Consider the following 284,916-nt stretch of genomic DNA (forward strand, 5'->3'; position numbering starts at 1 on the left):
GCCCCCAAACTGTGGAACAACATCCCCCTCCCAATCAGATCTGCCCGCCCATTGACTCTTTAATGTCCGGGCTCAAAATCAACTTTTGTTCATTAGCATTTGAGTCCCCCGATGTGGCTTTCTCTGATGCGTGCCTGTGTGTGTGTTGTGTCTCTAAATGTGTGAGCTATGTCCTTGACAGTTATGTCACTTGTCATGTATATGTTTTTAGCATTTTATTCCCTTTGTACCTTTTCATGACCCCCCCCCTTGGCCTTGGGCTGGGGTTATCCATACCCTTTAACCCCCCCTGACGACAGGCCTGCTCCATACCAGAATCAGAAACAGGTTTCTTGCCAAGTAGGTATTTCTTACATTTACTGTAGATGAATTGGCCTGGGTGTTGTGGTGCATGAGGGTAGAAATATACAAAGCTGGAGCAAATACAAGTACAGAGAAGTTAAAATTGCTGTCAATTTATTTTTGCATATTTCTGGACATCTTAAGAATCAACATAAAAGAACAAAAACATCCCATTCATTGTTCTCCTGTTTCCGATACAACCTTTGATATTCAAAAGCACAACATGTCACGCAAGTTCACACAGAACATGCAGTGCAAACAGCCTCACGCCACAGTTTCTTTCACACTGTGTAAAGTCAATAGAAACTGTAGCTGTTATCAAGGTTTAGTTCAAGAACATCCTCTCCTTGCTCAGCACCGCATGTATGCGAAGTGGAGATATCCTGAGAGAGAAAGAGAGAGATGATGACAAAGGAAAGCTCCGTCAGAGGAAGAAAAAAAAAACTTCCATGAATTATTCAACTCTCCTTTTGTCTGCTCTCCATTTATCTCTCAATCCTCTCTTTTTCTCGAGCTGCTACAGACTCTGACAGCTTTATTGTAGCTGCTGGGAGCTTCTCACTGTGTGTGTGTCTGTTGTGTGTCTGTGTGTGTTTCTATTCTTGTGTTCGTGTGAAGCTCAGGGCGTTTTGTGATGTGTGTATACTGTGTAAGTGCTGTATAATAGTGCAGTAGTGCCTTGTGTCCACCCCCCACCACACACACACACACACACACACCACTTTAAATAGCCTGGTAATTAGACAGGCAAATTACAGTCCTTTCTGCCTGCCTGCAGCTGAGGACTGTGGGAAACGTAGGCAGCTTAAGTGTTTCCTTTTATTGCAGGGATGGCAGAGGACCAGGAGTGTTTTTTGGGATTTCTAAAGGCAGAGGGAAGAAAGGGAGGCAGGGTTAGTGTGATTATCAGTTCAGTGGATTCAGGGTTCATCACGATCTTGGTTAGAAGGAGCAGAGATCTATGTAGGACATACTCGCTGATTAATTGCTTTTTTTTAATGGTGTTGATGTACGCACAGAAACAGGAGGCATCGTGGGCGCAGAGGGGAACATTTCTCAGAGATTAGAGAACTGAAACTGGCGAAGTACAAAGAGATGCACAGAAAACCAAATGTCTGATTACTGGTAAACTAGAGAGCATAAAGTGAGCGCATGTATCTTTACTGGGGCTGCATAACCCTCTAAAGAAAATAGGTTAATAACAGAAGGTGCATTTTTTCCTTTGTTTTCATAGTCTGCATTCGGATCTTGATCTACATTAAAATACGCATTTTCTAAAATACTGCAATGCATGTTGCAGTGTTTTTAGGTATTTTCATGCCTCGGCGTAGGCAATAGCTGTGACTGGATGCATTGTGTTTTCAAGTTGTCTGTCCACCTGTATATACGTCAGTCCCATCCTTATGAATGCATCATTTTTTTTCAAATTTGGCACAAACGTCCACTTGGACTTGAACTGATTAGATTTTGGTGTTCAAAGGTCAAGATCACTGTGACCTTGTTCGTCTCGTCCAATCAACACGATAACTCAAGAACACCTTGAGGGGATTTCTTCAAATTTGGCACAAATGTCAGCTCAAACCATTAAAAAGTCAGCAGGGTGACTGTTGTCAACCAACTCATGATGCTAATGTTAACTTCATAAGCCAGGTGGCAAAACCAATGTTTGACGGCTCAAAATGAGAAGCTGCTTTCATGTCTTTGCGTCTAAAATCAAGAACCCATTGTTTCTAAAAAAAAAAAAAAAATAGTAAGAATTTCAACTGTAAATCTGTCACTGTTATCACTGTAAACTCAGTAAGACGTAGCTAATTCAGTAAGGGAGGCGGGGCTTCGTCAGTGGACTATTCAACATTCAGATGGTGTTCATTTGTGAAGATCATCTTGCTGAACAAAATGTGTAAGTTCCATAAACTTGTTTCGGCTTTTTGACAAGGGAACCAGTGTAATGGTAACTTCTGCATCAGCCCACAAAAAAACGTCATCCCTAGAGAACTCTATGCAGCCTATCTCTTCAAATTTGGCACAAACGTCCACTAGGACTCAACAATGAACTGATTAGATTTTGGTGGTCAAAGGTCAAGATCACTGTGACCTCGTTTGTCTAATTTGGTGAATACAATAACTCAAGAACAACTTGAGGGAATTTCTTCAAATTTGGCATAAATGTCCACCTGAACTCAAGAATGAACTGGTTAAAATTTGGTGATAGAAGGTCAAAGGTCAAGGTCAGTGCAACCAAAACATGTTTTTGGCCATAACTCAAGAATTAATACGTTGATTATAACCAAATTTCATGCAGATGTCTCACAGGATATAATGATGAAGTGAGGACATTTTATATCCAAAAGGTCAAAGGTCAACTTCAGTGTGACATCATAATGTTCTGAAAGAACACTTGTTTTGGCAATGAAATTCATTCATTCATTTATTCAAACCTTAATTTAAGACTCGGGAAATCAATTTAGGGAGACCCTCATTTTCAGTGATGCTGAGCATAAGCAAAGACATTGAAACAATCAATAGGCAAACAAAGAACCATCATGCATATCAATTAAAACAGATATGAAATCATACAAAACAACAAACAACAATAGCAATAAATGATTGCTAAATACAGCATGATAAACATGCTAAGGTGCAGATGTATAGTTAAAAGCATTTACACACAAATAAAATAAGATCAGAAATAAGGCACTTAAACAGCCATAAGGGAGGCAGAGTGTTTAAGTTAAGGTCTTTTGCAGATTATTCCATGTATTAGGAGCACTGTAAGAGAATGGCATTTTTCATAGTTCAGTTCTGATTAAGGGAGTGTGAAGCAACAACCTATTCTGTGAACCAGTACCAATTGTGGTAAATTGTGGTAGCAAGTGAAAATTGCAAAAATAGTTACTCTTTTTGTGTGTAATTAATTAAAAATCAAAAGCAACTTGTTCCAGTGAGAATAGAAACCGCACTGTTCTGAGTTTGTGATTTATACTACCCTAACATTACCACTGTGCATATTTAATCTAACTCACCTTAATTATTTCAGTGTGTGTGTGTGTGTGTGTGTGTGTGTGTGTGTGTATAAGACTTTGGAAAATAGATTTGATATACCCATAACCTTTCCACAACCTCAACTTTGGAAACAATCTCACCACACGGTCCACTAATAGCTGCTCAGCTGTTCTGGAGCTTTCAATTGAATCACAAACTCTGCCTGCTGTTTAGAGAGAGAAGACTGTGCAGGAGAACTCAGCTACCGCAGTAAGAAATGATAAGGTCTATGGAGTCATTACATGTTAGCTGGAGGAGATGGGCATCCACTGTACGTTTGTGCAGTGCCAAGAGAAATAAACAACTCCAACAACAGTCCAAGAAAGTTGTTGATCACACTAACACCAGCAGGGCGGACAGAGAAACGTTCCATTATGATGCAAATGTCAGCATCCTAATTACAATATTGAGGAGAGTAATTTCTGCGTCTTTGTTTCCAAGTTGTACCAACAAGATGTAACTTGACATTTAAGCTGTGTCAGCAAACAGAGCAGATTTACGCCAGTGTTACTTTTATTGTGTTTTTAATTCAGCATGTGTTAATTACCTCGACAAACGGGATGCCAGATAGCTCTTAATCCCATTGTTCCCGGGAATGAGCCGGCCAGCTGATGCTGCACAAACTGGTCTCTGCTGCTTACTCTCTCTCTGTCTCTCTCTCTCTCGCTCTCTTTCTCTCTCTCTCTCTCTCTCTCTCTCTCTCTCACACACACACACACACACTCACACACACACACACACACACACACACACACACGCACAGTCATGCAGGTAAGCAGATTCCATGCAGACAGGTGTAGCAACATTCGCACCCTGTGACTTGTTTGTAGTTTGAATATCTGATCTGAAACCAGTCAAACTAGCCGTGCAGCTCTCTGTCTCATCTCACCACTAATACACAAACACAGTGTTTGACTCAGTCAGCTGGATCAACAGTTATATAAAGTTTAGATGCAACTTTTGCCTTTAGCTCTCGGAAAATCAGCTCAGTTGCATGAAATTACAGTCTAAACAGTATGACACGAACGCTGCATAAGGCAGATGCTCATTATCTAAAGAGTCTGGAGGGTGATGTCATTGTTTTAGCTCTTGGAGACCCAAAAAACACAAGAACAAAAGTGTCAAACATTATTATTTAATATAATCTAAGCTGCAAATTTTAGCAAGTCAGGCTAGTCCTAGCATTTCTTTACTTAACTATATTCTGTTGGGTTACAGGTTAGGTTACAAAAAAAAAGACAGAGTCATGATGGCATGTTACTATGTGGAAGCCTCATGGAAGATGCTACTATATCAGAATTTAGGCTAGCATTAGCGACTTTTCAGGGGAGCTTTACACCCCAGCAATCCCAGAGAAACTCACTATGTGAGATAAGGCTACTTATTAGAAATGAAAATGTACTGTTTGAAAATACAAACAAGTTAGCTTTTATTTGCCTTGGACGTGCAATCAGTTTTAGCCATAGTTTTTTAGCAAATTGTATTAATATTTATCACGTTTCTAAGATATCCTGCTGTCTAATGCGCTAGCATGTATGTAGCATGATACTTGTACATTATTAAGGAAATCAGCTGAAACCATCAAAAAGTCAGCAGGAGACTGTGTTTTCAATTAATTCAATAAGCTAATGGCAACTTCATTAGCTAGATGGCAAATCAATGGTCGACGGCCAGAAATGAGAAGCTGCTTTTATGTCTTCCTGACTGAAATCAAGGACCCATTGTTTCTAAAGATTAGTAAGAATTTCATCAGTATATCTGCCAACTTTTATCACTGTAAACTCAGAAAGACGTAGCAACAGTAACTAATGGGAGCAGGGTTTAATAACAAGTGGTCAATTCAGCATAAACAATAGAGTCCGACAGGAATGATTCCTAAAACCCCAAAATGAGTCAGCATTTTTCCACTCCTGGTTCCCTTGTCTCAAAGTCAATGGGTTAGATGCCTGTAATAAAATCTGTTGTTAACACAAGCTTAAGAGACTTTCATGTTTTGTTCTTTGACATAAAATACATCAGTAAATACCCCACTGTGAACTTTGAAGGGGTCCATGTCATTGGTTCGACATCCCATTAGTCCGACTGTCCGTGGTGCTGAATGGCTCGCGGCGGGCGTATGGTGCGCCGCGACTGGCTTGAGGCGGAGCAAGCTCACGGCTTATGAGTTTGTCACTTTCTTTTTCATTTTAACCCACACCATGATCTTTTCCTAACCCTAACCAAGTGGTTTTTGTGCCTAAACCTAACCAGACCTTAACCACAGGGCATCATGATGATTTCGGAACGGACTTCGGAACAATGAGTTTAATATGGTCGGAACAATGGGATGTCGAACCAATGAGCTGTTGAGCCAATGGGCAGTTCCCCTTTGAAGTTTCCATGTATTTTTAAAAAGGCAAGTGACTAAATGAGACTGCAGAACGTCATCATGCAAACCCGTGCCAAACACAGCTTCACAGTCTTGTTATGGTGGTGACATTAGGTCATGTAACGTCCCGTCATGTCAACATAAAGTTGTTTTAAGTCACGTCACGTCACGTCACGTCATGTCACGTCACGTCAACATAAAGTTATTTTAAGACCTGTCACGTCCCCTCACGTCCCATGATGTCACGTCCCATGACGTCACGTCACATGACGTCATTGTCATGTCACGTCACGTCACGTCACGTCACGTCATGTCATGTCACATCATGTCACGTCATGTCAACATAGTTATTTTAAGTCCTGTCACGTCCCGTCATGTCACGTCACGTAACATAATGTCATTTCATGTCACGTCATGTCATGTCACGTCATGTCAACATTAAGCTGTTTTACGTCACGTCATGTCAACATTAAGTTATTTTAAGTCACGTCACGTCATGTCAACATTAAGTTGTGTTAAGTCACATAACGTCCTGTCACGTCAACATAAAGGTGTTTTAAGTCCTGCCCATCACGTCGCGTGATGTCATGTCATGTCACGTCATGTCACGTCATGTCAACATTACATTGTTTAAGTCACGTCATGTCATGTCACGTCATTTCATCGGTAGAGGAGCTTATGCGTTAGGTATCATCCAAACTGCTGAGTAAGGATTCATTAGTACACAGAGTCAGTGATATCAGTTACCTCACAAGTGTGAATGTCTTAGTACAATCACGGCCTCCCTTTGTGTGTGTGTGTGTGTGTGTGTGTGTGAGTGTTAACTCCATGACTAATAGCACTGGTTCTATAGGGTCCTTTGTGTGTCACGCTCGTGACAAAAGCTGACTTAATGGAGTGGTGCTGAGTGGTAGCAGCTGACACACACACACACACACACACACACACACACACACACACACACACAATCTAGATACTAATAAAGTTACTGTATTTGCGTCAGAATTTGTAATTATTTGAGTGACACAGTATTTAACCCATAAGAAACCCTGGTCTTGGGGATTATTCCAAAATGACCCATAGGAATATTTTCTGATCTGCCTTCCTCATAGTTAAAGGGCCCATTCACCAAATCTCAAAATTACACATTGCGCTGCAGGTGGTTTGGATTGTGTGTGTGCCAGGGATTTGAGATATCATCTCTGAGGCTTTGCCAGTTCTCCAGAAATACTGAGAGGAAAGAATTTTGTTTGTGCTCAAAGCACTCAGAAAAGTTGCTACTTGAAGTGAAGCAAAACCTTTTTAAATTGTAGTGAAACTGTCTCAGAAAATACCATTTAGTTTATTTTAGCTCAGTTTATATGGCCATCACAGTAGCATTAGAATTGTGTATTGAATCACAAGGACCAGATGTGCTGTGTTCAGTGTTGGTAGTGAAACACTAATTTGCGACACCTGTCCATAGCAGGCTTTTTAAAAGTTAAAATAGTGAAAAGAAAGAACTGCTCTATACCAACAGAGCTACAAGAGAACATAGTCAGTGTAGGTGTATACAGTTCATTAAGATAATAATTCAGCATTTGTAAGTATCAGCATCAGTGCATGTATGAACACGTGTGGAAGTAGCGGCACTTTAATGATTGTGGGAACGGTTGCCGCTGTCACTGTTGCCATGGTTCATTCAATAAAATGACCTTTACAACCAAATGAGGCCTCTGAGTGATGTGACCTCTGTTATCCCTGTTTCCCTCTTAAATGTTAATGAGCTTGATGCTCTGGGTGGTCTGCTCATTTCTCAGCACAGAAATGTTAATGCCGGAATTGATTTTCAAACTTTATTATGAATACATACATATTTATGGCTTTAGTCAGAATCCACCGGCCGTCCTGCCTTTAACAAGGTGAGGGAGAACACCACTGAGATTTATTTAGAAACACGATGTTGACCTCGGTCTGGCTGGACACCATCACTCCAGCTATACAACATGCAGGCTCGTTGCCAGACACCAGAGGAGGGGCTGCAGTTTGCTGCTGGCTGCTGAATGATGGCTGCACCTGGTTCAAATGAGGACTTTCCACTCTGCTGCTGGTCAGGGAGTGATGCTGTTCCAGGGAAAAGCACAAGAACTGGCTGAGAAGCCTGGCTGTCCTTCCATCTGTCTGGCAGAGGGACTGTAGTGTTTGCATGTAGAATATTTGTCAGGGCAAAAAGATAAGACAGATCCTTCGAAGTGTGCATGATTCTTTATTATCTCAGCTAGACTGTCTGCCTCCTTCTGTAACTCTGACTGACAACATGCTGTAAAATAACTAAGTACATTCACTCAAGCACTGTGCAAATGAGTACATATCAGAGGTAGCCTACTTGTGCGTTACTTGAGTTCTTTTTTTCATGCCACTTTCTACTCCACTGTATTTCAGAGGGAAATATTGTTCTTTTTACGTCACTACATTTGGCAATGGCAATTTTAATTACATAGCACATTTCATTACATAATCTATGACATCACAAGTTTGAGACTTTCATTACACGGTGGTGCAGTGGTTCGCATTTTCACCTCACAGCAAGAGGGTTTCTGGTTCGAACCCAAGGTGCAGGGTTGGAACCCAGGGTGGGGGAGCCCTTCTGTGCAGAGTTCTGTCTGGTTTTCTCCAGGTACTCCAGCTTCCTCCCACAGTCCAAAGACATGCAGGTTAATTGGTGACTCTAAATTGGCTGTAGGTGTGAATGGTTGTCTGTCTCTATGTGTTAGCCAATGTGTACCCCGCCTCTCGCCCAATGTCAGCTGGGATAGGCTCCAACACCCCTGTGACACCTAACAGGATAAGCGGAAAAATGAATGAATGAAAAGAAAAGTCATTACATGTAACACAAGACCAAGACAAAATATAAAAGAAAACATGAGAACTTAGGTATCATAAAGAACATATACAAACACGAGCATGGGCAAACTCCATCTACATGGCAGCTTTATTTACTAGTTAAGTTTTTTTGCATTCAAAACATACAAAGAGCTTATAAAATATGATGTTTTATTATAAATTAAACTACCCAACAATTTCTACAAGTGCAGCTGGAACAAGTCGAGTAATCCATTAGTCGTTAGACAAAAAATTAATTGGCAACTATTTTGATAATCATTTAAGTCCTTTTTTAAGGCAAGAACATTTCATGGTTCCAGCTTCACAAATGTGACGTGGTTATTTTTAATTATTTATATTTATTGTTAATATGTTGAGGTTCGGGCTGTCGGTTGGACAAGAAAAACACTGTAAAGGTGTCACTTTGGACCCTTGATAATTGTAACACCATTTCTCACTATATGTTTTTATTTTTGCAAATAATCAGCAGATTTGTCCATAATGAAAATAATCATCAGTTGATAGTTCTAAATGAGCTCCACCACCACCAACTACAAAATCCTGCTTTGACATTAATCCATGAGTCATAATTATCTTACAATATACAATAGTATAACAGTCATAGGGGACATGTTTCTACTTGTAATACTTTTTCAAGTTACATTTTCCTGATTATACATCCAAAAATGTGCTAAAATTCTAATTGTGTAAAGTCTGGAGCTGCTCCATAGACAATGAATGGTGAGAGATGTTCTAGATGACACTGAGAGCACCCAGGGGAATGTTCTGAGTCCATTTTCTTATAGAACAGATTTAGATTGCACTACCTATCTATCCATCTATATATGTAGTGATGTATCAGGGCGAGTCTGTGTATTACTCTCTTGAAAAGACGCTGGCTGACTCTGTCGTCTGTGGACATTCCCATAGGAAATTTATGTGATTGGATCCAAATCTGTGTACTTCCGTACTTCCTCAACCAACGGCTGATTAGCTTTGCCTTACACCCGCCTACACCGGAATTGCTGTTCCCCGAATTGTTGTCCGTTGTACAACAGAAAAGGAAGTGTTCAGTGCATCGCAAGAAGAGATTAAAATGGATATGATTTCATTTGATTTAGCTATATTGCAGAGCTGCAACGTCCACAAGATAGGAGAAATTAAGGATTTACAGCGTGCCATACCTATGGCAACACCGTCACGTGGTCTGTCCCCACCCATTTCTATTACAGAACAAAAGACGAATGTCCCCAGACTCCCATTCCGAAGTAAGGGAGGCTGGTAACGTAAGAATATGTGTGTACGTATACTTGCTGCAGCACTACGCAGCCAAAACACACAATACTGGCGGTCTCCCCTTGGGGCAGACAACAGAAATATAACCCGGAAATTGGGTAGTGCATGCCGGGTGTTGTAAACAAACATGGATGCCCTTGATATGCTTGATGAAGAGGAAGATCTATGTCACTATGTAACGGCGTGAAAACATCATAGAGATGCGGGTAGTTCTGCACCAGGTCTGCCAGCCCCTCTTCAAAAGTTTCCACCATTGCTCCGACAGCGACCCCATCTGGTCTGATCTCACGGTCACCGTGTTCATTCGCGTGAGCACCTCTAGCGGTCATGTCAATATTGCATCTTGCGCACGCGTCACAGTACCTCGCGATGAGATGTGCGGCCGACGCATCAAATGAACGCAGATCACGCATGGCAGCCGTGATGCGGTCGCATTGCCGTTGTTTGCAGCAAGTATATTACTGGCCTAAAACGTTAATGGCTACACAGACTACTGCTGTCTACAACATAGCCTCCGTTTACAGGCACAGTATTACAACTTCCTCCACTGTAGCCTCATTTGTTGTCGTGTGAAACTTTTGACTCTGCCCTCTTGTGCCATTTATAGGCTTACATATATTTTGTTCCATATAGGGAGTATAAATAGGCTTTTACTTCTCTGGTGTCTAGCTTTGAGAGAGATCTTATGTTCACATATATTGATTGAACTTTCCTCGGCCAATAGAAAATAACACACACACAGTGCACAGTGGAATTCTTGATTTAGGTGGTGTTTCCCATTAAGCTACATTTTCAATGCAGAACATTTACTTAGAGTATTTTTACAGTGTGGTATTTGTTCTTCTACTTAAGTGAAGGACTACTTGCATAATGTCCTCTACACTTGAATACTGTATTTTTTACTGTCCACAATTCTGTTAACAGATTTCCAAAGTTTCCCTTCTGTCATCGACTGATGTCATTTAATGTCGATGAAGTAGACTGCCATAAAGAGCATGCTGTCAGGTTCTGTGGGAGCCATCAGCATATGTTTGACTAATGTATGAAAATATGCGGCAAAACTGCCAAAGTCCTCCTTTGTTGTACAAGTCCTGCAAACCAGATTACACCACCAAAATGTGAAAGTATAGTTTAATTATACTGATATAGCCTAAGCTTTAACAGCGAGCAAAAATACAAACTAAAATTCTGTAAACAGTGCAAGCAAATTCACTGGAAATTCTTGCTTTTCAATTTTACAGCTGTACCTCTTCCTGCTTTTCCCTCTTGATTCCCTTCATCCTTTTTTCTTTCCTTCATTACAGACCTTTTTCTTTATGCATCCCTCTGTTTGTCCTTGTAACCTTGAGCTAAAATAATTTGCCAAATGTTCTGTGTTTTTTTTACACTTTATGTACTTAATGTCCGACTGCCCACAGTGAGACTGTGAAAATGTTACTTTTACAAGTCTCTTGTATTGTATGCAGTGTCAGACAGGATGTGGGAGCCAGTGTGAGGGTGCAGTGTAACAAACAGATCCATTAACTTCCACGCTGTCGAACAAGCTATTAAACCTCAACAGAGTGAAAGTGGAACATCTTTGTTTTGTCTCACTGCGCTGACCATCTGCAATCCACTGAGACTTATTAAGTTTGTGTTGTGCTCCCTGCATCGATGCAAAGCAGCAGGAGAATGCTAGAAACCAAAAGATGCGAGAGCGGAGACACAAACAGCAGAGAAAAAAGGAAGGGAGGAGGTGACGACAAACCCACAGAGGGGAGCTGACTTTCACAGATGTTTGTGGAGCTCTTGTTTGGGCAGAGCGGCTATTGACAGGCGTCTGGAAAAGGCATCAGCGGCTGCGGTGGAGAATTCTTTTCTAAACGTGGTTTCTTAAAACAGCTGCAGGGCTGTTTCGGGTTGACGCATGTTAACATTATAACTGGGCTGGAATAATCTGGTGAGCACGTACTGGGAATCTGGATTATGAAAAGCAAACGTGGTGAAGATGGCAGGTTACTTTAGCATAAGAACATGTTAATCTTCACAGTGCAGATGCCTGATTTAATGTGGGAGATGAAGTTACCATTTTTGGCTGTGAGGCTCTAATGATTTACTTTCCTTTCAACGTATGACTTCATTCCAAAACCTTTTATATGAATTCAAATATAAAAATGCATTATCTCTTGATTATATACAGGCCTTTTAAGTGTCAGAAATGAAGCCAAATTTTAGCTCATATTCAACCATTAATGAGATTGTTGCTGGTGATTAAAATGCATGAAAAGGAAAAAAAGACTGAGTGCAACTCTAAATAATTTACTAAAATCAGTCATCACCAGAATAAACACTTAAACATAAATCCTAAACACTACAGGAGTCACATGACTCAAACTTGAGTCAGACTTGAGTCACAAATCAATTTGGCAAAATCAAAAAAGACTTAACACTAATCACTTGGACTTGAGCCTGTTGATTTGAAAATACTTGACTCCTTCCCCCAAGCCCAAATATTTAAAAGTATGTTATGGAAAAAATAGCCACACATCAGTTAATTACCCTTCATTCACTGAACCAACTAATGTTAAACACAATTAATTCCCAGCAAGTCAACACTTTCCTGATCCACGTAGTTTGAACTAATCCAACAGCATCCAGCCAAGTTGCAGGAGAGAACCATGAAAATCTAGTGTTACGTTACTGAGCGCCAGTTGAAATAATTTAGAATATTATAAGTTAAATTTATTTATGTACTTGCAGTACACAAGACGTGCAAGTTGAAAATTACAGATGGTGACGACTTGACAGCTTCCAACAAATCAATACATTCTCACTCGGACCTTGTAACATATTGTCGTTTGGTCATTGACCCTCACATCCAGATACAATGTGCAAGGTACCCTGGGTGCATTGGTTGTTGACGTTCTGGGATGTCATGTTCTGCCTGTTACATGCATTGTCTTCTTTGAATATACACTTGTGTTTTCACAGGACATTTACACACAGTCTCTTTCAACAAAACATGTGGTTAGGTTTAAGCAACAAAGTGGGTTTTCTTCTCCAATAACTAAAGTACATGGTTAGGTTTAGGCAATAAAAACACATGGTTAGGTTTAGGCAACAAAAGTATGCGGTTAGGTTTAGGCAACAAAAGTACATGGTTAGGTTTAGGCAACAAAAGTATGCGGTTAGGTTTAGGTAACAAAAGTACATGGTTAGGTTTCGGCAACAAAAACACGTGGTTGGGTTTAGGCAACAAAAGTAAGCGGTTAGGTTTCGGCAACAAAAACATGTGGTTAGGTTTAAGCAACTAAAGTACATGGTTAGGTTTAGGCAGCAAAAGTATGTGGTCAGGTTTAGGCAACAAAAGTACATGGTTAGGTTTTGGCAACAAAAACACGTGGTTAGTTTTAGGCAACAAAAACACATGGCTAGGTTTCGGCAACAAAAGTACGTGGTTAGGTTTAGGCAATAAAAACACATGCTTAGGTTTCGGCAACAAAAACACGTGGTTAGGTTTAGGCAACAAAAACACATGGCTAGGTTTCAGCAACAAAGTACGCGGTTAGGTTTAGCCAACAATAGTATGAGGTTAGGTTTAGGCAACAAAAGTATGCAGTTAGGTTTAGCCAACAAAAGTACATGGTTACGTTTAGGCAACAAAAACACCTGGTTAGGTATCGGCAACAAAAGTACGTGGTTAGATTTAGGCAATAAAAGTATGTGGTTAGGTTTAGGAAACAAAAACACATGGTTAGGTTTCGGAAAAAAGAACAGGGTTTGGCTTTTGAATCTTACAGGATGCAAACACTGCTCTCCTGGGTGAAAGTCAGTGTTAGTAAGTTTAGAGTAAGACTGGGTTGAACAAACTTTTGTTGACATGGTATTACATTTGGCAAAGAGCGCATAATGAAATGTTCAGGACTTGAAACTCAAAGTTTAGGACTTGGGATTGGTCAGTCTTGACTTGGGACTTGATTGGGGATTTGAGTGCAAAAAATTGAGACTTACTTGTGACTTGCAAAACAATGACTAGGTCCCACCTCTGCTTAACACACTATGATAAATAGGAAATGCTTTAAGATAAGTAAAATCTAAAACAGTGGTTCCATTTCTCTTTTGCTCGTGATTCCAGCTTCATTTGTTCAAGTTCAAGTCTTTATTTGTCATATGCACATTTAAAGTGAAGGAGTCATTGGAGATGAATCCCTTAGTTCTCAGACAACGAGACAACAAAAACAGGCCAGTAAAAATGAGAATCCAAGATATAAAACATAAAATAGTACAGAAGGGAAACTGTAGGAATAGAATATCATGTACATAAAATAAAATATGTGATACTGTTATATGTTCTACCAAAGAGGGTTTTAGTTTTTATATTTAATTTCTGGGCTTTTGCAGTAGCAAGAGAAACATGAATATAAATACAGGTAAAATTTGTAGACAAGAGCAGCTGTCATAAAACACTCAGCTCCAACACAAAGTACAAATATGTGGATGAAAATAATTACAGGCTGTATGAATTCACAGTAAAATTACAGCATTGTGAGGAAAAACACCACCAACAAGGGAAATCCATGTCAGCTGTGTGTGTGGGTGGAGTGACTTCCACTGTGTTTCATGACTAATAGATGCTCAGTCAACAGGACAGATCAACAGATGCTGCAAAGCCCCTGTAGCACATCGTCATACATACAGTACAGCAACCGTGCTATCCATGCATAACACGTATGAATGGCTGAAAAGGTACAATATGGGTTTGTTCTATATGCAGTGTGCAATTACATAACCAAATCTACACATAAAGTCTGCAACATCCTCTTTTCCTTATGTAATTTAATTTCCTCTGCACCTTTTAGGAGTTTTCAACAGTGACCCCTCCCTGTCTTTTTCTTTGTATTTTCCGTTCCTGCTGTTTCTGTCATTTAGTGTGACTCCTAACTATTTACAAGAAACCAAAAGCGTGATACACACCAGTCCTTTTAAGCAAGGTGTTGGGGAGCCCTTCTGTGTGGAGTTTGCATGTTTTCCCTGTGTCAGTGTGGGTTTTCTCAGTGTACTCCGGCTTCCTCCCACAGTCTAAAGACATGCAGGTTAACTGGTGACTCTAAATTGTCCATAGGTGTGAATGTGAGTGTGAATGGTTGTTTGTCTCTATGTGTCAGCCCTGTGACAGTCTAGCGACCTGTCCAGGGTGTACCCTGCCTCTCACCCAATGTTAGCTGGGATAGGCTCCAGCCCCCGAGACCCCCAACAAGATAAGCGGTTATGGAAAATGAATAAATGAATGTTAGCATGTTGTATTCATGGATGGATTTATGAATGGGCCTACCAGGCACAGGCTCAGGGGCCTAAAATGTCAGGGGCACACCCTGGCCTTTATCTGCAAAATGTCACCCAAATATTAACCACAAATACCACATTTCCACCAAATTACCTCTGGTTCTTGTAATGGTTTGGCTCTTGGATTCTTGGAACCTTGTTGCACTTTAGTGAACCAGTCCATGTTTCCAGTAGTTTTGCGCAGAACCATTAAGGATATATGTCAACAATAGAGGGCGTTGTACAGTGCACACTTGAAGTCAACTGTAGTAGTAAAATCGCAGATTACAATGATTACCTTTTGAACTTTTGTTCTGTTCCAAAAAACAAGCCTGATCCAACTATTAAAAAGGCTACTGCACACTTTTTTCCCAACAATTTCTCACTTGACTTCTCCATTGCTGCCATCTTCTCTTTTCAATCTGTAAAACTAGTCCATACCCATTGGTAGCTTTGTCACCTTCTACCTATGCCCATCCTCAATGCCTATGTGCAGTTTCACATAGATTGACTACGTCAGTGAGTAGAAAAATGTGGGACAGACAGAATGGCTTAAGCGAGTTTCAGGTTTTGTTCTACGACATAAAACACATCAGTAAATACCCTACTTGTGAATTTTGAAGCTTTTACGTGTCATAAAAAAGGCAGTTGCTAACAAGTTGCTCAATACGACTACAAACCCTGCCAGGGACATTAAACGTCATCACCCCCGAACAGGCGAGAGTGCTGGCAGTCCGCCATTACAGCTTCTTATTTAGCTTAAACAGTCTGATTTCCCCATTATACAATGTTTTTAAAATAAAGCGGCCAAAATCAGTTGAAAGCGTGGAGTAGTCATGTAGTCCGTTAAAGCCTAACGTTAGCTTTTTACTTCTGGCGATCGCATTTAAGCTTCAAATGCGGTATGAAAAGTGTTCATATGTGAAGATTATCTCGCTGAACAAAACCTGTAAGTATCATAAACTTGTGTTAGCCACAGAGCTTATTTTCTGACATAATCCAAAAGGCAATACAAAAATCACATTCACTTTCTCTTCCGGGAACCAGCGTGATGCTAAACTTCCAGGTTTTGACGTCAGCCCTGGCACACTCTATAGCGTCCCCCTTTGGCCAATTGATGTAATATTGCTTCATTCACATCCTCCCATGACCCTCGACCACCGTGCCAAATTTCACATGGATTGACCAAGTCAGTGAGGAGAAAAACGTGGAACAGACACACCCACACACAGAGTTTTTGTCATTATATAGTAAAATATGACACACCTACTGATGTCATCATGGTTCAAACTTCAGTTAAAAATAAACTCCACTTATTCTTCGTCTCTCCTTCCTTTGGCAGTCCAAACAGGGCTAATTCGCAGTTGCACTGAAAAAAGCAGCATCTCCTTGACAGCTCCTCAACAGTTCAAACTCCCTGCAGCCTCTGTTCTAGCTCTGCACTAACTAGGTTTGTTTGGGGGTGGGCATTGTGTACATAGATATTGTGTTACATAGTCATGAAAAGGCAGGGAAATGAGGCATTTCAGGTAGACATAACGTCTAATTTGCAGACTGAAGAACTGAAGAAGCCTCTTGGATGCAAGGCGAAACGTCTTCAAGAAACTCAAGCAAGTCCAGTTTCCTATGATATAGCACTTATAGCTTTTCAGGTTCTGAACCAATTTATTTCTAGTTGAAATGCTCTGAACAGTTCAAAATTAAGTGCGGAAACCGGAATGGAACTGGTTCCATGTTGATGGAAAAGGGGTAAAAGAGATACAAAGGATCTGCAAGAAGACACAAAATATCTATAAACAGGCAAGAACACCCACAAAGAGACTTAAAATGACCAGAAGAGACATAAGAAGATGCATAACAACTGAAACAGGAGAAAAACAACAATAAAAAAGAGGATAACAGGGTTTGTATTGACTTTATTTGAATATTAACCAGAATTTATATTCAGTACCAAGTCTAGTCTAGCTTTAAAGGCTGAGCTTTTTTAATCCTTTTTCGTGTTGTTTCTTGATTTGTGAAAGTTTAGTAGCATAACGGTAACACGTGCACAACACTGATGTTTGTGAAGTCAATATTTGTCTGTGAGGAGTTCAGTTATTCAAGGGGACTTCCTTATACAGCTGCAGAGCCAGTTAAAGTGATTGAAGCAGCTAATGAAGACAATCCCAGACATGCATCCCATCTCATGTTGAGTTGTGAGTTTCTTTAGTTAGGTGTGAAGTGAGAATGACAAAAAAAGAGGAACAGAAGAGCATGATTAACATGTGTAAGAAGCTTTAGAGAAATCAATCAGTGAATGAATAAAGACGTCCAATTCCACCTAGAATAATCCATTCAAACTAACTACACAGTGCCATGTGAGGTTAATATGAGTTGAACTGGAAGCACTCTCTATATGTAGCGATTCATTTAGGCTTTACAACATGTGATTAAGGTTCTCAGTCAGACCAACAATGGCTGGCTTGTCTGATTAACAATAGAAACTAATGTGTCACAGTAACCAGTGCAGGATATTGGTCACTTGGCAATGAGCTGATGGAGGACAAAACAGTGAGTCACATTGCTGTGCATGGATGTGTGTCTGTAAATGCATCAGATTTTTGCTTCCACTCGACCATACTGAGTGTATTTATGTTGTAGCCTGCAGAATATATGTGATGTTAGACTGTATGCAGAGGCCAGCCGGCATGTTTGCATGTATATGTCGGCATTGCATATTGGTGTGGTTCATTTATTGATTTGTTTTCATGTAGAAGGAGCACACCATCTATTTGAAGGAGCGCTGAGTCATAAGAAAGACTGATGACAACACACTTTACTTTAGATCAACAATTTTACCTTGATATTCTTTGTTTTGCTAGTATTTGATTACATTTTGCTGTATAGTTTTGGAGTTTATATAGGGGTTGTAAACACTGGTTCATCGATGGAAGATTCAGATCCCTTACTTCAGTAAAAGCACTAATACGACACTGAAAATACTCAGCTACAAGTAAAAGCCCTTCGATATTTAGATATTAGCCTGGTCTTATTCCCAATGCATCAAATACAGCAGCTTGGTCAGTGACTGTCGATGTCTGATTCCAACGCACAAGGCTGTATGAGATGGACCAGGCTTTCAGCTAACTCCAGTGTAAACCCATCTGTGGCAATGATGAAGTATAAAGAGCGAGAAAGTCTGGGTCAGGTGGGAAGGGGAGTGGATGGGTCAAACAAGCACAGGACTCTTACCCAGGAGGCCACTGTTCATGTCCTGTTTGAAACATGGATTTTTTAAAAACTATGTTATGCAATTAATGTCATGTATGACACATATGTGAGACAGTGATGGGCAAGTTAACGAACAAATCCTTTGGAGTGACTCTTTTTAGTGTCCGGTACATAGCCTCATGGGTCAGCCTGTCAAATGTCTGAGTCCATCCAATTGAATTGAATGTGACTTGAGACCTCCACCAGCCAAGGCTAATGATGCATTCACATGCTCCATGAGTGGTTGTTCTTACTTTATTTTTTTCATGAGCTTAAAGTTGTAATGTGGAAACAACATGGAGCTGCTATACAGCACGTACTGGACATTATGTCATCTGTCTACCACTCACTAGGTCTTGTCATCAACGCATAAAAAACAGAAGTCCTCTTTCAGGAGAGGTCTCCATCCCCTACCCCTCCAATGTTCACCATCAGTGGTGTACCCCTCAAGCTCGTTAACTGATTTTGCTACCTCAGCAGCATACTGACATCCACGTGCCAGATTGATGATGATATCCATGGCCGCATCAACCTGCCGTCTTCTGCCTTCGGTAGACTGCGCTCTCATGTGTTTGACAACAACCACCTTAGGACATCGACCAAAGTTGCAGTTTACAGGGCAGTGTTTGTGTCGACACTGCTTTACGGAGCAGAAGCCTGGATAAATACAACCTACCGCTGTCACATCAGATGCCTTGATGCATTTAACATCAGATTCCTCCAACACATCCTTGGCATCACCTGGCGGGACCGTGTTCCTCATACCAACATCTTACATCGCACCAAGTCCATAAGCATCGAGGCGATTTTGGCACAGAGGCAACTTCGGTGGGTCGGCCATATCATTCGGATACCTGGATGCCTTTTGCCCCGTCAGGTGCTTTATGTACAACTCCTGTCAGCCAGCAGAAAGCCTGGAGGACAAAAGCAGTGGTTTAAAGACCAGCTGAAGGGGACATTAAAGAGGTGCAACATCAAGTGGAGGAGAGTTGCACCCAACAACAGAGGATCCGGCGCCAGCGAAGACAACCTCACGCTGATCCAGTACCATCCCAGGCTCCTGATCCAAGCCTCACGTGTCCTCACTGTGGCAGGATATGTGGCTCCAGGATCAGGCTTCATAGTCACGTGCAGTGGCATCGCCTCCAGCAACAATAGCCACTGTCAAGTTCAACACAGCTGTATGGAAGCTACGTCATCTTCGACTACAATGGACCGCAAGAAGGTTAGGTTTAGGCAACAGTAGTTAGCCTGGTTAGGGTTAGATTGAGAATGTCAAGGTAAGCCAGTCAGAGGCAGAGTAAAGCAGAGTAGGGCGGGTCATGCCTTTGCCTTCCTAAAAAAGAGTCCAAATGTACTTATTTCAACCCAAACCATGATCTTTGTTCCAACCAAGTAGTTTTGTTGCTTGAACCTGAAGTAGTTTTGGTGAACATGGGAGTTTATTTCGAAAAGACACTATGCATATAACAAGCGAAATTGACACAGCGTTCCTGAGCATCCAAAACTGACGCTAGAAGGGCACCTTGACTGTCATAGTTTGAAGCGTAGGGCCACTGACCAAGCTGCCGCATTAGATGAGTTGGGGTGTGAAAATGTGTTGGCCAGCAATGGTTGAAGCGAGACTCATACAGCTCCCAGGAATACTGTCGGGCTTTGAAACCAATCAGATATATTGGCCAAACCATCACATTACAACATTTGTGTCCATCACATGAAGCCATGGGGCCCAAAAATGCTTTTTCCCATAGATTTAACTTTGCGAGAGACAAATCATTTTTTAAGGTATGTCAACCTCCCAGTACGAACCCTCATATAGCCCTTATTCAATGCTCAAAGTTGTAAAATTCACTTACAGCCAAATCAAAGTTATTTTCCTACTGTCATTCATGTGAGTGAGCTGGAGACAAAATTACCAAAATTACTGTTCACCTTCATCACTTTAATCCAGTTAGGGTTGGAACATCTTACTGTGGTTAACTCCTGCTGACTGAAACATGTGATCAGTCTGATATTGTGTTTGTAAAGTCAGGATCCTGCCAGAAGCTTTGCATTGATCCCAGAGATAAATATGGATGACCCGGATCAGCAAAGACTCCACACACAGGATGTCAATTAGAAAGGCCGACAGAGAAAGACGTCCCATTGGTGTGTACAGTGGCAGCAGACCTGGCATGAGTCCAGACTGTTTGTGTCACGTGAGCCCATCACCTTTAATAGAAATGAGCAGTTTACATAGGAGGAGGCAGACTGTACATGATGTTATTTCTGTTATAAGAGCGTTCAGGCATTTGTTCACACCTTTGAATTCATACAATACTCTCTCCACCTCTGCATGTATCCTGTACAGCCACATTTCACACCACAGCAGATGTTTCCTGTTGCACTGTGTCGGAGGAATACATGTTTTTCTTGGAATATGAGCAACAGATGGTGAGAAGCAGAACAGGAAAAAGAAAGGTGTGCTGATAGATAACACACTGAATCATGCCGCCATGCAGAGAGAAGGGTGCATTTTTTAGCGGCCTGTCTGATCACGTCTTTGTTACTGTAAAATATAAAGGGATCACACACACTTTTCTGAGGAGTTAAACAGTGTCTCACTGACTTACTGAAAGGCTAATACTTTATCTTTTACCTTGTTGAACCCTGAGTAATTATCATGTATTAAACACACAGTTTAAGGTACATTTAAAATGTTTATTTGTACTCAAATATGATAATAGCCATGAAAACTTCAATTTCAACTTCAACTTCAAACTTGATTTACTTTTGAATTAAGTCTTTAAATATCAGATTGTTTGAAGAAACTAAGTTTTTAACAAGTATATTTATTTTCTAAGGCTCAAGTAAGTTCTATCAAGCTAGGTCAACCAGTGAAAATGAATAAAATAAAATAATAAATCTTGTCTGAGTCAGTGTTGCTGCATGTTATATTTGGTTCTTTTTACTAATTTAAAGTGAAAAGTACTTTATATATCATTACTATTAACAAGTAACTTTTTATGTTTTGTAGCTGTACAGAAGCAGCTTCATATCTCTACAACAAATTTTACTTTAGATTTACCATTCACCATGGTGTGCAATTTTTCTTTATGGCACTTGTTCTTTCTCATACTATCAATCCCCTCTTTTGTTTACTCAAGAGAAAATAGAACCAATGTTTGCAAAAATAAATTTCTAACATATAGCTAATAAAAATGTAAATCTATTTAATTCTTTGTAAGTTGTTCAGGACTTTTTTCTCAGGAAAAAGAAACAAAACGCTGTATATAGCAAATACAGCAAATAATCAGCTGAACGTGTCACCACAATCAGGAAGTGAGTAAAAACCATTAGTGTTCTGTTACAATGAGGGAGAAGTGGTTTGTGTTGTTATAACTGAGTAATTTCATGATTACTTTTTTAATTTTTCTATATATTTTGGAGACTTTTTAGCTTTCTTGTCAAGAGTGAGATGAGAAGATTGATATCATGCTCGTGTGTCTGTTAAAGATGATGCTGAAACCAAGAGATGGTTAGCTTAGTTTAGCTGTTTCCCCCAGCTTGTAGTCTTTACGCTACAATAAGCTAAGCTAGTCGGCTGTTGGCTGTAGCTTCATATTCAGACTACAGTACAGCTATAACAGCAATATCAGTTTTATCTTCTAATTCATAAGAACACAAATATGCTTATTTCTAAAAATTTCAAACTTATCCATCAGGTGTTGTAAACAAACAAATTAGGCTATACTATACAATATTATACTACATTTTAATTTGGTTTTGCTTGATGTATTGTACCAAGGAGACGATTTACTTGAAAACTGTTGAGCATGAATTAACTATTGTTTCTCTCGTAGAGTGCTGCAGCAATGTTGTAAGCCTGAAAATTAGCATCGCCCTTGTTTTCTCGACAAGAACACCAATGGTATTTTTCCATTGGATTTTGAATTATTGCAGAAAATAAGTTCAGTCAGGACCGCTTTAGTCAAAGAAAACTTAATGTCCATTTGCAATATTACATTTGGTGGTATGGCTCTGTTCTGGGGGCTCTCTTCCTAGGCCTGTGCAGAAAGCCCCTTTCACATGCCTTTGTGGAAAGCCTTAAGGCAGAGAGACCACACCTCCCTGCCCTTCCATGCGCCTACATGGAAAGCCTTAAGGCAGAGTGCGCAACCGTCTCTGGACGAAGCAGCAACAGTAGGCAGACCAGAGCAGTTTAAATAGGACTCCCTGAATGAGATTCGCCAATTGGTTGCATAGATAGGAATCATGTGATCTATCAGCTGACTCCCTTCCATCAATCAGCTCTTCCATCACTTGATTGGGCTGTTTGAGATCAGCTGATGTAGCTGAGATGTGAGCTGAGCTTGACATCATGTCCTGCCTTTTAAGATTTTTGGAGCATAAATGCAATCACCAGGCTATGAACAAACTGCATGGTTGCATAACTTCAACATCACTACCACCACGACATTGTAAAGCTCTGTTTGGCATGATGACATTCTGTAGTCTGATTTAGCCCCTTGTTAGCAACCGCCTTTTTTTAAAGAAACTTAAAAGCTTCAGAATTCACAAGGGGGGTATTTACTGTTGTATTTTATGTCACAGAACAAAAGTCTCTTAAACTTGTGTTAACCACAGACCTTATTTCAGGCCTCTAACCAAAAACATATTCAAAAAAACCATTGACCTTAAGACAAGAGAACTGAGAGTGATAAATTGCTAACTCATTTCCAGGTTTTAGGACTGATTCCTGCAGCACTATGTGACATTTTGCATGTGTAGTTGTTGAAAATAACATTGTCAGCACGTTGAGCACAACAAATTGAACTCCTTTTACCTCTGTTGTAATGGAGTGAAGGGAGATAACAAATAAAATCAAAACTATCTGTATGTCTGCAACAAAGAGTGAAAATATGGTTTTAATGTACTAATGCTGCACATCATGTACAGTCTCCCTTCTGCTGCCCCTAGTGTAGTTTATTTTATCCCCCTGTTAAGTTTAGTATTTCACATGTGTCTTAAAGAGGAAAAGCTGATTTTTCATTCAATCCAGAATCTTCTTTCTCTCCATGCAATAACTATCTAAGCACTTATGACGTCAAAGTTTTGACGTTTGCCTCTCTTATCTTTCTACTCGTGATAACCTGGGTTACTTAAATCTTCACTGCTTGAAGACATTCTCACTTCCCCCAGAAATCAGTGGGATAAAGATTATGCCAGCGTTGCTGGTTGTTAAACGAAAGGTCTGATAGGGTCAAATTAAGTCTGAAATTTGGAGTATAATCTGTGCCTTTGTGTTTGAGAATAGAGACCTGGAGCTGCAGGTCAAACATACAGTCGATCATCATCAAAGAACATTTCACAAGACGTCACATGAGGTCACATTCAGTCTGATACTCCTCGCACCACATATCCTCCTCATTCCTCATCTCCTCTAAGACTTCTATCTTTTCATCACCTTTTCTGACAGGCTTTTTATATCTCTTCTTTCCTTCTTCTCCACCTTGATTCATCAATTTTTATTATTGGGCTCTCTTGACCAAACACTGCCTCCACAGCAGAGTATAGATTTCATGATTAAAAAGGTGGCCATCCACCATGACAACAATAAATTCAATGCCTTTAAAGTGACACATCATGCGCTCACACATATGATGATAAATTATGGTGAGTGGCCTGAGACTGAGCATTCCAGCTCATGAACACATGATAAAGTACAAAAGTGAGGAGGTCAGGTCTCATTCCACTCAGCTCGTTGACATAAAAAAATTACGATGGTAAGTCTGGATGCATGTGACAACTGAAATTTGACACAAATGCTAAACAGGTAAAGGTCCACAGCTATGCAAGCAGCTCTGTGAGGCTGTACCATAGACTTGATATTAAGATGGACAATGCATTTCAACCTTCTCCCACTGTATTAAAATGAAGCCAAAATATCCCAGATACGGCCGCTGCCATCTTGCACTTGTGACATCATTTGGAGCCAGAGTCTGCTCAGTAGTGATCAAGGGGTGGAGCCGCTGTATCAACGTCCTGTCAATCATGATATCATGCGCCCTTTATATAGCATCAGATAACTAGTTAAAACCAAACTTTTCAGAGAAACAAACCCTTGAGCATACAGCGGCATGATAAGAACTGCCTAAAATGACAGAAAGCATCTTTGGGGAAAATATATATGACAGATACTTTGATGTTTCTTACTTTGGCTCATATCCCATTCACTAACATAGAGGGCGCATAGATTAGGACCTATGGTGCATTTGTTTTGTATTTAGAAGTCGGAAATTCCAAGTTCCCAGTCGGAAGTTTAAAATCGAATGCACCCTGAGATCGGATTTCCAACTCGGAAACTCGGAGCAACCGCATCAACCCTGACTTACGAATTCAAGATGGCTGCCAGTCACATACATAGTGAGTAAACACTCTGCTAAAGTACTGTTTATAGCAATTTTATCTTATTTGTTTTACATTAGGTCAGCCTCTTCTGCAGCATTCATCAGTTGGAGTGCATGATGGTTTTGAAGCTGTCTAAACTTCGAAAGTGCAAGGGCAACAAAGGCTTTCTTGGGGGCGTCCATGTTTTTTTCCGAATTGTCCACCATTGTCTACTAGAATGCAAAAACTGTTGTCAACTCGGAGGTGACGTCATTCCCACTTCTGGCTTCTGACCTCCGAGTACAAAACGAACACACCACTATACTACAGCCAGCCAACAGGGAGCAATAAGATTGCTTTGGCTTCACTTTGTCGTCCATCTTTATATATAATCCATAGACTGTACTTCTTGGATGTATAAAGAGACCTGAGCACAGCATTGGAGGCAGGATGCCGTTCATTCATATGAAAGTTGCTCAGTTGCAAGCCAAAAATGTTCCCCCAAAAATAGACCCAAAAAAGGGTCTATAAACTATGTTTTTTTTGCCATTTAACGGAAAATTACCTTTTAAATTGCACTGAGACCCACCTGTTTTTATATCTTAACCCAGAGGATATCATGTGTACTTCACTTTGGTTGTGTTTTGGGTTATTGAGTTCTTTTAAACAAATCATTTCCCTTAACATATTTTCAGCCTAACAAGCTGCTTTTGGCTCACCTTGCCATTTCCTCGTTTTGATGAGTTCACTCCGCAGCCAGCTTCCTCTTTTCAAATCGTATTGTTTTGTTCCATGTAGTTTTGCTTGTACTTACACTGAGGCTGATGACCATATTGTTCTCTACCCTTGTGATTAAGTGCTGAGCCGCTTCTTTAGAAGTCCATTATCAAATGTTTGCTTGTGTTGATAGCTTTTGCTATTTTGTCTGTAGACTATGTTTGCGTTAACTTTAATCTAAGTTCTGTGCTTTTTACAACCAGAAAGTTTTGCTTGTTACTGTAAGATAAGGAGAACACACTGCATGCCTTACTGTTACCATCATTTATTTAAAGAACTAGCAGATAAGAGAGGCTTGTTACGGTCAGAGTAGGAGACAAAATAATTGATAAGTGTTTAACCAACATGTGATTCTCATCTCTTAGTGTGTGAAATTCAAAGAACCAGATGATGTCAGTGGCTGTTTATCAGAACAGATTTGTAACAATCAGTGCGATTCCTCTCTGTGACCATGGAGTGTGTGTGTGTGTGTGTGTGTGTGTGTGTGTGTGTGTGTGGTGACTGAAGCAGTGACAACATCACAGATACAGGAAGTGGCAAGGCTATCTGGTGAAGTTGGTTTCCTGTTGCGGTTTCTCACTTCTGCTCTTGATGTCAGATGAGTTCAGCTACTCACACATCCTCTCACCAGCAGCTTTCTTTAGAGAGTGCAAATACAACAATCTAAACTTAACACTCCATTTTACAGCAAGCCCTGCATGCAAGACTAAGTATTTGCAGCAGAATCAATTGATTAAAAGTGCTTGTTCTGATATATTATCATATATTAGGTTGTATACTTACTGGCCACCTTATTAGGCACACTTTGCTACTGCCAGGCTGGACCCTTTTTGGCCTTCAGAACTGCCTTAATTCTCTCATGATGTGAATCTCCTGTTCCACCACATCCCAAAGGTGCTCTATTGGATTGAGATTTGGTGACTGTGGAGGCCATTGGAGTACAGTGAACTCATCGTCATGCTCAAGAAACCAGTTTGAGATGATTTGAGCTTTGTGACATGGTGCGTTATCCTGCTGGAAGTAGCCATCAGAAGATGGGTGCACTGTGGTCATAAAGGGATGGACACGGTCAGCAACAATACTCAGGTAGGCTGTGGTGTTAAACCATGCTCAGTTGGTACTAAGGGGCCCAAAGTGTGCCAAGAAAATATCCCCCACACCATTACACCACCAGCAGCAGCAGCCTGAACCGTTGATACAAGGCAGGATGGATCCATGCTTTCATGTTGTTTACACCAAACTCTGACCCTACCATCTGAATGTGGCAGCAGAAATCCAGACTCATCAGACCAGGCAATGTTTTTCCAATCTTCTATTGTCCAGTTTTGGTGAGTCTGTGTGAAGTGTAGCCTCAGTGTCCTGTTGTTAGCTGACAGGAGTGGCACCTGGTGTGGTCTTCTGCTGCTGTAGCCCATCTGCTTCAAGGTTTGATTGACGTGTTGTTCATTCAGAAATGGTCTTCTGCATACCTTGGTTGTAACGAGTGGTTATTTGAGTTACTGTTGCCTTTCTATCATCTTGAACCAGTCTGGCCGTTCTCCTCTGACCTCTGGCATCAACAAGGCATTGTCACCCAGAGAACTGCTGCTCACTGGATGTTTTCTCTTTGTCGGACCATCCTCTGTAAACCCTAGAGATGGTTGTGAGTGAAAATCCCAGTAGATCAGCAGTTTCTGAAACACTCAGACCAGCCCGTCTGGCACCAACAACCATGCCACGTTCAAAGCGTGTCGTCTTGAGCATGTCTACATGCCTGAATGCAATGAGTTGCTGCGTTAAGGAGCAGTTGAACAGGTGTACCTAATAAAGGGGCCAGTGAGTGTATACATAGCACTCTTTTTTTTACTTTATTCGGCAGTTCCCAATCTAGGGGTCAGTGCCACTTTAAAGAGTCACAAGATAAGTCTGAGGGATCATGTGACAATTAATGAGGCAAGACGTAAACAAAAAACAAAGTTCTGTTTAACAAGTTTATATGAAATTTTCTGGACGTTTCTCAAATCTTTGTGTCTTTGATGACATATCAGAGAGTCTTATCTCTCAGGGCTTTGATCAGTCATTTAAATGAAACCATCGGAGAGGTTCGGAGGGGAAATTTACTCTTTGGTGAATCAGCTAACAAGTTGTAAACATCTGAAACTAGATGCTGCTTTCATGTAAGGAACCACAAGTCAAAAAGGTTGGAAATCACTGGTTTTAATCATGTATTTTATAAGAGTGCCATGTGTTTTATCTTCATCTTAAAATCTTTATCTGTCAAGTGTAATAACTACAGTTGCCAGATCAATGAAGGGGAGTCAAAAGAAAGATATGTCCCTCTGAAATGTAGCTTAAGAGATGTGTAAAGCAACAAGTACTTGAATAAATTTGAAGTCTTTTTTCTTAGACACCAATCTAATTCCTCGGATTTATTTTGAAGAAATTAAATATAGCAACAATTATGTGTGATGTGATCTTTAATCTACTGTTTACAGTTAGATCAGCTGCTCTGATAAAAGCCCATTTTTCATTCATTATTCACACATGATGTCATCACAGCACTCATCCATTATACACCAACACCCACAAATTCAGTCACAGTGACTAATGTGCTTATAAGAAGCCGGGGCTACTGTTCCTCGCCCTGTCTGGCAGAGGAGGTGGGAGGCCTACATGACTAACCACGCCGCTGCATCACGGCTATTTCTGTAGATGTGATCACCGCTGTATTCCTGACATTTCACACATATCTGCCCGATATTTTGGTGACCTTTCAGAGTCACTGACAGTTGTGTGTTAATAAAAAGCTGGTGTTAACATAGATGGAGGATTCTGTCGCTCATTTACACACACACACACACACACACACACACACTGGACCATTACATCCAACAACAGATAGTTAACACACACAAACAGGAAACCAAGCTGATTATGTTTTAGTGTTTCAACAGGAAGGAAAAAGTCTTGCAGTTATCAGTTAGGACGGACTGCTGACAATGGCTCATCCATCCCATCCAGTTAGATAGGGTGTGTGTGTGTGTGTGTGTGTGTGTGTGTGTGTGTGTGTGCTGAGGTAAGGGGAAAATACTGCCAAAAAAAGTCATCAAAAACAATTGTGATTTAGTTTCAAAATTCCCCTTATTTCCTGAAACAAGGAAAAAAATGTCTCTGGGGTGAGAAATTTCCTTTTGCTCATAGCACAGCATCGTATGTTTGTTTTAAAAATTTTCCAGAAATTAACATTCTGAAGTTGACAAATTAAGACAATAGAATCAATACTACTATATTTGTATCGTGGAAAAAATTATGCTAAAGGAACAAGTTAACGTTCCACCTTAAAAGTCGCCAGCAGATGGCCCAGTGAATTATTTTTCTCCAACTACAACTGCTGCAAGAGGCAGCATAACATCCTTTCATTTTATAGTTACAGTCTGTTAACATATGTAAAACTCTCCATGGTATGAACAGTGGTTACATGAGCCTCAAAACCAGCTACAGCTCAGCCCAGAGCAGAGTGACTGTCCGCTATTGACCAATCAACAGACTGCAGTGTTCACAGCTCCACCTTTTAGTACCAGATGTGTGTGCTAGGCACCCCAACAGAGAGGGGACCAAAAATGAGGACGTACGGAACGGTTCCATTGGTACCATCCACAACTTTTCACAGTGGAAAGTGAAAACAAGTGTACCGAACTGAACTGCATTGTACTGCTGTGTGGAAATGGAGCTTGAATGTGAATGAATGTCTGAACCAAATTTCATGACAATCTGTCAGGGTGTTTCGCTCAGAATCACAAATGACAATCTCATGGTGGCGCTAGAGGATAAGTCAGAGGCTAATGAAAACCATTTGGATTCATCCTCTGGGGACCATGAAGTGACTAATGAGTTGTTGCATTTAATTTTTCAAAATGTCTCGAATTTCCCATTTGCAGACTAATTTTGCTGCTTTTTAAGTACAAATTTGAGATTTTATGATCAACTGAAATGCTTATGATTGTAAGTGTAGTATAGATAGACAGACATACTTGTGTTGAGATGCCTGTGTTTGCTTCATAAACTTGTCAGTTTACAATGAAGTGTGTGTGTGTGTGTGTGTGTGTGTGTGTGTGTGTGTGTTGGACAGAGGGACTTGGCAGTAGTGTGTGGCATTCAGCACCTGCTGGCTGAATTGAGGACTGAATTATAGAGACAATATGACAACAGAGAACACAAAGTATGCTGCTCTCCCACTTTTTGACAGGGAAACATCTCTGATTGGGTAACTGAGAGAAATTCAGTATCATCCTGAAAATTACATGTTTACTGTAATGAGCTTTGACTGGTAGGCTATGATTGTACAACAAAATGGTCCCAGATGGCCTACGCATTTATTCTGTCACTATTCTGTTCTATTGTATGATTAGGCATGATTAAAACAATATATTACCCCTGAATGATAACGCTGGAGCAAACAACCACCATGGAAATGTTCTACCAGTGTATTACTTGTTATAGTGTGAAGCTATCAACCCCCAGAAAAGGAGAATAAACTCTACATTGCACTTTTTTTTAGACCATACAGGCCAGGCCAAATTAGTATTCGCTGCCTTTTCTTTTTCCCTGAATACTTGGGCAAGTGTGTTTTATTTAGGACCTTTTATTATTTATTGCCTTTTATTACCTTATTAAAGACCTATTGTTTTGTCTGGCTTTTAATGTGGAGTAACATTACAGTCTTGATTTTTAAGTTTTAACCATTGGTTTCCACCTTTTTTTTTTTTTTTTAAATCACTCCTGTTTATTTTTATTCTATTTATTTATTCATTCTCTTTTTATTCTATGGAGTGTTAATAATCTTTTTTGATAGTTTGTTCTGTTTTGGTTGGTTTGCTTTTTTGATATTTTATTGTTTTGTGTCTTCATCATTCCAGTTTTGCCATGTGAAGCACTTTAGGATGCATGTTTGTATGAAAGGTGCTATATATATAGTTGAGTTGAATTAGGCAAAGGAAGTCTGACAACCTATTAACATACAAAAATATATTTGTATTATTAGGTAGAATAAAAAAACAAACATACACTGACCAATGAGAAATTGGGTATGGGAAATAAGTGTTACATATCTGTATATGTTGACTATATATTTCTTTTTTTCTTTTTTCTTTGTTTTCTTTATTTTGTTGCAGTCTTCCTATGCCATATTATTATTTAATGTACTTCTGTCTAGTTTTCAGGATAACTCTTTAAGTGTTTATCTTACTACCCTGCACACACAAGCTTTTGTTTGCTTAAAATTAAAATTAAAGTTAAGTTAAAGTTAAGTAAAAGTGTGTTTGAATTTTTGTGAATGTATTTATGTAGGCTACACACACATCCTTTCATAATTCATCGTATTTTTTAACGAAATTAAATAATAAAAAATAATAAATAAACAAAGGAAAGAATATGGCGTGGGATTTATCTCAGAATTTTCTTAGAATAAAATAATTGGTTGATTGAACATTAATTTAATCACATTAGTAAAACTAATCTGTTAGAAGCTTAAAAATGAGGGGCTTAATTAACACTGACGTCATCCTGCTTACTACACTAATACTTATGATTAACCCTATACACCAGAGAGCATTAAAAAAAGCAGCGTCATGAATCACATTCATTGGGCCTCAAACAGTTAACCGCTTTGCGCGTGCACGGACACGCACTCAGAGTGTGTCGTGAGCGCGCAGAGTCGCACCGGGAGCGCGAAGCAGAAACAGATCAGACAGCAGGTCGGTCGGTGAGCAGAGAGACACGGACCGCGCAAAGTACCGGCGATAAAAACGGCAGACCTGAGCTTTTGGCTTGTGTGGCGGCGGTTTCTTTCTCCTGTGGACTAACGTTACGGGAAGTTTTACTCTACAGTTCAGACGCTCGGAGAGGGTCAGAAAGGCTGTCCACCATGTCGGGGAGCAGGGAGGAGGAGAGGAGGAAACTGGCCGACATCATCAACCACTGGAACGCCAACCGGCTCGACCTGTTCGAGATCAGCCGGCCCACAGAGGTAGGAGACCACCCCGGAGTAGAAGGAGAGGCCGCGGACCCGCAGGCCCTCTCCTGGGTGCATGGGAGACCTTAAAGCTACCACTGGCTGACACTTGGCTGGGAAATGTTGAAAGCCAAGCTGTTGTGGGCAGCGTGGTTTACTTGGTTTACTCGGTGGTAAGTCCCCGTACGTGCATGGAGGAAACGAATGCCAAACTCCATTGAAAAATCTGGCGATTTTACTATGTCGTCATAAACACACATTATACAACATGAGGCTTTTGACATTTAATACACATTTGAGCCTTTATATCGACCAAACAGGCAAATTAAATATTTGTCTACAAATTAGCGCCATGTTAAGATAAAACCCTTTATTTTAGAAACATTCCACCGTAGCGTAACGTTAGCTAGCTCCTAGCTACCGCCCACAACTGTATGTTTGTAGCTAGTAGCTACACAGTAGGAGTAATTCTCAAAGTTGACAGTATACAGAACCAGCTTGTGCTTTGTGCATTATAAATATGCCGAATTTTGAGGTTGATACCAGTGATTAATTAAACATATTCTGGTATATTCTCAGAAACGTTTACGTGCGCGATAAGAGAGGCGACACTGAATTGCCAGATTTTGAATGGAGTTTGGCGTGTTGTTATCTCCAATACAAGAGGGAACGGCACGTATCGGGGCTAGCTAGCTAGTTAGCAAGCACATTACCTGTAGAGCAAACCTGTACCCTGCCTCTGCGTTAAATGGAAGAAACCGGCAAGCCTAACTAGTGGTATTTTTATATACCACACAGCATTGGTATTTAATGAAGAAACCAAAGTTGTAATATATCCAGCTATGCCATTGTTAGCTGTGTGTATTGCTCTTGTAGCGAGCTTGCAGCAGTGTCTGCAATGGCTGACAAACCCAGTAACACGGTGAGGTTGTTTGATACGCAGGGCAAATAGATAAAAGCTTAAAGTATTAGCAACAAGCTGGGCGTAAATGCTTACATCAGGTAGGGCACTCAAGGCACTGATGCTGCCAGCCTTACAAAAACCATAACACAATCTCCCTGCCAGTGCAACACACAGACCATGTCATGTCGCCCTGCATTGTCCTTACACTAGCTAGCTTGATGCAAGCTGCTTGTTTGACCAGCAATAATTTGACCCTGCAACATATTGAGGAGCAGTGGAGTAATTAAATCGCCCGTCTGGACCCAGGTTGTGGTTGTTTACTAATAACATGACAGGGTAAGAAACTCCTCCCTGCAGGCTTTAGCTAGCTAGCTACCAGAGAGCAGCAAGGGCTTGGTGATGTTTCAAGTCCTTAGGGAGTTAGTCAATAACCATCTATCTTTACCCTTTAACTAGTGCATCTCATGCCTGAGTAGGTTTGATTTATAGCTATGACCATGGTTGCGTCAGCTGCAGTGTTTTTTAGGCGGGCAGCCCACCCCCACCCCTCCTTGGATAAGGGTGTAGGGGGGCCATAGGGTCCCCTCTCCTCGTCTTGAGCCGATTAATTTATCAGGATTGAAGCTGGCCAGCCGCTGACCAGGGTTGTGCGTACTGCACACACAACCTCTTCATTCTGTGAGGAATGATTAACCCAGTCCAGAAGTTCTCTCGGCTGTAATTCTCTCACTGTACAAGAAGTATTGCCTCGGCGTTGCCAGTTTAGTCCAGTAGAACATGATTAAATGTAGGCAGATGCATGGCCTTTCCTTGCCACGCCACACCCCACCCATATGTCAGCTGGTAGAGCCCCCAAGCTGCACAAGTGTCCTTCACACTGTCTAGACTGTTCGTGAGTGTAGCTGTGCACAAAATGAGCTGCGTTTGTCACTATATTTTACAGTGTGGTCTCTGATTAACACTGAATTTAGAGTTGATTCACCACATAGAGTCAGCATATCTGATAATTGACGATGTCTAATTTCTTAATTTCAGACCAAACTGCCATGGAGAGCGGTGAGATCATTCGTGTGATTAGATTAGCCATGGATGGCTGATTAGTCTGGAGCAAAGGTCCTCAAACTTTTTAATCTTGCAACCCAAACTGAATAAGTCCCGCTGTGGGACTTGTGGTGGGGCTCATTATAACGTAAGAGGTACTCGTGTCACGTGGGGACTCACCATAGGCAGAATTCAGTGAACACCAGGCTTAAAAGATGCAGCACAATAGATGTAGTGGAATTCGGATGCAATCACACTAACAGTTTGTTCTGTTTGGATAAAAAGATTGTGGGAAAGTTTACATTGCTTCACTTTTGTATTCAGGCTGTCTAGGTTCACATTGTCCAGACAGAGTTTTGTTAATTTATATAATCCTCGTACGTTTTGGTGGTGCGGACGTACTGTGTTTATGTTAAAACACATTCTTATAAGTTGTCTTCATGTTTTACACACCTGTGAGCACAGCTTCTGGTTTAGTTGTTGCCATTCACAATATAGTGGCTGAATAACAGCAACGTGTCACACAGAAATGATGGTCTCAGTCGTGTTTGAAGAGTGCTGTGTTGCTCTTTTTATAGGACTGTGAGCTCAGTCTGTAGCATCTGCACGAATCCTCCCCAAAACACAAGGTTTCATGTGCATGAAAGTTTGAATGTTGACAACTGATACCAGCAGTTCCTTGTGCTTGGAAAGCTGTGCATAAGGGAAAAGATGTTGTCAAGATTGTCCTAAATATAACTTATATAACTTGATATGGAGCGCAGTAGATCCAAAGCCGCATTTCAGAAGCTGATGGGAAGAAAAGAAAAGCAAGTTTCTGAAGGAGGTGTTGGTTTTCATACATTCAGAGACAGTTCTCGATATTTAACCCTGCGTGTGAGTTTGTTTATTCTACTTTACGAGCTTTGCTTCACTGGCCGCTTGAGGCTAAACAAGCCGTAAACAAAAATGTTGGCGGCACATATCTAAAACACAAACAGTGAATACTAACACACATTGCACAGGACAAGCAGACCTTGTATACAGTGCAAGATAAGTGATGGAGTGTGGATGATTCATATCACCTTACACGAGTACTTTCAGCATTCACTCACTGGTCAGGCAGTGTGTATTCAGCAGTACAATTAGGCACAAGGACGTGGCTGTGACTGTTGTAATTAGCCGGCAATACCATTTAAGCCAGTAATTACATGTAACATTGTCGTTTATCAGGCAGGTCGGATGTATAGCCTATTGTGTTGACATTTTCCCCGACAGGGGCCGTCTGAAGTTGTGGTTAAATGATGAGGGTGCTTCCTGTATGTAAGTGTGATTTTCCTCAGATAGGAACGTGTCTGTGTTTCTTATCAGCAAAGGATTTGAGTTTAGGCAAGAGTCAGATCCGTTGAACTGTGCCTTTATTTATGTGATGCAGGTAAGACAGCTTCGTACTCCTGCTCCAGCCCTGAGTGCTGACCTAAGGTTTTTGTGACTTTTTCTGAGCAACACAGGAGAGGCTTATAGTATAAAATGAGAACAGCAGCTTTTTTGTCCGTCCGGTTCTTGATTGATCCTGCCTGGAAACAAGGCCTTCTTCATCACCACATGAGCTCCACTGCTAAATCTTCATAGGCTGCCAAATATTATTATATATTGAGTTATTAACTTTGCGTACATTCTCGCTGTGGTGTGAAAAACAGACAGAAAAAGTGTCAGTTCTAAAATTACGACTTTTAAAAGAATAATTGCCTTAAATAGACTTAATAGGGCTTTTAAGTTCTAGCAGAGCTGGAAATTAAAGCAAATGTTCTGTCCTGTTACATAGATTTACTTCCAGTTGGCCACAGTTAAACGTCCACGCTTGGGAGACAGAACAGGGTTAACGAAGTATGACAGATATTTTCTTTTTATCAATTCTGCTCAGCTGAACAGACCCAAACATCTTGTCTTCAAATATTACAACTTCCTGATATACTTTGTTGTGCTGCTTATTTAGAGAGTCACAACTTTTGATATTCAGACATTTCTCTTTGTGTCACTTTGGTCTGCTTGTTGAAATTGTCTCATGCTAGTATCTTTAACCTAGTCTCAAAATGTCTAATGCCTCCCTGAAACCTGCAGGTGACACAGCAATAACTCTGAAAGCCGGCTTTGCCTGTTACTGTGTGATGTGACAAAATGACACGTGTCACATGCGGGAGTGAAGTGTAACAGCTCATGTAACCTCATGTGCTTATGACTGTGCTGTACAACACGCTTAATAGGCGTGGAGGAAGATCGAGCATACCTTTATGCTTAGTTTAATAAACTATTCATGCACTGGGGAAGGCTGAATTTAAGGAACATTTAGGAATGCCTCTTTTAAAGGCAAGGGTTTTAGTAGCTGAACAAAGTAAGGTGGAAAACTGTGTGGTTAAAAATACAACCAACATGTCTAAATATGGTTCTCAAAATGTTGCTCAGCTTCACTATGTATTGCATGGCTGTATAGGATGACAGTTTGTTGATTTACTGTGATATATCCAGTTTAGCATCCTTGCTGTGGCTCAGGGAGGTGCAAAGACTGAGAATCTTGGGTGATCTGTAACATTTGGAATAGACTTAAGGGTACAGATTTACAGCAGGAGTGAGCACATCTGGTCAATAGTTTCCTCACAGCTTATTTGAAAAACATGGCCAGAAAAGCAGTGGTATTGTTGCTTTTGCTCCCTACCGGGAAAAACAGTAGGCTGGCAGACAATGAAAGCAACTATTTGTCATCATAAAGGCAGTGTGTCATGCTGGGAGTTGTCATGATAGGCTGAACCACAAACCAAAAAAACAGCAGTTAACCTTCGACACGAAATGAAAATTTGGGTAAACAGTATTTTCTGGTAGCACCATCTGGCTGAATTTGAGGTGAAAGGTATTTTATGAGCAGGAAGCTCGCATCCACTTTCTTTCCTTTGGAATGTGAATGCAGCATATAGGCAGACTCGCTGTGACATCAGCGACCACTCCCTCCTTTTCCTCTGTTGTACAGGAAGCAGGAACTGGACAGGAAGTGTGTGTTGTGTGGAGATAGTGGGTTTCCTGTAGTGTGGGTAGAATGACTGGGTTGTTTTCAGAGTGATGCGTGATCAGATTTAGTTTTATGTTGCCAGCTATTTCCAGATTCTGGTAGTCCAGAATAACCGTTTTCACCAGTGGCACCAACATTATTGTTGATACACAAAGACAGGCATGTTTTGGTGCAGCAACCCTTGTTATGCTTTTTAGATATTTATTGGCATTATTGGTTATATTTTGTTGCTGTTGCCGATTGATTGAGTATCATCTTTAAACATTTAGACTAGTCGATATATCCTTGAAGCTTTACCTAGGTGGGCCCTGAATATCCTCTCCGTCTCTTCCTAGGTATCCGTTTTCTGTTACAAACATTTAAAAGATTAATATAATGTTCCCTGTGATTGGTTGTCAGCCTTTCAAAGTATGAATATTGCTTTTTGCCATGTACCTGCTTCGTGGAGGTGATGGTATCAAATCATAGCTGTTCCACAACTAAGTGTTGACAGGGTGCAGGAGCTAATTTTAAGTTTTATTTGGGGCCAGGAGATGGATGAAATCCTGTGTCATGATATAAATTATTATAAAACTTTTTATCTATTGAGAAACTGTGTGGATAAAATAACCAGCTGGCAATGTCAGTTTTGGTCTAATCCAGAAATTAATTTCCAGGTCAATCAAGGTACTCCTCCATCACATTGATGCAGAAGTAATAAAAAAACCTGCTGATATAAAGTTAACATGCATTTTCATTGCCCACAAGCACAAGGGGATAGATGCCTCAATATAAACGCTATGGGCAAATCTCTGACTGTAGATACATTTATATTAGGGCAGCAATTTACATGTATTTAACAAGCATTGTCTTGTCTGTTACACGTAAGATAAATAGTGAAAAATGCCAATCACAGTTTTGTAGAGCTCAAGATTACATATTCAAATGTCTTGTCTTGTCTGACCAACAGTACAAAACTCAAACATATTCAATTTACTTTGTATGACAAGAAAAAACAGTAAATCTTCAGATTTGAAAAGCTGGAACCATCAAATGTTTGGATTTTTTGCTTGAAAATAACTCTGTTTACTCGACTCATTGGTTAATTGACTTCTTGTTTCAGCTCAGTATATTGTCACATGGGGGGTATTGTCATATCGATTACCCCTGTTTTTACATGAGCACGCCTGTCTGTATACAAAGATGACTTTGATTGAATAAGCTAAGAAATAAAGTAAAGAATATTGCACTTACTATGGAAATTGTGCAGTGTTTGGACCATCATGGATGATCAAAATGCTCAATGAAAAGAAAGTGTGCACAGCTAAGAAGCAACACCGTCACCAGTGAGGGAGAAAGATTGTTGACTCGCTTGGTGTTTGACTTTGACTAAAAGGTCAGTGTCGGCCTGGTGATTGTACCTGATCTCAGCAGCAGCTGGTGATAGTAGCAGCATGTTTGGCAGCAGCACATCGGAGGCCTGGTTAACAGATTTGCTAGCCTCAGCCACAACTACAATACCATGAGGTCACACACACACACACACACAGTAGCTGACCGCTCTGTGCATTTATCTCTGTTTGCATTGTCCCTCTGTGTGTTCATCGGCCATGCCCTCCCTCCCTCTTTCTGTCTCTTTTTTCATCATGTCATGTGGCTGCTGGCTGGCTGCGTCACCATGGTAACGCTGTAGCTGTGATGATCACAGACTACAGCAGCTCAGCAAAAGAGGCCTCTCTGCCTGACACACACATACCCGGTAGTTGACAGGCTTGTAAAAGAAGTGTTTTGGTCTGCAGTAATGATGATATGTATGAAGGTATTCTTAATGCAGGTCAAAGAGACTATCACCAGCCAGGATGGTGGTTGGATTTATTGTGATGCAGTTTGCTGCACTTGGAGTACCAGGTGGGTGGGTGTCAGCTAAAAGCTCAAGTGTGCATCTTTATCAAAAGTCTTGCCGTTCTTAGACGTGGTATGTGGAAGATCCCACATGAGTGTAGGCTCCATTTACACTTGTCATTTCAGATCACAAATCTGATTGCAGTACCTCAAAAGTACAGAAAAGTTTTTTCATCTTTACGGGCTCTTAGGGTGCTTTCAGACCAAGAGTTGTCTTGCTTTGGTCCGAATCAGGGACTTATTTTGTTACAAAGTTGCATAATTGCCAGGAGTTGGTTCGTGTTCTCACAGCAGCATTTACAAGCGGACCATATCAAATGCCTTGCGCAAGAAAGCTGCTCTTGATTGGTCAGAATTTCCATGTGGGAAAAATCCAGGAAGTAAACAAAACGTTGAAGAAGAGTACACTTGCAAGATAAAAGTGACACTTTGTAATGTCACAATGGAGGGACAACTACGCAGGTTGATTTTAGCGCTGGTCATTGTGTACTATATTGCTGTCATTGTTCATTTTAGTCAAACCATACAGTCTGAAAACGAGGCGCGGCTCCAACTAGAAAACAATGTTTTGATGCATTGGATGTGCTGAATGTGCATATTAAGGCAGCACAGGAGGAGGCGCACATTAATAATCCTCCAGGACTGTAACATGCTCATATTTAATCCAAACAATGTGTCATGTGACTGCAGTTGGTTCAGATCGAGGTCGGAACACGTCCTCACCACAAACAAACCGCACCAGAGTTTGTTTGTAACCGGACCGAGACCACCTCTTCAAGAAGGTCTCGGTCTGGTTGTTTTGGCACCCAGTCGCTATTGCTGTGTTCACACCTGCCCAAACGGACCGCCCTTACTCAAGTCACTCCCTCACCTATACAGATCATTCAGTTTGAACCGATCAGGGATTAGATAAACCCTACATGCTCAATGTAACAAAGATGGCTAATTTCAGTGTAATTTCAGCCCCTGTGCGTGGCTATCACCACGTATTGCTTTCTGATGTAGTAAATATTACTTGTGCATGTTGGAGAGACAGATGCATTTACACCTTTTATACATGTGTGCTTTCGCTAGAACGCATGCCAGACCACTTCCTGAGGTGCTATAAGTGCAAATGGAGTTTAACATGAACCTCCTAAAAATGTGGCTGAGTAGGATGTTAATGGAAAGGAGCAAGGAACATTATGAGCTCTCTGGATAAATGTAAACACACAGTGGCAGGTGAAGTAAAGCAGGTAAAGCTCATATCTCTATCAGTGATGTCACTTTTTTCCAGTTTCGTTTCACATTTTTCTCTTTTGTACTTTAATTATTTTTAACTCTTGTTCAGAGAGTCAGTGCTTTTGACTGTTGTATTGCACTGCTTCGCTTTTCTAATGAGAATAAGCTCCGTGCTATTGAGAAACCAGGACAGGTGTATATTTTATCTGTTTTAGTTTTGTAGACTCTCTGATGCTCTGGTCCTTGTTTTTCTCACCAGCTACAGTATCATGGCTGCAGCTCCAGCCTCATCTTGCCCCCCCTAACACTGTGCAGGCTTGAGATAATTTGAGCTCTGCATGTGTCTGAGAGTCCACGTCCACAAGTGTTGGCCTGTCAGCACAACCAGTTGCAGCTTTAAATGTGTTGCATGTCACATTTCATGGCCAAACGGTACGTGTTGTGTATGCAAGAGAGTAATGGCTCCACAGGGGTTCATTACGAAGCAGGGCAAAAGATCACGACCACAAGCCTCACAGCCTGTCCGGCAGAGTTATGGCCTATCACACACACGTACGAGCACACACATAAATACACAGACAGGCGGACTGATATGATTGGACGAGTAACCTTGTAGCTCATTTTCAGCCAACCACTTCTCAGTCATTTTGAATTCAGTTCTGCAGTGTTCCTCACAGGTCTGGTGTTTTACAGGTTTAAAATTAACCTCACTGCAGTTTCATCGCTTGCAAGTTGTCATATTCACTCAGTCTTAAGTAGTGCTGTGGTGGACTTTATTCTGACAGTTTCCCCAAGTTTGACAGCGTGCATGATGCAGAGCTCTTCTTTATTCATAAATTCACATTTTTTAAAATCCAAATCCACTTGATATTTCTGCTGGTGTTGAGTGTGAGTTCTCCAGTCCAGCATGTAATCTTTGTCCAGCCACATCGCTCACTGTAGCAGCTGTAATTAATGCAGCTAGCCTCGGTCTATTGGCTGCTGCCCGTTAAAAAAGAAGGATGGGGGTCACGCCGGACAGCCAGGATATTTATCACTACTGTTTATTTTCAGGATGTTAGGAAGTCCGCTTTAGCCTCCTACTGTAGAGTGATTTAAATTGTGTGTGGGTTATGAGTGAAACAAGATGGGGCCATAAAAATTTAATGTACTAACAGAAGTCAAAAATCAAGAAGTGGAAGGGAAGGTTAGGAAATTAAAAACATAAGTACATTTACTAAACATGTTCAGAATTTAGAGAAATTATTTAAAATGTACCATAATTTGATGTCCTAAGTTGATTAGTCTGACTCACCAGATGTAGATTGTTGATGGTAGCCTGTTGTTGTCTGGCTGAGTGAAAAAAAAGTCTAAAAAGTTAATAACTTACAAATTATGGTGAAAAGGTAGTTTCTTGCAACCCTAGAATTAAGATAACAGTATTCACAAACGAAAAAAACACTTGTGGTTGCTGATAAGTAATGTTTAACTTTTGATTTAACACTAAAAATTAAAACCCTCGGTGCGCACTGCAGCGCCACCAGACAGATGCGCGACTCAGAGCAGCATGTGTCACTGACACCAGACTCAGAGCGCGGCGGACCGGTGGAAAAATGTCACCATCAGCATATTATTTTACATCAATAAAATCTAGATTATCATTATTTTGAGTCACATTGTTGAAAGAATATAGTTGTCTGTGTTCAAGCAGGATAACAGGTCTCCTTTCATTGCACGTCAGCCTTTCTATTTCCTTGCCGGAGATGGTGTTGCATTCAAGGTCCCCCCAAAAAAACGGGAGAAAAAAAGGCAGAATATTACAATTTTTTTTCACAATCAAATACCGTGCCGTCGAAGGAAGCTTCGAAGCTTCGAATTTTTTTGGTCAGCCCTATCTGTATCTGTGTCTGTATATGTTCAGCTAACTAAATTATCTGTTTTGGTACTCTGAATGAGTGAAGTTTATGCAAGAAGTGGGTGGAGTTTAAAATCAAAAGTGGGTTGGGCCTAATTTGGGCCTTATTGTAAGCCTGAAATTTAAATGGATTGATCAGAAGTTGCAATTTATTACCTAAAGAGAAAAGTATTTACAGAACAGCCTCAGAATTGAGCTTCAGATCATTTTTTATCACAAGAGTAATAGCCTAAACACAGCTACCAAAACGACAAGAACTCTTGCACAGTACAGATAAAGACACCCATTTTACTTGTATGATACTCGTACTCGTAAAAAGTACATTATCTGTAGCGGATACTCGTTTGGTCTGAGTATATGGCTCAACCCTACTGTTAATGTAGCTGCTTGCCTCCTGGCAAGTTTGCCCAGGTAGTACGAGCTAATGCAGCAGCAGCACTAACACTCAACACTGAGCTGTTTAACGGTTCCAACTAACTTACACCCATTCTGAAACAGATCGCCTCTGTCGTTAAACCCGTTGATAACAGTTTGGCAATGTTATCCGTGTTATGCTAACACTTAGCCCTGTCACTATGTGTGTTCCGCCCCAACATTATTCAGCAAAGGCACCATCGCTGCATCCTGTGCTTAGCACCGGCCCACTTTATTGTGATTGGTTTAGAAAAACAAAAACAAGTGTTTTTTTCCCCTAAAGCAGAATGACAGTATAGTGCTTCCAGACCTGTAGAGGTAGGCCTGGCTACAGGAGACTGTAATTTGCTAAACTTGTTTAAAAATTGAAATGAAAATGATTCATACTTACAGCCTTTGCTAATATATGTTTACCGAAGCACTTAAGTCTCTGCTTCCAGGCATAGTTTTGGTTTCGAAGCTGTAGCAGCAAGAACTGACTAACACAAGGGAAATATAACTAATTACAGATAGTTTTCATTTTTCAGCATGTGCTATCAAGCCCAGCGTTTTAGCTACCTTAGTTACTTTGCATTTAGAGAGAGAGATCAGAGAAAACAACACAAGATTTAGCTGTTCGCTAATGCAAAACAGTAACTGAAGTATATCCCAAACACAAATTTATAGCCCCTTGAAAAACCCTTAAAACTGTCTTCCAGTGAATTTATCAGAGCTCGAGGCTTTAAAGAACGATACAGTCTTAAAAATGTTGTGCAGAGTACCCAATGAGAAGTCATCCCAGCTCCACAGGCCTCCTTTCCACATTTTTTATTTACACATTTGTTTAGGTTGCAAGATTTATCAGGTAATCAATTCTCACTTTAATGTACAGGTTGTTTAAGCCTTAAATTAAACTTGGTCAGTCCTGCAGAAACCTCGCTCTACTTCGGAGGCAGTTAATTTTCCCAGATGGTCCGCTAAAGTCTGATCAATATATGTAAAGTGCTCCTTAAAGACGCCTCCCTAAGCAGTCCAGAATAACACATCAGCACAGTGTCTGTGTGAGTGTGCGGGTGTGTGTGTGTTTGAGGATCCAAATGGGTGATATGTCATAGTTTTCAGGGATCCTGCTGCTCATGGAATTCCTGGAATGCAGATGGAGTTCTGAGCAGTGACTTGCAGACGGGGAAGGTCAGGTAACTTGATGGATCCTCTGTGGAAATTGGGGAATGTGACGGGGATTTTACAGGCTTGAATAAATGTATTTTTGAGTGTGCTTTACAGCTAGTTTCCAAACATTTATTGCAGTAGACAGCTTTCACTGAGACTTGGGTGGAGTCCAGACGTTTTACTCTTTAATAAAGCAGAAAAGGAAGATAATTGGGAAAGTCATGGAAGAGTCATGGAATTTACATTAGGACCACAGCGGGAGTCTCTCTCTTCGTGGAAGCACCTGTGGTTAATAATCTGGCTCTCCTTTTGCTCTCTCTGCCTCTGTCAAACACACATTCCTTCTCTGTGATTTGGCCTCTCTCTTATCTATCTTTTCTCTCTTTCCTCTTGTTCTAAAACAAGCAGTGTATTGTGTGTGCTCAGCAGAGCAGCCCGCCCTAAAAGCTCTGTGTGTGTGTGTGTGTGTGTGTGTGTGTGTGTGTGTTCGTGTGTTAGTATGTGTGTTTGTCCCAGCCAGCCTGTCAGACCGTGTTAATCCCCTCAGAGGCCCGGCTCACCTCCTCCCCGCCTTGCCCCCCTTTTTTTTCCCCTCTCCTCCGGGCCTCCATTGGTTTGTGTTGCCCTCTCAGCCAGCTGATATGCTCTCCTACCTGTCAGTCAGAGCCCGCTCGTCTCCCCACGGGCCAATCAAACAGGAGGTAACCCCCCGTTGACCTCACAGGATCAGAGCGCAATCAGGGACCAATGACTGTGAGTGTGTTTAGTGCCGCTTGCTCGTTACCAGCGCTCCCATGGTGCATTGCAGCAGATCAATGTCTAAGTCGTGGCCCACAAGGAGGGAAAACAAGGAGGGACGGTCTGTGCCATGACTGGGAGTAATGGGGAGTATAAACTATTGTTCACTACATGTTGGCAATTTTTGTGTGGTCAGAGTCCACATTAAAAACATAAGCCGTTAAAAACAATTTTAACGTACCCTAGCATTTCTGGATTCATTTATTTAGTCACTGAAGTTAATTAAAAGTGTTTCACCCATCTAAAATGTCACGAGTAGATTGAGCAGGTTTTGGTCCATCATAATCCATCAACGCAAAATGTTTACTTTCACTTCAGGGACCCGGGATCGGATCCAAGTGCACTTGATGCCAAAGTCCACTGGATAGGTGATCTCAAGTATAATGGATGTGTACTGCACCATGGTACGCATCAGCAACTGTACCAAAACATGAAAGTGATTACAAGGAGTTTTTAACCGGTTATGAAACAGTCTTAATGTAATACTGATGCATATCAGACTGGAGCCCACCCCAGACAGACACAGATTTGACCTCCAGTTGAAGCTCTAGCAAGGGGCTGAGAGCTCCACACTCGACAGTAGTGTCTCCTCCTTCGGTCAGGAGCAGAGCTTCGCCTCACTGCTGACTGTCCACGGGGCAATTCAGTCATACCTAATATGAAAAAACCCTAAAAGTAAAAAGTAAAGGCTTCTTTTCTTGTGTAGGAAAAGTAGGACCAAGTGAAAGTAGACCAAACATGTTGAAAAATAAATTCTAACACATCTGAAATTGATCTTATTTAACAGTGTAATGTTAGAGCAGAAAATGTTAAGTCAATTAATCAAGTGAAAGATTCACAGAAAATAAACTGACGAGTTATTGCAACTATTTTGACAATTAATCAATTGTTTCAGTAGATTTTAAATAAAAAAAAGTCCAACAATTCCTGGTTTACTAACCAATTGTGATGATGTATTTGTAACATCTAATGGTTTACTCAGTCTCTGTAGGTTTTGGACAGTTGGTCATACTAAACAAGAGAGCTTTGAAGACGTCATGTTTGGGAGTTTTTATAGACCAAATGATTTATTGAACAATTGAGAGAATAATTGGCAGAGTCATTGATAATGAAGAAAATAAGTTGTAGCCCCAGAAAGATGATCCAAGGGGGAACTGTGATGCTCTGTATGTTCAGACACCAGTGATCAGATTCTAACAAACTTTATGTGAGTAATCTATCATCTGACCACAGTGTTTGTAGTTAAAGCATTTTACAAATTGGCCAAAAGGGTGGAACTGCAGTCACATGTTGTAATCCCCCCAAAAAAATTATGATGGTGCACTGTTTCAATGATTTGTATTGTGATAAGAGGGGAGAGAAACCGCCTTAGGGTGTGATATATTTTTTGATTGGTTAAACTTAACTGCTAGCAATGCACACACATGCACACACTCACACACACACAGCACAGCTATGGTAAACAAGAACACTGCACACACAAGTGACATTCCACAACTTTTAAGATGGGGACCACAAAATGTTTGGCACTGTGTCTGTGTGTTGAAATGTTTGCTGGTTTGGCGTTGCCGGTATGTGAAAGTATCAGCATAGCAAACTTGTGACAGCAGATGTGCAGATGGACTCAACTGGACTTCACTGGAATTTTTTTTACGACCTTAAGGAAAAGGGGAATTTGTTAAATCTGAATTCTTCACATTGACATTTGATCGTGGTTTTGGCAGTTCCCCTCAGCTCTGTTGGGTGTTGCGTGTCTTTCACCTCACTTGTTTTGGATTTGAATAGCCTGCAACTTCACTGTTTTGGTTCAGTCTCATTGCTCTCATCAGTGTAGCTTTCAGCTGCCTGTGCAGCACCAAACTTCAGATGGATTAACCCTTTTTTGCCAGAATTAGTACGTACATGCAGATTTTTAAACATGGGAAGTCCAGCTAAAAATAGGCATTAAACTTTTTTCTCACTGCCAGTAGATGGGTATGCATCTCATTCTTTTCTGGTGTGTCATGTTTGATGTCACGAGAGCGACAGAAAACAGGTTGGTAAACAGTAGCAAGCAGCATGAAGGCCAGTGAAAATGTTACAGTGGTTACTTCTTTTTTATATCAGTTGGTTATTTACTCGCTTTTAAACTTGGTGTTGACTAATTTGTAACGATGTTTGAGTGCTGCTTGGATGGAGATGGCCAGAATTTTGACTAAGATGACACAGAGTTTCAAGATTTGCCGACAGTTGGGATAAAAAGGGGGCCAATATTAGCGTGTCCACCTGAGTATTATGTTTCCATAACTGCCAATCTGATCTTGAGCCGATTATATTCCCATGACTGCTGCTGAGTAATTTGTCCTGGGAATAAATGCTGATTGTAACTTTTCCCACAAAAGACAAAAGCCAAATGTGTTTTTTGTGCAGTAGGAAAGGGGCTTTAGTGACATAGTGGAGCATTTAGCAGCTTAAGAGCCAGGAAGTGGAGGAGACCAAAATAAAGCTAAAAGCCAGAGTGAATATTGAACTTTTGGTGGCCTGAAGCACAAATCCAAATGAATTCTAATGTTGCTCTATGTCTGCTGGATGTGTAATTATATTGCTAACGCAGTTGTCACAACTTTGTAAGATGATATGTCAGATGTTTTCAGCTTTCTGTCCCTAAGCGACCACAGATATCATCCAGTGCTACCTTGACATACAAGATTCTCTGTGTTAACCATCATGGCACGTTTCCAAGCGAGCACTTAAGGTTTAGTTTCTTATCAGATAACCGCTTATTCTAAAATGCATTTCATATATCGCTTAACCAATCTGAATGTCAATATTTCTGGTTAAGTGAAAGCACAGCTCATATTATTCCCAAGTTAGCAAAAGCAGTCCACATACATGATGACTTCCTGTACAGCTGAATGTCAGACTCAGTCAGAGCCAACATAAACACGCACTGGTAGATAATTTAAATGTTTATTTAACGTTTGGCATCAGTACAGGCTAAAACATATTTTTGAGACACTGTCACTGCTCAGTTAGGGATGAGCAGCCAGCAAACACAACAAGGTGCTGCAGCCCTAAAGTTGCGCACCAACTCAATCAAAGAGGCCGTTGTTTGTCCGAACTCCACACCTCTCATCTGCTGGTTGTTAGGAGGCCCCCCAACGGTGCTGCACCCCGTCCTCGCCCTGTCTCAGCTCGGACCCACCCGCCTGGTGGAGAATTTGAACAGAAAATACAATAAAACTGTGTGGGTGACCTCAGTGAGCCGGGGACTTCCCTTCACACTGCTCCACCCGCTCATATTTGTTGATCTTAGCTGTCCACCCAGTTTCATAAGAATGGCTTCCACACACACACACACACACACACACACACAGCAGAGCAGTAGGACAGTGGTGATGTGTGACCGAGACTGACATCGCTGACGCAAGCCCAGACTGTGTGTGTGTGTGTGTGTGTGTGTGTGTGTGTGTGTGTTCTTGTATCTGTGTGTACCTGGGAATTCAGAGTTTGGGTGTAGATCTCTCTCAGGGAAGAGATAGAGAACAAAATAATTTGTCTTTAACTTGTTTCTCAGTCTGTGTTATGCATTAAGTGCTTTGAGGCCCGAGTGCATGTGTGTGTGTGTGTGTGTGTGTGTGTGTGTGTGTGTGTGTGTGTCGAAGGGGAGAGGCTGCAGTTCAGGCCTCTATTCCTGGCCAGTTGTTTGTCTAAGGAGGCGGTGCCTGATGCAAATGTGCCACATTATCCATCAGTGCTGTAAGTGGCAGAGTTCACCACATAACACTGTTGATACCAGGCAATTTATTTAACCAACCCGTGGAAAGTATTTGAAAGTTTTCTGCGACGGACTGCTGGAATGTCCTGGTGCAATAAATCCTGCACATGTGGGAAATTAAGCTCAGACCAGGGCTTCTTCTGCTTTGAACAGGGCTTTTTGTTTTTTTTGGTGAAGGCCAGATGATGTCATCTGCTAATTTGAATACTTGCGGCATCAGTTGCATCAGTTTCAGCATATCTGCAACTTTCATCAAGACATTTCAATGCTCTGCGAGGGCCAAATAGAAATCTGCCCCAGACGTTATGATGACAGGGTTGAAGGCCAATAAATTGTCCGTTTGAAGTGTCGTAGAGGTTCAGCCATCATTGCAAGTTCTTGAATTAAATCAGATTCGTATTCAGACCCTGTAAACACGCCGTATTTATTAGGAAATGCTTTGGGACACATCAAGAGTTTTAAAGAGATCCAAAATGTTACTAACTTTCTTGTTTTACTGTGCAAAAGTTTGAAAAGTTTCTCAAATAAAGAAGCTAGTGCTGAAATGTTAAGTCAATTAATCAGCAGGGATGTTTCCATCAAGTTTCTTTACTCCTGATCTGAGCTATTTAATATTGAAAATCTGCCAATACTGAGTCATGATCTGATACTTTCTGTTTTCCTAGCTACACAGCTGCACAGTACACACTTCCAAGTACATTTAAGTTATTAAATCAATCCCATGTATATGTATGACAGTTAAATAGCTCTGCAAAACATGGAGAAAAAATTCCCTGCATCCAAGCTGGTCATGAATGTTTTTTTTAATTTATTTTAGAAAATAACAAAGTAGGCTATAAAATAACAAACCCTTTCTGTGATCTTTTGGGTCTTGTTGCTGTCTCAGGGAAATGTTTCTGTCCCTTTTAAGATTTCTCCAGTGTTTGGTGATTCAGTGCAGCCTTTGTACGAGTTACCTGAATGAATTGTATTTCATTGAGTGTTCATTTTTGTCATCTTTTGCACTGACTAGGCTACGGTAATGAATTACTCTGAATGGCTTTTTGCTTGAGGGGCTTTTGTTGTGCTTGCAGTGGTGCGGTTAGTGTGGTTGCCGTAAGCTCTGCATCGCTGTCTCTCCTCCGAGCAGTGTGGTGAAACACCATGTGCCACTAATGACAGGAAAATGCAAGAGACACTGAGCTGAAATGAAGTGAGTGATAATAATTTCAGTAAATTACAAAATTCAGCGTTTTACTGCCGTTCATGGCTTGTGGTGTTTTGCCGCAGGTGTGACTCAGTCCCTGTTTTTTTACACAAACTGGTGCTCGGTGGAGTTTAGGAGAGACGGACAGCGGAGTGTTGCTGTGCATTAAAGCTTTGCGAATAAAAACACCACTTGACATAAAAGAAAGGATCACATTGGGTTTTATATAGCTCAATATATCCGATCCAGTACTGATCTTTGAGATTGTATAAAGACATCCCTATTAATCAGCCGACAGAAAATCAGCTTCCAAATATTGTGTTTATTAGTCAGTTGTAGGGTTGGGTATCAGTACTCGATACCTTTTAGGGTATCATCCATAATAACCAAGAACCAAGTATTATTGAAACATCTCCAGTAAAACGATACTTGCCTTTGATCCTTTTTGCACCTGGGTACTGATCCCAGACCATCATGACTCCCTCCTGGATCAACAAACTTTCTGTTGCTGCCATGTCTGGAGACGCTCTCCACCTGCCGAACAGTCAGGTCAATCTCTGCCTGGTTAGCACAAGCTAACACAGCAGCAGTGGTTTAAATCCAACACTGAGATGTACTCTATTCGTGTTGGTATCACATTAAGGGTACTGGTATCACCATTCATTTAATGATACCCAACCCTAGTCAGTAGTTTTGATAATTTATCAAGCAAAATTGACAAACAGTTGCTGGTTCCAGCTTCTTAAATGTGATTATTCGCAGATTTTCTTAAGTTTATATCATTTTAAGTTCAGTGTCTTTGGGTTTTGCACTTTTGGTTGAACAAAACAAGCAATGGTCAGACGATAAACTTGTGATGGCCATTTTTCACAATTAAAAAAAAAAATATTTCAGACAAAATAATTGATTTAATCAACATATTTCTTCTGCTGAAGAAATATAACTTGTATAACTTGTCATTAGAACTGTTTAAATTTCACTATTGCTCAAAGTTGGGTAGTTAAAATCTCAGGTTTTCTGTGTTGCGCAGTTGCTTGTTTAAGTTGGTGCCATAACAGCGTTAATGTCTGTCATATGTTATATTTTCTCCATCGCAAAAGCCATGTGATAATGACCTCCAAATGTTCAACCCCAGCGAGGCACACAGGGACACCTCTGCATTGCTGATTGTGTCAACACATGGAAGAAACGGTTTGAAAGAAATAGCGAGAGTGTGATAACAGAGCCAGTCACTGTCGAGGCTTCGAGATCCTCGTTCAGATCCAATTCTTACCATCAGGGCTGTGAGATTCAGGTCAGCTAGGAGACGGAGGAAGGACAGTCAGGAGGATGTGGAGAAGGAGTGACTTTGCAGTCTGCCAGGCTTTCTTTGCGTCTGTCCCAGAGATGCTGTTTGAAACATGTTCTGTTAGTATTAGTGAACTGCCATCTTTCTGATATTATAAGCAGGCTTTATTCAAGCAACTAGTTTTATATGCAACACTTGGACCAGTTTTGCTGCAGTAGCATATTTTCTTTCCTCCTCCTTCCTTTCTTTGTTCACCTGACACCTGAGAAGTGGGCACGGCCTGTCTACCAGTACCATGGCAACATGACACCCAGCCGTGAAGCGGTTGCCATAGCAGCCTTCAGTAGCTTGTCGGTGTTGGGTTCCATTGGTGGTTACTATTTATGGGAGTGTCAGCTGTTTGTGGACAGGCACCCCATAGTGTCACAGGATTTTAACTTAAGTCCTAGTTGCACTTTTAGCAAGTACATCACGATGAATTGATTGATAAATGGTCAGAAGATTAATCTCCAACTTTAGATAAGCGATTTGAGCAAATAATGCCAAAAATTCCAGCTGTTGAAATCTGCGCATGTGCTGCTTTTCAGTGTCATGTGTGATAGCAAATTGAAGACGTTTTGTGTTGGACTGTGTGTGAGACAAAACAGCCATTTTGAAATGCCACCTTGGGTTTCTAGGATGTGATGATATCTTTTAATATTTTATTCAACCAAAAAGTTAATCAAGAAAATAATTTGCAGATTATTTGCTAATAATAATAATAATAGTAATAATAATTGTTAGTTAGTTGCAGCACTTACGTTTTCAGCTTTCCAGTTACTGCTCTGTCTTGAAAACAGCAGTTATCATTACGATCTTAACTCATGGTCCATTTAGTCGCCTCTTCCAGGGCTTTGAACTGTGTCTCACAGTCGTCAGTAGATGGAGTTTGCCTGGTTGTTATGGAGCTGTTTAGTTTGTTACATTTATTTGTCAAGAGACCATATACAACAATTTCTCATTCTCCCACTGACTGATAGCCATCTGTCCCTGAGTAGGTCGACACAAACACTAATACAACTTGTGCAAATGTTACAAATACAGGTTCAAAATACAATTAATCAGAGATCTGAATATATATATATATATAACTTATAACATGCAACACTATGCAATGTTTCTAAACTGAACTAAAAGTTGTTTTAAGTTTGAACAACAAAAGTCTCCTAGAATAATGACAAAAATGTAAACATGTATAGTTCATTCACATCTGAGCAAACTGCTGATAAAGATCGTGAGATATGGGGAAAGTGAAAGCACTTGGGTTGTGATTTCGTCACCAACAAAATCTATGTTTCATTCAGGTCTTGTGACTCACTGCACCATCTTCAAGTTGGTCTTCAGGCTGAGCAGCTGAGTGATTCTTCAGAATTTGTACCCAAAATGCTTTCAAAGTTTTCATTAACAATTTTTACTGAAGCCTTATTAACTTACAGAGTGAGGGAAAACACACAGGAAAGCCCTTTTAAAGGATCCGTTTTATTGAAATGCCCAATGACAAGGGACTAATACTATCAGATGACCTCTGAATTTGAGCTAATTTGTGATGGAATTTTTGCTTTGCAGATTAGCGACATAGCAGATTCACACAGGATTAAGGATGCAGGCGACCTCTGTGGTTATTAAAAATCTAAAGAGGACCCCAGATAATACTAGTCCTGTGTGAATAGGGCTTTAAAGGCTACTTTAAAGTGCAGTTAATTACTGTTGAGGCCTTGGATATTCAGTAGGTGATCAAAAGAACTTCGACGTGCAGACATCCTGATGTCAGCCTCAGATGGGGTTACTGTCTGACTGTTTTGGTCTGTTGGTCAGTCTCACAGTTTGTCACTACTTCTTCCCCCTGTTTGCACCAAAGTCACTCCAAGGCTGAGAGAGAGGGAGAGAGATGTGGGCGGACCTGCATAATTCAACGCCTCATCCCGAGTGTGTTTGTGTGTCTGTGTTTGTGCATGTGTGCCCACTGCTTCACTAAGAGAGCTTCTCTATTCTCTGCACGTTGGGACCTTGAAAAACGCCTGCTAAGGTCACAGTTGTGCTCACGTCGGTGTGTGCACGCATGTGTTGTGTGTAACTCCATAGCCCTGATCACAAGGTGCCGTGTTTAACCAGCCCCCCTGTAAACCACTGCAGACTGTTATTGATCTTTCTTGTGCACACATGCACACACAGATACACACAAACACGCCCAGAAGCATGTGTGACCTTTCTGGCTTTTTTCTGAAGTCTCTATTTTCTCTCCCTCTCTCTCTGTCCCTCTCTCTTCTTTTATAGTTACTGAGAATGAGAGCGAAAATATCAGTAAATGGAGCAGAAGTGAATGCTTCCTCTCATTATCCAGTTAGTTTCTGACTCTTGCTTTGAACGTTTCCACCACAGTTAAGCTGATATGACTTTGTCACGGCTGATGCTAATACTATGCTGATATTTTCGGATTGCATTTACTAATGAGCAGCAATCATTATACTAGGATTTGACCAATTTAGTGCCAAAAAACAAAGAGCTTAAAATAGTCATCGCCATATAAACATGCCTTTAGTCCTGATTTTTCCCTGTTTTTATTGGTTTATGTCATCCTATCTTAGGGTGGGTCGGGGGGAGATAATTGATTCTTAGCTGCATCATGATGCAGACGTGGACAAAATATCAGTGATCAGCTTTCTAAATGTTTATTAATAAAATGTTGACAAAACGAAAAAGGCTAAGCTCAACTGTGAGAGGAGGGCAGCATCCAGACAGTCTACAACGCGGACATGCTAGAGTTAACTTGTAATTCATCTTCACAAAAGTCAACATGTAATAGTAACAGTAAGCATGTTTTAACTTTATGTCTAAATAATGACATTTGCGAGGCGAATGCAAAGTATATTGTGAATATTTTCTACACTGTCACCCAGAGACTAATGTTAACGGAGCGGAGCAGCGATTAGCAGTAATGTCATCAAACAAGACCAGCTGACCAACACATGCTGTAGCATTAAACAACTTAAACCGACTCTGTGGTGAAGAAAATTAACTAAATGCTCAGTTTGTTTCACTTCAAAAACCCTGCACCCAGTCCGCTCAGTGTCTTGAGCCCCTTTTACACTGCCAGATTTTTGGCGAATGTCGGGCCGTTTTGCCGACAAGCTGCAAACGTTTAGACAGACAGAGCCGGATTGGTTGCCGGACAAGGAATTGCGCGCCCTCCTTGTCCTCGCAAAGGAAGAGGCCATTAACCCTTTGAAACCTGGAGTGACATCGCTGTTGTTGTGCTGCTTTCAGATGCCTTTCCCAAGTATTTAAACCTTTGAACCCTGAGCAAATTGGTGACATTTGTTTCAGAAACATGGGGGAAAAAGGTGAAGAGCAACTTGGTAAGAAATGTCCCACACAATGCAAAGAAATATATAGATTTAGAGAACTTTTATTTTAAAAAAATCAAGGGGAAAAAAGCTAGGGGAAAAACTATATTCATAATTATTGTTATTACATTTTAAAATCATGCTACAGAATTTTTATAATTTTTAGGCACACTTTTCTTTCTTCAACGTTATTTATTTCTTTTGTTTTTAATTATTGTGTTTTTAATTTTCTCTTTTTATTAATTTCTTTATTTTTTTGTGTCATTTCTTAGTTTTTTGCTCATTGCCGTCTTCCTATGTTTTGAAAAGAAATCAAGCCAATTTGCTAAGGTTTCAAAGGGTTAACAGTCAGATGATGGGAACAGCGAAGGATGGGTCAATTTATGAGAGAATCGCCGAAGGACTGACCAGCCGCAGCTTTCCTCGGAACAGGGCTGTTTACGTCACACACTGAGCTACACATTGTGTTACTTGCTTATGCCCCCCATTGCCCAAAAAAGGCACATTCTGTATAAACAAAAGTAGGGAGGCTGCATTTTGCTGCACTCCCTGATTTTCATTCTGCCAATGCTGGAAGAAGACTGATTGGGCTTTCCTGCAAATTTGCACAATTCCTGTTTAAAAAGGGCTGGAACTAATATACAACAAAGGCTGCTCACCACTGCTGGAGATATTGAAACAACACAGCTGAGCATGCGGCATCCCCCTCATTTGGTTATGCTCACACAGGCAGGAGACAGAGTTGGTGCTTTCAAAATAATTCATTAGTGCAGTAAACTTTTTAAGGCTGCAGACCATCACCACAATTTCAGGTGACATATTAGAGTATGCAGTATCCCACAAAAGATTAGCGTAAGCAACCACAGATGGATACAATCCAGCTGGCAACCTCTGACGTTAAAGCTCAAGTATGGAAACATTTTGGTTATAAGTTTGAAGGGAAAATGGACCTGAACAAGAGCCATTCTGTAGCCAGGTAAATTCATGTTTATGTAATTATGGATCACCACAAATACAGTATACTATGTTTTAAAAGTAGCAAGTTGTCACACAGCGAGAAAAATAAATAATGTATAGAAATCAAAATTTTTGATGCACCAAGATGCATCGATAATCCTTCTATAGTCGAATTTAACCCTCTGAATCATAATCAAATCGTGAGGTGCCTGGAGATTCACACCCATAATCTTAGTGAGACATTTCCCAGTTTTCTTGCCTGGTCCCATGTCTGTATTCTGTTAATGCTGTTTACTTAACTTTCTCCATGTCTTCCTGTCTCCTCTTAATGAGGTCATGATGATGTGCATTCTACTTGCATTAGTTTCACCTGTAAGTCAACATAAGTATGCCATATGTATGGCAATGTAGTATATTGCTCTGAGTCTGTATTTTTAACATAAGTACTGTTATTATTTAGGTCAAGTAGTTTGTACATTGGCTTGTACTTTATTTTATTTTATTTTTTTTTTTAGCTGTGTTAATCGGCTCAGTAAACCTCCACACGTTTTGTCTAGTTGTCTGCGATAATTAATCCTAGTTAACTAATTATAAATCAGACTCAGACATATGAGATCATATCTGAGACATTTTTTTCTTCTTAATAAATAAAAGAAATAAAAAAATAATGTCAGCATCAGGTCCACATCTTCTTGCCAGCCATTAATTGCATAATTGAAAGTCTAAATTCTTCTAACTACACCTAAAGACTATTCAGATTTTGGGAACAAAGACCTTTTGAAGGCACCAGCACACTGTGCATTTCTGCACATCCAGCTTGGAATAGCAGAACCATGCTGTGTTGTTTTTGTGTCTTAACTTTGAGCTGAACCAGTGATGTTCATTGGGGAACAATAGCCGCTCTGTGATGGTCAGCAGCCTGGGCCTCTACTTATTAACAGAGTTTGTGTGCGAGTGTGTGTGTGTGTGTGTGTGTGTGTGTGTGTGTGTGTGTGTGTTTTTGCATCCCGTCAAAGCTAAAAAAAAAAAAAAAAAGAATAGATCATCCCAAGTCCCAATCACTAGTCTGCACAATACTCCCAATTGCTAGTATTTAGGACAGGCATAGTCCTCATGGCTTGTGTTGCTGTTGCTTTGATGGCTAATTTAGTACCATAACAGTTAATGTTCAGAGACTACTCCAGTGTATTTTGTCAATAAATTCCCTCGCAGATGAACTATAAAGTTGTTGAATATGAGTGGAGCACATGTGGAGACGTCTGTACACTGCCCTGACACCTCTACCCCCCCGTCAGTAGTTTGAATTATGCTCTAACTTAGAGCTGAAACCATTAGTCAGCATTAATTAACAAAAATGTCGATCTTTAGTTAAACGTTTAAGTCAGTTATCAAGCAAGTAAGGGTTGTCTGACTTTGTGTTATTTCATTGTAAGTTGAATGTCTGTGGTTGGACAAGAAATTTGAAGGCATCACTTTGGACTCCAGGTTTCAGTCTTACTTGATTGACATATGTGTCCAATAGTAGTCATATTTGTGCGTTTACAATTTATTTGAATATGCATACATGAATTAGTTTCAGTGGAGAGTTTATGTCTTATGATACAAAAGTTGTTTTAGGGAATTTCCAGCCAAAATGGGCAAAAACAAAGTGATTGATTGATTGATTGATTGATTGATTGATTGATTGCTTTATTTTGAACATATAAACAGTTAAAAATAGAAAATAGAAAAAAGAACCCAACAACAAAACGAAAACAGAGTGCTTTATTTCAAAGTTTCGGAGATTGTTTGGCTTCAGAACGATGACATTTACAGTTGATGAATAACAAGGAGACAAGGTGTGTCTAAGGAGACATGTTTAGGTAATGAAACATCTTAAACAACATTGTAAGTGATGTTGACAGGCAAGTCGGCTATGCATCATGTCTCATGGCACCTGTGGGCTTTACTCTGTGTCTGTGTACGTGTGTGTACGAATGAATGAGACAGGAAGACAGGACACAAACTCATCAGCTCTTTACGGCCTTGCAACGGGCACTTACCACACACACACACACACACACACACACACACGCACTCATTGCACACCCACTTACACACAGTGATTTCCTTCCGTGCAGTTACCTGCCAGCCTTGATCCTTGTGGGTTGCTTATGGAGGCGTTGAGGCAGCGAGCAGGTCTGATTTGTGGCCAGGCGTCACCGCCTGGTCCAGACGATTTATACCATACCTTCCCACAATGCCTCGCTCTGTCAGGATGACAGGGCGAGCTGGATGGAAGGGGGTGGGGGGGGGTTGGAGGCTGGACTGGCCGATACCGAAGCAGAAACTCACCTGAAACAAAGAGGCTTTTCTTTGCAGCCACAGAGGAAATGTGTGCATTTAGTCTTTTCATTCATAAAACAACAGCCCTCCGCTGCCTCCCTTTGTTTTTCCTGGTGGTTCAGGTTGTTTTGGTTCTGCAGGAAATTCAGTGAAACAAGTCATTCCAGATTGGTACTGTCACCATCTCAGTACTGACTAAGATGTGATTACAGGACAGAACTGCTTTGTTTTAATACTTCAGTATTTGGCTGGTCAAGAGATCTGTGTAGGGAGTGTCTATAGTATGTTTGTAGGTTTCATTCTAACTGGATGTGTCTCTCCATGGACAGCTAGGTCAGCAGTAAATCAGCAACAACTCAAGGTCTCCTCCATCTGTTCCCCTGATAGAATCTGATCAGATCATGGTGGTATGTGCTCTGATACGGGTCTGTTTAGTGATTCATGACATGAAAACGTTTGAACGGAAGAATGTGTCTCACATCTTGAAGTCTGCAAACCAGTTTAGCAGTTAAAGATCACTGTTTATCTTACAACCACCTTCTGGTTAAATGTTTGAGGGTTGACTGTTTCCAAATGCCCAGTCATAGTTTCTTCTGTCATTGGATAAGCCTAACTGTTAAAAAGGATTTTGAATAATTAGGAATGCATTGATTTGACACTTTGTCTTCACCAGTGTTTGTCCCAATAACTCATTCGCTCATAGCTAATACCCATTTGATTCTAGGGTTGGGTACAGAAACCCCATGCCAATATGACACTGGTTCTAGAGATGCACCGATCCAGCTTTTTCAGTTGCGATACCGATCACGATGCTGTGGCTTTGAGTATCAGCCGATACCTGATACCGATCCGATACCGTGGTTGACCTAAAAAAGCTGTATACCTTTACATGTAGAACAGAAAAGACTAGAGGCATCAGGCATTGATGACTACACAGTTCTTCCTAAGATAAAATGAAACAAGATGAAACAGATTAATGCAATGATGAACTATTTATTTTTAACAAAAAATAAACAATTGTGCAACAGCAGTTGAAATAGTGTGAAATACCTCCACACAGCAGATTTTCTCCTTCGCTCCATGTATGACGTAGCTGGCGTCACAATAGATTTAAAGGGAAAGGATCGCCTCAGGTATAGGTTGCATTTTCCGATACCTGATCCATCTATTTCGATGATATTGGGGCAGATATTCGATCCAGATATCAGATCAGTGCATCCCTAACTGGTTCCTATGTGACATGACCCACTGGTCCCAATCCCAATGAAGACTTTCAAATTTGCCTTATAAAACGCTGTTCTTTAATGTCGTTGGCTTTTGTTTTAAGCTTCTTTTCTCCAAGTATCAATTCAGGCACCATTTAAGCACTGGTATTCTTTTAAAAGCATTGGAAAATACCCAAACAATGCCCAACTCCATTTGATAACAATGCTTTTTTCCACAGATTGAAATCTGTATACCTCACTGTGTTGAACTGAATGGGATCATTTTTATGTAAGGTAACAAGAGGCCAGTAATTGTTGTGGCTTTGAAAACAAAGTTGGAGATCTGATGAGACCAAGTGAATAAGTATAAGGACCTTGACAAAGAAGCCTAATCTATTGTGCATCTGTCACATCTGTCCGATACCAGTTTCACCTAATAAATTCAGTTTCGGCACAAATACCAACCTGGCAAATTGGATCATTGCGTCCCTGTAGACAATCTATGGTTTGTGTAGTCAAATCTGTCATTTTTTATGTGCTTAGATTGTTGGACATTGGACAGGCTGTCTTGCTGTTAAAAACAAAGTTGTTCATGTTAAATGTAACCTTAGGATATCTGCAGACCCTTAGACAATTTGAAAACAGGCTTATTAAAATTCAAGGTCTTCGCAAGGTCAGCATTTGCATAAAATGCCTTGGGGCCTCATAACTTCATCAAGCAGTAATGATTTTTTTTGCACAGCATGTTTCTTCTTGGAAGAAAGCAGACTAGAGATACACTACTAACAGCATCTGATTTTATGAAACAGTCAATGTCATAAACATCAGTGTCCTGTTGTAAATGTTCTTATGTTCTCTCTATTTTGAATACCATTTATAGACCCTTATTGACCCTAAATTCAGTTGATGCAGACTGAAATGGGTCTTGGAAACGTATGTTTTTTCAAACCTGTAGATAGACAGTTTTGTCTCTGAACCTTTTGTTTTGCTTGAGGCTGTGTGATCAACCCTTTTAAAATCTAAAACACAAAGTAAGACATGAGTTGGACTCCAATTTCTGTTGATACATCTGCAACTGCAAGTACCACTGAGATATTTGATACTGTGGATAATGTGCTGTAAGCCTGGCATCCTTTAGCTATTTAAAGCAAGAGGTAAAGTAATTCTCCCGCTTCATGTGATGGGATTCTTTGTCTTCACCCCTCTCCTCCTCTCCTTTCTTTTTCCTCTGTCTCCTGTCGGTATGTCTGATGTCTTTGAAATGCCTCTACTGGGATCTGATATGGGATGAGTTTCCCCTCCCCACATCTGAGTTAAAACCTCGGTCCAGCTGACCTTAGACACAGGCTTAGGGAGGAATCCCCCCATGTTACTGCAGGTGGGGCTGCAACAATATTGACTCAGGAACTCAGTTCATTTTATTAGGCTCATGTTCGTGTGTGTGTGTGGAGGAGACTAAGATGACGCACAGCAGCTGGAATCTATTCTCATTTTCAAACAGCCATCATCCAGAAAGCCCCTCTCCTCCCTTCTCTTTAAATTCATCTTTTCAATGCCAAAAAAAAAAAATCCAAATTCAAATATTCAGTGTCTCCATGGAAACTAAGGTTTAACCTTTTTTGGTTTGCCAGTATTTGTCTTTAATTTAACACAGGGTTGCAGTATCAGCATAAGAGAAATATGGTGTTTGTTTAAGGAAAACTTTATACTTATGGGTGAGAAACTGAGCTGTGGTTTTGATATCACACAAAAACCACACTGCGCCACATACTGCCTAGAACAGTGTGGTGTTTTTGGGCTGCAGTGCCTCATAAACACAGCGAAAAGTTTTATTTCCCATTTCCCTCCCAAATAGAGAGAAGATGCCCAAAACTAGATTTAAAAAACGTCAAAAGAGAGTGAGACCCTGCCTCAAGATTGGCCATTCATTCAAGAGCCAGAGGGCCATGTCTTTGTTAAAGGAAATGTTTTACTGCCTTCAGTTGTTTTCATATTGCATTACCATCACATCCCATTGAGCATTATCCCTGCGAAATTAATTGATTGTTTTTATAGAGCGCTTGAAGCCTGCAGGAACTTGCAATTGCTTAATGTTGCAGGTGTGCAATGAAATGAAAAACCATGAGTGTTTTTAAGTCCAGCTCTTATTATCTGAAATCTAAAAGTTGCTCAGGTGGAAACTAATGGTGTAAATACTTGCTGACTGGCCTTCAGGTTCGAGCTAGGTTTCATTTGAGTTTAGGGGTGCTTTCAGACCTAGAGTTGTCTTGCTTTGGTCTGTATCAGGGACTTATTTTATTACAAAGTTGCATAATTGCCTAGAGGAGTTGGTTCGTGTTCTCACGGCAGCATTTACAAGCGGACCAGATAAAATGCCTTGTGTGAGAAAGCTGCTCTGGTTTGGTCAGAATTTCCATGCAAGAAAAATCCAGGATTCAAGCAGAGTACTCTTGCAAGATGAATGTGACACTTTCAAATGTCACAATGGAGGGACAACTACGCAGGTTGATTTTAGCGCTGGTCATCGTGGACTATATTGCTGTCATTGTTCATTTTAGTCAAACCATACAGTTTGAAAACAAGGCGCGGCTCCAACTAGAAAACAATGGTTTGATGCATTGGGTGTGCTGATATTAAGGCAGTACAGGAGGAGGTGCACATTAATAATCCTCCAGGACTGTAACATGCTCATGTTTAACCCAGACAATGTGTCATGTGACTGCAGTTGGTTCAGATCGAGGTCAGAACACGTTCTCACCACAAACGAACCGCACCAGAGTTCGGTTTTAACTGGACTGAGTCCACCTCTTCAAGAAGGTCTCGGTCCGCACCCGAGTGTGATTGCTGTGTTCACACCTGCCCAAACGATTTGCACTTGGGGGCCAAATGAGCTTGAGTTTGATTGAACCGAACCAAACAGGGCAGGTGTGAAAGCACGCTGAAGTAAATGTTTGTTTGGGCACCCAGGAGACCTAGAGGTTAACATCTACAGTTTGATTCTAGCTGGGATTCTTTGTTGCACATCTCTGTTGTATCAGGTTAAAAATCTGTTGAATGTCTCTGTACTGAAACATTGTTTCGAATTAGTCTTTTGTAATTGCAAGTGTAGAAGACAGTGTGTGGGAGCTCTTTGTTCTGCTATAGCCGCCACATGTTCTTCTCTGATGCACCTGCAGGTGTGCAAAAGTTTTGCTTTTAGATTTCTCTGTAGCCTCCTCATTTCCTCTCAAGGTCAACATCCAAATGAAAAGCCAAAAACCTGATTGGTATTTACTTGATGTGTTTGTCAGAGCCGTGCTGCATAATGCTGGTATTTCGGGAACATTTTAATTACTGTATTTTTCTTCTCTGCAGGAGCTGAAATACGGTATTATTAAATCTGTAACCCACAGAAAGTAATCCAGTTAATTTTTATTATGTGCACAGCAGGCACTGGCTATTCAGGCTTTGCAAATTTAGCACATGTATTTAGAGACACATCAGAATTATACAGTAAGATATTTATTATACCTTTTCTGAATTAACAGATTAACATTTAAGCATTTAAACAAATTAGCTGTTTTAAATTTTATGTTTTAGCAACAGAACTTGATTGGCAAAGTTCATCATTGTTAAACATGAATTTGTTTCATGTCTCATTTAGGTTTTCCCCCATGAAACTTGTGCCTCCATTAGAGTTGTTTATGTTAAGACTGATTTATCACAGTATTGAAAGACAGTAAACAGAGCTTTTGAGTCATTGTCCAGCCCATTTGTGACTGGTAGCACAGTAAATGGTAGTAATAGTATCTTACCTTTGTACCAGAATTCACTCAGACATGCAGCTATGCTCAGTGTCTGCACAGAAGCGTCATACTGGAGGCCAAAAGTGGTTTACGTTCTGGGAAATGGAGCTCTGGTTAGTTTCCTGAACACCTGATAACCCCCCACCCAGCACTCCCCCACTTTCACACACACACACACACACACACACACACACACACACACACACACACACACACACACAAATATACCCAAGCTGTGTGTATGTAGCCAGGGTTTAGAAACGGCTTTGGAGGCTTGCTGCTTTTACCTGGAAGGAGGAGAGTGAAAAGGAGATGTGGGAGACTGATAAAAGCGTAAATGAGACATGATAGAGAGTGTGGAGATGGTGGCCGATAACTGTGAAGTCGTAATTGATCGTGATGAAGTGCTTTGGTCAGTCAAGTGGGCGACAAGAAGGGTTCCTCATGAAGGTGATTGTATCAAGGTTAAATAGGGTTTGTAAATCAGCAGAATTTAGTTGTTAGTTCAGAAAGAGATTTCAGTCAAACATTGAAAGTGTCAGTCAGTAAATGTGGTGCTGTTAGGACACAACATTGGCCTGGTTTACATCTAGTATTAACATACGTGTATGGTGATTGGATCACAAGTGGATCGCTCTAAGTACAGGCATGAATGCATCCAGTGCTTCCTGAAAGCATCTTGAAATGCAGAGGTGGCCTGGGCCACATATGGCCACAGTCTTTCAGCAGTGTGTGTATGCTAATTTGTCTTGGGCTACAGTGAAAGACTAACTCTGCTGATGTCCTTGCTTGTCAGACTTCAAAAAACTTTTTGTTGCTGCCATTACACAGGCTAGACTCAGTGATGAAGAACCGTCTCCGGAGCCGCTCTCCTCCTGGTGAGCTCTCAGCTCAATGTCTGCTCAGTTAGTATGAACTAACACAGCAGCAGCTGTTGAACGGCTCCAACTAACCCACACCATCACCGAAAAGGCTTGAATTAGTTATCAAACCCATTAATAACAGTTTAGTAACATTAGCTGTGACTAAACTTTACTAACGTTACTAAACTGTTATTAATGGGTTCAGTAACGGCAGCCGTGAGGGGGCTCCCTAGAAGAATGGTTAGAGCACTCGTCTTCCATGCGGGGTTCGAATGCAGGGTTCGAATCCCGCTGGGGTCGACGTCAAAGGTATGCGGTCGCAAGAGGTTCCCACCGCCGAATCAAATTGGATCAAATTCCTTAAGGAATTTCAGGATAAGAGAGTCCGGACTCTGAGCCAAGTCCTCAGCGCGGGAGCATCTCAAGCCCGTTGTAGACGGGAGGTTCCAGACGTAAAAGCGGATTCATTCAGTAACGTTAGCTGTGAGATGCTAACAGTTAGTCTTGTCACAGAGCTCACACTCTTGCAGACTATCTCAGCGGGAGAGGGTGAGGGACTGTGGGATGCTCTGGCTTGTCTCGTGATAAACAAAAAACAGTGCATTCGGTCTTAACAAACAGAAATGATGCACATTTTTATTTGCATATCAAACAGGGAAGTGATCCGGTCACAAGTGATCACTCGAGACATGTGGAGAGACATTTGGCTTCTTGTTTTACAGGATAGGATAGTCTAAGTGTAAAAGGGGGAAGAGAAGGGGGATGACATGCAGCAAAGGGCTACATGTTGGGATCGAAACCGCAGCTGCTGCGGTAGGCCATTGCCCAGTAAATGGGACGCCCACTCTACCTACTAAGCCATGGGGCACCCCATGGAAACACATTCTAATGCCAGGTGTAAACAGACAGATGTAAAGCTTTCCACTTGTGATTGGATAACCCAAGATGCATGTTAATACCAAGTGTAAGCTGGCTCATTGTCTCTCTGCTTGGAAAATACTCAGTAGCATAGTATCCCTCTGCATTTTGTCATCGCCTTTGGAACAGTCACATATACCAGCTTGAACAAACAACACAGTTGGAAACTCCTCACTTGCAGAAAGTGCAAACACTTCTCAAAGCTTCTGAGGATGAATCAACAAAAGTGCACGCGGAGCAAAAGACGAACATTAGAAAGGCTGTAACACAACATGCTGAGAGGTAGACGGCATGTTCTGAGCTCAGTGCTCCTCCTTGGGCAGCATTTTATTTGTCTCGTGTGTGTGTGTGTTTGCACATCTGAGGCTTTAATAAATATTTTCCCTTTTTGCAAGCAAGCAGCTTCCAGTGGTCTTAATGTTGTCACTCCCACCTTTATTCCTCACTGTATTTGACATAGATACCTGGACTCAACATTCATGAATAGTGGCTGCTCTTACTGAATTACATCTGCTGTGTTAAAGTCAATCAATCAATCAATCAATCAATCAATCAATCAATCAATTTTATTTATAAAGCCCAATATCACAAATCACAATTTGCCTCACAGGGCTTTACAGCATACGACATCCCTCTGTCCTTTGGACCCTCACAGCGGATAAGGAAAAACTCCCCCAAAAGAAACCCCTTCAACGGGGAAAAAAAACGGTAGAAACCTCAGGAAGAGCAACTGAGGAGGGATCCCTCTTCCAGGACCAACAGACATGCAATAGATGTCGTACAGAACAGATCAGCATAATAAATTAACAGTAATCCGTATGACACAATGAGACAGAAAAAGAGAGACAGAGAGAGAGAGAGATGCAGGACAGACGGTAATGACAGTAGCTTACAACAACATTCATGAAAGTAATAATATTATAGTTATAGTTCTGGCTACTGTGATGCAGTATGTTGAAAGTATATATTAATATCTGACAGTATATATATGTGCCAATAATCATGTGTATAATAACAGTAGAAGTATGACTAATGATGACAGCAGCAGCAGGAGGCATCAGGCAGGACCACAGCAGCAGCACAACCACACATGTCACACTATCCAGGCACCGCTGCAATACGAGTTAACCTGAGAGACAGTGGAGCACAAAGGCTCTGGAGAAGAAGCCGAGTTAGTGACATCCAGAATGGCTGAGTTAGCAAGATGCAGTAATAGGATATGAGAGAGAGAGAGAGAGAGAGAGAGAGAGAGAGAAGGTGCCCGGTGTATTATAGAGGGTAGACTAGGCCTAAGTCATCCTAACTAGGGGCTGGTACAGGGCAAGCCTGAGCCAGCCCTAACTATAAGCTTTATCAAAGAGGGAAGTCTTTGGTCTAGTCTTAAATGTGGAGACGGTGTCTGCCTCCCGGACTGTAACAGGAAGATGATTCCACAGGAGAGGAGCCTGATAGCTAAAGGCTCTGGCCCCTGATCTACTTTTGGAGACTTTAGGGACCATGAGTAACCCTGCGTTCTCAGAGCGCAGAGTTCTGGTGGGATTATATGGCACTATGAGCTCTCTAAGATATGACGGAGCTTGACCATTTAGAGCTTTATAAGTTAACAGTAGGATTTTAAATTCAATTCTGGATTTTACAGGGAGCCAGTGCAGAGAAGCTAAAACAGGAGAAATATGATCTAGTTTCTTAGTTCCTGTTAGTTCACGTGCTGCTGCATTCTGAATTAGCTGGAGAGTTTTTAAGGACTTACTAGAGCTACCTGATAATAGAGAGTTACAGTAATCCAGCCTTGAGGTAACAACAGCATGGACCAATTTTCTGCATTTTTTCGGATCAGGATTAGGGATGTCATGATTACTTGATTTCACTATTAACCGCAATTTTAAACACCGTGGTTAATTATTCGGAAAGATTCCTCAACACCGTCACTCTCCAAAGATTATGCCGGGACGCGGAACCATATACAGTAGGTCAGCGCAACTTGCACGGAACGAAAACAAAGTTACACAAGCGGCGTTAAGTATGGATGAAGAAGACCCCCCCCCCCTCAGCCGTGTGGTATCATTTTGGCTATCGCAAAATGACCAAGGGGTCATTGTTGACGACGGCTTTCCACTTTGTAAAACATGCCGCAAAAAAGTCATGGCCAAAGGATCAAACACGAGCAACATGATACAACACCTGCGGGACAACCACCCAGCTTTACATGCGCAAGTAAAGGTAAATGCACAATAACTGGGTTAAAATATGTCAATCTGAATTTATCTAATGTAACATTGAATTAAAAATTATATGTTAGCGTGTCATTTGCAATTAATGGCATAGTGGTATGATACGAGTTGGGCTCACAATGCAACGTGACAAGCTAAGGCACGTCTCAAAAACTTTTTTGATGGATAGTTTTGCAGTTTGTGTGCACACAGCGTGAGGTTGTAATGGTTTTGGGTCCGTGTAGCTCTTTGGAGTGAGACAACAGGCAGAAACTCAAGTCCACACGAGGGTGGGATTTCACAAATGCTCGTTGTTTATTTTTACATCAACTTAAAAACACTCCAAGCTTACCAAGCCCAGTTATACGGCTACTACATTTTCATGCATTAACAAAATAGTTGCCACACATACTTAAAACCATCACTGTTGTGTTGAGAGATAAAAGAAAAAGCAGGAGCACATAAGTATACGTCCAACCAGCGTTGGGTACGCTCAACAAACTGAAATCATAACAGGCGTTGCTTGATGACGTTGCTGCTAGGCGACACAGTATACACCATGTTAAAGGTACATTTCATATATTCGACTGTCACAAGTTCAAATCCTTTTTTTAGTCGTCAGACTGTTTCAGTGTCAGTGTGCAATGTGGAAGATATACGTAATGTCTTCTCAAGGTCCTCAGTCAGTGAACATTTAGCATTAGTATTACCTCCTTTTGCTTCCTCCCATCTGTGTTGAGTAAATGTTGGACTTGTCCTTCCAGCACGATGTCTGTTTCATTTATTGTTAACACTGCATGAGATATGCTCTCAATTTATTTGTATAATTGTAATTTAAAGAGAACAAAAAGACACACATCCTAGAAAAAACTTCTGCTAGACTGCTGGACCACAAAGAGGCATGTAGTGAAAATAGAGTCCGCACACTACTTTTTGGTTACTTTTCTTTGTTGCTATATTATTTTTGTTATGTTGGCATGGAAATAAATGAAACTTATAGATCTATAAGGAATGTTCATGTGATTTTACACATTTATAGTGTGAAATTAATAATCGTGATAATCGTAAAACCGTGATTATTTCTCTGACAATAATCGTACCAAGAAAATCTATAATCGTGACATCCCTAGTCAGGATAGGCCTAATTTTCGCATTATTACGCAGATGAAAAAATGCAGTCCGTGAGGTTTGTTTTAAATGAGAATTAAAAGACAAATCTTGATCAAATGTTACTCCGAGGTTTCTTATGGTAGTGCTAGAGGCCAGAGCAATGCCATCTAGAGAAACTATGTCATCAGATAAAGAGTCTCTGAGTTGTTTGGGGCCAAGAACAATAACTTCAGTTTTGTCTGAATTTAACATCAGGAAATTGGTGCTCATTCAGGTTTTTATGTCTTTAAGGCAATTATGAAGTTTAGTTAATTGATTACTTTCTTCTGGCTTCATAGATAAATACAACTGTGTATCATCTGCATAACAATGGAAATTTACAGAGTGATTTCTAATGACGTTACCTAAAGGAAGCATATATAGAGTGAATAGGATTGGTCCAAGCACAGAACCTTGCGGAACTCCAAAACAAACTTTAGTACGTAAGGATGATTGATTATGAAAGTGAACAAACTGTTCACAGTTTAGGGTGGGCCACAGTGTATGTAATGTTATATCATGCTGATATATATGTTGTGATAGATTACATTTTCCCAAAACTTAATTGTGCAACTATTCCTGGATGATATAACCAGATGGAGTGTCTGTTTTCTTCTGGCTTATTCGAGTTACCAGAGCTATCTCTGGTTAGGAAAAGCATATCACCTCACAATGTATATAGTCACATTTCCCATCTTAATGTAAATTATATATAACATTAAAGCGTACATATTACTCTAGTGTGATGATGTTATTATGCTCTTGTTTAATTTAAAGTTTTATAAAGGCAAATGGGAACAATACGAAGGAAGCCCACTGAAGTAATTCCAGCAGTGTAATGCAGTGAGCACATTATAACCAATGTGATTTATGTGACAGTTTCTCAGCGGTAGCCGAACACTATTTCCAGTTCCTTCCCGTGTCTATTTCCATGCTAACATTCCACTGTCAGGAGCTGTGAAGTTACTCAGTAAAACCCCAGGAAGTGTGGTAATGAAAGGGTAAATATATAAACAAATTAGCTCTCTCAGATTTGAATATTATTCACAGCAATTTACAGTTTTATGTTTTGTGTAGTGCAATAAAACACACCTCAAATTCACTGCAAGCAGGAAACTAACATCTGCTTAAAGTTTAATCTGCCACTTTCACTTTCCTGAAACACACACGTGTGAGAGACAGGCACCAGGTGGGATCTGGTTTTTACAGCCAGAGAGTGAAGTCGACTCACTTTCTCATAGGAACACAGACATGACCTTCGACCTCTCCTCTGGGAGACCTTTGACTCTCGGGTGTTACTCAGAGAGCACGATGGCTGGATTTTGAAGTCAGGTTGATCTCTCATGCAGCATGCTTTCTCTAGTCTCACACACACATTGTCTCACACTTGAGGCACACACACATGCACTTTTACGGATGAGCTGGTTGTGTGTGAGTGGATTTGTGTAATAGAGAAAATGGCATGTGCTAGATGGAAGGGATTTTTGAGACCTTAAAAGGGAACATGGGAGAAGTATCTACTGAGGATGGACCGATATGGGATTACAGATACCTGTCATTTAGAATTTAAATTCCAGAAACTGTATACTGTCTTTAAAGATTGATTAATTTTGTTACAAATGCTTAATAGGAGGACTTAAAGTAGTGCCACAAAATAAAACAAAAACCCTGTTTTAGCCACTGTGAGCTTCTGAGCATAATGCCAATATAGATATAGAGTTTAAAACCTTTTTTTTTTAATCATAAGGAGTTCTTAAATTTAAACATATTTGCAGAGTGGGTCGCTTAACTGTTGAAAAATAAACCTTCCTGTGTGCTCAGATTGACAAACTGTGTACTGTAATGGAGACACTGTTTCTTCATTGACTGTGTTTACAAGGTCTTAGTATCCCGGTTTTGATTGGGTTTTTTAAGTATCCCGTTTTTGTGTTTGTGCATGTAAACACTATATCCCGAATTCAGAAACCGGGTTATGCCCTTTTCCCGGTTTCAAGAAACCCGGTTTTGCCACCTGGAGTACTCCGATAGAAGCCGGGATACTGGAGCATGTATACGCCTTGTCCCGGTTTCATGAATAGTTCAACTACGTCACACAGCCGGCTGAAGGATGCCCTACTCATTCTGAAGTTTTCTCTCTACTCTGAATCTGTAAACTTCATGAGAACGATCCTATCCCACCAGTCACAGCTACGTATTTTCATCCACTGTTGCCTTGTACTGCGTGGTGGCAGTGATAGCCGAATACTAGAGCTTGAGATTCTCTGCGCGCCCGGCCTAATAATGTCAAAATATTATTTACAGACTGATTTAACAGATGATCACTGCTGCCACGATCACTGGAAAGTCTGGGCGAGAGGCTTCCACAGAGGAGCGCCCAGTTTGCACCAGCTTTAAACACGTTATTTACTTCACTCAAACTGCGTGTGGCTATTAGCGCTGGTGTTAGTGAATTAGACCTTGTTTATCAGTGAGAATCATTTGCATAGAAATGTCCAATTTTTTTTTACAATATTTATTCACAGCCCTTCACCACCTGGATCCTAAAATAAACACCTGTTTTATTACATAATCATGCTTCCGTGTTGCGCCATTCATTAAGATCCTATGTTTCTGTCATTCAAATAACAAGACTTGTGGTTTAATACTCTTAATTATAACAGCCAACTTATTGAAAAATGTCGGGTTTAAATCGGGCTCGGGTCCATAATTACAGTTAATTGACGGGCCAGGCCGGTCCCGGACATAACGTGCACAACGTGCATAACGGGCTGGATTTTTTGGGCCCGATCTAAGCTCTACCAAATACCTATCAAAGTTGGTGACGTATTCAATATTTGTTGTCGCTCTCTCCTCCCATTGCTGAAGATGAAGTGGATGAGCCATAGCTGTAATGCGACGTGAGTATTTACTAACGCTAAGCCCGCTAGAAGCCACAGAGGTGTCATTTTTGTCTTACTTCTAAATATAATAAATATATCACATTTCCTGCTCAATCTGTTGTAAACAAAAGACGTAAAAGATGTAACACACGCCTGCGCAGATAGGATGCAGTGATCAGAAAACGGGTTACTGGTATTTATCATGTATACAGGGATATGAATAACCGGGTTTCTTTGTGTTCCACGTAAACATCATATCCCGGATATGCTCAAAACCGGGATACTAAAGACCTTGTAAACACAGTCAGTGATTTATCGGCCCGGCTGATTCACTGCCTGTCCTGGATTTAAATGCATTTCTGTTCAGGGTTATGAGAGTAAATCACTAAAACTTTTATCAGTAGACGTCCCTATTGACAAATAGATATCAGTAAGCGGCTAATATAAACAGTATGTCACCAACATCGGCTTGAACGCACACACTTAAAGAAGCACACACTTTCTCCCTCCCTGGTCTCCGTCAGGTTTTATCTAACATGATAACAGCTATCTACAACTTTGCCCTACTTTGTGTGTGTATGTGTGTCATAAATAATCCTGTCACACAAGTTTAGTCACAGGTATCTTTGAGCGCCCTCTCTCCTTCGCTGATGCCCCTGCCTGGCACTGCGAGGAGGGAGGATTAGGGCGCACACACACACACACACACACACACACACACACACACACACACACACACACACTACGGTACCGTATACAGGTCTAACATACACATAGTAATTATACTTTAGATAATTAGGCTTACAGAGACAGAGGTGTGTGCACATACTACATGTTGACCTAGTAATAGAACCACATTCTCACAGTGACAGTAGTAGTCCAACATCAAAGACTTCCCTAAACCTCAGTTGATAGCTCTGTGCCTTGACTTGACTGGAAATAAGTGAGTGTGTGTTTGACAGACAGAGTGTCGCAGGTCTTATCTGGGCCGCTGTTGTGTTTGGTGACATGCTGCTGCATTAGCATTTCATGTCAGCCCATGTGCTGTTTGCGAAATAAAAAAGCTGTTAAGGATTATTGAAATGAAAGCTGCAGAAAGGATAAACTAAACAGTTTGCCCTTGTTCTTGCCCCTCACATTTCTACATTTTGCAACTTTGAGCATTTACCTGACATGCTTCAATAAGCTGCAAACAAACAAGCTAAACATGTTGTCACAAGTCAGGCTTGTGCTCTTTAAAATGAATTTTACTGTACTGTTGTACTATTCAGTTAATTGTTATAGCTTAGAAGACATGCCCCACCCTTCACAGTCACATTTGTTATCATGTTTTTCTGTGTGGCATTCATTCAAATATGATGCAAAGTCCTCATGGCGATGTTTGCTGTAGTTAATTGTTAATCTCTATATATTATCATGGTAGCATAGAAGAAGAAGAAGCTTAAAAGAGGTTTGTCTTACTCAGGTTGGTCAGAATGTAGTTGAAAATTGAAAGTTTTTATGTTGTGGTCAATTTGATGTCGTCTTGAACTGCAAAAAACATCAAACATATTTATTACCTAATAATATTTGTGTGTAAATGTGTATATATTCTTGCCCCTATCAGTGTGAACTTGTCCAAAAGTTGCATTTTACAGCAGTTACATCATGCATATAATTATGGTTACACTATCTATGGTAGGTCCAGTGTTTTACTTCATGCAGCAAAGCTGTATGGACTTACTGGTGTGTAGACCTGAATTATATAAGTTTATTTTGTTTTTTAACCATTTCATCCTACAGCTTCAGTAACTTTGTATGTTTATTAGAACTGGACAATGGCCCTGATGTATGGGTTTGTAGGTCTTAAGATACGGCCTGCATGTATGGAGATGTGTCATTGGACTATGGTGTGGAAATATAGACTTGTTGGACTGGACCATGGCCTTAAAGCAAGGAAACACAGGACTGGGCAGTGGTTCGGAGATAGGTGCGTCCTCGGAGTGCGTTATGTCTCGGAAGTATGGGGGAATATAGTTGTCATATGGGACTTGAGATCTCGTAAATTTGTTATTATTTTTGTTAGAACTGGACAGTTGTGTTGATGTCTAAATGCATGGGTATATGATGGCTTGAACCACAGACTGTATATAAAAATGGAGGACGCATCTCCTCTTACTCCCACTGTACAAAAACAAGTCAAAATATCCCAGATACAGCTGCTGCCATCTTTTGATGGTAACGTCCTTTGGCGCCACAGTTCAGCAGCAGTGATCTCAGCAGTATCAAGTTCCCGTCTGTACACCCGTCAGACAAATCATGACCAGAACCATTGATCGTGAGCACACCGATTGGCACACACAGCTGGAGAGCTGTCATGTCGTCCATCTTTATAATACAGTCTATGGTTTGGGCTTTGGCTAGCAATGCAGAGAAGTTGGACTGGACTATTTTCTGGAGGGATAGGAGCGTAGAGCTCGACAAAGGCATTGAGGTTTTAGGAGTTTGCCATGGTCCGAAAAAATGTGGGCTTAAGACTGGACTTGTGCCATGAACATGAGGGTGTGGGTATGGACTAGAACCTGGCGGTGTGGGTCTGTCAGACTCCTGAAGGAATGGGAGAGTAGTCCTGGTGTACTGCACTTGAACTACATGTGGTTGTACTTGTCCATTCCCAGTGGCCCAAAAGGCTGTGGTTGTACTGGGCAGTGTGTTAATTATCCACTGCTGGCTCTTAGCTGGGCTTTGTTTGAACCCAAGTGGACTAGTGTCTCCACAGTAACAGTTACCAACGGTTACGCAAGCTTGACAACGGCAACCCTCAATGACCCACATTCCAACAGTAAATCACAACACACACACACACACTCACACACACACATTCCCGGCTCCACCCTTGCCTATCGAAACTATGCTCAGTGTTTCCACTCTGCCTGACTGTGTCTCTATCAAACATGAGAAGGGGGGAGAAAGGGGGAGGTAAATAGAAGAAAGTTTTGTCTTTCATGTAAAAAAAAAAAAAGCAGTCTCTTCCTCTTTTTTCATACTCTCGTTCCTTACTCACATTTATGAATCAGTCGGCCTTCGCATCCTCCTACCATCTCCTCTTAACTGTGTGAATGTATGTGAGAAGGAGGCCACTGGCTTTAACAGTGTAGAATTAATCTAGTTAAATCTAGTTTAAACCTTTGCCTCAAATCACCCTGCTCTGTCTCTCTGTCTCACACACACAAACACACACGCACTCATTTGATCTGTCACCTTAAGTCGTTTGGCCAGTTGTCTACTGTGCTGAAATGCTGGCAAGGTCTCTCTTTAAAATTGAAATTCAAAATTGCTTTGTTGGCATCCTGACAGGAGAGATACCTACGTCGTATAAGATCCTCAGTCAGGGTTTTCCCGCTGCTGCATTTCAAGGCACAACATCCTCCTCTGACATTATGAATAAGAACTAAGTCTTATGAAATGCAATCTCAGAGAACTTGAAGGGAAAAGGACACAGTTTTCTTTGTCATCAGCTACAGGCCCAGTTTTAATTCAAAAGCCCTTCAGGGGATGGACACAGGAACATGAACACAGTAACAGCTACCTACGCCTCTTATTTTAGAGATATGTATGCAAGTGTATGAGCTATAGATTGTGGTGTTTGATTGCCTCAGATTGGGACTGTGTTTCCTTTATTTTGTACATGGCTGTTGCTGCATGACCGATTGATAGTTAAAGCATCCAGTTTGACTTCACTGATGTTGCACAGCATTCCTTTCTTTCCTGCTCGGGATTTGTTTTTTCCTGCGAGTGAGATGATGTCCTCTATTAATTTTTTTAGCACATACTAGCTTTTTAACTTCTACAAGCTCCCTCTGAGATCTAAGGCTTTCTAAGACTTTTTTTAATGGCAGTTACAATAAAATACGAGGCCGGTTTTACGGCTGAAGCTTAACGATTGCGCACACACACCTGCTGTGTCAGCACTGTGTTACATATGATTATAGCAGGACTGGGTGTGTGATGTTGAAGACATTTCTGTTCTATAGTAGACTATGTGCAGAGGGAAATGTCAACATGTAGGCAGTAAATTTGCACATACATACACTTACTGTGTAGATAGCCCCAGGTGTCTATTTCAGCCTGCTGCTTTCACATCCAGCACTGGTACTGGCAGTGCTTGAGCCTGTGTGTGTGTGTGTGTGTGTGTGTGTGTGTGTGTGTGTGTGTGTGTGATACAACAGATAAGACAGCTGAAACACAATAAATAGTAAGGTTTTATTTTACAGGCCAGAAAGTAAGGAGGTTTTCTGGAAAGAACTGTGTCATTTGGTCGTAACTCTAGGGAAAACCCTAATTTCCTAGAAACAAAAGCTGCATTTAAAACAGAGTAAATGGAAGTAATCAGTTGGAAGTGATTGCAATGCATATTTTCACCATAATGTATACCAGTTACAGGGTTCTTTCCATAAAACTTCATGAGAATTTTTCAAAAATAATTCTGAAATTTTGGTAATTACAGTGCGCTGCCTGTTTTTAAGAAAGTCTTATTGAAGGCATTTTTAGCGCACAAAAGTTGTTGTATGTGGTTTGACACCCAGGTCAGCAAATGACGCAACAGTCTTCTTTTTCTGTCGTCACACAACCTGCTGATATACTCCACTTCCTGGCTCTCAGCCAGTAGTACTTCTCCCCTCTGTTGACAGTCAAGGCTGCTGAGCAGTTGTTTCACTGCACAGTCCTGCGTTAATAATGACTGTGCTCCATTTATTAATAATGTAAAAATAATGAATAAGGAGCATTTGAATCATTTGGCTTGTTAAATGAATATACTGTCTGAACTAATATTCATATTAAATGGGTTATAGTCTGCATGCAAACATTAACAAGCAGTCTCTCTGTCTTTTCAACAGGACTTAGAGTTCCATGGCGTGATGCGGTTCTACTTCCAGGACCGGGTTGCCGGTAACTTTGCCACCAAGTGCATCAGAGTGTCCAGCACAGCGACAACACAGGATGTCATAGAAACGTTAGCTGAGAAGTTCAGACCAGACATGAGGATGCTGTCCTCGCCAAAGTACTCCCTGTATGAAGTCCATGTCAGTGGCGGTGAGTCCCATAGAGTGGCGATAAGGGGTCGACCCACACAACCAAGCCAACATCTTAACATGAGAAATTATATTAGTTTGACGTAACTGACTGTCAGATAAACTGGTGTGTCTTTCTGTGTGTTAGAAGAGCGTCAGCTAGACCTGGACGAGAAGCCTCTGGTTGTTCAGCTGAACTGGAACAAAGACGACAGAGAAGGACGCTTTGTCCTGAAGAACGAGAACGACATCCTTCCCAAGGTCGGCTGCTCTGTCCGATGTTGTCTGTGAACATGTTTGACTCATCCAGTCATTCATCCATCAGAGTAAAACAATATGCCTTATATGACATATCTGGACATATCTTGGTATTTGGAGACATTTTTATGTTGTTGATGTAGATAATTTTAGGTTACCAGGGTAACCCCGGTTCTCTAATAACCGAGTGAGGTATCTATCACTATTGGAAATGCCTCCAGGCCTGAAGGGGATTCGATTAATGTAGGAGGTGTGGTTTTATTCCAGTTTTAACAACCTTGACTAGCAATATTTTTATGATACAGATTATTTTGATCATCATAATAAGGTTTAAGACTACATTAAAGCTTCTGAGACCACATCATTAACTCTTCATCCCCTCTCTACCAGAAGAGTCAGAGTAATGGTCCAGAGAAGGAGAAGGATGGAGTGATCCAGAACTTCAAGAGGACTTTGTCCAAGAAGGAGAAGAAGAAGGAAAAGAAGAGGGAGAAGGAGTTCGCGCGGATCCCCGACGGAGACGAGCAGGCACTCAGTCGGGAGGACGGGTAAGAGACACACACACACACACACTCGCAGTCATCCATCTTTCTGTCCTGCCCTTACATCCTCTCAGTCCTTGGAGATGTTCTTGTTTTTTTTATAATGCCAAGAAAAGCACAGAAGGCTCCAAAAGAGGAAAGAATTAGAGATTTAAACTTCGACCTTTCTGTTCCTCCATTTGTCTTCTTCTTTTTTTCACTTATTCCATCTTCTCCCTCATCATTCTTCTTCCTCGTTCTGTGCTTTAGAGAAAACAGTCGTCTGGCAGCAGAGGTTTATAAGGACATGCCGGAGACCAGCTTTACTAGGACAATCTCCAACCCAGAGGTGGTGATGAAGAGGAGACGTCAGCAGAAGCTGGAGAAACGCATGCAGGAGTTCATGAGCAGTGATGGGAGGCCCGACTCAGGTACTGAAACTGTTTGTTGCCCCCCTAATTCAACACGTCTTGTTTACTCGTGTATCCAGACCCTTTTCTGCCAAACCCAGCTTGAGCTGCTCTCCAGTCCATCCAGTCATGCATAGATCACAGTCTCATTGCTCTCATAATTCACAGTAGCTGTCAGAGAAAAAACAAGCCAATGACGTCACCATTGTTGAGGCGTAGATCCAGATAAGAGTATGAGGAACACTCCCTGAAGCTTAATGAGATTCATTATTATGATTTAGAGGAAGTTTTAAACCACCAAGACTTCTCCTACAGCTGGCTCTGGGCCCAGATGCTGCACCTGGGCACGATGGGTCTTAGTCTAGGAAGTAATGAAGAGCTTGATGACTTATTTTTAAAAGCTCCGGAGCATCTCTGCAGACATTTTAAAACGTGTTATAAAGACAGCCATCTCTGCAACACTCGGCTAATCAGATCTGTATGGCAGTGAAGTTAGATGTCTGAGTAACGTCTGAGTAAAACATATATAATGGTCTGCCACGTGTCTGATTAGTTCAGCAATTCAGATAGAACTGGTGTTCTGCTCAGTTGGACAGTCCAGAGGTTGAAGAAGCAGTTGACCAATCAGACCTTAGAAAGCGTGATTAAGGATGGGAATGCTACCATAATGAAAAGTAGAGGCAGAAAAATTGTGAGATTTGTTAATGAGATTGATGCAGCTGTACACATCACTGAAAGTAGACTTATGTAAGGGATAATGTACAACAAGTGGGTCATTAGTAAGAAATCAACCCTAACCCTTTACTGAAGGTCTTGAATCACCATTAAGAGTGGCAATAATGACCCACTCACTGTATATTATCCTGCTTATTACATGGCTACTTACAAGTCAATGACTTGGCACAAAATCTTGATTTTTGATAAATGATGTTATTGATTTCAAAATGATTTTGTTGCTTCCCAGTAAGCGTCTATGATCAGAACTGTGTCTAAAACAACAGCCTGTTATTCATGGCAGCTGTCTGTTATTTAGAAATAACAGACCGTAGAACCGTATTTCAACAATATATATCAAGTATTTAAGAAAGCCACTGACTTCACTCCGTGTGGGTGTGGGTGTGCATGTTTGTGTCTGTGTATGTGGAGGTCAGCCCCAGCACAGAGCGACGGTGAGAGGCTGCAGCATGATAATAAATTAAACCAAAATGTTAGAAAGATTTGATAAAAGAACTGTTAACGTCGGTACTTCTCAGTATTACAGTCTTTGATAATTTAGTCCCAGGGCTCATTTAGTATCAGGTTTCAGTACCTATCCCTACCAATAAGAGTACTGAACCTGGCAAAAATAAGTGGCACATATCACCTGGCTTACACCATCCCTATTAAGTAGCACAGCGTTGGTGGAATATATAGTAACTCCTTACAGCAAGTAGGAGCTGACAAACTGGTCAGGATTGAGGGAACAAAAAGTGAAGCCAAATATAGAAACTTTCTCTCAGAGTGAGTATGACATCATGCAAAGATTCAGAGTTGGTTTGGCTTCAGAGCAAGTGTGAATGTCCTTGTGTGGCTTCAGCAAAACCTGACGTGAACTCTAGAGAAAATCTGCAGGGAGACCCTGAACATCACAGTTCAGTGCTACTTCTTATCCAGTGTGACAGAGCTCGACTAATCTGTGAGCTTGGCTCAAAGATACAGCTGATAGAGGTGTTCTGCAGCTGTAATCACCACCCGAAGCTCTTGTATGAAGAAATGAATAGAAACTAGACAGTCACGTAGGGCTGGGCGATATGGCTGAAAAATGTATCACGATATAAGTGTTTCGTATCAGTCGATATCGATAATTATTGAATTTTTTAAAACTTATTTGAAATAAGGACCAGAAGAAAAAAATGTTAAATTTAAACACTTTTATTTTAAATGTAACCTTTCCTCAGTAATGAACAAACGAACACAGGGGAAAAAGAGGTCAACATAACCATGAAAAACAGTCAAATAAATAAATATATTGGTTAATTTTAAAATCCGAAGTACTGCCAAACTGGCGAACTGACCTTTCCTAGACAGAGTCTATTGTATATTAACACTTAAAATAACATGTGTACAGATGTACAGATGTGAAGCCCTGGCTGTATCTGACTGAGCCTTAATGAAAGCTGTTGTCTTATATTTTTTTTCCTCTGAAAATATGAACCTTATAGTCAAACACTGTTTATTTAGCCTGTGTAGCTGAGGGGACAGGTCAAACTGATGTGATGCTGATTTACAGGAGAATTCATGTCAAATGGAGGATAAGCCATGAACATAAACTACAGATCATCTGTAAAGCATTTTAATAAATTAATCTATCATACTTAAAACAACTGGAGACTGAAAACAAACTGACATATGGGTCTGATCACGTTTTTAATGAACTGACATCATTCTAGACAGGATGTAAGTGTGTCTGTGACTTCCTGTACGGACTGAAGGCTGCTGGAAACTGTTGAGAAACTGTCCGACTTCACCGCGGCTTTTTGTCACCGCCCCCTGTTGCGGCTGTCTGCTCTCGTCTACTTTCCAGGCGAGGTGCAGTTCATCTCGAATGAGCCTTTTTTCTCCTTTCACTGTTTTGTTATGAGTTGCAGACACGAGGCACGAAGGCGCAACCAAACATGAAACTGCTGGTGTGCGTCTCACTCAACAGGTTATTGGAACGTTACGTACGTTACAAGCAGTGAGTGATTGACTTTGTTCATGCCACCAAACTTACTTAGCTGGGCCGGGAGTGCCGGGAGAGGCTGAAGCCCTCGCTGGAATTGCATCCCCCAGAATGCCTTGCGGTTCAGGACGGTGATTTTCTTCCTGTTTTATTAGATGTTTTATCGAACGTATTTTCTATTGATATCGATCACGTGTCTATCGCGATAGATATTGCTATCGTTTTATCGCCCAGCCCTACAGTCACGTTTTTTACTATTGATAAAATATTAGTATATATTTTACCTGATCTTTCAGTTTTCATCAGCTGGTCCACAGAAGACCATATGTTGTGGGCACGTCTCACGCTGACATGTTTACACACAGAAAGACATACTGCACGTACATGTTGAATGAATGCAACAAACATGCTGGCTGGTTCGATGAGTGACTCAAGCATTACCTAATCACTCTGCCAGACACACAGATGGACCAGTGAACCGACTCTAAAAACAGCTTTCACCACTGTCCACATACGGTAGACACACACACACTCACACACGGTGGGATAGGATGGCTTGTGGTCAGACAATGACGTTCTCCCAGCAGAAAGTGCTATTTTAAACAAGCTCATTTTATGTAATGCTTCTTGAAACCCTGTTTGCTTTGCTGAAGACTCCCTTGCGGGTTTTACGAAGGTGATCATTTCCAGTTGACACATCACGGTCACATGGCTCGGCGTGGTACATTATATGTATTTTATGAGCACCACAGGCAGTCCCTTCCACCTAGTGCTTCTACTTTTTACAAGGAAAAATGTAATTCAGCACTTTAAATTTCCTGTTACGTGTAGTATGTTCAAGTCAGTGTCCCTGTACAGAACATTGTTGGGATCCATGTCCAGGCCACTGTCCTGTCATTGGCAGTGGATTACTGAGGAAGACATACTATGTTCAGATCATGGTGGATTGGCAAAATTAGGTAACACCGTGTGAATGTAATTTTAACTTTAGGGAAACTTTTTAGTTTTTGTACTAAAAGGGAACCAAGAGACACCTCTCTTTGCCTTATGCTAACTTAATTTCCTTGGGTTTGGATGACAGTTTGTGTCCTGTGGTTTGAATGTTGTTAAAGAGACTTTTCCACTTGTAAAACACAAAAAGTGTTGGGGAAATGGCTTGAGCCAGTTTTATACTTACTATGTTAAACTGTCTCTGCGTAGTTGCTTACTGTACGCTGTAGCTTATGCCAGTGGTTCCAACTGGTTGGTCATGGTCCAGAAGTGGGTCGCTGGCACATTCTGAATGGACCACAAGTGACTTACGAATGTGTCAAATTTGTAAAAAAAAAAATAAAATTAAATTAAAAAAAATCAAGCTTTATTTTTAAGTACAGTGAATTTCCACCACAGAGCTTTTATTTTGAAGTGCCGTTTGCTGCTGTAGAGTAAGTGACTAAGGGACAGCTACTTGACAGAGATAGCAAACTAGCCTAACGACATGGCCAAACGCAAGTATGATGCTATGATGTTTGTTTTTGTAGTCTGAAAACCATTTCTCTCAGTGGAAGTGAAGATGTTTTACACTTACTTCAGAGACAAGAAACAATAAAATGTAAAAACAATAAAACCCCCACGAAATTGCAACTGAAATCTTGTGCGTGATTTATCCTGGCTTTATATGAATAGAGGAAAAGTCCGCTAGCTGCTAGGCTAATTTATGCAATGTAAAATGTCTTATTAGCATGTCGTGTATGTGGGGAAAACTATCTATCAAGAGACAATTGTTTTGTCTGTGAACCTTGTGAGTTATTATGGAAACAAATTTTGTACTTCTGTTTAATGTTGTGACTACTGAGGCATATTTTATGTGTGTTTTAGGTGTGTTAGCTGAATCAATACAACTTAACTACACAGAAAATCTACACAGTAGCATAGAAACCCTTCCGCTAACTAGTATTTTGCTCGGGTACAAAGACTCACAGCCACCTGTGTAGCACCTGTGTAGTTGGCTTTGTTTAAATTAGCCTTTAACCTTTTAAATGTTTTTTAGTAAAACGTTGAATTTTAAGAAAAAAAACCTACAACAGAATATTTGTGTTTTAAGATTATTTATTTCACCCTTCAAAAATTCCAAATATTTTTTCTTAGTGTGAGTAAATAATAATCTGGCCTTTTATTTGTTACCAGGGTGCAATAACTAACAAAATTTGTTGGTCGCACTTTCCTGCAGGAGGCACTTTGCGGATATACGCTGACAGTCTGAAGCCCAACATCCCATATAAAACCATCCTGCTCTCCACAAGAGACACGGCAGACTTTGCTGTGGTGGAGGCGCTGGAGAAGTACGGGCTGGAGAAGGAGAACCCCAGAGAGTACTGTATTGCCCGGGTAACTATGCTTATCTTACTACAACTCCACCATGAAACACATCCATCCTCTCAGATAGACGGTGCATACCAAAAATACCAGATTTGATATGCCCCCGTTAAAGTCAAGCCAAGTTAAACTGTTTTAAATTGAACCTAGTTTTAAGGAAAACTACAAGTTTTGGCCTGCGCTGTGAGTTGTAAGCCCTTCCAGCTGCAGTGGATACTATTTAACAGGTATCAAGTCACATCGAGTGCACCCATATGTGATCGCAGCACCTTATTCGTCATGTTTTGACTTGCACCAAATTTAAAGTGAATTTATTTGTGAGTGTGCTGCCAGCCACTGCCCACTTCTTAACACCTACATCCTCCCCTGTTCTCTACTGAACACAACCTTCTATCTTCCCATCTCATCAATAAACACCTCCATGATTCTTCTGAGAGGCTGTGTGCAGAGGGCAGCCAAGGTCACGGTCACATGCGCAAGAACACACACACACACACACACACACACACACACACACACACACACACACACGCAAACACACACAGATGCATGCACTCTTCACCGGACTGGCAGATTGAAACAGAATGCTACTTGGCACTAAAACCTTTGGGAGGAATGCAATTCAGTTGCTTTCAGACTGAGTGCTACAGCAGCAGCAGATGCTTTATGCCTGCATGTATATGTGTGTGTGTCTCTTGCTCCGTGTGTGTGTGTGCGTGTGTTTGTGTGGTCGTGACAGTGAACTTGGCTGCCCTCCTCACAGCCTCTCCCATTATCTATCCTCTCAGATGGACTCTGGCTACGGCCAATCATATGAAATAACTGCTGCTCCCACAGCCAATACAGTGGAAGACCCTCCAGAGACCACACACACACACACACACACACACACACACACACACACACACACACACATTGTCCCACACAGACACATTGTCCCAGATACACAAACATACACACACTGTTGATAGTCAGTAGCAATTTGCTGATGAGACTGAAGCACAGGCAAAGTCCATTAGGTTAGTGAGCATGAGATATAAGCACTAGTACTCAAGCTAGTAGCATGTCAGCTTGTGTTTTTATGTTTGGGGGTGGGTGGGTGGGGTTGGTGTTAACCGAGATGAGACGGAACTGCATGAAGAGATGTAGGATGGCTGTAGACTACAGGCAGCTTTGTAAAGAAATACAGCAACTTTGCAGTATTTATGAAGCCTGAGAATAGCCAAACAAGTATTTTTAGTGTATATCAATATCAATCCGTTAGTAATTTTCTTGATTAAAAGCTACATTTTTTGGTCTATTAAGACCCACACACACCAAACTGACTTCAGAGAGCTAGCAGCAACCAAAGCCCCCTGATGTGTCTCCTGACATTACCATGTCTCGGCCAGAAAAGTTGCCTACAGCTGACACATACGTTCTGCACCTGTGAGAGGAAATAATTCTCCACACCAGCAGAAATAAGTAGTCTGTAAACGTTTATTCAAAAAAGGGAAATTGGAAGACTATCTTGATGCTGGTTAGAAAGTTAGCACATTTTCAACACAATCCAGTGTTGAAAGAACAGAGCATATTGATCGTGCACCAGTGAACAATAACACAAACCATCACAAAATGTTTCTGCTTCAAGAAAAGCAAACGTACCTTACATAACAAGTTTGTCTGGGTCTCACTCCCTCTTGACTTAAGCTTTTTGTTTACTTACCTCACTTACGTTTTTCTTCTCGTGTGCTGAGCTAAACTGCCAATCAGAGTGATTTCATTCACAAAGGTTGACGCTGAGCCAACATGTTGAATAGCCAAAAAAAAAGTAGACAGGAGCCGACGAGGGGCAATGGTGTAAGACACACCGCACCGACGAGGGCGGCAGACAATCACCAACAGCCCAGCTTTGACAACCGGCTGATAATGTCCTCAAATGTCTTATTTTTTCCACAACTCAAAGACAGAGAGTTTACTGTCATAGAGGGGTCAATAAATGAATGAATTAATTAATTAGTCATTGCAGCTCTAATACTGTATAATTCAAGCAATCTAATAATTGTCAACTTTGGAACTTTGGAAATCATGGCACATGAAATTCGTCACAATCTAAGAATCGTTATCTTTAAACCCTATAATTCCTCATTCCCACTATAAATCAGGGTTTTTTTTTTGCACTATGATTTTAAAATACTCATATGACAGACATTGCGCAAACTGTTAGTACTTTGTTTGTTTATGTGTTTAATGTTTTTATTGTGTTAATTCTATTCTAATTTGAATATGTGAATAGACTCTATGTTTTATGTGTGTGTATTTTGAAGGGGCAACAAGCCTGAGTTGTGAGATGACAACAAACAATGAATAATCTCTTAGACACATTATTTGACATGGGCACATTACACACACCTCCACCCACAGAAGAAACATTTAATAGTTACATTTAGGAACAACTGTGATCTTTTGCTGTCTGAAATAGTAATTAAAAGTCTTCTTCTCATCTCAAAGTCTGTCTGTGAATTACAAGAATTGAAGCACATTCTGTAATACAGCGTCTCTGTGAACTCTGAGCTGGTCACTGCTGGAGTTTATTTTGCTTTAGTTTCCTCAGCTGACCCAGTTTGTTTTTCTGGTTTATTTTCTTTGCAGCAAGATGATAAGTCAGGCAAGGAAGTGATTCTGGACGATACTGAGTGTCCACTGCAGATCTTCAGGGACTGGCCTGCTGACAGAGGTAACACACACACACACACACACACACACACACACACACACACACACACACACACACACGGTTCCACACAATAAATTTACAGCATGCTTCTCTCAGACTCTTCCTCTTTTCTTGGTTGCTACCGCCCCCTCCTGTTGCCCTACAGTCATTACAACTCTGCTTGTAGCTCCTCACCTTGTTCTTATTGTGTCGTTTGTTGCACAGGATCAGGGAAGTGTTGTTGCAAGCATGGGCTACCATATATCATATACTAAACAATCTTTTGGTGACAAACATTCCAGTGTAACATGCTAAAATTTGTATTATTTCATGTGTTAGGAGCACTAGTGTTCCAGCTGAAGAAGAGACCCCCGGACTACCAGGGGAGGAAGGCAAGAAAAGATGATAAAGGCCTGCGAGGGAAGGAAGGCAGCAGCAGCTCCCTGCCGCCCGAAAAATTGCCTTACCTGGTGGAGTTGAGCCCAGGTAGGACCGCAACACACAGCACCATGATGTCTGCTCCTGTATTTGTGATGTCTTAGCTCCATCAGACATACTTGTACAACAGCAGCAGTAAAAGAAGCAGCAGCAGCTATTCTGATGAACACCACTGTGATGAGTGGTGTTGGCCAGCAGGCAGCAGTGCAGCTACAGTAAATAACAATCAGTGTTCCTCAAAGGCAAGCCTGTCTCACTTTCCCTGCTAATGTGAGTGAATCACATGTGGCTGCATTATGGATTCCAGCTGTTTTTGTGGTTTGTGTTCCGACTAGTGCAGGATTTCCTCAGTATATAAAAGTCACCACAGGAGGTCAGGAATCGCTGAAGTCTCTATTGGAGACGGCTCTTAGAAGTAGCTGCATTTACCTGAGGATGATAGTGTATGCTGCCTCCGCATTACTTCCATTCAACACCCCAGCACACTACGGCTTCATCCTGAAGCCTTGAAGCTGCCAGGACAGATGTTACTGCAGTTTTATACACCACAAAAGAAACACTTAGTCAATACATTATTTACCTTGAGTTTTTTTAAACGATAACTATTTATGGCAGCATCTTTTAACTCTAGCATTATTATTAGTCCAGGCTGCAACTTGAATGTTTTTTGACTGGGTAAGCTGTTTAGAAGTCTGCTTGCCCACAATTTTTACTTGCTCCTAAACAAAATGTTTGATTTATTAGCGGAACTGTCACAAAAGAGGACCTCGTTTTATCCACCTTGCTCTCAAACTGGCAGCAAAGTGTGCAATATTTAGTATCTTGCTTCCAGGGTAATTGAAATGCTTACGTGTACTTCATCTCATGAACTTTGTCTTAACCTGCTGCCATTTTCTTGTGAGTGCCCGTAAATCTTGCACAAGAACATGTGTCACATGTGTTTTCAATGGAAAAAGCCACCATACAATGCTCTAACCAACTTAAAAATGCCTTATGATGTTGATCTACCTTTCATTTCAAAGTTTGCTTTACTTCTTGATATGATGCTGATGTGAAGAGCAGGAAATGTCTTTGTGATCTAAACATAAACATCAGATTTACAGTCAATTGGTACACCCAGATGTTCTTTGATTGGGGGAAAAAAGGTTTACTTAAGAGTTGTTCAAAATGCATTGTGGGAAATGGAGGAAAATCCCTGAATTAGAGGTAGATTCGACAGGTTAAGAGACCCGGAGTACAACAAAAGGTAAGTTGCTACAGCAAAGGTCCTGGAATGCAGTAAAACAACCCCAGTGTGGAGACATCACTGTGATACCACTGAAGCATTTTGGAAAACAACCCCTACCTGAGTCTTGCTAAATGTGACCAGCCCTAACAGCTTGTTTCTCTCTACTGATCCCTCTCTCTTTAGCTTCCTCTTTGTCTGTCATGAGCCTCATGCCATTAACTTATCTGTCCCGATGGTGACCCCAAACACTTGGCATCACCAAGCTGCAGTGCTGGCACAGTTTTGGGGAAACCAGTGGGTCTTGTCCAGGAATGAACTAACACATCGACTTCATCCTCTGTCAGGTTGACGGGTCACTGTCTGTGGAAAGGACTGGAAAATTGATTTGGTTGCTCTCCTAAACACTGGGTGCTGGGACTGTGTGTGTGGGTGAGAGAGAGAGTGTGTTCCTGTATGCTTGATAACTAATATAGCTCTTTGCAGTGGCTAAGATTAGTGTGTGTAAGGCAGAGATTGCAGCTTCGGTTACCTGTAACTGGTGATGTTTTCCTTTAACGTTAATTTAAGATAAGGACTAATATCTGGTAAGAACAGTATTGCATTCTATCATAAACGTAGACAGTGAAAAGCCCTCAAATACTCCATATGTGTGAGTGTGTGTGTGTGTGTGTGTTTGTATTCCTCCATGCATTAATGGGTTAACAAGGTAATGCTGCATTTTTCCTCCTTGCTGCATTTTCACCCTCTGCTATGTGTCTGTTTTCTTCCCCACCTTCTTATGGCATGGTGTGTGTTTGTGTGTACGTGTGTGTGTGTGTGCGGGGCCTTGTGCATGTGTCCTTCTACCTCCGCACCTGCCTGCCTGTTTGCCTAGGGCGAGGGAATCACTATGCCTACTACGCCTATCGGCACCATGAAGGTAAAAAAATCCACCACACCTCCTCTGTGTCTGTTGCAGTGGCTGATGGGATTGTTGGGAGGGTGTGCAGTGACCCCCGACTCCCCATTTGGCTGATAATAATCAAACACATGCCCCCCTCTGCTAAATGTAGTGTCTGTGTTGCACTCATAGTCTTTTAGTAGCGTTACTGCACTGGTACAGCTTATAGCTATTTAGATTTTATAGGTAAAATTCCTTTTTATGTCCCTTTAAAGGAATTGTTTGACATTTAGATGGAAAGATTGATGATATTCTCATGTCTGTATGCTAAATATGAAGCTACATACTACAGCCAGTTTGCTTAGCTTAGCACAAAGACTTAATACAAGGGGAAACAGCTAGCCTGGCTCAGTCTACAGGTGCTGGCTTCAGCATGATGTTCGCTGGAGGAAAAGTGGTATATGCATTTCCCAAAATATCAGACTAACCTTTTGAATAAAATTTAGGAGATTATTACACTTTAAAGAAAATATTAGGTGCAGATTCAGAAGACATGTTATTGCCAACAAAAAAAGGCTTTTTATGTCTCAAAGACACTCTAAAGTCGTTTTTGGAAACAATTTTTTTTTATATTGCATTCCCAGTTACAGTAAAATTGACTGACAGTGGCTACAAATAAAACGTCAAACTGATAGTAACATTAAATGCTTAAAGATTTAGGACCGTGCACTCGAGGAAACACTCCAGCGAGTGTATCTGGTATCTTTGTCTTCATAGTGATTACCCTGTAAAGTGCATTTCTAAATAGAGTCACAAGGTGTGATATAGGAAACTTCAAATCAAGCAATACTTTAAAGGGGACCTATTATGCTTTTCCTTATTCTCTGTCATGTATATAGTTTTACAGTGTCGGATATTCATATTAAATATGGCTTAAGATTCAAATAATGAGGTAAATGTATGTAAAAAAATAATCCCTGGGAGCAAAAGCCACAGGCTTCAGACTGTTCTGAATACTCTGTTAACAACGGTTTATTCCACTTTCAAGACAAGATAAAGTCAGCTCATGACAGATTTCTTGATATGTGATCTGCTCCAGGTGTATTACTGCAAGTGTTTACATTATGTAGCCTTCACTGCTACATGTAGCTACATGCTAATGTCAGGGAAATATGTAAACATGGTTGCTAATATTGTTAATTTCACACCAATTTGGGATCATATTCCTGCTGGAACATGTCCAGTTGTGTTTAGAAGATTTTATTGGTGATTTGTAAGAGGAGAAAGTGAGGCTATACGCAGTTATTTCCTGTCTGCAAGTACACTGCTACATGTAGCTACATGCTAACATCCGACAGCTCAGGGTGTCTCTTTAATAGTCTATCAGGGTGCAGATAAGATGGCTGCAGTGCAGAGACAAGGACAAGCACACCTGACATGTTTTGGGATACTGTATAATATGTTATTGATCATGTTATCTGAAACAAAAATGTATAATTCAGCAGAATCTTCAAAAGATTCAAAACATATTCCCTTCTCGATTTTGTGTCTAGTTGTGAAGATTTTGGATTAGATACTTTCATTAGTATTTTTGCACTGTAAAAAGTGCCGCTATACTCCATTATAGTCATTCCCTTTGCTGAATTGATGGTACAGATATGCCAAGATACAGAAGACCTGGAAAGGCTGACCAATCAGAGCAGACTAGGCTTGTTTAGGAGGGTGGCTGAAAGAGACAGGCGCTAAAACGTGTGTCTCAGACAGGGTGAATACAGGTGTTTCAACATAGACAGTATGAGGTAAATAAAATGTTTTTCAACCATTGAGGCATGTGAACATGTTCTGGTATGAACTTAAAATACAAATATGAGCATAATAGAGCTCCTTCAAAGAATACTAGTATACTAAAGCTTTAGCATGGAGCATGTTACTATTAAACTTGATTCAACAATGATCTCTAATAGATACATGATGTCCCTGATCTCATACAAAGTTGCCAGTTTCTTGTTAAAGCTCATTACTTGACTGTAAAAGGCCAAGCCATCCTGGTAGTCTTGTCATATTAGCTGTTTTCTGGATTATTTTTAGAAGGTGGTTCTGAGGTTTTTCTGATACCCATTCATTTTTACCCAGAATTTTTTTCCACCCAGAGCAGCCAACATTTCCCTTTTTTCTTTGGTGAACTAATATGCCGCTTTGCTTTTACTAAACTCCTGTTTACTAATAATCAATAATTGCTCTGCAGCCCCACCAGCCACCATACTTTTTTGCCACGTTAGCAGTGTACATCCCAGTAGACTCTTATTGACCCTGTCATGTTGAAATGATGGATGGATTCTATGCTGTCATGTGTGGACAGATAGTGTGAGTGTGTGAGGATGAGTGTGAATGCAGTGCTTCTTGTGATGTGAGGACCATTGTGCCCAGTGCTAAATTTATGTGTGTGTTTGTGTGTGTGTGTTTGTAGACGGGTCTGACTCACGGGACAAACCAAAGCTGTACCGGCTTCAGCACAGCATCACCGAGGTCGGCTCAGACTGCACAGAGGATGGAGCCATACAGGTAACTACATCACCAGAACATTTACAGTTGTTTAAAGCCACACTAAAACACAGTTCTACTATTGCATGGTATTTAGTTGGAGAATACTGGTGTGGAAGCCACTGTACCTGGAGAAAAATAAACACAACTTACATTTTATCTCTTTCGTAATCACAATTTCAATCAAGTAAGTAAATGTCAGAACAAAAACAGAGGATATATTAACTGATTTCTTAGCAGCATTGAACTTGAATTTCAGTTTGAACTAGGTGCTCCTGATGTAGCTTCTGTAATGTGTGTTGTGCTGACGTACCTGCCATTGTTCGTCCCCAGCTGCTCGGTCCAGGGATCCTGCCCCACCACTGCAACCTCATGCACAGTGAAGGCATGGTCACCGTGACGCCACACGGTCCAGACGCCGACACCTTTGTTGACGGGCAACGAGTCACCGAGACGACGGTGCTGCGTTCAGGCTCCACCCTCCAGTTTGGCTCTGCACACGTCTTTAAATTTGTGGACCCGATGTTCGACCAGGGAGGGAAGAGGGAGCCGGCTGCAATGATGAGGAGCCGACACAAGTCAGGGTGAGGGGAAGGAGGTCTTTACCTCTAACTTTATCTTTCTTTTTATTTCCTTCTTTACCTCTTTATCTTTCCATGATCCCTCCTTTTAATCTTCCCTACTCAAGTTTGTGAGCAGAAAAAAGAAGAGGGTGTTATTGTAGATGAAGGGAGGAGAGGATGAGGTTTGGAGTTGGCAGGCAGAGCGAGAGATGAAGGGAAGGAAAAGGGGGAGGAGGGAAGTTTTGGGGTTGGACGGACGGAGAGAATGAGGAAATGAGAGGAGAGGAAGAGCGGAGGTCTAGGGTTATGGCAGGCGTGCTGCCCTCTAATCTGATCAACATGGTGTTGGGTGTGGCCTCCTGCTCGCCGTCGTTTCACACACTTCACAGGAGACAGAAAGTGGGAACACACCAGATAAGAGGAGAAGGAAGTGTGGGTGAGCTGGTTAGGGATGAGTGAAGGACAAAAGAGAGCTTTTGTATTTGAATTGAATGGCCCTTTAATGACTCTATGGAAGACTGACGCTGCGAGAAAGAGGTGCGTAAGTAACTGACACGGTAGCTCTTTGCTCTGTTTGTGTTTCTGCATGAATTAGTTCTTTCAGATGATGCAAGACTAGAGTTACAAACCCTGGTTTCTCTTGTGAAGCTTGACCTGTGAAGTTTTCATTATTTTGAGGTCCATCACACATCTTTTCAAAGTGTTTCTAAAGTTTGGTATTGAACAAATTTAAAGTTGTTTAAATTTGGTGGCAGAATGTAAAATGTGTTTAGGTGCTTTACTGCACCAGTAAGGAGTAAACATTTTGAAAGGTAACCTTATTTTTGTAATATATAAGAGGTTACAATGTTAGGTGTTTGTATTAAACCTGGCTAAAGTTTTAAATAATAAGATAAATGTATATAGAAGTAATCCCTGTGCACTGAACACTCTGTTTCCAACGTTTTTCCTATTTTGGCTGCAAGATGATGTCATATCCTGACAGATTTCTTTATAATACAAAGCGATCCACAGGATTATGAGTTAAAATCGGGTAGAAATTAGCAGCATCAGCAACCAAGATTTCATGTTTCCCTGATGTTAGCGTGTAGCTGCATGTAGCAGTTCAGGCTTTGTAATGTAAATACTTGTAGTAGCGTGCCTGGAGCAGATGACCACATGGTGCCTGGCATGCTACTGCAAGTGTTACATTATGTAGCCTATAGTGCTACATGTAGCTACATGCTAACATCAGGGAAACATGAAATCTTGGTTGCAGATTAATTTCTCCCCGATTTCCGATCATGTTCCTGCTAGAACATGTCCGGTTGTCTTAAGAAGCTTTTATTGGTGATTTTTAATCGGAGAAAATGTCGCTATGCACAGTGATATCCCCAGCTACCATGCTGATGCAGAGACGCCAAGACACGGGAGACCCAGAAACACCAACTGTTCAGAGCAGACTTTGCTTTTTCACGAGGGGAGCTTAAAGAGACAGGTTTTAAAATGGAGTGTTTCAGACAGAGGGTGAATACAGGTGTTCCAGCACAGACAATATGAGGGAAATTAAGTGTTTTTTGAACATCAAAGCATGTAAACATGTTATAGTAGAAACCCAAAATACAAGCAAGAACCCAAAATTAGCATAAAAGGACCTCTTTTAGTATTTTGAAGACAAAATGAGTACAGAACTGGTGAATTACAGGAAGATTTTCTTGCTTAATAATAACTCGGCGACTGCATAATAGTTTGGTTGTGTGCACGTTGAGTAGCGGGTTTGTTACACTGACACAAAATGACACATCAACCAAGTGTTTTAATTGAGTGTTTACGACAAATTGGACAATGATATGAAGGTAATCATGTATTGTAGATGTGGTCGGTAACAGGGCTCTCACACCCTGTTTCTCAGAGGGTTTTACAGTCATCAGTACAGGTTTGCATTCCAGCCAAAGACTCCCATCAGATGACTTTGATTAGCACCTCTAACCATAGAGAAAGAAGTGATAAGCTACAACTGGAGTGTGCTGGAATTTAGACCAGCAGGGTCCTGTGAACTTACTCTCTGTGTTTGCTTTTGTTACTCTTTACTTATATCTTCTATTTGTTTCATCAAATCAGATATACATTGGCATACCATCACCATTTATTTTCCTGTTGTAGCACTCCCAATGATGGTGCTGATTGGCCTGTAAGGCTTTACTCAAAATGAGATCAGATGGTTTACTGCTTTAATGTGATTGTCTTACTGTTTGTTGTAATTTGTTTATTGTCTTACTTTTCTGTGGGGGCAGAGAGCTTTAATCCATAGTTAATACAACCGTCCAGACTCTGATTATACAACAGAGAGGGATAAAAGAAGAATCGGTGATGGAGTAGAGGGAGGTATTTGTCTATTGAAGGGATAAAATGACTGTGTATGCAATGTGTAGAATTCTCACTCTCTGTGCTTCTCCTCCGCTCTGCGTAGCATTGTAGCATCTTTCAGCTTATTTTAGTTAATTTTAGTTTATAGCCTGTATCTTCTTCTGTCTTGCTTCAGTCTTATCACTCTCATTGAACTACTATCTACTGGATTGTAAGATGTATGGCATTTATTCCGCCAAAGCCAAATGCCCCATCTTGCAACGAAAGGAAAAAATAATTTGTGTATCCACCAAATGATTCACATCAGCTCCAACATGTAATGGGCTTTTCCCTGGCACATGCTTCCATCAAGTTTCATCAGAATTGGGCCAGTAGTTTTACAGTTATCCTGCCAGCAAACAGACAAACAAACCAAACTGAAAATCCAACCTCCTTGGCAGAGGTAATAATATCAAATTGTATTTTAATTGGACCGTCAATCTGTCTCTAAAGATCAAATGGTGTATTCGGCAGCTTCAGAGAGCAGCTGCTCAGATCTTACTGCCATAGAGATCTATGAATTGTGGCACTGATGTTTTTCCTAGGTTTCAGGAATTGAACAGTTCCCTATAAAAGTCTCTGTAACGCCTGGCAAGTCACGTTATGACCAGCTGTCATTTTGTGCAGCTCAGTTGCTTCAGTCTGGGATACAAGCCTGATGTTGTGGATGTGGATCCCTGCGGTTGCCTGGGCTGCTTTCCAATGTTCTGCTGTGCAAACTTACAAGGATACCTAGTTCATTTGAGCCGGAGACGCATCATGATGCTCAGAACGATTAGAGCCATGCTTTGGTACCGCGGCTCATTTTTAAGATCAGGGCTATTTGGCACCAGGTGCTGGCAGTTGAACAGATGATCTTGTAGCGTACGAGTGTTCGGAATTTTAATCTGCTGCTGCTCAGCAAGTATTTTGCATTAGTCTGAGAGATGAGCATAAGAGAAGGGCCAACACGTTGGAAGTCTGAGAAGAAACATGATCCATCACCGTGTTTGTTTTGGTTTTGTATTGATAGCATCCCCGTATCCTGGATGATTTTGAAGCTAATATTTTAGTTGACATCATACACAGTGTACTTAATAGGGATCGGCATGAGTACTCGATTTTGACATTAGTATTCGTTCAGTGTATAGAATAATTTCCTTTTTTGTTTTTGCTTTGTAGAAGAAAAAGTATGTAATATATGAAGGTAAATTTACCCTCTTTTATTCCAGAAGTTTGCATTTTTTTGGACGCAACCCAATAACGTAAGTGCTGTCTATTAATATCGGCACAGATCCATATGGCAAAATTGATAGATCTGTGCAGCAGCAGAAGACAGCAAGTGTTTTCAGTCAGACATCCATCGATTTAACGTTACATGCAGAGTGGAGATCAGGCATAAGAGTGCTTGGACGTTTTTAGACAAAATAAACGAAATGAATATGCAGTGCAGGCTATGTAATGTTAAACTTGTGTATCATAGCTCATCTGTACAATCTGTGCAGTGCAGAAAGGAAGCAAGAAAAGAAGGAAGGAAGGTTAGATTTTTTTCTTGCAAGTGCTCGATAATAATTTTATGCAAATACTTGAACATGTTAAGTACTTAAAATGCCCATCTGTAGTAATTAATTCTTTATTTGTGTGTTAAATGTTATGGATTTGCAGATGTAAGTGTCATTGCTTTGGTTTGCCTTGGTTGTGATTGACAGAAGCGAACAGACATGAAACAGACATTACAGTGAAAAGTTACATATCAAGAGTTGTTTTTCTGTGATGTGGTTGAAACATATCCTCAGTTATGTCACACAAATATAAAAAAAATCCCTGCTATAATTAAGTTAAAGTTGATTTGTGTCATCTGAGAGACACTTTGTACAAACACAATAACTCTTTTCTTTTCTTTTTCCGCTTCTATTTGGCATGTGCAGCATTTTCCGCTGTCATTGAATAGCTACTGCTGTTTCTTAATTTATTTGTTTTTGGAAAGATCAGAGTGTGCTAAGAAGTCTACTTGTTAAGATGTCTGATTTACGTGGCTCAAGCTTCGATTACGTATCAGTCATATATGAGCTTTTAATAAATTGTTTCCCTACCCTACTGCGAAAAAATTACCTTTGAGAGGATTTTGGAAAAAGATGGCTGAAGATATCTGATATCTGCGTTAAAGGGAAAGGTTGTCTGTGGCTCTTTGAAGTGGTCCCATTCAACATTTAATAGATGGAAAATGTTAAAAACCAGCACATAAATCCATCCTGGAAATGTGGTTTAAGATAGGAAATCTGTCTAATTTCTCCATCCACCCATAAGCGTAGTCATGCTGTTAATGGTTTAACCTACTTTGGCTGCTGGTGGTTATTGTGTAACGACACAGAGCGGCGCAAATGCTTTGTGTGTTTGTGTTGGTGTTGTACTGTTTATTTGACATTGATGCCCTCCTGTCATGTGGGGTGTGAAAAGCAGAAGCCTATCTTTTAAACCCGAGTGCTGTCACACTCAATTACTGTCACTCAGACACACACACACACACACACACACACTCACTTATCTAGCTCTTCGTCGGGGAAGAGAGAGCAGGATCAGAGATGCGGGAAATGAATGACTCACTAATACATGCAGACGGATAAGTTCGCTTTATACATATGCGCACACCCTTACATAACAGTCTAATTAGATATAGAGAAGCCATGCCAGGAGTTCTGAATGATCACTGTTTGCGGCAAAGCTGGTACACTGTGTGTTTGAGTGTGTGTGCGTGTGCGTGTGTGTGTGTGTGTGTGTCTGGATTAAGTCTGAGCTCTTGTCGTTGTCAGTAATGAAAAGTCAGCTGTGGAGAGCACAGTCCCTAAACTAAACCGCTGCATGTCTGTGTCTCTGCTGCAGCAGTGTGCCAGAAACCACCTTCGACCTTCACGGAGACGTCCACAGTGGAGCTGCGCTGCCCACCAGCAAGGTAACACTCACACACACACACACACTCAGCATTTGAATTTATTTCTGTGTATGTTTAGGATCGGAACAATCTGCTCATAGCTGTAAACAAACATTTTATTACTTACCAAAAGCTGTTTCAACAGACACATGATCAGCATGCACCGCTTCAATCTACTACATCTATACTGGTGCCAATACTGACCTTATTTACCAACCTTATTATTGACCGGTTGCTGGCTAGAAGTTTTGGATTATTAAAGACTCAGAGTTGAGGTATCGTAATTTGGAGATGAAACCTTGGACTGGTGCATCCATAGCTGTAAAAATGTTGTGTTGTTTCTAAGTAAAATTAATTTAGAGCTTACATACCCCTGTACCCTCTGAAACAGCTGTACCACTGTTAAACACAACAACAAGCTTTGCAAACGTAAAGCTTTACCTCAAGAAATGTCTGGATGTTTTAAAGCATCACGACTTGAACGCTAGGGGTATAAATCACCAGTTTCGTCATGATACAATGCTATATCGATTCTTTGGACAACATTATGATATTTGTCGATATTACAAAGTCTGCCACGATACTATTTTGATTCTGTGCGATTCAGGGGTCTGTGATCGATATGATCGATACAGTATTTTATGTACGTTTAACATCTGTTACAGAAGAAGCCGCCACCCCTTTCTTTTTTGCTTTTGGCTATAAAAGATAAAAACAACACATAATAATAAGTACAGTTAAGTTTACCTTAAACTGACACCACCAACACAAATAAAACAGTGCATGGGATAAGTTAACCTTCAGGGCTTTCTGTCAGAGAGCTCTTTCTGGAAGAAATGTTTTTCATTTTAACCTTTAACTTCAGGTTTGTCTGGCTTAAAGCCCTGACAGCAAATTCTGAAAACTCAGACAAAACAATTGTTTTTAGCTAGTCACCCATTATTAGCTTAAGCATGTGTACATTGCATAAATTAGCCTAGCGGCTAGCAGACTTTCCCCCCCTTCTACCCACAGCTTAACAGATTACATGTAACGTTTTTATTTTTCTTACTTACTGTTGGTTTAAGTCACTGCGTCTCCGACAGAACAGCATGAAAAATATCATCCTGCATGCACATTTTTTCAGCATTGTCTACATACGGTATGTGTTATGTATGTGGGCACGTAGTTTCTCCATAATCCAAAAATATTTCCATACTGCTATTTTTTTAACCTGAGTAAATAATGTTATCCTCAACGTGTCTCTCTCAGTTGTTTGCTGTCTGTTTGCCGCTGTTTGATGGTGACACAGAATTACAAAATAAAAGCGTATCCTAAAGATGACGATATGGATCAGTGTTTTCACTTTGCATCAGTGATACTGGATTGTTGATCATTGAATCGATATATCGATACAGATCGATCTATGATTACACCCCTATTGAACACACATGAGCATAAATCTGAGCCCAAAGACAGATGGAGTACGAAAGCAATATTTCTAATGTATCTCACCTTGTACATGGTCACAAAGTTAAGTAATTAATGTTACACAACAGTGTTTGCACTGCAAAGTGTTTCGAGGATAAAACATGAGACGCTAAGTTTGCTAAAAAGAAAGTTGCAAACTAGCATCCTAGTGTTATGTTTAGGCAGTTTCATGAAGATGAGCAGTGAATGGTTGCGAGTATTGGCACCAACTTTTTAGCAAACTCCTTTATGAAGGAGAAGTTGGATTATTGATGGAACAGCTGTTTCAGAACCATTAGACCGTTGATGTGACCGACTGAGAGAGTATTTAATAATCACCACACCCACCGATCTAGGCTGTATTAACCTTTACTAAGCCATTTGCATGTTTCGATGCTGCAGGAGGTGCACATGAAGACTCAAAGTATGTCTCCGGATAACACAAAAGTTTTGTCAGAGTATTTATCTTTTTTTTCCCACCCTTCTACTTTTTTTCCTCCCCCTGTGTTTCGCATGTGTTGCCTCAAAATGTAAAGAACGGTGACACATAGGGCTGAAAAAACAAGTATTTACAGTTTTACTTTTGTTTAATTTGCTGATTACTGTCTTGATTTATAAACTGTTTGGCCCACAAAATGTCCATCAGGTGTTTTTCAAAATGCTTGTTCTATCCAATTAACATTAAAAAACCCAAAGAGATTGAATTATAGTTACTTAAAACAGATAAAAGCAGCATATCCTCACAATTTTGTTGTTGGCACTAGACTAGGTTTGGCATTTTTCTCTTTAGAAATGACTAAAACAATAAATCTATTATTGAAATTACTGCAAATTAATCTTAATGATTTATTGACTAAGTTTAGCAGCTCAAGACATATGTCAAACCTCATCTTTTAATGACACATACAGTGAATATTCATCAGTAGCACTGTTCGTTTTATAGAACAAATACTGATATTTGTTCTCTTCATGAACCAGGAAACTTGTTTGTTAGCTGTCAGTTCTGACAGTGACTGAGGCCTCATAACATACAAGTCATTATCAACAACATGTCTGTATATTATTGAATTACATTACAGCGACATTAAAAGTGGTTGAAGCTGCTTGACGCTGTGTGTTGTGTGTTTGCAGAGCTCAGGGAAGCTGGACATGGAGAGAGGCATGGTGAAACCCATGATCAGAGGAGAGCAGCAGGACAGCAGGTGAGTCACACACTCCTCTCCTTCTTCCTGTCGGCGTCTTCTTCGTCCTCCATCTTTGTCCTCTCTCAAGTCCATTTGGCTCGTCCTGCTCCTCAGTTTTCTCTCTGTATTTAGTGTTATCTCCCCTTCTCATGGTGTTATTTTTGTCTTATCAGGTCTCAGGACATTTCAGCAGACAGAACAGAGTTGACTCTGCCAGCCGGAATCGAGTTCAGAGACAACTGTAAGTATTAGCGTGTCTCTTTCTGTTCTACATCTCTCAACTCCCCTCACTGTGTCAGTGAAACAGTCAATAACTGGAAACTATTGAACCTCCTTCACTGGACTGATTCTGCTGACCTAACTGCTCCAGCAGCAGCAGTGGTGTACAATAAATATCTCATCATAAATATGCAGTAAATGTAAGAATATGGTAAATGTGGGTCACATTTCCTCTCACCCTGCAGAGTTACTGGATTATGCCGTCTTACAATCCTGTACAGGAATGTTTGGTGGCTTCAGAAAGTCAATAACACACTCATTTTGAGACATTAATATGATTTTCATAAACAGACGGAGAGAAAATGAGCAGCTTGTCTCAGCCTCTAGATTACATTTTACATTGTGCGCCTCTTGAATTTGGCAGGAAATCAGCTGGATCAGTTTAAAGCATGAGAGCTTTGTTTCCTGTAATTGCATCAAGATAACTCAGTCAATATGTTTTTTGTTTTAATGATAAATTTAGCACTCAGCTCCTACTTTTTTATAAGGGGTTGTTAAATATTTAAATAGTCATATTTGTATGCCTGCAAATCTAAAGCCCTATTCACACAGAGCTAAGAATACCAAGGGAACTCATGAGATTTGGAAATTCCCCACTACGCCTGTGTTTGGTGAGGCACATTCGCACTGGATAAGCAAAGTCTGTATTTTTCTCAGATTTACTGACATGATCCCTCTGACCTGATGCGCACAGTCATTTGTAACTTTTCTCTACACAACTCAAAAACACCACACAGTTTGGACATGAAAAGTGTTAACTTCCTTGAGGTATTATGTTTTGAACACAATATCTCAAGAACGCCGTAAGGCAGTTTCTTCAAATTTAGCATAAACGTCCACTTTGAGCCACTATGAACTGAGTAGAATTTGGTGGTCATAGGTCAAAGGTCAAGGTCACTGTGACCTCGTCTGTGGCATTCTCTTGAAAGTGATAGCTCAAGAACACCTTGAGAGAATTTCTTCAGATTTGGCAGAAACATCTACTTGAACTCAACGATGAATTGATAAGACTTTGGTGGTCAAAGGTCAAGGTCAGTGTGACCTTACAAAATATGTTTTTGGCCATAATCAATATTTCTCATGCTAATTATGACAAAACTTCACACAAATTTCTAATAGGATATAACAATGAAGTGCTGATATTTTATATCCAAAAGGTCAAAGGTCAACTTTACTGTGACATCATAATGTTCTGCATCAAACACTTTTCTGTCTATGACTCGTATATCAGGAGCAGAAGGGCAGATATTTGGTCAGATACTGAATTAGTGACACTAATCTTGGGTGCCCACCTTGAAACTGTGCTGATTGGATAGATCTTCTGTGCCGCAGGGCAGGAAGATGTTTGTGAAGCATCCAAGTTTTCACGGACATGGATGTAAACTGTAAGAGAAATGTGACTGGTGCGTGGTGGCATACAGCCGCAAGGCGGTTATTCTAGCTTTTTTTTAATGTAGGAACCAATTCTGCCACACATTGTCACATGTCAGCCATCTCATCATCTTTTGAGATTCCACTCCTTTAATGAATTTGAGCTTGCTCTTTTTGATAATGGGTTTCCATGAGATGAGCCTCCTTCACCCAAAATGCTGTCAAAACTTTCACAAGTAATTACCAACACGCCTCCATAATTATATTCTGGGAAATTGGCAGAAAATAGGCAAAAAGTAAAAAGGACCCCAAATTACTAAGATGCTGATTGGCAGGGGACCAATTTTATCACACAACCTCTGTATTGGGCGGAATATGGAAGGCAGTTTGTGGTGAAATTTTTATTTGACAAATTACGGACATGGCAAATTTGCACAGGATTAAGATCATGGACGACCTCCAGAACTATTACAAATCACCAGAGGTTCCCCAGGTTATACTAGTGCTGTGCAAATAGGACTTCAATATTCTTAAATGTCCTGTGCACTTCATTAACATAAATTGATTATTTTTTACTAGTTTTATTTAGACGTTTTAATACAAACATTTTGACTTGTCAAAGCAGGAAAAGCACAAGAGTAACTAACACCAATAAAGATGACTGTATTTGACCCAGTTCTAGAGCTCACTGTCATGGCTTACTGGGACATTTAACGGTGTGGAGCCATTGATAATGTTATTATTTACACCTGTGGTTTTCCTGCATTGTCAAGTCAAAATGTCTGCTCTAAAAAGGGTCTGTTTAATAAGAGGTAATGCAAAGTAACTATATAGTAGAGCCTGACAGAAGAGGGGTTATAAAGAAGTACATAGGCAGGAGTACTTTCTTTTACATTCTTTTGTTAACAATTTAATGGCCATTAAAAAGACAGAAAATGTCATCTCCTCCATCTGTCTGACTAGATGGAGGAAAGAGTAGCCGCCAGTAGGTTGATCTGATCGGTTTGAACTCCTAATTGTAATGATGTAACTTTCTAATGTCTTTTCCTTTTTATTGTTTGTTTTATTGGATGAATTCAATCAGAAGAGAGTTGGTTTCGGTATTTAAAATGGTCTTGAATTACTTCCAGATAGCATTAAATTGTCTTAAATAGTCCTATAAGTCTGGTTTATTCCAAACCTGATGTTTCCCACACTCTGACTGCAGCTCTAAGCTCTTCTGTCTGTTTGCTTTGTCTTTCCAACACTCCTGTTTATTGACTTTTCATTGTGCTCTGGGCCATAGTGTGGCTGTGTGTGCTGAGTATATATTTGGTATAGTGTGAGATCATCTGTTTTAGGAGGGTTTTGATCGGTCATAGAGCAGCGGAGAGTCCCGTACCCACAATGCACTGGGAGAAACCATATGCTCTTGGGGACAATGACGCACATGAACAACTCTCATCGTCAGGTTTTCATGAGGAGAGTTGTCGTAGTGCAGCTGCAGCCAGTTTGACTTTAAATACTTTACCAACAGCGTTAAACTGAAAGAAACAGACACCGCAGTCAAAATGGTTTTATTGGTGTGTCCCACATGACACATGTGGAGCCAAGTTCTGTGACCAGCCAACCACGAAAATAAGTTAAACAAACTGCTTGTTGTAGCTCACAAGGGGATCTATTCCAGTCAGCATAATCCATCTGCACTGTGATAAAGTGTAATGCAGTCTGATTTCAAGTATATACAGTATGTACAAACATTATGGAATCCCTTAATTCTTTACTGGGTGTCTGTGACAAGACCTCAACATTAATGAATTTGGATTATGCAGAACTATGCATTAATGTTTTAATATTATTAGCCCTAAATTGTTAGTTAATAGATTCACAGTAGTGATTCATGAACTGCAGTAATATATTGGTTGTAATATGGGCAGTTCAATCCCTTGCTCCCCCAGTCCACATGCCGCTGTGCCATCGGAGTGTGAATGGTTACTGAGTAGCAGGTGGCACCTTGTACTGTATGGTTGTCCGGCCAACAGTGTGTCAATGTGTGTGTGAACGGGTGAATGTGACATGTAGTGTAAAAGCGCTTTGAGTGATTGGAAGACTGGAAAAGTGCTGTACAAGTCCAGTCGATTTGCCATTTACCATTTTCCAACAGTAGTTGTGGCAGCAGAAGTGTTACCTTACTGCAGACACAAGGGGCTACCTTGGTTGAGGCGTGTTGTTTCAGGCACCATTGAGACAATAAAATAGAATCCAGGAGGCCAGTTTAAGTAATAGCTGAGTGTGAAAACTTATTAGACACAAAACCACTGCGCAGCAGTTAATAAAAAAATGACACAATATTTCATCTTTCATGGTAGAATTACACTGTACCTGTTAAAAAATTATCTTCCAGATTGAGGCATACAGTGTTGTCTTTCTGAGCAAAGCCTTAGCATTAGAAGTAGCAGTAATAGTAACACTGTGCATGTAGCAGGATATAGTTTAGGAGAAGTGGTTACTCCTCTTTTTTGGTCAACTTATAAACTAGATGATGATCTAAATAATAGCTTATTAGATATATATGATATGTGCTGTATGAAGTTGTTCTCCTCTTAAGGTTGATGTCTCACTAGATAATAATGTACGTTCCCCCTCCTTTTTGTGGTAGCAGAAGTAATTTTAATTTCAGGCCAGACAGCCTGCCTCCCTTCTATAGTTTCAGTGTCCTAATCAAAGGGCAAGCCAAAATCTTTAGGTTACAAAGGTAACCCCGGTTCTCTGATAACATGAGAGAACTCAAGGCACACCTGTATTTATATCTGTGCACAATAGCTTCTACAACTTTTGTTAGCACTCTTATCACAACATAAGACAATAAGAATAAGAAAAAAATAAGACCGATAGCTTTTGTGATACTGTCTACTGACAGTTTTTTTTTGTTTGTTTGTTTTTTTTTTGTCCCTTTTCTTTTGGTGGTAGGTGCTTTGCAGCTTTTGCTGTTCTTCTTTTAAATGTTATCATCCCTCACACTGGCTGCCAATAGGGCTTTTGATGTATCACACATTTTTAATTCCCACGCGTGAACCACAACAAATAGGTTTCCCATGAAGGTTTTTTAAATGAATTACATTTTTTAGCTAGAGTTTGCCTCGTTATTGGGAAATGAGTACACACAACATACTGATACAGGCAATTAAAGATTCATTCATAACTTTTTGTATAGGCCCTATTGAATATTGCAGTAATAATATGAGGTTATCCCAAGATCTCACGGCACACCTGGATTGGCATCACAGCAAAGGAATGTGCTGCAACGCACCACATGAGAAACACTGATTTAAACATTGTCTCATAACCTTTTGTATTTGCTCAAGAATAAATCTGTTAGAGAAACACTGATATCCTCTGAATTCCTTTTGTCAGAGTAAAACATACTTCAGAGTACTTTCAGAGCTGTAGTCAACCAAAGCAGATCTTGGAATCTACTGAAATTCTACCTACTTTTTAGCCAGTCGATTGGTCAATTGGGGAAAGAAAGTCCACGTTCTGTTTAGATCTACTAAATCTGTCACAGTGCTCTGAGTGCACTCTGGCTGCTGGTGGTGGTGTGTGTGTGTCCCAGAGGGTTTTCTTTCCTTTTTCCTGAGGCCAGCTTTGCAATGGGACCCAGGAGTGTCACATTTTTACAGTACGCTCAAATGCCAGCAGTGGGACAAGGCACTGAGTGTCTATTCCGCATTAAGTGTTGCATATTTGCTGTCTTTTTTTTCTGGTCGCCAAAAGTTGAAACATGTTCAGCTTTTGATAAAACGCTGCAGCTGGTCGTCACTCTCACTTTGTACCCAGCTGCAACCAAAGTGTCTCAGCTGAAATACCGCTGCGCCTTCAAAGTGCACCAGTGGCTCACAGCTGGCTGTGTTCAGCACAGTGGCTGGTGTTGCCAGCTGGGAAAGACACATGGCTCTTTAAAAGTAATACCAGCAGTTGTCTGACCACTGAGAATTTGGTCAGACAAGAGCATATCAACCACTCCAGCCGAATGTGTCAGCTCTATTTCATTTAATCAAACCTCGACATTTCTCCTGACATGGTAGGTGGTCTAATTACCTGTTTTTGTGTGTGTCCATCCAGCTGAAGACACCTTCCTGTCAGCCATCATCAACTACACCAACAGCTCCACGGTCCACTTCAAACTCTCACCCACTTACGTCCTGTACATGGCCTGCCGCTACGTCCTGTCGCCCTCTTACCGGCCTGACATGTCGCCGTCTGAGAGGACACATAAGGTCATCGCCATCGTCAACAAGATGGTGAGCATGATGGAGGGAGTCATCCAGGTCAGTAACACTTCTTTTTAAATCTTTTTCTTTAATGTGTGGTCATGTTTGAACACGATGTATTAATCTGTGCATTTTTCCAGCGTGTCCTATGACTTCATAATGCTGCTATTTATGTGTTTTTGACTTGCACTCTGGCTTTTGTTGAAATTTTTGAATTGTTTGATGCCTAATCCCCCCCATTTACTGTGTTCTTACAAACTACTACTTGTAGTTGTTGTAAGGTGTGTTTAAGTGTTTGTATGTCTCTTGCAGCTTTCTCTCCACAGTTACCTCTGTTGTACCAGTCTGTGCTTGTGTCCCATGTTTGTCTACCTGTCAGTGTTAAACGCTCGTGGTGTGAAGCCTGCTATGACGCAACGTAGTGTATGCTAAACCTCAGCTAGCATGGCGCTATCAGTGATCATTAGAGCTGGAAATCATTAAGAAAATTCTGACAAATGAGTGTTTTTGTCAGCAAATATATAAACTTTTAGAACAAAATAAAACTATTAGGTTGCATTAACACAAATAACTGAGCAATAACTTTTACTAAATGCACTATATTCAACAAAAGTTTGGTTTAAATCTGAACATCCTGCTAGAGGATATAATCCAAGCTGTGGTGAGAGTATTCAGTACTTGTACATGTACTTACGCACAGTACTTACTTACACAGTACTTTAAACACAAATAAAAATGTTGTCAAGCATCTATTACCAGCATTCGGTACATGGCAGTTTTTAATACGCCGTGCTATGGACACATTTTTGTCTGATATTCATAAGAGTTGAAGCTTGATACCAGACCGCTCTTAACGTAGTGTTAGCTGGAGGTCTAATATGACTTCACATCATGTATGTTTAAAATAAATGAAGCACAGAGCTTGGGAGGATTATGGGGAGAAAAAAATACACACAGTTCTTAGTTTTTTTCTGAAGGCCTTACTTACTAAGACTCAATAAAACGCAAGTGCCATTTCTCCTTTTATTAGTGCCATTCACTTTTATTTGTTTAGCTGGCAGCCAGCTATTCATTGCTGTCGGTATGCAGTGAAGTTATGAAAGAAAACACATGCAGAACGGACTAAGACTGAAACTATTCCAGTCTGTGTGTAGTAGGATTTCAGTTTTATAGAGTTTCTGGGAAATATTTTTAGCGTATGGGAATGTTCAACCTTCCTGCTTCAGATGGGCTCATAATAGGCTTAAAAACAGGGTATTTTTGGAGCATCTTTGGCATGTTGACTGCTTGGAGAACTCGATCTTGAATAGTGGAATGATTGTGTGAGATGCTGGAGATCGAGTCATGCTTTCCCAGTGCTTTGCATCCTTAAATGTCTTAACTGCATCACTTAAACCCTTAATGGATTACATGCAGCAGTTTTAAACATCAGTGTGTGATCATCAAATGAAGTGTTATAACTTTGTGTCATCAACAAACAACGGGGTCGACATGGTCTGGTAGTGTTGGTCCCAGGCCCCTTTCATACTGAGACCACATTTCACATAAACTCCATAGCTTGTTCCCACAAAGAGGGTGTTACTCTCGCCACTTACTCAAAAACTGGAAAGTTAAGGCAAAAAATTCCCCCTGTAACATTCCTGCAAAGCAATACAACAGATTTCCCAGTGTATATGGGAGTGCAGAACTTGAATTTATTCTTATTGGTCACATTTTGTGGTAATTATACAGCTGTCTCAAAATGTGTACTGTTATGACATAAGTTAACTGAAGGGTTAATTTTCCTTTTATACTTTTTTCACAACGGGTCAGTTCCTGTTTAGACTTAGCTCAGTTACCTTTTATTCCAGCTGCTATATGTTGTAGGGGTGTTAGAAAATATTGATACACTTACAATATTTTGTTTATGATATTGTATCAATTCTCAAAAACACTCTTGATTTTTTTATTAGTAATTTCCTCGCAAAGACTTGTGGCAGCGGTTAATTTTGTGTTGTGTAAATCCCTGATTGCTAGATCCCTCAATGTTGTAATCTATCTTCAGCCATTTCACTCCTACCCTCTAACGTAATAACATATCACTAGCATAAAGATCATAGGCCTATGAAACAGAGTCATAAAGAGCACACTGCTAGCTCCTAAAATCACGATATAGGGGTGCCAAGTAGCTCAGCGGTCAGGGCAGTCGTCCCATGTACAAAGGCTATGTCGTTGCAGCAGCCCCAATTTTATTCCAGCCCATGGCCCTTTGCTACATCCCTATCTTGCTTGAAATGTCCTATGAAATTTAGGCAAAAAAGCCCAAGAAAAAAAAGATCTTCAAAAAAATAAAAAAATTTAAAAAAAAAAACATCGCGATATATCACCTCGCTTATCACAATAGTATCACAATAAATCGCAGTACATTGAACCCCTGTATCGTGATGTGTATCATATCGCCAGATTCTTGCCATTATACTACCATAATACAGAACTGAAAACTCTTTAAGTCTCAAGACTAGGCTCTAAACTAAACCTGTAAAATGTACCAATAAAACAACTTTAATTCAGTTTTATTACAAGGCTTCATGTGGTCCTAAATACAGTTACATTTTAGCTAATCAGTTTATTTTTAAAAGTTTAACAGTGCTGTTGTTCCTTTCCTGTTTTAATGATAAACTTCCTCGGAGCTGACATTGAAGACATCTCTAAAAGCCTCAATCCGAACTAGCTAGATTTCTCAGACACTTGTAATGTTTTTTTGACCAGATGTGGTTTCCAGATGACCTCCTTCAATTATGTTCTCTAACTGGTTCAAGATGTCTTCACATTGTAAACCATGACCATGTGTGTGTCAAAGTGTTTGTGTGTGTGTGTGTGTGTGTGTGTGTGTGTTACATGGCTGTGTCCATACTGTAGCTGTTGACGTGTTTTCTCTCTGTCCTGTGAACGTGTCCTCCTCTTCCTCCTCCTCCTCCTCCTCCTCCTCCTCTTCCTCCTCCTTCCATCCAGGAGATTCCTGAAGGGGATCAGGTAGGATAGCACAATAGCACACCATGATACGGCTGCTACAGACCCGTCTACCTCCTTTACTCACTCTTTATTTCTCTCTTTCTCTCTCTGTCTTCGTGTGGGCGATATGGATAAAATGTGTTAGGATTAACAATGTATCTCAACAGGGCCGGGTAGTATATCTTCATTATATCGATATCATGATATGAGACTAGATAACGCCTTAGATTTTGGATATCTTAAGTGTTGCCTTTTCCTGGTTTGAAAGGCTGCATTACAGTAAAGCGATGGGATTTTCTGACCTTACTAGACTGTTGTAGCTGTTCTTTTATTTGTGTTTACCCACTTAGTCTCTATATCCATTACTGATGATTGCCATAAATCTCATTGTGTAAATGTTTTACAAAAGCACCAATAGTTAACCCAACAGTATCATAGCAATATTGATATTGAGGTATTTGGTAAAAAAAATATTGTGATATTTGATTTTCTCCATATAGCTAATACAGCTAAAATCTGTTACCCACCCACCTGGTAATTAATGGGACTAAACTTTTTGCCTTAATATTTCAAGCCCACTTAAAAGGAAATGCATATTCACTACAGCTCACAAGGTAAAATAGGAGGAAATACAAGAATACTTTCTCAGTAGATTTATGAAATAATAGTTTGAGCTTTCTTTTTCTTTGTGCCAGTGAAACGGGTCAAAAGGATCCACCTTAAGAAATAAAGAAAGGTTGAATAAATATGAATGTGTGACATTTATATTTTAAAATACATGGAAAACAACTTAGCATAAGTATTTAAACAATAAATTGATTACTTGATTGACAAAAAAAGTATTGAATTACTTAAAAATGAAGAAGAAGAAAAAAAAAGGCAAATATTTCTTGGTTCCAGCTTCTCAAATGTGAGTATTTGCTGATTTTCTCCATTTTATATTATTGTAAACTAAAAAATCTTGAGGTTGAAACTGTCAGTCAAACAAAACAAGCAATTTAAAGACGTCACCATGGGCATTTCAAAATAATGATACATTTTTCAAACTTTTTTCCCTGCCATTTACTTAATAAATGGTTGATTGATAAACCAAAAGAAAAAATCCAATAGATTTATTGATTATGAAATTTAATATTATAGCCTTTCATATAGAATACTTTACAAAATGCTGGAATGGATGGAAATTGAAATGTGCTTACGCTAAAAGACAATAGTATATTTATGGAGACTTAACAATTTCCAGCAACAGGAAATAATAAAACAAAAAAAGACAAATTACATCTATAAAAATGACAAGTACACATTGTGTAAACCATACGTTTTTAAAAGATTCCTGTGTGACTAACAAATCAAGAAGCATCCAAACCTTTTGATCCAATTCAACCATTTGTTGCATTGTGTGTGTTTGCCTTTAGATAAGCTTTGTGGTCACAAGGTCATAGTTGTTGTGTAGTTGCAGTCTGTCACAGTGTCTGACATTCCTATGTAGGCAAACCATATTAACAGTATATTAACAGTTTAAGATAAAAAAAAAAATCATGTCGCCCAACCTCACCATCCTCTTGGCTTCCTTCTATGAGCCTGTGCATATCTACTCATCTGTACTCTTCTCTCTCTACTGCTCTCTGTCTGCTTTCTTGACCAGCCCTTCATTGTTGCTGCTGCTTCTTTTTCTCCATTCTAACAGAAATGTAAAATACAGCCATGATAATGCGTCCTCCCACAGCTGGAAAACTAAGCAGCAACATCAACCCAACTAATTCCATTCAGCTTCCTGGAACCTGCCTGGTACTAAAAAAAAAACAAACAAACAAACAAAAACTGAGCAAAACCAAAGCAACCACTCTTTTCCACCATTGTTCCATCTTTAATTCTGGCATCCATGTTGTGTGACATCACGTCTTGCTTCTCCTACTCAACAGTGTGGACGAGAGACAAGTCGCGTCCCTCCGACCTCCTCCACCTCCTCTGCTTCATGCGTCTGTTTGGAAGTTCATTTAACATGTTCAACCATCCGTCTGTGTTTTAAACGTGTCCTTAATGTTTTATTGTCACGTTTCGTTTTGGATGCACTTGGCTCCATCTCTCATTCTCTGGCTGTTCTGAATGAAGGGGTTTATTTTATTTTTTTCTTTGTTTTGTTTGATTTGTGTTACTTTTTCAAGGCAGGGATAGATGAGTGCAGGAGAGCAAGCTTCACACATTCCTCCCTCTCTGAGTGGTGGGGTTATTAACCAATCAGCTCCTCACACACTGAACTCTGTCCTCCGTGTTGATCTCAGATCCAGAAAATGTCCTTTAGTCCTTTAGACTATAGACTGGCATATGGAGTGTTATTAAAAGTCTGATATCTACTCAGTGTTGGCCATTTGAGATAATTACGTAGTTAATTATTCTGTGATATTATCTTGGTTTAGTGGGCTGCTGCTTGTTCCCTTTACTCCACAAGAGGCTGATTACATTAATGTGGGCATGTGCAGCTACAGTTACAAAAGGCACAACATGTGTCTTCAGTTGCTTTTATATTGCCTTTCAAAATGTTATATTATTGTAGAAATACTTATTAAACCATTGTGGGGAAATACGCTTACTCACTTTCTTGTCAAGAGTAAGATGGCGTGATAGATACTGTTATCACGTTTCTAAGGTAAATGCATCCTATAGTCAGCAGTTAATCCAGCTAAACTAAGCTGGTCAATTTATCTTAGCACAAAAATGGGAAACAGGGGAAACATGCCATTCTTTTGTTTGTACCAGTGAAAAGTAGAAAGCAAATGTGAAATTTTTTCTTTCTCTTTGGAGAGAGCAAAGCCAGCTGTTCCCCCTGTTTCCAGTTTTTTTGCTGAACTAAGCAAACCAGCCTTCATCTTAAGACTTATATTTAACAGGCAGACATAATGTGATATCAATCTTCTCGTCTAACTCTTAGCAAGAAATTGAAGTGTCAGAATAAATTAAATCAGAAGCAGAAAAGCACTTAGATTTGTCCATAATTGTCCCTGTGTGTCCCTCTGATCTATTGGAGATTAACTGACTTGTAGTCATTTGTAGTATTTGTTGCTCCCAGTGTGAATGCATGTGTTCCATAGTCTAAGTCTAAACATTGTTTTGTCAAAAATAAATTGGCACAACCGACTAGTTAGTGGAGGAGGCCAGTGTCTGGTGACCTGCTACATGGAGATGTGTCTGGGAGGCGAAAGGACTGGTCACTCATGTCTCTAATGAAGGAAAACCTCCTAGAGCTCACATTTAAATGCTGCAGAAATCTTGAAATTAAGACAGTTTGGTTGAGCGACTTTTCATAGAGACATTAATGACCACTCTTCCTCTCAGCACAGGGTTGGCTTAGAGGGAGGGGTGGGCAGGGCATGACTCTATCCCTGAAGTAACAACCGCTCCTTCTGGCTGCAACTCAAACAGAAACCCCTCTCTCACCTTCTTTTTAACTCCAATCTCTTCTTTGTCCTGCTGCTCTAACAACTTCCTCTGTATGTTTTTTTTCTTTGTGTGTACGTGGCTGTGGTTGGTACGTTACAGAAGCAGAAGAACATCGCAGGAGCATTGGCTTTCTGGATGGCCAACGCTTCGGAGCTGCTCAACTTCATCAAGCAGGACAGAGACCTGAGTCGCATCACGCTGGACGCCCAGGACATCCTCGCCCATCTGGTCCAGATGGCTTTCAAGTCAGTTTCTTTTTAGGTTCCCTGAAAGAGTATTGGAGGAGAGCTTCTCTGTTGCTCTGATGGTGAGGTCTGTCATCTTTAACGAGCTGTAACATGTTGTCGCAGGTACCTGGTCCACTGTCTCCAGGCAGATCTGAACAACTACATGCCTGCTTTTCTGGACGACCCAGAGGAACATAATCCACAGAGACCCAAGATTGGTAATACACAAACACATCTAGTGATTTATGTCCCCTTTAAATGTAGCAGTGTCAACTTGTGACCCCTTGTCAGGTTGTACAAGGAAGTTCAGCTAGAGTGATTTTTCTTTGTCAGATTTATGTGTTTGAATGATTTTTAGGGGTCCAAAGAGTAAAAACGATCAAATATTTCTTAAGAAAAATAAGTAAAGATCCTAGAAAAGTCTGATAAGAATATGTTTTTTGTTCTTATGTTTATTGTGATAATAATTTCATGATCCCAGGAATCGATCTTCCAATGCGTTGGGGGGTCCAGGCCTCATGGAGGGAAACAGTACCTCCAGTGTCTGCTTTCAGCCACGGCAAAATTTATAATATCTGGCCAAATCTCTATGAAACTAAGAAGAAGACTTAAATCAGTGGTTTTACACAAACACTGCAGTGAATGTAAGAAAGTTTGGATTCCTGGCTTTTGAAATGGCAATAACTCAGGTGTCAAGATGCTCAAAGAGAGCGAGGAAGAGTTGCTTTTAGCCTCATATGTCTCTTTGTTTCAAATGTTTTGATTGTGAAGCCTTTCTCAGTTTTCCCTTGTGTGATGGAAAAAAATATCCTATTAAGTCATTATAACGAGAGACTTTCTCAAAATAATGACTTGATGCTTCAAAATAATGAGAAACTTTCTTGAACTGACGTAGTACCTCAAAATAATGAGAAGCTTTCTTGAACTAATGACTTAGTACCTCAAAATAATGAGAGACTCTCTTGAACTAATGACTTAGTACCTCAAAATAATGAGAAACTTTCTTGAACTAATGACTTAGTACCTCAAAATAGTGAGAAGCTTTCTTGAACTAATGACTTAGTACCTCAAAATAGTGAGAAGCTTTCTTGAACTAATGACGTAGTACCTCAAAATAGTGAGAAGCTTTCTTGAACTAATGACTTAGTACCTCAAAATAGTGAGAAGCTTTCTTGAACTAATGATGTAGTACCTCAAAATAATGAGACTCTCTTGAACTAATGACTTAGTACCTCAAAATAATGAGAAACTTTCTTGAACTAATGACTTAGTACCTCAAAATAGTGAGAAGCTTTCTTGAACTAATGACGTAGTACCTCAAAATAATGAGAAACTTTCTTGAACTAATGACTTAGTACCTCAAAATAATGAGAAACGTTCTTGAACTAATGACTTCATACCATAAATTAATGAGAAGCTTACTTGAACTAATGACTTAGTACCTTTGTACCAAAATATATCTGATCCTCTGAACTATATGTACCTCTAATGAGACTCTCCTTGAACCAGACGGATGTCCTGCACACCTCTAACAGGTGAAAGCTTTCTGAACTAATGACGCGTAGTGTCAAAATAGTGAAGCTTTCTTGAACTAATGATGTAGCTACTTCTCAAAATAATGAGCTCTTCCACTTCATCAACATGTGGCTCTTCAACAAACTGGTGACGGACACAGAGTCAGGGCTGTGCTGTCAAAATAATGAGACTCTCCTGAACTAATGACTTAGTACCTCAAAATAAGCCTGGGCAGAGAAACAGGGTCTGAAGCTGACTGCCACCTCAGTACCTGCAGGTGAGAAAGTTGAACTAATGAAGTGTGTGCTGGGATATGAGGAGACGCTGAGACTGAGATGGTGGTGGATTATATTTTATTCATCAGTGTTTTCATTTTTATAGCTTTGTTATTCATGCTGTTCAGTGAATTACTACCACAATATTGAGAAACTTTCTTGAACTAATGACTTTTTACACCTTTTATTATCTTTAGTTCTTTGTTGGTTTTTCTTCTCTCAGCATAGCAGCCGAGGTCATGCTGGGATTACCACTATGAACTTTGTGTCTTTAGAAGTTTAAAACAAACAAGCATATGTTAACATAATTTACTCAAGGAGCAAGGATTGACTTAAGTGAAGAGCATAATATGCACATAGTTTGCAGGTCACGACTTGTTAATGTTATGTTCTGCATTTCTCCAGACTTTTAATGTTTTTGACTACATAATCAACCAATTGAAATAATAAAAAAAATTCTTTTAAGCTTATAATGTATGAGAGCTCAGAATCACAGCTCATTAGCCTCTTTGGGACCTTGTGAGTGTTGTTTGATCAGATTTTACTGACATGGGTCGCTCTGGTAACATAAGCAAACAACCCAACATCTGTCATCAGATTCTAATTATTATATTGTTAAATATTAAGTGGTGCATGAAAACAACTGGGAACAACCCAGCTGTGATCATGTTGGACTCCACTGCTTACGATAAGAGAAAGTATTTCTGAAATTTTAATGAAACTATAACTTGCATGTTAAAGAACATTAAGAAGCCAGTTTTTAAACAGATATATAAGGATTCAAAGGTGTATTTATTACGTATACAAGCAGTATGTATAGTCACAATTTTTAAGCTGGAGTGTGGAACTGTAACATATAAATGAACGTCTGTTGAATTCAGGTCCTTACCAAACAAGTTCACAAAATGCTGATTTAGCCTTTTGCTGCCAGGATAAGCTCTCTGTATTTCTCAGTGTACTGGAGTTGTCATGCCAGGTTTTCTGATGCAAGTATGTATAGTAACAATTTTTAAGCTGGAGTGTGGAACTGTAACATATAAATGAACGTCTGTTGAATTCAGGTCCTTACCAAACAAGTTCACAAAATGCTGATTTAGCCTTTTGCTGCCAGGATAAGCTCTCTGTATTTCTCAGTGTACTGGAGTTGTCATGCCAGGTTCCTGTTGCAACTTTCTGATGCTGGCGCAACAGAAGTGATGTATTATATGTCAACCAGCCAGAGCAAAAGAAGGGGACAATAATTTTTTTTTATTTTATATTAGATTTGTGTCACTTTTTTATAGCTTTTTCTGTTTGGCACACTCTTATTTTGTTTTTGTTTTCAGTGCATCAGCTGTATGGGTGTGATTCTGATGTTTCAGTTAAATACTATGTATGTTGGCAGTTTAAATTAAAGATTTTTAAAAAGGAAGCGTGGAGGGGCCATAGTGATGGAGCAGCAGCCACAAGTATAGTGGAAAATTCCAAGAAGCATCTAAGAAAAAACGTTATGAAGTGGGGGCTCCAGATAAGAAATAAAGTCAGTATTTAGAGAAAGGATGACACCATGAGGAGAGCGCTCCTGGGGGTGGGGTAGATGTGGCAAGCTTACCTGCAGGCATATGTTATAAGCACATGTCGTCAGTGTTTATGTAGTTACTTTTGCTGCTCGAGGGGGGAAGCAAGAGTTCAACACTCAAGCTTTACAGGAAAGTATACAATATGATTTTATACTCTCGATATAAAGGATTCTCAAAAGACAATGTGGTAGACAAGGCTGAAAATATACAGACAAGATGTGTATGACATACAAGATATTTTGCTCAATGTGATGTTTTTGTGTGTGTATGCGTGTCCTCCAGGCCACCACCCTGCTCACCATGGACAAGTACTCCATGCAAGATGTGCAGAACATCCACAACACCTGCTTTAAGCTCAACTCCCTGCAGCTCCACGCTCTCATGACCAACTACCATTGTGCTCCGGACGAGCCTTACATCCCACCTGTAAGACCGACGCACAGAGACACATTCAAAATACAGAATACTCAACTTATGTGGCATGATTTTTATTTACACACATTCAATTTACACTTTGTAATAGATAGACATTAGATAGACAACAGATACGTTAATAGACATTAATGTATCTGTTGTGTGATATGAATATCAGTGTCTGATATGTGGGCTGCTGTTCGTGTGTGTTTCTGTTCAGGAGCTAATAGACCACGTGGTGGCAGTGGCCGAGAACACAGCAGATGAGCTGGCGAGGAGTGATGGGAGAGAGGTGCAGCTGGAGGAGGATCCGGACCTCCAGCTGCCCTTCCTCCTTCCTGAGGATGGTTATTCCTGCGATGTGGTGCGAAGCCTCCCCAACGGCCTGCAGGACTTCCTTGAGCCGCTGCTGCAGAGAGGTAAAGTCACTGAGACCAATATTTAGAAATGAAAAGACCTTTTGGTGAATTGAATTGAAACTGTTTTTGTATGTATAAATGCAATTTAGTTGTCAGAGTTAATATACTTATGTACTATTCTTACAGTTGATTCACTGTATTTTATTATTTCTGTGGTCAACTTCATGGACTCTGTTATAATCGTCCAATAATTTGATGTTTGGTGTTTGAAGTCCTTCTGTTAAAAGTATGTTTTGCTGATTGTTACAGAATCTGGATATTTGACCTTCACTGCTCAGAATGATGTTTGTGCAGTTTGACATGAGCAAGAGGGGAAGAGTGGATTCATTTTAAAGTATTTTCAACTGTGGTTTAACTGAAAAACCACACTAGACCCAAATTATTGTTCATAGCAAAGTATTTTCATGTGTTTTAAAACATTTTTTGAGGGGATATTTGACAGCACAGTTTTAAATATATCAGGATTTTATGAATAAAGCTTTTGTGTGACTTCCATTTACTTTTCTTTTTTTGTCAAATTTGCCTCTTATATTGACAAAACAAAAGCGAACTTTAGGAGTTGTTCTGACACAACAAGTTTGTGCTTTTACACACAGAATTTAGATTTTGGATTCAGTGAAAACACGCTGTAATATGTGTGTGTATGTTTTCTTCTTCCAGGTTTTTGTAGGTTGGTACCACATCCCCGTTCACCTGGCACCTGGACGGTCCACTTTGAAGGAGCTGACTGCGACAGCCACTTCTCTGCTGCTGACAGTTCGGAGATGGTAGGACATCACCATTCTGTCTCTCTGTCTCTCTCTCAACCTCTTTGTGTGTGCGTGTGTGTCAGGGCAGTGGGGCATCCCAGGTAAAGTTGGGGCCACAGGGGACTCTGAGCAGGCTCAGTAATGCTGACTCATGGAGGCTGCAGAGACTAAAGTGTACAGTAGATGTGACAGCTAAGGCAGCCACAGAAAGTGTCTGCAGAGTGACTTCAGGACGCCGCTTTGCTTTTCAACACTCTTATCTTCGTGCCGCACTGAGATGACTTTACTCTGATTAGAGTTTTGTCAATCAGTGAGTTTCTGACACAGCTATTTTGCCACAAAATTGTGTTCAAACACCTGCAAAATATGTATATACAGTACAGGCCAAAAGTTTGGACACACCTTCTCATTCAATGCGTTTTCTTTGTTTTCATGACTATTTACATTGTAGATTCTCACTGAAGGCATCAAAACTATGAATGAACACATGTGGAGTTATGTACTTAACAAAAAAAGGTGAAATAACTGAAAACATGTTTTATAATCTAGTTTCTTCAAAATAGCCACCCTTTGCTCTGATTACTGCTTTGCACACTCTTGGCATTCTCTCCATGAGCTTCAAGAGGTAGTCACCTGAAATGGTTTCCACTTCACAGGTGTGCCTTATCAGGGTTAATTAGTGGAATTTCTTGCTTTATCAATGGGGTTGGGACCATCAGTTGTGTTGTGCAGAAGTCAGGTTAATACACAGCCGACAGCCCTATTGGACAACTGTTAAAATTCATATTATGGCAAGAACCAATCAGCTAACTAAAGAAAAACGAGTGGCCATCATTACTTTAAGAAATGAAGGTCAGTCAGTCCGGAAAATTGCAAAAACTTTAAATGTGTCCCCAAGTGGAGTCGCAAAACCATCAAGCGCTACAACGAAACTGGCACACATGAGGACCGACCCAGGAAAGGAAGACCAAGAGTCACCTCTGCTTCTGAGGATAAGTTCATCCGAGTCACCAGCCTCAGAAATGGCAAGTTAACAGCAGCTCAGATCAGAGACCAGATGAATGCCACACAGAGTTCTAGCAGCAGACCCATCTCTAGAACAACTGTTAAGAGGAGACTGCGTGAATCAGGCCTTCATGGTCAAATAGCTGCTAGGAAACCACTGCTAAGGAGAGGCAACAAGCAGAAGAGATTTGTTTGGGCCAAGAAACACAAGGAATGGACATTAGACCAGTGGAAATCTGTGCTTTGGTCTGATGAGTCCAAATTTGAGATCTTTGGTTCCAACCGCCGTGTCTTTGTGAGATGCAGAAAAGGTGAACGGATGGATTCCACATGCCTGGTTCCCACTGTGAAGCATGGAGGAGGAGGTGTGATGGTGTGGGGGTGTTTTGCTGGTGACACTGTTGGGGATTTATTCAAAATTGAAGGCACACTGAACCAGCATGGCTACCACAGCATCCTGCAGCGACATGCCATCCCATCCGGATTGCGTTTAGTTGGACGATCATTTATTTTTCAACAGGACAATGACCCCAAACACACCTCCAGGCTGTGTAAGGGCTATTTGACCAAGAAGGAGAGTGATGGAGTGCTGCGGCAGATGACCTGGCCTCCGCAGTCACCGGACCTGAACCCAATGGAGATGGTTTGGGGTGAGCTGGACTGCAGAGTGAAGGCAAAGGGGCCAACAAGTGCTAAACACCTCTGGGAACTCCTTCAAGACTGTTGGAAAACCATTTCAGGTGACTACCTCTTGAAGCTCATGGAGAGAATGCCAAGAGTGTGCAAAGCAGTAATCAGAGCAAAGGGTGGCTATTTTGAAGAAACTAGAATATAAAACATGTTTTCAGTTATTTCACCTTTTTTTGTTAAGTACATAACTCCACATGTGTTCATTCATAGTTTTGATGCCTTCAGTGAGAATCTACAATGTAAATAGTCATGAAAATAAAGAAAACGCATTGAATGAGAAGGTGTGTCCAAACTTTTGGCCTGTACTGTATATTTAGTGTATAGTTAATTCTGCTGTTTTGGGATGGATTCATTGAATTACTGAATAAACAATCTGATTCACAAGATTTTTATCCTAGTGTTTAACATATTAGCCACACACTGTGTTTTTTTGAAAACTTAAAAAATTTGTTGAGGAAACAATCTCAAGATCCATTTAGTAGTTGCTCTGGAGCTTTCAATTATATTAAGATCTTCCTCAAAAGATGGAGAGTACTTACTTTAAATTACATTTTCTCTTCAGTACTTTATGGACTTCTCCTCTATATTGATGAAAACGCTGATGAAGTTCAAAGTTCATTCTTGACCATGGAAAGAGTAATTAGGAAACATTCTCACCCCAAGGTCCATTTAGTAGTTGTTCTGGAGCTTTCTATCAAATCACGTGACTGTGGCGAGGTCATCTTGTCAGCTGCAGCCTCATTTCTACATACTGTTTTAGGGTTCAAACTGTCCAATCTAAATTTTACATTTCTAAAAATCTTTTAAAATATAAATACTTTGGCAATGCTTTCATCATTGCATCTAATTTTAATCAGCAGCATATCTTTCATCCCCAACCTTCAAAATGAAAGCAGAAACAAGATAACCAGGAGCCTCTGCGACACATCACAAGTACATTTGAGCACAGAACCCTGATTCCTAAACAGCTGGGACAGTGTGTAAAACTTGAATTGAAACAGAATGAAATTATTTGCAAATCCTTTTCAACCTATATTCAGTTGAATACAGGAAGACAAGATACTTAATGTTCATACTATTAAACTTTAATTATTTTTTGAATGAATGAATGACTTTATTTCAAACCAGAAATGAAAAAAGAAACATACTAAAAAACAACCAAGACAAAAATAACAAGTGTCCGAAAAGGGCTACATAGAAGTAAAACTTATGTGTCTACTCCTTTCTTACATTTCTTCTTTTAACTCATATATTATTTCAACAATTTCCCAAATGTATTTACAACTAATACACAACTATCCCCAGACAATTTGCCACGTAATCAAATAAATAAGTAATAAACCCAGTTTATTTACAGTCCACCCAGTGTTACAAAAGAAATATGCACTCCCTGAACACAACCTTTCCTCGTCTATATATCTGCCAAAAATAGCTCTTTTTTTTTTTAAATAGTTTTTTAAATTATATCAGTATTTTGGAAATATACACTCATTCTGAATTTGATGCTGCAACACACTCCAAAGAAGTTTACCACTGTGTTACATCACCTCTTCTTTTAACGACTCACAGTAAGCCTTTGGGAACTGGAGATATGAACTGTTAAAGTTTTGAAGCTGAAAATTGTTTCTTGGAAATCAGTGCACTCTGTTTTTACACCGAGTCCCAAATTTTTGGGAATCTGGGTTGTACAAGGTAACAAATATTGTTGAAAAATGTAACTATAAGAGCCCTCATGAAGGATACCAGGCATATAACTGGTGTTAAAAGTAAATTATGCTGCTAAGAATTTGACAAGGTTGATTTATAGTAAAATGAAGCCTAATTTTCAAACAAATTACCCAGTATTAGCTAATGTGGATGACATCAGCTAATGGTATGCGTCAACATTACGTAACCTTCCCTTGGTCTCTCTCGTTGACCTTTTCTGGCTAAGCTCATTTTTCCAGTATTAGATAATTCAGGTGTAAATTATACTGGATTTACTGGGTTTAAGGGAGATTTAGCTGGAGTTCCAGTAGTCGACATGACAAATGAAAACATGGCTCAGTTTTCAAGTGAATTCAGGACTAAAAAAGGTAAAATTCCTGAAGAGAGGCTGAGCTGGAGACAGTGTGACGGCACAGCTGACATAGTTTGACTATTTTTAGAAAAGTTTAAACCTGGAAGTTGCTTTGATTCGGTTACAGAGGTTTGTGTGTGTGTGTGTGTGTGTGTGTGTGTGTGTGTGTGTGTGTGTGTGTGTGTGTGTGTGTGTGTGTGTGTGTGTGTGTGTGTGTGTGTGTGTGTGTGTGGTCTCCCAGTTGGAAGGCAGTGATTACACTGACTTCAGAAGGGGCAATTTACTTTTCATAACAACCTTCACAGACACACACAGACGCACACCAAGCGCACACACAATTTAATCAACACCAATCACACTGCAGCAGCAGTTAGTAAATGATAGACTTCTACACACACACACACACACACACTCACACTCACAGAGCCACTTCCTCTGTAATTGGTCTGTTTATCCCTGCTCTACTATTTCATGACTAAAGTCTCGACATAATGCAGGCGTCTCTCACAAACACACACACACACACACACACACACACACACACACACACACACACACACACACACACACATACACACACACACTCTTTGATTAATGGTGTGTGGACCAGATTTGAGGGGGCGTGGCTCATGTAGGAAGTCTTGTGTGACCTATCACAAGCACAGTTCTGCTCTGTATCCTCTTCAACATGGTGGATCTAATGTAGTGTCTTACATATTTTACATGTAATCAATAGTGCATGCAAAACATAAAACGTATAAATGGTTTAGGTTATGTACACTTTCCATTTCAACATTTTGTCCAAACCTAAGTAAGAGAGGAGAGTTTTCTTTTTTAGAAATGATCTGCTGCGATTGGTATAAACTCTAGAGCTGTGTGGACAGAGAGCCAGTTTTCAAAGAGCGGATTAAACTGGCGCATAAGTAGAGCACGAAGGTGTTTGTCTGTGTTTATGAAAAGGAGAAGGATCCAGAGCTACACCCTCTCATCTGAGCCAATACTCACACTTAAGCTTTGCAAGTAGTCCAGAGGCTGTTTATAATGTTAAAGCTGTTTTCATTGATTTCTTTTGTGCTCTGATTAATTGTAGCTATAAACACAGCTGTCAGCCATTAGGACTGTGATATCTTCCTCACTGTGTTGACAGGACAGTGAATCCCAGCAGTTATTTAGTGAACTACAGTTAAGTCCTGTAATTATTCTTACTTTTTAAACTACCCTTCAATCTGGGAAAACTAAGCGAGAGAATTGGAGTGTATTTAGTTTCTGGACTACTTGCTCCTCCTCCTCCTCATGCTTCATATGGTTGGGGAACCTGCACTATAAAGGTAAAAAGTTTCACCTAACCAGAGGTCAGAGGTTTGATCTGTTCACATCTACTTTTCCATCTATTCAGCTCATGGTGGCTGTGTTGTCTTCCAACATTCCTCCCCTGCGGTAACAAAACTGACTCTGCTGACAGAAAAGGTTTAAAAATGTCCCAAATTTGTATATAGACCTGCTTTTATTCTGTCGCTGAAGTCGCTGCTGAAGGCCTAAAGCTGTACCTGCTTTATAATAAAGGTCTTACATAAGTCGGCTTGTAGAAAGCTTTACCTGAAGCTTAAAGGAAAGGTCCACATTTTTAAAACAATACTGACTCGACCATATGTACTTTGAAAGAGTTTGCTGTAATGGCTTGTGTTGTCCTTATTGGACTCAAAGACATCTCTTCCTAAAGCGAAACAAAACCCAATGCTCGTTCTCTGCAAAAATGCATTTTAAAGTTCAACTGACATGAGGCCTCTGTAGTCTGACTAGACAAATCAAGTTGTTAGCTCTTTTTAGTATGCATATACTATTAATACCATTCTGCTACATATTTCTAACTGAGGAAACACTGAGGGATAGGGAATCACTAGAGGACCTACGATACGATATTATTGCAACATTAAACGTATTGCAGTATGCTGGTTATTGTGATAAAATATATTTTGATATATTGCAATTTATTACTTTTTTTCACCAACTCCAAATCCTTAGCCCATCAGTTTTACCTGCTAAGATAAAGTCTTCAGTCTGTTCATCTGACCTTAATCATTTTTATTGCAGCAAAATGTGACGCAAAGCAGACAGACTGACCGACACTGCCATAAAACCTGTCAGAAACGCTGCATACACCTGACAAACTGAACTGTTGGCAGATTTAACACCCTCTGTGAGGCCAGACTTAGAATTTATATGTTAGGATTCCCCCTTAAAGTTAAGACTAGGTCCTTGCAAAGATATACGTTATTCACAGGGCATCTCAGACCTTAAAAGAGCTCCTAAGGTGAAAAACAGTTAGGAGTAGGGAGGAGGCCTTTTAAGAGGTTTAAGAGTTTCTTATTCAGAGGAGGAAATGGTTGAAACAGAAGTCATAGACATATTCTCCACACGCTGAAAGACAGTGAGTAAATGAAATTCTACAGATTATATCGTGCAGGGATACTGTGTGTGTGGTTGATGTCATTAGGGATACGCACACATTTCCCACCTAACGCTGTAACGCCAGAAATAAAATGCACCAGTGATGACTTAGATCTGCTTCAACCTTCCATCAGCAGAGTGATCACACTAACAATGACAACACTTTCACAGTCAGCAGTTCATTTCATTTCTACTGGGTGTCCACACCTTACAGGCTCAAAAAGGGGCATATCTGCGACAACCAATCACATCTGTTAATGCATCACACCTAGCAACAGGGTCAACCACACCTCCTCACTTAGATAAAAGTTTGTGTCTCTTCCTTGCTCAGAGTTGCTCTGAGAACTTTCCTAAATCACTCCTAAGCTAGGACTCCTTACTAAAAGCTAAGCTTTAAGCTAAGTTAGGAGCTCTCTGAGAGTGTTCTCAGAATGATTGTGAATACGGCCTATGATTTATACAAACAAGAAGACCCCGGTCAAGCATTTTGTGCATTGTTACTTTTATGCTATTGACATGGCCTGTATTCTGGTTGTCAGCGTTGTAGCCAAGATGTCAACTGTAATGTAGCTGTCACTGTTCTACCGGTGCGGTCTTGTTTTAATTGTAGTCTGTTTTGTCTTGTAGTGTAGATTTATTGTTGTTGTAGCAGTAATTGTTGTGCGGTTGTTGTTTTGTGTGTTTCTGGGTGTTCCTGCAGATTGCAAAAAAAAAAAAAAAAAAATCAACTCATTGCAATCAATTCTGCATTTACACAACAGTGCTGTCCAGACATAAAAATACAAGCTGCGATGTGGACATACTTTTGTGCAAGTCTGACATGAGCGTATTTATTTTGGAGTATCCTTTGTCAGAATATTTTTTCATGATGTGGGAAACCTCCATCGCTCTCTGTCTCTCTCTCTTTCTTTGTTTCTGTCTTTCTCCCCACCCAGTCACCCAGCCCTGCTCAAATGAGCCCTGCTGTGTATATATGTGAGTGTGTATGTATGTGTGTGTGTGTGTGTGTGTGTGTGTGTGTGTGTGTGTGTGTGTGTGTGGGTAGCCATTATGTGGTTTTCATTCTTGACTTGCTTCCAGCGACCACAGGTTCCTCTGTGGTCTTCCCCTTTCCCCTTTTTATCCCTCCTTCATTCCTTCCCTCCCTTTTCTCATCCCTCCCTCCTTTTACTCCACAGTCTGGTCTCAGACGGAGGGAACACAACACCAGAGGACACTCGTTGAATTCCCCCCGAGGCTGTTTAAAGACACGTCTAAGAGGTTTCATCCTCACTCACAGTTTGTCCTTCCTGTCCATCTCTCGTTTCAGCCAATGAGGAAAGACCCGGAGGTTGTCACGGTAACCCTGAAGAAGCACAACGGCATGGGCCTCAGCATCGTGGCTGCCAAGGTAGGAAATACCACCTGGAAGTGTTTGTGTGTGTGTGTGTGTGTGTGTGTGTGTGTGTGTGTGTGTGTGTGTGTGTGTGTGTGTGAAGAGTTAAATCCAAACTACAGCAGATCTGAGATTTGTCTGAGCTATTCAGGAAACTTTTTTTTAATAAGAAAACTTCTCTTTCAAGGGAGAAGTCTTATGTTTTTCAAACATTTTCAAAAGTAAAAGTGTAAAGGATTGGCATGAATTTGACAGGAAATCCAAAAATAACTTGAATGTTTTTATCTTGGCTGTCGAGACAGTGTGTTGGATTTGTGTCTGTGTGTGTGTGTGTGTGTGTGTGTGCGTGCCTGCGTGTGTGTAAAGCTGAGCGACACAGTGCTGACAGAAAAGGCTGCTACTTTAAATAGGCTGCTTTCATTGTTGAGTCTGACAGCAGCGCAGAGACTAAACAGTGACATTGCAAAGAAACCTCTGGATGACTGGTGGATGAAAACATGGTCCATTTAGTTTGCTGTTGGAGGGGCAGTGGGTGTGTGGAGAGCGGGGCTATTCATCACTGTCTGTCCATGTTGTTTATTTGCTCACACACCTCTGATGGATGGCAAAACCCAGGGAAGTTCTTCATCTCACTGCTGTGTTTCAGTATTAAAGGAAAGTGCAAAGATGCACCAGGAGGGCATCTGCAGTGTCAGGAAAAATGTATCCATGTGTTTTCTCCATGTTAGCTGCAAACTTGGCGAACATACCTTACTGTTTTTGCTTTGAAAACTTTTTTATGCCATATTGGATTTGATTAAGTGAGTGGCCTAGAGGAATAAAGATGGACAGGAGATAAATGTGATTACATGAAGATGAGTGCATCTTCAAGAGGTTTCACTCTGCCAAGCTTTGAGTGTCTGACACTCAAGAATGTGCAGTTTAAAAGAAGAGGAACAGCATGTCGATGAGAAATCTCAAACCTCAGACCTCAAGCAAACAAAATCATTATTATTGTCCAAAAAAATGACAGATGTGCTCAGTGGTGGCATCTGCTGGGTGAAATCAATATTGCTGGACACAGATTGCCTTCTGTAGGCAGCAAACTGGTAAACTTGATTATGTCAGCTTCATTTTTCACAGTCTAACTTTTTTTATTATTATTAAACAATAGTTTAAATAGTGACTTGATATGAAAAAGACAAAGTGGTGACATGCTGTTCATGTCCTAAGCCTTTAAAAATGTAATGAACAGACTATTAAGAAATCTAGACCCTTAAGTTTCTACAAAAAATACCGTTGTCCAGATGTTAAAAACCAAATCAGTATAACTTACGATACAGAATTAGCTAACAAGCTAAAAGTTTAAAACGTCACTGCAAAGTTAGGGCTAACATAAAGCTCATATGTAAAGCAGTTTTAGGTTTTTATCAAGTTATATCAAGGTATAGCAGAGAATAGACACAGACTTAAACATTAGAAATGTTAGGAATATAATGAAAACATGTAAAACAAATGCCCACCACTCAAACTTCTATGAAACAGTGTCCACCAAATGAGAGAGCACAACCAGGATAAATCCAGCTGTCATCATCCAACCTAATCATCAGTGATTAAACAAACATCTCCATCATCTACCACCAATTTTACATAACATCCTGTATCATCAGCTGCCTCTTTCTGAGCATTTAACAGTTTGACAGCATCATGACAGGACAGGACAGCATTCATAGAAGCTCCACTTTCAGTTGCAGACTGTTGGGTATTTGGTTTGTTTCATTTGAGTTTTACTTTCTTTTTCCCTGTGTGGATTCACAAAGGTACACGGCAGGAAACAAACCCAGAACAAATAAAAGTTATACACCTTTGAGGCACCACCATGTCCCTTATTGCTTGGATTAAAATTTAAAACAGCGAAGAAAAATCCAGCACAGTTGGATTTCCACTTTGACTAAAACATTTCCTGTAGGGGAAACCCTGCATTTACAGGACAGACAGGTTATGTAATTTTGTTTTAAAGGGACAGTTCACTCTAAATTCAAAAACACATATTTTTCCTCTTACCTGTAGTGTTTTTAGTCAGTGAAGATTGTTTTATGTGTGTATTGCAGAGAGTTGGAGATATCGGATGTAGAGATGTTGGCCCCTCTCCAATATAAGATAGATGGCACTCGACTTATATCTGAAAAACTCAACAACAATGTCTCTTTCCAGAAATCATGACCCAGTTACTCAAGATAAACCACAGACCTTGTTGTGAACAGTTTCAGTTAGGAACTAGCTGCCAAATTTATCACTGTGCTGAAGGAAACGTGCATCTACTGCATCTCTAACGTTACAGCTCAGCTAAGTAGGACGCCATTAACATCTTGTGCTGTCATGAGCACGAGCCTCTCATTCATGAGTAGATGCCCGTTTCTCTCTGCACGGTGATACATTTGGTGGGTGTAGTTTGGTAGAAAGAAAATAGTTCCAACATGAAACTGCCCACAACAAGGTCTGTGGATTATCTTGAGTAACCAGGTCATGATTTATGGAACGAGACATTGCTGTTGAGTTTTTCAGATGTATTTTTTTGGCGCTTTGAGCACTACAAGCCGAGTGCCATCTAGCTCCATTATATTCAAGAGAAGACAGACGATAGTCGATATCTCCAACACTCAGCAACTCACACTAAAACAGTCTATTGATAATCATCCCTACAGGTAAGAGGAAGAGTATGGATTTTTGATTTTGGGGTGAACTGATGGTGGGTGTCCCTCCCTAACATGTTAGAGGTCTGTGATGTTAATGTCTTTTCTGCTTCCTTCTTCTCTTTCATCAAACAATAGAAAGACTTGGGTGTAAGGTTTTGTCACTATGTTTTGTTATCAGCCATCGTAGGCGAGATCTTGTTGTGTTGCATCCTGTTTTTGTGCTTTGCTGATACTTTTTTAATGATAAAGGTCTGTGAGGCAAACCGATAGTATTTGTTCTCTGTGCGATACATATGGACTCTTTCTCTCTTTCTTCAGAGTAGAGTGAGTTTCCTGCTGAAGGCGAGAGCTTTCCTGTGCGGCTGTGTGCATGTGTGTGTGAGTGGGAAGGAAGGATGTACTGAGGAAACCTCCTTGCTCTGTTTGTTTTCAAAGCTGTGTGGACGTATGAGGAGGAGAGCAAGCAAAGAAGTGTGTGTGCATGTGTGTGTGGGATGGGAAAGGCAGGTAGAGAGAATTTTGTCAAACAGCTGCTTGAATTCTCGGTAAACTGGGCTGAGCTCTGTCCTGTTATATAACTGGGAGAGTGTGTGTGTGTGTTTGCCTGGTGGAGCTGCAGCAGCGCTCCACCTCACTCTGACCAGCGGGCGTTCTAGCTGACACTTCACCTCTGGATTGCTGCCTGGATTCTCTGTTTCTTAACAAACACGCGTCAATTAGGAACTCGTGGAGGAATTTTTCTGCACTTGGGAACATTTCAGGAATTTACTGCAACTTTTTTAACCACATGTACTGGGATCTATACAGCTTTTCAAATACACACTACTTATTATTATAGGCCTTTTTTTCACTAAACTTTTTAAAATGACCTACAGTAAACTTCCACTACTTTATGCCACACACATAGGAATCTACATAACTTTTTTATCCCGCATTTCCAGCAGTAAATACTGATTTTAAACATAGACGTTCAGCTGAATGGATTAGTCCCAGCCAGTGTAATTGGGAGGTTCTGGACTTGTTGGTGCACGTTAGCAGGATCAAACGCTCTCCGGCATAAAAGGGGGTGTGTGTGTGCATTTGTGTGCGTGTCCCAGTCTGGACGTCCCGGCATAAACTGGTCTGGACAACACTGACGAGTGGCTGCAACATGTGGTTTTCTGTGGTGGGCAGGAGAGACCAGGTAACAGTGCTTTAATGGTTGTGTATGTGTGTGTGCAACAACACCTGTGAAGTTGAAAGAAAGTCTTATTAACTTACATTTCTAGTCACTTCTCAAAGTTTCTCCATCACGTGCGGTCTTTGGTGTTATTTTTGAATGAGTTAAAGACTATTTGAAATGTGCGTGTGGATGCTTTTGCACATACAAGCCAGATAAAGAGTGTGTTTGTTCTGTTTGCTCATTATTTTAAAGCCCAAGTTCTTTTGTGTCCTCTTCATATTGTGATTCTCTTTGTTGCTGTCACTCCTAACACACTGACGTTATTTAAACGCAGAGGTCGAGGGTGCATAGTTTATCGTGTGTGTACCGTTCAGTGTGATGGCCCTCCGGTTTGTCACTTATCACTGTTTGCTCTCAGGAGCATTCTGCTAATGGTTAAACTAAGGTACACAAAGGAGACACAGATGTTTAAAAAATGCACATGCATTTTGGGCTTTGTGCTCAGTGAGGTTAAGCTGTTTAATTATGTGTTATTGCTGTAGTCTTTATAAAAAATCCAACTTCATCTTGTTGTTGGTTGTCAGTTGTTTGTTTTAAGCCCTTGATTACTGCAGAAATATGCATAAATAGTATTTTATTGTTAGTAATCTCCTTATTTTGTGCTTAGAATAAATGTACTTGATGAGAGGCTTTTTCGTTTTGATTGCAATCAACATTTTTGGCAACATCTGACGACTGTTCTCATAATTAATGAACAAAAACTCAATGAAATGACTGTACTACAGTTTAAAAATAGCAGCGTTTATCCACAGTAGTAAAACCAGTTTGTCCAGCAGTTGTTGCAGTGATTGACTTTTAACTTCATATTAAACATGACAGACACTTGAAGTGTTATGTTCATGTTGTTTAAGCCCTTTGTCTCTCTCTGTGGAGCAAAGTGGAGGAGTTTGCTGTGAATTAAAACAGATTCGTATCCTTAAAAATAGTAACATCAGTCAAACCCGTGTGTGTCTGTGTGAGTGTGTGTTTCATGGTATTGTATTCGTCAGCTCCCAGCTGTCCGGAGGAAAGTTGGGAGTTGACGAAACTCCTGCCCTCCCTCTCCCGCTCTTGGGTCGGTGTGTTTACTCATGTATCTATTGCAGCAAAGAACAGAACATTCCTTCTGTACAGATAAAACAGCCAGAGGTTTCTCAGAGGCACGACAATGTTTCATACAAGAGAGAATGTCATACCACACTCATTTATAAATCTTGTCATGTACTTCTGCTTTGGTTAATGGCCAATTATCTCATCTGATAGAGCAGCACTTGGATGTGTAAGATGTATACAGTATATGACAATAGGCAATGGACCAGAGCACCCTGTAATGTGTAAAGGTCTGGAGTAGTTGTACTGTTTGTAATTAGAGACACACTGTGTGATTGTGACCAAAATGGGACTCTGGATCTGAAGTACCGTGACACGAATGACTTAGGAAAACTGCTCTTTCTGTTTGCATAATGTGTTTGAAGTATTAGTTGTGTGTATTTGTTTGTTAGCTTATTGAATGGCACTAGCAGTGGAACAATAATATGAGAGGGTTACCCCCTGTGAGGACTGAAACAATGGGAGGATGTACCGCACACACACATGCACTCTCTTTCCTGTAAAGCTGCAGCCAGGAGGTGTTTACAAGGTGTGTGAAAGAGAATGTTTGTATGTCTTGGCGCTCATTTTAAACGCCACCTTTTATCTAGTGGAAGAATCACAATTTGGCGGGATTGTATGGAAAAATTGGGACATACTTGCAGGGAAGAAGTCCTGCACGTCGCTCACTAGCTGAGGTATTTCCTATCTTTACACAGCAACTTCCATGTTGTTGTTTGCCTCTATTTTCGAGCCGATCTTTGGTGGTCAATCTGAATGGCTTCCGAGGTTATCAGAGGACATGATGAAACAGCGTTTTAATCATGAAGTTCCCTCAACTGTTCCCAGTGTTTCCCCCACACAAAGGTGATACTAATATCAATGATTGGGAGGTAAAAGATAAATTAACCAAAGTGATCTTGATAAGGATCCCTTAGTTTTGCTTCCACTTCTTCCAAAGAATTGACCTTTTCTTGTTGCTGGCCGACATATACACCAATACTAATACATCTGTAGTATCGGCCTTTCTGATTTATTACTCGAGTTGTACTACCACTGGACAATTCTACTGCTTATGTCTTGGCTCCAGTTGCCAACAGCTGTCAGCTCTGAGCGCATCCACTGTCACTCCCTCTCAACCACACACTCGTTACATGCTGAGCTAAAACCCAAAGGAGCTACGCTACTTTTACAACATGAGCCATCGTTTTCAATTCATTCATGTGTTTTTTTATCCAAGACGCAATGAATGTTCTCCTGCATTTTATGTTGTATGTCATTTATATTGACTGCCGAAATCAGCCCCTTTCCCACTGCACAAAAACCCCACCATCACATGCTAACATCTGGCTTTTTAATGTAATGGCCAAGGTTACAATCAGCATTCACATCGGAGTCGAATAACTCTGCAGTGCTCACAAGTATTAATGGGCTCCAGCTCTGATTGGCATTGATGGAAACACAACACTCAAGTAAATACGCTAATTTTAGCTGGCTCTGTTCTGGCAATCTATCACCTATTTTTAGCGGGTTTTCCCTTGTTTAAAAAACCTGTGGATGCCGCTAATTTGGGTGGAAAAGGGGTAAGTGTATTTTTTACGAACTGCACTCTAATTTAGCGTAAACAGACACGGGCAGAGCAAAGCGAAGTCTTTGAGAGTAGAGCAGAAGTTAAAACATTACTTGCTCATTCACTTTCTCAAGCACTGGCACGATGAGGCAACTGACTGTGTTTCCTGTCCCCGGGCCATCAACCATTCCTCATTGTTGGACCTGACATAACTGACTGATTGGTGAGAGAGTAAGCAGCATGGCACATTTTAGATAGAACAGTACCTACAGAATGCAATTTAATAAAATGTTACTATGTTCAAATTGCAATTTTGCAGTTTGTATTATGCAAGTTGACATTGCAATAAGGGAAAAAAGAATATACTGTGCAGCCCATCTGCCCAACTATGTTTTGACCCATTGTAACAATAGCTTAGGTTTATGACAGTTTGATGACAGTTTTTTGAATACCCAGATATGTTCCAGCAAACAGCACATGTACAGTATAATACATCAACTTCTGCTTATTGTAAATGTGAACAAGATGGCAGTGCAGGTGTTTTCTAAAGGAAACTCCACTGTGTGAACGTCATCCCAAACAGCTGCTAGTGGTGAAACTGAAGAGGCATTGGCATAACATTGGATTTATCTTTATTTTAACCTATTATCTCCTGTGTCTAAACTGCTATGGTTCTCTACAAGTTTGATTCAAAGATTTGTAGGATTATTGTGATGGAAGTGTCTTGACAGGAGGAGGAAGCCTCCTCAGATTTATTTTTGACCTGTGGGAAGTCTGTTTTTCCCTAGATTATGGGTACCTCTTTCTATTTCCATGCATACTCAGTGGCATGGAGTGTGGACTGCAGCATGCACACATTTGCAAGCAGGACTGTCTACATAAAGCAACCAAAAAGTGCACTTTACAAAGCAGCAATGTCATGTGACTGTGGCAGACAAAATGGCTTAAATTACACTAAATTAACAAATTAATAAGTCGAACTGGTCAATATATAACTACAGTTTCACTTTTACCGATTATATTTAATATCTCCCATATATCCCACGCCTTTCATTGTCAACTTTTTTTTCAAGTGAGCCATGTATCTTCATCTCAGCTTTAGTTTTGGCGCTGTCAAAAAAAGATGGCATCAAAGCCTCTGCCCACCCCCACAGGTGTTGCCAGTTATTTTGGCAGATCAGACATCTTCTCAGGTTAAAGTTGGGTGCGGTTATAAACTGCAAATTTGCTCAAGTCATGAAATTGCATTTACTAAAGAATCTCAAAGGATCTGTCTGTACAGATGCAACAATTAAAATAGAAGAATCAAGGAGATGTCAGTCAACCACAGACTGAACATGCCCAAAGAGTCCTGAGAAGATATTAAATCCCCTAAAATGACAGAAAATACCTGTGTAGGTAAGCAGGGCCTTTGAACACCTCTGGTTTAAATGGCGCCTTTTTGGATAAGTGTTTAATAACCTCAGAAAGGCTCCAGAGAGCAGGTTGACATGTATTAACGTTGTAATCTTGGTGTGTGTGGGCAGCCTGCTACAGCAGTAGTTTCTCAACCTTGTGGATCGGCTGTAGAGGTCAGTTTCTCAGCGTGTGTCAGCCACAGAAGGGCTCAGGAGAAAACTGTCATGTCACTCTGACTCCGCTGTCCAGACAAACACTCAAAGAGCAGATGTATAATTTACATTTTTAGAATTCAGGTTCATGTATTTACATGGGCTGCGTCTTGGAGACTTTGGAGAGAGACTGCGGTGTTTCTCACTTGATCAGAGCTCATTCAGATAGTTGGTGATAGTTTATGATAGCTGGAACAGGTAGTTAGCCAACAGGGAACTCATTGGCAGTAATTTTATGCTATTGGTTAATCATTTGCTTTATTAATAGAGCAAAAATTGGCTTGATCCTGCTGGGGTTTTCAATTTTTCTGTTTTATATAATTGCAACCTGAATATCTTTGGGTTTCGGACTGTTGATTGGACAAAACAAGACTTTTGATGTCCATTGGGCTCAAGGAAACGTGATTCACCATTACACTGATCGATTAGTCAAGAGAATAAGGGACAGATTAATCATTAGTTGCAGCCCTACACATCACAGAAAGCAACGTCACATATGTGCAGGTGGCCGCACAAATACATTTGTCTGACATTTACTTTCTCTTAAATGAGACATTAGCATACATCTGAAATCATATTCTATTTTAAGGACCCTTATTTTCTTACTTTAACTGGCATTAAAAGGTCATATCAGGGACACTGGATTGATTTTCAATTAGTTGGATTGTTCCTGAGCTGAAAAACATCCACAAAAAAGGAATAATATCATTGATAACTAACCTGGAAATCCAGATGCCCCGCCCCCAGCAAATTCAAATTTGCACTGCACACGAATCTGGCCCCGACGAGGAGAGCCCGTTGAATCGCAAATCGGACCAATCAGATCAGTCTATCTGACAGAGGCGGGCTCTGGGCGGGCGTAACATGATGAAGACAGCGCTGCACCGTAGGAGTTGAAAAGTAAACAGCCAAGATGGCAGCTGCTGAAGGACCGCGTCCATTAAATTTAGCTTTGGAAGAATAGCGAAGCCAGCTACACTTATCTTTTTCCTTGAGAGAGGAAAAGAAGACTGCCTGAGAAGCCTTCCAGGAAGGATGTTTTTTGCCGTTTTGCTGACGGGATACGGCAAAAGCATAATGTATCAGTTAGCCCCACTGTTGGGAAAACAAATGGGGCTTACTGCAATGAATACGTCACTTTGTTTTTTGCTCTGATTGGCTATTGTGCTATCCAATTGCGTGCTCAGTTAGTGCCGTCCCTTGGGTAGTAAGGGTGTATCGGTGAGGGCCACACTCAAAATCTTTCTAGATTTGAGTCTGGATTTCCAGGCTAACTGATAACAGCAATGATAATAACTTTATGTAGCACTTTTCAAAACATCCATAATAAGTGGTTCACACACAGGCCAGATGCTTGTTTTTCACAATACATTTTTTTCTACCGTGGCAAAAGAGAGCTTTCTTTTTGTATCACTTGGCTTTTTCTGTAGCTGTGGTTGTGAGCTTTGTTGAAAACACTTCATGCAGCCACTAGTTTCTTCACTGTCTTGTTCTCAGAGGGGGATTTCGAGTGTCCAGCCAGCCAGGCTTACCTCAGGAAATTGATAGAATTGTCTCCACATTGCTGTCCACTTCAAACTTATATCCAAGTATAATTTAAGTGCAACCACTTCAGGATGTGAGCAAGATTTGATCAGACAGTATGTCATATCCTGACATGGGAGAGGTTGTTCTGAATTTATTATTAAAAGTTTTGGAGTTTCCATTTCAAATTTGGTGTGGAGCTTGTTTAAAAAAGCAGACTCCTTCAGTTCAATCCTTCCCCTAATACAGACTTGGCAGCTTTGATTTGTTGTCAGGGCACTTTAAAGGAACCAGCACTGTCCATTAAAACACAGTAAAGCTCTCCCTCAGGTATTCCAGCTATTCTTATAAAGTACATCCATAAACAGAGCCACGCACACTCACAGGAAACATTTTGTCTCTTTCAGTAGATGCTTTGTAATGTGATGTCTGAGTGAGATTGATTTGCAAAGAAAGGTGTGTTTTTATATCAATCAGTTGATGATCAGTTGACTAGCAACACATCTGGTTTCACTCTGACTGGCACCCCAACATCCAGCTAGCTTCATTAATGCAGCAAACCTGCTGTGTGTCTACATGTGCACATGTTTCAACATGTCTTTGCAGTTTGCCTTTACATTTCTTCTCTGACTAGACAGGGTCTGTATATTTAACAACACATGTAGAGATGTACATTTTGCTGTCACAGTTATGATACATTTTGTGTATTTGAGCCCTTTAGCTACTAATCAGGGTGACAGAGAAAAAGAAATGTAGAAAACAAACTACACTTATATCAGATTTTTTCCCCCACTTTTGTGACATTCACAAAATAAACCGGCCATTTGAGCTTTAACATAACAATATCAATGCCCCTGACCACAACAATGATTGGCTATTAGTGTTGCTGATAGCATCCCCTCTCTTGACATACCATGTCTACAGATAATGTCTGGAACTAGATCAGAATAAAATTAATTGCCAAGTAGGTTTTCATATATAAGGAATTTATTTTACCCATGAAATAAAAATACAAGCAAGTACTGCAAAAGTCAAAAACCATAAACATAAATAGTAAAATTATAATAAAAATGTGGAGAAAAAACCCCCACTATAAATGTGTACTATATATCCCTTTTAAAATTAGATTTATGCAGAAATGTACAAAAATATTGACTAGAGGATGTGTACGAGTTCATAGTTCAGATAATGTGTTCGGTGTCCAAAAGATGAGCATTGTGGCATCACACCTGGAGGCAGTAAAGAGCTGTGTAGCTTCATTATGCCAAAAGTTGCTGAAGCAGTGAGGAGGACATGTACCTCATTCATGCTTCAACAGTATCTCTAATTGTAAAAACCAACACAAAACCAGATAATTTTTTTTTTTTATTATTTTTTACAAATACCTAGAGGTACCTGCCTCATACGGACATAGAATCCTTTCATATAGTCAAGACAACAGTTTTAAATTGGTCTGTTTGAAAATTTTATCTCAGGTTATATTAAAAAAACCTTTTATAAAGTTGTGGTCTACTGTAACTTTGCTACTTTCTCTGTTTGTTTAACTTCCACTGTGTTACATGAGCTTTACAAACTCAGGTAAAATCAAACTGATGCAGCAGACGTGCTCCAAAGTGCATTTGTAGTACCAATTTTTTAACTTCTGTGTCAAGCCCATGCACAGGATAATTACTGCTAGAAGCAGTGGCCCTTCTGAACCCTCTCTGGGACCCCTTTAACTTGCTAAAACGCCCCTCTGAACCTCCTCAGGGGCTTTAGGGAATTCCCACAAGTGTCTCTGGAGCCTGATTTGGCGCCCCAATCCCCCATTCTGGATAAATGCATGAAGCTGCGGCTCCATCTGAAACAAGAGGCTCTTTAATGTCTTCTGTAATGTACAACAGACATAAAACAGTCAGAATGATTCACTGTTCGTCTCTCATCTTAATGTCACACGCAGGAAATTCGTGCCGGCATGAATCCAGCCTCATTATTACATGTACACGCACACAAAAACACAGAAAGCTGAAGCATTTTGGGTCAAATAGTTTGAAGCCTGTCTCTGCTGCTGTTATACTGGTGAAACTGGGACGCAGTTCTGTCGATGATGGGGAACGTAACAAATGCAGAATGTATCTCTGTTCACTCAGTTCACATCGTTAATAAATGGAAAATGGATTTGGAGAATAACATGATGGAAAACTATTTTGATCAGCTGAATAACATTGAAGCAATACCAATAAAAATGCAAGTAATTTAAAAAATTACCCCTTCTAAACTCCAGCTTTCACCACAGTCAAAACACATTTGGAAGAAATATGTGCCGCAATGTGAAAGCTCAGGAATGTATTTGTTTTATTTAGATGAAGGCAAAACAAAGCTCATTGTTATTTTAGAACAAACTGATCATTTTGAGCCCAGATTTTTATGTCCCCGCAAATTCAGAAGTTGTTTCCTGCTGCAGGAAAGCAAACAGAGTTCTCATGCAAAGAGCCAAAACTCTGCTGTGTACATAATAACTGAAAAGTATTTCGAAAACCCAAATTAGCCAAATCATAGACGGAGTAATAAAAGTATCTCTAAACAAGAAATGGTTGAACTGGTATTTTTAACAGCCAATTTTCTCTTAAATCAGATTTTTATCTTGAGTAACTCTCACCCAAAGGTCTATTTAGCAGCTGTGTGGGAGCCTTTGATCATATCACGAGTGTTCATGTTGAAATTTTTATTCTTTATTTATCATCTGCTTTGATGTAACAGTTTAGAACAGCAACTCAATGGACATGAGGTTATTTTATCAACTGCTATTTCAATTTCAAGACAAAAACTTATTTTAAACCCTTTTTTTTACCATTCAAAATATCTATATTTTTAAAGGTCTATTGTGTGTAGAATTTAGTGACATCTAATGGTGAGGTTGCAGATTGCAACTGCCTGAAACTTCTTCCGTGTGCCAAGTGTGTAGTCGGCCTTTTTGATCGTCACTTTTGGCTGTGCCGCACCAACTTACCTTTCTGTTAGTAGTGTAGACGCATCGTGCCACGCCAAGCTGCATCAGTGATGGAAATTCTCCAGGTGGTCCAAAAGCCGGGCCGCCATGAATTATAATTAATTAATAAGTAGTATTATCATTATTGATGCCAGCCACAGTTGCTGGGAAGCTCATCAGATTACAACAGGCAGGTGTTGAGCAAAAACATTAACTTATATTAATGAATTATTAGTTAATCCTGTGTAGATCTCATTACTTACTAGTTATATCACTAAAAATTATTGTTATATACAGCTGGAAGTACAGACAAAAATGTGATATAGTTGGTAATAAATTCATGTACTTAATAAATAAGTGTAGGCCTTATTGTCCCTACTTGTTTTCTGTCATTGCTTTACAAGTATTACAGTGGGGAAAAATGTAAAAAATTTCATTCTTTATTTCAAAAGGTCTTTAAAGTCTTTAATTCAATTTAGTGAGTACTACATTAACCCTATAGTTTGTACCAGCGTCTAATCTTCTGCACTACAGCTGATGAAACAGTTATTACAAGTGACCTGCAAACAGTAAGAGCTATTAACCTGAGTGTAACCTCTGCCTCTGCTTTACAAGATGTGGCTTCACACACACACACACACACACACACACACACACACACACACACACACACACAGTGCCACGTTGCCAGGTCTGACGAATGGCAACAATTAGGAGTCTTTTTAATCCACTCCACAGTTTTATGAGTACGTTTATAGGCATGCTGTGATTGTTAATGTCTAGGTAGATTGTGTGGGTGAGTGTGTGTGGGTGTGTGCCATCTAAACCTGATTCTGTGGTGTTTTCTGATTAGACTTTATACCACCTAAAAGTACTGCTTCAAAAGTAGAAGTAAGTCTCAAAGTAATGAAGAGATGTCTTGCTGTTGTTACTTTTTCTTTGCTCTTTGTTGCCATCTGCACATCAAAGAAAGAGAATTTATAAATGAATCTTAACTTAAGATAAACCAAATCATGTTTAAACTCTTGAAGTGTTGGAAGTAAAAACATTTCAGTTTCATGTTTAGCACAGCGGAGCCTCTTTATGAAGACAGACTTCTGAAATATTTTTCTGGTTTCTGTTTCTGTCATTGCACAAACTCTGAGGATAAACATGTCAAGATGGCAAAGAAAGCGTGTGATACGTCTGATAACGTGCCAGAAGTTTTCTGCACTGTAAACCACCTCCCCACTTCACAAGAAAACCACACACACTTACAGACGCTCGGGCTTATGTGTGCTGCTGTTGCTCCCCTTTTTATCTGTGTCTCTGTTCTTTGTTGCTCTGTTGCTTCTTGCTAAAGAGAAGCTTTTGTTGAAAGAAAATATTATGACATAAAATAAACAGACTCCTGAGGGGAGATTTGATTGTTCCAACAGCAAATATTAGTATAACACAGCAAAGAAAACTGGAATATAAGAGGGGAAAAAGAAGATGAAAGCAGTTGTGACTGTTGGGCTGCTGCTGGAGCTCTATAAAAGTGTTGAAATGTTTCAATTTGACATGTTGCTGAACTTGTTACCTCAGATAAAAGAGACTCAGTGCTCAGGAAGCAATAGTTTTTCCAATCAGACCCTGGTCTGTTCAGTGTCAACAGTCTTGAATAGCTGTGTATAAAATGTGTGTGTGTGTGTGTGTGTGTGTGTGTGTGTCTTTAAATTCCTGGTGGTGTTCTGGTCCACATTATTCAGTCGGTGCGGCAGAGTGTTACTGGTGTTTCTGTATCAACCATTTATGTCCTAAGATAGTCATTTTGTGTCAGAAATGGTGTTTTAAATTTGTGCCTTGCTGGAGAGACAGACTGTGGGATCAGATGTTTCTGAGCTCTGTATCCGTGTGGTCCAGACATTATGGAGCATGTTGTAAACATTTTCAAATTAGAAAGAGTTGGATAAAAAGCCTTGGGATGTCCCTATAAATGAAATGACTGTCTTCCACGTTGGCACACTACATGATGCAAATTTTTTGTTCCTACTGCACCGCATCTTATGGTTTGGGCGTGGATTAATATATTGTAGTTTGATCCAAACAAGTTTTTTTAATGTCCAGTACTACTGTAGCTTTTCCTGTTTTAGCAGAGTATGTCAGTGCTTTGCTCAACAGCTTGATGAAGAAGGTGTGGAAGCCCATTTCTGCCACTCAAGTTTTTGTATTCTTTTTCTAAAACAGGAACTACACCCATTTTCAAAAATCATGTTATTCAGTTATTCCAGTCCAAAAATAGTAGTAATCATGAACAACTCTCTTCCAAATCCAAAAGCTAGAGTGCTAAAACTCAAATTTGTGATGTTATAGGGTATGAAGTCTGGAGCTGCTCCACAGACAATGAATGGCGAAAGATGTTCTAGATCAATTGTTCCCAATTGGACCAGCTGTGGGGTCCAGATTTCTCTTAAGTCATTGGTTTAAGGTCCACACAGTTTAATATACTCAGTGTCAAGCTTGTGTTTGACCATGTCGTTGAGCTTGTTTACTGTCTCTGTCAAGTAGCTGTCCATTAGTCACTCACTGTACAGCAGGAAACGGCACTTCAAATTAAAAGCTCTGTGCCAGAAATTCACTCAATATAAAGTGTGTTTCTTGCAAAGTTGACACATTCGCGAGTAGGGATGCACCGATCTGATATCTGGATCTAATATCGGCCCCGATATCATCAAAATTGATGGATCAAGTGTCAGAAAATGCAACCTATACCTGAGGCGATCATTTCCCTTTAAATCTATTGTGACGCGAGCTACGTCATACATGGAGCGAAGGAAAGAATCTGCTGTGTGGAGGTACTTCACACTATTTCAACTGCTGTTGCACAATTGTTTATTTTTGTTAAAAATAAATAGTTCATCATTGAATTAATCTGTTTCATCTTGTTTCATTTTATCTTAGGAAGAACTGTGTAGTCATCAATGCCTGATGCCTCTAGTCTTTTCTGTTCTACATGTAAAGGTATACAGCTTTTTAGGTCAACCATGGTATCGGATCGGTATCAGGTATCGGCTGATACTCAGAGCCCAAGCATTGGTATCGGTATCGAAACTGAAAAAGCTGGATCGGTGCATCTCTATTCGCAAGTCGTTTTCAAACAGTTCAGAAGAGACCCGCGACCAACTTTTGGACCACGACCCACCAGTTAAGAACCACTGTTCTAGATGACACTGAGAGCACCTGATTATATGGACACATTTTCTGAGAACACAACAGTAGAATAAAGCTTGTCTTGGTATAAATGAAGAAAACATAAGGTGGGTTCACAAAATCAGTCTCCCATTAATTGTCTATGGAGCAGCTCCAGACTTAATACCCAGTGACATCACAAGTTTGAGACTCACTTCTCCGGATTCTGGCTTTGAGAGAGAGTAGCTCATGTTCACAAATATTGACTTAACTTCCCTGGGCCATGGAAATAACATACTGGAATTCTTAGTTTAGGTGGTGCTCCCCTTAAAGGGTTTTATTCCTAGTGTCTCATGACTATAAGAGTATTTTTCCACACTTAGTATCTCATAACTGTCTGTTGTTTATTGGTATGACTGTATGAACTCTTTTCTCCAACCTGATTTTAGCAATAATCAAGAGATTTGACTGATCTGCTTCTCTGGCCTTATGGAGAAACTTCCTTCCTTGGTTTGAGTCCCGATTTGAAGGCTTGAAAGTCTGCTTACAAATTTAAAGATGGAGTCAGAGATTCTGGAGAAAGATTGTTGATATTTGAACTCAATACCCAAACAAATACACCCCTGATGTCATTGCTCCTCCAGAAGCTCTGATGTTATTTACGGTTCAGTGCTGTCATGGAGTAGCCAGCATAGTGTTGTGTAGCTGACTGCACCTTTAACATACATTTCACTGTTGTTCTACTCTGTGCGTACGCACACATCATGCTTTCCATATCAAAGTGCAGGTGTTTCCCATGATGCAAGGAAACAATGTTTGTGTCCATCACAGTATATACATTATAATATATATACATTTCTGTACGGGCAGATGAAGTCATATAAGCATGAGCAAAACCAGTGTGTAGGTCACAAAAATGTGGTCTTGTGGTCTTTTTTATGATTTACTCACTTTAATTTCTCTCAAATTTGCACATGTGGCCTCAAACAGATCTCAGACTAACTTGTTCAGGTGGACTTGGGTGAAACCCAAAGATCAGATTTTAAATAATGTTCATGTCACCACATTTTTAGACAGCAAACTAACATGCACTCACACTGGGCTCGGACCTGTTCAGTCGCCTTTTTGTGGAATAAGCTAGAGTTTTTATATGTTTCTTTTATGTTTTATTAATATGTATAGTGTGATATGTGTGTTTTCTCGTTGGTTCCTTGTTTAATGAATCTTTTTCCTTCTGTCTCTTTCTGTCTCTAGGGTGCTGGTCAGGAGAAGCTGGGCATCTACATCAAGTCTGTTGTCAAAGGAGGAGCAGCTGACGTGGTGAGTGCACACACAGAGACTGGAGCCATAACAGAAAAGAATGTGGAAAAACACACACAGTGACTCATTCTGTGGTATCTGTGTGTTTGTGTTTATACAGGACGGCCGTCTGGCTGCAGGTGACCAGTTGTTGAGCGTGGACGGGCGTAGTCTGGTGGGCCTATCACAAGAGAGGTAAAGACCGACATCTGACTAGTGCTGATAGTTTGAAGGTTTTGTTTGTCAGCTTCAGTGCTCAGAAATCATCTCATGAAATGCCACCTACATGGCTTCTGATGCTGATTTCCATTTGCGCAGTTAGAAATGGGTAAATCCCAGTTGACATGTGTAAATTATAATTAAACCTTCATGGCATCCTTATGAAACACCAGGGAGGAGAAGTGGGTGCACATGGTATTTTCCTCTTTAAACGCTCAACGACCCACTGCACAGTATTGACGTATTTATGGTCACGCTGATGACGAAACTTGAGTTCTATTTTGAGAATTGAAAACATTTGTAAAGTAAATTATATTGACGTGACATCAGATACCACATCTTGAGGGAGACCTCAGGGTTGACACATCTTGAGGTTCTTGCATTTAGACAGTTGCAACCCATTTGTCCCAAAAAAATACTAAATGTTCCGAACATGTCTGGGACACATGCAGAAAAAAAAGGGTGTGTGTGTTTTGGAAACAGCCGTGAAGAGCTCAGCGGCTAACGCCCCGCTCAGATTAATCCAGTTATTCCTCTCTCCATCAGGGTGTACAGGCTTGATGTTCAATGTGTGTCAGCTTCATGTCAAACTGGATTTACAAATCATTTGTTTGATTGTTTTAGCGTGCAGCAAGCAGGAGGGAGGGATTTGTTTTATCAGAACATTTCCAGGACAGAGAGAGTTAATCAGATTACTTTACTGTACATTTCTGACCTCTGTTGTCATAGTATCACCCTGTGGTCGTCTCCTCCTCTACAGGTTACTCCCAGCAGGTTAAGATAAAGTTTGATTTGCAGCCTTTAGATCTGGTATATGTTAAATCCTGTGATATTTCCAAATGTGGCTTTAGAGCCTGTTCTCTCCTCAGCATCAGGCAGTCGATGTTGCATTCCCCGAGTGCCATCCAATCAAACACACATGGCTCATTACCTTGTGTGATCTGCCCTTCAACTATTTATAGGATTTGGTTAAAGCCTTGTGCACATGTGGCTGTTACAGAAAAGAACACGGGTTCTGTGTGTGTGTGTGTGTGTGTGTGTGTGTGTGTGTGTGTGTGTGTGTGTGTGTGTGTGTGTGTGTGTGTGTGTGTGAGACACAGCAGGGTTGTACCTAAATTAGAGTGAAGTGATTCTCTGGCAATGACAAATATAATCCCTGCCTCCTCTGGCTCATAATAATGGTCCTCCAGTTTATTTTTCCACATGTTGGGATGCCAGCAGACAAAGGGTGTAACAGTATACAGGAGTCATGGTTCAGTGCGTGTTTTGATACAGCAGAGAAAAATCAAATGCATAAGTATATATTTAGTTTTATCTATTTTGAATCGACAGTAGTGCCAAAGTAGTAGTGTCAAAGATAGAGTTAGTGCATCTGCTGAGAACTGAGGGAACACTTTGCCCATTGGCAGCCTTGGTGACCTGTCCAGGGTGTACCCCACCTCTCACCTAATGTCAGCTGGGATAGGCTCCAGTCTCCCTGCGCCCCCAAAAGGATAATTGGTTGCGGACAATGAATGAACATCGAATAACAAAAAATAAAACTAGCACATAAGAAAGAGGTCTTTTTCCAATAACATTAGTTCCACCTTGGCTGTGTTTAAACTTTCAAAGCACCTAAACATTAATTGGAGATCGGCACATCTGGTTGATGCCATCAATCGCGCGTTAACACGTTCAGTGCATTTCCATTCACATCCCCTACAACAGTAAAGCAACACTGACATGCTGTCCCCATCTTATAACTAATTCTCTCTGCTGCTGCCATAGCTGACGGACTGCCAGGCATCTCTTCCACCTCTGCTGTTTCATTTGTGTTTGCCATAGTGTAACTGGCTCGCATGCCAACCATTACAGCCCTACGGAGCACTGGAATTTACTAGGGTTCTTGCCACAAAGATTTAATATTGTAAGTTCATTATTGGTGCACCTCTACCACATATATATCATAGAGCTGAAGTAGTACGTTTATCAAGAGAAAATTATCGACATTAATAATTGATTTATCATTTTAGTCACTTTTAAAGCAACAATGGAAAACACTTTTTGTTCCAGCTTATTATGTGATCAGGTACTGCTTTTTGACTGTTTTTAGTCATCTTACATAGAAAGCAGTTATTCAGTTAGAGTGAAAAATATCCGTTAGTTGCAGCCCTACTCTGTCACATCAGGTGTGTTTGGAAAATGAGCTTGTTTTGAGTGGTAGATACAATGTGTTTCACTACAATTCCCAAGCTACCCAGCAGGTTAAGTAGTTAAATGAGCTCCATCTTTACAAGCTGCAACATGAAAGTGATGAACACGTTCATGCATCAATAATTATTATCCAGTCATGAAATATGTTTTTTCTGAGCTAGACCAGTCTTCATAATGAGTTCTTTTATTTTTGGAACTTAATGCAAAGATGTGAATCTTGTAACAGAGTATTTGTTCACTGTGGTGTTGCTACTTTCCTTAAGATCTGAGTACTTCTTCCACCACCGGATGTGATACAGCTCCAGTGCAGTATTGTCAAAGGATACAGAGCAGAGTGTACTGAGGACATTATCTTCTGATTACTTAAAAAACAGAGTTCAAAAAAGCTCCTTGCAGCTTAACAGGAGATTTAAATATTAATGTGTATTTTATCAATTTAATGCCTACACTTACAAAGTTTGTCACATTCCTTGAAGTTGTGTTGCAGATTTAATATTCATGTTCTCCCTTTCCTGTTTCTCTCTCTTTTGTCTCTCTCTCTCTCTCTGTGTTCAGGGCAGCAGAGCTAATGACGAGGACGGGCTCAGTTGTGACTCTGGAGGTCGCCAAGCAGGGAGCCATTTACCATGGACTGGCTACTCTCCTCAACCAGCCCAGCCCAATGATGCCAAGAGGTGAGCACATAGAAACACACACACACGCAAAGTGTTTAGAGGGGACTGTGAAAGGGCTGAGTTTGCTTTAGTATCTGCACATTTTAGAGTTTCACAGTTTATTTTACACTTCACATTCACTTCTGACAAAATGTTTTTTATTTTAAGTGTTTTTTTTGAGTCTTAAAATACATTAGATGAACTTATTTTAAAAACCAACAAAATCATTGCATCAAATCTGCTTTTTTGTTGATTATTTTTGTGTTATTAATTTGACTGTTTTCCACGTGATTTTGAAGAACTTTGTGTCTTTTATGTGAATTGTGCTTAACTAACATTTTTGGAAAGCTTAAACACTTTAATCAATCAAATATTCCATCAGCAGAATATTCTTCTGTAACAATATTGATAATCAAGAAATGGAATCAAGCAATTATTTTACTCATTTTTCCAAGTAAGTTTTCTCTCTTTTAAGTGTTTATGAATGGAATATTTTTAGTTTGCACCGTAAGTTTATTAAGTTAAATATGTCAACTTGTGCTCAAAATACTTGTGAAGTTCATTTCTTCTGTTTTGGGATGTTTAATAGACCAAACAATTAACCAATTAATCAAAAAATTATTGGCAGACTAATCAATAATGAAAGTGCATGACCACTTTAAAGAAAGAACATTGCAAACTGTAATTTTTCACCTCCTTCAACAATCACGAACATTATAAAAGTCTTAAATTAGAGCTATTTAAAAAGAGCACACAGTCGTAAGTGTGGCTTCCTGAAAGCTGCAGATTATTTACTGTTTAATAGTTGTAATGAATGGACTATTGTCACGTCCACCATCAGTTAATGGCAGTAATGTGGTGTTGTGGATGAAGGAAGAGAAGCAGACTTGTTCAGACAGTGTGTCCTTGTTGTCTTCTCTGTAGCGCTGTAAAAAACAGCTTGCAGACTCAACGATATAATGAGTGTTTGTGGCAGCAGCCAGATGAGACACACACACATACAGACACACACACACATACAAGGCATGGAGTTTACTGGGTTATCTGGCTGTGTGTTGGTCTTTGTCTGCTGGAATGTGACCCGAGATTCATTAAGGAAGTCTTCTGGCCGGGCCGGCCTGTGGTCCACGATGACGCTAAACGGGTGTTTCTCCTCCCGAATTCACTCGACCACAGTGTGTTTTCCAGTGCAGCCAGTGAAATTTAACCACCACGCTGTGAAGGACACTGGTCAGCCTGTAGTAAACTGAATGTTGGGAAACTGGAGAAGTCAAAGTGTAGATTCTCACAGACTCAGGAAGCAAACCGAGATACACAGAAGGGGAAAAAAATCAGTAAACTTAAGACACTAGCCAGTATTTTAGATAAACCTGCATGTGCAGTCAACTTAAATTACCGTTAATTACCATTTTAAAAAGTTACCCACCTTTATACAAAGATGGGTTGTTTGTCACATATAAGGGAAATCTGAAAGTCAACCATTTGATGCTTAACTTTTCAAAACATGAGACAATTCAAGCCCCATTCAGACCTTATTATGTAAAGATGACATCACTTTTATGCTAAATTTGCAGCAGCGGTTTTACAAAGTTACTAACTCTGCATAAATCTGTATTTAAGCTGTCGTTAAAAATGTATTTTTGTTGTATGTAATGTATGTTTTCCATACATCATGTGAGCAAATAAGAATTAAAGTGGAGTCCCAATTTAATATCACATAATCACCCTAACTGCAAATTTATTTAACGTCAACAAGGTGTCATTTAGAAAGTCAAGACAACATAGCCAAACAAACTGCAGTGACAAATGTCAGCAGAAAAAAATTCAATGGGTCACCTTTTTACTAAAACATTCATTCTCTCTCTCTCTCTCTCTCTCTCTCTCTATCTATCTCTATCTCTCTCTATCTCTTCTATCATGTCTCTAGCATCAGATCGAGGCCGTGATAAAAACGGGAAACTGCGACCAAAGAGCGAAGGCTTCGAGTTGTACAACAGCTCGGTGCAGAACGGCTCTCCAGAGAGTCCGCAGGCCGGCTGGGATTCTTACCCCGAACCAAAGAAGATGAGCAGTGAAGATCGACTCTTGAAGAATCGAGCTGATCACCGCTCCAGCCCTAACGTAGCCAGTAAGCCCCCCTACTGACTGGGATTTTATTTCATTTTTAACTACATGAAGTTGTCAAGTCTATCTCCTGCTCTTATTTTAGACTGATGTTTTTTCACCACACACAGTACAGCATGAAATGGCTTTAAATCAAGCTTCAATTGTTATTATCAGTAAATTTTACCAGTTAAATTCAGTATTTTCCCTGATTACCTTTATTCTTCACTTTTACATATAAAATGAGTATTTGAAAAACAAATCCCTATTTCTGATTTGACTAAACTCCACCTGTTTAATGCATTTGAACGCTTGCATAATAAACCAACTCATGTATGGCGTTGTGACATGAGTTAAATAAGACATTACATTTTATCACACTGCCATAATTCTTCCTCATTTCCACCTAATTTAGGCAGTAAATTAAACAGAAAATCTTGGCAAAAGTGACTCCAATAGACTTTGATTAAATAAAAGAACTGAAATTATCCGTAGTAAACAAGTCAGTGGGTTTAGACTTGGCACAGGCAGTGAAGGAAAGAGAAAAAAAAGTGCTGGTGTTATTCTTTAAGTACTCCACCCTGATGTGGAAACACAGTGCCGTAACACTGTGTCTGCAAATGTCTTACAGAACAACCTCATAAACCGCTTTCAGTTAACATTTTGGGTGATGTGGGATTTCTTGGTGACTCCTTTTCACACCTAATTCATTGCTTCATTCTAAAATGACTGTCTGTCCTGTCCCTGTCATCAGATCAGGGCCAGAGTCCTGCAGGCAAAGCGGTGTACCCCGGAGGACCTGGCACTAAAATCACCTCCGTCTCCACCGGCAACCTGTGTGCAGACGTAAGTAACTGTGGGACCGACACTGATGGCGTCTTTATGTGGAATGTGCCACCAGACTAGATGAAACTCGAGGACACACGCTATATAGAACAGAGATGAGAAATGATTTTCCCTGACAATGTGTTGCCTGTTTAGTGTTGGGAAGGTGTCCCAAATATTTTCTCTTCACACTTTTTGTTTCGCTTCATCAGGACGAGCCCTCCCCTCCCCGTCCAGAAGCCTATCCCATCCCCACCCAGACCTACCCCAGGGAGTACTTCACCATCCCGGCCTCGAAGAGTCAGGATCGGGTTGTTGGTCCTGGGCAGGTTCCCACACAGCATTGGCAGGGCATGGAGGACAGAGAACGCCTCCCAGTGGTTGACAACATCCACAACAACAGCACGCAGGTAGAGCAACATCTGACAACAACTTAATTATCAGAGAACACCTAAGATAGTGTCATGAATGTTTTAATCATTCATTCAGTAACTTCACTCTTGGAAATGCAGGGACCATCATGGCATTTTACACATTTACTGTAGTTTTCAACTTTTCTTTGTAAGTCAGTTGATTTTGTTTGTTTTAACTCTTCATATTTGTAGAAATCAAATGTACTTAACAGAAAAACCGAACAGATGTTTTTGCATCATCTTCTGCCTCTCTTTCATTAATGTCTTTTTCCCCTTGTGCTCCCTCCTCATCCTTGTCCTCACCACTTTTTTCGTTTGTCTTAATTTTTCTGGCTCTACTTTCGCCATTTCCTTTTCCCTTTTAATTCTCCTCATTGTCTGTCCACCTTCTCTGGTCTCTTACTCAATGTTTTCATCTCTTCCCCAGCGGATTAACCACTCACAGGAGGAGTTGTATCCTCCACCAGGAGTTCTGAGGCCAGATGAGCGTATGCAGCAGCACTACCAGCAGGAATACCAGCACCGAGACCTGGACTACCAACACAGAGATATGGACTACCAGAGAGGTCCACCAGGAGGTGAGAGGAAAGGAACTGTAGCACTTGATAGTGTATCAGCTCTGGGTTTTAAGTGTCCAAATGTTCCTCTAAATGTAATCATATTTGATTTTGTTGTTTATGACTGTGTAAAATACAGTAATTACAATATTTCCATAAGAAAAACAAATCAACAAATTGTGACATTTACCCCTTAAACTGTAAAATGAGAATTCTTGCAGACTGTCAGTCACTTGCGCTCAGTTCATTTTGTCCCAGAGTTGTGGTCAATTGAACTTCATTATTTCAGATTGACGGCTCATTAAAAGTTTTAACCTCTCTGTCAGTATCTAGTGGTTTAGGTTACTTAAAATAAAATGCTACATTGAAACCCTGAGCTCAGACTGGTGAAGCCGGCTGAGAAAAAAATCACCAACCCTCCAGCTCTAATGGGAAAATATTTTGTGGTCTTTGTTCGTCATGGACCCTAACCCCACTTGTGACCACAGCACTCCGTATGTTACTCCATGATTTGGTCACATACTGTAGCATTTTTTGGCTGTTTTTTGTTTAATTCTTTGCTTGAATATACAGTACAGGCCAAAAGTTTGGACACACCTTCTCATTCAATGCGTTTTCTTTATTTTCATGACTATTTACATTGTAGATTCTCACTGAAGGCATCAAAACTATGAATGAACACATGTGGAGTTATGTACTTCTGTTTCTTCAAAATAGCCACCCTTTGCTCTGATTACTGCTTTGCACACTCTTGGCATTCTCTCCATGAGCTTCAAGAGGTAGTCACCTGAAATGGTTTTCCAACAGTCTTGAAGGAGTTCCCAGAGGTGTTTAGCACTTGTTGGCCCCTTTGCCTTCACTCTGCGGTCCAGCTCAACCCAAACCATCTCGATTGGGTTCAGGTCCGGTGACTGTGGAGGCCAGGTCATCTGCCGCAGCACTCCATCACTCTCCTTCTTGGTCAAATAGCCCTTACACAGCCTGGAGGTGTGTTTGGGGTCATTGTCCTGTTGAAAAATAAATGATCGTCCAACTAAAGGCAAACCGGATGGGATGGCATGTCGCTGCAGGATGCTGTGGTAGCCATGCTGGTTCAGTGTGCCTTCAATTTTGAATAAATCCCCAACAGCGTCACCAGCAAAACACCCCCACACCATCACACCTCCTCCTCCATGCTTCACAGTGGGAACCAGGCATGTGGAATCCATCCGTTCACCTTTTCTGCGTCTCACAAAGACACGGCGGTTGGAACCAGAGATCTCAAATTTGGACTCATCAGACCAAAGCACAGATTTCCACTGGTCTAATGTCCATTCCTTGTGTTTCTTGGCCCAAACAAATCTCTTCTGCTTGTTGCCTCTCCTTAGCAGTGGTTTCCTAGCAGCTATTTGACCATGAAGGCCTGATTTGCGCAGTCTCCTCTTAACAGTTGTTCTAGAGATGGGTCTGCTGCTAGAACTCTGTGTGGCATTCATCTGGTCTCTGATCTGAGCTGCTGTTAACTTGCCATTTCTGAGGCTGGTGACTCGGATGAACTTATCCTCAGAAGCAGAGGTGACTCTTGGTCTTCCTTTCCTGGGTCGGTCCTCATGTGTGCCAGTTTCGTTGTAGCGCTTGATGGTTTTTGCGACTCCACTTGGGGACACATTTAAAGTTTTTGCAATTTTCCGGACTGACTGACCCTCATTTCTTAAAGTAATGATGGCCACCCGTTTTTCTTTAGTTAGCTGATTGGTTCTTGTCATAATATGAATTTTAACAGTTGTCCAATAGGGCTGTCGGCTGTGTATTAACCTGACTTCTGCACAACACAACTGATGGTCCCAACCCCATTGATAAAGCAAGAAATTCCACTAATTAACCCTGATAAGGCACACCTGTGAAGTGGAAACCATTTCAGGTGACTACCTCTTGAAGCTCATGGAGAGAATGCCAAGAGTGTGCAAAGCAGTAATCAGAGCAAAGGGTGGCTATTTTGAAGAAACTAGAATATAAAACATGTTTTCAGTTATTTCACCTTTTTTTGTTAAGTACATAACTCCACGTGTGTTCATTCATAGTTTTGATGCCTTCAGTGAGAATCTACAATGTAAATAGTCATGAAAATAAAGAAAACGCATTGAATGAGAAGGTGTGTCCAAACTTTTGGCCTGTACTGTATGTTTAATCCACAGGGCAGACTGAAGAAATATTGGATTTAAATGTTGCTCCCAGAATTATGTGCTATTGAAAAAAAAATATCTTTAATTACATTTAATGAAGTTATGACTGTTCTCCTCAAGTTTACATAAGAAAAGAGCTGTGACCAAATCACAGATTTATGTACGGAGTGCCGAGGTCACAAATGACACACAACAAACAGAGTTGTTGACCATGACTGTGTTTCTGTGTGTAGGTGTAGTTGGTCCAGACCACTGGGCCCCACAGCCGCAGGTGTCCTCCTCGTTGGAGTCATCCACATCCAGCCAGGAGCACCTCAACTTCTCCGCCTCCTCCTCCTCCTCCAACAAGACCCAGAACCAGAAGACAGGGCCGGGCCGATGGAAGACACCCAACGCCCCTCACGCTGCGCCGCCACATTCAGCCCAGACACCATCCCGCTCTGACCTGCCCCCTCCTCCACCCCCACCCCCGGCCCCTTACCCTGACGCCTACGACCCCTACGACCCACAACCTGAGCTACCGCTCCCGCCACCTCCCGCTGCTGTTGCTCCAGTAACAGCCCAGCAGGCTGCGGACCGCAAGAAACGCGAGGAGCAGCAGCGCTGGTATGAGAAGGAGAAAGCTCGGCTGGAGGAAGAAAGGTGGGGTTTCTTTTGTCAATTTTTATAGTGATGATTTATTAGATTTATTAAAAATGTTTTATGTTATGTTTTATGTTACACACAAAGAAACATGTAGGATGTTTACAAAAAACATAAAGTGGAAGAAAGACATTAAACAGACACAACAGAGATGTGATTTTAGATCCAGCAAGCACATTACAAACAAACATACATACACACACACACACACACACACACACACACATACATACATACAAAGAATATACAAATAAACAGGACTGTCATAATAATTACTAACAATAATGATGATGTTTTCTTAGGGAGAGGAAGAGGAGAGAGCAGGAGAGGAAGCTGGGTCAGATCCGGGCCAACCCTGTCATGCCCGTCCAACCTCACAACAACGGAGGATCCATGCCTCCTCCTCACCACCAGCCCCCTCTGCCCTCCGTTGCCCCGCCCCAGCCCTACCTCCCGCCACAGCCTCAGCCCCAGCCCCCCCCATCCAGACCAGAGAAGCTGGCCAGCCTGCCGCGGTCAGCTGTTCCTCCGCCTGCCAGTGCCTCCCACCCTGCTGGTAAGACTGTCCCTTTGTTTTGTCTCAGAAATCAGACTTTTAGACTGTTTGTGCATGCAGACTAAAAATATATTTGAAAATAATAAATAAATTGTGGTGTAGGCATGGACACGGTGATCAGGGAGCTGTTACCGCAGCAGCAGCCACGGACCATCGAGAGGCGAGACCTGCAATACATCACCATCAGTAAGGAGGAACTGACGTCCAGCGACAGCCTGTCTCCAGACCCCTGGAAGCGAGACGCCCGCGAGAAGGCTGAGAAACAGCAGCAGCTTCACATCGTCGACCTGCTGGACAAAGAGATCCAGGAGCTCCAGGTAGGCACCACCTAAGCTCCATTCAGAGGGAGGACAGTCTTAATGATTAATTCTCAAATAGCTGGTGCAACCAGATTCAGCGCTGAGCCTATTTTATTTTACAGGCGAAGCCAGAGCGAACAGCGGAGGAAAGTGACCGTCTTAGGAAGCTGATGCTGGAGTGGCAGTTCCAGAAACGACTGCAGGAGTCCAAGCATAGCGACGAGGACGAGGAGGAGGAGGATGATGAGGATGTGGACACTATGCTAATCATGCAGAGGCTGGAGGCCGAGAAGAGAGCCAGGGTGAGACGGGGGCGGTAATGGTGGGATGGGAAATGAACAGAGAGACTGGAAGACAGGGTGGAAGAAGGAGAGAGATAAACGAAAGTGTTGAATGAAGGAGAGGAGAGATGAAGCCTAGAGACCAAACATGCAACAATGTAAAAGACAAGCAAGTCAGAGAGAGATGAGAGTAAATTAAACGTTAACAGGAAGGGCTGAAGTAGATGTGGAAAAAAGGCAACGACAGGAAGTAGTACCATGTACAAAGGCTGTTTTGACAGAAGTAAAATATTCTGATTTCAAGTTTAGAAACAAATCTGTAGTTCAGCACACAAGGAAGGGCGAGCCACAGGAAGTCAGGCTGATGGGGGTGGGAAACAAAGCCGGCTTTCAAATGCTAGAAGGGGATATGGATTCCTCTGTGGCTCCCACTATGAATGTCCTGCAATGTGCATCTGCAACATGCTTCTGTCATCGCTTTGCCATGCTGAGCTGCTTAAACCTGATTGGCTGGAGGGGTGGATTGGGGGGGGGGGGGGATCCGGGCAGGCAGGCAGGTGAGGATGTTGTCAGTGCTGCATTCACATCATATGGATATAACTGTTAGTTTGACAAGTGAAGGCTATGAGTCGTGATATATGGCAGAAAACAGCTGCGTCCTGCTGTGCAAAGATACAATGACTAGTCTATAGTGAACTTTACTTCCTTGTGTCTGGCTTCTTTTTCCATATAATGCAAATGCAGCATATAGAGCCGTGTTGTACAGCAGAAATGAGCCATGACTATAGTGTCATTGGTCCCATTTCAACAAGGTTCTCTGCACCCTAAATGGATATTGATTACCTCTGCATTATTAAATAATAAAGTAAAAGTGGATAATGATTAAAGCCCAGCTTGATTTAAACAGGAACTAATGTGGAAAAGCCGAAGCCATTGAGCTTTAACACCAGCTGATGATACTTTAGTTATCATCAGTATCAATTTTAGCACTAAACTGGCCATTGTGCAGCATTATTTTCTTAACTTGTCTGTGTGTGAGGCTGCAGTGGATGTGGGCGGGTGCTGGTGGATGCGTTAGCTATGTTGGCTGGAAGGTGTTGAATCTGTGAGGATGTGTTCATGTGATTTGTTTGGTATCTTGTTTTGTTTTTTGTTTTTCCCTGTAATGACGTACTTTAAAACTAAGTCTTCTGGATTTCATGTGCTGCTGCTATAAAACTCGTTCTGGCTGTAAGTGGACACTCAGCAATGACAGTTTAGAGGAGAAGGTCAAGTTTGTTTATAGTATTCGGCCCAAAAGCACAACTTTATCCAAGAGGGCTTCAACATCTGGACAGCATACAGTTCTTGGTTTTTAGTTTGTCATACAAATTTGAAGCCTAATTATTTTAGTGTATATTGTGCTCAGCTGTCCCTTTTTCTAAATAAATTTCCTTTAGTTAAATCCGTATAAACTGACAGAAAAGAGGGTAAAAAGGGCCCAAATTTTGCTCCGAAACCCATCAGCAGGTTACTCTGGCCACGACCCTTCGTTATATAATAAAAAAAACAAAAACATTTATTACAAGAGAAATTGATGAGCAGCAGTTGCAATGCAAATAGAGTGCAAAAAACAAAACAAAATGTAAACCGTGAATATGATCAGTAAGATACCAGAATTGGAGCTTTTTTTTGGAAAACAAAATGTAGAAACCTCAGGAAAATTAAATGTTGGAGTAGTGGAGCGAAAAAAGTTACTTGATGTAATTTAAAGAAATAAAAAATTAATTGGCTAAACGAATGAATATATGTGTTGCAAATATTGGATTTGTATTTTTTATTTTTATTTTTTACCATTTTTTTGTATTCAAAATCACTACGTATTTATTCCAAATTTATCTAAGTAAAGTAGTTAAAAACTATTTTATTAATCTCACGAGAGGCAATTAGTTACCAGCGGCGAAAACAGAGAAAACTAAGGAACTTAAGAAGCTAAAATGTGGAATATAATCTATAAATAATGATGTGAGTTCTATTTGAAGAAGTAGTTAGGTAGGTGGTGCAGTGATGTGGTGGTGTAAGGAGCTCTTGAACAGCCACTAATCAGCACAGTGGAGAAAAGAAATGTTTTCACTTTACTGTATGTCCTCCCCCTCCCTTATTTTATTTCTATTTGACCTCCTCAGTTTCCTCCTCCTACCTCCCCCTTCTCCTTTTTCTCTAATGTAGTATAATTGATATCTCCTCCACACCTTCCTTTTCAGTATTTGGGTATTTTCCTCTCCTCCCTCCTTCCCTTCCTCTCTGCTCCCCCTCTCTCTCACACTCTATTGTCTTCTTCTTCTTCAGCAGCAGAATGCTGTCCCAGCTATCTCTGTTCTAGACTTGGTATGTTCTTCCTGTTAATGACGAGTATCCTCTCCCTGCCCCTTACATCACTTCCTGTTTTCTGTCTGGGCTGCCCACCTGCCCGTGTTTCCTATCTGTCTCTCCCCACCCATCTGGACTACTGTCGTCGTGTCATTTTGGGGGTGGGGTGTGGGGTCGGAGGCAGGGCTTGTGCCATGATTAGCTAAAGAGCAGCCGGTCATGGAGAGGCCGTCCTGGGACGCTTGATGTTGTTTGGCTGGGGGACGCTGTCCATCTCTTTGTCCACTCAAAACAACTGCTGGAGGGGACGGCGAGTGAAGCTGCTGCTGACCAGTGATGACACACTGGGGTTTCCAAATCCTAAAACCAAACCTTTACATGCTTGTAGAGTAGCAGAGCTGCGGTTGTTGTGGTTCTTGTCAGCAGTGATGTTTTGAGTGCATATGGAGGTGGCGCCTGCATGGCTAAATGCATCACAGAGGGCGTCCAGGTGGAGATCCATGCATGATAGTCCTCTGAGCCCCCGGCGCTGCCTGCGCAGGGCCACGTCATGATGTTGTGGTGTCCATGAATCCATCCATCCGTCCATCCATCCATCTGTGTGTGACCAGCTGAGCCTCTTTATGTTCTGTCTTTAAAGGGTCTGTTCAACCAAAACAAAAACACGTTTTCTTACTTAGCTCTTGTGTTCTCTATCCATCAGATGAACTTTGTTTTATTTCCATCTCCGAGATTTCTGTCCATAACAGAAAAAAAATTGACTTGAAAAAATTCTATTTAAAGAAAATATCTCAAACAAAACAAGAAGAGGAACAGGCCCTACTATTTCCCTCTGTATTTAATTTGTTGACATCCTGTAGGGTGCTTAATTCACACAGTCAGCGCTTCTTTAAAAAAAAAAAAATGACAGTAATTATCATATATTTTATAATAATAATAATGGCAAAACTGATCATTATAATAAATTGAAAAATACTTAATAATAAAATTAAAGTTAAATGAAAACAAAACAATTTTTTGAAATAGATTAAAATAATTAAATTTAACAAAATAAATTAGTAATAAAAGATTACCAATAAAAATAAAAAAACTAACAAAAAGTTAAAATACATTAAAAAAAAATAGAATAAATAAATATGAAAAATCGTAACAGTTTGAAAGGCAAAAGCAACACCCAGTCCAACACAGTCACATTCCCAAATATTCCTGATTCTATTCAATTGGATGTATTATTTTCTGTTGACCCCATGACTAGAGGAGTGACATCGTTCATTTATAACCAATTATCTGCACAGGCAGAGATCACTCTAGACCATCTAAAAACTGCTTGGGAGGAAGATTTGGGTTTAGAATTGTCAAACGACCAATGGAAGAAGGCACAGAGGAATGTCCATACCTCCTCCATATGTGCTAGACATGGCCTTATACAGTTTAAGGTGCTGCATAGAGCCCATCTCTCCAAAGTAAAAATTAGTAAAATGTACCCCGATACAGATCCACTATGCGACCGATGCAAGGTCCACCCAGCCACATTGGCACACATGTTTTGGTCATGCCCAAAGCTGACACAGTTCTGGACCTCAATATTCAAGATCTTTTCGGACTGCTTTGGGCATGTGCTAGACCCGGACCCGGTGTTGGCTATCTTTGGAGTGGCAGAGGAGAACAGTCCCCTCAGGGGGTCTAATCTAATTGTGGCCAGATTTACAACCTTATTAGCCCGTAGGCTGATTTTGTTAAACTGGAAACAGGCAAACCCACCATCTTACACAATGTGGAGGAGAGATGCTGTGCAACACCTTGCATTGGAAAAGCTCAGATTTACCCTTCGGGGCTCTGAAGAGAGTTTCTACAAGACTTGGCGATCCTTTATAGAGCTAGTTGCTGGGTAGCCTACTAACTCTTATTGCCTTTTTTCAACTACTTCCTACCATGTAAACTGTACGGCTCTACTCTTACAAATGAATGAATGACTCATAGTAAAGGAATGATGTATAGGTAACACTATGGTTACTTTTATAAATTTATTTATTTATTTATTTGGTTTGTTGATTATTTTTTATTTCTTTCTTTCTTCTTTTTTTCTTTTTTGTTTATATTTCTTGTCCGCATGCTGGTTTTTTTTTGTTTGTTTGTTTGTTTTTTTAAACTTTGTTATTTTCTTGTGGGTTGTCATGTGAATGTTCTATGGTGGATGAAAAACAAAAAAAATAAACCAGCCCGGAAGGCTTTTGAAACGGGGGGGGGGGTGATTAGAGACTAAAATATATGCGAAAAATAGTAAAACTAAAACAGAGCATAAAATTTCATACATAAAATCAATATATACTATGGTGTTGTATGTATGATATATCCTAGATAGATACCTCAAGAGGTAAGTGGCAAAATATGTTTTGTAATTTGGTTGAACTGACCCTTTAACCACCATCCAGCCCAGAGAAATGGTCTGTTTGTCTTGTGTGTCAGCGTATTCCACTGGGTTTGTGTTGGGATCAGAATATTTCTGCAGCAGCCCGCTAAGCTTGCAGTTACTTCAGGTCCGCTTGATTTATTCTTCCTCTCCTGCTCAGCGGGACCTTTTAATGTTTTTATATGCTCATAATACAGCAAAATCAAACGCACCTTAAGTCGCTGAAAGAAGGGCTGCCTTTTTTTTTTCTTGCCCTGTTGTTGTTGTTGCATGTTGTTGTTTGTATCTGCATGTTCAGCAGTGTGTGAGTCTGCCTGTGCTGTGTGTTTGCAGTGCACACTGCTCCTCTCCTCTGGAGCAGTCCTGTGAGACAAATCAAACCTACCTCACGTTACACACAACATGTACATTAGTGTCCAAGCAGTCAAACAGAGTCACTGGATGAGTTTATGTATGAATGACACACGATTCATGTTGTACTAACTTGTTTGCATGTGTGCCCTCTGGCATGTTGCTGCGTGTGTGTGTGTGTGTGTGTGTGTGTGTGATATCTGTGTGTGCGTGTGTGATCAGTTGCAGGACGAGGAGCGACGGCGTAAGCAGCAGCTGGAGGAAATTCGTAAGCGGGAGGCGGAGGAGCGAGCAAAGCAGGAGGAGGAGAGGAGGTGGAGGGAGGAGGCCAAACGAGAGGCCGAGGAGAAGGTCAGTTTGTCTGCCTGTGACACTATAGGAGTTTATTTAGGAGTTTAATTAATTCTACAGAAGTTTGTTTGTAATACCGGAGCCATTTATCATAAGAAAAAACAGGAAAGAAATATTTCAGGGCTGGACCACTGAGACTTGAAAAGCCCCTCAAATAGTATTTAGACCATCATGAAACAGTACAATACAACTCTTCATTAAATCTATTAAATTTGACTATTGGCACTGAGTGACTATCAAATTATGTGGCACAAAATAGTTGATGAACTCCAGAAGACTTAAGATAACTATCATAAAATAGCCAGGAAAGTTAGTTAAAATGAAATGTTGTTATATTTTGGGAAATACACACGTTTACTTTAAAGATACAGTCCGGCACATAACCCCTCGGAAAACTACAACTTATAGTTTTTACACCTTGATCTTTGTAAGGATGAGACAAACTAAATCTAATGTGTGAGTGAGCTTTAGAGGAGCTCAGAGGTAGATTTTGTTGCTGTCGGACAGAGACAGGCTAGCTGTTTCCCCCTACCTCTAGTTTTTGTGCTAAGCTAACCTAGCTTCAAATTTACAATAGTGACATGAGCGCCGCATCCATCTTATCATTTGACTCTTGGCAAGAAAGTGAAAAATCCCAAAATGTCGAACTATGTGAAGAAGCCATGTGTAAACATAGCACATTTGTATTAAATTCTAAAGTAGGTCCTAACCTCCTTTTTATCAGTGGTACAGGATGTTTACTTGCTCATATGAATTTAAAAAGGGCAGATATAGCATTAAAATATAGTCCAACCTCAGAAGGTACAGCAACTTAAGAAAATATTCATTGTCCCTCAACTGGTACAAGTTTTATTGTGTGAAAAATACCTTTTTAAAATTGATGAAATTTACTTTTTTGGCCATTATTTCTGCACACAATAACTTGTAAAACGAAACTTAATTTGCTTCCAACAAAGAAGCAAGTTTAAGTTTGTGATTCGTGTGTTGCGTCGTCGTGGGTCATCGAGTGCAGAATTAAAAACATTCATCTTAAACAAAATCTACAACAGCAAAGTTTGCAACAAGCAAAGGGATTGTAAAACTTTACAGTCGCTAGATAGAGTTTATACTATTTGCTGTAATGACTTGATTTCTGTTTGTTCATGTAATCAGCTAGCTTGACGAGCCTATATGTTCCTGTGATATGTGTTAAAAAGTAGAAATATTCTAAATTTGGCATTATTTTGTTTGATTGAGGATTTTAATGACCAGTAGTCTGATCTGATCCCATCTCTGTCGTATGTGTCAATCAAACATATCCAGTGTTTTTATCATTGTGTCACGTCCACTGACCTCACCATGATGTCATTATTCTGGTGCATTTGTCCTGTGAACTGTAGACGACCGATCATGCCACTGGTTACTTTAAAAACCTCAATAACATTTGTAAAAATTCATATGATAATATTGCTTATTTGCTCTAATAGGACTGATTTAATGACCTGCTGAGTTTATAAAAGTAGAAAAGTAGTGGTGAAAAGTATCAAAAAGAGGATTTAACTTTAGTTAAGTGAGGTTACTCGTTTAAGACTGCTGTATCTTTAAGGACATATTATTTTTAAGATGTTATGACTGTTATTCTGACTGTTTGTTTATTGTTAAGATGTCCAATTGCATGTCCTCATCTTGTGCACCCTCCCCCCACCCTATGTGACGTGTTGCTGTGTCATGTTATGTGCTCCCACCCACCTCAAGCATGGGACTCCCATCTTGTTGTCGTCGTTGTCGGTGTGTGTCAGGAAGTTCAGTTGTTTCAGTTTTTTGGGGGAAGCTGTTATGATTTCATTGAGTTTTTAGTTTGATTTTTTTTTTTTGTCACCATTTCCATCCAGCATCGCCTCAGAAACTATGTTTAGGGAATGCCGCCCACCCTCCCACTTTTCCCCGAAGACCACATTCTTCATATTCAGTTCATACACACACACACACACACACACACACACATACACACACAGAAATCTGCACCCACCCATGTGCCTCATTCCCACCCTCAGCCATCCATACTGTACATATTCAGAAACCCAGCCACCCACTCATTCAAACCCACACACCCACTAATCCCTCCCAGTTTCTTCAGATTCCAACTGGGCTGATTCAACCATCAAAAGCAGCTCGGATACATCCACAGCACTAGAGGTTATGTTTTTGAGGAAATATACGATCTCGACTACATGAAATGGACCAAAAAAAAAAATAAAAAAATAAAAAAACGTGAAGATAATCTGACATCAGAGGCATCGACATTGAGCACATGTGACCCGGAGCAGCTGGTTGAGCTCCAAACCCAGAAATCTAAACACATTCCTCCAGCGTAGATTCATGTGTAACATCACAGGCCAGTGGAGACAGGGTGGGCTCGAATCAAAAAACTACCCACAAACCCATATTGTATAAAGTGAGGATACACAGAGGACCTGAGGCACATATGGACACATAGTTTGTGCACACATGCATACACTCCCACAGTGTTGAGGGAAAGGGGAGATGGCGGTAGACAGGGTGGTCCAGGAAGCTGGTGAGCTGTACGTCCAGAAACATTTGCCAAGTGTCAGATAAAGTTTTTAGGTAGTATGGACCAGTTAGGCCAGGGACATGCCAGCTTTGAGGAGTTGTTAAACCAGTCACAGCAGGTTTGGTTTGGCTGACTCTTGTTAAAATACAACATATTAGACTCTATCAGGGGTAGAAGGATCAAGTCCTCGACTTGTTCCTGTTGTCGTCTTTGGTGTTCACACAAGATAGGGCCAGTCTGTAGGAGGACCAGTTTGTATCTGTGGCAAACCAGTTAGGTCAAGTCCAGCTCAGGGGCAACATTTATAATCGTTAATTCTTCGTGATATAAAGTAGTTTTAGGAGGCTGAAATAGCTGTGTTTATGGTATGGTTTTTAGACATTTCAGAGACCAAACGAAGTTGATTTGAATATGTAATCAATAGATTAAACTTTTAGTAAAATAATGCAACCCCTCCGATCTTCCAATATCCTCCTGAGATGCCAACTTTTGTTTGTTATGTATTTTTAATTTCTTCTAGCTACTTGGGATCAGTAGGACTAGATAAGTATAAAATACGAAACATTGTCAACAATGATTAAGTCCCAATTAACAAGACGATAATGAACTCCTAATGTCTTCAAATGAATGAATGAATCACTAATTAACAGCATCTTAGCTTGTACTGTTATCACCTAAGAATGGGCTCTTCCACAGACTCTGCCATGTTGTTTCTACAGTAGCCCAGAACAGACAAACCAAACACTGGCTCTAGATAGGGCCATACAAGTTTTTTGTGACGGCCATCGTAATTCCCCTACACACTTGGCACACAATAGAGGGTTCAGTTGGTTGCAGTCTGCTGTCTCACCACTAGATGCCACTAAATCAAACATAGAGGAGCTTCAAATCACAGCTTCAGATGGAATTTAGTCGTTACACTATTTTATAAATGAGGCCCCTGATCTAGGACTGGTATGTCTGTAGACATGGTGGACTTGGACTTTGTCCTTTACTAGATCTTTATAGATTGTTGGGAAGCTCAGATAGAGCAGGTGAATCGGGCCTGGAAGAATCAGTAGTTGTAGACAGATGTGGTTTTACCTGTGGTGGTGGAGCTTTCTGTCAAGGTGAATATCTCCCCAGCTGTCTGTATTTGTAGCTGGTTAGCTAGTCAGTGTCCATTGCTGAGGTGAGAGCCAATGAGAGTGGAGCTTACTAACAGGTTGTCCCTCCCTTAGAGGAGACAGGAGGAGGAGTACTACAATCGCCTGGAGGCCGAGCGGCGCCGGCAGCACGAGGAGGCCGAGAGAAAGCTGCTGACGCCTGACGAGCCGGCCGGTCTGTATCGGCCCCCGCTGCCCCGGGATTACCAACCCCCTGCCCCCCACAACCCTACTAACACCCCCCCACCCCCCCCACAGAGAAACACCTCCTACCTCAAAACCCAGGTCGCCTCCCCCGACACGCTCTACACCGCCAAGTTTGTCTCCTACGCAGGCGATGAGGAGGACGAGGAGGAAGCCACCAAAGCAGGGAGTGGCGGCGGTGGCAATCAATCAGGTCAGGTGAAGCTGTCGGCGACCAGGAAGTCGTACGGCGACCTCCCGGCCTCCACCTCACCCAATCACAGCAGGCCTCAGCCGCCGCCCACTGCGCGCAAGCCCCGCCCTCTTTCTGACGGCATCTTCCTGTCTGGCTCGTTCCAGCCGCCAGTCAACAACTCCAACAGTACAGGTCCCCCCCTTCCTGCCAAACCCAGCTCCATCCCCCCAGGAGGCTTTAAAGGTAGACCCAGAGAGCGGAGAGAGGAGTCAAGCTCGCCACAGCGCCCTCCACAGCTCCCATACCTCCCTCTCATTCACTCATCTCTTCATTTACTACCCACTCCTTCATAGTTTAGAGCTACTTTGTTTTTATTTTGACCTTCAGTAGAGAGGTGTTCTGCCTTTTCACTTCCACCGTCTACTTTTTCCTTCCTTTATATGTTTGTCCAATTTTTTTGTCGTCAATCAGTCCCTACGTTCATCACTTTATGTTCATTATTTTATATATGTGGAAATTTCCCTCCCTCTCTTCGGGCAAATCAGATTGTATTTTTTTATGTTGGTTTGTTTCAACACCTCCTCCAGTAATTTTTTTCCCCTCCACATCTTCCTCCAATCAAACTCCCCCCTCCCCACTCGATCAGCACTTGTGAACAGAAAAAGCAATCGATAATCACGCCACCACTTTTTGCTGCAGATTGAGACCCATCAGAGCCAATCATAGTACTGTTGGTGTTGTCGTTCGCCGCCTCCTTTGTGTCTGGTTTGTTGCTGCTTGGGACAGAGGGGGCAAGGCCAGCCGTCAGTCTGCCCGCCCACCCCCTTCCTGCCCCGTGGCTCTGCTTAGCGGTGTTGGCTTTAAAGGGAAGGAGACACACCATTGGCTTCACACAACCCATCAATCACCCGATTAAATCATTTCATAAACATGCCAAAACGCACACAGCAGCAGTGTGTTGAGTGAAAGGCCTCTTCTTTGTCTGTGGCTGTTTAAAAAAAAAAAAAAAGTCTAAATCTTCATGTCATCAGTCTGGATCAAACTAAGCTTCTGTATAAGTCTGTCTGCTCGAACCACAGCGCCTCATAGTGGCAGTTTTCCAATACAGCAAGATTATAAAGGTCATGCTCGTGCTGTAGTTCTTTCTAGAAAAAACTTATGTATCAAGCAGCCTTTCTAAACACAGCTCAGATATGAAACAGCTGTTTTTCTTGGTTTATCCAGGTCAAATATTTTGTCAAGATATGAATCGTTGCTTTTCTTCAGAAGAGCTCATTGTTGGAAAGTGATACCAAACTGTAGAGGGGTCACACTGCAGTCAGCTGGCAGCTGTCTGGAATTTTTTTCTCGAAGTATATCCCTCTATGATTTTACCTCAGACGCACTTTCTGTGCATCTTGTTATATTTTTTGTATGTTAGGTATGTGCCAAAAACATGGGGCTCTTCTAACTAATTAGTTAATAACTAAGGGCCACCACAAAGGATCCCAAGATAAATCTTTGGAGATAGACATTGAATGTAATCAGTAAGCAGACAAGACAGTGTTTTAAACAAATAAACCCACTGAATCTGGGAGCCACTCGTCTCACTCATACCCTTTTCCACCAAATAAGAATTAGAACTAGAACCTTGGTGTTATTAATGAGCCAGCCCGCATTTCTACCAGTTTTTAGCAGAGCCATTGTAATCAGTCAGCAAAATGGAGGACTGCATTGATTACCTGTACCTGCCTGCCATCAGGACATATGACCAAATAGTTCCGTAACCTGAAGACCCACTGACACAAGATCAGCAGCCTGAGCAAAAACCTCAAGTCCTATTATCAAAGTAATGTACAAAAAAAAAAAAACACCACTAGAAGACAAAAATGTCAGACAATACAGAGCCTGAGTGACACATGGTCACAAGCAGACATGACCTAGTGCAGCTACATGAACGTCCACAGACAAACAGAGTGTTGAATGCAGCACAGTCTGAATGTCATCACTGCCTGAGGTCCAGGAAACAGCTGCCTGCACCTTCAGAATAAACCTCCACCCTCGCTGCTTATTGAGCACTAACACATCCAGGACCTCATGGACCACTGTTGCAATTTCACTCCAATCAGGAAGACATCCCACTAAAGTCCCACTACCTACCCCACCCCACCCCACCCCACCCCACCACCTCCCTCAGAAATAAAATCTGCATGTCTCACCCCCCGTCACACCACACACATGCATCATCAATACAACACACTGCACTCTGGCTGCCAGCGGCTCACCCCAGTAACCGGCTTGATGTCTATTGCTTTTTACTGCCTGTCCTGTGCGTAGCTTCCACCAGGCTGCTGTCTTTATTTATCCTTTGTTTGCTTCCTTTTCCCCACTTTGCTCGTCTCTGTTGGTCTGTCTTTTAATCTGCCCTCCCAATAATCTGACTCCCTGTTTGTGCTTGTCGTCTGCCTGTTTGGGCTCTGTCAGCTGATCCGGCTTGTCCCTCATTTCGTCAGTCTGTGTCTCTGCTGTCTAATGCTACAGCTTTACTAAACCTGACTACAACTCCCACAGGGCATTGCAGCAGGTTCAGGTGACCACTCGGCACCTGAGTCTCTGGCTTCCCTGACATATGAATCTCCAGAATGTGTTTGAATGAGTGATTTGATCGGCTGGCAGCTCCAGAAGCTCTGACGTGGATAAAAATGCAGCCTCCTGTTGGAACGCAGATATTTTTATAATCAGAATAAAACCACAATAAGAAATAAACAACACTGAGGCCTGTTTGACTCAGAAGGTGCACAAACTGGAGAAGGCTACAAAGAGAATTCAAGCCATCCCTAGAGACGGATGTTCTAACAAAAACTGAGTGTTGGTGCAGAAAAACAAAAAACAATGAGGTTTTTTTTTTAGACTCCGCTGGCCTCTGAGATAACTGAAGCAGAGTCAAAGAAAAACATTCACAACCTTTGAGAATCCGTGAAAAGCCAGCGGATGACTTTTTTTGTGCTTCTGGAGATTTTTCAGTCGCAGTGCCAGAAGTATAATTTTCCATCTCTTTTGGCTCCACAGAGGAATGTTACTGGCCTTGAACAAGGCTTGTTTCTCTGTGGTTACTTTGTTCTCTGCCAGTTTGTGTTTGTGTGGTTAGAGGCTGAAGTGGGATTCAGCTTGATCCCGTCCCAAACTACACTTCAATTAAATTCAGTTCAATTCAATTTTGTTTATAAAGCCCAATATCACAAATCACAATTTGCCTCACAGGGCTTTACAGCATACAACATCCCTCTGTCCTTTGGACCCTCACAGCGGATAAGGAAAAACTCCCCAAAAAAACCCTTTAACGGGGAAAAACACACACACTTCAGATCTCCCTCTCTGATTTTGCACTGTAAAACTCAAAGAAAAAAGGGCTTAGGAGCTGCCAGCTGGATGAATCCATCTGGGTTCACACCCTGTCACTGTGTCTGCATCTGAACTGTACCAACAGCCCCCTCCATTTCATCTCAAACACAAGAGCAACATGCATTTGGACTCCCAAGTTGTGTTTGCTGAAACACAACCAAGTAGAGTTAAGATAATTTTAAACGTCTTAACTCTGGGTTCTTCCTGCAGTCAGCTGGAAGGATTTAACCACTGTCTTCAGCAATTAGCACAACAAGATGAAGAACTCCGCGTTACTGATCGGATCCAGTGATTCCTCTCAACCTGCGGTGTGAGATATTGTGCCATCAAGGGTCTGCAGGGCTTTATTCTCTCAATTTAAGCACAACTGATTTGTTCCTGCTCACTGGTAAGACGTGTCAGCAAGTGGAAGGCTGTCAGGTAATCCCATGAAAAGGCCAAAACCAAGAACTGGGCAGTCCATCCCTCAGTACCATCAGACTTCCAGATATTATCTGTGTCCCATTTGTTCAAAGTCAAGATGTATATCTTTAAAAACGGCTCACAGTTTTCTTCAACAGCTGGGCACCATAGCTGTCAGCAGTTGTTACTCAAACAAGAGTCAGTAGTTATTTTTTGGGGGACTGTTTTCAGCTGTGGATTAACACACATTCAGTGCTCTAGGGGGGATGTGTTGGTAAAGTTCCCACACTCATTATTACAGGATCAGGTCACTCACACTCTCCCAAACATTCAACTTTAACAAACTTTATTTCACATACAATAATAGCAGAAGGAGCAGCTGAATCTATCTCTGATTCTATGGAGCTGCTTTATGCCTACCATACACTAGAACAGAAAAAAAACACATTTTATTCTGAAGTATAATGAATTTAAAGTACATAGCTTTTATTTTGAAGTGCTATTTCCCGCTGTAGAGTGAGTGACTAATGGACAGCTGCTTGACAGAGAGCAAACTAGCTCGATGACATGGCCAAACACATGTATGACGCTCAATGTGTTAAACTGTGTGGACCTTGAACTAATGACTATAGAAACTATGAGAAATCTGGACCCCCATGGCTGGACCAGTTGGGAACCACTGATTTAGAAAATCAATTGTTATTGACGATGTTCATGTCACTGAATCTCACCATTTGCATGAGCCAAGACTAAAAATTGCGGTAATATTAAACCTGTTAGATTTGGTCGTAACATCAAGACAAAAAAGACAGACTTCAAACAGTTCAGACTGAGTTTCCTGACCACGTTCACACCAAACAATCAAGATCATGGGAGTGCTCCCATGATTTTATTCCGACATTGGAAATTTTTCTGCAACAGTTTAATCGCCAACGTTATGACCCAAAAACACAGAAGCCTTAATCTGGTTATTTTTGCAAATGCATTCAGTGAGAAACTTTTAAAGGACTCAATAGAGCCCCGTCTTTGAACACAGAGTCCAGGTCTCTTGTTGCACACTTTAATTATTATTCACCGGATCAGTTCACTGTAGGTTTGGATCTTTTCATGGGATTTGTTGACAAAAGGAGATTAGAACATAGAATATTCTTGAATCAGCAGGAGGGAACTGATGGTTTTTCTTCCCTGCTGTAATATTCGTTTGGAAATAAACCTCTGCAGACTCCTGGGTCACATGGTTGGGAACCATTCAGGCAGACCAGACCTGCGTCTCGCTTGAGGCTGGACGCTGCTGGATTTGTTTGGAAAAGACACAGGGACACATGAGCCAACTGATTAACATCTCCTTTGGAGGTCAAAGGTCGCGGTCACCTTCCTCATGTTAGATGCACCAGCTTTAATGGAGCCCAGGATATCATTTATTCATTTATTTTTGCATCTATACAGGGGCTTTTTTCTTTGGGTCATGGCTTGATTTGGATTTAAAATATCTGGATATTCCATATATTTTATGAATCCTGCTGTAACTGTGATCATTGTTTTATAAGTTCAGCATTGGATCTAAATGACAAAAGGTAAAAGTGTCAGAAATAAAGTAGATGCTTGACGGTGACCTCGGCCTCAGATCCCAGCGACACTTCCACAGACCATTTTCGCTGCTTTGGAATGGCCCTTTAACAGCTTTTTAACGCTCTTTCTCTTTTCTTGGCTCGTTGCTCTACTTTAATGAGATCTGATTGTTTCTGCCCTAATGCTTCCAGAACCTTCCCTCTCTTCCTTCCTTCTGCTCAGGCTGGTCTGTGGGAAATGAAGTGATGTTGACTGGAGAAGCTGCTGGCTGCTGGCGACCAGGGTCTCTGGTCAATAATAGATACTGTTATGGGAAAACAGTTTGTCATTTTCATAAGGATTCTGTGATTAAAAACCACAGATGTCCGTAATGATGGGAGTGATAGCAGAGGGGAACCAGAGACCTTGACAGCAGCCAGCAGCTTCTGTCTCAGATGTTTTCAGATAACAGGAGTTGAAATATGAACGATGCTGACTCTTGTCTCACTGCTTTGTCTGTCTGCTGTGTGACTCCTGAACCCGGCACAGGATTTAACACGTACACTGGAAACTCAGCAGGAGTTGTAGGATCAGGAGAAGTCTACAACGACCCGCGGGACAAATGGACAAAGAGGTGAGATTCTTTTTCTCTTTCTGTTCCCTTGTGTCTTATGTGAAGGACTAATTTATTATGACACAAGATGATCAACATCTTTAACAGTTGAACAATATCAATAAGAAGAGTCTTAAACTTCTCTTGCGTTGGATGCTCACAGCAGCAAAAACATTTATAGCAGGATTTTGCTAAACAAACCAAAGACTCATCTAATGCATGATGGTGACGGGAATCTGAAGGGACTTCTTTCTTGTATTAAATGTTAAGCTGCTAGTTTATTAATCTTAATCATCTGTGCTACCGTGGCTAAGTCTGTCTGTCCGTTTCCACCTGAAAACGCAATATCACAAGAACCCCTTAAGGAAATTTCTTTTATTTGGCACAAACATCCACTTGAACTCAACAATTAACTGATCAGAATTTGATGGTTGCTGTGATCTTGCATTTATCTCATTCTTATGAATGCAGTATCTCTAGAGGGCCTTGAGAGAGTTGCGTCAAATTTGGCACAAACGTCCACTTGGACTCAACAATGAACTAATTAGAATTTGTTTGAACAAAGGTCAAGATCACTTAAAAAAAAAACAAAAAAAACAACTGTTTTTAGCCATAACTCAAGAATTCATAATCAAGATAAAATTTCACACAAATGTCTAAAAGGATAAAATGATGAAGTGCTGACATTTTATATCCAAAAGGTCAAAGGTCAACTTCATTGTGACATCATAATGTTCTGCAAAAAATACTTTTCTGGTCATTATTCAATGTCTTACCTTAGGAACAGAAGGGGAGACATTTGGTCAGATACTGAATCGATGACACTAACTTTGGGTGTCCACCTTTAAACTGTGCTGATTGTATAGATCTTCTGTGCTGCTGGGGGGAAGATGAGTGTGAAGCTTCACGTTTTCACAAACATGGATGTAAACTGTCAGAGACAGGGGCGTTTCTTGGGACTGAGAACATTGGGGGCTGAGCCCAGAACCTTATAGGGAAGTCTAGGGGATCCTACCTGGGAAAAAAAGCTCTATGCTTTCTTGAGCCTTATTGCGTCTTGTCTACAGCCAAATACTGCCAACATGTACTTCAAAATGTGTCAAAATAAAATTATATTATATTGATAGAAACAGGATGATGCACTTATAGATAACACAGGAATTAAAGCCAAAAAAATAAATATTTTGTAAATATTTTGACTGAAGCCAAGTCATATTCCCCCTCAATTTTTAAAAAATGTTAGAGGTTACATGATTTGCGATTTTTAGTTTGCTTTTTTTTTTTAACACCAGACCATGTGAAAAAGTTGAGTGATGATGCCTACAGACTATATCAGGAGCCATATTTTCCCCAAAAAATGCACATTACATGAGTCAGTTTAAGGCAAAATGAGATAAGAAGTGCTCGGCAGCGCTCGGCAGCCCTTCGGAAGTCCTTGGGAGTTTTATTGTGAAAGCTCAGCTTTCACAATAAAAAGAAAAAGGCCAACACTTCAACCCACACAGCAACGTTAGAAGGACATAACAACAGTTACATAGTTGTGTGCGGTATCTTTGGTAACTTATGTGAGAAAAATATCACTGAATTTATGTGTGGGAAAAGTTGCCAGCCGTACCGAGCCTTCAGGGATTTTCAGCCCGCCTAAGAGCGTCTATCACCGGGGAGGACTGTCCCGCAGCTCCGCTGGCACGCCCCCCTAACACTACATGTTTCACATAATTTTGAAGGAATAAACAGAATTTAAATTATTCATTTACCTGTTTCTGGTAACGGCTCCCCGGAGACGTGAGCCTCAGCCGAGTCAGCCTCCTTGTTTTTGAAAAAACGTCTTATATCCATGATCTTTCGTGTTGTTGCTAAAACGTCTCCCTCCAGCGCGTCAACGCTTTAGATACCAGAAGAGCCTGGTGACGCGAGGCTATCAGCCAATAAAACACGGATGCTTCACGCAACCCCTCTCTCTGATTAACCAGTCTCGACGTCATCCTGTGTTGCATTCACTGAAAATGGAAAACTACAACTTCTTTAGTGGCTCGTTAATGTACAGTTATCATTATTTCTTCTGAAGTTGAATTATCCAGGGCTTAAGAAAAAACGTTCGGGGCTAAAGCCCCAGATGCCCAGGCCAGGCGACGCCACTAGTCAGAGAAACTTGAGTGGTTCTCGGAGGCCTACAAGCACAAAGCGTTTATTTATAGCATCACTGAACACGCTCTTTGTATGTTTGAACAAGAATAAGTAGAAGTAAAAATCGGCATTGACATTTGTACATTTCTTGAGTAAATTTGTAGTGTCATTCCAAACATTGCTTTTTGTGTGTGTTGCAGTCAGGAGCAGGAGAACTCGATCCCCAGCGGCGCTCCGGAGAGTCTGACCTTCAAGGAGCGTCAGCGTCTCTTCTCTCAGGGGAAGGAGGTTTCCAACAAGGTCAAGGCTTCACGCAAACTCATGGAGCTGGAGAACGAGCTCAACACCAAGTAGTAGACCCCGAGCCTTTCACCTCCCAGCTCCACCTTAACAACAACGACATCATGGCGGTAAGGTTAAGGTGCTCCTGGGACAAAAGCGGGTCCAGAGAGCCGGCGCTCGCTTCCCCACCACTGACCGTCTCCTCCTGTATGTGTTGTTTTCCCCCTTTATTTTTTATTTTAATCATTGAATAACTGGACCATTCACTTTTTTTGACGTAGCTATATCGTTGCAATAGGAGAGACATTTATGGCTTAAAAATTTCTTCCCCTCGTTAAGGTCTGTCAAAGATATATAATGATAAAGCACTGTACAAAAGTTTTAATTGTATCTAGTGAGAATTTGAGAATCACACGGCAAAGGGGGATATATTTTTGTTTATAAAATGGTTCCTGGGGCGAGGGGATGGAGAAAGGTTTTTTCTCATTTTAATTTTTTTTTTTTTTTTTTTAATAGTTCACTGAAATATGAACAGTTTTACGGTGTTATTTTAATGCTCTTTTTCTGCATCATGTTGTTTTCACACTTTTAATTGCCAGCAGAAATGCCCACGGTTGAGCTCCAGACCAATCTTTCTTTTTTTTTTTTTTTTTTTTTTAATTAAATTCTCAGTAAGTGGAAACACTGTTATTTCATTCCGTAGCAAGAAAGCTTGGGATTTTTTTTCTTCTCTCTTTCTTTCTTTCGTGATGTTTTAGAAAAACTCTGAAAGATTCTCCAGAGGAGGATCGTACAGTCCAGAGAAGGATCTTTAAGTGCACAACATTACTGTAAATATTTGGGTCCACAACTGTCTCACTCTTTTACTACTGTAGAAACCTGCCAGGCTACTAAAAACTGCAAAACTAATGTGATTTAACAGCATTTTGGTGACAGAAAAATCCAACTCGCTAACGCTAAAACTGGACTGTCTCCCTGCTGCTTCTCACTGTCAGCGGAGTTCAATTTTTAAATGTTTCGCCCCAATCTGACGTAACTCTAATTTTATTTACTTTTAAATCTAATAGTCATTTTTTGCAGAGTTGTGTGAGATTAATTTGATTGATTGTAAAATTCAAGCCAGAAAAATGATTTCTTTGACTCACAAATGTGATTGTTGGTTTTCACAATAATAAAAAAAAAAGGAAAGAAATTACTCTTTAAGTCCTTGTTTGCTTTACAGATATTTATTTCAAACCTTGTGGAAAAAAACATACTTGCACAAAAACTTGTTTTTAATATTAACTATGTATCTGCAAACTGTTTTGAGAAGTGGATTACATTTGGGACCTCTCGTACTGTGGTAATAATCTGTGTTTTTCTGCATTAGAGACAGAAAAGTGTTCTGTTTTTACACCAGCTGTAGTTCGGGGTGATCCAGTTTGTTTATTTTAAGGACTGGAGTCAAGGTGACAGAATTGTGATTGTACAAATATATATACACACAATTACCACGATTACTTTCACCAACACTGCTCTGCTCTGCTAAAAGGAACGCACTTCAAACCCTGGTGTGCCGCCCCCCCTCCCCCCACCCTCCAGTTCTGAAAACAAAAGATTAAAAATAGTGACGTTTCAAATGTGTCTCTCTTCTGCAGTTTGACTCCATCCTGTGTGTGGATTTATTTAATTTTTCTCTCCAGGAGCCTCCACTAGAACAGATTCTACATGATGAGATAAGATGCTGTTATAATAACTGACCTGTAAAAACACTACAGAGTACACTGTCTCCTCTCCCCCCACAACAACTCCTTTTTAGGTTTCAAAATGAACTGAATCATTTAAATGGTTTCATGTTTAGCCTTTTGTAAATCATTAATAAATACAGATTTTTCAACAGTGCAGGCTGGAAGTGTCATCTTTTGTTAGTGTCATAACTGATTGTGTTATTCTGAGAACCGATTTGTCAACACTGTTAGTTGGTACTAGTACTTGAGTATTTCCATTTTATAATACTTTATGCCTCTGTTTACACCACATGAAGTAGTGTACTTTTTACATCACATAATTTCTCTGATGGCTGTAGTGTAGTTAACTTTTCAGATTAAGATTTTACAGCACTTAAAAATAAAACTACCCTACAGACTATGAATTAGGTCTGCTGCAGCTAACTACAATAAAGTAGCACTTCGATGTGAATGCAAAATCAAAGTATAGCATGCTATACTTTCAATTCAATCAATCAATTTTATGTATAAAGCCCAATATCACAAATCACAATTTGCCTGGCTACTGTGATGCAGTATGTTGAAAGTAAATATTAACATCTGATAGTATACATATGTGACAATAACCATTTGTGTATAATAACAGTAGAAGTACGACTAATGATAACAGCAGCAGCAGGAGGTATCAGGCAGGACCATGGCAGCAGCACAACCACACACGTCACACCATCCAGGCACCGCTGTGATAGAAGTTAACCTGAGAGACAGTGGAGCACAAAGGCTCCAGAGAAGAAGCCAAGTTAGTGACATGCAGTATGGCCAAGTTAGCAAGATGCAGTAACAGGACATGAGAGAGAGACAAGGAGAGAAGGTACCCGGTGTATTATCGGAGGTCCCCCGGCAGACTAGGCCTAAGTCAGCCTAACTAGGGGCTGGCACAGGGCAAGCCTGAGCCAGCCCTAACTATAAGCTTTATCAAAGAGGAAAGTCTTTGGTCTAGTCTTAAAATGGAGACAGTGTCTGCCTCCCGGACTGTAACAGGAAGATGATTCCACAGGACAGGAGCCTGATTGCTGAAGGCTCTGGCTCCTGATCTACTTTTGGAGACTTTAGGGACCACGAGTAACCCTGCGTTCTCAGAGAGCAGTAAATTTGCATTTACATCGAAGTGCTACTTTTCTGTAGTTAGCTGCAAAGAAAGTCATAGTATGTTTTAAAAAAAAGTGTTAAAAACCTCATAGTATGTCAAAAAAGTGTTAAAAACGTCATGGTATAATATGAAAAAAGTGTTCAAATATTCATAGTATATTATGTCAAAAAAGTGTTAAAAACATAGTACAGTATGAGGAAAAAATTCATACTTTAACATCTCGAAAAGTGTTCAAAAACAAAACAAAAAAAAGTGAAAAAAAAGTCATACTATAGAATGATGAAAAAACAATTCAATTAAAGTCATAGTATAGTATGTCTAAAAAGTGTTCAAAAACTAAAGTATAGTATATCGAAAAAAGTGTTCAAACAGTCACAGTATAGCATGAGTAAAAATGTCATATTATGGAATGACAAAAAAAAAATGTTCAAAAAGTCATATTACAGTGTGTTGAAAAAGTGTTACAAACGTCATAATATAGTATGTTACAAAACGTCAAGGTGACAGAATTATGATTGTATGTCAAAAAAGTGTTGAAATACTCAAAGTATAGTGTGTCGAAAAAGGTGTAAAAAAACAGTATAGTATGATGAAAAAAGTTATGGTATGTCACAAAAAGTCATAGTATAGTATGTCAAAGTGTTCAAATAGTCATACTATAGCATGTTGGAAAAAAAGTGTAAAAAACAGTAAATTGTGATGAAAAAAGTCATCGTATAGTATGAATAAAAATGTCGTTTTATGGAATGACACAAAAAATTGTTCAAAAAGTCATATTACAGTATGTCAAAAAAGGTGTTAAAATGTCATAATATAGTATGTCGCAAAACGTCATGGTATGGTATGTCAAAAAAGTGTTCAAATAGTCAAAGTATGGTATGTCGAAAAAAAGTGTAAAAAACTGTATAGTATGATGAAAAAAGTATGTCGCAAAAAGTCATAGTATAGTATGTTGAAAAACGTCATAGTGTAGTATGTCAAAAAAAGTGTTCAAATACTCATAGTGTAGTATGTCGGAAAAAATTGTAAAAACCTTCACAATATAGTATGATGAAAAAAGTCACACTAAAGCACGTCGAAAAACTATTTAAAAAGTCATAGTATAGTATGTAGAAAAAGTGTTAAAAACGTTACAGTATAGTATGTCGCAAAACATCATAGTATAGTATGTCAAAAAGTGTTCAAATATTCAGCATAGCATGTCGAAAAAAAGTATTGAAAAAGTCATAGTATATTATGTCGCAAAACATCATAGTATAGTACAGTACAGGCCAAAAGTTTGGACACACCTTCTCATTCAATGCGTTTTCTTTATTTTCATGACTATTTACATTGTAGATTCTCACTGAAGGCATCAAAACTATGAATGAACACATGTGGAGTTATGTACTTAACAAAAAAGGTGAAATAACTGAAAACATGTTTTATATTCTAGTTTCTTCAAAATAGCCACCCTTTGCTCTGATTACTGCTTTGCACACTCTTGGCATTCTCTCCATGAGCTTCAAGAGGTAGTCACCTGAAATGGTTTCCACTTCACAGGTGTGCCTTATCAGGGTTAATTAGTGGAATTTCTTGCTTTATCAATGGGGTTGGGACCATCAGTTGTGTTGTGTGCAGAAGTCAGGTTAATACACAGCCGACAGCCCTATTGGACAACTGTTAAAATTCATATTATGGCAAGAACCAATCAGCTAACTAAAGAAAAACGAGTGGCCATCATTACTTTAAGAAATGAAGGTCAGTCAGTCGGAAAATTGCAAAAACTTTAAATGTGTCCCCAAGTGGAGTCGTAAAAACCATCAAGCGCTACTAAACTGGCACACATGAGGACCGACCAGGAAAGGAAGACCAAGAGTCACCTCTGCTTCTGAGGATAAGTTCATCCGAGTCACCAGCCTCAGAAATGGCAAGTTAACAGCAGCTCAGATCAGAGACCAGATGAATGCCACACAGAGTTCTAGCAGCAGACCCATCTCTAGAACAACTGTTAAGAGGAGACTGCCAATCAGGCCTTCATGGTCAAATAGCTGCTAGGAAACCACTGCTAAGGAGGCAACAAGCAGAAGAGATTTGTTTGGGCCAAGAAACACAAGGAATGGACATTAGACCAGTGGAAATCTGTGCTTTGGTCTGATGAGTCCAAATTTGAGATCTTTGGTTCCAACCGTGTCTTTGTGAGGCGCAGAAAAGGTGAACGGATGGATTCCACATGCCTGGTTCCCACTGTGAAGCATGGAGGAGGAGGTGTGATGGTGTGGGGTGTTTTGCTGGTGACACTGTTGGGGATTTATTCAAAATTGAAGGCACACTGAACCAGCATGGCTACCACAGCATCCTGCAGCGACATGCCATCCCATCCGGTTTGCCTTTAGTTGGACGATCATTTATTTTTCAACAGGACAATGACCCCAAACACACCTCCAGGCTGTGTAAGGGCTATTTGACCAAGAAGGAGAGTGATGGAGTGCTGCGGCAGATGACCTGGCCTCCACAGTCACCGGACCTGAACCCAATCGAGATGGTTTGGGGTGAGCTGGACCGCAGAGTGAAGGCAAAGGGGCCAACAAGTGCTAAACACCTCTGGGAACTCCTTCAAGACTGTTGGAAAACCATTTCAGGTGACTACCTCTTGAAGCTCATGGAGAGAATGCCAAGAGTGTGCAAAGCAGTAATCAGAGCAAAGGGTGGCTATTTTGAAGAAACTAGAATATAAAACATGTTTTCAGTTATTTCACCTTTTTTTGTTAAGTACATAACTTAAGTACGTAACTTTGATGCCTTCAGTGAGAATCTACAATGTAAATAGTCATGAAAATAAAGAAAACGCATTGAATGAGAAGGTGTGTCCAAACTTTTGGCCTGTACTGTATGTCAAAAAGTGTTCAAATATTCAGCATAGCATGTCGAAAAAAGGTGTTGAAAAAGTCATAATATATTATGTCGCAAAACGTCGTAGTATAGTGTGTCAAAAAAGTGTTCAAATAGTCATACAATAGTATGTCGAAAAAAAATTGTAAAAAACATCATTGTATAGTATAATGAAAAAAGTCATAGTATAGCATGTCCAAAAAGTTTTCAAATACTATAGTATGTCGAAAAAGTGATTAAAAAGTCATTGTATAGTATGTCACAAAACGTCATACTATAGTATGTCAAAAAAGTGCTCAAATACTCAAAGTACAGTATGTCGAAATAAAGTGTAAAAAATAGTAGTAATAATAATAGTAATAGTATAGCATAATGAAAAAAGTCATAGTATTGCATGTCGAAAAATTTTTCAAAAAGTCGTAGTACAGTATGTCGAATAAAGTGTTAAAAAAAAGTCATGGTACAGTACGTCTCAAAACGTCACAGTATAGTATGTCAAAAAACTGTTCAAATACTAAAAGTACAGTATGTCGAAATAAAGTGTAAAAAACATCATAGTATAGTATGATGAAAAAAGTCATAGTATAGCATGTTCAAAAAAGTTTTCAAATAGCATAGTGTGTCAAAAAAGTCATTGTATGTTATGTCGCAGAACGTCATAGTATGGTATGTCAAAAAAGTGTTCAAATACTCAAAGTACAGTATGTCGAAATAAAGTGTAAAAAAACATCATAGTACAGTATAATTAAGAAAGTCATAGTATAGCATGTCGAAAAAAACTGTTGAAAAAGTCAGTATAGTATGTCACAAAACATCATGTCATCAACGTATGTCAAAAAAAAGTGTTGAGAAAGTCATAGCATAGCATGTCCAAAAAAGTTTTCAAATACTATAGTATGTCAAAAAAGTGTGAAAAAAGTCATTGTATATTATGTCGCAAAACGTCATACCATAGAATGTCAAAAAAGTGTTTAAATACTCAAAGCATAGTATTTCGAAATAAAGTGTAAATACCATCATAGTATAGTATAGTATAGTATAGTATAGTATAGTATAGTATAGTATAATGAAAAAAGTCATAGTATAGCATGTGGAAAAAAGTTTTCAAAAAGTCATAGTATAGTATGTCGCAAAACGTGAAACCATAGTATGTCAAAAAGTGTTCAAATAGTCATAGTATAGTATGTCGAAAAAAAGTGTAAAAAAAAAATCAAAGCATAATATGATGGAAAAAGTCATAGCATGTTGAAAAAAGTTTTCCAAAAGTCATAGTATAGTATGTAAAAAAAAGTTTTCAAAAAGTCATAGATAGTATGTCAAAAAAGTATAGTATGTCGAAATAAAGTGTAAAAAATGTCATAGTATAGTATAATGAAAAAAGTCATAGTATAGCATGTCGAAAAAAAGTTTTCAAAAAGCCGTAGTACAGTATGTCGAATAAAGTGTTCAAATAGTCATAGCATAGTATGTCGAAAAAAAGTGTAAAAAAAAAATCAAAGCACAGTATTTCGCGAGACTTCATAGGATAGTTTGTCAAAAAAGTTTTAAAAACGTCATTGTATACTAAGTCGCAAAACGTCATAGTACTCAAAGTACAGTATGTCGAAATACAGTGTAAAAAACATGCTATGGTATGATGAAAAAAGTGTTCAAATACTCAAAGTAAAAAAAAAAGTATGTCGAGTGTTAAGTGTTAAAAAGTCATAGCACAGTATGTTGCAAAACGTCATAGAATGTCAAAAAAGTGTTCAAATGCTCATAGTATAGTATGTCAAAAAAGTGTTAAAAAAGTCATAGTATAGTATGTCGAAAAAAGTTTTCAAAAAGTCATAGTATAGTATGTCAAACAAGTGTTCAAATACTCAGTAAAAAAAATGTATGTCGAAAAAGTGTTAAAAAAGTATAGTTTTGCGACATAGTATAGTATGGCGCAAAACGTCATAGTATGTCAAAAAAGTGTTAAAATAGAGTATAGTATGTCGAAAATAATTGTAAAAAACATCATAGTATGGTGTGATAATAAGTCATAGTATAGCATGTCGAAAAAGGTTTCAAAGTCACAGTATGTCGAAAAAAGTTTTCAAAAAGTCAAAGTATAGTATGTCGAACAAGATTGTAAAGAACAATGAAAAAAGTCATACTATAGCGGGTCTAAAAAAAGTTTTCAAAAAGTCATAGTGTAGTATGTCGAAAAAAGTTAAAAACGTCATTGTACAGTATGTCGCAAAACATCATAGTATAGTATGTCCAAAAAAAGTGTTCAAATACTCATCGTATAATATGTTGAAAAAAAGTGTAAAACATCTTAGTCATAGTCATAGTGTAGCATGTCGGAAAAAATGTTAAAAAAAAGTCATAGTATATTATGTCGCAAAACGTTGTAGTATAGTGTGTCAAAAAAGTGTTCAAATACTCATACAATAGTATGTTGAAAAAATTGTAAAAAAACATCATAGTATAGTATGATAACAAAAGTCATAGTATAGGATGTCCAAAAAAGTTTTCAAGTAGTATAGTATGTTGAAAAAAAAGTCATTGTATATCATGTCACAAAACGTCATACTATAGTATGTCAAAAAAGTGTTCAAATACTCAAAGTGTAGTATGTCGAAATAAAGTGTAAAAAACAAAATGGTATAGTATAATGAACAAAGTCATAGTATAGCATGTCGAAAAAGTTTTCAAAAAGTCATAGTACAGTAATCATAGTAAAGTTTACATCATAGTATAGTTTGATGAAAAAAGTCATAGTATAGCACATCGAAAAAAGTGTTAAACGTCAGTATAGTATGTCACCAAACGTCAAAAAAGTGTTCAAATATTCATAGTGTTGTATGTCAAAAAAAGTGTTAAAAAAAATCAGGATAGTAAGATGAAAAAAGTCATAGTACAGGAAGTTGAAAAAAAGTTTTCAAATAGTATAGTATGTTGACAAAGTGTTAAAAAAAAGTCATAGTATAGTATGTCGCAAAACTTCATGGTATAGAATGTCAAAAATGTGTTCAAATACTCATAGTATAGTATGTCGAAAAAGATTGTAAAAAACATCATAGTATATTATACAACAGTTAGTTCCGGCCCTGCAATCTGATTGGTCGAGAGACAGTAAAGCCGTGATGATATTGGAGTGCAACATCATGGTTATTTCACTGTGTATGTATCACTCCGCCTCACAGCTGACTGCAATCAACAATCAAATCAAAACTGACGGTTAGTGTCAGTTAGGTCAGCAGTTGCGTTGTAGGCTAATTAATTCATCCACTGTCAAACAGCCAAAAATATGGATTTATTTCCTAAAATAAGTTTTGAATTGAACTATGAATGGTCATCAGAGGAAGATGAGGGAGAGGAGAAGCTGAATCCATCTGAGCACACATCCAGGTTTGTCAGTGTTTCATCAGCGGAGCTCAATGACTTGGAGAAAAGCAACATACTGTCAGATCAGAAGGCAGAGTCGGCTGTGCCTGTGAAGCCACAGTCCACCATGCAGTCACCAGAGACTTATTTCACCGGCTGCACAATTAATGGAAACGTGCAGATAAATGTGTATAAAGAATAAGTGCCTGGCGCACCATGTTTGCGTTACATAGCAACGGTGACAGCGGAGTACTGAGGGAAGTATTTTTGTTGGCGGAAGACAAATAAAATGCTTAAATATTCTATTTTGTCCTCATTTTTCAACATTTCTTAATCAGCCTTGCTTATTTAACTGTTGAACTGTTGAAAAAAACAACAGTAAAGCACGACCGAATCACAGCCGTGACGATATCACAGTACAACATCACTCCCTCTCGTGTGATATTGCTTAAGTATATTGAAAAAAGTCATAGTATATAGCATGTCGAAAAAGTTTTCAAAAACTCGTAGTACAGTTTATCAAATAAAGTGTTAAAAAAAGTCCTAGTACAGTATGTCGCAAAACATCACAGTGTAGTATGTCAAAAAAGTGTTCAAATAGTCATAGTATAGTATGTCGAAAAAACGTCATAGTATAATATGTATAGTATGTCGGGGGAAAAAAAGTCTAACAAACTATACTTTGATGTTTTTTACACTTTATTTCAACATACTGTACTTTGAGTATTTGAACAGTTTTTTGACATATTATACTATGACGTTTTTTCGACATACTATACTATGACTATTTGAACACTTTTTTGACATACTACACTGTGATGTTTTGCGACATACTGTACTAGGACTTTTTTTAACACTCTATTTGATATACTGTACTACGAATTTTTGAAAACTTTTTCGACATGCTATATACTATGACTTTTTTCAATATACTTAAGCATACAGTATGTCAAAATAAAGTGTAAAAAACATCATAGTAGAGCATAATAAAAAAAGTCATAGTATAGCATGTCGAAAAAGTTTTCAAAAAGTCATAGTACAGTATGTCGAATAAAGTGTTAAAAAAGTCATAGTATATTATGTCGCAAAACGTCGTAGTATAGTATGTCAAAAAAGTGTTCAAATAGTCATACCATAGTGTGTCGAAAAAATTGTAAAACAAAAACATGATACGATAGTATAATGACAAAAGTCATAGTATAGAATATCGAAAAAAGTGTTCAAATATTCATTGTATAGTATGTCGCAAAACGTCATAGTACAGAATGTCAAAAAAGTGTTCAAATACTCAAAGTATAATATGTCGAAATAGAGTGTAAAAAACATCACAGTATAGTATAATGAAAAAAGTCATAGTATAGCATGTCGAATAAAGTGTTAACAAAGTCAATACAGTATGTCGCAAAGAGTCATAGTATAGTATGTCAAAAAAGTGTTCAAATACTCAAATATAGTATGTCGAAATAAAGTGTTAAAGAAGTCATAGTACAGCATGTCGCAAAACGTCATACCATAGTATATGAAAAAAGTGTTCAAATAATCATTGTATAGTATGTCGAAAAAAAAGTGTAAAAATCATAGTATAGTGTAATGAAAAAAGTCATAGTATAGCATGTCCAAAAAAGGGTTAAAAAAAAGTCACAGTATATCATGTCGCAAAACGTCGTAGTATAGTCTGTCAAAAAAGTGTTCAAATAGTTATACAATAGTATGTCGAAAAAAATGTAAAAAAAAATCATTGTATAGTATGATGACAAAAGTCATAGTATAGCATGTCCAGAAAGGTTTTCAAATTGTATAGTATGTCAAAAAAGTGTTCAAATAGTCATCGTATAGTATGTCAAAATAAAGTGTAAAAAACATCATAGTATAGTAAAATGAAAAAAGTCATAGTATAGCAGGTCGAATTAAGTGTTCAAAAAGTCTTAGTACAGTATGTCGAATGAAGTGTTAAAAAAAAGTCATAGTACAGGATGTCGCAAAACATCATAGTATAGCATAATGAAAAAAAGTCATAGTATAGCATGTCAAAAAAAGTTATAAAAAAAAATAGTATATGATGTCGCCAAACATCGTAGTATAGTCTGTCAAAAAAGTGTTCAAATAGTTATACAATAGTATGTCGAAAAAAATTGTAAAAAAACATCATTGTATGACATGATGAAAAAAGTCATAGTATAGCATGTCCAAAAAGGTTTTCAAATAGTATAGTATGTCGAAAAAGCGTCAAAAACGTCATACTATAGTATGTCAAAAAAGTGTTAAGATACTCAAAGTATAGTATGTCGAAATAAAGTGTAAAAAACAAAATAGTATAGTATAATGAAAAAAGTCATAGTATAGCATGTCAGAAAAGTTTTCAAAAAGTGGTAGTACAGTATGTTGAATAAAGTGTTAAAAAAAGTCATGGTACAGTATATCACAAAACGTCACAGTATAGTATGTCAAAAAAGTGTTCAAATACTAATAAGTATGTCGGAATAAAGTATAAAAAACATCATAGTATCGTATAATGAAAAAGTCATAGTATAGCATGTCCAATAAAGTGTTAAAAAAGTCATAGTATAGCAGTATAGCACAGTATGCCGCAAAACGTCATAGTATAGTATGTCAAAAAAGTTCAAATAGTCAAAGTATAGTATGTGAGAATAAAGTGTAAAAAAACATCATAGTATAGTATAATAGAAAAGTCATAGTATAGCATGTCCCAAAAAGTTTTCAAAAAGTCATAGTATAGTATGTCGAAAAAAGTTTTCAAAAACCCGTAGTGCAGTATGTCGAATAAAATGTTTAAATAAATCATGGTATAGTATGTTGCAAAACGTCATAGTATAGTATGTCAAAAAAGTGTTCAAATAGTCATACAATAGTATGTCGAAAAAATTGTAAAAACCATCATAGTATAGTATAATGACAAAAGTCATAGTATAGCATGTCGAAAAAAGTTTAAAAAAAATAGTATATTGTGTCGCAAAACATCGTAGTATACTGTGTCAAAAAAGTGTTCAAATAGTCATACAATAGTATGTCGAAAAAAATTGTAAAAAACATCATTGTATAGTATGATGAAAAAAGTCATAGTATAGCATGTCCAAAAAGGTTTTCAAATACTATAGTATGTTGAGAAAGTGTTAAAAACGTCATACTATAGTATGTCAAAAAAGTGTTCAAATACTCAAAGTATAGTACGTCGAAATAAAGTGTAAAAAACAAAATAGTATGGTATAATGAAAAAAGTGATAGAACAGCATGTCGAATAAAGTGTTCAAAAAGTCTTAGTACAGTATGTTGAATAAAGTGTTAAAAAGAAGTCAGAGTACAGTATGTCACAAAACATCATAGTATAGTATAATGAAAAAAGTCATAGTATAGTATGTCAAAAAAAGTGTTAAAAGAAGTCATAGTATATTATGTCGTAAAACGTCGTAGTATAGTGTGTCAAAAAAGTGTTCAAATAGTCATACAATAGTATGTCAGAAAAAATTGTAAAAAACATCATTGTATAGTATGATGAAAAAAGTCATAGTATAGCATGTCCAAAAAAGTTTTCAAAAAGTGGTAGTACAGCATGTCGAATAAAGTGTTAAAAAAAAGTCATGGTACAGTATGTCGCAAAACGTCACAGTATAGTATATCAAAAAAGTGTTCAAATACTCATAAGTATGTCAGAATAAAGTATAAAAAACATCATAGTATAGTATAATGAAAAAGTCATAGTATAGCATGTCGAATAAAGTGTTAAAAAAGTCATACTACAGTATGCCGCAAAACGTCATGGTATAGTATGTCAAAAAAGTTCAAATAGTCAAAGTATAGTATGTGAGAATAAAGTGTAAAAAACATCATAATATAATATATGAAAAAAGTCATAGTATAGCATGTCCCAAAAAGTTTTCAAAAAGTCGTAGTATAGCATGTCGAAAAAAGTTTTCAAAAAGCCGTAGTGCAGTATGTCGAATAGTGTTTAAAAAAGTCATGGCATAGTATGATGGCAAAATGTCATAGTATAGTATGTCAAAAAAGTGTTCAAATAGTCATACTATAGTACGCCAAAAAAATTGTCAAAAAAAGAAAAAAAAAATCATAGTATAGTATGATGACAAAAGTCATAGTATAGCATGTCGAAAAAAGTGTTAAAGAAGTCATAGTATAGTATGTTGCAAAACGTCATAGTATAGTATGTCAAAAAAGTGTTCACATACTCATAGTATAGTATGTTGGGGGAAAAAGTGTAAGAAACATCATAGTATAGCATGTTGAAAAAAGTTTTCAAATAGCATACTATGTCGAAAAAGTGTTAAAAACGTCATTGTATAGTATGTCGCAAAACATCATAGTATATAATGTCAAAAAAGTCGTAGCACAGTATGTTGCAAAACGTAATAGTACAGTATGTCAGAAAAGTGTTTAAATAGTAATAGTATAGCATGTCGGAGAAAGTTTTCAAATAGTATAGTATGTCGAAAAAGTTAAAAAAGTCATTGTATAGTATGTTGCAAAACGTCATAGTATAGTATGTCAAAAAAGTGTTCACATACTCATAGTATAGTATTTTGGGGGAAAAAAGTGTAAGAAATATCATAGTATAGCATGTTGAAAAAAGTTTTCAAATAGTATACTATGTCGAAAAAGTGTTAAAAACGTCATTGTATAGTATGTCGCAAAACATCATAGTATATAATGTCAAAAAAGTGTTAAAAAGTCATAGCACAGTATGTCGCAAAACGTACTAGTACAGTATGTCAGAAAAGTGTTTAAATAGTAATAGTATAGCATGTCGGAAAAAGTTTTCAAATAGTATAGTATGTCGAAAAAGTGTTAAAAAAGTCATTGCAAAACGTCATTACATAGTATGTCAAAAAAGTGTTCCAATACTCAAAGGATGGTATGTCAAAATAAAGTGTAAAAAAACATCATAGTATAGTATCATGAAAAAAGTCATAGTATAGCATGTCGAAAAAAGTTATCAAAAAGTCATAGTACAGTATGTCGCAAAACGTCATAGTATGGCATGTCAAAACAATGTTCAAATACTCAAAGTATAGTATGTTGAAAAAAAGTGTAAAACATCATAGTATAGTCTAATGAAAAAAGTCATAGTATAGCATGTCGAATAAAGTGTTAAAAAAAAGTCATAGTATATTATATCGCAAAACGTTGTAGTATAGTATGTCAAAAAAGTGTTCAAATAGTCATACTATAGTATGTTGAAAAAATTGTAAAAAAAAAAACAAACATAGTATAGTATGATGACAAAAGTCATAGTACAGGATGTCAAAAAAAGTTTTCAAATAGTCATAGTATAGTATGTCAAAAAAGTGTTCAAATACTCATTGTATAGTATGTCGGGGAAAAAACAGTGTAAAAAACATCATAGTATAGCATGATGAAAAAAGTCATAGTATAGCATGTCCAAAAAAGTTTTCAAATAGTACAGTATGTCGAAAAAAGTGTTTAAAAAGTCATAGTACAGTATGCCGCAAAACGTCACAGTATAGTATGTCAAAAAAGTTCAAATAGTCAAAGTATAGTATGTGAGAATAAAGTGTAAAAAACATCATAGTATAGTATAATAGAAAAGTCATAGTATAGCATGTCCCAAAAAGTTTTCAAAAAGTCGTAGTATAGTATGTCGAAAAAAGTTTTCAAAAACCCGTAGTGCAGTATGTCGAATAAAGTGTTTAAATAAGTCATGGTATAGTATGTCGCAAAAAGTTTTAAAAAAAAATAGTATATTGTGTTGCACAACATCGTAGTATACTGTCAAAAAAGTGTTCAAATAGTCATACAATAGTATGTCGAAAAAAATTGTAAAAAACATCATTGTATAGTATGATGAAAAAAGTCATAATATAGCATGTCCAAAAAGGTTTCAAATACTATAGTATGTTGAGAAAGTGTTAAAAAGGTCATTGTATATCATGTCACAAAACGTCATACTATAGTATGTCAAAAAAGTGTTCAAATACTCAAAGTATAGTACGTCGAAATAAAGTGTAAAAAAACAAAAATAGTATGGTATAATGAAAAAAGTGATAGTACAGCATGTCGAATAAAGTGTTCAAAAAGTCTTAGTACAGTATGTTGAATAAACGGTTAAAAAAAGTCAGAGTACAGTATGTCACAAAACATCATAGTATAGTATAATGAAAAAAGTCATAGTATAGTATGTCAAAAAAAGTGTTAAAAGAAGTCATAGTATATTATGTCGTAAAACATCGTAGTATAGTGTGTCAAAAAAGTGTTCAAATAGTCATACAATAGTATGTCGAAAAAAATTGTAAAAAGACATCATTGTATAGTATGATGAAAAAAGTCATAGTATAGCATGTCCAAAAAAGTTTTCAAATAGTATAGTATGTCAAAAAAGTGTTCAAAAAGTCATTGTATAGTATGCTGCAAAACGTCACAGTATAGTATGTCAAAAAAGTGTTTAAATACTCAAAGTACAGTATGTCAAAATAAAGTGTAAAAAAACATCATAGTATAGCTTAATGAAAAAAGTCATAGTATAGCTTAATGAAAAAAGTTTTCAAAAAGTGGTAGTACAGCATGTTAAATAAAGTGTTAAAAAAAGTCATGGTACAGTATGTCGCGAAACGTCACAGTATAGTATATCAAAAAAGTGTTCAAATACTCAGTATGTCAGAATAAAGTATAAAAAACATCATAGTATAGTATCATGAAAAAGTCATAGTATAGCATGTCGAATAAAGTGTTAAAAAAAAGTCATAGTACAGTATGCTGCAAAACGTTATAGTATAGTATGTCAAAAAAGTTCAAATAGTCAAAGTGTAGTATGTGAGAATAAAGTGTAAAAAACATCATAGTATAGTATCATGAAAAAAGTCATAGTATAGCATGTTGAAAAAAGTTTTCAAAAAGTCATAGTACAGTATGTCGCAAAACGTCATAGTATGGCATGTCAAAAGTGTTCAAATACTCAAAGTATAGTATGTTGAAAAAAAGTGTAAAACATCATAGTATAGTCTAATGAAAAAAGTCATAGCATAGCATGTCGAATAAAGTGTTAAAAAAAGTCATAGTATATTATATCGCAAAACGTCATAGTATAGTATGTCAAAAAAGTGTTCAAATAGTCATACTATAGTATGTTGAAAAAATTGTTAAAAACACATAGTATAGTATGATGACAAAAGTCATAGTACAGGATGTCGAAAAAAGTTTTCAAAAAGTCATAGTATAGCATGTCGAAAAAGTGTGAAAAGAGTCATAGTATAGTATGTCAAAAAAGTGTTCAAATAGTATAGTATGTCGAAAAAGTGTTAAAAAATCATTGTATAGTATGTCGCAAAACATCATAGTATATAATTTCAAAAAAGTGTGAAAAACGTCATTGTATAGTATGTCGCAAAACGGCATATATAGTATGTCAAAAAAGTTCAAATACTCAAAGTATAGTATGTCGGAATAAAGTGTAATAGACATGATAGTATAGTATAATGAAAAAAGTCATAGCATAGCATGTCGAAAAAAGTTTTCAAAACAGTCGCAGTATAGTATGTCGTAAAAAGTGTTAAAAAAAGTCATAGTATAGTATGTCGAAAAAAGTGTTAAAAACGTCATTGTATAGTATGTCGCAACACGTTATAGTCAAAAAAGTGTTCAAATACTCAAAGTATAGTATGTCGAAAAAGTGTTAAAAAAGTCATAGTACAGTATGCCGCAAAACGTCATAGTATAGTATGTCAAAAAAGTTCAAATAGTCAAAGTATAGTATGTGAGAATAAAGTGTAAAAAACATCATAGTATAGTATAATAGAAAAGTCATGGTATAGCATGTCCCAAAAAGTTTTCAAAAAGTCAGCTGATTGCAATCAACAATCAAATCAAAACTGACAGTTAGTGTCAGTTAGGTCAGCAGTTGCGTTGTAGGCTAATTAATTCATCCACTGTCAAACAGCCAAAAATATGGATTTATTTCCTAAAATAAGTTTTGAATTGAACTATGAATGGTCATCAGAGGAAGATGAGGGAGAGGAGAAGCTGAATCCATCTGAGTGCACATCCAGGTTTGTCAGTGTTTCATCAGTGGAGCTCAATGACTTGGAGAAAAGCAACATACTGTCAGATCAGAAGGCAGAGTCGGCTGTGCCTGTGAAGCGACAGTCCACCATGCAGTCACCAGAGACTTATTTCACCGGCTGCACAATTAATGGAAACGTGCAGATAAATGTGTATAAAGAGTAAGTGCCTGGCGCACCATGTTTGCGTTACATAGCAACGGTGACAGCGGAGTCCTGAGGGAACTATTTTTGTTGGCGGAAGACAAATAAAATGCTTAAATTATCAATTTTGTCCTCATTTTTCAACATTTCTTAATCAGCCTTGCTTATTTAACTGTTGAATAACTGTTGAACTGCCTCGTGCCTACGACCGAATCACAGCCGTGACGATATCACAGTACAACATCACTCCCTCTCGTGTGATATTGCTTAATTGTATAGTATGTCGCAAAACGTCATAGTATAGAATGTCAAAAAAGTGTTCAAATACTCAAAATATAGTATGTCGAAATAAAGTGTAAAACGTCATAGTATAGTATGATGAAAAAAGTCATAGTATAGCATGTCAAATAAAGTGTTAAAAAAGTCATAGTATATTATATCGCAAAACATCGTAGTATAGTATGTCAAAAAAGAGTTCAAATAGTCATACTATAGTATGTCGAAAAAATTGTAAAAAAAAAAAAAAAAAAACCATCATAGTATAGTATGATGACAAAAGTCATAGTATAGCATGTCGAAAAAGTGTTAAAAAAGTCATTGTATAGTATGTCGCAAAACGTCAAAGTACAGTATGTCAAAAAAGTGTTCAAATACTCAAAGGATAATATGTCGAAATAAAGTGTAAAAAACATCTTAGTATAGTATAATGAAAAAAGTCATAGTATAGCATGTCGAAAAAAGTTTTCAAATAGTATAGTGTGTTGAAAACAGTGTTAAAAAAGTCATAGTATATTATGTCGCAAAATGTTGTAGTATAGTGTGTCAAAAAAATGTTCAAATAGTCATACAATAGTATGTCGAAAAAAATTGTAAAAAACATCATTGTATAGTATGTTGAAAAAAAGTGTAAAACATCATAGTATAGTATAATGAAAAATGTCATAGTATAGCATGTCGAAAAAGTGTTCAAATAGGAATCGTATAGTATGTCAAAAAAAAGTGTAAAAAACATCATAGTATAGTATGATGAAAAAAGTCATAGTATAGCATGTCGAATACAGTTTTCAAATAGTATAGTATGTTGAAAAAGGTGTAAAAAACATCATAGTATAGTATGTCGAAAAAAGGTTTCAAATAGTATAGTATAGTATGTCAAAAAAAGTTTTCAAATACTCAAAGTATGGTATGTCGAAATAAAGGGTAAAAAACATCATAATAATTACATCCACAAATCCAACTAATGTCGCAGAAGGCTACGAGGATGGAACACTGATCGCTAGAAGAGCTGGAACATGAAAAAAGTCATAGTATAGCATGTCGAATACAGTTTTCAAAAAGCCGTAGTACAGATTGTCGAATAAAGTGTTTAAAAAAGGCATAGTATAGTATGTCGCAAAACGTCATAGTATAGTATGTCAAAAAAGTATTCAAATAGTCATCGTATAGTATGTTGAAAAAAAGTGGAAAAAAAAGATGTTTTTTTTACACTATAGTATAGTATAGTACGATGAAAGAAGTCATAGTATAGCATGTCGAAAAAGTTTTCAAATAGTATAGTTTGTCGAAAAAGTGTTCAAATACTCAAAGTATAGTATGTCGAAATAAATTGTAAAAAACATCATGGTATAGTATTAATGAAAAAAGTCATAGTATAGCGTGTCAAAAAAGTTTTCAAAAAGTCGTAGTACAGTATGTCGAATAAAGTGTCAAAAAAGTCAAAGTACAGTATGTCGCAAAACGTCATAGTATAGTATGTCAAAAAAGTGTTCAAACAATCATAGTATAGCAGGTCGAAAAAAGTTTTCAAATAGTATAGTATGTTGAAAAAGTGTTAAAAGATCATTGTATGGTATGTCGCAAAACGTCATAGTATATAATGTCAACAAAGTGTTATAAACATCATTGTATAGTATGTCGCAAAACGTCATAGTATAGTATGTCAAAAAAGTGTTCAAATATTCATAGTATAGTATGATGAAAAAAGTTATAGTATAGTATGTTGCAAAAAGTGTTAAAAACGTCATTGTATAGTATGTCGAAAAAAGTGTTAAAAAAGTCATAATATAGTATGTCGCAAAACTTCATAGTATAGTATATCGAAAAAGTCTTCAGATAGTCATACTATAGTATGTAGCAAAAAGTCATAGTATAGTATACTGGAAAAAGTGTTGAAAACATCATAGTATAGTATGTCCAAAAAAGTGTTAAAAAAAGTCATAGTACAGTTTGACAAAAGCCATACTATGACATGTCGAAAAAGTGTTCAAAAGCTCATAGTGTAACGTGTCGGAAAAAAAATGTTCAGTCATAGTATAGTATGCTGAAAAAAGTCATTGTATGGAATGTCAAAGAAAATGTTCAAAAAGTCGTGGTATAGTATAAAGAAAAAACTGTAAAAAAGTCATAGTATAGTATGTCAAAAGAACTGTTACAAACGTCCTCGTACGATTACAAAAGTCATAGTATAGTATGTCGTAAAAACTATTACAAACATCATAGTGTAATCTGATTAAAAAAGTGTTAAAAAATTTATGCAGTAAAAGTATGCAGCAAAAAGTCATAGTATAGTATTTCTAAAAGTTTCCAAAAAAGTCATAGTATGGTATGTCAAAAAATTGTACAAATAGTCACAGTATAGGATGTCGAAAAAAGTGTAAAAAACATAGCCTAATCGTATAGTATGATGAAAAAAGTCATAGTATAGCATGTCGAAAAATCTGTTGAAAAAGTCATAGTATAGTATGATGAAAAAGTCATACTATAGCATGTCAAAAAAGTGTTCAAGAAGTCACAGCATAGTATGATGAAAAAAGTGTTCAAAGAGTCATAGTATAGTATGTCAAAAAAAGTGTTAAAAATGTCATAGTATAGTATGATGAAAAAGTCATACTATGTCAAAAAAGTGTTCGTAAAGTCACAGTATAGTATGATGAAAAAAGTGCTCAAAGAGTCATAGTACAGTACGTCGAAAAAGTGTAAAAACCCAGAGTGTAGTATGATGAAAAAAAGTCATAGTATAGTATGTCGAAAAAAGGGTTAAAAATGCATAGTTTAGTATGATAAAAAAAAAAGTCATAATATAGTGTGTTGAAAAAAGTGTTCATAAAGTCATAGTATATTATGTAGCAAAAAGTCATAGTATAGTATGTCGAATAAAGTGTTGAAAACGTCATAGTATAGTGTGATGAAAAAAGTCATAGTATAGCATGTAAAAAAAAGTGTTAAAAACATTATAGTATTGTATGTCAAAAAAAGTGAAACTTTTGACCTAATAAATTATTTCCAGTTTTCAAAGACACCATGATCACATTCTGGGTTATTAGATAATAAACTCACAATCACAATCACAATATCAATAAATACAGAGGCAAATAATGAATGAACCATATAAGACACATTGTGTGACTGAGCAGTTTTCAGTATTATAAATACCAAACGCATGCTTTTGTTTATGTGCAGGTGATTGTTAGACAGAGAGAAAAAACACTGCTGCTCTGTTACTGATAACTGTATCTCTGTATGTTTATATATGCATACATTATGTGATAACTGTATCTGTATCATTATATATGTATAACATTATGTAATAACTGTATCTTTATCTTAATATATGTATAACATTATGTGATAACTGTGTATCTTTATCTTTATATATATAACATTATGTAATAACTGTATCTGTATCTTTATATAATATTATGTGATAACTTTGTCTTTATCTTTATTTTAATATATGTATATAACATTATGTAATAACTGTATCTGTATCTTTATATATGTATATATAACATTATGTAATAACTGTATTTGTATCTATCTTTATATAACATTATGTAGGCTAATAACTGTATCTGCATCTTTATCATTATATATGTATAACATTATGTGATAACTGTATGTGTATATTTATCATACATGTATATATAACATTATGTGATAACTGTCTGTGTCTGTATCTTTATCTTTATGTATAGATAACTGTGTCTGTGTCTGTATCTTTATCTTTATATGTGTATATATAACATTATGTGATAACTGTGTCTGTATCTTTATCTTTATGTATATAACTATGTGATAACTGTATCTGCATTTTTATCTTTATCTTTGTATATAACATTTTGTGATAACTATCTGTATCTTTATCTTTGTATATAACATTATGTGATAACTGTATCTATATATTTATTATTATATATAACATTTTGTGATAACTATCTGTATCTTTATCTTTGTATATAACATTATGTGATAACTATCTGTATCTTTATCTTTGTATATAACATTGTGTGATAACTGTATCTATATATTTATTATTATATATAACATTTTGTGATAACTATCTGTATCTTTATCTTTGTATATAACATTATGTGATAACTGTATCTATATATTTATTATTATATATAACATTTTGTGATAACTATCTGTATCTTTATCTTTGTATATAACATTATGTGATAACTGTGTCTGTATATTTATCTTTACAATATTATGTAGCGCTGCAAGGGTCCTAAGGACAGAGGGGTGTCATATGCTGTAAAGCCCTGTGAGGCAAATTGTGATTTGTGATATTGGGCTTTATAAATAAAATTGATTGATTGATTGATTGATTGATTGTGGAAAATGAATGAATGAAAACACTAAAACATACCCATACACTAAATACAACTACATTTGTAACAAAGCCACCAACACATAAAACAAACAGTAAAATCTAATACTGTGCAGCTCAGTCACTTAGTTTGAACAGATGAGAGCATGACAATCAATAAATGCTGAGTAACATAGCGTAAGGTGTGACCTTGTGTGAGTGGGTCAGTTACTGTGTAAAGGCAGTTATTTTGCACCAAACAATTGCAACGGCCTCAGTGTCTGTGTGTCTACAGTACGTGGACAAAACTCCTGAAGGCTTGCAATAAACAGCATGTATTTAAGGTTAATATGCATCGCACATTACGCATTACGCAGTGCGTCATGGCTAAATTTTTCCAAAGATACCACAGTGAGTTCTGTGCAGAATGAACCGGTAGTTAATAACTCAGTTTATGAGTTGCACATCACATGTAGCAGATAATATCAGCCTGGAGGCAGGACGCGCACATGCAGTCAGTAACATAAATAAATCGGTCTCTTGTCCCACGAAAACAAAATACCATAGCCTACTTATTATTAAGTAATACTTATTTATTTAATATGATACAATTTGGAATTAAAAGGACCAGATGTTTGCGCATGAACTCCATATATAAGACAGGCTTTAACAATTAAATCAAAACAACTGATTTGATTACACCTGTGTATCATGCGTCCGCTCCTAATAGTTCCATCGTCTCCATGGTGACAACTAAATAACATTTGTGTTATAATTTGAAATTCGGCCCGGTCGCCATCTTTGTTTTCGGTCAATTCAGTCATAAATTGTCACATTTGGAGGACGTGACCCCTCAAACATGTGAAAAACATAAAAGTGTTTTCAAATCACTAAATTAATTGTCAATATATTTCACACATGTTCCTATATTTAACATATTCTGTCCAAAAAAATTACTTACACGAGAAATCGTTAATCAGCGTCCGTTTTCACCAAGGTTTTTCAACAGGCCTAATAACATGGTGTGAACTGTCCATCCTAAAATTCAAAAGTATACAAATCTCTACACTGATGAGGCTTTTAACAATTTAAGAGGTCGCATCAACCAGGAAAATACTAAAATAAATGTCTAAGTTGTCTTACCTGCGCAGCTGATGTCAGTCCACACAGGAGATCTTCCAGGGTCCGGGTTGTGCTGAGGGCCATCGTCGGGCTCTTCGGTTTCCCACAAAATGTAGAAATCCAAAAGTTTTAACAAACTTTTCTCGAACAAGATCTGCTTTCTGCTCCACAACTCAGGAGGTATCTTCACACAGGTGGCTCTGGTCCAAACCCAAGTGCAAAGAGAGAGATCAGACTAATGTGAAGGCGTTATATACCCGACCTCGGCTGGGTCATCGTTCTGTTGCCATGACATTTCATGACGCACGCGCGTGCGTGTGATTGAGACAGACCTTTTTTTTTTTCATATTTGTCCGTATAATGATTTTATTTAAGTGCTACTTTGCTACTTGTCTTTTTTTTCCCCACTGATTTTTTATTAGCATTTCTCTCTTTCATGATAGCTGCTGGGTCTGTGTAATTACTGCCAGGCTACATAAATAACAACAAACAAAAAGCAAAAACAAAAACACCCTCAACATTATACAGCAGCAAGGCCCTAACTTTAACCTGGAAAAAATGCTAAATTTGAAAACCCATTTTCTATTAGCCAATATGCTAGATTATTTTTTTTTACAAGCAAGTACAGCTAGCCTATTTAACAATACAATAAATGAAAACGTCTATGTCTACATAAATTACACATGCAGTGCACCATAGTGACTGACATTTGAATCGACTTGTAATGCAGTGTTTTCACTTCATTAGCTGTTTATGAACAGATAAGCCCCATTTGAAAAGAGGAGACAGTATGCATGTACTGATCAGTAGGAGATGATAAAATATGCAGGTGAACAAAAAACACGATTCAAATTTAATAGTTTAGCGATGAGAAACTGGTGCTAAGCATGCTACGTAAGGAGCAGGGTATAAAGAGTTGGGTAAAATAAAACAGCAAATATTCACATTAAAGCTTCAGCAGGTTCAGGTGGATTGTTATAAAGGTATCAAGAACAGTTAATTTAAAAAAATGACATGAATAGGCACATAAAAAACATACCAAAAAATAAATATATAAATAAATAAATAAATGCTGTCAAACTGTGCCAGAGCTGAATCAGTCCTACTTCAATGATTGACAACAGTACAGCATCTGTCTGTCATACTCATCTGTCAGAGTAAAATAATTCCAGTGTATAAGGGAAATATGGCAACAAATGAACCTAAAATAAAACACTTACCATTTCATTTTGACTAAAACCCTTAAAGAATGAAACAAATAGCATTAGAAAGAAATAAGAAAATCAGTTTGTCCAGTTAAAATCATTTTAAATACACTCTTGCTAATACTTTAATAATATAAAATCTAAAATTTTATAGACTGGAAAATGAGTTGAGTCAGTTCACTGATTTAATGACTCTTTATTTGAGTTACTGTTCTGCTACATTTTAGTACTCAGCAAGTTGCACAGTCTCACTTACACAACTTACTTTCTAAAATCCCTCTAGAAACACCAGTGTTCAATATGTTTGATGGAAACAACAACAAAATAGCTCTTCTTTTTCCTGAGGTTGCCTTGAGGGTGGTGCTAATGTAAAGGTCATGGGGTCATTAAAACCAAAATGATTGCACCCTGGGTAGTATGAGTGTAGTCTTCATATTTCATGACAATATACCTACGAGATTACGAGGTATCTCGCATGACCTAAAGGTGGTGTTACAGGAAAACTCAGTGGCCAACACAGGATGATGGCACGCCATTTTTGTTGCAGTGAATGGTACGACTGTTTGTTTTTGTTATGCTACTGCTTTTTCATTTCAGAGACAAATATTGTACATTACAATAAAACACTCATTTGATAGTTACTTGGCAGATTTAGATTATCAATACAAAACAAAAATCAACTAATAAATTATCAAAAATTATTATTAGCTACAATTACCTGAATACAATGCCCTGCCCTGGACCAATAAACACTTCAGCTGGTGGGTGACATAATGTGAGCTCATCCATTTGACACAGAAAACAACACGGCGACTGGCTGGTAACAAATGATCTTGAATTACAGTTAAACAGTGAGCTAAAACATGTTTCTGAAAACAGTCCGTATCTATACTCTTTGAGTCTGTTGTGGCGGGCATATGGAAATTGGAAATACAGTCCGTAGTTTGAGAACTGCCCTAGAGCCAGAGAAAATCTGCTAGATGTTGCTTTTGGGCATGATGAGGAGGGACATCTGGGTGCTGGTAACAGTGTTATGATACAAAGCTGGTCGAAAATCAGCAACGTATCCCTTTCAGATACCCAGCAGTATATAAAGTAGTTAAAACTAGCTCAACATTTAACTGTGATAAAGTGATGAACACAATAATGCATCAATAATTCTGAATTATAAAATATGTATTATTCTGAAATGGGCCATTCTGCTTCCAGAGTCATTTTACTTTTGGTTCTTTCAGTGTTGATGCCTGTAGTTTTGTATTTATTTATTTAAAGATTTTTTGGGGGCATTTTTGCCTTTAATTGATCTGAAAGCTCAGAGTGAAAGGGGGGAGAGAGAGGGGGAATGACATGCAGCAAAGGGCCACAGGCCGCAGTCGAACCGGGCCGCTGCAGCAACAGCCTTCTACATCTCTACATGGGACGCCTGCTCCATCCACTAATCCATCGACGCCCTGTAGTTTTGTATTTTTACTTAAGATCTGAACGCAGGACTTGAGCGTGTAACTGAGTATCTTTACACTGTAGTGTTGCTACATTTAATTAAGTAAAAGATCTGAATACTATAGTATGATGGACAGCATGTTATAGTATATTATAATGAAAAACATCTTAGTATAGTATGATGAAATAAGTTATAGTATGGTATGATGAAAAAAATAATATAGCATGTCAAAAAAAGTGTTAAAAACAAATCATAGTAAAGCATGATATTATAGTATGTAGAAATAGTCAAAAAAAAAGTCATGTCCAAAAAGAAGTCATAGTAGAGTATGTCTCAAACGTCATGGTAAAGTTGTTTTTTTTTGTTTGTTTTTTTTAAAGCCACAGTAAATGTGTGTCAAAAGAAAATGTCAGTTTATTATACCATCAAAAAATGTCAGAAATGTCACTGTTTAGTATGCCATAAAAATGTCATAGTATTGTATAGAAGTATAGAATTTTTGATTTGGCCAGAACTTGCTCTGAGAGGTCATAGTGACCTTGACCTTTGACCACCAAAATCTTATCAACTTATCCTTGAGACCAAGTGGACATTCGTACCAAATTTGAAGATACTCCCTGAGGTGTTCCTTAGATATCAAATTAACAGCAGTGGTATGGACAGACAGACAGACAAGGGAATGGATGGATGTAGGAACGCAAAGACAACTCAAAAACATAATGCCTCCTGCTACGGCTGTCGCCTGTGTGGAGGCATAAAAATGCCATAAAAAAGTTATGGTACAGTATGTCACAAAAAATGTGTAATAATTGAAATGTCATAAATATTGTGATGGAAACGCCAACATTTTCCAGAAACACCATAATGGCCAAAGTAACAGAGGAACGGAGCTATTAGTGCTAATTCCCAAATTAACTTTTTGATATTTAATTAACCCCCTTAAATATCGATGACATTTTATTTGCACATTCCAGTGATGGCTGTGGCTCAGAGGGTAGAGAGGATCGTCCACTTATGGCAGGTTGATAGTTCAATCCCAGCTTGGGCAACACACTGAACCTGCTGCCAGTGGCGGTTCTAGCCTAAATGGCACCCTGGGCGACACCCCCCTATGGCACATCACTGCAGAAGCTGATTTTGAACCACGTATGCAGACACAGCTCTCACTCTGGTCATACAGGGACCAGATAGCTCGTAGCAGCGAGCCCGGTACCTGTACTCCCGCAGTACCCCCCACAAGACCCCTCGAGGGACACAGTCATAAGCGTTCTCCAAGTCCACAAAGCACATGTAGACTGGATGGGCAAACTCCCACGACTCCTCCATTAATAATAATAACAAAAATCAACTTGCTACCTGGAAAGTAACTGCATCAACTAAGCAGAAAATCATTGTGGCATTTGTATTTATTTTTCTTAACACATCTGCAAGGTCTCAAAGATCATTTTTAGGCACATTCAGAGAAAAAAACAAACAACAACAACAAAAAAAAAAAAAACACAAAAAAGGTCTTGGTATTTAAATTTTTTCCATGACAACTAACCACTGTGGTGATTTGGGTATGTCATTGGCTGGGAAATGTTAATTTCCCACTGACTAAGTGCACAACACCACCTCCACTATCGGAAGACACCACTTCACACTGGTTGGATGGAACAGGACTCACTCTGAACACACAATCCTGACTTAACAGTGCGCTCTAGTGGTGGAGCATGAACTGGACTGTCTGGAGGGGTAGTTTTAGGACTTTTCAGTGATAAACCTCCATTCACTTACTAGTTAAGAAAACAAATCAAATATCAGTCAGGATTTAATGTTGCAGAAAAGGCTTTTTGCATTCAACTCAACATTTATTCAACAGCAGCCAGTAATTGTAAAAATCTAATCTGGAAAAATAATTTCTCATCAAAGGTCACTAAAACTAAAAATTCACAAAGTAGGCCATTTACAAGTTTCTTGTAAAATGTGTAATTTAAAGTTAATCAAACAAAATGTCTGCTTGGCTTCTTTATGTAGCCTCGTCAAAACAAACACACCGCTTCTGATTGTACAATTTTTTTTTTTTTTTTTTTAACATAAAGCACCATTCGAGCATTTTCAAAATAGATTCACAACATTATTAACATAAACAACCCTGTGTGAGGAGAACAACACATACAAATCTTAATAAAAGACAACTGTAAACTTCATCAAACTGTACACATACTAAGATTTCCTGTGCTTTTAAGTAAACACAACATGGTGCAACAACTTAGTAAATATTCAAAAGGTACTCTTACTGAATCAACAATACAAAATCAGTTTCAAGTCAGTTTACATAACAGATAAATTAAAGGTAATACTGGTAACCTAAAATGTAATAAAACACTCTCTTGTATATGTGATTGTGTAGCAGCCCTCTTACTCAAAGTGGAGATGCTCAACATTTATCAAAAACATCCAACAAGCAGCATCTCACTCAGATTAATGTGACGATTGATGGAAGGACGGCTCTGCATCTCTGCTCATTTTTGCAACAAGATAAAACCAGACTGCTTTCACATCAGAAAACCTGTAACAGAAGAGATCAAAGAAATTGTTCATGGCTGTACCGTTTTATGTATGTTTCTGTTAACTGAACAATACATTTACTTTCTACATACAGTTTAGTACTGCTGATTCATCAACAAGGTTTTGCAAAGTAAAAAGGATACAAAATTAGCTCCATTCACCAGCCAAATACTGGTAAAGTATGCAAGTGTAGGGCTGGGCGGTATACCGGTTCGTACCAAAAACCGGTATTTATTTTTGTTACGATATAAATTTTTCATATACCGCAATACTGGTGAATAGCCCAAACAACGTCCGGAATGTGCACGGCAGGAAAGTGTTTCAGTGGGGACCCATTTCACCACTGCACACTAGGCCTGCACGATTAATTGTATTTTCATTGTCATCGCGATGTGAACGTGCGCGATAAACACATCGCAAAAGCTGGTCTGACATGCAATAAGTTTTGTTTACATGCGCCATGCTTTCGCACTCAGCATGCTGACATTTGGCCGATCAGATGGAGCCCTGGACACATGGGCCATGCATGCACACCATTTAGCCAATCAGATGACGCCCAGCTCCGCTCACGTTCCTGCAGGATAATTAGTAGCAAGAGGAGTGCAGAGAGATGGCGGAGGCAGGAGAACAGAGCGGTGAAAATGCAGATGAAACGCTTGTGCCAAAAAGAGAAAGCACCTCCGCGATTTGGCAATACTTTGGATTCAAGCAAGAAGATGATTTACAGACTCAGGTACTGTGTAGGACCTGCAGAGCGGTTGTAGCAATGTCTAGAGGTAACACCACCAACCTCCACCACCACCCGCCGCACCACCATCAAGAGCTGCACAAACAATTCAAGGCCAGTCAATCTAGAGCACAGACGTCGAGCAGCAGTAAAGTAACGCTACCATCACTGCAGCAACAGTCCATTGATCAGAGTTTTGGCCACAGGCTGCATCTTGCTATCGGTAAGTGTATTTGCTGTACGTGAAATTATTATCAGAGACTGAAGTATCACCCAAACTTGCTCAAGAGTGGGATGCCGTCTGAATATTATTGATCTTAATAAAAAATAGCAAATGCAATCCTTTGATGTAAAAGTTACATAGTTCATTTCCCCCACTGCATGGCCAGCCCTGAAACCAGGCTTTCTGGCCACATGCACACTGTACCTGTCAAATAAATTAATAATTTATTGATTTTGAGCTCATCCTTCAAATTAAAATATTAATATACACACTTAAATATATTTTCTTATTTATCCCAAGTCATATCGTCATCGCAATATTGAAGAGTGTCATCGCACATATTCCTCATGTCGTGCAGGCCTACTCAGGGCTTGAAGCAAGAAAAAATCCTGTGCCTGAAAATTGGGCATGAAGGGGGGTGCTTCTGTGCTAGGGGGGTCCGGGGGCATGCTCCCATAACCAATAACAATTTCAAAGTTTTTAATGATGAAATATGAACAGTTCACCAAAAAAGGAAATTTTTGGTCATCAGCTACTACAAAATGGTTGGGGCTGGGCCGAATATTGCAAAAAAAACCCCACACATTCGGTATTCGGTGGAATAAGTGAAAAGCAAGGCCGAATAATAACGCAAATTGGCCGGATTCTCTCGTCTTTTCTGTGTCCGACTTCCTGTTTGGTACGATCTGCTCCCAGCTTGATAGAAGCGCTCGCAGCTCGCGGGAAAAATAGACCAGACACCAAACTGAAGTGCTGCAGTGCGTGAGCCTCCGCGGGCGCTCCACTCTGCTCAGCGGCCAGTGTGGACAGTCAGTCAGATAGGTTAACATGGCCGCCGACTGAAAACTGCTTCAGCTGCTGGGCGCTGCGCTTCGGTTCTAGCCTGGTTCCAGACCATAGACCCCGCCCACTCAACTGAGGAGGCTTGCATCTCTGGTCTGGCATACTTCAATGAATTTGCGATTTATCTCGTCCAAACGATGGATGGACCAATGAACGCCGGGGGTCTAGCGATTAGCCAATCAGCACCATGCTGATGTCAAGCTGTACGCCGGTGGGTAACTGGTGAGGATAGCAACAATGGCGACCGCTACAGATCCTACAGACCACATTAACGATGCTATCGAGGTATTTCGCCACTACTCGCGTTAATGGAGGACCAAATTAAGGAAACTGCTAAACTGGATTTAACGGCAATGCAGCTGGGCGTGCACGACGACAGAGACATTTTAAACGGGCAATGCTCGCTTGTTTTCGGCACCCCCGAGGCATGGATACTAATGACGTCAGATTCTGGGTGAGTCGTTGATCTCTACTGATTGGTTAGGGAAAAATCAAATTCCCTCCCCCTTGTAAATCGCCTTCAATGGAGGCCATGTCAGACTGAAGGTTCTGGGAGCTTCAGTCTGACACTCAGGATACTTCGGTTCCAAATCCGGTGTGTCCGTGGCGTGACTGAATGAGAGACTGTGAAAACTTAAGGCCCGCCCTACTCTGCCTCCGATTGGCTAGAACTCCTTGTTTACCTTGAGTAATGTGATACACAATTGGTAGTTGGAACTATCACTTTGCTTTGCTTTAAAACAACTGGTTAAATGACTGTTGCTAAGGCAAGATGATAAAATATTCACAAGAAAAAATATTCCTGCACCAGAATATTCCTGCGCCGGAAATCCAGCACCATACCGGAGAACTTCAAGCCCTGCCTACTGCACACCACAGGCATGCTAGAGCTGGCGAGAGTGAGAGCATAAACAAAAGTTTAGAGGCGAGAATGGCTGCCCGAGAGAGTCCTAAAAGGAAAGCAACTGTACATGTTGCTGAAGAAGAACACGATGACCCAGAAATCATACCAAAAGGCGCAATGTTTCCCCTGTATGCAAGTAGCAGTGGCGCACCGCTGCTGCTGAAATATGACCGCCGCTGCTGATTTTTTTTTTTTTAGCTCTTTAGAAACTACCGTTATATTATTTGGCGCGACGGACGCTTCATATCCAGCCTACAGAACAGGTCTATCCCTTGTCCATCTATTGCGCAACTCGTAAAATTTAAACATTAGCTAGCCATTATCTTTGTATACTTAACAATTTCATGTTACTGTTTTTGTTTATGTATTCTCAAAATTAAAGACAATAAAGTGACTGCAAATCTTTTCAATAACCACCTCTGACATGTTGGATGTCTTCCCAGCAGCATATGACTGTATGACCTTGGAGAATGTTTTTTTTTTTTTAAACAAAATGCTTTCAACCACAATATGTTTTAGAAATGCTATAATTACAAAAGGTAAAATAAAAGATTAAATATTCACTAAGAAGAAAGCAGATCCTTAATGAAATTAATAGAAGCCGATAAATGTTGGCAGCAAAACTGTGATGAACTTCTTTAAGCTTTCACCTGATGCCATTAAACAACATGTTTTAAAACTTCTTACACTGCCTTGTTCCAGACACAGCGCTGAGTGGCATCTTCTCCTCTGCTTCATCAGCAGACTCAAAGGAGAGATCTGACTTCCCATCAGAGCCTTCATCTTCCTGCGCACACTTCTTCTCACTGTCAGGGCTACGAGGAAGAGCTTTACAGGGGCTCTGCTCCTGAAACCTGAAAGTATCAATAATAAAGAAAAGTTCATATATTAAGCTTAAAAATCTGTGTACATTTTTCTTTTTCCTGTCCGGAAAATACCCTGATTTTAAAATGGGTTTAAACCAATCTCCAAAGTATTAAAATCATTTTTTCCTGTTGCAAAAAGAAAGAACAGATCAGCAATGATTCCAAGAAATTACTCTTAATGAATAAAATGTCTTCAATTTATGCTGCTTCACTTATATCAAAATAGTGTGTTCTATGTAGTAGTGTTGTCAAGATACTAACATTTCTAACTGTGTGAAATTAAATCAAAACCTATATGACTGGACCATGTGGGAATTTAATTTGAAAGGACAGACACAGGAAGAGGCCACGCTCAGCAGTCAGACAGGAGTCATGTTACAAACCAATCACAGCCGACAGGTATCTTTCCCTTCTGTAAATATTCAGTTTGATGAATAGGAAAAGTTTATCATTTCAGTGCAGGGCTACCCAGAGCTTTACATCTGTCCAACGGACGATAGGCCGACACACTTATAAACAGCACCTGGAAGAAGATCAGCTCTGCATTCAGGATTACAGGTAAACAGGCTATATGATACTTGTTAAGGTTGCTTAGCAACCTCACATGCAACCTGCCGCCGCGTTCTTGAAAGCTGGTACAGAAGAGAAGCACCCAGAGCCCGATCTCATGTTTTCTAGGCGGTTGAATTCGAAGCATGTGTACAGCTCTAATTTCCAGGGCTGGTACCTGCGGTTATTACACAGGCTAGTTAATAACATGTAGGGCAGGAAATCCGAAGTGTGTGATCATTTTGAGAAGGTGAAGGATGAACCCAAGGTGATCTGTAAACTCTGCAGGCAAACATTTGCCTATCATTCATTGACTTCAAACACGACGTTCACAGATAAATATAGCAAGACTATATACAGGGGTTAAAGCAAGAAAAAATTTTGTGCCTGAAATGTGGAGCACGGAAAATTTGTGTGCCTGAAATCTGAAATCTTTTCCAGAGCGGGGGGCTGGGTGTTGCGGTCACAAAATGAAGAAGCAGAAATGTATGTGTTGCAAAGGAACGTGTTTATCATCAAAACAAACAAAAAGATTATAGCTTTAGTAGTTACTTTTCAGATTAAACTTATATAGAATAATGAGTTTATAAATAAAGATTAAACTTTCCGTGGTTACCAGACTTTTTGACTTATAGCTCCTACATCTCTTTCTTGCCTTGGTGCTATTTATTTTTAGAAGCTAAATCATTTAGGCTGTTTTCAAAATTGTATCACGCTTGATGTGAATTAAACAGGCAGTTACGTCAAAATTTCGCCTCTGGGCAAGTATGTCATCATTGAAATGGATCATATAATGTTGTGGTGGTGACTTTAAAACTTCAGCATAGAGGATTTTTATTGCAACTTTCGTTTCTGTCTGGTTTCTGTTACCTTAACTTCAAAATTACCGCTGGCTTACCGGAGCCTCTCCTGCTCCGTCTGAGCTCTGTGTCTCAATGTGACATGATGTGAAAGCATGCACAGGCATTAGTGTTGATTGGCCATCACTTGTGCCGTGTAACCAATTGGGGGGGATGTAGGCGGGACATTGTTACAAAGCTCAGTGCAGTGGGGACTGCAGGCAGAGAGGGACACGGCTGTATCAGAGCCAAAGGAGCGAGTTTTAAAATACATTTATTTGATTGGTAATCAATGAAAAAACATCCGATGCCTATTATGGTAAACAGTAGGTTGTGTTTACTCGCACACTGTGCGCCTAAATTATTTCCCCGGGTCACACATATATATATTTTTAGGAGCAAATGCGAGTGAAATGCTCGCAGAGCACTTCTGCCTGTGCCGGACAGAAACTTTGACACGCCGGAAATCCGGCGCTGTGCCGGAGAACTTTAACCCCTGTATATAACATGATGACGTCTTTTTTTTTTTCTTTCTTAGTAGCAGAATAACTGTTGTAAACATTAACAATAAAATAGAGTGGAAAAAGTGCAGCTGGTGCTGGTGTATCGATATCAGCAAATTAATATTTAAACAGTGTCAAATATTCAGAATCAAAATGTTTCCGTAAATCAATATTTTTGACAACACTGCTATGTAGAACACAACGTAATTGTGAAAAATAAGAGTTGAAGTTGACAAGTTGCTTCAATAAAAGTGTATTAATAAATACAAAGTTCTTAGTGCCTACCTCAGTCCTAGCATGATGTCCATATAACTGGCGTGTCCGGCATCCACCAGTTTCTTGGCAACATGTCTGCCCTCTGTCAGGATGTCCACCATCCAGTGTGTGTTTGACACAAACTCTCTGAAGAAGATCTGGAGGTCCTTCAGATACAAACACTGCTGAAAGAAGCCTGCTGCTTCATCAGTCCACTGTCCATCTGCTCTTACTGGCTTCACCCCTCTCAGGACGCAGGGATATGTCACCTTTGGGATGTTCGTCATTTCCTCAGAAATCCTTTTCAACTTGGAGCAGTCTTTGTATGGGATGCATTCGTGGTGACCATAATCCACCAGGTTTAGAACCACTGTGTTGTTGACGTGTATGATTTCAGCCCTGCACCACTTGTTCTTGGTGCCTGATTTTAATAGGCAGCAGGTGCCAGGGATGAGGTGGGCTTCAGGAAGTGAAGGCATCTGTCCAGGGAGGTCTTCCAACATTATGGAAACTTTGTTCATGATGAGAAGCAAGTCCTCCAGAACAACGCTAAACTCAAATGGAGTTGACGCTGAAGCAGCAAAGCCAGAATATGCTTTATCTATACCAACAGGAGCAAAGACAAGTTGCTGAGGAGGGCTTAGGTCCAAGTCGCATTGACCTTCTGCTTTCTTGGTTTGGGTTTCAGCAATTGACGTGATTGTCTCTTCAGTCTGCTGCAGTGAGGCTGTAATTTGGCGAATGAGGAACAGTCCACTGATGACTATTTCAACCATCCAAAGGTTATCAGCTTCTGAATAACACTCAAACACCAGCTTAAGTTCTTCACCTATCATTGGTTCGAGAGTTTCATACCACAATTTGTGAGCAACCTCTCCCTTGCTCAACCCAAGGCTGTTCACCTTGCACAAAACTGCAAGGTGTGGGGTTTTTGTTAGCTCGTTACACTGCTTTCGGATTAAATCACTTGGAATTTCTTCTTTTCTCCCATGATCCACGAGGAGGACCTGGCATTTCCCCGGGCCTACATGTTGAAGAACAGCCCTGTGCCACTTCTTGTCCTTCTGTACTTGAACTAAGCACTTGAGGTCTTGCTTGAGATCTTCTTCAGGCACCATCTCACACTTGTACAGGCTGTCAGTTATGTGACTTTCCAGTGACGCAAGCAGTTCACTGGTTTTCTTCAGTCTGGTGTAAAAACTGCCATTACTTAGGACTGAAAGAAGTGTACCATACTCTGTGTCTTTAGCTTGAATAATTTGAGGTATGACTTCATCTGAACAATCACTCTTTGATTCTGAGGTTTCTCTTTCATTCTCAGAATCATCCATGTTTGTGGTGGGTGCCTTGTGTGCTTCTAATTTAGGTGACAGTGTGGCAGGTGATGTTTTCTGTATTAACTTTTCATCATCAACAGTGGGCGTCATTGTTTCGTATTTAGCGGTTTCATTTTCGCTCACTTCTTTTCTCGGGTAGCCCTCTTCACTGTCGCTCTCTCTCTCTTCTGTTTCAGATGAACTCACAGAAGCCTCCTCTTCATTTCTGGTTTCACTGCTACTTTCACTAGCTGCTTCAAGTACTGCTGGAGGACCAACTGCTCCATCAAGAATCTCAAGCTTGACTTCCCAATGAGATCCACGTTGGCAGACAAAATCAACCATGAGTGGCTTCTCCATTACAGCGTCAGTGAAAGAAGCATCATTTTTGTACTTGCTTGTGTCCAACAGGGAGCATGATATGCTGAATCTTGGCTGAGAAAGATACTCCTTTGGGATGGAGTAGATCTTTTCCTTCCCAATGACTGCTGAGTTTCCATAGTCCACAAACTCAACTTTGAAACCGGAACTTCCTTCAAAGTCCTTAACAACAGAGCGATACAGAGCGCCGTCTTCCTCATACTCAGCCACTACAAGGTCACTGATTCTCAAAGATGTGTTTGTTGTCAAGGAATCTCTTGAGATACTTGAGTTGAGATCCTCACCCATTTTCAAGATGGCAGGTTCATCCTCTGAGAGCTGAAGGAAAAAACTGTTAACCGAGTCAATGTGGGAGACGAAACACTTTGCCCTGAAACCTGCGCTCACTTTCATGTCTGACAACTGAGGGATCACTGTATCCACTGGTTTTTCTGACTTCGTGTTTGTTTCAAGGTACCGTCTTTCTTGTTTTATTTCAGAGGTTTTCTGAGGTTTTCTTTCAGAGGTTTTCTGAGGTTTTATAGGGCCACTGCGCTTTGTACTGTCCTCATTTTGTTGCTTTACCTGGGTCTTTTTGTTCAGAGCTTTCTGAACACAGTTTTTTGTGTTTTCTTTCTCTTTGTTGGGTGCACTCCCAACTTGAGTGCGTCTCTGGGCTTTCCATTTGGGAGAATTTGGAGACTGTCCTTTACAATGACTCCTGGACTTGACGCAAGTCTTTGCGTTGGCTGTGTGAGTTTTGTTTTTCGTCTTTGTGCTGCTCATTTCAAAACTCACAACAGTCTTTGGTTTCGGTAAGAGACCGACAATGAGCTCCTTTACTTTCTCATTGATGTTAACATCTCCATCAAAGAGTTCAACATTAAATGAACCATCTTCGTTCTTTCCAACTATGACGGCTCTCACTTGCTTGTTAAGGGTTGCACCGTCAAGCCATTCCTTGACATCTGCATAGAGCACTTCCTTGGACACTGAAGCAAGGTTACATCTCACAGCCTGCATGGGTGTGTACAACAAATCAGCAGAGTCTCTGGGGATAAACATGACATGGGTTTTCTCAGATATGATTGTGTTTCCATAATCCACAAAAAACACACTGAGATGCAGAGAGGACTGAACAGGATGTGCCAAGCCCCTGTACCATTTGCCATCGAAGTATTTTGCCAGGCACAGCTTCCTCACAACTGCTCTTGTACTGGCTTGCATCATTTTCTTACTCTCCTTTGAGATTTTATTTCCGAGCTCTTCAATGGTTTCAGTGTTTCTGTCAAGGTGGCAGTAGACCTCCCACTGACTGCTAACATGAGTGATGTAGACCTGTTCTTCATTTCCAGGACTTAGGTCAAACGAAGAGTACACAAAAGACTCCGGATACACTGTGGACAGCTGCTTTGTTGAGTTTGTCACTTTGCTTGACGGGTCCTGTTCCAAGAGCAATTTTGTTATACTCTGTTGGGTTTGGGTGTTGTAGAGTTCCACAACATTGCACAGCCCTTTGTTTTTTACACTCAACTGAGAGACAACTGTACATCTTAGACCACTGGTGCAGTTGAGGGCAAAATCTTTCAGTAACTTACATAGCTCCGGACTCCAATCCCCACGGTTCTTGGTGTCAGAAGGTTCGATCAGGTTGTAAAGGCTGCACCTGAAAGCTTGTACTTCCAAATGAAGATATTCTGTCATTATTGTCATGAGATTGTGCTCCCTGATACTGAGGTTAAAGCCATAGTCAACCAGCATCACTTTGGCATGACCATTCTGTTTTTCTGTGATGAAGGCCCTGTACCACTTTCCATCTAGAGGTGACCTGGCAACACAACATGTATCCTCTAATTGGAGGGGGACTGTATGGGTTGAGTAATATCGCTGAATTTCATCCATCAGTTTGTCCAAAGCTGGAACCTTAACTAGAGGCTGGCACCAAAAATTGGATGGAGACTCGATGTAAGAGCAGCAAACAGCAAAATCACACCCCGGCTTGATGGCTAATGCTTTGAAGCTATCAGGAGCTTCTGACTTCTCAGTTAGATTTTTGTATGTCTTCTCACTCTTCTCCCAATCTTCCAGTTGTTCTGTATTCCCATTGATGTCTGATGTCATACCATATCTTGGGTACTTTGTTTCATCTGTCACATCTGTGTTGTTTTGTACCATAGGCTCTGTGGGAATGTTGTTCCAGTATGCAGCTTGTTTGCAGGAGATCAGGAGCTCAGTGATACTTTGATTGTTGTCACTTCCCATCTCATGGAGATCAACAACAAATTTGTTTTTTCTCATCTGGACAACATGGACTAGCAGGGCTTTGTCTGACACAACTTGTCTGAAAAAGTCAGAGGTGGCACTGGTCCAGACTTCATCCTCAGGAAGAACATTAACAAGAGTGCAACAGAAGGCAAACGCTGATTTGCTGGAAAATTTCTCAGGTATCTTCTTGATCAGCATGTGTGGCACTTTCTCTATGTTCCCAAAATCGATAAAGAGAACTTCAGCACCGTGTTCAAGAGTGTCTGTCACTACACCCCTGTAGAAATGCATGTCTTTCTCATAAACTGCACAACACAGTGTCCCAGGCTCAGGATTCAAAAGCACCTCTTCATCCAGCTTCACTTGACTGAAGTTATTTGCCATTTCTGTCATCATTTCTTCAAACTCATCATTGCGTTTTTGTGTTCTGATCCAGAAGTTGTTTGGATTCTGGACATGCTCTACATAGCCCACAAAGATGGAATCTACAGCCACCTCTCCTGCTTCCAGTGTTTGATCCAGTGCTTTGCCCATGATTGTCTCATAGTATAAACAGTCACACTGAGGTGACAATTCTTCTGTCTCAAAAACTGACTTAACCTTCATTCTAGCAAGCTCTTGAATGGGCTCCAGTTCATTCACATGATTATCATCAGCCCCAATTACTGTCATAGAGTACAGGTACTTTTCTTCATCAAAACTTAGGATCTCCACATCTAACACTCTTCCAAGCAAACCTGCCTTGAGAAAACTCAACTGCTGAGTTTTGACCTCCTCAGCCTGATCACTTAAGGAGGAGAGCGAGCATGGGAAAGCCATGATTGGAGTCGAATAGAGGTATGGTGGCAAGCTGTGGACATTCTCAACTTTGACAGATTCAAAGAATCCGTAGTCAATGAACAAAACTCGAAGTTGAGAGTTGACTGGGAGATACTGTACAAAGCCTCTGTACCATTTCCCATCTTTGCCTTTGACTGAGCACAGTAAACCCACATTTTCTGGAGTCTTTGGATTGTGTTCTTTGGCTCTGTACTCGTTAACTGCAGCCAGCTTCTTTGACATTTCCCGAAGTTCTGTTTCCATACTGGTCATCTGACAGTAAAACAGCCCAGCACTGACAGCAGCAGTTACACGCACTTTGGCACGTGTCCCACAACTCAATCTAGGCCCACAGAATGACAGAATGTCTTCGTATCTTTGCAAACCACAAGGTCTGAGGCAAAACTCTTGTCCCCTTGGCTTTACAATTAGCAAGTCAGGCGCTGGCTCTGGCTCTCTGTTTTGTTTGAGCGGCACTTCTGTGAGCATCCCAACCAAGAGGATAAAAGTATCCGTGTCTACATGCCTCCCAAACCCATGTTTAACAAGGTCGTTGTTGATGTCAAGGGCTTCCAATAAGAGCACGTTGTGGGGCAGGAGGGCTTGGATGTAACCTGTGACATTACTTCCGATCAAAGTTGAGAGGTACACTTCCACCACAGAATGAGAACTACCTTGAAGTAGCAGCACATTTGCAAGAAAGCCACAAACAATCTTGGGAGGCAGGATGAACAGGTTGTTTGAACAGGAAGATATGTGGGCAATGTCAACACTCAAGACATTACCATGATCTATGAGGAAAACATCAAACAAGTCCTCTTTTTGATTCTGGACTCTTCCTCTGTACCAGCGGCCTGAAGTCAAATCTTCCACGAGGCAAAACTCTCCGATATCCACTGCAGCTTTAGTCTTTGGTACGTTCTGTATTTCCCCTTGCAAGATGTTATAGTCAAGTTCACATATGGTTTGGTATTGTCCTTGGAAGTGTATCAGGGTTGCTTCAGGGTTCCAGTCCAAGTGAGTTAACTTGAGGTCCACTGCCCAAAGGGCACATGGTGCAGATGGACCAGACCTGCAAATTTAAGTGACTTATTATTAGCCTTAACAATACTAATCCAATGTTACAATCTATTGTAACATTGTACAATCTATTTCAGAGCCTGGCATTTGGAGCAAAATGAAGACCATGCTATGTCTAAAATAACTAATTTATTTACTTCTCCCATTATAATAAACAGACAATAGTTTACTCTATGAAAGGGTTGTCAAGCATACAGCTCATGGGCAAGAATTAGCCAGCCAAAGGGTCCAATCTGGCTCACTGGATTATTTTACACACCTAATATTGATGCAATTGTGGTGCCAGGTTTCAAGAGGAAGTTAACAGTAAGTATCATACTTGATGTAAAATGCTGCTTCAGAGGCTTTTCTTTACCACAATACAGTTCTCTGCAAAAATTGAATATCGTTCAATATTTTTAAGTATGACCACAACTGTGCAAAACATTGTCAATAAGCAGCTACAGCATAAAAGATGCTTTCAGAAATATTTAAAACAATATTGGTGGAACCCTATTGCTAAGGCACTGCTAAAATTTTTGATCTGAAAATGGTTTGTGAGGTAGAGGATAACTTAACATGCTTCCGCCATAGCTTCCACTTTAGTTTGGTGTGATGATGCCAGCATTACTTCACAAGAGAGGAAATATATGGAAAATGTAATGAGTAGTAGATTGACTGGATGTGGAAAAACTGACACAGACTGTTGAAATTGCACTTATTTTATTTTTAAGGCATCTCAGGCAGTTCATCATCTCTTTTGTTTTCATAATTGTGCACACTTGTGCTTTTGTACACTAGAACTAGGACCTAATTGTATTGCGGAGTTTTGCACAGCGGTGACCGGATCTTTGCTCTCAAACCACAAAAAAATGTGATGGCACAACAGTCTCCTTCAGTACATTATTCTATGCTTTCTTTTGATTTTCACATTGGCTAGTCATCCTGTTTAGTTTGTCTTCTGATTAAATCGGAACCGCTGAAACTAGTTGTAGGAAGCCTCTGCAAGTAATTGGCTGCTGGCAGACACTCTGTGCAATAAAATGGTTAATCAGCAGTGCTATGCACTGTAGAGCCAATGCACTGCTGGTTCTGCCGGCCTGAATAGAATATAATGTCTATAGCATTACTGTCTACAGCCTTTATAGACTGAGCTGAGTAGTGATGCGCGGGTCAACCCGTAACCCGCGGGACCCGCAAATGGACCTTCGGGTCGGGCAGCAGTGATCGTCTGTTAAATCAGTCTGTAAATTATATTTTGACATTATTGGCTATTACTGTCATGGCATCTGAAGGTACTGTTGCGTTGAGCAGGTGACAGTCCGCAGTCGTTTTCAAAACACGCTTGTGTAATGCACTCCAAAAGAAACTTGTTGAAACTTTAAACAATAATTTATTGTACAAAACGGGGGAGCCAAACGTTGACAAAAATGGTTCCATAATTCATATTGAATTCAAAAGATAACGAAAAAATGGGGCGTCAATAGCGTAATGGATAGTGCCGGCGCCCCATGTACAGAGGCGATGCCTCACTGCAGCGGTCACAGGTTCGAGTCTGGCTTGCAACCATTTGCTGCATGTCACCCCCCGCTCTCTCTCTCACCCCATTTCACACCAAGGCAAAAAAAAAAAAAGGTCCCCAAAAAAATCTTTAAAAACAGCTACAAGTTAGAGGGAATAGTGATAAAGTGGTAAAACTTGGCTGATCCACAGCCTCAGACGGATGTGCTCAAGCGTGCCGTGCACACAAGCTCAGTTGGTAGGCTATACTATATTTTCACATTTTTAACAATGCAATTTAAAAGTTTTCATTTTTATTGATAACCTACATTTACCAACAACAAAAAGACTACATTTAGCACCAAAAAAATTGTAAAAAAGAATAATAATAAAAAAAAATAAGTAAATAAAAAAAACAAATATCGAATTCCAAATTTTCATAACGAATACCTACCCATATAAACGAATATTCGAATATCCTGAAATGAAATGGTGGACCATAAATAGAGTGCTCCAGAAGTGAGTCCTTAAACTCTGAAATCAGTTAGAATTTTGGTTGCTTCCCTCATCTCAAAGTCAATGGGTTTTTTTGAATGGGTTTGTTAGATGCCTGAAGTAAGGCCTGTGGTTAAGAAATGTTTCTGTTTTGTTCTACAACATAAAAGAGGTCAGTAAATATCAGTAACACCGGCAGTTAAAGGATAACTTCGGTATTTTTCAACATGGGCCCTATTTCCCCATGTGTTCGTGTGCGTATGATTCATAGGTACAACTCGTTTTAAAATTGGTTCAGTATTGAGGGAGGCGGATGCAGCCGGCAGCCGTGAGGTAGATATGGGGACAAATGCGTCCCGTATAAGTTTGCGCATTAAAAGTGCTTTTTTCGCCACTGACCGGTTCAGATCGCCAGTGCTATCTCGGTAGATAGCATACTAAGCGTTTCCCTTAACTCTGGGCTGTGTGACGTCATCTCGCGAGAGCTTTGCTTGTTGCCGGAAGAAAACAGAGGAGCCATGCTAAGCGCCGCTCAGAGTGGCGCTGGTTGTCCCGGAGTACAGTTGAGTTTTACTGCATTGATTGAAAACCCAATGGTTCGTGTTTGTGCTTATCCGAATTGCAAGAACAGGATGTCGCGCAACACCCTGTACAGCTTTCATAGGCTGCCTTTGTCGGACGGCGAGATGCTGAAGTTGTGGCTAGCTGTGCTACAAATGGATGCTAACACTCCTGTCCAGACACTGCGCCTTGCAGACCATCGGGTCTGCAGTGCTCACTTCTCCCAAGATGACTACTGCCAGCCGAAGAAGAGAAGACATCGAATCCCGAAACACCTCTTCCTCAAGAAAACGGCTGTCCCATGAGTAGAGAGAGCTACAGACACAGTGGAGGTAATGTTATATAAACAATGTTCGAAACACTTAGTATGCTATTTACAGAGATAGCACTGGCGATCTGAACCTATCAGTGGCGAAAAAAGCACTTTTAATGCACAAACTTACCGGTATACGGGACGCATTTGCCCCCATATCTACCTCGCGACTGCCGGCTGCATCCGCCTCCCTCAATACTGAACCAATTTTAAAATGAGTTGTACCTATGAATCATACGCACACATACACATGGGGAAATAGAGCCCAGGTTGAAAAATACCGAAGTTATCCTTTAAAAGTAATTTTGGAGCTTTTATGTGTCTTAAAAAAGGCAGTTAGAAAGACAAGGCTAAATGAGACCACAGAGCGTCATCACGCACAGCCTCGTTGGTAGGAATGTTAAATCATGAGACCGTGGTGTATTAAGTTTACAGCTTAACACTAGCTGTTACAGCCATTTATCTACATGTGTTTATTTTTGTTGTAAAACATTTTGTACTGTGTGGTACTGTGGCAACTTCCGGTGGAAGTGCATTTATTCAGCCAGGGTAATGAGGCCAGGTGTGCGTGTAGAGGCAAACAGTTTTTTGACCGTGGCTGAGGCACAGCTGAGGTGTCTGCAGACAGGAGCAGTATTAAATAACAGGCTTCCAAATTGCTACAAATCAAGGTGCTGTACCTTCTCGCGCTTAAATATATGGAAGAAATAAATGGAGCAATGCAACGGGAAACGTGTGGACATTGTTTGGGAGAGCCAAGCCTGGTGCGCGTCAATTCATTACACCGACACGCACCTGCAGTAAGTGACAGTGGAAAGACACTTACACTAGCTTTTTACTTTTTAGGCTTCAAAAATCTTAACAGTGGTGTTCATTTGTGAAGATTATCAGGCTGAACAAAACCTGTAAATAACAAACATCTGTTTGCCAGATAGCTTATTTTCTGCAACTATCGACAATTTTTGAATTTTTGATTTTCTGAATTTTTTAATCTTTGGCTTTTTCACAAGGGAACCAGGGTGATGCTAACTTCTGCATCAACCTACAGTAAAACATAATCGCTGCAGCAGTCTTTAGTAAATATGGTGTGTTTCAAACACAGACCTAAACTGAGCTCCGTGCCTTTTTTGTTTGTCAAGTGTGGTATTTACCTTAAGATGGTTGTAGGTTCATTTCTATTAGCATTTACTGTATATTGAAATCAAATCTGTTGTTGTAGCTACAAGCCATTTCTAAAAAAATGTTTTTAAAAAATTTCATATAACCCTTAACAGTTTAAAAGATTAAAGTAAAACATTAAAGAGAATACCTTTACATTTAATTGAAAGGCCAAGCAATTTTGATGTATGGCCATATTTGTTGCTCCACCGAATTGTATTACACTCAATCTACATATTAATGTCTGAAAGCAAATAACTACAAACTCATAACTACCCAATAGCTTATCTGTCAACTTTTAAAACAGTCACTAAAACACTAGAAAGACAATAAAAAAATAACCTAAATACAATACACTGTGGTACAATAACATTCCAGCATCACTTTATTTTACTACATTGTTTTACTTACTTTTGATGTTCGGAGCCCAGCACTGACTGCATGGCTGCAGGATCAGTAACGGTCACATCTTAAATAGAACCTGAAAGAAAAATGTTGGAGATAACTAAATATACTCACTATTATTAGAAAACACAGAAGAAGAAATGTTAACCTTTACATACTAAGAGTATATAAACTTAATGCATAGCTCAACTTTGACACATGATTTTCATTTTATTTAGTTATTTATCCTGTTAAATGTTATTCTTTGTAAAGTTTGTGTAAAGAAATGGGCAAATAAAACTGAGGCTCTGAAGCTTGTTTCACACCTGTGAAGCGCACGATTTCAGTGCAGTGTGTTGGAGCTTGTGTCAAATGAAGATTACCACGGTTGACGTGCCTGGAGCTTCAAACGTCACCAGTGCCTCAACAAGAATTTCATTCAATTTGACAGTTTCAATTTTTTTTCAGCTAACATACTGCACAAAAGATCTGCATTTAATGCAGGACTCCTGATCAAAAGACTGAGGAACTTAAATTGTATACATGAGATGAAAACTATTGATGTCATGATTCTGTCTGTCTCAAAGGGCTACTATTATTTTTACAAGCCACCAGATGTCACTGTGTTCGCTGCGTTTACAGCCCCAAAGCTTTGTATCTTTTTCCAGCACAAATAGAAGGAAAGCCCCAAAACTTCATATTGCTTCATTCACCCATCCCTGATTATGACAGAAAAACTATAACTGTCTAGTTAATATCGTTGGGCTCACTTTGGTTTAACCTAAGTTATCGTTATTGGCAGCACTGATATAATTAAGTTAAGAGTACCTAATTAAACCATAAAAAAGTACAAAAGTATGCACTCATTATACAGAATGTCCAGATTCAGATTCATATATATTTCATAAGTGACCTGTAATTAATGCTTTAATGTATTCATCACTTATAAGGGGTGGGAATCACCAGTGGACCCACAATATATTTTTACCAAATATAAGTCACAATGCAATATTACTGCGATTTCAAATGTGTCGTCACATGCCAAGTACTGTGATAACATACAGTGCAATTGATTACCTTTTTTCAACTGCAAATTAAGCCCTGTTTCCACCAAGCACTTTCAGTATGGTACCTTTTGAGCCAAAAGTAACCCTTCAGACATGGTACCTAGATCTTTGTGTTTCCACTGCAAACAGTACTCTTAAATGTGGACAGGGTTGTTGTCACTCACTGCTCCGTCCAGCTCACTGTATTTCCTCATTACCAGTGACACAGAGGGAAGTTTGCAATTATTTATCGTCCACAGAACGAGCCTGCACACTGACATTTTCAGAACAAAATAGAACAGGCTGCAGTGAGAGTCTCTCTCCATATATATTCAAAATTAGCGGGCTTGTGCATTTAGTTCGACTAATACGACTTACCAATAATAGTTTACTGATAACAATCTCCACAGTATGAACAGAGGTTACATGAGCCTCAAAACCAGCCACAGCTCAGCCCTGAGCAGAGTGACCGTCCACTATTGACCAGTCAACAGACTGCAGTGTTCACAGCTCCACCTTTTAGTACCAGATCTGTGTGCTAGGTACCCCAACAGAGGGCCAAAAATGGGGATGGTACAGAATGGTTCCATTGGTACCATCCACGGCTGTTCACAGAGAAAACTGAAAAAGCGTACCAAACTGAACTGAACTGCATAGTGGAACTGAGGCTTTATGTTCCCAAAGGAAAACTGTTTTAACATCTGTTTTATTTTATAAGATAAAGTTTTTAGTCTGTTTATCTCACTTAATTCATTTTTATTGCAGCAAAATGTATCTAGCAGACTGAAAGAGAAATCACTTACATCATTCTAATGGGCTAAAAGAGTTTTATATTTCTATTCACAATGTAAGTGATTTATTTAATAAAAATGTCAAATAATATTGCAACATAAAAATATCATGATTCTGTGCTATAACGTTATAATTTTTTCCCCATCCCTACACTTAAATGTTGTAGCTTGTATAGATGGAGCTAATTTTAACTACTGTATATACTGCTGGGTACCTTATCCTATAGTGATAATACTGATAATAATAAATACCAATATCACAGGTAGTTAGTTAATTTATAATTCTTGTCATTAATCTGGAGCTGCAAAATAACTGGTAGCTAAAGCTTTTAAATAAATGTAGTGGAGTAAAGTAACATACTGGGAATAACGTTACTCAAGAAATGCTACCTGTGGGTGAGTCCACCACTGTCTGAATATTTATTATCGATAACGTTACAAAGTGTTAAAAGAAATCCTATTTTATCAGTCTGGGCGGTCTAGCTTTATTTAAACACAATGAAAATGACTCAAGCTAAATGTGCGGCTTGCTAGGTTTGATTTTAGCAATCTGGCTAATGTGAGGTTAGCTAGCTTACACTTTAAGTACAATTTTAAAATGTATAAACTCGGCAAACCGTGGTTTACTTTAATCCACAAGAGTCTGAGGAACAAGAAGGTGAAAACTGACTCAGCAGACTGTTTCATGACGGTGTTGACATTCAGCGGTGTGAGCGGCAAAACCTAGCTAAGAGCTAACGTGTTTATGCTAACGCTGAATGCTAACGAAGCTAACTTAATTTTTCGACCCACAAATCAGCCTCCACCATGGTCGGGTTTTATCTCAGATTGTAATACGTGACTGGAAACACCGACATCTTTATGAGTAGAGTTTCTTCTCTCACATTCATGTCTGTTTCCTACCTTTTGTTCCGTCTCATGTCTTCCAACTGTCAAGTTAACATCAGTCAGGATGCTGCAGCACGTGTCTGACCTCACTTCCGGTCTGTCCGCCATTAAATAAGGTCAGAGGTGCCTTAGTTTCAGAGTCATGATTAAAATCATCAAAAAATATGAACATTGTCAATCTGGAAATTATCTGAAATGCAACTACGATATTTGCTGGCTTGTTTAAAATGTATTCCCATTAAGATTTTTACTGAATTTAAAATTAAATATATGCTTAGAGCTAGAAACCCAAATTAATATCACATTCAGGCGGTTTCCAGTGGTGGATATCAACTGCATTTATAATTGTGAGATACTTGTACTTTACTCAAGTATTTCCATTTTCTGCCGCTATACTTCTATAGCCACAACATTTTAGAAGCAACATATTACCTATTACTTCACCAGTTATCTGATAACTTTAGTTACTAGCAGTGTTGGGAAGGTTACTTAGGTTACAGATTACTAGTTACCCTGTAAAATGTAATAAGTAATGTAACTTTTTGATTACTTCATCAAAATAATGTAACGTATCACATTTGATTAATTTTGATTAGTATTAACAAATATTTTAAACTGCGCAATAAAGCTGAAAAATGTCCAGAAACTGGCTCTGCCAAAAGATGACGTTCCTGCAAAAGATGCAAAGCAACAGATGTTATATTCTGCATATAAACTTTTTACTGAAAAAAATATATTTAGATGTAACCCCTTTGTAATCACCAACATTTTGATTTTTCATTCATTTTTGTACCCACTTATCCTCCTAAGGGTCGTGCGCGAGGGAGCTGGAGCCTATCCCAGGTGACATTGGGCGAGAGGCAGGGTACACCCTGGACAGGTCACCAGACTATCACAGGGCTGACACATAGAGACAGACAACCATTCACACTCACATTCACACCTACGGACAATTTAGAGTCACCAATTAACCTGCATGTCTTTGGACTGTGGGAGGAAGCCGGAGTACCTGGAGAAAACCCACACTGACACGAGGAGAACATGCAAACTCTGCACAGAAGGGCTCCCTCCTGGGATTGAACCAGGAGCCCTCTTGCTGTGAGACGACAGTGCTAATCACTACACCACCATGCCATTTTGATAAGTAACTGTCATTTTATTACACTTTTTTCTTAGCAAATGTCACTGATTACAAATACATTTATTTTGTAATTTGAAGAAGATGAAACTTCATAGATCTCAGGAAGTATTCACAAAGTACCCAGCTGTATAGTTCAGAGTAATACATTTACCTGCCTCAACATTAAAGTGGCGTAATATAAAGTAGTAGTAAAGTAATATAATCCAGAATTATAATCGATATTTTCCTCATCTTAACTGTACATCTGAAAATAAATTCTCTAGGATCGTGACAATAGCAAGTAAAATAGGTGGCATGCCACAAAAGCCCTTGACCCAACTCTACACAGAAAGGACAAGGGAGAAGGTGAGGAGTATTTTGGCAGGTAGCTCCCATCCTCTCTTCAGCCAGTTTGAGCTCTTGAGCTCCAAGAGGCGCTATAGAGTCCCTCTGGCAACTAAAAATGTATGGAAGAAGTCCTCTATCCAAATTGCCATCTGTAACCTTAACAAAGTGTACTGACTTTTTGTCTGCATTGTTTTTACAATGTTGTCTTCTGTGTTTGGTGACCCAAAGACAAATTTCCACCCCTGGTGGACCAGACAGATATGCTCTATTCTAAATAAACAATTCTGCAAAATGAGTACATTTACTTTTGGTTCTTTCAGGATATTTTTATGCTAATACTTTAACCTTTTCTTCAATAGTGTTTTGAAGGTAGGACTTTTACTTGTAACAAAGTCTTTCTACACCGTGGTTATTGCTTTTACTTCCTTATACAAATACCATAATGTCATTTCCAATATACTAGATACTCTTAAAAAAAGTATTTCAACAGAATTTGCCTATTAACATTGTTTACACTATTTCAAAACCTTTCTTTATTTTCATTTAAACAGGTAGAAGTCTGAAAATGAACCCTCGCTTACTCAGCTGCCACACAGTAAATCAGGATGAACATACAGCTATTTGAGTTTTCAACACAATCTAAATAAAGTGAATGCAAACTGTTTTTTCTACATATATAACTTTGTGTAAAGGGCCAGCTGAGTGTGTGAGGCAGGATGGATGGATGGACAGATGGATGAGGGTTTTTCTGTTAATCATTAATAACATGGATTAGCCCCAGTCTTCTGTAAATATGATGAATGCATCCACGGCTTCATTAGCTCTGCCTTCCCACAGCTCAGCTTTATTACTCTAAGGCTGCTCCGTCAGGTTTATCAACAGTGCTGTTGTTTCCACTTTTGGTTGGATGAAAAATGCTGGACGTGGTATTTGTGAGCTTTTTTATTTTTACCTGGATGTGTGTGAAGGTGGGATTGGCAAACAGTGTTTAAAGACTCAGAGCTGATTCACAGTCTTCAGGATAAATGAGCTGCAGTGGACTGTTTTTTTTTTCTCACAGCAGGCTTACTCCACTTTCCTTCTTCCTTTTTGTCTTTGGCTGATTTGTTTATCGACATTTATTTCACGTGACTATGCCGATGAAACGCAGCAGTGAGAATTCAGCCAGAGATGGAGTGTTTCTTATTCACTCTCTAACCAAGACTTTGTGCAGCTCACCAGAAGAAACATGCACAGACTTTAAAGGACAGACACATTTTCGTCAGGAGGATGATTCTGGGATTAAATCAGGTAATGAAACAACCACTTTCAATCAGTTTTTGCTGCTGGGAGTTCAGATCAGTTGAGCTGATATGTTACTGTTTTATATCAATATCCTTCTTATATCTTAACCATTATATTCCCTTTTTCTGGAAATAATCTTCTCTCAGTCTCCACTTTAAATCTGAATGTTTTTCTGTGGTTTCAAATTTGCTAAAAAAAAAAGTAGACAGATTGACCACATGGTGGTGCTACAGCAACAAGATCCCATCCATTTTGTTCACAAACTTTTTTTGGCCCTATACATGACCACAGACAATGATACACATAAACAGGAGGGAAGATGTTTTCTGTGCATGAATAAAGTTAAATAAAAAGAGTAAATGTTATAAAAAATGTAGAATAAACACTTTTTTCCCCCATATATTTTGCAGCCTAACGTAAAGCCTTGTTTCATCAGGTTTTTCACCCTTATTTTTTTTTAATATAAGATTTAGGTCATTGTGCAATATATAAAGTTTCTCCTGGTTTTCAGGACTTTTTTTTTCTTAGATTTGCACAAAGAGAAAAAGACAGACATGGTCCATACATTAGAGCTATTAAATATCACATACACATTGTATAAAGGATTATCACAAAGGGCTGTTTTTCAAAAATCAGGCAGCATTTCTCCAAAATGTTCCAACTTTAAGACATGGAACTGTTTCATCAAGACCTTGTTTCCTCCAAAGGCTTGGACCCTACTCATGTGTTCATTACACTCTAAAAAAATGATTCATGGGGTCAGTGGATAAAGCTTGAAAAAGAAGAGGGTTTTCAGCCTAAAATAATTATGTTTATTTAATTAATGTGTTTGAGTTAGTTGACAACTTATTTCAAGAAACTGGTCAAAATCAAAAATATTTTTGAGTAGGATGGAATTAAAATAAATAAGTAAGAATATCTTAAATAAAACAGTTTGACTGCTCATAATCAGCATAACTTTTGGATAAATGTTAAGTTGGTTCAACTTAATTTTTTTTGTTTTTTGAGGTCAAAGCAAATCATGTTAGTTGTACAAAACTAATTCAGTTTATCAGATTATAAAAGGCTAAGGATTGACTCAATAACGCCAATTGGAACTACTTTAAAAAATGCACGCAAATTGTTACCTTAATCTTTTTTTAACTTGAACCAGAGGATTAATTTTAGCGTGGATAAGCAGTGTAAGGATTGATGTAATTCACTAGTCTTAGTCTTTTTTATATTCAGTAGCATTGTTTTCACCATCCCTTCCGACAATTATACTTTGTTGCTATTGCCCAGTCCACTCGCTAAAATCCTCTGATGCTCTTAAGTTTTGAAATTGTCCCACAAAATTAAGAAAAATATACAAAAATATTGTTGACCTCCATGATTCACATTCAATTTTGCATTCTTTTTTCTTCTTTGTAGTTTTAAATGATAAACTTACAAACTCTGCAGCTGTTGGCTCCAGTGTTTTGGAGGATATACTGGGAGTCTATGAGCTCTTGAACATAACATATTAGTAATAACATGTTGTTCTCTGCTGTTTATAATTAAATATTGAAAATTTATTCCAAATTTAATTTGGCTTGTTAGACAGTTTCTCATTTCTTTATTACATAGCTATTATTCTTTGTAGTTTTTATCATCGTGACATGACATTAACAGTGTTCAGGTTTGTCTCCTCTCTCACTGTGGGGTGTCCTTTGTTTTAGTTTGTATGAAGACACATTCTCCAAAAGACAGAAACTCTTTCAGAGCAAAAAGTGATTAAAACATTCCCTTTGAACAAAATAACATTCAAAATGTAGTTACTGTAGGCCTCTTTGAATAGCTGTTATATTCTTTGGAAAAAAGTGGCACATTATTTAATTGCTCAAACAAATTTTTAGTTCACTGTGTGGGCCAGTGAACAATCTCAGTTGAGTGCTCAATGAAAGCTCAAATCACTTTGTCAAGGTCAGGTAAACACAAATACTTCAAATTAATTTCTTAACATTCTCCTCAAAACTGATGTTTGAATTAAAAAATAAAAACTTAAGCTCTTACAAGGCGATGATGGAGGCATGTGAACTGTCTCTGGAGTCTGAGAAGAAACTCTGAAACTGAAATTAATGTTAATACAAGAAGGGACAGGTCAGTACGATGCAGGAAGCACCTCAGATACCGCACTCAACTAAGGGTTTTCCATAGAAGGTACGGGCTGTGGCTACACAAGAGAGGAAGAAACTGTTTCACCCTCTTTTGGTAAGACAGTGGCAACCATACTGAAAAAAAGTTATGTAAGGAAATTAAGGGTATAGATTAACCTCTAACCTATGGTACTTCAATATTTGCTTCCCCCAAAGTGATATAGGAAAAAGACAGGACTCAGGTTTGTGCTGCCTTTCGATTTTTCCTACATCTTCTTTCATCATCAGTCATCTTTCCTACATCTTCAGGACACTGAAGTAGATTTTTTAAGGCAGAGCACTCTCCTCTTTTATGAATTGTGTACTGTATTCCTGTCTGTATGTTATCACAGAAGCAGAGGACAGTAATGAGACGCCGTCCTCTGAGGAAGACCAGGACCTGGTGGACTTTAACCCTGACCTGACCATCAAACAGAGCATTTCGCCCTCCAGGAAGACCATCAGTCAGATCATTAAGGACAAGAAGAAACAGACACAGCTCACTCTGCAGTGGTAAGAGCACTGCAAACTGGACTACACCAGTTAAGGGACAGTAATATCCATACTCATGTGTCCAGGGTGACATACTGCACATATAAAGGATTCTTCTCTGCTTTATTTATTTATTTTCCTAAATCGTGTTTTTTTTTTTTTTATTGTGCACTGCAGGAAATATCAGTCAAACTGGTCTTGGTTTATTCGTTTTAGATTTTTTTTACAAATGAACTCCTTATAAAGTATCTCCACAGCTGGTTGTCAGCATTGTTTTGCATCACTGAATCTGCCCTTCCTCCATCCTTCAACATGATTGTGGAGGTTTGAAAAAATTGTTAAAGAACTTATAAACTGCTGTGTGTCATTATAAAATCATTTTTGGCTGCATGAAATCTCACAAGCCGAAACTTTGGACTAAACCTGCAGGTCATTTGTTCACACTTAGAGCAGATCTGAAGGCACTTCCCAGCTCCACAAAGACTTCTTCTAGTCAAAACAAAATTATTCTGTGGGGTGCAAATGTAAGAATTTTTACCTAGTTGCTTCTGATTATTAATTCAAACAAAACGACAACCCGGAAGTGATTTCTTCCTCCCTTTTTTCGACTTTTACCAAGGCTGGCAACCAGACTATGAATTTACACACCTCTGTAAAGCTGTATTTTGGTTGTTGTAACAGTTCTTTTTGCTGTGGAGCTAAAATCCAGTGAGCATTTGCATTTACTGTATTCAGTGGACATGTATAGATATTGTTGTGATTTTCTCACTGACGTTTTCTCTACAGGCTGGAGGAGAATTACATCGTGTGTGAAGGAGTGTGTCTGCCTCGATGTATCCTCTATGCTCACTACCTGGACTTCTGCAGGAAGGAGAAACTAGAGCCGGCCTGTGCTGCTACATTTGGAAAGGTCTGTGAGTGTTTGAACAGAGCACATTATGACATCTTTATTGTCCAACATGTCTTCTAGACAATCAGAAACAGAGATCTACAGTATCTGACGATTTTTTTATGTTCTATTAGGCTGTATATTAGTTTTAGGTAACAAGGGGAAACTCATAGATTGAATCAGTTTAGTGTTAATAAAACGTGACAATCTGTGGACATCATGATCCTTAACATTTATTTCAGTTTTCCTTGCACACTGATTTCAGTTTGATTTTGTCTCGTTATAAGTACGAGAATTTATTAAAGATAGTCTTGAAAATGTTCCTAGAAGTCTACACTTAAAAACATAACAGTACATTTACAACAATTACATACTGTTCATCAAACATGAATTACTGTCCACACACTGTAGAATCCTAATACTGATCCAGTGACAATAATCTGATGACTGATTGATCTAATCAGAACTTTTTTACCTCCTGTTCTCCTCAGACGATTCGACAGAAGTTTCCTCTTCTAACAACAAGAAGACTTGGCACCAGAGGGCACTCCAAGTAAATGAAAAATATCACTCCAAAATGTTGTTTAAAATGTTTTTTTTGTAATCTTTGCAATTATGGTTATTATGTGCTATTATTTTCTTGGCATTACACAGATATCATTACTATGGAATTGGCATCAAAGAAAGCAGCGCTTACTATCACTCTGTGTACTCTGGAAAAGGTTTGACCAGGTTTGCAGATGACACCTCCATTTTTACCAGCCACAACAATGTCACAACTGCTGTTACTCTTTTCCCCTAATAAGTCCATGTATGTGTGTGTCATCATGTCATCTATAGTTTGCAAACTCATGTTAAATAATAAGTTCATCTGTTCAGTCCATCTGGAATAAATCTGGAAATGTATCACTCAAATTACACAAAAACATATCAACATTCATTAATGTGAAAAGTATAGACTCAAATGGCAATTTGTCTCTTTGATTGCAGATTTTCAGGGAGCAAGCTCAAGAATGAGGTAAGTGAAAACGGAAACTTTTACTTAAAGATAGACTATGCAGGGCTATGACTGAAACCAATGCATAGATTCATACGGAGGTAATCCCTCTCAGCCATCACCTACAGTATGACCTCCTAGAAGTGTGTGGTGGTGTATTTTCCTGCAAAGACTCCACTTTTCTGCCTGTATTTTCTTTTTTCCCCCTCTTATTTTCTGTGTTTGGGACATTTATGGGCGTGTAGCCCCATAGTGCTCAGGTGATGTTGGGGCTCTATAAGAGGGTAGTGACCAGGTACCAGTGGCACTTTCACTTTTGCTGCCAAGTGTGTTTACAAACAGTAACCTGCAATCCTGTATAGCATACCTTTAAAGAGTATTTAACACCAAGCTGGAAAGTAGAGTTTTATTGCCCTCTCTGGTTGAAAGTTTGTCATGGGATTCCTGTGTTCATGAGAGTTCAACTTTTCCCTAAATTAACAAAATTCATGAAGTGCATTTCTACACAACTGCGCAAAGGTACAAAAGTAAACAACAGGAGGTAAGCAACAACAGGACTTTCAGAGTGTGTTAAGTTGACCTTGACCTTGACCTTTGACCCTTGACCACCAAAATCAGTTCATCCTTATGATACAACATAATACGATAATTCAATACACTTTATTGTCCCCACAGGGAAATCTGTCTTGGATTCAGAAGCTGCCCAAGTATTGTTGCCTTACAATAACAGTCCAGAAGAAATGAAAAGCATACACCATAAAAAAAAAACAACATAAAAATACATATTACACATCAGCCACTCATGTACTGCACATAACACCAGCACACAACACTAGGGGTGTAATGGTACACAAGTCACGGTTCGTTTTTTTTCGGTACAGTAATAATGCTCAGATTCAGTTTTACTAGGAACTTACTTAGCTTTCCCACTTTGTTAAAGTGCAGTAAACAAAACATGCTTATATCTAAAGTGCAGCTTAAACAATTTTACTCAACTCCAATGGCGTTGTTTATTTCTTTAGCGCGATTGTCAGGGAAACGCTCTTTCTTTTTCAACGACGACGATATCGTAGTTTGCACCAGATTGCTTTTTCTAGTCGTGCCGGTTAACATTCAAACTCGGGTGGTGTCGCTTTAGATGTGTTAGCATGTTAGACGTGTTTCCAAGTACATACCCGACCGCTGTTCTGCAGTGTCGACACACTGCTGTTGTCTTGTCCACTTGTTTATTTCCATCTTCGTATTTTACCCTGAAACCAAAGTGTTCCCAAACGGAGGACTGTTTGAGGGTGGGTCTTCAGGTTCGTCAGACTCACTTGCCATGTTGTCAAAATGCGAGAATGTGCTGCACAAAGTGAAAGCGGAGATTTACGGTCGGACTCGGTCCATCACTCAATTATGTCCATCGGGGAACTAGATATTTTAAATGGTTCGGCTCGCAAAAACGGAATTAAAATAAAACAAAATAAAATAAAATAATATCCTGCGCCCAATAATTCGGTACAGGGTCGTGCCAAACCAAAAGTCGCGTACCGAAAGGCTCGACACAAATACATGTACCGTTACGGCCCTACACAACACACAACATGACCTTGCCCTTTGACCACCAAAAACCAATCAGTTCATCATTGAGTTCAAGTTGACATTTCTGCCAAATCTGAAGGAATTTCCTTGAGGCGTTCTTGAGGTATTGCGTTTACAAGGATTTGATGAAAGTATGGACGTACAACCCGAAAACATTATGCCTCCAGCCACGGCCATCACCTGCGCAGAGGCATAATAAAATCAGTGTCAAGATCAACTCAAGGAAAAAGGGCCTGACATTATTATATTTTTCAGGGAGGCTTCACCAGGAAATACTCTCTGAGCTCCAAAACTGGAACGTTGCTCCCAGACTTCCCCAATGCTCAGCATCTTCTGCTGCAGGGAAATATCGCCAGAGAAAAGGTCAGTGGTAAATAAATCCCACTTTAATTTCAATATACAGTATATTCTGTATTTACTATAAACAAACAAGATGCCTGGTGATCTCTCTGACTGGTTTTAATGGAGTGTGTCCATGAATTAATTTAATGTCAGATCTTCATTGTCTCTTTGCAGGTGGACACTCTGATCATGATGTATAAAACTCACTGCCAGTGCATCCTGGACAACGCCATTAATGTCAACTTTGAGGAGGTGATAATTACTTCAACATGGGAGTATTTGATTTGAGAGTAAAACCAGCAAAACTGTTTACCATCTGCTCAAACTACATATAACTCTTCAAATGTTTTGTTTCAGATCCAGAATTTTCTGCTACACTTCTGGCAGGGAATGCCCGACCACCTGCTGCCGCTGCTGGAAAACCCCGTTATAGTTGACATCTTCTGCGTCTGTGACTCCATCCTCTATAAGGTTGTTATGAAATGCTAATATTGTTTTGGGATTTCAGACATTTATATAACAAGTTTTAATGGCAGGTTCAAAATGTTTAAATAAACCCTTTTTGTTTTGTTTTACTGATGTGTCTTATGTTCTCAGGTTTTAACAGATGTTCTGATTCCTGCTACAATGCAGGAGATGCCTGAAAGGTTTGTTAATTCAACTTCACTTCATGTGTTATTGTCAAAGTAGTCGCTGGTGCTACAAAGTTAGAAGCCTATTTGCCATAAAACACTTCCATATCCCAGAATAACATGAACGTGATTGAAGGAACTTTCCTGATTGGCAAAAAGCTTCAGCCAAATTTGGGATGCCTGGATCTTAATGTTGAATTCTGGCCGTCATTCCCTTCAGTTATGATACAAAATTACCTTCTTTCTGTACTGTCGAGACGAGGATGCAGCTTTTAGTCCAGTCTGACCCAGAAGACATTATTGCAGCTACAATGATATAAAAAAAAGATGAAAACAGCAGATCTTTACACTGAATTATTGATTTATTAACTTACTGGGAATTCAGAGGAGATCTGTATAATGTTGTTCAACAGTCTGTTGGCAGATATCCGCAACTTTGCCAAACACTGGGAGCACTGGCTAGCCTCCTCCCTTGAGAACCTCCCAGAATGCCTTGCAGCCAAGAAACTCCCCATAGCACGTCACTTTGTTTCCTCCCTGAAGAGACAGACGTCGTTTTTACACCTGGCACAGGTACGACACTCACTGAAGAGCAGAATAGATTACAGTATACTTTAATGTCTCAAAATAAACATGATAATGATCTCTGAGGTCTTTATTTCAGATAGCCCGTCCGGCGCTGTTCGACCAGGCTGTAGTGACCAGCATGGTGTCAGATATCGACAATGTGGATCTCAGCAGCATCAGCTCACAGCCTCTGCTCAGCGTAAACACTGCTGGAGACCAGGACCCAGACATCTACTCTGAGTGTAAGACAGTGGTGGAAGAAGTACTCACGTCTTTGGTATCTGGCATTTTTCTGGTCCCAGTTTTCCCACATGTTTGTGTCTGAGTGACAAATGAGAACTTTTGAAACTGCTCCAGTATGGAGCGAGGGCAGCAGTCTGCACAAGTGAAGCAGGCTGCAATGTAATCCATCCATCCATCCATCTTCTAACCGCTTCATCCTCTTGAGGGTTGCGGGGGGGCTGGAGCCTATCCCGGCTGACATTGGGTGAGAGGCAGGGTACACCCTGGACAGGTTGCCAGACTATCGCAGGGCTGACACATAGAGACAGACAACCATTCACACTCACATTCACACCTACGGACAATTTAGAGTCACCAATTAACCTGCATGTCTTTGGACTGTGGGAGGAAGCCGGAGTACCTGGAGAGAACCCACGCTGACACGGGGAGAACATGCAGACTCCGCTCAGAAGGGCTCCCACACCCGGGATTGAACCGGGAACCCTCTTGCTATGAAGCGACAGTACTAACCACCACACCACCGTGCCGCCCTGCAATGTAATCACTTGGGGCAATTGCATCCTCAATGTACATCCGTTAAAAGTCAAGTAAAGTACCTCCAAAATGTGCCAGCTAGCTCATATTTTCTAAAATCAACTGGATGAAAATGGAATCTCTACGTATCTACATCATCATAACTGAGATAGATGTTTTTTTTTCTTTTACATTTTTAATTATTATCAGATGATTCTCATCAGCAAATCCATAGACTAATGTAATTCTGAAAGGATGCATTCATACAGCTTTTTTACAACCAGCAGTTGTTTTCTATCGGTCTAATATAGGAATGAGAATCTGTTTTATTAATAATGACGCAGCTTGTCTCCTCTGTCTCTTTCCTTCCAGATGACTCCATCACCGTCTTTCAGGAGCTGAAGGAGCTGCTGAGAAAGAACGCAACAGTGGAGTCCTTCATTGAGTGGCTGGACTCAGTCGTGGAGCATAAAGTCATCAAGGTAACAGCTGTTCCACCTGGCACTGTGTGGACTCGTACAGTATTTGTCCTGCAAAATGTCCTGTTGTGAGACTAAACAGTTTGTCCTTTCTGTCTCTTCTGTCTCTGACCAGCCGGGGAAGCAGAGCGGTCGATCAGTAAAGAAGCGAGCTCAGGATTTCCTCTTAAGGTGGAGTTTCTTTGGTGCCAGAGTGATGCACAACCTCACGCTCAACAATGCCTCCAGCTTTGGTAAGGAGATTTCCCAGTGTTGGAAAGTAACAAAGTACATTTTCTTAAGTACTTTACTTGAGTATAAGACTAAAATACTTGTACTTTACTTGAGCATTTACATTTAATGCTACTTTTGTACTCTACACTACATTTCAGAGAGAAGTATTGTACTTATTTACTCCTACATTTATTTTACAGTTGAAGTTACTAGTGACTTGATTATTAGAACACAATATAATTAAAAAAAATATTATGACATGTTTTCATAGTTTAAGCCACCCAACACTGTTTAAAATGATCCTTACACATTAAAGTATCAATAATTATAATCCAACAATATTATTCTGAAATGGGCCATTCTGCATTACGAATACTTTTACTGTTTGTACTCTATGAATATTTTGATGCAAGTACTTGAGTAGTTTTACTTCCGATTATGAATGCATGACTTTCACATGTAGTGTTTTTACATTGTAGTGTTCCTACTTGTACTTAAGTAAAGAGTAAAGGAGTATTTTTTCCACCACTGTTCCTAAACAAACTATATGCTTTGTTAATTTTCTAAAGTGAAAAATGCAGAAAAAAGTTTGCTGCACAATAAAATGAAATAAAAATAAAATGAATCAAATTAAACTGAATGAAATAAAATAACATTAAATTAAATTAAATTAAATTAAATTAAATTAAATTAAATTAAATTAAATTAAATACAATTGAATTAAATAATACATTTGATATTGCTAAAGGTTTTAATGCAAAAGCTCTTTAGTCTTGCTTAATTTGTCTTGGGGTGACCAGACTTTTACATGCTTCTGCAAACAGTATGTTAAATTGTAACACCAATAAATGTTTACCTCATTTAATATCAGAATTAAATCTAACTTTTGTAAACTAGCATGGCCATCAATGAGTACACTGGTGGTATCAAACATTTCTTTTGTATTTCATCTTGTTTGCCATCAGGTCAGGTTTCTTCACAGCACAAAAACAAAACAAACAAAAAAAAACAAAGTGTTTTTTTGTCTTTCAGAGCAAACAGAACTAAAACTGATAAATCACGATATGAGTATATAATGTATACCTTTCAACTCAAAGATACCAGAAGGGAAATATGGTCTAACTGGTGCAAACAAACCTGTTAATCAGGTAACATCAAAACACAATTTATGAAAGCGACAAACTGAACATAATGACAACTGTTTGTGAAATTAATAACTGTCACTGAGCTGATTAATTTTGTCTTCCTTTCTTCGCCATCATTCAGTCCACACACACACACACACACACACACACACACACACAATACTAATACAAGCCAGCTTGCAGCAGATTGCTACAATAGTGCCATAAATTGTAATGGCCAGACTCTGATTAAACAAAGTCTTATCTGCGGGTCGCGTGCTCTCTGTTCAAACACACGCACACACACACATAGAACATGTACGTGAATAAACACTAACCATTTGGTCTGAAGACTCCCGGTGAAGCTCAAACACACACAGAAGGTTTTAAAGCTGTGACCCCGCAGGTCAAACAAAGAACAGCTTGATCCTAAAGGTCACACGGTAAATAAAGAAGAAGACACAGTGAGGTCGTCTAATCTCTCTGGAAGTTTGATCTGTAGGTAAACACAAAGTCTCACCTCAGTCACGATGACCTCTTTTCTCTTTGCATTTTGGACACTGGCAGGTTCCTTCCATCTGATCAGGATGCTGTTGGACGAATACATCCTGTTGGCTCTGGAGACTCAGTTCAACAACGACAAGGAGCAGGACCTGCAGAACCTGCTGGACAAATACATGAAAAATGCAGGTATCAAGCATCAACACAAACACTGAACAGCTGATCCATTTCAACATATACCATAAGGCATGTTGGACTCCTCAGAGGAAATACATCACCAAAGCCATTCCTAGCCCTAGCCCCATCCCAGCTCTTTTTGCCAGCCTGAACTAATTGAAACTTTTTTACACATGGTCTGAGAATGTAAAAAAGTGTTTGAATTTTAGGTTAAAATGACAACAGTGATATCTGACATGATTGGACATCAAATCCCTATAGACCCAATTGTTCTCTTAGTTATTTAATTACTGAACTTGTTCACAAAACAGAGGAAAATTTGGCTAGCTGGCTCAACCGCATCAAAGAAAATGATTGCCCTACACTGGCTCCCTCCTCACTCACTCACTCAGCATTTATCACTGGTTGGCTTATGTTAGTGATATAGTGATGCTTGAACTATCCACAGCAAGGACCAACAAAGCAAAGTCCTCAACTCTCAGCCTTTGGAAAGACGTAGCATTGCAGATTTTCAACATAATGATCTCAGTGCCTCAAGAATCGGTGCTACAGTAGTAAAGTGTGATTAATTAATTATTTTTTTAGTTCTATCATCTTTACATTACATCCCTGCACACAACAGAACAGGTCCTACAGTGTCACTAAATCATCATCACTGACATCAACATCAACCGCTCAACCGGTACCTGCTTCAGTAAGTTTCACCAGATGTTGTTATTGATGATGTGACGTTAACTTTCAGATGCAAGTAAAGCAGCGTTCATGGCCTCTCCCAGTTCCTGCTTCCTAGCTAATCGCAACAAGACCAACGCTGCAATCGACCAATCAGTGAAGAATGAGTCTCTGGGCGAACACGCCTACATGTCTCTGCCCACCAATCAGCAGCAAAGTCTGGAAACAAGCACCAACATCTATCAGGGGACAGAGTCTGCTGGGTTCACAGTTTCAGGTAAAACAAAATACAATGCAACATTTTTTGTCTTCTGTACAGCCCTAAGACATAACCCTCTACTGCATGACTTTTTAATTTTTTGGGAAAAAAATATTTCACTCTATTTTGGGGGAGCTTTGGGGCCCCTGATAATACATCAATCACAAAATTTGACCCCCCCCCCCCCCCAAACAAATATTGGTTTGTTGCTTCAAGGCAACATTGTACGACGAGGGTAATAAAACACCAAGGTTTTCTATAATAAGTTTTATTAATGGAACAAGCATAAACAAATAAACAAACAACAAATAAACAATGTAAACATTTCATAAATTTCATATGTCAACATTTCATACATTTCATGGCCCTGTCATTCTGGGTAGGCATTGATGCTGGCGTTGTGGACTTTTCTCCATCTTGGGAGGTGAGACACTTCACCTTCCTCTTCATCTTCATCTCCTTGCTCTTCCTCTGTCTCAGACTCACTGTCTTGAGGCTGGTTTTCTCCTGAAAAGAAGAAAAAGGACACACACACACACACACACACACACACACACACACAATTACTTTACCAACTGACCCCTAACTGACCCTTGAGCCCCTAAGTGTCCCTCAAACCTGACTCAGGGATCCATTCTTCCTGATCCACTCCCTCACTGTCACTGTCAGACAGCTCACTGTCCTCACACTCTGAGGGAATGTCCCTAACTGCACATTCCTGCTGCTTTCTGCTGTAAAATGTTCTTATGTCCATGTCCTGTAAGTATCAGTAGATTGTAAAGTAAAAAACATTGACTATGATCATTTAAATGCATACAAACACATCTCTACACACATATGCTAATGCATTATATTGCCTGAAAAAAATTGGGCTAACTGCACAGTGTTGCCTTGAGGCGACGAATGAAAATAAACAGTTTTACTGTATAAATAAAAACAAAATAAGTACTCAAACAATCAAATATACTTATTTACATGTTCATGCACATGCAAGTATTTTTTTATATACAGTTATTTCAATGTAAACATGTAAAATAGTGATATTTATCTTACCTACTAGTGGCGATCTGTCCCATGTGGTGCTGCTTCCTGAAAGGGGGTTTCCTGCCCCCAAATGAATGGCACACCACCTTCAACTCATCATTTCATTGGCCAGAGATGTGTCTGGTAACATTATTTGAAAAAAACATTTTGTTTTCTTTTAAAGGGCCAGTGTGAGGTCTGAAAATGTGGTTTGTTGCCTGAGGGCAATGCTATGCAGAAGATGATATTAAATCTAAACTGTACTACTTTCCACAATATTAATACTTAAATCTATTGATATCTATCAAAATGAGTGTTTGATGAATGACATTATCCTGATCAACTTTTTGGTTATGGTCGTATGTCATATTGATTGTCTGGACTGTAATTTTATCATGGTGGCCTATGCTATTGCACGTCTGTCCATCTTCAGTTGCTCTTTCAGAGGTTTCTTCCATTTTGTTCCCTGTTAAAGGGTTTTTTGTTGTTGCTGTTGTTGGCAGGGAGTTTGTCCATATCTGCCGTAAGGGTCCAAAGACAGAGGGTCTCATATGTAGAAAAGCCCTTTAAGGCAAACTGTGGTTTATTATTTGGTCATGTTAAAAAGAACTGTTGTGCGAGGCGGCTTAAGTCCAGTAAGGTGATGTTTCTTATCTTGTTAGGTAAGAGTGAGTGAAATCACCTTTTGGGACTTTGGGTGCTCCATACCTTTGTGATCACAGTGAAAAGAAAGCAAGGTTGACTGAACCGTTCACAATCTCCTTAAACGTTGTGCAACCTATGCTAGTGAGACCACAGTCATTATACATAAACTGATGCAAGGGCATTAGCTAATGGGGATACTAACAGGATTAAAAAAAAAACTAAACTAAATAGAGCTGCAGAAAGCAATAGTATAAGTGCAGCTTTCAGGAGCTGTGTATGACACTTAGAGCAGATCTGTGTTTTTTTTAGAGTCTGATTTAGGCTGCCTGCACACAGTTCTCAACATGGAGGAGGCTAAGCAGCTAACAGCGCTAACAGTGCAAACAGTGCTAACAATGCCAAAACTACCGACAAATCTAAATCAAATCAAAATCAAATCAACTTTATTTATATGGCACTTTTCATACAACAGTAACACAAAGTGCCTCACAGAGGTTAAAAACAACAAAGATCCAAACAGAAAACAAAAAGAAAAGAGAAAACCCAACCCTCCCACCCAACAAAAAGCTATTTAGCTCATAAAATTGAGTTAGTAGCTAGGTAAGAATGATCTAAAACAGAGACATAAAATGCATCAAAACTAAAACCTATAGGCTAACTAAAATAACAAAAGATAAAGGTTAAATGAGATAAGAACGTAGAAAGAGGAAGGGCAAGAATATAAAAAATAAATAAAAAATAGATAATAGATGGATAAATCGGTTATAAGAGGAATTTAAAATAAAGAGATCAGTTAAAAGCCTGATTAAAAAGATGAGTCTTGAGCCTCTTTTTAAAAACATCAACAGTCTCTGCAGCTCTGAGGTTCTCCAGCAGGCTGTTCCACAAGCGGGGGCCATAATAATTAAATGCCGCCTCCCCGTGTGTTTTAGTCCTAACTTGTGGTATGGTTAAAAGGCTGGTGCCGGAGGATCTCAGGGTCCGCGAGGGTTGATATGGTAAAAGCAGGTCAGATAAATAAGAAGGCCCAAGACCGTTAAGACCTTTGAAAACTAATAAAAGAACCTTAAAATCGATCCTGAAGCGCACAGGGAGCCAACGCAGCAATTTTAAAACTGGTGTAATGTGCTCCCGCCCTCTGGTCCTCGTCAGCACTCGTGCAGCTGAATTCTGTAATAACTGTAGATTTGAGATACTCTTTTTGAGAAGACCATAGAGCAGGGCATTACAATAATATAACCTACAGGAGATAAAAGCATATATCAGCACCTCCGTGCTGGCCTGAGAGAGAAACTGGCGGATTCTGGCTATATTCTTAAGGTGGTAGAAACCTGCCTTTGTTATGTTTTTAATATGTGGAATAAAACAGAGCTCAGAGTCAAAAATCACACCCAGAATTTTTACAGATTGTGTTGGTTTAAAATCCTGTAGTTTTGGTAAAAGTTTCTCTCTGGCCTTCAGGACCAATGACTAAAACCTCTGTTTTGTCCTGGTTGAGCTGCAGGAAATTCGCTGCCATCCATGACTTTATATCTAAAATACAGTTTAAAAGGGCATCAATTGGCCCTGTGTCATCAGGAGACACGGCAGTGTACAGTTGCGAAACATCAGCATAACTATGAAAGCTGATGCCGTGCCTCCTGATGACGTCCCCCAGAGGAAGCATGTAGAGATTAAAAAGAGTTGGACCCTAAATTGACCCCTGGGGGACCCCAAACTTTATCTCAATCTAGGTGTTAACCAAGGGGGAACTGGAGAATGGGTGTTACCTTTCCCCGATAATGCTGTTCAGTCACCATGCATCGCGAAAGTGTTATCAGCTGTAACTTGCTGTATGAGCACAGTAGAGAGTGGCAGCGATTAGCTAGACCGATAAGCTCGGATTACATCACACACAGAGGGAGTGTGACTTGTTGTTCGCTGCTATATTAACGCTCTCAATGTATAATACAGTTCCGTCGTATAAAACGATCCTGTAATGTTAACACTTCCTGTCCATGTGCGTTTCCCCTCTTCACACTCAGGAGGTCAGATGGACTTCTCTCAGGTCAGCGGCCCTCTCATGACGCCCCCTATCTCTCCAGCAGCGTTAGTGCACCGAGGCTCCGTCATCAACCAGGGGCCCATGACAGGGAGACCCCTGACTACTACTACTCCTACTTCTTCCTCCACCTGCTCCTCCTCTTCCTCCTCCTGCTTGTCCACTCTGAGCACCATGACCCAGCCCAGCCCCTGCTCTTCTTACCCTGAGACCCTGTACCACTGCTTACCTCAGACCAGCTCTGGTTACTTCCCTCCCACTGGGGGCTCCACAGCCTCAAACTACCAGCCTGCACTCAGGTCAGCTTCATTTAGGACTGTGCATCTACAACTTTGATGTACTTCAGGGCTGTCACATTTTGTTTAATATATTCTATTGTAAGGTAATGATTAGCTCTTACCCTGATATGATTCTAGTGCCAAATTTTAATTATGAAAACACAGATGTTTCTCTTTTTGTGATTTTTATTGTTGGCTTTTTTTGGTTCATTTTACCATATTGCTATGAAATGGTAAATCATGGAGATTTTAATTTTTAACATAAATTTGGTTAAAAAATATATTGCCATTAAATAAGGTCTCCACTGGAGGTATTATATTGAAATGTAATTTTTTTAATTATTATTTTTAAAAGGATTTAAAGGTCCAGTGTGTAGGATACAGGGATATATTGGCAAAAATGGAATATAATATAATAAGTATGTTTTCTTAGCATATAATGACCAGAGAATAAGAATTGTTGTGTTTTTGTTACCTTACAATGAGCCGTTTATATCTACATAGGGAGCTGGTATTCATCTATGGAGATTGCCATGTTGCACTGCCATGTTTCTATAGTAGCCCAGAAGGAACAAACCAAACACTGGCTCCAGATAGGGCCATTCGTGATTTCACATTTTCGCGTTTCCACGCCGGCCACCGTAGTAAGAAATTACACCGATTAGTAATGTGAAACTGCTTTATTCAGTGTTTCTAGCAGTTAAAATGATCGGGGGGTCTCATTAATAAACATTGCGTATGCACAAAACAAGGCCTGAAAGAGGCGTACAGCACTTCCCATGGAAAAGTTGTGATCTATAAAAGCAGACTTGATGGGAGAAACTTTGACCCATGCTCACAGACATTTTGGAGACAAGAAACTGTCGATGCAGATGGTGAGGTGGAACCCTGATTGTAGAAACTGTTGAATATTTTTTGGCACACACCAGTTTTGTCCTTTGTCTGTATGTACATTTTTTAGTATGGATCCTATGCACTGTTTTAGAATTGAGACCCCTGGTCCGTTGGTTTTGAAGGGAAGGAGACCTTTGTGGATTATTCAGCGTCAGTGAAAACCTCCTGAATGTCTGGATGTTATGTAATTGGAGAAAAAAGGTGACCACATATTAGCATGTGTTGGACTAGTCGCCCACAGCAACATACCAAACTGTGGCACTGGCAACTGTCAAGTTCCCGTCCATGTTTGAATTTTCAAATATCTGACAGTTAAATAAAATATATTTTGATGTCATTGTTAAGATTTGTTTTCTCTGTGTTTCAGGCCTCAAACTCAGAACCAGTGTTTGGCTTCAGTTCAGTCTCAGGCGTCATCGTTGGCCTACCACCTCTCCCGGTACCCCTCCTTCAACGACCAGCACCTGACTAAAGACGTCTTCTACAGCCATCATCACCCGTCGGCCCATCACTCATCTAATAGCACAAACTGCTCCCTGACAACTTACGGCTCTGTGGTCCGTCCCACATCCAACTACAGTTCAGGCTCAGATGCAGCTCAGACTGAACAGGGACTGGACGCTCAGACGGCAGCTCAGATTCTGGACTCAGCAGAGGGGTTCAGCTTTGTGGGGGCTGGACTGAACCCAACGGGCGGTGGGTGTCAGGGACAGACGTACTCTGCTGCAGGACATGGCGGTAAGAACTCAGACTGTGGCATTCATTTGGGAAGTAGTCTGTTGCCATTATCACATCACCTGGTGGGTGATGTGACACAGGGAAATAAACTTTAAGTAATGCACAAGAAGGCCTGAAGATTTTTATTAGATGTAGAGGTGCCACCGTGCTGTGTTAGCTTTAAATAATTCCCTCAATGTAAGTCTCATGTGGCCTCAGGGAAGAGTCAGAATAAGAAGGTACAGAATATTTATTCAATGTGATGTTGTCCTTCAGACTGGAAACATATTTTGTAATTTTTAAGAATGCAATATTAGAAAATTAAGGGAAATCTGTAAAAGTTACGTAGTATTACTAACTCAGTTTGAATTTAGTGACTTTTGACAAACTCACTTATTACAATGTACTGTGTTTTTTAGCTGCAAATATTTGCATATTGTCAGTTTCTGCTGACAGAAAGTCAATACATTAGATTTTAAAGTTTATTTATATGAAGTTATTTTAGCCACAGTCTGAATTTATTTTCAAAAAACATAACACACATCACTTCCTGTGACTATTAAAGTCTTCGGTAGGCTTTAAAGACAGCAAATTGAAAATCTTAAACTATGTTTCATGATGAACAAATCACTATTGTTGTTGTTATGTTGCCAAAAGGAAGCAAAATGCCCATTTATCCATACAAAAAATTTTGCAGAATTATTTTAAATTGTGTTTGTGCAATATGTTAAGATGCCACACTCTCACTGCTGACTTTTATCAGTCTGTACAGTATGACAGTGGTTCCCAGCCTTGGCTTTTGTTTTGTCTCCGTACTCTTCAAGAATAATAAGTTTTAAAAAAGAAATAATTAAGAGAATTTGATTGCATTTAGAGATGCACAGAGGAAAAACAATCCATTCTTTCATTATCAGTGAGTGTTTATCCCATTCAGGGTTGCTGGGGGGCTGGAGCCTATCCCAGCTGACAGTGGGTGACAGGCGGGGTACACTCTGGACAGGTCTATCATGGGGCTGACAGACAGACAATGATTCATGCTCACATTCAAACCTACAGGCATTTTAAAGTCACCAATTAACCTAACTAACCACGTTGACACAGGAGAACCATGCAAACTCCACACAGAAGGGCTCTTGACTGCTGGTTGGTTTGAACCTAGAACCCTCTTGCTGTGATGCCATAGTGCAAACCATTTCACCACTGTGACACTTGAAAGAATCCAGTCTTTCAATATAGAATATAAAACAAAACAGTATAATATTGTCAAAAAGCAAAAAGTGACCTTCCAGATTTTTATTTTTACCCTTTTAGGGTGTCCAATCCCCAGGTTAGGAACCACTATTCTATGTGCACAATCCAAATAGCCCCAAATACTAACATGAACTCAATGCCTAACTTGTGGCAGGTTACTATGGCAACAGTAGTTACCTGGAAAGCCAGCGTATGACATCACTGGTGGACCAGCACGTATCTGTTATCAGCACCGTCGGCAGCCTGCGCCCGTTCCCTTCACCGTACTCTGAAGTCCATGATCCGCTCAACATCCTGGACGAACCTGGAAGGAAAACAACAGGAGCGTATTTCACTGATGCCGAAAGTGGAGCAGGTCAGGTTTAAACTTCTCAACACTTAAATATGAAAGAAATCTATAAGATGGCCAGGGATGTAAATTACATCTTGCATTTCTATTGTTTCCTCCTCAGATCATTCGTCAGGATCTGCTCCCTGCATGTTTGGAGTTCCCTCTCCGTTCACCTCCCAGGATGCATTGCTGTCTCAGCAGCGTGTGCCGTCTTCTTCTGAGGTGCAGGACCTGGTGTCTTCGCTGCCTCCCATCAATACTGTCTTCATGGGAGCAGGGGGAGTACAATGACGCAGCAGAAAACACAAACGTTTTCAGGAGATCTGTCCTGATGTTTGGAGTCCAGTTCCCATCAGATCCAGAATGTACGTAAGTGACGAGTACAGCCAGCCACATTCAAATCCAGAGCATCCAACTGTAAGGTACAGTATGAGCATGGAGCCAGGACACTGCTGCATTGAGAGATAAAGAAAAAAGACTTAGAAAGATTTACATGATATTTTTATCCCCGACTGTATTATATACCTAAAGAGGAGAGCAAAGATATTTATTTGTATGAAAATTAGGATCATTACTTTAAAGACATACAATTTATAACCACAGTCACTTTGACACAGATATTTGTCTCATATCCACAGCTGTATTTTTCAATTGATCATTTTTCCAGTTTGGAAATAATCATAAACTTTTGCTCCTAAATGATGCCTAAGGGCTTCCACTTCATCTGTCTGCAAATTGATGTAAATAAATATTTGTTAGTCACAGTGGTGTTGTATTTATTGACACGACAACAAGCAAAAAGCAGCCTAACAGCACACCTCTTCACACCTGCTCTGCACAGACATATGGTACAGTACACTCTTTAGTAGTTCAGACAGTAATTTAGAGATCTTGAAGAAGGTGCAAAGGCTGAAAGGTCATCATCAGAATAAAAGAAATGCATATGGAGTCAGAGTGTGCGACACAATGGCAATGCTAACATGGTAATGTTTAGCAGGTATAAAGTTTACGTTTGCCATCTTAGTTCAGCGTGTTAGCATGGTTACATCTGCTAATTAGCAATAAACAGCTGATGCTGAAGGGAATGTTTCAATGTCTGCTGGTATTTGGTCATAAACCAAGACATTTCACAATATTTCACAGGTGGTGGTGTTTGATGGAAAGTCAAAGGGATCACCAAAGTTATAACATTTCATCCTAAGGGGAACGTGAATGTCAGCATAAAATCTCAAAGCAATCCATCCAATAGATGGGTAGAGGAAGATAGGAGGAATGGTGGGTAGCGGGAGACTTAAGGGAGATGGCAGCCAAGCAGCCAAAAGCAGCTAACAACAGAAGCAGCTGTGTTTTTAGCAACCAATCTGGATATTTTAAGACAAAACATGACTTTTTTCCTAACCCCAACCAAGTGATTTTTGTGCTTGGACCTAATCTTGTGCTATCTACAGCATTGTCACAACATAAAATTGATGTAATTGTAAAGAAACATAATGTTTCAACATATCTGCTACATATAAAATTTTTACAAATTTGTGGTTTTCAGAACGTACATTGCCAACATTTATGCTCTCAATTGGGCTGTTGAGCTAAATGCTAACATGCTTATGATGGCAATGCTAACATGCTAATGTTTAGCAGGTATAATGTTTAGAATGTTCACCATCTTAGTTTAGCGTGGTTACATCTGCTGATGGGCATCTGATGGAAAGTAAAAAGGATCCCCAAAGCTTGATTTAATCCAGAGAGAAACAGGAAATGTCGGCACAAAATTTCTCCGCAAACCTATTCAAAAGATGTCAGATCATTTCACTAAAAGGCAAAAATGTCTACCTCATTGTGGCGCTAAAGAGGAGGAGTCAGGGGGATCAGCAAAGTCACTTGGATTCATCATGTGGGAACCATGAACGTCTGCTCAAACTTCATGACAATCTCTGTAATACTTGCTAAAATATTTTAATCCAGACTAGCGGCTAGTGTGGCTATACATTAGCTGCTGCAGCTCTACATGACATATTACTATGTCCCTTCGGGTTAGATGTTTGTCCTTTTACTTATTAGCCGTAATAATGGAGAGATACTGAAGAGTACAGAGAACAGTTTGTGCGCTTGCTTTTGTCTGCCTCCGCAGCAGATTGATTTCCAGTCAATAATAGAGACCCCAATAGAGTCCTTATCACCTCCGATTCAAAGACCATGTGTCAGAGCTCCGAACACACGACTCTTTAATGGCTGAACTCCGAGATTACACGACAGCATCACAATTGAAGATTGTAGATCAAAGTTGGGAGGTTTTCATTTGTAATTATTTGCTTTCCCTGCGGCACAATGGAGGGCAGATATGAGTCAGATAAAAGTGTTTACCAAAATGTTACAAGAACCAACAGAGAGGGGGGGAAGGAGGGAGGGCGGGTGTATGAGAGGGAGCTGTTAATATCACACCATGGTGACCTCAGTAAAACATGGAAACATGTCTCCTCTTGAGTTTGTCGGTGCCGGAGCAGATGGGACATCATAAAACCATAAGATCAAAGGAGGCTGGAACACGACAGTCTGTTTTCTCTGACTAAACATACTTCAGTAAAAATCTCAAACCTTTTACCAGACTGATCCCAGAACATCTGTAAATTTCACTGAACTCGACTGTTTTATGACACCGAAATGTTTTTGTCCGCTGCACTGATGGAAAAGCATTTACTGTAGGATGGCCAGAGGATCTCATCCAGCCCTTTGGATAACAAAGAGATGATCGTACCTAGGATGTTCTTGTCCACCAATTTCATCAGCCGCCTATAATCTGTTGTAATATTCTGACAGATTTTTCTTGGATAATCAATGTAATAGTCACTTACAATAAGTACCAATATGACAAACCTCCTGAAGTACGTAGGAAAATACAGCTGGCCTCAAGAAACAGAACAGCCACCTCACTAATGGTTAAAACTAGAACCACCATGTTCTGAACAGATGCATTAGAAACATGGTGACTCTGTATAAATATAATATTTGAGTAAGGGACATTTCACGCTACACCCATCCTGAAAATCAAACATCTTTACTCCATATAGACATACTGCATATAGACGTTATATATACACACATATATATTTGTCTTGTTACCTTGCAATGGTTGATGGTTTCACAGGTCCGGTGTATGTGGTACCTGAACTAAAATGAGTTTGACACCCCCGCTGTAAACTTTATTTTATGGGTCTGCCATTTTCCTGTAAGTTTCCTAGAAAGCAAAATGTAACTAAATATGAATTATAGAGAGAGACAGAGAAAATCTCCATTTAAACCCATTTCATTAATTCATTTCTTGTTCATTTAAGATTGTAAACTTTATTCTCCATATATGTTGAATAGTATGGATGACTCTCTATTTTCCCTTTATTTTTTAATCAAATTACATTGATCTTTTCATTAAATTTAGCTTTACTGCACATGTTATGTTGTCAATTACTGAGCAGGGTCTAACAGCTATGTGACTTGAAGAAATGCACTTCTGTTTGGATATTCCTCTTGATATCATGATGTGAAAAAAAGAGGTTATTTAATCAAATTAACCCCATGAAACCTGAGAAAATTGGCTTGATTTCTTTTTAAATCATGGGAAGAAGGCAATAAGCACTAAAAGAAGAAATGAATAAAAAAATTAGCAAGAAATTGGTAAAAAGATAAAATTAAAAATAAGAACATTATTTTAAAAAAAAGAATCAAAAGTTAAAATCAACAAATAACGAAATGACCTGGTAAAAGTGCTTAAAAATATAATAAAATCTGTAATGTAATTTAAATTTAAATGTTATAATAATTATAATCATAAATACAGTTTTTCCCTAGTTTTTCCTTTTTTCCCTGTTTTTTCAAAATCATTTCTCAACGTATCATTATTATTATTATTTCTATTTATTCTTTATCATTATTCTGTTTTGCAATTTGTGGGACGTATTTCCAAAAAAAATCGCCACTTATGAAAGGCGTGTAAAAGTAGCACAGGAAAAGTGATGTTGCTCCAGGTTTCAAAGTATTTATAAATATTGTTGTTGCCTTTTGTTAGGACATTTTTGGTTGCTTTTATATTGTCCTCCTTATTCTGTTTAGTCCTCTACTTGGAGAGTGGTTTGTCTTGAATGTAAATAATAACTGTAGTCTTTAGTCCCTGTGAGAGAGGCCATTTTCACATCATGACACATAAAGAGGTTAAAACGTCCTTTTAAATACAATTCAATAGTTTTATGTTTATAGAATGTTTTTCATTTAATGAAAATACAAAATAAAAGTATCATCCATAATAGTAGGCTAATTTTGAAGTCTTTTGAGAGACATAAAAGTACATTATTGTAGGTTTTCTTGGCTCTGTTAATGAATTTATATTCAGGGAGGAACCTCATACATCAAACTGACAGACCGGAGTTAAATATTTAATAAAAATCCAATAACTAAAAACACACAATGGCATGAGTCAGAGTGTTTTAGATGAATGGCAGTGACGTGGCCATCCTCCGTCCTTCCCCCTCCCCTCTTGATTGGTTTTTATACGTTATCTACTCAGGAGGAAAAATCCATTTCAGGTGCTCATGCAGCGGGGCAGGGACAGATGGTGGCATATGTAATGATTACAGAATCCCCACGTTAAAATACTTTAATTACTAAGTCAATAATGGCACCAACAATTGGCGGACCTTTAGTGTAAAAACAACAGAAGGCGGAAGGCAAACTTTGGGCCAATGTTTAACCAGATTTTTGCATTAGAGTCGATTGAGACAGCCTCCATATGTGTCTCTAACACAGACTGTGGTGCAGGGGAAACCTTCCTGCGTGTTGTTTCTGCTGTCAGAGATTTCAGTCTTTTATACAGTTCAAATTTATTCCAATTATTTCCAAGTTTATGGCAGTCACAACCCTCCTATAAAAATATAAATGAAAAGAAGAGAAATCTCTGACTTACAGATACTGTATGACACCATTAGTGTTACAATGATCTATTTCTATACTAGACCATCTATCCAATATATATTCCTTTTTTTCCCATTTTATTCATAGAATTTTATTAGCCAGCAAACTGAAAAAGTCAGTTTTGCAAATTAGATACTGGAACTAAATGCTATAACATTTAAACATTTCGCATTTATAACATTTAGAGTTCACATATTACATTACATTTATTGATATTGATATACACTTAAGGACAAAAAGGAAATATAATCTTTAATTGATCTTTAATGAACTTTTCATATATTATTTTTATTTCAGTCTTTAATGTACTGTTAAATGCAAATTTAGGATCAATGCATTTAAATTTTTTTTTTTTTTTTTAATGTACTGAATTAATAATTGACTAGTATTAAAAAACAAAAAGTTACATTATTATTCCAGTGGCACATCCCAGACTCCATACAGATGGTGTATCTCTTACAAATCAATGATCTGCACTGTTTTGTTTTGTTTGCTTGTTTGTCACATTTATAGAGTTTTTAATTCATTGATTAATGATTAATGATTTCTCTTGGTGATGGGTAAAAACAACACAGTACATAATATACAATAAACTATATCTGTATAATAATGTAGGGTAAAAGCTTAAACATTTATGTTATATAAGTTATTTAAATATTTGATGCAGCAGAGGGTGTTACATAATGTCCATACTGTACTTTGTACTTTTATACATGTTAAATATTATCCAGAGACTCTTGGACTTTGTTACTGTCATTACTGTTGTTTTAATGGACCTGAGCTGCAACACTGCGGCTCCTTCATGTGTCTGTAACAGTTTGATCACAGTAGACTTAAGCTATGGGGCCATTATGGTAGCAAAATAGCTGCAAATGCGTATCTCAATCTGTGTGTGCGTAATCAGATATGTACATATGTAAAATAATTTTTAAAAGCGTAATAAAGTTTGTGAATGTGTACAAAAATCTGTAAATGTGTATTTAGAATCTGTGTGTGCGTAATCAGATATGTAAATGTGTAAAAAAAATCTACAAATCTGTATTCAGATTTGCAAGTGTATTGCAATCTGTAAATCTGTACAATAATCTGTAAATCTGTACAACGATCTGTAGATCTGTACACAGATCTGCAAATGCGTACAGAGATCCGTAAATATGTAGACAGATTTGTAAATACCTATGTCTTCAGCTTTTACACAGTCGGGCCTCTCAGTTGGCTCTCTTTGTACACGTGATTTTTGCTACTCTTCTGCTGTGTGAGATCCGGAAATGTGTGAGAAGATTTGTGTCTGTAACTCAAAGTGTGGGTCACCCTGAGCACAGGCTGACAGGCTCAAGCTGCTGAGACCTGCAGATTGTTTTGCCCTGACCAGAGGCTCACAGGCGCTACTTTGCTGGGCTGTTTTGTTGTTGTATGGGCAGGCTGCAGCCTTGGAGACCTATGGATTCTTGTTTGCTCTCTGTAAGTACATGTTCAGGTTTTTTGCAGTAGTTGTCATCATGACAACTTCACTGACTACTTTAATTTATATCAAAGTGTCATTTCTATAGTGTTGTCCCATGAAAAGATATAATAAAATATTTCCAAAAATGGGAGGGGTGTATTCACTTATGTGAGATACTGTATATAGTTGACCTTTGCACAAGACATCATCCACTTTAGAAATTTCTAATATTTTGTCTTAGTAGTGTGTTTGCTAATATTATTGTATATGTAATCTGTAATCTATAAAATGTTTTTTCACTGACTCATATTAGACATATGAAAGAAGCAAAATTTAACATTTGATAATCAAAAACAAAAAAATATTGGAATCTTACCTTGGAAAATCATTCAAATGCTGACATTATTATCAGAATCGTTGCAGATAATATTTGTCTTGATCGACTAATTGAAAAATCAGTTAATTGTTGCAGTTCGGATCACATTAGTAACATTTAGCTTGATCATATGTACAGTATTCTTCCAGCCAAAGATTTGAGTTCAGTCACTTTATATTCATTTCTTTACATCCTTTATACAGTGTAAATTTCATAGATACATTACTACAATCTATATAATTTTATATTATTGTATTTAGTCCACTTAGCACTCTGTTCTGGTGGCGTGTCTCTTGCATTGCCTATTTTACTACTAACGCACCGTTTCATGTGTTCAGCTGTGCACCTCCGCCACAAGGGTGCACTGGCATAACAGTCAACAGCGTTGTGTGTAAAAATGTGTCAATGTAATGTAGTAATTTGTTTACATGTTCAGTTTCAAATGCAAAACTTGTGTTTGTGCAATATGCTGTTTATGTTTTTGTGCAAGAATGCCTCAACTTTTTAATACTGGCATTACATAATTACTATTTCACAGAGCACTGGTATCCTGCCGTTTGTGTTAAATTGTATTGGAATAGTTACTGAAACTGGCTTAATATAGCACAACCCCACCTAGAATATTTTTCACCAGCCACCACTGCATGACAACTACTGCAAAAAACCTGAACATGTACTTACAGAGAGCAAACAAGAATCCATAGGCCTCCACGGCTGCAGCCTGTCCATACAACAACAAAACAGCCCAGCAAAGTAGCGCCTGTGAGCCTCTGCTCAGGGAAAACAATCTGCAGGTCTCAGCAGCTTGAGCCTGTCAGCCTGTGCTCAGGGTGACCCACACTTTGAGTTACAGACACAAATCTTCTCACACATCTGCGGATCTCACACAGCAGAAGAGTAGCAAAAATTACTTGTATAAAGAGAGCCAACTGAGAGGCCCGACTGAGTTAAAGCTGAAGACATAGGTATTTACAAATCTGTCTACATATTTACGGATCTCTGTACGCATTTGCAGATCTGTGTACAGATTAACAGATGGTAATACACTTGCAAATCTGAATACAGATTTGTACATTATTTTACACATGTACAAATCTGATTACGCACACACACACACAGATTGAGATTCGCATTTGCAGCTATTTTGCTACCATAATGGCCCCATATTAAGCAGACGCTCAGGAAATACTCACTAGCAGACAAAGATCTATATTGGTTTTCTTGGGATTTTTGTCAAGAATTATAACAGCCTCACATACCTGCACAAAGTCTTTTAACATAACATAGCATGTGGTGAATAAGGACCAACATTAACTACATGTATCTATAAAGTGATAAGCTAACAGTAGAAATTTTACTTCTGTAAAAGTACTTGTGTAAAAATATGCTTGGAAAAGTAAAAATCTTAATAAATGTTACTGCATTTAAGTTTTAAAAGGAAGGGTGATTATTAGGCAACAAATACATTGCATTAAAGGGACAGTGCAGATTTTTTGAAGTGGGTTTATATGGGGTACTTATCTAAAGTCAATGTATTACATACAGTAGGTGTCCGTTGGCACACCCCTAGTTTGGAGAAGCAGGCTGGAGTTTTACATGGAAGCTCAGCAATGTACTGCTGGGGATGGGGTCAGCAACAAAACATATGACAACATATGAAAAAAATCTATATCAGTTTAAGTGTAAATTATGTTGAGAGTATTTTCACCAGCTATTCTCCCGTCAAAGCCACCAGACTCCACTTAGAAAAGCAGTCACTTTAGCTTGCTAAACACGGGAGCTGCTGATCTCCCACTGCTTCGATCAGTTAGTTAGTTAGTGTTATTTTGTGACTGATGAATCTGAACTAACCCTTTCAAATGCCAAAGTCACACTAAAACACAAATGCACTAAATTATTGAGGCGGCAGTACACAAGCAGCTCCAGTGATTAGTAATGTTAAATCAGTGTTTTTCTTAATGGAGTCTGGCTTTGAAGGGAACAATATAACACCATTGGAAATTACTGTTTGACGTTAAGGTAAAGCAGTGAAAATATTCTCAATATAGTGTACACTTAAAACTCATGATTTCTTTAGGTGGCTAAAATATGTTTTGTAGCTGACCCCATCCACAGCAGTACATTACGTAGCTTCCATGTCAGTCTCCAGCCTGCTTCTCCAAACTGGGGGCGTGCTGACTGACTTCAACTGTAGGTAATACACTGTCAATGGATAAGTAACCCATAAAACCTCACTTCAAAAAAATGTTCACTATCCCTTTAAATGTCAATATATACAAGTCACAACATCAGCAGAATAAACCCCATGTCCAAACCAACGATAAAATTCCTTTTCTATATTTGCAGCCATGCATACAACTGATTATCAATTATAAATATATAACCATCAGACAAACAAAAAATGACAGACACTAAATACAGAAGTCTACGGACAGCGCAGCAGGTGCAACAAGCAAAATTTAAGCGACATACATAAAAAATAAAATCTGATACTGCTTTTAGAATCAAGAGCCAAAGAACATGTGTGTGAACAATTTAAACTCTAAAGTGATTATAGTAGTGTTAGCATCAGATGAGAGAGTGACCACCATGTGACATTTTAGAGTTTGTAATGTTAAAAGCTCCATCAGTTACATGATAATCACTGTGGTTTGTTAAATTTTGTTGTGTGTTTGAAATGATAAGTATCCTCACTATAAACAATATTGAAATGTGTCTGCTCTGTGCTGCAGGGTGGGGCCCACACGGGGTTAGGTTTTACAAGACACTTTCCGCTTCCTTGAAATCTCCTTCAGTGCCGGATCTTCCTATAGGTGACATAGGCAGCCACGTAGAGCGCCACTCAAAGTTGAGGGGCTGCCACTGATTGGCGTACCCTGACACTCTTACCCTAATCTCAACCATCTCACTCATCTTGCCTAAACCTAACCGACCCAACTAACAAAGGCAACAAGTAGTAGCCAATCAGAGGGAGGGTAGGGTAGGTCATGCCTTAACTATCTAGGAAATGCAAATTCCCGCTCTGGTGTGACTGCTGTTCAACGACCCTTGCACCCCCTCACACATTTAGCATATGTTTCATTTCCAGAGTGTCACCTCTGGGTGCCCTGCCCTCCTGCGGCTGCTGATTTATCTCCTCTCTATTGTTCCATCCTCACACAGTTTGACTTTTTCATGTGGCTTTTGTTTTTACTCAAATGGATGCAATTTGAAATGTAGCAAAGTACGATACTTGTAATAAAAAGTATTTAAGTAAAAGTAAAATTACTGATTTTGAAATACACAAAACAGTAACGAGAATAGGGTAAATGTAATTCATTACTTTGACCCCTGCCAGTGTTATCTATAAAGCAGATAAAAATTTGCACGACCTTAAACAGCCACAGCAGCAAAATGCGACACATTAATAGGAAGATTTTGGAAACATTTTACTGCAGAGTGAGTACTTTTACATCTAATACTTTAGGTAGACCTACATTTACTGATAATCCTTAGATATTTTTAATCAAGGAAGGTTTCGAATGCTGAATTTTTACTTGTAGTGAAGTATTTTACAGGGTGATATAAGTACTTTCATGAAAGGATTTGAATACACCTTCCACCAATGCTTTTCAATGCTTCTCTGGGCCAGAGGTAGAGTTATGAGAGAAGGTGCAGTTCTCCATGTGGCCGTTAGAGGGCAGCAAACTGACATATTAAAGTTTTTCAGGCGCATCAGTGCTTAATGCTGGAGTGAGAGGAGACAGATTCAAGTTGATTGATTTGCCTTTATAAAAAGTCTCTGAACGTGTCTTTCAGTGCAGAAAAGCCAAGGTCTCCATTCACAAAATAAAAAATAAAAAAAACATTTATTGCCATTCAGTGGATCTGTCTGGTTTGCTCAGGTTTACACTGCTGCTGGGAGATGTCACATGAATCTGATGCTTACTCAAAAATTATATCAAAAAGCATATTAATCTTGATCAATAATCTGCTATGCTACGAGCCCAAAACCTCACTGACTCTTTCTTTAATAAGAATCATGCTATGATATCAGTTTACATTTTTAAAAAAATATATAAAATTAGGAGGTTCAGTCAATGAAACATTGAATTTAAGGCAAGACAACATTTTTTAGGTATAAACTGCTACTGAAACAAGACCATAAGATGTTTAAGTAAGGAAAACTTACAATATATTGATGTGATAAAGGTTTTTCATCACTTTATATAAGCATTTTGTAGCAGGTTTTATTGATAACTCATCTGGATACGATTGTTTTTTGTCTCTAAAAAGTCTTTAAAGCTTTTTTTTTATAAACATAAGAATGAAGTAAAACAAAGTAAAATACAAAAAATATTTCAAAATTAAATATCCAGCTCCTTTTTCTCACATAAAGGTTGTAAACACAGGAGGTTCACCCAGACATTTGGACAAACAGCTTTTTCTGTCAGTGGAATTCTTTACTTACAGAACTCAAGCTGGATCCTGATTTCGATCACTTTTAAACTCAAAGTAAAACAGTTTCTGAAGAGGAATCAGTCATGCAGCCATGCCTAATTTGGTGCTTCCTCTCTGTATATTAATTTTTGTTTGTACTTTCCACTGTTACTTGCATTCTTGTTGCTGAGTCTTTTGTATAAGGCCCAGCTAGGGATGGGCATTGCACATTTATGGCATTTATGTATGCTACAAACTTGTCCCTACACAAATAAACATTAAATAAAAATGCAAAAAACACATGGCAATATAAAGAGAAGATTACATTTAACAAATCCATTCTCTCAATTCTCCAATACACTGTGACTCAGCTGCATCTCTCTGCCTCCCTATATTTACTCCTGACAGTGGTGAAAAAAGCACTTGGATTATTTACTCAAGTAAACGTAGCACTATCACAGAGTAAAAATACTCCTTTGCAAGTAAACGCTCTGCATTAAAAGGATTATCTAAATGTCACAAAAGCAAAAATACTATGGATTATTATACATGACAGCTTTACATTGTGCAAATGGATTGTGATTTTAATGTTTTAATATGTTAAAAGTGTTTTTTTCTTTTTGATTGATTGATTTTTGTTTTTCTAATGCAGTCTCTGCGCTACAACAAATTATTTGGTGATTTGTCTACTACATCATTTCAAAATGCTCTCTTTATAAAATGTCCTCAATGTTGAATTTTAGTCTGTCTGTGTCATTTTTGAAAATACATGGAATCTAGGATATCCAACTTTGTACAATTTACTTTCTTAAAAAACAGCTCAGCATTTGACATGTTACTTTAGGCATAATTGTTATATACTTTCTACAATAAAGTTGATTGGAGAAAAAAAAGCATTTTAATGTTGCAGCTGGTTGAGAGGCTTTCACCTGCAAAATGTCACTCAAATTATCCCATAACAATGAGGAAGAAACTTTAAATGACTGCGAAGGAACTTTTCAATTCAATTAAATTCTATTTATAAAGCCCACTATCACAAATCGCAATTTGCCTCAGAGGGCTTTACAGCATTAGGATGACAAAGAGATGACAAATAACTAAAAAAAAAAAACAAGCAAAACAAACCCAAATGAGACATAAAATGACTCCGAAGAGATGCAAAATTACTACAGAGACACAGAACCACAAAAAAATTTAAAGCCTACAGAGATAAAAGATAAATACGCAACAATAAATAATAGCTTGAAACTTCAACTGATATTTTAAGCCAAAGATTCATGTTTTAATTCAATAAAGCTTTTATACAACTCCTAAAGCGAGTTCTTGAAATACACTCTGCAGCAGTTTGCCGTGATAAAATCATCTCCAAGAACTGAGCATTGGTTGGGAATATTTAGGCAAACTGCAACTCGTATTTTGATCAAGTGCAGCACTTGTTGGTGTGATTGTTTTATAATGGGTCAGTACGAGGAAGCATGAATGAATGCAGATTGAGAGGCACTCAGGAGACGGTACTTATATTAGCCATTCTACATTATAATGAGCCCTCATGTGACCGTCTGCTGTATTCCATTATCCATTTCATATATTCATATCACAACAAAGCCAAGAATCTTCTCAGAAGAATTAAAAACTCTAACACTGATGTACAAATGAATTCCTGTGTGTGGAAGATTCATAATGCCCATTTAAGTCAAATACAATACACTCTATATCACTACAAGTCACAAGTACATGTCTCTGCTACTGTCTATTTAGCCTGAAAGGAGCTTTTGATGATATCACATTAATATCAGCAGAGGTTGAATATCAGATTTTAAGCAAACAAAGCCCTTAAAAGGAAAAGGTCAGAAAAAAATGTCTATTTTCTCAAAATTTTTCCTGATAAAGAGCATGTGGCATGATTGAAAACTAACAGGACCTTGTGCCGAGACTATTTTTCAACGGCTGTTTCCAAGATCATAAGCATTGTTTTAAGTATTTAATATCTAACTTCTATCAAATGATTTTCAATTGAATGAAGAACTTAGCCTCATTAATATTTCTGTTTTTAATATTTCATTATTTTGTATGCATCCTAATCAAATCAAAATACAGAGAACAAGGAACATGACCATGACATTGCACTAATCAGTATAAAACTTCCATACTGTCTGTGCATTGCATCATTTCGTGATATAAAATGAAGGAGAGAGAATAAACACCATCTCTCAGACTCTCAGAAAACTACTAATAGAGGAAAGACTAAAATTAATAGAAACGAAAATACCACAAGGATTAATTTTAGTGCAAAGTTGAAAACAATAAAACACATCACATTTAAATTTGTCTTTTTGTCTTTTTTACTACATAAAAGGGGTTAAATCTCATGTTACTGTAGTGCAGTGTATTGCTTTGCTCAGCGCTTCCTTGCCCCACTATTGTTCTCTTTGTCATGAGACCACTGCTGCGCAAGTGTGAGCTCCGCACCAAGGAACAGTTGGTAAGAGTCCCTGCACACATACATACCCCTTTTCCACCAAAGCAGTTCCAGTGCTGGTTCGGGGCCAGTGCTTAATTTGGAACCGGTTTTCCTGTTTCAACAGACAAAAGACCTGGCTCTGGGCCAGAAAAACCATTGTGGCACCAGTTCTTTGCTGGACTAGAAGAACGAACCACATAGGTCACGGGGAAGGTGGTGGGGTTATTGAGACCAACAACAATAAACGAGACCACGCGAAGCCCCATTTAAAAAAACAAAACAAAACAAAAAAACAGCCAAGAGTGATGGACACATCGAAGCAACAGTGGTCCGTCGAGGAAACAAGCTGTCTCCTTGCCTTATGGTCGTCGGCATGCGTCAGCTGCACAAATACGTGGTCCGCCATCGTTGTTGTTCCTTCGAGCTCAGCGCCAGTGGGAAAGCAACAACGTAACTGACGTATACAGTGACACAATGACGTGGCACCCTAACCACCTTGAGCCGTGGAAGAGAACCAGCACTAGCTCAGCACAGCACTGGAACTGCTTTGGTGGAAAAGGGGTAACAGTGGCAGGGCTAACTGTTAGCATCACATGGCTAAGCTAATAACACTTAATAACAGGACAGAGTCGTTTCAGTCAGTGTTGGTGTGAGTTTGTTGGGACCACTACAGCTCGGTGTTGCATGTTTGTCGCTGTTGCTGTGTTAGCTCATGCCAACCAGGCAGATGGTGAAGTGAACGGAAGAATAGCGGCTCAGAAACAGTCTTTCAGAGCTGCGTCTAAAATATGAAGCATTAACGGCAGCTTCAAGAAGTTTGCTGATTCTTCTTATGTTAACTTTAAATTTATGATTTAATAAGCTCATTGAAGCTGTTAAATAAATGAATTTCTTTGTTGGCCAATTTACAGTCCTTTTCCTACATTAGATTTTTTTTATGTTGTGAGTTCTTGAATACTTTAATGCAAGTACTCCAACGTGAAAGTCCTTGTTGCTCATCCCTAAGAAATACTGTCTAGTTCACCAAATGTGTATTAGACCTAATGTTCAATTTAAAATAGTCACCCACAAATATACAATCCTGTTTTCTAAAAACTATAGTGACCAGTTGTTTTAGTAAATTACTCAACCTTCTTTTAAAGAGTGAAACTGTATAACTGTTGGCAGTTTTTAAAGATTTGCATCTTCAGTAGGAACCAGTGGGCTTGGGCTCACAGCCACAGGCCATGAAGTTTGAGAGACAGACGAATACATTAATGGTTTGATCATTTCATTAAATTTGCTGTCAATGAGGAAAACACAGAATAACATCATTTTTATCCATTTAACACAGCTGTGTGTGTTATTGTGTGTGTGTTTTAACCCCACACTGGCCAGCGCTGCAGGTATTTCTCTCCCTGGTGGTGAATATCTGGGAGGACTATGCAAACACCTAATGCACAACACAAGCTGCAGGAGCAGTGTGAGCATCCACAGCATGTGTGTGTGTGTGTGTGTGTGTGTGTGTGTGTGTGTGTGTGTGTGTGTTCAGTGTGTTTGGGATTGTTCTTGTGTATCTACATGCACACACATATGATGTATCTGTGTGTTACTTGAAATTAGAAATTTCCAGGGCCACATCTGATGTTGTCGCACTGTAGTTTTTAGAAAACGTTCCACAAACTGGAGGAAATAGTGTACTTGTTGGGGACTATTTTCAGCAGTGGATAAATCCACATTTAATACTCTAATGCAGTGGTTCCCAACTGGTGGGTCGTGGTCCAAAAGTGGGTTGCAGGTCCACTCTGAATGGGCCGCAAATTACTCGCAAATGTGTCAAGTTTATTAAAAAAAAAACACCATTTATTTGAAAGTACAGTAAATTTCTGGCACAAAGTTTTTATTTTGAAGTGCTGTTTCCTGCTGTAGAGTGAGTGAATAACAGACAGCTACTTAATAGAGACACCAAACTAGTTGACGATATGGCCAAACGAAATCATGATGCTGAATGTATTGAACTGTTGGACCTCGAAGAAGTGAGGAGAAATCTAGACCCTGTGGCTGGACCAGTTGGGAACCACTGCTTTAATGAGTATTTGCAACCTATTTCCTTTCCCAGGTTCTCAAATATCAGGACTTTGTCACACCTCCTGGCCTCTCATACAAATGTTAAAGGCACCCTTTAGCTTCATTATATGACGCAGGGTGGTCTCTCGGGTAAAACACCTAGCAATACACTGTTTACATTCCGAAATTGTTGCGGTTTGGTTTCAGCAACAAAACTACTTGGTTAGGTTTAGAAAAAATACCATGGTTTAGTTTTAGATACACACACATTATAAGGTTAGAGTACAACATGTGAAATATGTCACGTCATAGGTCACTTTAACTTACATTAAAACAAGGCTAACCTTTGGTTTCACATGGACACTAACAGCCATCTCCTGGATGACAGTTCTGTGCTTGTTTGGCCCTTGGAGTTAGCTGAAAGCCCCAAAGACGCTAACGCCTCATTTCCTCTTTTGTATGTGTATGGCGATGTGGCAAATGTAGCCCAATTATTCCTATGGGAATCTCCGTGATATCTAATGTGCCTGTGAAATTCTTCCACTCCGTAATATTTCAGTCAGGACTTTGCCTTGAGTACGATAAGAAAATGTTACCTTTTTTCGGTGGATTTTGAAGGGACTGTATAGCACGCTATTTCCCTCTATTGAGTTGCCTGTGTTGATTGTCAGGTGAACTTGTTTGATTAAAACACATTTTAACACATTGTGAATCTGAGTAATGTTATTCTGCTAAAATATGGTTATACTTTATATACAGTCAGATTATCATCATGATTCGTTCAGCTGTTCATACGTCTTTTGAATTAAATATTTCACAAAACATGCTACGTTCGCCAGCAGGTCAACATATTCATTTATTTGTTGCCATGCAATACTGGTCCTGTTTTGTCCCGTCAATGTTCCAAGCGCATACTCAAAACTACTGGAAAAAATTAGCCTCTCCCCCACGGCTACAGGTGGTTTCCATTAGGTTTCTATCCATCCGTGAAGAAATGCATTTCCTTGCGCTGGACAATAGAGGCATCATCCGTATATTCAAGGATCTACTGGCACCAGTCACATATGTAATGTGAAAACGAGGGGTAAGGGGTGCCTTTGGCAAACTGTATTCGATGACCTGGGAATGAGAACAGGCTGGCATCTGGGGCAGCAGGACAGTGTATGTGGGACTGAGTCAAAATAAACTACAGTGTGTGTTCTTGGTAATAAAGGACGTTCACCCAGTGCAACTGTGGCTCATTGATGTGTTTTTAATAGGCTAGTTTTTGGACAATAGTGGAGCTCTATGGGACAGAGGAAGAACGCTTTTTTTCATGGGATTTGTTGAGAAAAGTATCAAATATTGCCAGACTTAAATTAAATACAATTTAAAAATAACCTTCAGGTTGATGTCTGCACAGATAGAGCTTTTATATTGTCCAGATTTTAATTCAAATACAAAAACCAGCATAATTTGATTTCATCGCTTATTTTTGTCGAGTGACACATTTTGTTTTACAAACAGTCTGACGAACATTTTTATAATAGTTTGAGTTAAAGAAATGAAGGCTCGTGTCTACAAGAGGGAGAAGGTATACTTGAGTGCAAGTGCGAGCTCAGGTACAATTTTTCATCTCACACACACAGAAATACATTCTTACAGTATAAAAGAAACAAAGTATTCACCACAGTCAAGCCCGTACTCATAGAAAGAACATAGAAAAGACTGCATAAAAGACTTTAGCGGCTTCTGCTCTTATAAGACTCTTCCCTGACTTGGCTCACCTTGGCAAGACCAACAGACATTAATAAGACTCCTAATTACGTCCTTAGCTACACCTCAATAGCTGCTTCATCACATCAAAGTTGAATTTAATTTCCGAGTTTAAATTGTGGAACTCTGATTTCTCAGTTGTTTTTCCTTTTGCGACCTTGTAATTAATTTTTTATTTTTTCACTTTCCACGAGAGTCTTTCACATTCTCAAGTGTGCGTTTGGCGCATGAATGCTTTCTTTAAGACTCAAAGCTGCTATTGATAAAACTGCGCATATTATTACTCAATGTGACATACAATACTGAGATGAAGAGAAGTGTTTTCTTTTGCACTCATAAGTGGTCTTGTAAACTTAGCACAGTGCAGACATCATGTCATGCAGACACACGGCACTCATCAGCAGAGGGAATATAATAATCCAACAGTTTGCCCTTCACTGAATGCAGTTTCTGATGCGAACAGATGTCCCCATTCTCTCAGATAACACAAAACAGATAGGACGTAAATACCACCTGAAGGTAAACAAGCCTTTCTGAGACAGTGAGAAATAAAAGTTAAAAAAAGAGAGAAAAAAAAGAACTATTCTTTGATCACAATTTGCCATTTATGCGCCTTGTATTCAACCCCCTTAAAACATCCAAGGTGAACGTTCTGGCTATTCTTTGTGGACTTTAATTGCATCTTTTCTTTGGTAGTCTGTATGAAACTGGGAAGTCTTTGCTACGTGTATCAGAACTTTGTTCCACCAGTGGAGTTATGGGTCAGAAAGTGTGCATGTCGCAAAGGTAGTCACATCAAACAATACAAGAGCTAAAGGCTGAAAGTGTAATGTAATAAAGTAGTTACTTTTGTTTCTGTTTTGCCCAAAGTTCAACAAACTGCTTTCTTTTTGTCCGTGTTGAGTGTGCTGATAGGTGAGATTCAGTAGCAGAAGAAGTAGCCAGATCTTTTGCTTAAGTGTAAAACTACTGTGTTATAAGTAAAATTTTTACTTTTAACTTTTTTATTTAACTGAAAGCACATGCATATTAGCATCAAATTATACTTCTATAAACACACATTTCTTATCTTACCTATAGTGTTATTTATCATTGTTTTGGTGTGAGTTGTCTAACATTGGAGATATCAGCCTTAAAGATGTCTGCATCCTCTCAAATGTAGTGGAACTAGATGGCACTTGGCATGTGGTGCTCAAATCACAAAAAAGCAAACAGAAAAAAAAAACATGGAATGAGCATGGCGAAGCACAGCATGAGATGTAAATATTAAAGATGTCCTCTTCCTGAGCCAACGAGGCTGAGCTGTAACGTTCAACGCATTCTCTCTCCGACCTCATCACATATTGACATTTGGTCATGGACTTTCAACGTCCAAATATGACATGCAAGGTACCCTGGGTGCATTGGTTGTTGACGTTCTGGGTCGCTTTGTCAAGTTCTACCTGTTACATGCATTGTCTTCTTTCAAAATACACTTCTGTTTAGACAGGAAATTTAATGTTTACACGCAGTCTCTTTCAGAATAAACGCATTATGTTGGTACAACACCGCATATTAATGTTTTTTTTCCCTTTAACAACAAACACATGTGATTAGGTTTAGGTAACAAAAACACATGGTTGGGTTTAGGCAACAAAAACACATGGTTGGGTTTAGGTAACAAATACATATGTTTAGGTTTAGGCAATAAAAACACATGGTTGAGTTTAGGCAATAAAAGCACATGGTTGGGTTCAGGCAACAAAAACACATGGTTGGACTTGGACTTGCGCTGCCTTATTTTCGTTCTTGCCCCGCTGCGTTTCCCCTGATGCCACCAGGTGCTGTTAAACTATAATGGCAACCGGCTGCGTATCATGCTGATGTTAAGTCACTGCCCAAGCTCAGCATTTTCGACGACTTAGGAGTGAGAGCAGGTTGTAACATTAGCTAACTCTGTGGTCGTAGGTGAGCTAGCAGTAGACGCATGCTTCCTTCTGAGCAGTGACATACTTTTAATGGGTGTAGGTCGGTAGAAAGAAAATAGTTCTTGAAACTGCTCACAAAAAGGTTTGTGTTTTCTTGAGTAATGGGGTTGTGCTTTGTGCGCCCTAAGATAACAATTTTGTTTTTTTGCTCCCATTGTTCACAGGTTAAAGATCTAAGACTTTTTTTCATGAACTCAATAAATATATTTCTGTCAAACTTTGGTCACACCTTTGTTAAAATCCATGTTAGTGTGTGCCTTGGGACGGTCCTAATAAAAAATTGTGCAGTGTGATCACACAACACAAGATCAGGGATGCAGAGCTTGTTGAAGTGAAATTCTGAATATTAAAATACAGAAACACTCATTTGGAAGAATATTGTATATTCCAAAACAGAACAAATCCACTGAGGCATCATGACCATCTTGCTAGAGGTCAAAATCTTTATACATTTTTTCATGCTCTTTACATTGAACAAAGCGGGTAGATTGGCCTACTACAAATAACATGTCAGTTTCAAACTAAGAGCCATCTGAATATCCTGGGGCAAGTGCCCTTAAGTGCTGGATAATAGTTTTTACATCTGGACTGTATGATAAAAAAAAAACCCAAATAAAAAATTCTGAATATTAAAATACACTAACACTCAGTTTCCCTCATTCTGCAAATGAACAAAGTTGAATGTTTCAGCAAAACTACCAAAACAGAGTGCAGTTCATCCTACCTCTTTCCACAATTTCTTTTTTTATACCAGCTACAAGGTATTTGCTCACTCTGGAATTGATGTAAAATGCGGAATGTTTATGGAATGTTTGCGTTGTTTGGCATGATAATGACAAGCTTAAAAATAGCCAGAGGCCACTGTATTAGTTAATCTGTCTATATACGTATATACACTATAGACCATTTCTCACAAATGTTGTTCACAAATCTGTCTAAATCTGTGTTAGTGAGCACTTCTCCTTTGCCGAGATAATCCATCCCACCTCACAGGTGTGGCATATCAAGATGCTGATTAAACAGCATGAATATTGCACAGGTGTGCCTTAGGCTGGCCACAATAAAAGGCCACTCTGAAATGTGCAGTTTTGCTTTATTGGGGGGTCAGAAAACCAGTCAGTATCAGGTGTGACCACCATTTGCCTCACGCAGTGCAGCACATCTCCTTCGCATTGAGTTGATCAGGTTGTTGATTGTGGCCTGTGGAATGTTGGTCCACTCCTCTTCAATGGCTGTGCGAAGTTGCTGGGTATTGGCAGGAACTGGAGCACGCTGTCATATATGCCGATCCAGAACATCCCAAACATGCTCAATGGATGACATGTCCGGTGAGTATGCTGGCCATGCAAGAACTGGGATGTTTTCAGCTTCCAGGAATTGTGTACAGATCCTTGCAACATGGGCCTGTGCGTTATCATGCTGCAACATGAGGTGATGGTCGTGGATGAATGGCACAACAATGGGCCTCAGGATCTCGTCACGGTATCTCTGTGCATTCAAAACGCCATCAATAAAATGCACCTGTGTTCGTTGTCCATAACATACGCCTGCCCATACCATAACCCCACCGCCACCATGGGCCACTCAATCCACAACGTTGACATCAGCAAACCGCTCACCCACATGACGCCACACACGCTGTCTGCCACCTGCCCTGAACAGTGAAAACCGGGATTCATCCGTGAAGAGAACACCTCTCCAACGTACTAGACACCATCGAATGTGAGCATTTGCCCACTCAAGTCGGTTACGACAACGAACCGCAGTCAGGTCGAGACCCCGATGAGGACGGCGAGCATGCAGATGAGCTTCCCTGAGACGGTTTCTGACAGTCTGTGCAGAAATTCTTTGGTTATGCAAACCGATTGTTGTTAAAGAAAAGGTTTTAGATCTTTGAGTTCAGTTCATGAAAAATGGGAGCAAAAACAAAAGTGTTGTGTTTATATTTTTGTTCAGTGTATATACTAACTACAGTTCAATGTCCATGGTTACACTCCACCACTGCAATTAAAAATATCAGATGTTTGCAGATGGTATAATATAAAAAGTGTTTTTGGGGTATTGTTTTGCCTTTAGTTCATAGGACATTAGTAGGACATTAGTCCTATTAGTCCTTCTACTATGGTCTCCTATGGGTAACGTAGGTTGGAATTGAGCCTGCAGCTGCTACAGTTAGGACACAGCCTTAGCACATGGGGTGCCTGATCTACTAGGTGAGCTAGTGGGCACCCCAGGTTTTAGCAGTTTTTACGGCGGTATCAATGTTTTTGGTTTGACCTCAGGTTGATACTACAGTTCCAACCTGTCGCAGTACATTCAGTATTGTGTGGTTTGTCCTCCTCTTTGTTTACAGTAACATTCCTCTGAGCAGTACGGAATTAACTGAGTGGAATTTCAAAGCTTGTCAAAAACAACTAGTCTGTACATCACAACCTTCATGTAGCGACAAATCGACCATGTGTATGCTACATGAAGCACACACACTCCGAACCATTTAACGTGTTTTACCTCATTCATACAGGAAAACTTTCAAGTTCATACATTCTTTTTACTATTTTTCTCTTTATTTTCCTCCTTTCTCTCTCCTCCATCAAGAAGACGTCTGCCCTTTAATGAGCTTTTATAAGCTGAAACCATTCATGCAGCTGCAGTCAGAGTGCTTTGGCCTCTCCTTGAATGGCAGGAGAGATGGGATGAGTGATGGATTTCACTTTCCATACACACAGCTATAATCCGCTTTCATACTTTATTAAGTAAATAAAATAATTTTTTCCCCATAGCACGTGACACTGTTTCTGTTTTTGGTAATGAACAGGGAAAAGCCCAAGATCACAGGCTGTTAACTAAAGAAAATGGACTTTGTTATCTCGAGATAAAAAGATAGTAATAAAAAAGGTTGTCTCCTCTTATTAGGCTACTTGTAATGTTTGTCAGAAAGCAGGAGGGCCCTGCCAGCAGGCATAGATGGTCTCTTGACAACTATAGCAGCTGATTTTAAGTTTAAAATTATAAATCAAGGAGTACCTATTGTCTGTTTGTTCACCCCCTGTGTGCAGACAAGATGACGCTGTTGGCTATATTATCATAAACCAAGCTGTGTGTCTAGATGGCGGTCTGGTATGCCCTGAAAAGTGCATCTGGAGCATGCCAAATGCACTTTTGGTAATTTTGTAAACAGACTTCCTTGATGCACCTTTGACCTTTCTCATCATGACACACTAACAGTCTGGGAGCCCTGCAGGGTGTTTTCCTCCAAGGAAACTTGTTGTCTAGAACTTGAGATGGGCATTATTGTTAAAGTTTAGTTTTAAACCTGAACAGTCTCTAACACATCATGTTGATCATCACAGCCACAAATTAACTAGAAATATCGGCCCGACCTTACAGTTAACATCCTTCTCTGTGAAAACATGGATGCTTCACACACATCTTCAACCTCGCAGCACAGAAGATCTACGCAATCAGCACAGTTTCAAGATTAGTGTCACTAATTCAGCATCTGAACAAATGTCTCCCCTTCTGTCCCTGAGATATGATGCTGAGTAATGGCCAGAAAAGTGTTTTTACAGAACATGATATCGTCACAGTGACCTTTGACCCTTGAGTATTAATCATTTCATCATTTTAGCCTATTAGATATTTGTATTGAGTTTTGTTATAATTTGCACAAAAATTCTTGAATTATGGTGAAAAACACGCTTTGTGAGGTCACGCTGACCTTGACCTTTGACCTTAAACCACCAAAATCTAATCAGTTAACTGTTAAGTCCAAGCGGATTTTTGTGCCAAATTTGAAGAAATTCCCTCAAGGCATTTTTGAGATATCATGTTTACATGGATGTGACAGACAAGGTCACAGTGACCTTGACCTTTAAACACCAAAATCTAATCAGTGCATCGTTGAATCCAAAGGGAAGTTTGTGACTCCAGCTATGGCTACTGCCGGTGTGGAGGAATAAAAATGTATTTCTTCTGCACATTAATAGGCATGTTTGAGACTGACAAATTGGAAACAATTCACACAGTTCCAAGAAAGACTGTGAATCACTTATAACTCTCTGGAACGTCCATTCCTTCCAGTCTTTCACCTGGTGTCTCCATGCTAAACATCCGTTGCCCAGGGTAACAAGGTTGGCCAAAATGTTGCCTGGAGCTCTACATTTTTAATTAGAATACAGGCAGATGTGTGGCTGTGATGAGCAACATGATGTGGTAGAGACTGCTAAGGTTTAAAACTTCCTGTACCGAGTCCTAGAAAAAAATGTTTTCCTCTGAAAGAAACTCTCCTCGGGATTCCCAAACTGTTAGTCTGTCATGACGACAACAGCCCTGTGATTAAAGGGACTTAAAGTACTGAAAGCAATGATTGTCACAGCCTCTGATGCACCCACCTATAATAATGCGTTCTTTCTGATTCCACCCCGTGCCAAGGTGCACCACAGGTACACCAAGGGATGCCTGGCCGTGAAATTATCAAAGGCATATTTGACATGTTCCCTGACTGCGCCTCTTGCTTCACAATGACAGAACCCGCTGTATCTTTTTGTGTGCACAGAGGCTGTGCCATCTCTCAGCGCCAGTGCTTAATAGCGCACAGCATCACTCCAGGTAGAGACTGAAGTTGGAACAGATATCTGCTGCCTTCGGATGGCTGTACAGAGAGTGGCAAATGTTAAGGAAAGGGAGTGAGCGGCGTTCTAAGGCACATCACAGAACATGAGTGTTGATAAATAATGGATACTCCTTGATCTGACAGTTTTACCATATTTTGTTTGTTGATAAAATTCTGCACTAATCCTTTAGAGAGACTCAGAGTGCTTTCAGACCTAGAGTTCACTCGCCTTGGTCTGAATCAGGGACTAATTTTGTTACAAAGTTGTATAATTGCCTAGAGCTGGTTCGTGTTCTCACGGCAGCATTTACAAGCGGACCAGATCAAATGCCTTGTGTAAGAAAGCTGCTCTTGATTGGTCAGAATTTCCATGCAGGAAAAATCCAGGAAGTAAACCAAACGTTGAAGAAGAGTACACTTGCAAGATAAATGTGACACTTTCTAATGTCACAATGGAGGGACAACTACACAGGTTGATTTTAGCACTGCTCATCGTGGACTATATTGCTGTCATTGTTCATTTTAGTCAAACCATACAGTTTGAAAACGAGGCACGGCTCCAACTAGAAAACAATGTTTTGATGCATTGGATGTGCTGAATGTGCATATTAAGGCAGCACAGGAGGAGGTGCACATTAATAATCCTCCAGGACTGTAACATGCTCATGTTTAACCCAAACAATGTGTCATGTGACTGCAGTTGGTTCAGATTGAGGTTGGAACATGTTCTCACCACAAACGAACCGCACCAGAGTTCGGCTGTAACCAGACCGAGACCACCTCTTCAAGAAGGTCTTGGCCCGGTTGTTTTAGTGTGCATCTGAGTGTGATTGCTGTGTTCACACCAGCCCAAACAAACCACACTTAGGGGGCAAACGAACTTGAGTTCAATTGAACCGAACCACACAGGGCAGGTGTAAAAGCACCATTAAAGGGGATAGATATAGGTTTCATACTTCCCAGCCAGTAGGTGTCGCACACCTACTGGCTGGGAAAACAACAATTATTTCTCTACTGTAATTATTTTTCAGGAAAATATAGACTTAAATTCTACACCTTTCTAGATGTTCTGTGGATGTATTATTTTTGAAAAAATATTCGTTTTGATGAAACAGCTATACATATGACCTTTAAACTAACAACAAGCCAACTTATGTTCTCAGAACTTGATATGATAACTTGGTTGAAGGTGATGTGTAACAGATACATTGGATTTTGTTTCATATTTTTGTAACAAAAATGAAATATATTTTATACCTTTTATAATCCAATAGAATTTTTGGGGTCTCTTTTTGACTGAGTGGGCCAGCTCTGAAAATTCACAGTTTTTCCTTGAAGATGATCCACCACAAAAGCTACAAGTAACTGAAGGATTGATGTGACACTTCTACTGTACCGTGTTATGATCATATGAATGTAAGAATTAAAAAAAAGAAAAAGAATTCACTTAAGTGAATTTTCAGTCCAAGGGCACAAAGAGTCCTGTTGTTTACTGGGCTTTCACATGAATGGGAGACAATCCTCTCGTGGAACCTTGTCTCTTGAACCTTGAGCAAATTGTTTCCATTTTTAAATGCCACTTAATGCATTAGAAATACATCACAGCCTGCCCCGCTAATGGACACTGAACTGGTAGACGACTGATAAGAAAATTACAAAAATGCAACTTTTTCAAAAACTTACACCCCATAGAAAGGATTCCCTTTTACACAGCTCACTCACAGAGGGGAAAAAAAGTATGTTGTTTTTTTAAATGACTTGTCCTTGAGCAAACAACAGTCATGTTTTCCTTACATATGTGAGGAGAGGAGAGGGCAATTGTTGCCAGACACTTAAAGGAAGAAGCATCGTCTTTGAATTGCAGTAAAGAAACATCTAAAAACCATGACTTTCTGTGTCAGTTTTCAGTGCTACACACCTCTGATTTGATCCCTTACATTATTACCTTTTCATTATTTTGTTGGGTAGTGGCTTGTTTCTTATTTGCTATACAGCATTTTTTTTTTTTAAAGTTTAGGACCTGTCACAAAACCATTTAGTGACACATGTTTTCCCAACAATGAACCCGCACCCACTCCCTCATATGAGGTTGAGGAATGGCAATAAGAACAGCAACATATTAGTTAATAATAAAAGTAACGACTGAGGTACATTCATATAAAGCAAATGGGAGGAAAAAAGAGTGACAAACACACTTTTAACTAAAATAAATAAACAATAAAAAAATCGAATTAAACTAATTTAAATCAAATTAAATTAAAATAATTGTGTATATATAATAATAATAATACAAATATGTTAAGGACAAAATATACATGTATGGGCCGCTGCAGTGCTTTTTCAATGTTCTGTCAGAATTAAAATTTCCATACAGCAATATATAGTTACATGTACAGTACATGAAGTCAATTTATGCTGCTATGCAAATGTAGTTTTGAATACATAGCAGCATAAGCGTAGTCCATAAGTATTCCAGATTTCTACAAATATAATAATTTAGTCTCGTTCAAAAAAGTTAAGGTTTTGTCAATCTCCATGATTATGCAACTTTTTCCAAAATGCCCTCCTTGGCTAAGATCCTTGAGAAGATTTTTTTTTTTTTAAATCAGTGTTATTTATGAATTTCTCCTTTTACAAAAGATTTCAAGGCTCACCGCAGTACTGAGACTGCTTCACTCAAACTGACTAAAGACCTCCTGTTTGCTGGTAACTAATGAAAAAGCTTGATCTTAATTTTTTTAAGGAGTGTTAAACCTTCATGCATGTTTTATCAATCAGAGATTGGTGTTAGGCTGGTTGAGTTTGAATTAAATCGTAGTTTGTTGATAGAAAATGACATGGGCAACAAAAATCATTGTGGTGTTCCCCAAGGAACAGTCCTCAAGCCTTTTGTTGTTTCAAGAGGCTCTTTTCTATTTAGAAAGTAGCTCTTAGGTATCAGTGTTTGTCACAGATACCTGAAATAGATGGATATATATGTAAATGAACACAATAGTTGGACTTCACTGTGGGATTTTAAGGCTGATCATAGTTTAGGTTGTGAACATATTCTGTAATTGTCAGTGTCAGCGTGTTGTCACTTGATTTAGGGTTTTTGTTTTTGTAAGAGCCACTTTAGCACATATTTATATTTGGTCAAGATGTCTGTGTTGATAAATATCATATAGTTTATGATGATGTTTAAGTTTACACAAAAGTTTCTGTATATTTTGAACAGCGTACAGTAGTGGACTATGTTAAGGTTTTGTTTATATTTACTTTATTTCTGTGTTAGAATACAAGCACAAGTTATTTATGACAGGTATGGTGTCATAAGACTGCAGAAGACTGTGTTGGTTTGGATCATAAGTTTTTGAGCGTGTTATGTAGTGTTAGTGTATAATAACTGGTAATATGGTGAAAACGTGTAAAAAATAGGACATTGAGTCGGTAGACGACTGTTCACGAGAACTTCACCTGCAGCTTTATATTCATCCCGGTAAGTGAACACCAGCCTCCTGGGTGAAAGCCATGACAGCAGGCAACTGCACATCGTGCAAATGTGAAAGGATGGCTTTTTTTTGTCTGTGTCTCTTGTGGATGTAGCTGCCAAAGCGCCAGTATGCGATAACTTCAGCATGAGACCAGGTTGGGATGATTAACTCATTTCACTGCGGGATTCAGTGAGCCTTGGGTCAGCATATGTCTAACATTAAAAATTAAAACAAAATAGTCCAAAACAGACAAAGCTATCATAGCTTATTAGCTGTGTTGCACTATAATCTTTTATTTATTCAATATAAACTGCTCCATAAAGGAGGCATAACATACGCTTTGATGGTACAAATACAAAAAAAACCCTGTGTGCTTGTTGTCCTGCTAACACCTGAACTAACTATAGCTAACTCTATACAGGAGTTGGTCTACCAGCTGCAGTAGTTGGCCGACTAACCCTGTGAGTAGTTCCTGCTTCAGTCAAGTCTCTAGTGTGACTTATTTCCTGTTTGTTTTCCTGTTTATTACCTGTTTGATTTTTTTTTAATTACAGTGAACTCTTTGTTGACTAAATTCATTGATGGTTTTAATATTTCCAAGAGGATTTTTTTATTAAAAAATGCAAAGATATATGAGGCCCTATTGTTGTTTTAAGTGGATAAACCTATAAAGAGTAAAGAGACTCTTTTCTCGTGGTTTTTACATTTCAAGTCTTATGTTGCATACGTCCCTGAAAATGGTGTTCGGTCCTTTTAATTAGGTGGTTGACACAATGGTATTGTTTCTTTTTATCTTGTCCTTAAGTATCAGTCTTGTGATATAGGCAGGAAAAGCCCTAATTAAAGATTCTGGATTTGTGTCTCTACTCTGATATTTCAACTCTGTTTAATGCCAGGCCTGGCCTAACACACACTTTGCGCATTGGTGTGTGTGTGTGTGTGTGTGTGTGTGTGTGTGTGTGTGTGTGTGTGTGTGTGTGTGTGTTTGATGTGCATGCCTGTGTGTGTGTCTGCCTGCCTACCTGTCTGTCTGTCTGTGGTCTGATAAAGGAGTATTCTGTATTTCCGTATTGTCGTCTCCCTCCTCTCCTTATTTTCTGACCTTCTATTGTGAGTTGCTTGGAGACTGACTGAAAATAAGCGCTGTCCGACTCTTTTTATACTTCCCTCTCTACTCTACCCTCCTCCATTCATCCTCCCTTCATTTATCCCACCCTAATTTCCTCCATTTCTCAAACCCTCCACTCCGTCGTGTCTGCCTGTCTGTCTTTGTTTCTGTCTTTCTCTTCAGATATCAAACATGCTCTCACTGTCCTCTAGTATTCACAGCACCGCGTCATCCTCCCATACAATGTTGGTGGTGTCTGGGTAATGGTAATGGGATGTGCGCGCGCACACACACACACACACACACACACACACACACACACACACACACACACACACCCTTTATTCACAGCTTTTCATTGTCCCCTCTCTCTCATTCAACTGAATGTGAGACATTGGCCTTGGGATGGATGCGTGTTAGACCCTCTTTGCCCTGTAAAACATTTGATTTCTATCTCTGCCTAGATGTGTTTATGCACATGCAACAATCGCTTAAATTGAGTCTTTATAACTAAAAATTGAATTGATCAACCCCCCAGCTGAGTGGCCGTCAGCGTTTGTATACCAATACAAGCACCAGCTATAGTGCGATTTGATTGATTCCCATTTGTCTGTTGTCTGTTTTGCACCTGTGTTGCTGGGAGTGAATGGGAGGAATATGTCACATAGTGATCTTTCTCCTCTTAACAAGCCAATTTATCAGGTGGCTCCTAGGTCCTTGGTGAACGTGGGTCTTTTCATTACCCAGCCTCTCCCTCTTTTCCTCTCCCTCTTTATCTGCCAATTCAAAGAAAACCTTCAACAGGGAAAAACAAGAAAGAAAGAAAATCCTTATCATAAAGAAAAAGGGAGTAAATGACAAGAAAGGCAACGCTCCTTTTCTTCAAAGCCAGACAATGAAAAGAGGGTGAAGATGATTCTTCTTAATTAAGGAGCGGGGGAAGATATAGCTAACAAGACAGTTCTAATTAAGAGCATCCCTGCAAGGTGACGAGGTGATGCCGAGAAGCGGGAGAAACAAAAAATGTTTTCATTTTAGCATCCAGAACTGCAGAAAGGAGCAAAAGCTGAAATGCGAGAAATGTTCATCAAATGCTTTGCTTTTGCCTTGCATAATTACCGGTTTTGTGTCGTTTGAATGGTCCGGATGACTTCTTAGTGACTCCTGGGTGATGGAATATATTCCCCCCCCTCCAGCAAGTGTTGGGCCTGTTTCTTCACCCGCCGAGCCCCGGAGCCTGACACCTGGTAACAAGAATGTAGCTGCTACCCCTTCTGCCTTTATCCTCGAGACCCATTCAGCTAATCAACGACGGACAGATAGGTTAGATAGAAAAGGTATGAAAGCAAAAAAAGACGGATGGGCTGAGGAGATGTAGAGCAGGATGGATAATTGAAATTATATGTGCTGTGATCAGGAATTTACCAAGAAAAGAGCATCCTAATTAGCTCGTTGGGTTAACGTGTTTACAGCAGATTATCTTGTCTGGTTTCCCTCCAGCTGTAACAGGTTGTAGTTGTTCAGATGCCACTTGATGATAATATTGATAAAATTATAGCAATGTTAGCAAATAATGTTACAAAGTGATTTGGACAAAAACAAAGCACTGAGTAAAAAAATTGTAGAGGAATACAAGAAATAAAACACAAAGAGATTAAAAAGTAAAGTAAAACAGAATTAGAAATTACGTATTTTTGTATCAGTGACCCATTTTTTATTGTTTTGGTTGAATCAATTGGTTTAATGAATCATTGACTATGAGTTTTAAGCGCCAACTTTCATCTTCAAGTGTGTTTGAGAAGGTGTTCACATCTATACTGGGTGAACAGTGTGGTTTTAGGACGATGCAGCAGGACAATGATCCTTTACTACCAAGGAGGGTTTAATGGTCCTAACACAGTGCAATGTCATTGTCTCACCAAGTCAAGGCCAATTTCCACCAGGTGCGTGTTGGTTGCGTCTGCGCTCCGGCACGGCAGCGGAGCTGATACGTTTCAGTTCTAGTCAATGTGTGTGTTTACACCGGCTGCGGCTTTGCTGCGTTCAGGCTCCGTCTCAGCTCCGGCACTCCGGAGCCCTCCGCAACAGATACGCAGGACTAATATTTTTGCCGGACGCCGGAGCACAACGCAGCAATTCAGCACAGAGCAGATCGTGCGGGGCAGGATGTCGTGCACAGAAACAAAATAAAACATCCGGTTAATTTTCAAAATAAAGTACACAGTGTTCACGGCGGATCATATTTCCCTGCACTACACCTTGAAAACTACATAATGGGCAGAGGCAGTCCTGAAGTCAACAGGTCAGAGGTTTTCAGACGTCATTTCACCCCATGAACACCATGGACAAGGAGATATTAATCATGGCAGTGCACCGAGATGTCTTCCGGCAGAGGTGCACCGCACCGCACAGCAAACGCAGCCGGTGGGTATTGACGGATGGCGGAGCACACAGCGGATAACCAGCGCTGCCGTTCTGCAATGGACATGCATCCAGTGGAAATCCGGCGTCAGTAGCCTTAGGCCCTGATCACACAGGAAGCGTTTTAGCAGCTGGAAACAGCATTTTGTAACTGTTTTTAATGAGAATGACTCTTTGCTCGTGGTTACAACACGGCACCCATTTCTGTACTCACTTTTTGCTACTCCTTGAGTTGAAAAAACTAAAACTCGGAGCAGAAAACTGCCCCACATCATCTCTTTTTTCGTCATCTTTTTTCCCATTGTCCAATTGGATGATTTGAGAGGTGGACCTTCTGTGGTGGTCACGACAACAAGTTTACAGTTGGTAAACAATGGAGGAAAAACTAGGGGTAGCGGCTGCTGGATACCCAGCGCTATACGGCCTGACGATAGATAGCAGGTTGTGAAACTGCCTCTGAGTCATCCTAAAATATGCCTGGAAACTGCCACCATGGAGGTGAAGCTCCTGGACCAGCTGCTGGTACTCCCCATGACCCACCCTCGTTTTTAGGGTCTCATGTACCCACACAGATCTCCCTTTCCCTGTGCCCAAAAACTATTTGCTGACAGCCTCTCGTCCTCAACCAGAGCTACAGCAAGTACCCTCTGCCTCAACATTTTAGGAACTAGATACTGATTACTGTGAAAAAACAGTAGATTGATTTCACGGCAAGGTTAGTATAAGGACTTGATGGGGTGGTCGCCTGGCAACAATAATTGTTTTTTTTACTAGTGCCATTCAATTTTAAAAAAAAAAGGTAGTACAATGCACCTCCTGTGTCCTTACTACAATCGAACTAATTACTGTATGTGTTTTAATTAGAGCTGCAACAATTAAAGGCCCAGTGTGTAGGATTTAGGGGCATCTACTGGCTGAAATGTGTATTATAATCACTAGCTTACAATCACCTGAAAATAACAATCATTTCATTTTTGTTACCCTAGAATGAGTCATTTATATCTGCACGTGGTCCTGTTCCATGAAGTCCACCATGTTGGTTCTATGTTAGCCCAAAAAGGGCAAATGGAACAGTCGCTCTAGATAGGGCATTTTTCCACATCGGCCACTATAGTTCTCCTACATCCTTGGCACACGGAAGAAGCTTCACACTTGCAAATTCACAAAGAGATGCCACTAAAGCCACACTGGCCCTGTAATTGATTGTAAGAAAATTAATCACCAACTACTCTGATAATCGATTAATCGTTTTTGTCATTTTTCCAGTTAAATTCTCTGGTTCCAGCTTCTCAGATGTCAGAATTTGATGCATTGGTATACTGTAGGTTGAAAAAATCCATATGGATGTATCCCTAACCCTAAATGAGTTAACCGTTGACCCCGTTTCACTGTAAACCTTCACATGACCTCGGCCTGTCTGACACACACAAACATGAATGCACACAAGCAGCTCTTCTCCAACCTTCACTTCCTTGTTCCTCTGCTGCCCTACTAAGGTTTCAATCCTGCCTGCTTCTAACTTAGTGCCTCTCTCACTCTCTGTCTCTCTCTCTCTCTCTCTCACACACACACACACACACACACACACACACACACACATACACACAAACACAGAGAGCCAGATTTCAGGGGCATTTCTAACTTGGGTACATGAGATGTGAGCAGCCACATGACTCGTGATTCATGAGGACGCTCACAGAGCTGTCACACTGGAGGCAGGTGCCTCTCTCTCTCTCTCCCTCTCTCTCACACACACACACACACACAAGTGAGAAAAATGGAGACTGACCTCATCCCTAAACACTGCAAGATGGTGGTCGGATGGCTGGCAGAAGAGTCTTGTTGCCAGTCACAGGACCTAAGTCTAACACACACACACACACACACACACACACACACACACACACACACACACACACACACACACACAGATGGTCTTTTCTGAATAGTTGAGTTGAAACCCGATCGAGCTGGCAGAGCTACAATATCATATTAAAAGTTATGACTTGTCCTGCTGATAGACGCCTCCTCTGTTTTCTCTGTTGCCACCATTTACTCACAGGCACCCATCAGCGCCCATAGGTGCTGCATCTTAGCATTACAGCTTTCACTGCAACAGACACATGGAGGTCGAAGACATTAAGTCAACTGCCAGGTAACAGATGAGGCAATAGTAATTTGAGATACAGTGCATGTATGAAAGCCCTTACACTGTTGTAAAATCAAGCCGTTAGCATGATAGCTCACAAAGCTAACATTGCAGCTTGGAGACATTGTCATAGCACATAATAGTAACTAAATAGGACATATTAAGAAATAAATCAAACATGTAAAAATATACATTTGTGTGCTTTAATTAGCAAGTGGTTTTGAGTGCGAGCATTAGAAGGATCATGTCTCCATGTTTAGTTAGAGCGATTATGTGGTTGAGGAGATTATTTATAAGCTGTTGGTCTTGATGAGCTGGAGGTGGGGTTACATAAACATACGAGGCTGTTGGTAATAATAGAAGGAGCAGTGAAGATCCTGCAGCCAAGAGACCCTCAAAGGAGAGACAGACCCTGAACAACATGTAATGTTTGTGAATTATGTTAGTTTCATCAATTAAATTTATTTTATGTGTTTTAATGTATTTTTGTGCCCTCTGTAAAGCACCTTTAACAGCCTACAAATGAATAACTAATCTCAACTTAACTTACTTAACTTCAATAAACCTGACTAAAATAAACTTATATTAAACCTAACTCAACCCAACTGAACTTAATTAAACCAGACTCAGCTTATCTGAAATAAACACAACCTAACTGAAGATAAACAAACCTAACTCAGCTGGACCTAAAAAAAACCTGACATAACTAACTTAAATAAACCCAATTAAACATCAGTAAGCCTAACTCATCTTAGCTTAAATAAATCTAACTTTACTTAGCTTAAAATAAAACCTAACTCAATGGAACTTAAATAAAATTAACTGAGCTCAACTTAAGTATACCTAAATCAACTTCACTCAAATAAACCTAACTTAACCAAACTTAATTACACCTAACTCTACTGAACATTAATAAATCCAACTCAACTAAACTTAGATAAATCTAACTCAAATTATCTTAAATAAACCTTACTTAACTTAGCTTACAAAACCCTAACTAAAATTAAATAAACCTAACTCAGCTGAATTTATATAAACCTAACCTAATGTAACTTAAATAAACCTAACACAACTGACTTACATAAACCTACACAAATTATGTACTTCAACAATATGATAAAGTGATTAAAATGTGCCTTACGCTTCCTTCTTACCTCATGGTTCAACAATGCTTGCTGAAAAACGGGGTGTGGCTCTACTGCAGTCCACTTTAGCTGATGTGGAGCAACATGACCCAATCAAATAAGTTTGTGCATTTGGGTGGAGTTGGACAACAATATTTATAGATCTAGGCATTCTAGAAAAGTTATGTGTGTAGGAATGGCCGCGGGATTTGAACGGGTTAAATAAACCTAACTCAAGTTAACTTAAAATCAACCTCACGTGGCTCAGCCCACTTTAAAACAATTTAGTTAACCTTATTTCATGTTAACTTAAATGCAGGAAGTAGCCCAGGATATTTTCTAATTTAGCTAAATACATCAAGACTTTCAGCTTTCAGTGATCTCAATTCTAGTTAACTATGTTTTATACATGACTGCACACATTTTGTATTTACTATGCATATGTAATATTTAGTTTATACAGTACCTATAATACGTATAAAATACAGTAGTATTGTATATAGTAGTCCACCACTTACATATTGAGTATTATAACATTCTTTAAATTATTCAACTATTTTCGTACTGCTCTATAGCTGTGACACTTAAATTTCCCCAAATGACTTCACAAGTTCATCTTCATTCTTACTTATCTCATTCACATGGAAATGATTTGACCTTAATTTTGTAATGACAAAAATAAGCATAAATTACAGTAATAAATAAGCAGTCAAATAATAAAATAAGAGGTATCCTTGACAACATGTGAGGTTATAGAAATATTCTCGGCTGTCAGATTTCATGCATGTTAAGCATCGGTATGTGTGGCAACTTTTGGGCATGAATACATGCACGAGAGGAAATATATTTCCACAGAATTTCTGCATCTCTCCACACAATCAAACTGATGTGGAACAAGTAAGCGTGGAGGATTCAGTGTCTCAGATTCTCATGCAGAAATTAACTGTGACAAGCTGTAAATTCCTCCCCCCTCGCTGCAGCTCCAGAATTCCTCGTTTGCAGACTGCACTGTTGACTTTTTATGGAGACACCAACGGAGGATTTGTGTCAGGAATCCGTGTCACGCAGGGCACAATCCGACGAATGTGGCACAGTTTTAACACTGCTGCTAAGGTTTCTGGGGCTGAACGGTCAGCCTGTCCTGATGCTCATCTGCGTTCTGTTACATACAGTTTACACCAACTGCTGTTAAGTCAATGTTAAGCTGTTACCGTGTCAGTTATATGGACTGTGTAACTGTGAGAGACCAAGGGAGAGAGGCCACACAGCAGCAGGCTTAAAAATTACAACTAATGACCAGCAAGAGAGTATAATGTTGTGCATTTCCTAATCTTTTATTAAAATTAAAAATATAGCTGAGATTTGATTGATTCATGTAAATGCCATGCCTCATCTTCATTATAAAGGAAACATTTTGGTTAAATTATTGTTGCTACTGTTTTTTGATTAAAAAATTCCTTCCTATTACATCCAAGAATCAATCCCAGTCCCTGAGTGCATGTTATTTAAACGTGACATTTGTAAGTCCATACTTATTGAAACATACAGTACATTTTTTTTACAGTTTATAACAACTGTATTGGCTTCTTTTTTTTCTTTCTTTTTTTAACAAAATGTAAGATCCACCTTAGGTCTATGAACTCACATAAAACATTTGCCTGCTGTTTTCCATGTGTAAACTACAGCTGTCAAAATAGTGCTTTCATTTCGATGAATTAATCACAGGAAAAATAACGCCTTCAAAAAAATGAACGCTGATTAATCGCATTCTCTGGTGCCCTTTGACCCTTTGCGTCACAGTGGCTTTGTTATATGATGAGGCAGACGAGATGATGCCGCTTGACCCCATGAATGGGAGGTTTACATTTAAAAAATGCCCAGATGGAACTGTTGATAGGAGCGATTTCTGCATTAAAAAAATGTTCATATCATGTGAGTACTTAAAGCCTGAAATATCACCTAAAGCATTTAGCAGAGAACCTGGAGGTCCGAGCTAGCACGGTCTCTGATGCTAGCGCTAGCAGTCAGACGCGTCAACCACACACGACCAGGCGTTCGGACGCAAACTGAATAAGTCTGCCTATGACCGACCGACTAACTCCTTCACAAAATGGACTGATATAGACTGCAGACCAGTTTCAGAGGGAGAGGACAGGGGGACGATTGTGTCCAAAATCCAGCAGCTTTATTACGACACATCTGCCAAAATTCATTTGAACTGGAATTTTTTAAATACTTTATTAGCTAAAGTTGATATATGTCATTAACTTAGATTAATTAATCATAGGGCATATCATTCTAGCAAAGCATTTGATAAGATGACTACATCTTACAAGTCTCACATGGCCTCATATTCACATATATCTCATAGGAACAGTTTGTTTATGTCTTTTTCTTTATTTAATTACCTACCGAACTAAAACTGAACATTCTCTCATAATGTTGTGTCCCTACTAGCTGGGTATCAGGGATTTAAAGGATTAAGTGTTTATATTTAAATCATCTCTGCTTCAAAGAGTTAACAGTAAAGAAAGTGGCATTCATACAGCAAAGAAATGGACATTTTTGGAATAAATATTAAGCCTGATATGATGGTGAAGACTGTAACTGAGCAAATATTCATACCCTTTTCAAATAAATATTGTCTCAATTTGTCTGACGAGACTATAAATGTTTCTGTAGCCTTTGTAGGACCATTACTTGTTCTCAGAAATCATAACATGAGGCAAACATTAGCTGACAAATTGCCTCATACGACTCGATTATCAGAATATTCTTTCAATTTTTCTGGTTTACAAGTGTCTTTTGGTGTTCATGAAATTGATAGAAAAAGAAATTTACTTCATATTTTTCCTGATTTTTGTGACATTTTACTTTAATTGCCGCTGGATATAAACACAGCTCTCTAACCCGGTGATCAGCGTGATAACAGTGAAAGCCGGGAGAAGAGCTCGCCGGTCTATCCATGAAGATTCTCAAGATTCCCTGCAGCATAGCAGCCGTGCTTGGGAGTGTTTCTGCAGCTTGTTAAGAGGAGATGCCAGGCATGGTTGTGCCTGTGTATATTTTCATTTAGTCTGAATGCTTGGCACACTGGAGCGGTAAACGGAGAGGCAAGGTGGGCATAGATGGCATAGTTACTTTGCACTTGTATGTGATGAAAGAAAACATTCATTAACAGATCTAATTTACATTGCTCGGAGAGGCAGCGTGGGGGCGCGTGGCTCTGCTGAGGGTCTGTGATTAACACCAACACACACACACACACACACACAGTAGTTTGAAACAATAAATTGTTAAGATTCAATACTCTCGCTTTCTGTTACTGACCTCAAGAGTTTGTGGAAGGTTGTAACTGCGAGCATACAATACCACGGATAGCTTAACAACATTATATAATTTACAGCAGAACACTTTGACCTGGACTCACAGATTTGTACATTATCTTATACTGTAAGATATTACAGTAGGCTACTGTAAAAACAACATACAGGTATTATTCATGTCTGTATAACAACCAGGAAAATGTTAAATATCATATTTATTCTCGGATGTTTATTACAGCCACTGAACATGACTTTCGTTTGTAGATAAATAAAAGAGAACACTGCAGTATTCTCTATTTTAATTTTATCCATGCGCACTAAAGAGCAGCCCCTTCATGCACATGTTACAAATCCATTCTTGTGATTTACACGACCCCTTATTTTCCATGTGTGTTTGTGTGTTTGTACACTTGCGTTTTGGCGTGTGTGTGTGTGTGTGTGTGTGTGTGCATGTCTGTTTGTCCGCTGAGGACCTCTTCTCCAAGTATGGTCACTATGAAGCAGAGCTGTCGCTTAGGGGCCTTTGGTGGAAATTAATGAGCGACAGCCAAGGGCAAAAAAGAGGAGACAGCTGGGCCTGTCAGCACCCAGAACGGGAGCAGCAAGCACCCAGGGGCCCGACAAGGAGGAGGCGAGGGAGCAGAGTGAGAGGAGAGGACCCTCAACATGAAGAGTCATGTACCGAGGTGGCTACGTAAGATGAGCTTTATCTCGGTTGGGAATCAATAAAATGTACTAAATCTTGAAAAAAAGTACATCAGAAAATACAATATAAATGGAGACTGATGCATGTTTATGGGAGTGATATTAATACTAATATTATCTAACCTTCAATTAAACATAACAGGAAAAGAATCAAAGGGTCAGTTCACCCAAAAGAAATCATATTAGCCACACTACTAAAATGGAGATAAATTATAAAACATTCTTGATTTTGCCAAAAAAAAAAAGGTCCAAAAACAATTTTCTGTGAATTATCCAGAGTAGCACGGACACCATTTCTGCAATATTCTTAAAGTCACTATTCAGTTTTGTAAGCACCACAAAAAAAAAAGACATCCACCTCCATTTTATTGCACTGGGGCAGAGTATTTTTATGCCTTAGTAACAGTGATAGCCGCAGCCTGAGGCATTATGTTTTCTGTACATTTGTCCCATTCTTGTAAACGCAGTATTTTAAAGCCTTGAGGAAATTTTTTCAAATTTGGCACAAACGTCCACTGATTAGACTTTGGTGGTCAAAGGTCAAGGTCACTGTGACCCTACAAAACATGTTTTTGGCCACAACTCAAGAATTCATTCACTAATTATGACAAAATTTCACACAAATGTCTGACAGGATAAAGTGGTGACATTTTATATCTAAAAGGACAAAGGTCAACCTCATTGTGTCATCATAATGTCCTTCAAAAACAATTTTCTGGCCATTATTTGATGCCAGTCTTAGGTGTCCACCTTTAAACTGTGCTGATTGTGTAGATCTTCTGTGCTGCCGTGGGAAAGATGTGTGTGAGGCATCCATGTTTTCACACACATGGATGTAAACTGTAAGAGGAACTTGATTGGTTATTGGAGGCACAGAACTGTGAGGCGGTAACTGTAGTTATTATGTTGCCTAATGTTTATCTAATTCTTCATTATATTTTAGGCATTGGCCATTTTGTGTAAATAAATAGCTTTATTTTATCCTTTTATCCTCCTCTAAGAGTGTTTGTGATCCGGGCTGAATCTGCTACATGAGATTTATTAGTTTAAAAAAATTGACTTAGCATTTCAAGTAAACAATTTCCTCCAGTAGTTGTCAGTAGTTGAAGCCACGCTGCATCCTATACCTGAATTGGTCCTTTATGCACTGCAGTCGTGTGCTATCGTCTAAAACGCATGTCTTTTCATGTGAATGCCTTCGTAGCCTTGTGTCAGGGAGCTCTCTTTTTCATGGACTGGTAATGGTTTCTATGAAGGCAGTCACACAGAAAAGCTGTTTTCCTCCTTATGACACAGTAAGTGTTTTTAAAGTTTTGTTGAATGTTAACTGCACTGAGTTGTAAAGATATAAAGAGGAGAGTGAGGAGCGAATGTGAATGCTTAAAAGAAAAAAAAAAGTAGGAACAAAGGCAAAAAAAGGAAGGCAAGAATTAGGGAGAGAAAGAGACAAATTTCAGCCGTGATCTGCTCAGGTATGTCTGTGTGTTTCTGTGTTGCTGCTAATGGCTTTGCATAGAGGAGGTGTTGAAATAAGCAACACACTGGACAGTTTAGAGTGGGTACAAGAGCAAGGATAGTCCACAGTCTACATGGGTCACACACCTACAAAGAATTTTGAAGAATTTAGCCTTAAGATTGGTGGTATGTTTTTCACTTATCATATTTTTACTAATATTTTCCTATTTTTTATTTATTTTTTCTCTGTGGTAGCAGCAGGCTCTGGTGCTCCTGATGTGGACCCCCATATAACCCATGCAATGCTGAGTTAAATTAATTTTTTTATATGTTTTATTTTCCCTTTAAAACTTTGAGTTCTTTTTGGTTTGTCAACTGATAATTTCGATTATTTATTTTTGCTGTACTTTATTAATTCTTTATACATTGCAGTATGTGGACCCAAATGTTTTCTGTTATAATATTAGATGGATGGAGGTACACTGCATTGTGATCACATCAGTAAGAACGCATCTTATTTAAGCGAGCTGAACCTTGCTTTAGTCCTTCAGCAAGTTCAGTGGATTTTCAGTTGTTGAGATTTAGATGCAGTTGAATGAGCATCCAGTGGAACATGTGATGTAAGGTGCAGACAGGAGAAAAAAGTGCATGTCATTGCTGTTCTAAGCCATGTGCAAATGAAATAACAGTTTTCTGGTCCGCCAAAGTGCTCTGGTACTGACTGTAGGACAGTAATGCTCAACTTACATTGACCTTTGATAGGCCGTCAAGTGCCCCCAAACCATTTTTTAATTCACAATGTCAATAAACTGAGTCACACTGAGATTTCTTTTTGTACTTTCAGTTTAAATAAGTTGCCAGAGAGCATTTTTAAAAAGAATCAAAATAGAGCTTGTTTAAAATAAGTGCAGGGGGAGGATCCTCCACACCACGGACAGACTAAAACTGGATTTATACGTGTGCGTCAGCTCTATGCAGAGCCTTCACCATAGCCTACACACGTGACCTACGTCGTTGTGAACATTTATTCTTGTGCGGTGGTGTGTCTGTGTCACTGTGCAGTTACACTTCCAAAACACTAATCGGCAATGGGGTTTCTGTGAAGTGCTGTAAAGTTTAGTTGATTCGAAACACACCTAAAACACGCTTTAAACACAAGTACACTAATCAGCTTCACTATAACTCACAGCATTCACAGACAAAGCATTTGTCTTTAGCTGGACACATTTTCTCCACAAATACAACATGCTAATGTTTCTAGCACAAGCCTATGGCATTTTACATTGTATAAATTAGCCTAGAGGCTGGCAGACTTTTCCTTTACTCATATGAAGCCAGGGACAACAGCAACATTTCAAAAAGGTAAAGTTACAAAATTTGGCTCCATTACAACTCACAAAGTTCACTGACAAAACAACTGTCTTATACTGAACACATTTTCCAAACAAATACAACATGCTAATGTTATTAGTGCCAGCTTTTGACATTTTACAATGTATACATTAGCCTAGCAACTAGTGGAGATTTCCTCTGCTCATATGAAGCCAGGATAAATCACACATACAAGACTTACAATGCTATTTTCTGGAGGCTTTATTGTCTTCACAATTTATTGTTCTATATCTGTGAAATAAAAGTAAATAAAAGCTTTGTTTCAGCTGAGGGAAATGGTGTCGGTATACAAAAATAGACTGATGCAGTTTAGGTGAATTTTGTGGATAATGTAACCTCTTGTAGACCAGACTTCAATAGCACAGGTCAAAGTATGCATTATTATTTTATTGCTATTATTATCATCTATTTTGAGAAAACAAGCACTGTTATCTCACAAAAGATAATTTTGTCTTATTTATATCCAGACGTAAATCAGAATATAAATAGTTAGCTAGTTCAGGCAGTCAACTCGAGCTGCACTAATACATACGCACACATCATACTGCATACAGTGCTGATGCCCTGCATCAGTACTGCTGCTCGCTCCTTCAGCCCCAGCTCTACCCCAGCATCCACCTGCAGGATCTGGCTAAAGGGGGGAAATAATTATTCACAACTCACCAGTATCCCATGTAAACATGTCTGCAGGCCAAACCCTGACTATGTTCTGTTGTTGAAATAAACATCTAAAATGTGAGTTGTCTGACTGAATAGTGTGTGTTTCATTATAAGCAACAAATGCAGTATAAAAATATTTGGCAAAAGGCAGAAAAAGCTCTTTCCAAATTTTGGATCATATGCTTGGATATTCAATGCTCAGTGAACAGGGCTGTGATTTTCTCAGTTCCTTAGACCTTAGTTACATAATAGGGGTTAATGTGGATGTTCTTTTGATTTGTGGTATTATAAGCAAGTTTTAGGTTTCTACAACTTTGTTTTTATCCTTTACAGACAGCCAATACTACCTGGTAAATAGAAAACACTGGAAAATCAACAATACCATGATCGATCCTGGAAAAAGTTTGACTGGAATACGATGAAAAGTATATTTTTTAGTAAATGTAGGGAAGGATTTGTAGTAAATGGACAAAGAAAATGTAAAAACACAATAGTTGAAGTCATGTGATATTGTGTAAACTGGAACTAAAAACTGACATGCTGAATCTTTTCAAGAACTTTGGATTCATCATCTGATATTTTGATTTCTTTGATTCAGTAATTACATTTTAATTAACTTTCTTTGCAAAAACAAAAGTCTGATGTGTTAGCAGAAGAAAATATTTAAATATGTGTTCACTGGGATGTTAAAACAGCATTGCCTGCACTTGCCTTAAATTTTCAGCCAGTGGATTTTAATCACCATGACGAACTCGCACAAAAGTCCGATCCTGCCAACAAGCAGTCCCTGAACCTTCAAGGTTTTCTGTTGGAAGGCCATCGCAGTAGTTATTCTTTCAAAACCACCAAATAATGAATACAAAAATAAAATAAATGGATATTCAGACACACTTTCAAAACACTGCCCTTGCTATACCCAGTGTGATAATAAATTTAAATTAATTCAAAATTAAATGCTTATAAATTGTGAAAAGGTAAAAATAAAAAAAATAAAAAGTTAACCATTGGTTTTGGCCGGTCTTTTCTGTAGTCCTAAAATGAAAAATAGACTGTTTGTAAGGTGCTGTAAATGTGTATTTTAATCAATAAAATACAGATATCTGGGGAGTTGATTAAAATGTTTTTTTGTGTTTTGGGATCTGCGTGTCCTGACTTTGAATTAGAAAGAAATTACATTTTCAGAAATGAACTACCAAAAGTTTAAAAAAAAAAAAAAAAAAAAAAAAAGAGGAGGAAGGCTGCTCTGTTCTTGGTCTTCATTATGTTGTTCTTGGTCTTCCTTTTCTTGTTCATGTTCTTCATCTTCTTGTTTGTCCTGCCCATGTTTGTCTTCTTGTTCATCTTCTTTCTTTCCTGTTCTGGTTCTTACGCATGTTCTTGTTCTTCTGTGGTTCGGGTGTTGCTAATATTCTTCTTTGCTCCTTGTCTTGCTTATGTGCTTGCTTATCTTTCGCTTTTCTTGGTCTTGCTTATGCTCTTATTCATGCTCTTCCTTGCTGATGTTCCTACTCTAAGTTGTGTTCTTCTTCTCACTTGCTCATGTTCTTGTTTGTGCTCTTTGGTTTTGTTTTCTTTAATGTTCTTTGTCCGTGATGTTGCCTATGTTCTTGTACTTTTTTGCTCATGTTGTTCTTCTAAGACATGTTCTGCTATGTTGCTCTTGTTTGTGCTGTTGTTATGGAACTTCCTTTTCCTTGTTTTTGCTCATTTGCTTTGAGTTCATGTCCATCTATGCTCTTGTTCTTTCTCATTTTCTTCTATTTTCTTGCTCATTTTCTTCTTTCTTGATTGGGTTTAAGTTGTGTTGGGTTTAGGGAAAGTTGGCTCGGTTTGGGTTAAAATAACTGCTTTGTTAAGATGAGAGGAACTTAACTGTCTTTGTTAAAATAATAATCATTCCGTTACTGTTAGGCAACTATCATGGTTATGCAAGAAACCAAAACTGACTGTAGAAAATGTGAAACAAACACTGAACTGTGTCAAGGCCTGTTGTTCAGTACAACCACTTTGTCACTCTGCACTGCCTCCTCTCACTTGAACCCAAATAAATATCATGATTGAGTATTTATTGGAATGACTGATGTTATTTTTCTTGGGAGGACAGTCTCATTATTGCTCATGTTCTTTTTTCTTGTTTATGTTCTTTCTCCTGTTCCCTCCTACTGTTTTGTATTTATTTATTTATTTATTTATCCATCCATAAATCCACATTTTCATTTACACATTCTTCCCATCTTCCCATCTTTTAACAAAATGTGCCTTCCCACAAGAAAGTTTAAAACCAAGACTGGAAAGAATGTTGTTGTCTATTTACACTTTTGCCAGGTAGTGATGGACTAGTATTGTGTAGCCAGAACTTCACAGCACTGTGGCAGCGCTAGAGAAAGGTCTAGAAGCACCCATTATCATTCTGGTATGAAGGGGAACGCTCTGGGTTGTTTGTATTTCTCTACAATAACAATAATAGTCTTGGGTAGTGCTAAGCCCAGGATACAGTGACAGTGGCCTTGCAAAAAATTAGCATGCAGATTTTGGAAGGAGAGGAGAATGCAGCTAAAATAGCTGCCCGGTGGCAGGCTTATACCCACTGTTTACATCCAGTGAGTCAGACTAGAAAAGAACAATATCAGTATGATTTTAAAGGGACACTTTAATGCTTTCATCATAACCATGTGGGTAGTATGTGTAAATGAACTACAATAAACTTCCCTCTATGTTGCCGGCACCAAGATCTCCCTGCTTATCTCTCAGCTCAAATGCAGATTTTCCCTGGCTCTCGGACTGATGGCCAAACTACAGACTGTGCACCGCGTTTTTGTATGCCCACCACCACTGACACAAAGAGTACAGAGGCGGACTGAGAGGGAGACCTGCCCCTCTCTGTCTCTATAGCCCTTTTAACCCAGAGATCTTACTATAGGACTGCTACGAAGTAACTTCTCGATGCGGCCTTTGCAATTTTAGACAGAACCAAACAACAGCGGCATTATTCCGCTCCAGCATTGCAGAATTAAAAGATGTGTGACAGGTGTGATATGTAACCCAACAGCAATGGCCTCTAGTGTGACATATAACACGTGCAATGGCAGCACTTTATAAACAATAACAATGGTATAACATGGAAGTAACAATCATCTACTGACCCTGTTGTAGGGCGGCTGGTCCCGACCTCTGCTCTGAAGCAGAATGAGCTGCTGGAGCTCCTTGTTTTCTCAATTTATGGACATTTTCAGCTGCTAACTGCTACCATTTACTTTTTAAATCTCACACAGTGGGTCGCACACATAAAACGTCCCAACAATGGTGCCCGTGATCCCAACCTGCCGACTGTCACATTTATACAGCCATCGTTTCGGAGCTGTACCTCTGATGTTGCCTTAAAAGTGCCCCCCCCCCCCATTCACAATTGGACCTTTCAAAATGGCGAGGTGGCATAATGGCTTGAAATTCCCGCCTTGAAGATGCAGTGTCAAAGGGGTTTATCTTTTTCTTTCTCTCAAACTCTGAAACCAAACTCTGATCAAACTGTAAAACTCAGCAGTGCTGATTAAATACAAGCCCAACATTCTGTTTCTGTGCTTCCTGTTTTTCACCTAAAATGTTTTCAGAAACAAATTTGAGCTTACCATTTAGCTATAATTCAAGATTGTTTGTTACCAGCCAGCTGCCGTATTGCGTCCTATGTCAAAATGGCCAAGGTGCACTATGTCACCCACAAGCGGGAGTGTTCACTGGTCTAGTGCGGCGCAGTGCATTCTGATACTTGTAAGTTTTCTCCCTCTTGAGCAAAAGTAAATGCCACAGACTTTTTTCCTCTGTTTTCTCTTGTCATGCAGCAACAATTTCAAATATACTTGAGTCTTTCTACTGCACAGACAAATAATTTTATGAAAAGACCATCTTTCTAACTGTGAAATACTTCTTAAGTATGTGCTTCCATTTGTCATCAAAGCAACACCTTCTTTTAAGATAAGGTCAACTATTGCATTGTTCTTTTTAATAGCCTGCTGAAATAAATCTGATTCCTAATGATCCTGTTCAGATTCAGAGAGCAGGGAATGTGATAAACACAGTTTTAGATTATTCAAACTAATGTTTAAGCATTTTAGAAATGCCACATTATGACAAAAATATTATAATATAGTATTAGAGGACCTCTGTGTTTGAAATTTATGAAATAGAGGAGCACACAGGCACACAGAAAAACAACACATTCAGCACATACTGTAATGTAATATACTCATGTTGGTTATTTTTCAATAAATCCTGTGAGTTGGATGTCAGGCGTGTCCAAAGAGCTGACCAGTTGGATGAATGGGGTAGTGTAAGGAAGAAGAGAGAGTGTGCTCACCCACACATACATGCACACCAACACACTACGTCATTGTGTCTTGATGTAAGTGACAGGTGAGTGTGTGTGTGTGTGTGTGTGTGTGTGTGTGTGTGTTTGTCTCACCGCTGTGCCACAGTTGCTGCTTTACAGAGCTGTTGGGGTGTTTCAGTATAGTACAGTACAGTTCAGACATTTGTTGAGATAATGCCACAGCAGATGTTGTTTTACAGTTTACATGTGACTGTCCATTTAAGTAGTATAATCAATAATGCAATAATGCATTTACAGGATGGGTGCATTAATTCAATGGAGAATCCTGTTGTCCTAAAGTTTTCTGATACTTCAAAATATAATGACATATACTCACTGCACACTTCATCATATACACATATTATGTACACTTATGTTTATTATTGAGGTCAAAGTGAGTGGTGCTGTTGTACTGGACTGCATTATATTGAAAGGTTTTTCTAATATTTAGTCTAACCCTTTGGGGTAGCTTTACGGATGAAGAGCTGAATTATAAATTGATTAAACTTGCTACAGCAATGTTTAAAAATAAGACCTTATGTTTTCTCAGTTTTTTTATGCTTTGTGTGTCTGTATTTAATGTAGTATGGTGGGAAATGTTATCGTTTGTTGTAAAAAATGACTATTTTAAATTAATCTTTTTAGTGTTATTATATTTGTGTTTTCTCTTTGACTTGTACTCTTTCCAGATACCAGCACATGCCACCTAAATATCAACAAAATGTCATGTCACATAGCATTTTAGTTGGACCAATTTAAGTGTGTGTGGGTCTATATAATACAGTAATTTTCACTGGAAAATCTACACACAAGTTAATACCCATACATATAAGCACAAACATCTTAACCTACACAGTTAAGGACATCTGAGTTCACACACACACACACACACACACACACACACACACACACACACGTCCTTGGTGGGACATTGGTAGACTAGTGAGAAATGGAGGGTCATGTTCGGGTCATCCTCATCATGCGGCCGAACAAAACCTGCATACTCCTCCACCATGGAGGAAAAGAGAGAGGTGTTGGATGAATGAGCTTGAACAGGATGGCCTCTAACAACCACACACACCTGCTCAGCCTCTCCAACACGTTTACCCACAGTATATAACATATCAGTATTTCAAATCTGATTGAATCAGTCTGATTATTTTCAAGTCATTTATTAAGGATAGATACTTGATGTTGTCTGGCTTTGATTTCTTAGATGTATATCTGTTTTTTTGTCTGTTCTGGACTGCAGGTTGGACAAAACCAGACATCTGAAGATGTCACTTTGGGCTTTAACTGCTTTCTGATTTAATTAATTACAGCTTATATTGTATTTATTAGTTTTAGAATATTAAAGGAGAAAGAAATCCTACAAACTTTAAGCACAAAATGCAGTGAAGAATCTACATTTTGTCAAAGACTTTAAAACAGCTATGTAGTTTTGGTGCTACAAGAATGAAGCAATTAATCACTTTTCCGAAGATGAACATGCAAGAAAAATATGAGCAAGCTTCACAATAACAGGCAATACTAAATTTTAATCTATACCAGTAGAACTTAGAGATAATCGTAACTTTATAATCATCATGATCTTAATCTGAAAAGAACAAGCTGTTAAATAAAGGTAGTTAAGTAAAAAACACTGTATTTCCTACCAAAAGGATACAAAGTTATATAAAATGGAAAAGTAAAGTTCAAGTACCTCAGTTCGTACTGATACGTTCTTAGTTACTTTCCA

General features: G+C 39.3%; 3 protein-coding genes and 1 long non-coding RNA gene across 4 annotated transcripts; 3 read left to right on the forward strand and 1 right to left on the reverse strand.

Moving 5' to 3' along the window:
* Nucleotides 1–31,321: 31,321 nt before the first annotated feature.
* afdna (afadin, adherens junction formation factor a) lies at nucleotides 31,322–169,015 on the forward strand. The gene is given in 37 exon segments (XM_049590976.1): nucleotides 31,322–31,610; nucleotides 74,720–74,915; nucleotides 75,042–75,154; nucleotides 75,542–75,699; nucleotides 75,943–76,103; nucleotides 80,993–81,150; nucleotides 83,770–83,854; nucleotides 84,173–84,319; nucleotides 86,374–86,418; nucleotides 88,847–88,941; nucleotides 89,254–89,504; nucleotides 94,728–94,797; nucleotides 97,357–97,427; nucleotides 97,583–97,650; nucleotides 103,161–103,366; nucleotides 109,838–109,983; nucleotides 110,089–110,203; nucleotides 111,475–111,747; nucleotides 113,549–113,740; nucleotides 113,949–114,147; nucleotides 114,808–114,914; nucleotides 122,408–122,488; nucleotides 139,515–139,580; nucleotides 139,681–139,754; nucleotides 142,527–142,645; nucleotides 144,552–144,752; nucleotides 145,482–145,573; nucleotides 145,765–145,962; nucleotides 146,393–146,543; nucleotides 148,918–149,326; nucleotides 149,629–149,882; nucleotides 149,985–150,199; nucleotides 150,304–150,483; nucleotides 155,795–155,923; nucleotides 159,695–160,241; nucleotides 165,879–165,963; nucleotides 168,270–169,015. Coding segments are annotated over 37 exon segments (5,913 nt in total). The 5' UTR covers nucleotides 31,322–31,508; the 3' UTR covers nucleotides 168,424–169,015.
* A 6,882-nt stretch (nucleotides 169,016–175,897) lies between these two features.
* Nucleotides 175,898–185,749, forward strand: LOC125897503 (uncharacterized). The gene is made up of 2 exons (XR_007450436.1): nucleotides 175,898–177,459; nucleotides 185,469–185,749. It is a non-coding gene; the product is annotated as an uncharacterized LOC125897503 (long non-coding RNA).
* A 10,285-nt stretch (nucleotides 185,750–196,034) lies between these two features.
* Nucleotides 196,035–215,294, reverse strand: tdrd15 (tudor domain containing 15). Its single transcript, XM_049590791.1, has 5 exons — nucleotides 215,213–215,294; nucleotides 212,500–212,569; nucleotides 202,273–208,074; nucleotides 199,918–200,084; nucleotides 196,035–196,534 (listed from the first exon to the last, which is right to left on the reverse strand). The coding sequence occupies exons 2-5, from the start codon at nucleotides 212,529–212,531 to the stop codon at nucleotides 196,521–196,523; spliced, it is 6,015 nt and encodes a 2,004-aa protein (XP_049446748.1). The 5' UTR covers nucleotides 212,532–212,569; nucleotides 215,213–215,294; the 3' UTR covers nucleotides 196,035–196,520.
* Nucleotides 215,295–217,534: 2,240 nt separating this feature from the next.
* Nucleotides 217,535–237,544, forward strand: rfx6 (regulatory factor X, 6). Its single transcript, XM_049590792.1, has 20 exons — nucleotides 217,535–217,955; nucleotides 220,456–220,615; nucleotides 221,381–221,504; nucleotides 221,975–222,036; nucleotides 222,138–222,215; nucleotides 222,474–222,501; nucleotides 224,320–224,427; nucleotides 224,581–224,658; nucleotides 224,764–224,877; nucleotides 225,004–225,053; nucleotides 225,452–225,611; nucleotides 225,703–225,847; nucleotides 226,734–226,843; nucleotides 226,956–227,073; nucleotides 228,745–228,867; nucleotides 229,598–229,804; nucleotides 233,479–233,794; nucleotides 235,035–235,405; nucleotides 236,790–236,990; nucleotides 237,088–237,544. Exons 1-20 carry the CDS (start codon nucleotides 217,799–217,801, stop codon nucleotides 237,255–237,257), a joined length of 2,880 nt encoding a protein of 959 aa, XP_049446749.1. The 5' UTR covers nucleotides 217,535–217,798; the 3' UTR covers nucleotides 237,258–237,544.
* The last annotated feature ends 47,372 nt before the right edge of the window (nucleotides 237,545–284,916 follow it).

This window comes from Epinephelus fuscoguttatus, linkage group LG11 (assembly GCF_011397635.1).
Source record: "Epinephelus fuscoguttatus linkage group LG11, E.fuscoguttatus.final_Chr_v1".
NCBI classification, from domain to species: domain Eukaryota; kingdom Metazoa; phylum Chordata; class Actinopteri; order Perciformes; family Serranidae; genus Epinephelus; species Epinephelus fuscoguttatus.

What these genes read in the sequence shown, in the direction of transcription:
- tdrd15 (XM_049590791.1), bottom strand. Translation starts at nt 212,531, where the DNA reads ATGCAGTCAGTGCTGGGCTCCGAACATCAAAA. An exon ending in CTGGGCTCCGAACATCAAAA is followed by an intron (nt 208,075 to 212,499) that starts GTAAGTAAAACA and finishes TTAAATTTGCAG; the next exon opens with GTCTGGTCCATCTGCACCAT. An exon ending in GACATCATGCTAGGACTGAG is followed by an intron (nt 200,085 to 202,272) that starts GTAGGCACTAAG and finishes TGATACTTTCAG; the next exon opens with GTTTCAGGAGCAGAGCCCCT.
- rfx6 (XM_049590792.1), top strand. Translation starts at nt 217,799, where the DNA reads ATGCCGATGAAACGCAGCAGTGAGAATTCAGCCAGAGATGGAGTGTTT. An exon ending in CTCTGCTGCAGGACATGGCG is followed by an intron (nt 235,406 to 236,789) that starts GTAAGAACTCAG and finishes AACTTGTGGCAG; the next exon opens with GTTACTATGGCAACAGTAGT. An exon ending in TGATGCCGAAAGTGGAGCAG is followed by an intron (nt 236,991 to 237,087) that starts GTCAGGTTTAAA and finishes TTTCCTCCTCAG; the next exon opens with ATCATTCGTCAGGATCTGCT.